At 45.5% G+C, this 283,383-nt stretch overlaps 5 protein-coding genes and 2 long non-coding RNA genes across 84 annotated transcripts in view; 6 read left to right on the plus strand and 1 right to left on the minus strand.

Annotated features, from left to right (window-relative positions):
- Positions 1-15,949: 15,949 nt before the first annotated feature.
- On the plus strand, positions 15,950-184,876 carry MGA (MAX dimerization protein MGA). 44 transcript variants are annotated; one of them, XM_065547792.2, is made up of 24 exons: positions 15,950-16,315; positions 91,454-92,584; positions 114,592-115,540; positions 118,040-118,118; positions 118,237-118,332; positions 126,860-126,991; positions 127,236-127,340; positions 130,095-130,762; positions 132,498-132,846; positions 141,441-141,667; positions 143,418-143,603; positions 149,554-149,626; positions 151,212-151,729; positions 154,972-155,269; positions 157,604-158,230; positions 163,990-164,280; positions 164,415-165,925; positions 169,586-169,716; positions 172,944-172,995; positions 175,503-175,709; positions 177,277-177,388; positions 177,666-177,899; positions 179,786-179,962; positions 180,936-184,876. In XM_065547792.2, exons 2-24 carry the CDS (start codon positions 91,521-91,523, stop codon positions 182,210-182,212), a joined length of 9,363 nt encoding a protein of 3,120 aa, XP_065403864.1. In that variant the 5' UTR covers positions 15,950-16,315; positions 91,454-91,520; the 3' UTR covers positions 182,213-184,876. The 44 variants fall into 44 exon arrangements, 34 of the variants coding, with proteins under 34 accessions (XP_065403864.1, XP_073851650.1, XP_073851652.1 ...); XM_073995549.1 differs by having other exon boundaries at positions 158,114-158,230; XM_073995551.1 differs by having other exon boundaries at positions 155,119-155,269; positions 158,114-158,230.
- LOC123574665 (small ribosomal subunit protein uS8-like) lies at positions 144,120-144,588 on the plus strand. Its single transcript, XM_073995585.1, has one exon. It carries the CDS (start codon positions 144,146-144,148, stop codon positions 144,497-144,499), a length of 354 nt encoding a protein of 117 aa, XP_073851686.1. The 5' UTR covers positions 144,120-144,145; the 3' UTR covers positions 144,500-144,588.
- Positions 184,877-189,128: 4,252 nt separating the features above from the next.
- Positions 189,129-242,057, plus strand: MAPKBP1 (mitogen-activated protein kinase binding protein 1). 10 transcript variants are annotated; one of them, XM_073995568.1, is made up of 32 exons: positions 189,129-189,255; positions 189,810-190,032; positions 214,552-214,643; positions 225,608-225,670; positions 225,902-225,959; positions 226,662-226,832; positions 227,221-227,358; positions 227,624-227,806; positions 228,037-228,054; positions 228,327-228,487; positions 229,243-229,432; positions 229,952-230,098; positions 230,317-230,492; positions 231,277-231,368; positions 231,627-231,752; positions 232,096-232,166; positions 232,322-232,443; positions 232,719-232,794; positions 232,902-233,013; positions 233,228-233,291; positions 233,540-233,674; positions 233,963-234,096; positions 234,302-234,357; positions 235,549-235,785; positions 236,314-236,480; positions 236,707-236,852; positions 236,967-237,164; positions 237,335-237,419; positions 237,679-237,962; positions 238,187-238,954; positions 239,221-239,306; positions 239,941-242,057. In XM_073995568.1, exons 2-32 carry the CDS (start codon positions 189,919-189,921, stop codon positions 240,166-240,168), a joined length of 4,698 nt encoding a protein of 1,565 aa, XP_073851669.1. In that variant the 5' UTR covers positions 189,129-189,255; positions 189,810-189,918; the 3' UTR covers positions 240,169-242,057. The 10 variants fall into 10 exon arrangements, with proteins under 10 accessions (XP_073851669.1, XP_005559320.3, XP_073851668.1 ...); XM_005559263.5 differs by having other exon boundaries at positions 238,187-238,801; XM_073995567.1 differs by having other exon boundaries at positions 236,314-236,479; positions 236,694-236,852.
- Positions 242,058-242,784: 727 nt separating this feature from the next.
- On the plus strand, positions 242,785-263,374 carry LOC102143026 (bifunctional peptidase and (3S)-lysyl hydroxylase JMJD7). Of its 25 annotated transcripts, none has more exons than XM_065547822.2 (26): positions 242,785-242,858; positions 249,648-249,801; positions 249,878-250,131; positions 250,496-250,573; positions 250,937-251,128; positions 251,356-251,432; positions 255,289-255,361; positions 255,651-255,787; positions 255,899-256,030; positions 256,174-256,214; positions 256,350-256,392; positions 256,636-256,690; positions 256,960-257,090; positions 257,360-257,443; positions 257,716-257,753; positions 258,874-259,009; positions 259,668-259,804; positions 260,039-260,261; positions 260,387-260,504; positions 260,820-260,957; positions 261,127-261,231; positions 261,396-261,575; positions 261,861-262,027; positions 262,405-262,455; positions 262,544-262,730; positions 262,854-263,374. In XM_065547822.2, the coding sequence occupies exons 1-26, from the start codon at positions 242,795-242,797 to the stop codon at positions 263,063-263,065; spliced, it is 3,207 nt and encodes a 1,068-aa protein (XP_065403894.1). In that variant the 5' UTR covers positions 242,785-242,794; the 3' UTR covers positions 263,066-263,374. The 25 variants fall into 25 exon arrangements, 19 of the variants coding, with proteins under 19 accessions (XP_065403894.1, XP_073851676.1, XP_073851675.1 ...); XM_073995575.1 differs by having other exon boundaries at positions 251,033-251,128; XM_073995574.1 differs by having other exon boundaries at positions 250,496-250,552.
- Positions 263,375-264,061: 687 nt separating this feature from the next.
- Positions 264,062-265,091, plus strand: LOC141407189 (uncharacterized). Its single transcript, XR_012414828.1, has 3 exons — positions 264,062-264,253; positions 264,377-264,493; positions 264,954-265,091. It is a non-coding gene; the product is annotated as an uncharacterized lncRNA (long non-coding RNA).
- The window catches only part of SPTBN5 (spectrin beta, non-erythrocytic 5), a 44,570-nt gene continuing 26,170 nt past the window's right edge, over positions 264,984-283,383 (minus strand). The window contains exons 35-66 of the mRNA XM_065547828.2: positions 282,880-283,047; positions 282,265-282,414; positions 281,959-282,150; positions 281,727-281,822; positions 279,815-279,930; positions 279,611-279,725; positions 278,754-278,867; positions 278,493-278,614; positions 278,088-278,250; positions 277,701-277,889; positions 277,385-277,462; positions 276,569-276,741; positions 274,097-274,187; positions 273,809-273,955; positions 272,812-272,949; positions 272,484-272,740; positions 272,099-272,285; positions 271,554-271,766; positions 270,714-270,910; positions 270,391-270,595; positions 269,951-270,145; positions 269,235-269,390; positions 268,755-268,960; positions 268,415-268,604; positions 267,976-268,152; positions 267,789-267,890; positions 267,344-267,478; positions 266,940-267,011; positions 266,456-266,542; positions 266,232-266,323; positions 266,025-266,110; positions 264,984-265,141 (exon numbers count right to left, since the gene is read on the minus strand). Coding sequence (XP_065403900.1) covers positions 264,984-265,141; positions 266,025-266,110; positions 266,232-266,323; positions 266,456-266,542; positions 266,940-267,011; positions 267,344-267,478; positions 267,789-267,890; positions 267,976-268,152; positions 268,415-268,604; positions 268,755-268,960; positions 269,235-269,390; positions 269,951-270,145; positions 270,391-270,595; positions 270,714-270,910; positions 271,554-271,766; positions 272,099-272,285; positions 272,484-272,740; positions 272,812-272,949; positions 273,809-273,955; positions 274,097-274,187; positions 276,569-276,741; positions 277,385-277,462; positions 277,701-277,889; positions 278,088-278,250; positions 278,493-278,614; positions 278,754-278,867; positions 279,611-279,725; positions 279,815-279,930; positions 281,727-281,822; positions 281,959-282,150; positions 282,265-282,414; positions 282,880-283,047 — 4,767 coding nt within the window. The remainder of the gene's footprint in view (positions 265,142-266,024; positions 266,111-266,231; positions 266,324-266,455; positions 266,543-266,939; positions 267,012-267,343; positions 267,479-267,788; positions 267,891-267,975; positions 268,153-268,414; positions 268,605-268,754; positions 268,961-269,234; positions 269,391-269,950; positions 270,146-270,390; positions 270,596-270,713; positions 270,911-271,553; positions 271,767-272,098; positions 272,286-272,483; positions 272,741-272,811; positions 272,950-273,808; positions 273,956-274,096; positions 274,188-276,568; positions 276,742-277,384; positions 277,463-277,700; positions 277,890-278,087; positions 278,251-278,492; positions 278,615-278,753; positions 278,868-279,610; positions 279,726-279,814; positions 279,931-281,726; positions 281,823-281,958; positions 282,151-282,264; positions 282,415-282,879; positions 283,048-283,383) is intronic.
- On the plus strand, positions 267,218-271,198 carry LOC135971784 (uncharacterized). 2 transcript variants are annotated; one of them, XR_012414827.1, is made up of 3 exons: positions 267,218-267,505; positions 268,469-268,610; positions 270,143-271,198. It is a non-coding gene; the product is annotated as an uncharacterized lncRNA (long non-coding RNA). The 2 variants fall into 2 exon arrangements; XR_010588034.2 differs by lacking the exon at positions 267,218-267,505 and having other exon boundaries at positions 267,771-268,606.

The following is a 283,383-nucleotide window of genomic DNA, read 5'->3' on the forward strand; positions in this document are numbered from 1 at the left end:
CTAGTCTTGAACTCCTGACCTCAGGTGATCTACCTGCCTAGGCCTCTCAAATTGCTAGGATTATAGCCGTGAGCCACCATGCCTGGCCTTGTCCTTTGTTGTTCTTTGTCCTCACTTCCTCAGCTTCCTCATATATCATGCTTACTCCCACTTGTTTTGGCCACACTAGGCAATTTTTTTTTTTTTTTTTTGAGATGGAGTCTTGCTTTTGTCGCCCAGGCTGGTGGGCAGTGGTGCGATCTTGGCTCACTGCAATCTCTGCCTACGGGGTTCAAGTAATTATCCTGCCTCAGCCTGCTTAGTAGCTGGGATTACAGGCGCCCGCCACTGGGCCGGCTAATTTTGTACTTTTAGTAGAGATGGGGTTTTGCCATGTTGGCCAGGCTGGTCTCGAACTCCTGACCTCAGGTGATCCACCCACCTCGGCCTCCCAAAGTGTTGGGATTACAGGCGTGAGCCACCACACCTGACCCACACTGGCCTTCTTTTAGTTTCCTGAAGGTGCTGTGGCATGTTTTTTTTTTTTCTCCCCCCGGTTATTGTTAACTTGCATTTATCTTTATCTTTAAAAATTGAAATATAATTCGCTTACCACACAATTTACCCTTTTAAAGTATGTAATTCTTTAGTATGTGTGCAACTGTTACCACTATCTCATTCCAGAGTATTTTCATTGCCTCAAAAAGAAACTCCATATCCATGAGCAGGCACTCCACTTCCTCTCTGCTCTCCCCACCACCCCCTGGCAATCACTAATCTATTTTCTGTCTCTATGCTGTAGGCTTTGGAACATGCTGTTCCTTCTGCCTAGAACTTTGCCATCTTGTCGCCTAGTCAACTCTTGCTCTTACCTTCAGCTCTCACTGCCAGCTCCCTCGACTGGGTCAGTTCTCTTTACTTTATGCTTCCATACAAATATGTACCACTTTGCAGCATTTATCACAAATTGTAATTTTATATTTATTTATGGAATTATTTGATTTATGTCTGTCACCCCAATAAGTGACATGATGGCAAAAACTATATATATATATTGGTAGGCATTCATAAATGAATAAAATTTGCCATCTCTGTCTGTTACACAGCTTCACTTGAATGTAGTGGTAGGCCACCCGACACAGCTAAGACAACATAAATGGTTTTTCTCTGAAAACCGATTCTCCTTCAGCCTCCCCGATTTGATGATGCTTCTTCATTCTCTAGGGCACACAGGCTTCATTTCTTGGAGACATTTGACTCTTTTTCTCTCTCCTGTCTCCCACATTCAGTGCTCTTCAAATTCTTCAGTCCTTTGGATGCTTGTACTCCAGCCTTTCGCGTAGTGTCCTTAGTGCTCAGTTAACATGCAGTGTAACTTTTGGAAGTATCTGCTCTAGAGAGGGAAATGGCTGCAGCCACGAGGCTAAGTGAGCCTTCAGGGACTGCTAGAGGAGTGAAAGAGAAACAGAAAGAGAAAAGGAAATGTCAGAGGATGCCAGTGGATGGAGACCTAGGACACAGCCATACAACAGAGGGCTGGAGAATACTTACCAGTAAAGTAACGAGAGAAGCAAAAGGAGACCCTGACAAATGTACTGTAATCCATTCACCATTTACCAAGTATCTGTTACTTGCCGGGTACTTAGATTATGGTGATATGAAGATGAATCAGAAGTTGTCTCTTTGCTGAAGGAAGTCAGGGTCTAGTGAAAGCAGAAGCATGTAAACAAATACAATACAATACAATACAATACAATATTTGGTAAGTATTATAATAAAAGTATTCACAAAATATTCTGCAAGCCAGAGGAGGTGGTGGCTAAGACTCTTTCAGGACAGGGGTGGGTAGAGGTGGGTGTCACAGGATGCCTGGGACTTTTTAGCAGCCTGAGGTCGGAAGGAGTGACATACCGAGAAGACAGAACAACCTCAAGAAGCCGGGGCCCATATGGAACTTCAAATCATTTTGTTTAATTTTAGTGTAAAGAAGGGAATATTGACCAGGCGTGGTGGATCACTCCTGTAATCCCAGCACTTTGGGAGGCCAAGATGGGTGGATCACGAGGTCAGGAGTTCAAGACCAGCCTGGCCAAGATGGTAAAATCCTGTGTCTACTAAAAATACAAAAATTAACTGTAATCCCAGCCACTCGGGAGGCTGAGGCAGAGAATTGCTTGAACCTGGAAGGCAGAGGTTGCAGTGAGCTGAGATTGCGCCACTGTACTCCAACCTGGGTGACAAAAAAAAGAAAAAAAGAAGGGAATATCTTGGGAATTCAGGCTGGGGTGACTTTGTGTTTGTGAAGGGTCTCCTAAGAAGCTATGGAGGTTACTCTTTATTCTCTAGCTAATGGAGAGTTACCAAATGTTTTTTTTTTTTTTTTGAGACGGAGTCTCACGCTGTTGCCCAGGCTGGAGTGCAGTGGCGCGATCTCGGCTCACTGCAAGCTCCGCCTCCCGGGTTCCCGCCATTCTCCTGCCTCAGCCTCCTGAGTAGCTGGGACTACAGGCGCCCGCCACCGCGCCCGGCTAATTTTTTGTATTTTTAGTAGAGACGGGGTTTCACTGTGGTCTCGATCTCCTGACCTTGTGATCCGCCCGCCTCGGCCTCCCAAAGTGCTGGGATTACAGGCTTGAGCCACCGCGCCCGGCCCCAAATGTTTTTTTTTTTGAGACAGAGTCTTGCACTGTCGCCCAGGCTGGAGTGCAAAGGCACGATCTTGGCTCACTGCAACCTCCGCCTCCCCCGTTCACATGATTATCCTGACTCAGGCTCCCGACTAACTGGGATTATAGGCACACACCACCACACCCGGCTAATTTTGTATTCTTAGTAGGGACAGGGTTTCACTATGTTGGCCAGATTGGTCTCTAACTCCTGATCTTGTGATCCGCCCTCTTTGGCCTCCCAACGTGTTGGGATTACAGGCATGAGCCACCGCGCCTGGTCTTTTTTTTTTTTTTTTTTTAAATCTACTTCATTAAGGCATAATTTATATACAATACAATATATAGATTTTAAGCATACAGTTCAGAGTTTTGAGAAATGCCTACATTTGTATAACCATTACCCTAATCAAGATAGATAATTTTTTTTTTTTTTGAGACAGGGTCTAACTGTGTTGCCCAGGCTGGGGTGCAGTGGTGTGATCTCAGCTCACTGTAGCCTCAACCTCCTGGATTCAAGTGATCCTCCCACCTTAGCCTCCCCAGTAGCTGGGACTAGAGGTGTGTGCCACCACCCTGGCTAATTTTATTTTTTGCAGAGATGAGGTCTCACTATGTCACCCAGCCTGGTCTCAGACCCCCAGGCTTATGTGATCCTCCAGCCTCAGCCTCCCAAAATGCTGGGATTATGGGCATGAGCCACTGTGCCTAGTTGATAAGAACATTTCTATCTCCTCTAAGTCCTCTTGTGCCCCTTTGCCATTGATCCTGCCTCTTCCCACAGGTAATACTGATGTGATTTCTTTCTTTTTTTTTTTTTTTTTTGAGACGGAGTCTCGCTCTGTCGCCCAGGCTGGAGTGCAGCGGCGTGATCTCGGCTCACTGCAAGCTCCGCCTCCCGGGTTCACGCCATTCTCCTGCCTCAGCCTCCCGAGTAGCTGGGACTACAGGCGCCCACAACCGCGCCTGGCTAATTTTTTGTATTTTTAGTAGAGACGGGGTTTCACTGTGGTCTCGATCTCCTGACCTTGTGATCCGCCCGCCTCGGCCTCCCAAAGTGCTGGGATTACAGGCGTGAGCCACCGCGCCCGGCCTACTGATGTGATTTCTATTCCCATATGTTTTAGTTATAGATTGTTATATCTGTAGATTGTTTTGTCACCCCAAAACCCAGTGGCTTAAAATAATAAAAATCATTGACTGGGCGCGATGGCTCACGCCTGTGATCCCAGCACTTTGGGAGGCCGAGGTGGGCAGATCACAAGGTCAGGAGTTCAAGACCAGCCTGGCCAAAATGGTGAAACCCTGTCTTTACTAAAAATACAAAAATTAGCTGGGCATGGTGGCGGATGCCTGTAATCCCAGCTACTCGGAGGCTGAGGGAGGGGCATTGTTTGAACCCAAGAAGTGGAGGTTGCAGTGAGCTGAGATTGTGGCATTGCACTCCAGCCTGGGCGGCACGAGACTCTGTCAAAAAAATAAAAATAAAAATCATTTATTTGCTCATGATTTTGCAATTTGGTTATGGTTTAGCGGAATCAATTTGTCTGCTTTGTGGGTCAGCTGGGGTAGCTTGACTGGGGCTGGAAAATTCACTTCACTCACATGGCTGGAGAGTTGGGATAGGCTCTTGGCTGGGAGCTCAGCTAGAGCTGTCTTCCATGTGGCTGTTTGGGCTTCCTTACAACATGGTGGGTAGGTACCAAGAAGGAGAAAGTTGAAGTTACCACTGCTTGTAAAGACTAGACCCAAAACTGGTACAGCATCACTTTAGCTGTATTCTACTGACAAAAGCAGGCACGAGCCTAGAAGAAATTCAAGGGGATGGAAAAATAAATTCCACTTTTCAATGGGGAGAGTGACAAAGATGGGCCATCTTTATTCCACCACATCATAGATTAATTTTGTCTGTTCTAGAATGTCCCACAGAATGGAATCATACTGTGTATTAATACATGTCTGGCTTTTTTTGCTCATTATGTGTTTTGAGATTCATCTATATTGTTTTTTCCTTTTTTTTTTTTTAAACTAGAGATGGCTGGGGGGGTCTCACTATGTTGCCCAGGTTGGTCTTGAACTCCTGGGCTCAAGTGATCCTTCTACCTCAGCCTCCCAAAGTGTTGGGATTACAGGCCTGAGCCACTGCACCCAGCCATTCATCTATATTGTTGATATATCAGCAGTTCATTTCTTTTTATTGTTGAACTCCAGAACTCCATTCTTTTTTTATTGTTGAATATAGTCCATTGATAATCAATTTGTTTACTCATTTATCTGTTGATGGACATTTGAGTTGCTTCTAGTTTTTGGTTATTATGAATAAAGCTGTTATAAAATTTTTAATACTATAGTTTTTTTGTGTGTGCTGGGCACAGTGGCCCAGGCCTGTAATCCCAGGACTTTGGGAGGCCGAGGTGGGAGTATTGTTTGAGCTCAGGAGTTCCAGACCAGCCTGAGCAACATGGCAATACCTTGTCTCTACTAAAAATAAAAGAAAATTTAGCTGGATGTGGTGGTGCACACCTGTAGTCCCAGCTACTTGGGAGGCTGAGGCTGGAGGAGTGCTTGGTCCTGGAGGTTGAGTGCGCAATGAACTGTGATCACACTACCACATTCTAGCCTGGGCAACAGAGCAAGACTGTCTCAAAGAAGGACATGAAGTTTTTTGTGGATATATGTTTTCATTTCTCTTTAGTAAATACCTAGCAGTTAAATTGCTAGGTGATAGACTAAGTATATGTTAAATTTATAAACAATTGTCAAGCTGTTTTCCAAAGGGTTGTACCCTTTTTTTTTTTTTTTTTGAGATGGAGTTTTGTTTTTCATTCAGGCTGGAATAAAGTGGTGCGATCTTGGCTCACTGCAACCTCTTTCCTCCAGGTGAAAGTGATTCCCCTGCCTCAGCCTCCCGAGTAGCTAGGATTATAGGCGCCTGCCACCACGCCCGGCTAATGTTTGTATTTTTTAGTAGAGATGGGGTTTCGCCATGTTGGCCGGCCTGGTCTCGAACTCCTGGCCTCAGGTGATCCACCTGCCTTGGGCTCCCAAAGTGCTAGGATTACAGGTGTGAGCCACTGCGCCCGACCGATTATACTATTTTTTAATAGAGATGGGGTTTCACTCTGTTGTCCAGGATGAAGTAAAGCAGTGCAATCCTACCTCACTGCAGCCTGAATCTCCTAGGCTCAGGAGATCCTTCAACTTCAGCCTCCTAAGTAGCTGAGACCACAGGTGCACACCACCACTCCTGGCTAATTTTTAAATTTTTTTGTAGAGACGGGGTCTCACAATTGCCTAGGCTGAATTGTAGCAGTTTATACTCCCAGCAGGAATGTGTGAGAGTTTTAGTTGCTACAAATCCTAGCCAACACTTGTTATTGTCAGTCTTTTTATTATTCATTTATTTATTTTTGAGATGGAGTCTTGCTCTTGTTGCCCAGGCTGGAGTGCAACGGCACAGCCTTGGCTCACTGCAACCTCCCCTTCCTGGGTTCAAGTGATTCTCCTGCCTCAACCTCTGTAGCTGGGATTATAGGCGCCCACCACCACAACTGGCTAACTTTTGTATTTTTAGTAGAGACGGGGTTTTACCATGTTGGCCAGGTTGGTCTCGACTTCCTGACCTCAGGTGATTTGTCCACCTCAGCCTCCCAAAGTGCTGGAATTACAGGCATGAGTCACCATATCCAACCTTGTCAGTCTTTTTAATTTTAGACATTGTAGACGGTGTGAACTGGTATCTCTTTGTGGTTTTAATTTGTATTTCCCTATTAACTGGTGGTGTTAAGCATGTTTCATATGTTCATTGGCCATTTGTAGATTTTCTTTGGTAAAATGTCAGTTCGTTTACTCATTTAAAAAATATTGGCCATTGAACACTTTCTGTTTTATGGAATGAATTATTACCTGATTTTAAAACTGCAATAAAGTCAATTGAATTCTTTAAAAAAATATATTGGCCAAGACTATACTTTCAGGAATAATTTTTTTAGTTTGTTACTAGAGAAGTTTCTCTGAATGCATACAGCAAAACATGTAATAAGAAAAAAAGTGGGCCGGGCATGGTGGCTCACGCCTGTAATTCCAGAACTTTGGGAGGCCGAGGCAGGCAGATCATGAGGTCAGGAGATTGAAACCATCCTGGCTAACATGGTGAAACCCCATCTCTACTAAAAATACAAAAAATTAGCCAGGTGTGGTGGCGGGCGCCTGTAGTCCCAGCTACTGGGAGGCTGAGGCGGAGAATCTCTTGAACACAGGAGGTGGAGGTTGCAGTGAACTGAGATTGCACCACTGCACTCCAGCCTGGGTGACAGAGTGAGACTCCATCTGGAAAAAAAAAGAAAAAGAAAAAGAAAACAAAGGCCTGTAGGCTGGGTGTGGTGGCTCATGCCTATAATCCCAGAACTTTGGGAGGCCGAGGCAGGTGGATCACAGTGAGTTCAGGAGTTTGAGACCAGCCTGACCAACAAGGTGAAACCTTGTCTCTACTAAAAATACAAAAATTAGCCGGGCATGGTGGCAGGAACCTGTAATCCTAGCTACTCAGGAGGCTGAGGCAGGAGAATCGCTTGAGCCTGGGAAGCAGAGGCTGCAGTGAGCTGAGATTGCGCCACTGCACTCCAGCCTGGGTGACAGAGCAAGAATCCATCTCAAATAAAGGAAAAAAAAGAAAAAGAAAAAAACATATTGGCCAGCCTGGGCAACATGGCCAAACCCCATCTCTGCAAAAAATACAAAAAATTAGCCAGGGGTGGTGCTGCATGCCTGCAGTCTCACTTACTAGGGAGGCTGAGGTGGGAGGATTACTTGATCCCAGGAGGTTGAGGCTGCAGTGAACTAAGGAGCTGTGATCTTGCAACTGCCCTCCAGCCTGGGTGACAGAGTGAGACCCTGTCTCCAAAAAAAAAAAAAAAAAATTGGATTTCTGCTTTATTATTATTATTACAGGGTTCTTTTTTTTTTTTTTTTGAGACAGAGTCTCATTGTTGCCCAGGCTGGAGTGCAGTGGTGGCACCATCTCAGATCATTGCAACTTCTGCCTCCTGGGTTTGAGTGATTCTCCTGCCTCAACCTCCCTTGTAACTGGGATTACAGGCTCCTGCCACCACACCTGGCTAGTTTTTTCTTGTATTTTTTTTTTTTTTCTTTTGAGAGGAAGTCTCGCTCTTGTCCCCCAGGCTGGAGTGCAATGGCTTGATCTTGGCACACTGCAGTCTCTGCCTCCCAGGTTCAAGTGATTCTCCTGCCTCAGCCTCCAGAGTAGCTGGGATTACAGATACCTGCCACCACGTCCGGCCAATTTTTGTATTTTTAGTAGAGATAGGGTTTCACCAGTTTGGCCAGACTGGTCTTGAACTCCTGACCTCAAGTGATCCACCTGTCTCAGCCTCCCAAAGTGCTGGGATTACAGGCATGAGCCACTGTGCCTGGCCATTTTCCTGTATTTTTAGTAGAGACGTGATTTCACCATGTTGGCCAGGCTGGTCTCGAACTCCTGACCTCAAGCGATCTCCCGCCTCAGCCTCCCAAATTGCTGGGATTACAGGCATGAGCCACCACACCCAACCTATTACAGGGTTCTTAATATATTGTGGATTTTTGTCCTTTGTTAGATATATGTATTGTGACTACATGTTAATGAATCAGAAGTCTCAATATTAAAATATTAATTATTCAAGAATTGATCTGTAGATCCAATGCCATTCCACTAAAAATCCTAGCAGGATTTTCATAGAAGTTGATGAGCCAATTCTAAAATTTATATGAAAATGCAAGGGCCAGGCACGGTGGCTCACGCCTGTAATCCCAGCAATTTGGGAGGTCAAGGCAGGAGGATTGCTTGAGCCTAGAAGTTTGAGACTAACCTGGGCAACATGGTGAGATTCCTGTCTCTATAAAAAAATTTTAAAAATTAGCCAAGTGTAGTGGTGTATAACCACAGCTACTTGGGAGGCTGAGGTGGAAGGATTGCTTCAGCCTGCAAGGTCCAGGCTGCAGTGAGCTGTGTTCATGCCACTGCACTGCAACCTGGAATAGCCAAAACAGTTTTGAAAAAGATAAGTTGAAGGACCTAACTACTGACCTCAAGACATATTATAGTTACAGAAATCAAGGCAGCATAGCTGCAGTCAATGGACAAATAATTAGATCAGTTGAACAGAATACAACCTAGAAATAGACCCAAATATATACAGACAACTGATTTTTGACAAAGGTGTTATGTTATGATGGACCAGCCTCTAATAATGGACCCTTATCTATCAGGTCACACTCAATAGAGATTGCATGTCATTGAATATCATGATTCCTACCTCCAGGTGTTCACACCCATATGCAATCTCTCTTGGGTGTGGGCTGATAGGTGTCAGAGGATGTCACTACTAGAGTTAGGTTTTTTTTTTTTCAGACGGAGTCTTGCTCTGTCACCCACGCTGGATCTCAGCTCACTGCAAGCTCCTCCTCTCAGGTTCACGCCATTCTCCTGCCTCAGCCTCCTGAGTAGCTGGGACTACAGGCACCCGCCACTTCGCCCGGATAGTTTTTTGTATTTTTTAGTAGAGACGGGGTTTCATCGTGTTAGCCAGGATGGTCTCGATCTACTGACCTCGTGATCCGCCCGTCTCGGCCTCCCAAAGTGCTGGGATTACAGGCTTAAGCCACCGCGCCCAGCCTAGAGTTAGGTTTAAAAGAGACTATGGCTTACATTTTGGGGTCATTGTTTCTCTCTTGGATTGTTTACTATCAGTAATGCTAACTGCCATGTTGTGAGGCAGGCCTGTGCAGAGGCCTATGGGGCAGGGGACCAAGGCTTGCCAAGAAGCACAAAGGAGCTTGGAAGCAGACTCCCCTCACATTGAGTCAAGCGTTCAGTTGAGACTACAACCCTGGCCAACAGCTTGACTGGAACCTCATGAGACACAGTGAGCCACTGGCACCCAGGTATGCTGTGCCCAGATTCCTTAACCACACACAAAAAAATGAGGTAATAAGTATTTGTTTTTTTTTTTTTTTTTTTTTTTTTTTGAGACGGAGTCTCACGCTGTTGCCCAGGCTGGAGTGCAGTGGCGCGATCTCGGCTCACTGCAAGCTCCGCCTCCCGGGTTCCCGCCATTCTCCTGCCTCAGCCTCCTGAGTAGCTGGGACTACAGGCGCCCGCCACCGCGCCCGGCTAATTTTTTGTATTTTTAGTAGAGACGGGGTTTCACCGTGGTCTCGATCTCCTGACCTTGTGATCCGCCCGCCTCGGCCTCCCAAAGTGCTGGGATTACAGGCTTGAGCCACCGCGCCCGTCCTGTATTTGTTGTTTTAAACTGCTAAGTTTTAGAGGTAATTTGTTATACAGTAATAGATAACTAATACAGATGTCAAGGTACTTCAAAGAGGGAAAATAATGTTAAACAAATAGTGTTGGATCAACTTGACATCCTTATGAAATAAATGAATCTCAACCCCTACCTCACACCATACACAGATTATTATTATTATTATCATTTTTTTTTGAGACAGAGTCTCACTCTGTCACCCAGGATGGAGTGCAGTGGTGCCATCTCAGCTCACTGCAATCTCCGCCTCCTGGGTTGACACCATTCTCCTGCCTCAGCCTCCCAAGTATCTGGGAAGCTGGGACTACAGGCATCCACCATCACGCCCGGCTAATTTTTTGTATTTTTAGTAGAGATTTCACCGTGTTAGCCAGGATGGTCTCGGTCTCCTGACCTCGTGATCGGCCTGCCTTGGCCTCCCAAAGTGCTAGGATTACAGGCATGAGCCCCCGTGGCCAGCCTTTACGGATATTAATTTGAGGTGGATATTAGACCTAAATGCAAAACAGAAAACAATAAAAATTATGCAAAAAACATAGAAGAAAATGTGTACAACTTTGGGATGAGCAAAGGTTTATTAGGTAAGGCACAATAAGTACTCACCACAAAATAAAAAGTTAATACATTGGAAATTATCAGTGTTTTATAAAGTTTATTTTTATTTTTAAAAGTAACAATTATTTTTATTATTTTTTTGAAGCAGGGTCTCACTCTGTCACCCAAGTTGGAGTACAGTGGTGTACTGATGGCCAACTGTAGCTTCAACTTCCCGGGCTCAAGCGATCCTCCCGCCTCAGCATCCCAAGTAGCTGGGACTGCAGGCATGCACCACCACACTTGGCTAATTTTTTTGTTCATTTCTTTTTTCAGAGATGAGGTCTTGAAATTTTGCCCAGGTTGGGCTTGACCTCCTGGCCTCAAACCATCCACCCACCTTGGCCTCCTAAAGTGCTAGGATTACAGGTGTGAGCCACCCCACCCAGCTGATTATGAATAAAACTTTTATAAACATTTGTGTGTAGGTTTTTGTGCAGACATATTTTCAGCTCATTTGGGTAAATACCTAGGAATGTTTTTGTTTTTGTGTGTTTTTTCTTTGTTTTTAGATACAGAGTCTCTCTTTGTTGCCTAGGTGGGAGTACAGTGTTGTCATCATAGCTCACTGTTAACCTCCAACATGTGGGCTCCTGTCTTGGCCTTCCAAAGCATTGGGCTTACAGGCATGAGCTACCACATCTGGTCTAATACCTAGGAACGTTATTGCTGGGTAGTATAGTAGGACTATACTTCATTTAGCTGTATAAGAAACTACCGAACTGTCTTCCATAGTGACTGTATGATTGTGTACTAGTAATGACTGAGTGTTCCTGTTCCTTTACATCCTCATCAGCATTTGATGTTGGCAGTGTTTTGGATTTTAGTCATTCTAACAGGAGTGCAGTGGTATCTCATTGATTATTTTCTAATTTGAAAGCTGTGGTAAAATATACATACATAAAACTTACGTTTTTTTTTGAGATGGAATTTCACTCTGTTGCCCAGGCTGGAGTGCAATGGCATGACCTTGGCTCACCGTAACCTCTACCTCCCGGGTTCAAGCAATTCTCCTGCCTCAGCCTCCCAAGTAGCTGGGATTGCAGGCATGAACCACCATGTCTGGCTAATTTTGTATTTTGAGCAGAGATGGGGTTTCTCCATGTTGGTCAGGCTGGTCTCCAACTCCTGACCTCAGGTGATCAGCCGGTCTCGGTCTCCCAAAGTGCTGGGATTACAGGCGTGAGCCACCGTGCCTGGCTTTTTTTTTTTTTTTTTTTTTTTAAAACAGAGTCTCACTCTTACCCAGGTTGGAGTACAGTGGCTTGATCCTGGTTCACTGCAACCTCCGTCTCTCCCAGGTTCAAGTGATTCTTGTGCCTCAGTCTCCTGTGTAGCTGGGATTACAAGCCACCATGCCTGGCTAATTTTTGTATTTTTAGTAGAGACAGGATTTAGCCACATTGGCCAGGCTGGTCTCGAATTCCTGACTTATGGTGATCCACCTGCCTTGGCCTCCCAAAGTGCTGGGATTACAGGTATGAGCCACCGTGCCCGGCCTAATGGTGTTTGACTTATTTCACATAGCTTAATGTCTCCCAGGTTTATCTATATTGTCGCAAATAGCAGTGGTTTCTTTTTTATGGCTGAATAATATCTCTTTGCATATACAATTTGATATTCTCAAATAAACTTGAACATTTTCATTGTCATTATAGTGGAATACTTCTATATTTGTAGGGTCTCACAGAGAAAAATGTTTAACTAGTGTAATGGTGGAGGAAATGGAAAGTAGGTATTAAATTTACAAGACATTTAGACTGCCGGGCGCAGTGGCTCATGCCTGTAATCCCAGCACTTTGGGGGGCCAAGGTGGGTGGATCACGAGGTCAGCAGTTCAATACTAACCTGGCCAGGATGGTGAAACCCCCGTCTCTACTAAAAATACAAAAAAATTAGCCGGGCATGGTGGTGGGCGCCTGCAATCCCAGATATTCAGGAGGCTGAGGCAGAGAATTGCTTGAACCCAAGAGGCAGAGGTTGCAGTGAGCTGAGATCACACCACTGCACTCCAGCCTGGGTGATAGAGTGAGACTCCGTCTTAAAAAAAAAAAGGACATTTTGGCTGAGTGCGGTGGCTCATGCCTGTAATCCCAGCACTTTGGGAGGCTGAGGCGGGTGGATTACTTGAGGTCAGGAGTTTGAGACCAGCCTGGCCAACATGGTGAAACCCCATCTCTACCAAAAATATAAAAAAATTGGCCCGGTGTTGTGGGGCATGCCTGTAATCCCAGCTACTTAGGAGGCTAAGGCAGGAGAATTGCTTGAACCTGGGAGGCAGAGATTGCAGTTGCAGTGAGCTGAGACTGTGCTACTGCACTTCAGCCTGGGCAACAGAGTGAAACTCCGTCTCAAAAAAGAAAAAAAAAAAGAAAGAAAAAAAAGACATTCAAATGTTGGAAGCAATAGAACTCTGGGATCAAGTGATTGTGGAAAATAGATGAAAAGGGTCAGTTGAGGATAAGATTCGTAGCCTGGCAAACTTACTGGAATGGTGGTGGTATTGCCCATTTAGAGGAATGCTATAGTACTTGTGTGTGGTGGTGAAGGGATGGATAATTAGTTTGGCTTTGGAAATGCTGAGTTTCGGATGTCTATGGGAAGTTCTGCCTAAGCGAATCTCTCCCTTTTTTAAGGGTAAATGATGAAGCTAGTAGAGGTTCTATGGAACCACTGGAAGGAGGCCGGGAAGACAGCATCTGAAATATTGTTATGTAAGTGAAGAGTGAGTTTTGAGGTGTCTTTACTTTGAGATATTTATATAAAAATTTTCAGTCTCCTTGAAGTTCATGCACAAGTGCCCTCTCTAATCCTCTATCAGCATTATTTTACTGCAATAATGTCTACAGCTCAGCATTTTAACATGTTAAGAAAAAAAAAACTGAAATGAAGGTGGGAGACAATGTAAATATATATACCAACAGATGGGGAGTAGTCACTAAGCAGTCCAAAAAAGATCTGTGGTATATGAATCTGTTAGTGTTCCTCTAGCACTGTCTAGGGGAGAAACAGAATAGCAGAGGAAAAAAGATTCAACAATGTGCTGTATTGCACAGAGTACAGGGTGCTAGTTCGAATGCAACCTTACCACTAACTAGTACTCACATTCATAGAGTCCATCCTATTTATCAGGGATTATGACAGGTATTCTAAATATTTTGATCTGAGAATCATTATGACAACCCAAATACAATCCAGGCAGGGCATGGTAGCTCATGCCTGTAATCTCAACTACTTGAGAAGCTGACGCAGGAGAATCCCTTGAACCTGGGAGTCGGAGGTTGCAGTGAGCCAAGACTGCACCACTGCACTCCAGCCTGGCCAACAAGAGCAAAACTCCATCTCAAAACAAACACACACACACACACACACACACGCACACGCACACAAAGACAAGCCAGGCACGGTGGCTCCCGTTTGTAATCCCAGCACTTTGGGAGGCTAAGGTGGGCGGATCACAAGGTCAGGAGTTCGAGACCAGCCTGGCCAACATGGTGAAACTCTGTCTCTACTAAAAATACAAAAATTAGCCAGGTGATGTGGCGTGCGCCTGTAATCCCAGCTACTCAGGAGGCTGGGGCAGGAGAATTGTTTGAACCCAGGAGGCGGAGGTTGCAGTTAGCCAAGATTACACCATTGCACTCCAGTCTGGGCAATAGAGTGAGACTCTGTCTAAAAAACAAACAAACAAACAAAAACAAAGACAATCCAAAAGTGGCCTCAATTTGCAGTTAAAGGAACTGAAAATCAAAAAGTTCAAAAATGGGTGGGCATGTGGCTCACGCCAGTAATCCCAGCATTTTGGGAAGCCTAGACAGGCAGATCACCTGAGGTCAGGAGTTCGAGACCATCCTGGCCAACATGGTGAAACCCCATCTCTACTAAAAATACAAAAATTGCCAGGCATGGTAGCAGGCGCCTATAATCCCAGCTACTCAGGAGGCTGAGACACTACAATTCCTTGAACCTGGGAGGCAGAGGTTGCAGTGAGCTGAGATTATGCCTTTGTATTCTAGCCTGGGTAACAGACTGAGACTCGGTCTCAAAAAAAAAAAAAGTTTAAAAACCTGTCATCACAATCAGAGTGCAGGAAGTATAAGAGCTGCAAGTTGACATGGATCTGTCTGACTTCAAACCTTGGGTTCTTTCCACTACAGCCAATATGTCCCAAATCCAGTTGTGCATAACAATTGCCTGGAGAACATGTTAAAATATGTTTTTCCAGATTCCCACTCAAGACTGACTCAGAAAATGGTAATACTAGTATGGCACTTTTCTCTGAGTTGTTATAAGGATTATACATAATGAATATTAGAATGTTTTATAAACTTCAAATATAACATCATATGCTTACAATTTAATGCTCTTTATTACACATGATCATCTAATACCCTTTCTTTTGATTTTCTAGTCAGGGAATAATTTTCTGATAATTAGGCTTATGAAGTACCTTGAAATTAGAAAAGGGTGCCACAAACTATATTTTGGCTTAATAACCACATTATAAATGGATACATTTAATTTTTAATCTATAAATAAGAACTCTTGAGCTTGACCATCGCTAGTCAAATTCTTCAAGCTTAATCATCTCTTTAAGAATTGATGAAATCGTTCTGAAATCGGCAAAGCTGAAGAATGGAGTTCAAAGCAGAAAAGGTGTGAATTGTTTTAAGTGGGGGTTTCATGGGAGTAAAATATTAGGTTTTGGCCTGAAGGGCAGTTTGTGAATATGTTACAAAGTTAATTGGTTCTGATGCCTGACCACTTTTTCTGAGTTAGGAGACGGTGTTTTTTTTTTTCTCGTTTCCAATATACCGTATCTCGTATGAGGTGGAACCAGTAACTGTGATACAGGCATGTCCCTGACTCCTTTAAAACGCCGCATGCTCTTATCACCCTGCTTTCCCCAACAGTAGCAGTGAGTTTAGCAAGAAAGGGCTCATCTTCTATCCCAAGGGAAATTCCAAGTGCCATTTCCACTCTCATGTGGGGCTCCTGGTAAGTTGCATTTAAATTAGCATTCTTTTTCATTGGCCAGGAAAGGCTGGCAGTTCATTTGTAGGCAAATACCCTTGCTGTTTTTTTTTTTTTTTTTTTTTGAATCTTTACAAAGTCACTCAGCAGGCACACACTTAACGCTTGCTCCGTGGAGAAAGGTTAAACGGTTTCCCCAAGACCACACAGATCAAACAAGTCGGGGAGGAGGGGCTCAAAGTGCCTGGTATACCTCGCCACACTCCCATAATTACCCAAACCGTCTCATTCCAAGCCCAAGGATCGGGCTTTCAAAGGGGACACGAAAGGAACGCCCGGGAGGTGAGCGCCAGGAGATCGGGAGAGGTGCCTTTCCCGGCATGCTCTGCAGCACACCGAGGGGCGCCAGGCGTATCCCGGCGTGCATCGGGGAGCGCCCAAGGGCGATGGTTCCCGGCTCCTGGAGAGGCGCGCGAAGTTAAGCCGGTAGGTGCGAGCTTCCTTAGCTTTGAACCTCTGGTTTCTCGTTTCCTCTTTATGAGTTTAATTCCATAATGGCAGAAAAGGATGGCCCTCTAACTACCCTCCCTCTCCGCGTGCGAACGACTCGGCGCCGCTTCGAGCTCGGTGCCAGGTGATTAGCGGGTAGGGGCGGGCCGGCGACCAGCACGTGACCCGAACTGGCAGCCAATGACTAGCCGGGTGGTCCAGCAGCGCGAGGATTCCGGGACCCGCGAGCGGAACGGCGCGTGGGTCGGTTGCTGTCGGCCCTGGCAGGTACGCGCAGGCGCTTTGCTTGCCACGCGCTACGCCCGTCCCCACGCGCCTGGTGGCGTGTTCTTGGCGCGAGGTGTTAACAGTCTGGGTGTTTTTGTGAGTTGGGGGGAAGGAGAAGGTGGCGGGGAGGGGGCTGAGGCGTCACGTGGACGCCACAGCCAATCTCAGGCCGAGGCGCACCCACAGCTTTCCCCGGCGCCCCGGGGTGCGACGTGTTCATTGAGGTTCGACCGGGCCCTGACGGCCTGAGCGCTCTTTCGAAGCGCGTGTGCGGCCCGTAAATTCTGGCCGCGGCTTTTCGCGGCGTCCTGCTCCGCGGCAAGCACAGACGACAAGTTCTCAGCAAAATGGCTGCTGGAAAGAGTCGCCAAGCAGGGGGAGCGCTGGGGCCGCGTGAAGGTCACATGACGAGGTTGGCAGCGCGTGCTGCTGGCGCGGGGCAGGGGGAGGGTGGGGGGGGCGTGGCGGGTCACGTGCCTTCGACTGCGCCGGCCTGTGGTTTTCCAGCGTCTTTGCTGCGGTCGGATTGCCTGTTTTTACTCCTCCCACCTCGAAGCGTGGCAAGCGTCGGTGAGAAGCTGTGTGGTGTACTGGGATGAGCCGAGATCTGGGAATTCGGAGGCCTGGGGTCCAGGCCTTTGGCTGGTTTCATCTTGCCACTCTCGGCTTCCATTTCTCATTCAGCTCAGTAGAGGAGATCACCTCTTAAGGCCCCTCATACGGCCTCTGACTTCCTCACTTCAATTTCAATGCAGAAAAAAAAAAATTTAACAAATTCTTAACAATTATAATGAGACAACCGCCCCCCCCCCCAAAAAAAAAACCCACAGCCTCTCCCCTCTCAATCTTTACAGTGATGTGGGAAACCTGGTAGAGGTAATTTGTTATAATATTCTGGGCATGTCTCTCCATCTTTATCATTCCCATTTATACTTTATAGGGGCCCACGACCTCATTTGAAAAATACTGTCTTTTAGACATCTAATCCCTATGTATTTTCTGGGAGGAAATCAAAAGGTAACTACTATTGTCATAACTGTGGAGATGGGGAAATAGTAGTATTTAAAGGGAAATGCTGATCACCCATAACGCTGACTAGAAGGGCCTAGAAGTCTTCGTTTCCACTTGATGGGCTAGCTTTGTAAAATTTTAGAGACCTGGTAGCCTGTGGCATTTTTCTTGGTCTCTGCTCCCAGTTCCAGCTCTTTATTTCACCAAAGAAGGGTCAAGGCGTTGGTGAAGAAAAGTATAAATTGTTTTCCACACCACTGCTTATGTTTTATGATACCTTTTGATTTATCTTAAAAAGAGCCTTTGAAGATTGTGCGAACACATCTGGAAAACATTTATTGAGCAATCATAATAGCTGTCACTTTTGAGTAATTATAATAGTTAACATCTTTCTGGCTTGGTGTTTTAAATACTTTGTACTGTATTTAATTTATTTAGTTCTCATAACAAACCTGCGAGGTAAGTACTGTTATTTCCATTTTACCACTGAGGAAAATAGCAACAGAGAGATATGGCTGGCAGTTTTACATGATTCCAACCAGATTTCCTTTTGAAAACTTGACAAAATGGTTTTAAAATTCATTTGAAAAAGTAAACCTAGAAAGTAAGAAACTTTTTGGAAGAGAAGAATGGGAAAAGGACTTGTACTAGAGAATATACAAATAAAGCTTTGATAATCAAAATGTAAGTAGCAACCCTGGAACACAAGAGTGGTGAAACAGAATAATCTAGAAATATATAAGATTATTTAGTGTTACAAAGGTGGTATTTCATATCAGTAGGGAAGGGGTTCCAAAATTTATGTTGGAACAATCAACTGTTTGGAGAAAGAATGGGATTTTTACCTTAAAATTTAAATAAAATTGCCGGGCGTGGTGGTTCACGCTTGTAATCCCAGCACTTTGGAAGGCTGAGGCGGGCGGATCACCTGAGGTCGGGAGTTCCAGACCAGCCTGACCAACATGGAGAAACCCCGTCTCGACTAAAAATACAAAATTAGCCAGGCATGGTGGCGCATGCCTGTAATCATAGCTACTTGGGATGCTTGAACCCGGGAGGTGGAGGTTGCAGTGACCAGAGATTGCGCCATTGCACTCCAGCCTGGGCAACAAGAGTGAAACTCTGTCTCCAAAAAAAAAAAAAAAAAAACTAGGTGAATTATATATATATATGTGTGTATGTGTGTGTGTGTGTATATATATATATATATTTTTTTTTTTTTTTGAGAGGGAGTTTTGGGCTTGTCCCCAGGCTGGAGTGCAGTGATGCTCACTGCAACCTCTGCCTCCTGGGTTCAAGCAATTCTGCCTCAGACTTCTGAGTAGCTGGGATTACAGGTGTCCGTCACTACACCTGGCTAATTTTTGTAATTTCAGTTGAGATGGGATTTCGCCATGTTGGCCATGCTGGTCTGGAATTCCTGACGTCAAGTGATCCTCCAGCCCCATAGAGATGGGGTCTCACTATGTTACTCCAGGCTGGTCTTGAATTCCTGGGTTTGAGCAATCCTCCCACCTGGGCCTCCCAAAGTGCTAGGATTATAGACATGAGCCACCGAGCCTAGCCAAATTAAATTTTTTTTTTTTTTTTGAGAGTCTCACTCTGTGGGCCCAGGCTGGAGTGCAATGGCATGGTCTCGGCTCACTGCAACCTCCGCTTCCTGGGTTCAAGCAGTTCTCCTGCCTCAACCTCCCAAGTAGCTGGGATTATAGGTGTAGGCCACAACACCCAGCTAATTTTTGTATTTTTTTAAAAATTTTATTTTTTGAGATGGAGTCTCGCTGTGTTGCTCAGGCTGGAGTACAGTGGCGTGATCTCGGCTCACTGCAACCTACGCCTCCCAGGTTCAAGTGATTCTTCTGCCTCAGCCTCCCAAGTAGCTGGGACTACCGGCAGACTATGCCTGCCACCATACCTAGTTAATTTTTGTATTTTTAGTAGAGACGGGGTTTCACTATATTGGCCAGGCTGGTCTCAAACACCTGACCTCATGATCCGCCTGCCTCGGCCTCCCAAAGTGCTGGGATTACAGGCGTGAGCCACCACACCCGCCCAATAATTTTTGTATTTTTAGTAGAGACGGGGTTTCACCATGTTGGCCCGCTGGTCTCGAACTCCTCACCTCAGGTTTTCCTCCCATCTCGGTCTCCTAAAGTGCTGGGATTACAGAAGTGAGCCATTGCTCCTGGCCCAAATTAAATATTAAAATATAAAATGTAAAATCAGAAAATTACTGCTTTAAAAAACTGGGAAAACAGTTTTCCAATCTTGAAATAGGATGAGGCCAGGCACGTGGCTCATGTCTATAATCCCAGCACTATGGGAGGCCCAGGTGAGAGGATTGCTCAAACCCAGGAATTCAAGACCAGCCTGGGTAACGTAGTGAGACCCCATCTCTACAAAAAAATTGCAAAATTAGCTTGGTGTGGTGGCACGTCCCTGTTGTCACAGCTACTCAGGAGGCTGAATTGGGAGGATCACTTGACCTCAGGAGGTCGAGGCTGCAGTGAGATGTGACGTGTCACTGCACTCCACACTGGGCAACAGAGTGAGACCCAGGCTCAACAAAAGAGAAAAGAGCTGTTCTACTAAGCATGACTGCCAAGGCGAATCCATAAAAACAAAGATTGATGCAGTTATTACAAAAAACATCTGTCTAGTTGGCAGAAACACGGTAAAGTTAAAAGACAAATTTATTTATTTAGTATTCATTTATATTTACTGAGTGTTTACTATGTGCCAGCCAATGTTTTTAGGTTTAGGAGATCCAGTAATCAGCAAAGCCTGGCAAATTGTGGGAAAAAAAAAAAAAAAATTGAACAAGACTAATGCAGGAGGATTCCTTGAAGCCAAGAGTTTGAGAACAGCCCAGGCAACATAGTGAGGCTCCATCTCTAAAAATAATAAATAAAAATAAGTTAGCAGGGAGTGGTGGTGCTATCTATGCTTTCAGTCCCAGCTATTCAGGAGGCTGAGGAGGGAAGATCCCATGAGCCCAGGAATTTGAGGCTGTGGTGAGATATAGTGCCACTGTACTCCAGCTTAGGTGACCCTGTTTCTAAAATTAAAAAAAAAAACATAATAATATGGGATTGGTTAAATAAATATGGTGCCTTTAGGCCTGATGCAGTGGCATGCACCTGTAATCCCAGCACTTTGGGAGGCCAAGGTGGGCAGATCACTTGAGACCGGGAGTTTGAGACCATCCTGGCCAACACGGCAGAACCCCTACCAAAAATACAAAAATTAGCTTGGTGTGGTGGCACATGCTGTAGTCCTAGCTACTCAGGAGGCTGAGGCAGGAGAATCACTTGAACCCAGAAGGTCAACGCTACAGTGAGCCATGATTGTGCCACTACATTCCAGCCTGGGCAACAGAGTGTCTGTCCCAAAAAATAAATAAATAAAAATAAAAATAAATAAATATGGTACCTTTATAGAGGGGAGTACTTTGTACCTGGTAAACATGATATAGATCTCTATTAATGACTTGGAAAACCTGTAATAAGTGAACAAAGCAGGTTACAAAATTATGTGATCACATTTTTGTAGAAATATACCTGTATATATCCCTTTATAGTACTTCTTCCTTATCCATGGTTTCAGTTTCAGTTATCTGCTGTCAACCGTGGTCTGAAAATGTTTTGAGAGACCACATTTATATAACTTATATTACAGTATATTGTTATATTTTATTAGTTATTAATCTCTCACTGTACCTAATTTATAAATTAAACTCTATTATAGGTAAGTATGTTAGTATAGGAAAAAACACTGTATAGGGTTCAATACTTTCCTAGGCTTTAGACATAAAGTGGGGGGTCTTGGAATGTATCCTGTGGGGATAAGAGGAGAATTACTGTACCTGGAAGTCTAAAAAGATGAATATCAAGCGTAAGCTAATGGTGACTTTTTTTGAGCAGTAGGATTTTGGATGAATTAGATTAGAAAAAACTATTTTCCTCTTTTTTTTTTTTTTTGACAAGTGGTCTTTCCACGTTGCACAGGCAGGTCTCAGACTACTGGACACAAGGGATCTTCTTGCCTTAGCCTCCCAAGTAGCTGCGACTGCACCTACACACTTGACTCTAAAAAAACTTTTTTTTGAGACGGAGTTTCACTCTTGTTGCCCAGGCTGGAGTGCAATGGCGCTATCTCAGCTCACTGCAACCTCCACCTCCCAGGTTCAAGTGATTCTCCTGCCTCAGCCTCCCGAGTAGCTAGAATTACAGGCATGCGCCACCATGCCCGGCTAATTTTTGTATTTTTAGTAGAGACAGGGTTTCTCCATGTTGGTCAGGCTTGTCTCGAACTCCTGACCTCAGGTGATCCACCTGCCTCGGCTTCCTAAAGTGCTGGGATTACAGGCGTGAGCTGCTGTGCCCAGCCTAAAAAAACTATTTTTTAAAAGTTTTAGATTTATAGAAAAATTACAGACTACAGAGAGAATTTTCATACACCTAGCTTCCCTTCCAGCTTTTCCCATTATTAAAATCTTATGTTAGTATGGTATATTTACTATAATTAAATTATTTTATTTTAGTTTTTGAGATGGAGTCTCTGTCACCCAGGCTGGAGTGCAGTGGCACTGTCTCTGCTTTCTGCAGCCTCTGCCTCCTGGGTTCAAGTGATCCTCCCACTTCAGCCTCCCCAGTAGCTGGAATTACAGGTGATACTCGTGTCCCAGTCACCCAAGTAGCTGGGATTACAGGCATGCGCCACCACGCCCAGCTAATTTTTTTGTAATTTTGGTAGAGATGGAGTTTCATCATGTTTCCCAGGTTGGTCTCCTGAGCTCAAGCAATCCACTCTCCTTGGCCTCCCAAATTGCTGGGATTACAGGTGTGAACCACCACACCCAGCCTATTATAATTAAGGAACCAATAATGATACGTTATTATTAACGAAAGTCCATAATTTGTTCAGATTTCCTTTTTATCTAATGTCCCTTTTCTGTTCCAGTATTCCATCCAAGATAACACAGTACTTTTTGTAGTCATATTTCCTTAGGATCCTCTTGGTTATGATAGTTTCTCATGCTTTCCTTGTTTTTGATGACCTTGACACTTGTGAAGAATACCAGTTAGGTTTTTTGTAGCATGTTACTCAATTGGGATTTGATATTTTTTTCCGTCATTAGACTGGGATTAGAGTACTTAGTATCAACATGATTGTCACTATTGATGTGACCTTGATCACTTGGCTGTCAGTTTGGTTGTTAAATGTTTGCTTTTCTATACCTAATATTAAAAAAATTTGTTACTTGCAATATAAAAGTAAATATTTGTTGATATTCTGCACATGTCTACCAGTAGCATTTATAATAAGTAATACATTGACAAGCCTAATAATACAGAAAAATGATAATGGATGTTATAATCAAGGAAAAATAATGATGAAGTTGCCTGAAGGGCTAATTGTAGAAAGGAATTAAGGGCATTAGTACCATATAGCTTATTTTAACAGTCTTTAAGCTGTTTTAGGACTCTGTTCTAAGAAGAACATTCTGGTAATCAAGAATTGGATCTAAATTCAAAGGTAGGAAAGGAATTATTCAATTATTCATAATAGGATGAAAATACAAGTAGGATAGTTTAGATCAATTAGGTAAAATCTTACAATTCAACAACAAATAATTAATGAGCCCTACTGCGTGCCAGGTGCTAAGGATTGAGCAGTGAACAGGACAAAGTCCATACCCTCATGGAAGTTATATTTTGGTAGACTATGAGCTAATAAAGAAAGATTATTTCAGGGCCAGGCATGGTGGCTCATGCCTGTAATCCCAGCACTTTGGGAGACCGAGGCAGTTGGATCACCTGAGGTCAGGAGTTTGAGACCAGCTTGGCCAACATGGTGAAACCCCATCTCTACTAAAAATGCAAAAAATTAGCTGGGTGTGGTGGTGTGCGCCTGTAGTCCTAGCTATTTGGGAGGCTGAGGCACGAGAATCACTTGAACCCAGGAGGCGGAAGTTGCAGTGAGCTGAGATCATGCCACTGCACACCAGCCTGGGTGACAGAGCAAGACTCTGTATCCAAGAAAAAAAAAAGTGCTATGAAGAAAACAGAGAGTGGTGGTGGTGGGTTTGGTGGTTCTTTTAGATGGGTTGCCAGGCAAGGCTTCTCTGAAGTAACATTTGAAAATAACACAACCTGAATGATAAAGAGTAAGACACACCAAAACGTGGAGAATTGGAAGTAGTGCAAAGACTTTGTGTCAAAAATCAGTTTGGGAATTTTCAAGGAATTGCAAGAAGGCTAGTGTGCCAGAGTTGGGAGAGTGCTGGGGTATGAAGTGGTGGTGGTGGTGGTGCATGGTGGTAGGAAACGAGATTGAGAATTGGCGGGGCTCAGATTGTGTGGAGCCTTGTAGACCATAAGGTTTTTGGATTTTATTCTAACTGATGGTATTCATTGGACAGTTTTGTGCAGAAAAATGATACCTAATTTATGTTTTGAAAACATTGCTTTGCTGCAGAGGCAATTAAGAAGCCGTTGGAGGCCAGGTGTGGTGGCTCACACCTGTAATCCCAGCACTTTGGGAGGCCAAGGCATGTGGATCTCGAGGTGAGGAGATTGAGACCATCCTGGCTAACATGGTGAAACCCTGTCTCTACTAAAAATACAAAAAAAAAAAAAAAAAAAAAAAAAAATTAGCCAGGCATGGTGGTGGGCACCTGTAGTCCCAGCTACTTGGGAGGCTGAGGCAGGAGAGTGACGTGAGCCCGGGAGGCTGAGCTTGCAGGGAGCTGAGATTGTGCCACTGCACTCCAGCCTGGGTGACTGAGCAAGACTCCATCTCAAAAAAAAAAAAAAAAAAAAAAAAAAAGAAGCCGTTGGAGTGGTGTGAGGTACAGTAGCTTGGACTAGTGAGGTAGATAGAGATAGAGGCAGTGAGAAGTGATTGAATTCAGGGCCTGTTTTCAAGGTAGAACCAACAGGATTTGCTGATAGATTAGCTGTGGGAGGTGAGTGAAAGAGAGTAATCAAAGATGATTACAAGGCTTTTAGCTGGAGCGACTGGTGCCATTTACAGAGATGGGAAACAGGAAGGAGCTAGTTTGAATGAAGTGTTAAGATGTTTGGAGCTTGAGATGCCTGCTAGATATCCAGGAATAGCCATTGAGTAGGCAGTTGACTATTAAATTCTAGAGCCTAGGGTCAAGATCAGGGTTGTGAATATACCTTTGGGATGTCATCGATATGTTGATGGTGTTTAAACACATAGAACTGCCAACCTCAGCAACATAGTGAGACCTTGTCTCTAGAAAGAAAAACAAAAATTAGCTGGGTGTGGTGTGGTGTGCTTGTGGCCCCAGCTACTTGGGAAGCTGATGTGGGAGGATTACTTCGGCCTGGGTGGTTGAGGCTACAGTGAGCCATGATCATGCCACTGCACTCTAGCCTGGGTGACAGATGGAGATCCTGTCTCAAAAAAAAAACAAAAACAAAAACAAACTGAAAACAAAAACATGTAACTGGTTAGGTCAGCTAGGGAGTAAAGAAGAGGGCCAATGCCTGAGCCCTGAGACTACTGACATCATGGAGGGGAATAGATTGTAATATATACTTAAATTTCTTTTGTGTTGGTATTGGGACCAAATTGAGCAGCATGTAAATAATATAACACTGAATAATGCCTTTGAGATGATTATAATGTTACTAGGCTCTTCCTGTTACTTGAATCCTCATGTTTTTGTCACTTTCCTGCCCGAAGATTTCTACTTTCTCTCCATTGTTTGAGGACATAACCCCCCAGACTTCTTAGCTTAGCAGAGCCTTCATTGTCTGACTACTCTATATCATCTCGCTCCTTTTTATCTTTTCTCCTCTTTATCACACCTACCGTGCCCCATGTGCTTGGCTCCTCTATAACCCCTTGTTGGCCTGGAATACTCTTTCTCCTCCTACTGCTCTGCCTCAAACTCAGTCTTCAATGTCCACCTTAAATTTGCTATGTAATTTTCCCCAATTTCAGTGGATAAAATTGACCCCTTCACTGAATGGTACATCCTCAGTGCTGTTGCTTATACTTCAATTTATAGCAAAATACAAAATCAGTTGGTATTTTGGGTTTTAAAAAAATTCATTTGTTTCCCCAGTGCTTGGCATGTGGTAGATACTTAATCATAATGCATCGAAAAAGTTTAAAAGTTTTACTTTGGCCAAAGAGTAAGTAATTAAAAACTAGATCTTACAATACACGATCATATGGATCATTAGCTGAGATTTTTAGGATCTTTTTATTATGTCAAGTTGTTGGTTTTAATGATATTCATTGTGGCATAATTTAGCCAGTACAAAGTTTAGTGAAATGTCAGTTAGGAATCTTAGTTCAGAGACATATTAGGAATGTTTTATTCTCTAGGGCTGAATAATGCTTATTCTTTGGAGGCAGACTATTATAATAGATTTTTCCTTCACTTGCCCACTTTTCCACCCACCTTCTCAGTAGTTGGGAATTCTATTTTAACAGTACACATGTACTTTGAGCTCTTTGCTGGAGACGGAACCTAATGTAATAAATCCAGTAGAATCAGCAGTACTCACCCCAGGAATGTCCTTTAAATTGTTGGACAGAAGGAGGCTTACTGGTGTGAATTGTAGGTGTGAAGATTTTTCAGCCTGTGAGTCCAAAGTAGGGTTGATTATTTTGTCATTCGATCATAAGCATGTATTGAGTACCTGCCATATATGGATATTGTATGAGGTGCAGTGTGGGGGACACACAAAAGAAATAAAATAAAAGGCATGGTTCTCTGCACATGAAGCCCTGACAATTTAGTTGAGGAACTGAAACATAGGAAGGAATTTAATCTTAACAAGCAATATATCAATAATTGCAAAGTACTGTAGTATAAATCAGGGACTGCATTTCTTAAGCCCATAATTATATTCTCCGGGTTATATACAGTCTTATATCAATTTTTAACATTTTAATTTGACTTGAAGTTCTGCATTTTCTCTTATCCTTTAACATTTCTGGTTTCAATAAGATATTGATTTAGCTCTTTGTTTGATACGATAAAAGCCATATATAAGAAGACTTCTCTGCCACAATGTTGCATCCAAGCATTTTATTCTTTCATGTCTGTAAAGAAAGTACATAGGTCCACACCTGTAATCCCAGCACTTTGGGAGGCCAAGGAAGGAGGATTGCTTGAGTCCAGGAGTTCGAGACCAACCTGGGCAACGTAGCGAGACCCTGTCTCTATGAAAATATAAAAATGAAAAATAAAAAATACGTAATTTGAAATGGTGGAATGTCATTTATCCTTTACAAATATGACAGAGGCACACTTTCATTTTTTTGCTATGTGTAGGTTCCTCCTCTGCGTACTTTGTGTTTCCACTTAAAGGGGTGGAGGGGGAGAAAGAGAACCTGGAGAACAAATTTTGTGTGTGTATCTGAATGTGAGTTTAAAAGTATGTATTTTCATTAAAGGCAACCAACTGAACAGAAAAGAAGTACGTATTTTCATATTTGAATTATAAAAGTGGTTTTTTTTTGAGAAGATAAATACATAAGCATAAATAATAATTTCTTTTTTTTTTTTTTTTGAGACGGAGTCTTGCTCAGTTGCTCAGGCTGGAGTGCAGTGGCACAGTCTCGGTTAACTGCAAACTCTGCCTCCCAGGTTCACGCCATTCTCCTGCCTCAGCCTCCCGAGTCGCTGGGACTACAGGTGCCTGCCACCACGCCCGGCTAATTTTTTTGTATTTTTAGTAGAGACTGGGTTTCACCATATTAGCCAGGCTGGTCTCGATCTCCTGACCTTGTGATCCGCCTGCCTCGGCCTCCCAAAGTGCTGGGATTACAGGCGTGAGCCACTGTGCCCAGCCAGAATAATTTCTGATAAGCCAACTATCACTGTTAGCGTGTTGATATGTTTCTAGGTTTCTTTTTTTTTAAGTGGCAAGTGTTGCTTTTTAACTCAGATACCTTTAGAAAAAAGATAATTGTCTTTACATAGGTTTATCTGATCAAGTTACTCTCAATAAAATTCTGTAGTGGCTTTGCATAGTAAATGGAATCAAGTTGAGACAAGTTCAGGTTCCTTACTTAGCTTGACACATAAAGCCCTCTACCTCATAGTTTATCTCATGCCATATGTCTCCCTCATACACAACTTGTTTTATCCATATTACATGTGTGTACTACTTTCAGTCCTCTAGATGAGGGGTTGGCAAACGTTTTCTGTAAAGGACTAGATAGTAAATATTTTAATTTATGGGCCTTAGCATTTCTTTTAAGTACTACGCAATTCTGTTGTGGTAGTAAACTGCAGGACCAGCCCAGAGAGTGTCTACTCTGTTGATAACAGAATGTCAGGTTACTTTGTAGATATAAAATAGCCAAGATTGCAAGTCATGTAGCCTGGGCATGCACAATAGGAAAAGCTTTGATCTCTAACAGCACCCAGAACCAACATCCCTCCTCCCCTCTCTCAGCAGAACCAAGAAGTCTGGGACATGACCAGAACTTGAATACTGGAACGTTTTCAGGAGCAACGGGTCCATTGGCCATAAAGATCCAGGGCTAAAATTCGCCTCAACATACCTTACTGAAATGGTTAAGTTTGAAGCCCCCCATCAGACCTTGGCAAGCCAACATTTCCAGACCTTTTCCCTTGCCCTCCAACCTCTTAAAACTTGTCCCAGACTCCAAATCAGGGAGACAGATTTGAGCTGGGCCTCCTGTTTCCGCACTAGTCTGCCTTGCAATAAAGCGTTTCTTTTCTCAAAAGCTGGTGCCTCCTACCTATAGGAGATCTCCTTCCTGTAGGAGATAGGAAAAAAAAAAAAAGGCTGGTGCTGTAGTATTGGCTTCAATGCATACCGGGCAGCGAGCCCATTTGCTAGATAACAGCACTAAAGCAGCCATAGACAATAATACACAAACAAATGAAATGGCTGTGTTTCAGGGAAACTTTATATATAGACACTGAAATTTGAATTTCATGTAATTTTTTTTTTTTTTTTTTTTTGAGATGGAGTCTCGCTCTGTTGCCCAGGCTGGAGTGCAGTGGTACAATCTTTGGCTCACTGCAACCTCCGCCTCCCAGGTTCAAGTGATTTTCCTAGCTCAGCCTCCCGAGTAGCTGGGACTACAGGCGTGCGCCACCATACTCGGCTAATTTTTTTTTGTATTTTTAGTAGACAGCAGGTTTCACTATGTTGGCCAGGCTGGTGTCAAACTCCTGACCGCAGGTGATCCATCCACTTCTGCCTCCCAAAGTGCTGGGATTACAGGTGTGAGCCACTACACCTGGCCTTTCATATAATTTTTACATGTCATAAAATTTTATGACCTGGATTTTTTTTCAACCATTAAAATATGTAAAAAATCATTCTTAGCTTGTGGGGCATATGAAGACAAATGGCAGAGCATGGCCTTTGGGGCTATAGTTTATGGATTCCTGCTCACTTCTGGGTGCCTCTGTCCTTGCTGAGTACACTCTTTTCCCTCTGCCGCACTTTGTTTTCCTAGTATGGCTAACTTACTCAAACCTCATCTCAATATTACAGTCTCAAGGTATTCAGAATTTGTTTTAGATTCTCTTTTTCTGGTGATGGAAGTGCTCTGTTCAGATCTCTCTCTTATTTGAGACAGGGTCTTGTTCTGTTGGCCATGCTGGAGTGCAGTGGTGTGTGCACAGCTCACTGCAAACTTGACTTCCCAGCCCAGGCCCAAGCCATCCTCCTGCTTCAGCCTCCCAAGTAGCTGGGATTTTGTGCCACCCACCACCCCTGGCTAATTTTTTTGTGTGTTTTGTTTTTTTGAGACGGAGTTTTGCTCTTGTTGCCCAGGCTGGAATGCAATGGCACAATCTCGGCTCACTGCAGCCTCTGCCTCCTGGGCTCAAGGGATTCTCCTGCCTCAACCTCCTGAGTAGCTGGGATTATAGGCAGGCGCCACCATGCCTGGCTAATTTTGTATTTTTAGTATAGATGGAGTTTCTCCATGTTGGTCAGGCTGGTCTCCCAACTCCCGACCTTAGGTAATCTGCCTGTCTCGGCCTCCCAAAGTGCTGGGATTACAGGAGTGAGTCACTGCACCTGGCCCCACCCCTGGCTAATTTTGAAAAATATATTTATGTTTTATTTTTATTTATTTGTTATACTTTTCTTTTTTTTTTTTTGAGACGGAGTCTTGCTCTGTAGCCCGGGCTGGAGTGCAGTGGCCGGATCTCAGCTCACTGCAAGCTCCGCCTCCCGGGTTTAGGCCATTCTCCTGCCTCAGCCTCCGGAGTAGCTGGGACTACAGGCGCCCGCCACCTCGCCTGGCTAGTTTTTTGTATTTTTAGTAGAGACGGGGTTTCACGGTGTTAGCCAGGATGATCTCGTTCTCCTGACCTCGTGATCCGCCCGTCTCGGCCTCCCAAAGTGCTGGGATTACAGGCTTGAGCCACCGCGCCCGGCCTATTTGTTATACTTTTAAATTTTTTTTTTTTTTTTTTTTTTTTTTTTTTGAGACGGAGTCTCGCTCTGTCGCCCAGGCTGGAGTGCAGTGGCCGGATCTCAGCTCACTGCAAGCTCCGCCTCCCGGGTTCACGCCGTTCTCCTGCCTCAGCCTCCCGAGTAGTTGGGACTACAGGCGCCCGCCACCGCGCCCGGCTAGTTTTTTTTTTTTTTTTTTGAGACGGAGTCTCGCTCTGTCGCCCAGGCTGGAGTGCAGTGGCCGGGTCTCAGCTCACTGCTAGCTCCGCCTCCCGGGTTCACGCCATTCTCCTGCCTCAGCCTCCGGAGTAGCTGGGACTACAGGCGCCCGCCACCTCGCCCGGCTAGTTTTTTGTATTTTTAGTAGAGACGGGGTTTCACCATGTTAGCCAGGATGGTCTCGATCTCCTGACCTTGTGATCCGCCCGTCTCGGCCTCCCAAAGTGCTGGGATTACAGGCTTGAGCCACCGCGCCCGGCCGTTTTTTGTATTTTTTAGTAGAGATGGGGTTTCACCGTGTTAGCCAGGATGGTCTCGATCTCCTGACCTCGTGATCTGCCCATCTCGGCCTCTCAAAGTGCTGGGATTACAGGGTTGAGCCACCGCGCCCGGCCTTAAATTTCTTATTTTTTTAAATAGAGGTGGCATCTCACTGTGTTACCCAGGTTGATCTCGAACTCCTGGGCTCAAATAATCCTCCCACGTTGGCCTCCCAAACTGCTGTGGTGGCCTGTAATCCCAGTACTTTGGGAGACCAAGGTGTGAGCCACCATGCCGGGACTGATTTTTAAAATTTTTGGTAGAGATGGGTTCCACTGTGAGCCGTGATTGCGCCACTGCACTCCAGCTGAGAGAGAGTGAAACCCTGTCTCAAAAACAAACACACAGAAAAAAGAAAAGAAAAAAAAAGAAAAAAACTACAAGCATGTGCCACACACACACACAGAAATTAAGAGGAATAAAAAGTTGTCAGTGGTAAGATTCTAGGTATCACAAATTATATTATTTGCTTATTTATTTTATAGGTTCTTTGTTAGAATGTAAACTCCTAGAGGTCGGGGATTTTGTCTGTCTTAGAACAGTGCCTGGCTTACGATAGTTTTGAGTAAATATTTGTTTATTGTTTCATGAATTGAATGTGGAAACATTTCTTTTTGTTGGCCTTAATGTTATAGTAATGCTTATTTACATTAAATTAAAACAAAAGTTAAAAAGAAAATTCCTGGTGGGCGTGGTGGCCCACGCCTGTAATCCCAGAACTTTGGGAGGCCAAGGCAGGTAGATCACCTGAGGTCAGGAGTTTGAGACCAGCTTGAACAACATGGTGAAACCTTGTCTCTACTAAAAATACAAAATTATCTGGGTGTGGTGGTGCATGGGTGCTCTATAGCAGCTGCTTGGGAGGCTGAGGCAGGAGAATCGCTTGAACCTCGGAGGCAGAGGTTGCAGTGAGCCGAGATTGCACCACTGTACTCCTGGGCAACAAGAGCTAAACTCTGTCTCAAAAAAAAAAGAAGAAGAAAAGAAAATTCCTAATTCTTTTTTTTTTTTTGAGACAGTTTTGCTTTGTCTCCCAAGCTGGAGTGCAGTGGCTCGATCTCAGCTCATTGCAACCTCTACCTCCTGGGTTCAAGCGATCCTTCTGCCTCAGCTTCCTGAGTAACGGGAACTACAAGCGTGTGCCACCACACCTGGCTAATTTTTGTATTTTTTGTAGAGATGGGATTTTGCCATGTTGGCTAGGCTAGTCTTGAACTCCTGGCCTTAAGTGATCCACCTGCCTTGGCCTCCCAAAGTGCTAGGATTACAGGCGTGAGCTACTGTGCCCAGCCCCAACCTTTTTTTAGTGCAGCATGGTTTTTGCATGTTCTCACCACCATTACTGGCCACCTCTGGTCCTCTGTAAGTATTATACCCAAAACAGGACACACTCTTCTAGATTTAAGCAATCCAGCCCAGCGTATAGAGAAATTACTTCCTCTCAGAATCTAGATACCACACATTCAATTTAGGGTTTCTTGTACATGTTGTCCCATTGTTGGGTCATATTGAACTTTGTAGGTATAAGAGATAGGAAAAACCAAACTGCTTTTTCCTGATCTCACATACTACTCAACAATTCTGACACCAGATGTGTGTTGGATTTTTCCTTACACACTAAGCAGTTCTCTAGTAGACACCAATTGGATATCCTATAATTCAATTGTAACAGTGTCTACCTGCAGATAGTGTCAGATAGGATCTGATAGGATCTGACACTATCTGCAGGTAGACACTGTTACAATTGAATTTGTAGGGCTCAACCATACAAAACTGTCTCCACTTCACATGCCAGTTGCATGTCCCAGGTTGTGACCTGTGTTAACCAACTGGCTACAGCCTTCTCCTTGGGTTTGGTTAATTTGCTGGCGTGGCTCACAGAACTCAGGGAAACACTTTATTTGTGTGTATCCATTTATTATAAAGAATATTATACAGGATACAGATGAGCAGCCAGATGGAAGAGATGCATAAGGCAAAGTCTGTAGGAAGGCGTGTGGAGTTTTCGTGTCCTCCCTGAGCACTCCACACTCCTGGCACCTCCCTGTGTTCAGCAGCCCACAAGTTGTCCAAACCCTGACCTTTTAGGGTTTTGTGGAGGCTTTATTATGTAAGCATGATTGATCAAATTATTGGCCGTTGGTGATCAGCTTAACCTTCAGCTCCTCTTCACTATCAGGAGGTGGGAGTGAGGTGGGAATCACAGTTTCAACTTTCCAATCACATGGTTGGTTCTCCTGGCAAGTAGCCCCCAGAAGCTATCTAGGAGTTCACCCTAAGTTGCTTTGTTAGAACAAGATATGCTCCCGTCACCCAGGAAATTCTAAGGGATTTAAAGGCTCTCTGTCAGATGCTCCTATCACTTAGGAAATTACAAAGATATTAAGAGTTTTATTTAAACTCAGGAACTGGAGGTAGAGACCAAATATCTATTTCTTATTATATTACAATATTACAGTAGGCATTTAAAACTTTAATTTTGCTAACACATTATAATAGTTTCCAACTCTTTCCCAGTAAATGTTTACCTGCTAATGTAACAGAACTGGCTAGCTTGACTTTTGTGTATTTTTGTTTTTCCCTGCCCTCCTTCATTGGAGGTACTAATAAGTAGCAAAATGTTCAAAAGATGGGTAGGCAGAGAAATAAAGTGACACCTCTGGAAAGTCTACACTTTTTTTTCTTTTTTTTTTTTTGAGACGGAGTCTCGTTCTGTCGCCCAGGCTGGAGTGCAGTGGCGCGATCTCTCCTTACTGCAAGCTCCACCTCCCAGGGCGCCTGCCACCGTGCCTGGCTAATTTTTTGTATTTTTAGTAGAGATGGAGTTTCGCTGTGTTAGCCAGGATGGTCTCTATCTCCTGACCTTGTGATCTGCCCGCCTCAGCCTCCCAAAGTGCTGGGATTACGGGTGTGAGCCACCGCACCAGGCCGAAAGTCTACACATTTTTAAAAATTTTTGTTTTTAATTTTATATTTTGCTAACTTCTTTTTTTAACTGTCCTTACTGCTTATGCAAAGTCTGCACATTTTATATTATAAAATATATATTTTAAATTTTATAGAGTATTATAAAATTTGTAATATTCTCCAAATAATTCAATGATGATTATACATTTTCTTTTTTTTTTTTTTTTTTGGAAATGGAATTTCACTCTTGTGCAGGCTGGAGTACAATGGTACGATCTTGGTTCACTGCAGCCTCTGCCTCCCGGGTCCAAGCGATTCTTCTGCCTCAGCCTCCTGAGTAGCTGGGATTTCCGGCATGTGCCACCATGCATGACTAATTTTGTATTTTTAGTAGAGTTGGGGTTTCTCCATTTTGGTCAGGCTGGTCTTAAACTCCTGACCTCAGGTGATCCACTTGCCTCAGCCTCCCAAAGTGCTGGGATTACAGGCATGAGCCACCGCCCCTGGTTGATGACTATACATTTTCTAGATGCTTTCTTCAGAATTCCTGAAATTGCAGGAGAGTAAGTGCTTATGTAAAAATCAGAAACTGATCTCGGCTGTCTGTTCAGAAAGTATTGAAAACCTATTTTTTCCAGGAAAATGTGTCATTATAATTTTACCCTAACTTTCCAAAACTGTAACTAAATTCTTATTCCCATCAGCCCTTCATTTCTCATGGATGTCACTATGATATCGTGTGGATGTCACTGAGATATAGCTCATGGATATCATAGACCAAGGGATGTCAACCTTTTTCTTTCTCCTCCTCAGTGTTTCAGGAAGGCAAACATTTTCTGTAAAGGACCAGATAGTAAATATTTAGGCTTTGTGGACCAGAGGGTCTCTGTCTCAACAATTCGACTATGCTTTTATATCACAAAAGTGATCACAGACAATATGTAAATCAGTGGACATGGCTGTCTTTCAATAAAACTATTTACAGAAGCAGACATCAGACCTAGAGTGGAAAGAAATCATTGTACCAAAAAGACACAGGCACATTGCAGCACTATTCACAATAACAAAGAAATGGAGTCAACCTAAGTACCCATCAGCAGTAGACTGGATAAAGAAAATGTGGTACATACACACCATGGAATACTATGCAGCCATAAAAAAGAATGAAATCATGTCATTTGCAGCAACATGGATGCAGCTGGAGGCCATTTTCCTAAGTGAATGAACACAGAAAACCAAATATCACATGTTCTTACTCATTTTTTTCTTTTTTTTCGAGATGGAGTTTTGCTCTTGTCACCCAGGCTGGAGTGCAATGGAGTGATCTTGGCTCACTGCAACCTCTGCCTCCCGGGTTCAAGTGATTCTCCTGCCTCAGCCTCCCGAGTAGCTGGGATTACAGGCGCCCGCCACCATGCCCAGCTAATTTTTGTATTTTTAGTAGAGACAGGGTTTCACCATGTTGGCCAGGCTGGTCTCGAACTCCTGACCTCAGGTGATCTGCCTGCCTGGACCTCCCAAAGTGCTGGGATTACAGGCATGAGCCACTGCACCTGGCCCACATGTTCTCACTTATAAGTGGGATCTAAACATTAGGTGCTCATGGACATAAAGATGGCAACAGTAGATACTGGGCACTACCAGAGGGTGTAGGGAAAGGGGGACAAGGGTTGAAAACTCTAATTATTGGGTATTATGCTTACTACCTAAGTGACAGGATCATCTGTACCCCAAACCTAAGTATCACACAGTATCCCCATGTAGCAAACCTGCACATGTACCCTGAAATGTAAAATAAAAATTCAAATTATTATTGTTATTATTATTATTATTTTGAGACAGAGTTTTGCTCTTGTTGCCCGGGCTGGAGTGCAGTGGCGCCATCTCAGCTCACCGCAACCTCTGCCTCCCAGGTTCAAGCAATTATTCTGCCTCGGCCTCCCGAGTAGCTGGGATTACAGGCTTGTGCCACCACCCTGGCTAATTTTGTGTTTTTAGTAGAGATGGGGTTTCTCCATGTTGGTCAGGCTGGTCTTGAACTCCCAACCTCAGATGATCAGCCCTTCTCGGGCTCCCAAAGTGCGGGGATTAGAGTCGTGAGCCACCATGCCTGGCCAAAAATTGAAATTATTAAAAAATACCTAGAGTGATGTCTGTTGTATCAGGCCTAGTAGTAATGACTGTCATCATAGACCCACTATCTTCACCATCCATGAAGATAGACTAGAATTCTACATGGAAAGCATTTTCCTTCAGAGTTTTTGAAGCCTTGGTTCTGTCTTCCAATGTTCCTTTTGAGAAATATTTTGCTATTCTGATTCCTTTTTTTTCCTTTTGTTTTAGAGATGGGGTCTTATTATATTTCCCAGGCTGGTCTCAAACTCCTGGTCTGAAGCAGTCTTCTCATCTCACCCTTCCAAAGTTCTGGGATTATAGGAGTGAGCCAAAGTGCTTGGCCCCATTCTGACTCTTTTTTTTTTTTTTTTTTGAGACGGAGTCTTGCTGTGTCACCCAGGCTGGAGTGAGTGCAGTGGCACGATCTCAGCTCACTGCAAGCTCCACCTCCCGGGTTCATGCCATCTTCCTGCCTCCGTCTCCCAAGTAGCTGGGACTACAGGTGCCCGCCACCATGCCCGGCTATTTTTTTGTATTTTTAGTAGAAACGGCGTTTCACCTTGTTAGCCAGGGTGATCTTGATCTCCTGACCTTGTGATCTGCCCGTCTCGGCCTCCCAAGTTCTGGGATTACAGGCGTGAACCACTGCGCCCGGCCTCTGACTCTTGATCCATTGTTTAAACCAGTCTTTTCTGTCTTTCTCTGTCTGGAGGCTTCTCTTGGTTCTTAGCACTTTCTCTGTGTGTCTTTCAGGTTACTTAAATTCTCATCACTTTTTCTAGTCAGTGCAGTGGAGATGGTAGTACCTACCTTAGGCTTGTTTTGAATATTAATGTGATAAAGAATATAAAGTGCTAAAAACAGTGCTTTGCATATAATTGTTGCTGTTATCATCAATATCTTACTGAGGCATCTCACTAAAATCCCTTTCTGTAGTTTTGACCGTCCATAACCACCTTTTGGTACTGTGGGGTTCCTATGGTGTGAAATTCTGATTGCAGAGACAAAGTCTGGGATAACTTGAAATGATACTAGAGATTTGTAGGGTTAAGGAATGGAAATGGGATCTTCCAGTAGCCCTGAGCCTAAAATAGAGGTTTGGAGTCACGTAAGAATTTGGTATAATCGGAATGTTTGTAACACAAGGAAATGATAAATGCTTGAGGTGATGGATACCCCATTTACCGTGATGTGATTATTATGCTCTGTATGCCTGTATCAAAATACCTCATGTACTGCATAAATACTATATACACCTACTATATACCCATAAAATTAAAAGTAAAAAAATAAAATTGAATAAAAATAGAGAATTTGGTTCCCAGTTGCATTCACTGAGTTGGAGGTTACAATAGAATACACGTGTACCTTCCTCCACCCAGGTGACCCCTTGCCAGGATTATGCATATGTTAGTGTCAATCACAGTGTTTTCCAAGCTGCTAACTGTATTTATATTTTTCAAGTGAAAGCTTTTTAGCACTGCAGGTTACTTTTCAGTTCTTTTAAAGTGTTATAACTTCCCTTTTATTTTAAATAGTGTGTTCTTGGAACCAGCATTTTATATTGCCACTAAAAATTTAAAATAATTAGATCAATATTGGTGTCATTTGAAATAGGATATTTGAAAAGAGCAGATTGTTTTCAGGTTATATTTTTACACAAAAGCATACTTAATTTCCTCTGATTCTCCTTAATTTTGTTTTTTGAGGACACTCTGCCTTCTGAGTAGCATATTAGTAAAGATGTGGGTAGGAACAGACCTTTTATGTCATCTTTAAGGGAAATAGGGAATCATAAAAGTCCTTATTTGTTTAATTTTTTTTCGTAATAAAATTAAAAAATTTTTAAAAAAAGTTTCTAACTCAGTAATTTTTTTGTTTTTATTGAGACAGGGTCTTGCTATGTGCCCAGGCTCAAGCTCAAGGCCCGCCTCAACCTCCCAAAGTGCTAGGATTATAGGCATGAGCCTCCACTCCTGGCCAGAATGTTTTTATTTTTGATGAGCCTAAGATTATATGAGATACACTTGCCTTGCCCCCTAACTTCAGCCTTAAGTTCAGCTGGCTATTTTACTGGTGTTTTGTCCAACAGGTGAGAAAAGGTGAGCTGCCTTGTTAAATTCTTCCCCCTGCTGGGAAAATAACCAGAAATGTATTAAGTTTATCATCTTTATCAAATGAATTGTTTATAGTATACTTTTCCTGCCAAGGAGACTTGGACTAATGTTTGAGCCAAATATGAAAGGAGGTAATCATACAAGTGCTGTTAAAAGGTGAGCAAGATCTGGTGACGGGCTTTGGAAGCAAGGATGACCATCCATTAAGCATAGTAGGCACAGTGCATATGTGGCCCACAGTACTTTTAGGGGGTCTATGATAATGTTTTAGTCTCTTGTAAAATCAGAAGAAAAAACTATTAGGTGAAACAAAATATTTTCATATATTGCTTTTTGTGTCAATACAGCCATAAAATATAATTTCAATTAAATTTTATTTATTTATTTATTTTGAGATAGGGTCTCACTCTGTTGCCCAGGCTGGAGTGCAGTGGCATGATCTCACTGCAGCCTCTGCCTCCCAGGTTCAAGGAATTCTCCCACCTCAGCCTCCTGAGTAGCTGGGATTACAGGGGTGTACCACCACGTCCAGCTAATTTTTGCATTTTTGGTAGAGATAGGGTTTCACCATGTTGGTCAGGCTTTATTTTTATTTTTAGAGAAAGGGTTTTGCTCTGTCACCCAAGCTGGGATAGAGTAGCCTGATTGTAAGCTCACCATAGCTTCGAACTCTTGGGCTCAGGTGATCCTCCTGCCTTGGCCTCTTGGTATTGGGATGACAGGCGTGAGCCACTGAACCTGGCCAAAATACAGTTAAAAAATATATATTTTTTTTGTGCAGGAAGGAGCGCAATAAAGCAAAAGTGCCCAAGGCCCACAAAAGCCGTAATATGGCTCTGTTTGGAATGATGGAAACCAGTCAAAATGACTTTTTTTCTATTTTGAGATGAGGGAGAAGTAGTAGCTATCAGTAAGGAAATTGGAGGACATATCACAAATTTTGCCTTAGATTAAATGAGTTGTGGGACATTTATGAAGAGAGGTGGATTATATAATGCATTTTTAAACTAGTAGTTATTCTTCAAGAGCCTAAGGCAGGTTTTCTGTGACTTACTTGTTCCCTGGTAGGGAACAGGTCCTGGGGATATAAGCCTTTCTTCCAAACTAGTATATTGTGAATGTGTTAGTGACAAGTAAGACGTCAGTTCTTTTTTTTTTTTTTGAGACTGAGTCTCACTCTGTTGCTCAGGCTGGAGTGCAGTGGTGCGATCTCGGCTCACTGCAAGCTCTGCCTTCTGGGGTTCACGCCATTCTCTTGCCTCAGCCTCCCGAGTAGCTGGGACTACAGGTGCCCACCACCATGCCCAGCTAATTTTTTGTATTTTTAGTAGAGACAGGGTTTCACCGTGTTAGCCAGAATGGTCTTTATCTCCTGACCTCGTGATCCACACGCCTCAGCCTCCCAAAGTGCTGGGATTACAGGTGTGAGCCACTGTGCCTGGGCAGACGTCAGTTCTTAAGTTGTAATTTAGGATTTTGCTTTTACTACTACCCATGATATCTTCCATCTTAGCCTTTTAAAAAATATACATATTTTATATTGTTTGCTTTAAATGTGTTCACAGAGGAGACACATGAAATTTCATAGTTTGATATATTTTTTGTTTGTTTGAGGTATTTACTGGCAAAGTTTAGAATATTGTTGAAAATTTCAGTCATCATGGCTCTAGAATTTAGTTTTCCCTCATTTCTCTGTTTTGCTGCTTGTACTAGAACCCAGAGAAGACAATTAGAGTCAAGGGTCACTGCCATTTTGGTTTGCTTCCCTGCAAGGTAGTTCTCTATGTTACTGAAAGGGGCTGAACACTCAGGTCAGTCACCAAAAATCAATATGGTAGCCACCTTTTTTTTTTTTTTTTTTTTTTTTTTTCTGAGAATGAGTCTCGCTCTGTCACCCAGGCTGGAGTGCTGTGATGCGATCTCAGCTCACTGCAGCCTCCGCCTCCCGGGTTCAAGCGATTCTCCTGCCTCAGCCTCCCGAGTAGCTGAGACTACAGGCGCATGCCACCATGCACAGCTAATTTTTGTATTTTTAGTAGAGACGGGGTTTCACTGTGTTAGCCAGGATGGTCTCGATCTCCTGACCTGTGATCCCCCCACCTCGGCCTCCTAAAGTGCTAGAATTACAGGCATGAGCCACCACACCTGGCCTGGTAGCCACCTTTTAAGGGAAACTTACCATATGCTGGGCATTGTGTTAAGGATCATTATTTAATCTCCTAAGTGGTCTCTTCCTCACCTTGTCCTCTTACGGGTTTTTTTTTTTTTTTTTTTTTTTTTTTTTGAGATAGAGTCTTGCTGTGTCACCCAGGCTGGAGTACAGTGGTACAATCTTGGCTCACTGCAAGCTCTGCCTCCTGGGCTCAAGTAATCCTCCCACCTCAGCCTCCCTAGTAGCTGGGACCAATGTAACTGTGATGTTACAGAAAAAGATAAAGCAGGGAAGAGAGATGGGGAGGAAATCAAAATCTGAATCAAGACATTCAAATCAAAATCTGAATTGAGATTGAGCCACCATACCTGGCTAATTTTTGTATTTTTAGTAGAGATGGGTTTTTGCCATGTTGCCCAGGCTGGTCTGGAACTCCTGAACTCAAGTGATCCACCCACCTTGGCTTCCCAAAGTGCTGGGATTACAGGTGTGAGCCACTGTGCCCAGCGTGTGATATATTCTTTTTTTTTTTTTTAATTTATTTATTATTATTATAATTTAAGTTGTAGGGTAGATATATTCTTAATATGGCAGCCAGAGAGAAGCTGTTAGATCAGAGATGCTGATGCTGCTTAGGTCCAGTCATATCATTCCTCTGCTCAAAACCTTACAGTGACTTCCTATTTCTGGCAAAATAAAAGCTAAAATCCTTACAGCAGCCTTTAAGGTTCTATGTGAGCTGGTCCCCTCTTACTTCTCTGACCTTATCTCTTAACATGCCCTTCCTTAATCTCTGCTCCAGCTTCTTCATCTCCTTGCTTTTCCTTGTTCATGCTGGGCATGTGCCTTTTCATTTCTAATTTCCCCTATGTGGAACACGGCATAGCTTGTTCCCTCAATTCAGATTTTGATTTGAATGCCCTGATTCCGATTTTGATTTCTTCCCCATCTCTTTTCCCTGCTTTATTTTTTTCTGTAGCATGACAGTATATAACATACCATGTTACATCATGTATTTATTTGTTTTCCTTGTTTGATGTTTCCCCTACTAAAATTCGAGTACCATGAGGACAGGGATTTTTGTCCTGTTTCCTGCTGTTTTTGTAGCACCTAGCAAGCACAAAGTAAGTGCTCAATAATGTTTGCTGAGTGAATGAATAAATTGCCACAACCCTATGCCATGGACACTGTTATTTCATTTTGCAAATGAAGAAACTAAAGCCCAGAGAGGTTAAATGATTTGCATAAGGTCACAGGACTCTTAATCTTCCTGCTGAATGGCTTTATCTCGTGTCATCTCATCTTGCCTCTGTGCTCAGTCATGGGACACTAAATATTTGTGTATGTTTGTGTGTGTGTGTATGTATGTGTGTGTGTATGTATGTGTGAATATCATATACACAGTTTATCTTCTGTGCCTTTGCTCATGTTTCCTCAGGAGACGTCCTTCTTTCCTTCCCTTACTGAGGTAGAACTTTATTTGCAGAAGAAATGGTGATTTAGAGGAGTTGCTGGGTACGAAGATTGGTGAGGTAGAGGGATGAGTATTGGGAGCTAAGGCCAAATTATGGTAAATGCTTATAATGTGTGTTCAGGGAGCTTTTGGTTAGAGTGAGGTTTTGTTCAGGAGTATGATAGACAATGAAGTTAAAGAGAGAGAGGGTATAGTCCCACTATTGGGACCTTGAGCTTCAGGCTAAGAAGCAGATATTTTTATCTTGTCCCTTGAAGGTTTTTGAGCAGGAGAGTGTTAATGAGTATTAGTGAAAAAATAGTACTTTGAAAAAGACTTGATTTTGCAGGGTGATGAGAATAGTTTGAAGTAAGAGGCTAATATTAGGAAGAACACTTAGGAGATTATTAGGATGACATAGTTTAGAGGTGAGGCAATCAGGGCTGAAGTTTATACTTAAGATTGGAAATTGGCTAGGTGTGGTGGCTCACATCTGTAATCCCAGCACTTTGGGAGTCCGAGGCAGGTGGATCACTTAAGGTCAGGAGTTCAAGACCAGCCTGGCCAGCATGGCAAAACCCCGTCTCTACTAAAAATACAAAAATTGGCCGGGTGTGGTGGCACACGCCTGTAGTCCCAGCTATTCGGGAGGCTGAGGCAGAAGAATTGCTTGAACCCAGGAGGTGGAGGTTGCAGTGAGCCAAGATTGCACCGCTGCACTCCAGCCTGGGCAACAGAGAAAGACTCTGTTTAAAAAATAATAAAAGTGGAAATTCAAGTGCAGAGATGAGATACTAGACCAACAAAAATCAAACACACACACACATACACACACAAAATAAGGCTGGGCGTGGTGGCTCATGCCAGTAATCCCAGCACTTTGGGAGGCCGAGGTGGCAGTTTGAGACCAGCCTGGGCAACATAGTGAGACCCCCCACTCCTTTAAAAAATTTTAAAAAATTAGCTGTGTACGATGGCATGTGCCTGTGGGCCCAGGTACTTGGGAGGCTGAGGTGAGTGGATTGCATGAGCCTGGGAGGTCAAGGCTGCAGGGAGTCATGATCGTGTCACTGCATTCCAACCTGGGTGACAAAGTGGGTGTCTCAGAAAAAAGAAGACTAAATCCCAACAACAAATACAGTCATATGTCACATAATGATATTTTGGTCAATGATGGACTGCATATACTACAGTGGTTCCATAAGATTATAATGGAGCTGAAAAATTTCTGTTGCATAGTGATAGGGTAGCTGTTTTAACGTGGCACAGCATTTACTCTTGTTTATGGTGATACTGGTGTAAACAAACCTGTGCTGCCAGTTGTATAAGAATATAGCAGGTACAATTATATATAGTATATAGTAGTTAAAATGTTTTTTAAAAATTCAGTACTAGATGATACTGCAATAACATATAGTACATAATATATAGTGGATACAAATGTATTACATAGTTCATAATAAACTAGGTTACTGGATTATGCATTTATTATACTATATTATTTTATTTTCTATTTTCTTGCAAATACCTCACCTACTACTTGAGTTTAATTTTTTTTTATAGACAGGGTTTCATTCTGTCACCCAGGCTGGAGTGCAGTGGGATGATCGAAGCTCACTGCAGCCTCCAGCTCCTGGGCTCAAGCAATTCTTCCATCTCAATTTCCTGACCATGTCAGACTAAATTTTTTTTTTTTGAGATGGAGTCTCGCTCTGTTTCCCAGGCTGGAGTGTAGTGGCACAATCTTGGCTTACTGCAAACTCCGCCTCCTGGGTTCACGCCATTCTCCTGCCTCAACCTCCCGAGTAGCTGGGACCACAGGCATCTGCCACCATGCCCAGGTAATTTTTTGTTATTTTTAGTAGAGACAGAGTTTCACCGTATTAGCCAGGATGATCTTGATCTCCTGACCTTGTAATCTGCCTGCCTCAGCCTCCCAAAGTGCTGGGATTACAGACGTGAGTCACCGCGCCCAGCCCAGCCCGATTTTTTTTTTAACTTGTAGAGAGCCATGTTGCCCAGGCTGGTCTTGAACTCCTGGCTTTAAGTGATCTTGCTGCCTCAGCCTCCCAAAATGCTGGGATTACAGGCATGAGCCACCACACTCTGCTATACTATACTGTTTATCATTATTTTAGTATATACTCCTTCTACTCATTGAAAAAAAAAAGTTAACTGTAAAACAGCCTTAGGCAGGTTCTCCAGGAGTTATTCCAGAAAAAGGCAATTGTTTATCATAGGAGATGACAGCTCCATGTGTGTTACTGCCCATGAAGACCTTCCAGTGGGAAAGATGGGGAGGTGAAAGACAGTAATATTGATGATCCTGACCCTGTGTAGACCTAGGCTAATGTATGTATGTCCTAGTTTTTTTTTTTTTTTTTTTTCAAACAAAGTTTATTTTTATTTTTATTTTTCTGAAATGGAGTTTCTCTCTGTTTTCCGGGCTGGAATGCAGCGGTGTGATCTCAGCTTGCTGCAACCTCTGCCTCCCAGGTTCAAGCCATTCTCATGCCTCAGCCTCCCGAGTAGCTGGGATATAGGCATGTGCCACCATGCCCAGCTAATTTTTGTATTTTTAGTAGAGAGAGGGTTTCACCATGTTGGCCAGGCTGGTCTCGAACTCTTGACCTCAATGATCCGCTGGCCTCAGCCTCCCAAAGTGCTGGGATTACAGGTGTGAACCATCACGCCCATCATTTTTTTTTCTTTTTATTAATAAATGAGACAGGGTCTTGCTCTGTCACCCAGTCTGGAGTGCAGTGGTACAATCAAAGCTCACTGTAGCCTCAACCTCCTAAGCTCAAGCAATTTTCCTGTCTCAGCCTCCTGAGTAGCTGGGACCACAGGCATGTACCACCACATCTGGCTAATTTTTGTTTTTTGTTTTTTTTTTGGAGATGGAGTCTCGCTCTGTTGCCCAGGCTGGAGTGCAGTGGCACGGTCTCGGCTCACTGCAACTCCCGCCTCCCAGGTTCAAGCGATTCTTCTGCCTCAGCCTCCTGAATAGCTGGGATTACAGGCACCTGCCACCATGCGTGGGTAATTTTTTGTATTTTTAGTAGAGACGGGGTTTCGCAGTGTTGGCCAGGCTGATCTTGAACTCCTGACCTCGTGATCCACCTGCCTCAGCCTTCCAAAGTGCTGGTATTACAGATGTGAGCCACTGTGCCTGACCCACATCTGGTTAATTAAAAAAAATTTTTTGAGGCTGGGCATGTTGGCTCATGCCTGTAATCCCAGCACTTTGAGAGGCCAGCGTAGCTAATGACTTGAGCCCAGGAGTTTGAGACCAGCCTGGGCAACATAGCGAGGCCCCACCTCTATTAAAAAAAAAAATACAAAAAACTTTAGCCAGGTGTGCTAGTCTCACTCTTGTAGTCTCAGCTACTTGGGAGGCTGAGGCAGGAGAATCACTGAACCTGGTAAAGTTGAGGCTGCAGTGAGCTGAGATTGGACCACTGTACTCCATCCTGGGTGACAGAGCTGGACCCTGTCTGAAATTTTTTTTTTTTTTTTTTTTTTGTAGAGATGGAGTCTTGCTATGTTGCATAGATTGGTCTTGAACTCTTGAGCTGAAGGGATCCTCCTGCTTCAGCCTCCCAAAGTTCTGGGATTTACAGGTGTGAGCCACCGTGCCTGGCTCAGACTAGATATTACCAAAATTTTAAATATTTGCTGGTCTGGAAAATGATACCTTGTTTTGATTTGTATTTCTCTGATTAGTGAAATTGGGTTTCTTTCCATATCCTTATTGGCTTTTTCTGTTTTTTTTGAGACGGAGTCTCACTCTGTCACCCAGGCTGGAGTGCAGTGGCATGATCTCGGCTCACTGCAAGCTCCGCCTCCCGGGTTCACGCCATTCTTCTGCCTCAGCCTCCCGAGTAGCTGGGACTACAGGCATCCGTCACCACACCTAGCTAATTTTTTGTATTTTTAGTAGAGACGGGGTTTCACCATGTTAGCAAGGATGATCTTGATCTCCTGACCTCGTGATCTACTCGCCTCAGCCTCCCAAAGTGTTGGGATTATAGGCATTAGCCACTGTGCCTGACCTTAACATATGTATTTTTTTTGTGAATTGCAGAGGCATATTTTTTGTCAGTTTGTCTACTCAATTTATAGGAGCTTTTTGTGTTCTGGGTATTAATCCAGATTTTTTTTTTCTTTTTTTCTTTTTGTAATAGAGACGAGGTCTCGCTATGTTGCTCTGTTGCCCAGGCTGGTCTTGAATTCCTGGGTCCAGGCAATTTGCTCATTTTGTCCACCCAAAGTGCTGGGATTTACAGATGTGAGACACCGTGCCTGGCCCAGATATTAATCTTTTGACTATCACGTATCTTTAATATTTTCTCCAAGTATGTCACTTACTTTTAACTTTTTTTTTTTTTTTTTTTTTTTTTGAGACGGAGTCTCGCTCTGCCGCCCAGGCTGGAGTGCAATGGCGGGATCTCAGCTCACTGCAAGCTCCGCCTCCCGGGTTCACGCCATTCTCCTGCCTCAGCCTCCCGAGTAGCTGGGACTACAGGCGCCCGCCACCGCGCCCGGCTAGTTTTTTGTATTTTTAAGTAGAGACGGGGTTTCACCGTGTTAGCCAGGATGGTCTCGATATCCTGACCTCGTGATCCGCCCGTCTCGGCCTCCCAAAGTGCTGGGATTACAGGCTTGAGCCACCGCGCCCGGCCTACTTTTAACTTTTTTAATGGCACATTCTACTATATAGAAGTTTTCAGTTTTGAGGCAATGGTAGCTGCTAGTCTTTTCCGGTATGATTTTGAGGTTTTGTTTCTTTATCCTGTGATTATATACAATTCTCTTATCTTACAGAACTAGTATAGTTTTTAGAAATAGAACTTAACTTTTTTTTTTGAGACGGAGTGATTTTTATTTTTATTTTCATTTTTTTTAGGGACGGGAGGGAGGAAGGGCCTTTTTCAGTGATTTGAAATGCCTCCCTTTTATAAGTTTCCCTTCAGTCAGTTTCTGGAGTCCCCTTTCTGTTCTGTTTATGTATCTATGCATCAATATCATATACCATTTCAAATTCATATAGCTTTATAATTTTTCTTGTTCGGTTTTTTTGAGATAGGGCCTTGCTCTGTCACCTAGGATGGAGTGCAGTGGTGTGGCATGATTACAGTTCACTGTAACCGCTGGGTTCAAGTGATCTGCCTCCCTTGGCCTCCTAATGTGCTAGGATTATAGGTGTGAGCCACTACACCTGGCCTAGGTTTTTAGTTTTTGATAGCAGGTAATAAAACTTTATTGAATATTCTCATTTTGATTTCTAGTTGTTAGACTATGAAGTTTCAGAAAACATTCTGTTGAAATTTTGATTAGAATTACATTGAATCTATAGAATAATTTGAGGACCATTTCACATCTTTACAACATTGAGTCTCCTTGTCCTGGACTATGATGTTTCTCTATGTTTTCTATTGTTATATCACCTTTGAGCTTTGTAATTTACTTCAGTTGGCTTTATATGTTTCTTTTTAGTTAGAAATAATCCCCTTAAACTGGGTGAAGTGGCACATGCCTATAATTCTAACTACTCAGGAGGCTTAGGTGGGAGGATTGCTTGAGCCCTGGAGTTTGAGGCTATAGTATGCCATGATCACACCCATGAATTGCCACAGCAGTCCCCAGCCTGGATGACATAATGAGAGCCCTATTTCCAAAATTAAAAACAAAAATCCTTCTTTGATTAGTTTTATTTTTGTAAAGCTTCAAGGGAAAAGAAATACCCAGAATTGCTTTGGTGACTGGTTATGATTTTTTTTCTTTTTTTAAATATTTATTTATTTGTTTATTTATTTAGAGACAGGGTCTCACTCTGTCACCCAGGCTGGAGTGCAATGGCATGATCTAGGCTCATTACAGCTTTGACCTCCTGGGCTCAAGATATCCTCCTGCCTCAGCCACCCAAGTAGCAGGGACTATAGGTGCACACCGCCATGACTGGCTAATTTTTTGTGTTGTGTGTAGCGACAGGGTTTCACCGTGTTGCCCAAGCTGGTCTTGAATTCCTGAGCTCAAGCAATCTACCTGCCTCGTCCTCCCAAACTGTTAGGATTACAGGTGTGAGCCACAGTGCCTGGCTTTTTTTTCTTTTAAAATAGAGACAGAGTCTCACTCTGTCAGCCAGGTTGGAGTGCAGTGGTGCAATCACAGCTCACTGTAACCTTGAACTCTAGGGCTCAAGTGGTCTTCCCACTGCAGTTTTCCGAGGAGCTGGAACTACATGCATGTGCCAACATGTTCAACTCATTTTTAGAATTTTTTATAGAGATGAGGTCTCGCTGTGTTGCCCACGGTGGTCTTGAACACCTGGCCTCAAAACATCTTCTCACCTAAGCCTCCCAAAGTACTGGTATTACAGGATTAAGCCACCATGCCCGACCTGCTTCATTAATAAAGTTATTAAGTTATTAGATTTGCCTGCTTCATAGGAACTTAAAACCCTCAATGGAGAAAAATATAGACAAGCATAGATGGCTTAATCAGGGACATTTTGGGTCTTTATTTAACAGAAACTGGCTTTCATTATATGCTTGATAACCTAAGACCTTTTACATGGTTAAAAGTATAGAAACTGTTGAATTTAGTAGATGTAGCAGGAAGAGTCATAGTGTATCTAAGGTGTCTTACGTAGGTTTCTGAATCTTAGCAGTTTTCAAAATTGTAATTTATTGATATCTACTTTGTGTAAAACTCTGGGCCGGGCGCGGTGGCTCAAGCCTGTAATCCCAGCACTTTGGGAGGCCGAGACGGGCGGATCACAAGGTCAGGAGATCGAGACCAGCCTGGCTAATACGGTGAAACCCCGTCTCTACTAAAAAATACAAAAAACTAGCCGGGTGAGGTGGCGGGCGCCTGTAGTCCCAGCTACTCGGGAGGCTGAGGCAGGAGAATGGCGTAGACCCGGGAGGCGGAGCTTGCAGTGAGCTGAGATGCGGCCACTGCACTCCAGCCTGGGCGGCAGAGCAAGACTCCGTCTCAAAAAAAAAAAAAAAAAAAAAAAAACTCTGTGCCAGTTGTTCTGAAGAATACTAAGACTAAATTCCTGCCGTCTAGGCATTTACCAGCTATAAGACTAGCAATATAACATTTAAGAAAAACTATAGCCGGGCGCGGTGGCTCAAGCCTGTAATCCCAGCACTTTGGGAGGCTGAGACGGGTGGATCACAAGGTCAGGAGATCGAGACCATCCTGGCTAACTCGGTGAAACCCTGTCTCTACTAAAAAATACAAAAAAACTAGTCGGGCGAGGTGGCGGGCGCCTGTAGTCCCAGCTACTCGGGAGGCTGAGGCAGGAGAATGGCGTAAACCCGGAAGGCGGAGCTTGCAGTGAGCTGAGATCCGGCCACTGCACTCCAGCCTGGGCGACAGAGCCAGACTCCATCTCAAAAAAAAAAAAAAAAAAAAAAAAGAAAAACTATAATTGCTGGGTGTGCTGGCTCATGTCTGTAATCGCAGCACTTTGGGAGGCCTAGGCAGACAGATCACCTGAGGTCAGGAGTTTGAGACCAGCTTGGCCAACGTGGTGAACCCCTGTCTCTATTAAAATTACAAAAACTGGCTGGGCGTGGTGGTGTGCGCTTGTCGTCCCAGCTACTCAGGAGGCTGAGGCAGGAGAATCATTTGAACCGGGAAGGTGGAGGTTGCAGTGAGCTGAGATCGCGCCACTGCACTCCAGCCTGGGTGACAAAGCGAGACTCGGTCTTAAAAACAACAACAAACAAAAAGTCCTGTACTTGAAGGCACTGTATGATATGTCCAGTGAGTGTTGGAGAAACTTCACTGAAGAAAAAACGAATTACCTGTAGTTGAATATTCTGGGTCAACTTGGTAGGTAAGCTGTGATTTGAGGCGGACCTTGAAAGACGAATGAGATTTTCGTTGTGCTAAGGTCTGCATATAGTACTTTATGTGAATTTTTATTTTTTTATTTTTTTATTTTATTTTATTTTTTTTTTGAGACGGAGTCTTGCTCTGTCACCCAGGCTGGAGTGCAGTGGCCGGATCTCAGCTCACTGCAAGCTCTGCCTCCCGGGTTCACGCCATTCTCCTGCCTCAGCCTCCCAAGTAGCTGGGACTACAGGCGCCCGCCACCTCGCCCGACTAGTTTTTTGTATTTTTTAGTAGAGACGGTGTTTCACCGTGTTAGCCAGGATGGTCTCGATCTCCTGACCTCGTGATCCACCCGTCTCGGCCTCCCAAAGTGCTGGGATTACAGGCTTGAGCCACCGCGCCCGGCCACTTTATGTGAATTTTTAAAATGTAATCTTTACAACAACTTTTATGAGACAAGTCTAGTTATGATTGCTATAGTAAAGATGAAGAAACAGGAGCTTAAAGTGTATATTTTTTGCTGGAGTATAGTGGCGCCATCTTGACTCATTGTAACCTCTGCCTCCCTGGTTCAAGTGATTCTCCTGCCTCAGCCTTCTGAGTAGCTGGGATTACAGGTGCCTGTCACCACGCCTAGCTAATTTTTGTATTCTTAGTAGAGACAGAGTTTCACCATGTTGGCCAGGTTGGTCTCGAACTCCTGACCTCAGGTGATCTGCCCACCTGGGCCTCCCAAAGTGCTGGCATTACAGGCATGAGCCACAGTGCCCGGCCATGAAAAACATTTTTAAAAAAAGTCTAGAAAGATTCATGTTCTGTTACATATTGGTTACCTATGGGGGAAGGTACTGAGATTTTGGAGGTGGAAGTCAAAAGGAGGCTTTGGAATTTCAGGTTGTCATTTAAAGGAGGTATATTTAAAAATGCATTTCAAGAAGAAAAATATAAACATTTTGGAACTAAGATAATGGGAAAGGAAGGCTAAGGTACTAAAAGTTTTAGAAAAGATATCTACTTGCAAAATAGTGCAAGGGAGTCAGTTGGATTGGCTCCTGAATTTAAAAATATGAGTATTTATAGGGAAAATGCATGAGATCACCAGTTAGTTTACATTAATCTGTCACGATGGAAAAACTCCACCTTTCTCACATTATTATATCCACAAAGGTCATACCATTTCTTTGGATACCACTGTTGGGCATAAAGTTAGGGACAAAGTTGTTTAGTTAGGGGGTCTAGGCTTATAGGAAATGCTCCAGGTTATATTTATTTTGGGAAAAGTATTTTCTTTCCCCCATGTCTGGGATGTGAGTTTTATTCATATTGGTGGCAAGGCAGAACATCAATTTTACTTTCCCAGTAGGTTGTTCAAGGTCACATAGCTAACAAGTGGTTCAGTAGGATTTGAACCCAGACAGCCTGGGTTCAGAGTTCTAGATCTCAGCTACTCTGTTATTGAAAATGGAGAGGCCGGGCGCGGTGGCTCAAGCCTGTAATCCCAGCACTTTGGGAGGCCGAGACGGGCGGATCATTAGGTCAGGAGATCGAGACCATCCTGGCGAACACGGTGAAACCCCGTCTCTACTTAAAAATACAAAAAACTAGCCGGGCGAGGCGACGGGCGCCTGTAGTCCCAGCTACTCGGGAGGCTGAGGCAGGAGAATGGCGTAAACCCGGGGGGCGGAGCTTGCAGTGAGCTGAGATCCGGCCACTGCACTCCAGCCCGGGCGACAGAGCCAGACTCCGTCTCAAAAAAAAAAAAAAAAAAAAAAAAAAAAGAAAATGGAGAGACAGGAATTCCAAAGGAAGAATCAAAGTTTACAGAAGGAGGGCAGTATAAAGTGTGTTCAGGGGTGCCATAGTAAAGTAGTATAGTAATTATGCCTGTAATTGGCGGGAGATAAAAGATGATGAGGCTTTTTCGGGCTATAATGTGGAATATCTTGAAAATTAGGATAATAGATGGGTCCAAGGATGGATGAAAAGGATTCATTCCTCTTACAAATATTGCATTGAAATAAAATTTCAGATATATGAAGGATCATTCTTTGAGTGTACTTACAGCATTGTGGCTTATCCATCCTTTACAAAGGTTATTTAGCTTGGCCAGACATGGTGGCTCATGCCTGTAATCCCAGCACTTTGGGAGGCCAAAGTGGGCAGATCATGTGAGCCCAGGAGTTCGAGACCAGCTTGGGCAATGTGGCAATTGTCACTACGTTAATTTAATAATAATTAAAAATAAAAGATATAATTTTTTATAATTAAAAAAAAATTTTAAAAAGGTTATTTAACTTTAGCTGTTCCTTATAATATACCAGATCCTTTTCTTTTTTTTTTTTTTTTTTTTTTTTGAGACAGAGTCTTGCTCTGTCACCCAGGCTGGGGTGCAGTGGCCGGATCTCAGCTCACTGCAAGCTCCGCCTCCCGGGTTTAGACCATTCTCCTGCCTCAGCCTCCCGAGTAGCTGGGACTACAGGCGCCCGCCACCTCGCCCGGCTAGTTTTTTGTATTTTTTAGTAGAGACGGGGTTTCACCGTGTTAGCCAGGATGGTCTTGATCTCCTGACCTCGTGATCCGCCCGTCTCGGCCTCCCAAAGTGCTGGGATTACAGGCTTGAGCCACCGCGCCCGGCCTACCAGATCCTTTTCAAAGGAAAGGATAAAGTTCTGTTCCAGCAATTCTCAAATTTAACTAGCATTCTTACCTTTGAGAATACTACCATTACTTTTTTTTGAGACAGGGTCTTGTTCTGTTGCCCAGGCTGGAGTTCAGTGGTACGATTTTGGCTCACTGCAGTGAGCTCAGTTGATCCTCCCACCTTAGCCTCCCACGTAGCTGCTACTGTAGGTGTGTGCCACAATGCCCAGCTAATTTTTTTGTAGAGACAGAGTTTCACCATGTTGTCTGGTCTGGTCTTGAACTCCTGGGCTCAAGCAGTCCACCCACCTTGGCCTCCCAAAGTGCTGGGATTACAGCCATTACTTTTGTATTATGGTAAAATATATATAACATAAAATTTACCATTTTAATAATTTTTCATTGTATGGTTCAGTAGCATTAAGTACATTCACATTGTTGTGCAACCATTACCACTATCCATCTCCAAAACTTTTTCATTTCCCCAAACTGAAATTATGCCTATTAAACACTAAACTTCCATTCCTTCTTCCTCCTAGTCCTTGGCAACCACCTTCTACTTTCTGTCTCTATGGATTTAACTATTCTAAGTACTTCATAAAAGTGGAATCGTACAATATTTGTCCCTTTGTGTCTGGCTTATTTTACTTAATGTCTTCAAGGTTCGTCCATGTTGTAACATCTGTTAGAATTTCCTTCCTTTTTTTACAAATTTTAAAAATTGTGGTAAAGTACATGCAACAAAATTTAACCATTTAAAAATGTACAGTTTAATGTTATTAAGTACATTTATACTGCTGCACAACTATCACCACCATACATCTCCAGAAACTCTATCTTGTAAAATTGAAACTCTATACCCATTAAACAATCAATCTCCATCTTTCTCCCAGCCCCTGGCAAGCACCATTCTACTTTCTATCTCTATGATTTTAACTACTGTAAATACCTCACATAAGTGGAATAATACAATAGTTGTCTTTTTGTTACTGGCTTATTTTACTTAGCATAATGCCTTCAAGGTTTATCCATGGTGTAGCATGTATCAAAATTTCCTTCCTTTTTTTTTTTTTTTTTTGAGACGGAGTCTCGCTGTGTCTCCCAGGCTGGAGTGCAGTGGCGTGATCTCGGCTCACTGCAAGCTCCGCCTCCCGGGTTCACGCCATTCTCCCGCCTCAGCCTCCCAAGTAGCTGAGACTACAGGCGCCTGCCACCACGCCCGGCTAGTTTTTTGTATTTTTAGTAGAGACGGGGTTTCACCATGTTAGCCAGGATAGTCTCGATCTCCTGACCTCGTGATCCACCCGCCTCGGCCTCCCAAAGTGCTGGGATTACAGGCTTGAGCCACTGCGCCCGGCCAATTTCCTTCCTTTTTAAGCCGAAAAATGCTCCATTGTATGTACATGCCACATTTTGCTTATCTATTCATTCATTTATGGACACTTGCATTTCTTTCTTTCTTTCTTTTTTTTTTTTGAGACGGGGTCTCGCTCTGTTGCTCAAGCTGGAGTGCAGTGGCATGATCTGGGCTCACTGCAACTTCCGCCTCCCGGGTTCAAGCAGTTCTCCTGCCTCACGGCCTCTCGAGTAGCTGGGATTACAGGAGCCTGCCACCACACCCAGCTAATTTTTATATTTTCAGTAGAGATGGAGTTTTGCCATTTTTGTCAGGCTAGTCTCAAACTCCTGACCTCAGGTGATCCGCCTGCCTCGGCCTCCCAAAGTGCTGGGATTACAGTCATGAGCCACCGTGCTCAGCCGGACACTTGCATTTCTTCTACCTTTTGGCTACTGTGAATAATGCTGCTATGACTGTGCATGTACAAATGTGAGTTTTCTTTGTTTTTATTTATTTATTTTGAGACAGAGTTTTACTCTTGTTGCCCAGGCTGGAGTGCAATGGCTTGATCTTGGCGCACTGCAGCCTCTGCCTCCCAGGTTCAATCGATTCTCCTGCCTCAGCCTCCTGAGTAGCTGGGATTACAGCCATGTGTCAGCACATCTGGCTAATTTTGTATTTTTAGTAGAGACGGGGTTTCACCATGTTGGTCAGGCTGGTCTTGAACTCCTAACCTCAGGTGATCTGCCCGCCTTGGCCTCCCAAAGTGCTGGGATTACAGGCATGAGCCACCGCGCCTGGCCGTTTTCTTCCTTTTTAAGACTGAATAATATTAGATTGTGTATGTGTGCAAATACACACACACACACACATCCCATGTTTTGTTCATCCATTCATTTGTCAGTGGACATTTGTTGTTTTCTGCTTTTGGTAAACATTTGTGTACAAGTTTTAATTTAAGCATGTTTGAATACACGTTTTCAGTTCTTTTAACCCTCTAGCTAGAAGTGAAATTGTTGGATCATATGGTAATTCCATGTTTGACATTGAGGAACCACCAAATTCTTTTCCACAATGGCTGTACCATTTTACATTCCACCAGTAATGCAGAAGGGTTTCAATTTCTTCACTTCCTTGCCAACACTTGTTCTTGGTGAGTGCGCGCCGCGCGCGCATGTGTGTGTGTGTATGAATAGCTATCTTAGTGGGTGTGAAGCAGCATTTCATTGTGGTTTTGATTCACATTTCTCTTAACAGCTAGTGATGTGGAGAATGTTTTTATGTGCTCATGTGCTTATTGCAATCAGTATATTTTCTTTGGAGACGTGTTTATTCAAGTCTTTTGTCCTGTTTTGAACTGTGTCATTTATACCACCATTTTTAAAATCTAGTAAGTCTCTCAGCTGTCTTCTGGGTTGAACCAAAGGCTCCTTATAACACTGAAGCATATTGTGATAGGAAGGACTTATTAGGAGGTTAATAATGAACTATTAAGTATTAATGTAGGAAACCTCTTAGTTGGGGGTGACTGACTCAGATTGTTCACCTAGATCTATTTTTCTATAACATGACATCAATAGTAAATTATCCAAATGTGGCATAATCTCCATTGGTTGCTGGAAGTCATCATTGTTTTTCTGTTCCATGGCTCTTCTACAGCTAGAAACTATTCCTTTTTTTTTTTTTTTTTTTTTTTTTTTGGTGAGATGGAGTCTTGCTCTGTCACCCAGGCTGGAGTGTGGTAGCATGATCTCAGCTCACTGCAACCTCCACTACCCAGGTCCAAGCGATTCTCCTGCCTCAGCCTCCTAAGTATCTGGGATTACAAGTGCCTGCCGCCATGCCCAGCTATTTTTTGTAGTTTTTGTAGAGAGGAGGTTTTGCCATCTTGGCCAGGCAGGTCTCGAACTCCTGTCCTCAACCAGTCCGCCCGCCTTGGCCTCCCCAAGTCCTGACATTACAGGCCTGAGCCACCGTGCCCGGCCAACTATTCCTGTTTTCATTTTTAGTTTTTGCTAGGGTGTGCTTAATAATGTCAATATTCCATTTAACTTTCTGTCTCCCTCTACTTTCTCTAATCCATTGCCACAGATGAACTTCAGTGTTGTTAGGGAAACCCCTCACATGCTTACTTTAATAATCCTGTGACCTCATGGTCATTCCTAATGGTAGTATTTTCTAGTTATGATACACCTAATACAAAGATGGCATTAACTTGATTACCTCTGTTAAAGAAAAAAAAATGGAGTAATAATTTTGCAATGGATAGCATATTGAAATTTTAATCTTTCTCTAAAAGATACCGTAAATATCTCTAGAACATGAAAACAAAAGCAATGAACATTGAAAGCACTAAATGAGTCAACGGGCAGTTTTTGAATCTAAGGATAGAGTCTTCTTAAGAGTTGCCCAGGTAGGTCTGTTAAATCTGAGTAATTAGGCACCTCCTGAGGAAGTATGCAGTGACATTTGCTATCACTCTTTGGAATTAACACGAGGGTTCAGTACAGTTTTCCTGCTGGCTCCCTGACAGTATTGGTTTAAGTGACAGCCAGAATTAAGTTAGCCTAGCTCACAAACTTCATAATGGAAATCTGAATCACAAGGAGGTGAGTACCTTAAAGGATTTTGTCTTTTTCACTTTTTTTTTTTTTTTTTTTTTTTTTTGAGATGCCTCAGCCTCCCAAAGTGCTGGTATTACAGGCGTGAGCCACCGCGCCCAGCAACTTTTTTTTTTTTTTTTTTTTTTTTGAGACAGAGTCTTGCTCTGTCACCTAGGCTGGGATGTGGTTGTATGATCTTGGTTCACTGCAACCTCTGCCTCCTGGGTTCAAGTGGTTCTCGTGCCTCAGCCTCCCTAGTAGCTGGGATTACAGGCATGTGCCATCACACCTGGCTAATTTTTGTATTTTTACAGGGTTTCACCACGTTGGCCAGGCTGGTCTTGAACTCCTGGCCTCAAGTGATTCGCCCACCTCAGCCTCCCAAAGTGTTGGGATTACAGGCGGGAGCCACTGTGCCCAGGGTTTGAGTCTAGCCGGGGCAACACAGCGAGACCCTGTCTTTACAAAAAATTGAAAAATGAACCAGGCTCTGTGGCACACATTTGTGTCCTAGCTGCTCCAGAAGCTGAGATGGGAAGATTGTTTGCACTCAGGAGGAGTTGGAGGCTGCAATGAGATAGAGTGCCACTGCACTCTATCCTGGGCAACAGAGTGAGATCCTTTCTCTATGAAAAAATAAATACAAAGAGAAAGGAGGGCAAGTGACCTGAAATTGTAACATAAGAGACTTAGATATAAAATTTTAGGATTTGGATTGGGGGGAATCAGAGGGATTATAGATGAAGGAGCAGGTATGGTCAGAGTAAGATTTTTGCAAGGTACTTGAGTATCAAGACGGGACAGTTTCAAATGATGACAAGATCCAGAGTTAAAGAAGTAAAGACCAGGTATATTAAATAGAATTGAACTAAAGATTGCTGGGTGCAGTGGCTCATGCCTGTAATCCCAGCACTTTGGGAGGCCGAGGTAGGCGGATCACCTGAGGTCAGGAGTTCAAGACCAGCCTGACCAATATGGTGAAACCCCATCTCTACTGAAAATACAAAAATTAGCCCGGCATGATGGCGTGTATCTGTAATCCCAGCTAGTTGGGACGCTGAGTCAGGAGAATTGGTTAAACCCAGGAGGCGGAGCTTGCAGTGAGCCAAGATCGCACCACTGCACTCCAGCCTGGGTGACAGAGTGAGACTCTGTCTCAAAAAAAAACCAACCAGGTTGGGTGCAGTGGCTCACGCCTGTAATCTCAGCACTTTGGGAGGCCGAGGCAGGCGGATCATGAGGTCAGGAGATCGAGACCAGCCTGGCTAACACAGTGAAACCCCGTCTCTACTAAAAATACAAAAAATTAGCTGGGCGTGGTGGCGGGCACCTGTAGTCCCTGCTACTCGGGAGGCTGAGTTAGGAGAATGGCGTGAACCCAGGAGGTGGAGCTTGCAGTGAGCGAAGATCGCTCCACTGTACTCCAGCCTGGGCAACAGGGCAAGACTGTCTCAAAAAAAAAAAAAAAAAAAAAAAAGAACAAAAAATACAGTAACCACTATTTGTATAGCATATTTGTATAGCATTTACACTGTATTAGGTATTATAAGTAATCTAGAGATTATTTAAAGTGTACGGGATGATGTGTATAGGTTATATGCAAATAGTGTGCTTTTTAAAAATTTAATTTAATTTAATTTAATTTTTGAGTCAGAGTCTTACTCTGTCACCCAGGTTGGAGGGCAGTGGTGCAATCTTGGCTCACTGCAACTTCTGCCTCCCAGGTTTAAGCAGTTCTAGAGCCTCGACTTCCCAAGTAGCTGGGATTACAGGTGCTCGCCACCACGCCTGGCTAATTTCTTTTTATTGAGATGGAGCCTTGCTCTGTTGCCCAGGCTGGAGTACATTGGCGGGATCTTGGCTCACTGCAACTTCCGCCTCCTGGGTTGAAGCGATTTCTGGCTTTTTTTTTTTTGTTTTTAGTAGAGACAGGATTTCACCATGTTAGCCAGAGTGGTCTTGAACTCCTGACCTCAAGTGACCTGTCCTCCTCAACCTCCCAAAAGGCTGGTATTACAGGCCTGAGTCACCACACCCAACCTAATTTTTGTATTTTTAGTAGAGATGGGATTTCACCATTTTGGCCAGGCTGGTATCAAACTCCTGACCTCAGGTAATCCACTTGCCTCAGCCTCCCAAAGTGTTGGGATTACAAGCTTGAGCCACCACACCTGGCCTGTGGTATTTTATATCAGGGATTTGAGCATCCATGGATTTTGGTATTTGCAAGGGTGTCCTGGAACCAGTCCCCATAAATAACAAGAGACAACTGTGTATCTCAAAGGTGAAGCCGTAAAGGAAGATGATCGTGATCTGGAAACTTTGATAGAAAGGCAAGAGAATGACAATCATTTCTGGCTCTGCGGGGAGCGGGGGGCGGTAAAGGTTGTAGTAAAGAGAGAAATGTGAGAAAATACTTGAGGGAGGACAGCCAGGTTTAAGTCAAGGTAAATAAGTGGAAGGACCATTGTTCAGAAAGACTGAGGAAGCCTGATACTTGGTATGATAAGAGTGAGTATTCTCTTGGGCATAATGGAAAGCTTTGGGCAGTGACAGTGTGGAAAGAACCAGGGTTGAGGACCTACAGATTAGTAAGATAGTTCATGGTTCGTATCATATTGCCTTTGTCTTTGGTGACCTGGGATTATAGAGATCAGAGGGAATGTTGGAAGTTATTGATTGACTTAATTGTCTGGACTTTGTAAGTTGTTTTGGTACTGAAACTGGTTTAAAGATCCAAATAGTATATTATGTGATCTCATAGAGGTGGTAAATGCTTTTTATAAAGTTAGTGTGAAAGTCAACAAAAACTATATTCTAGGTGAGGGGTTGAATAAACAGAGTTGAAATCACTTGTTAGGTAAAGGCTCCCAGAAGGAATGTGGTGAAAAACTGATTGTGTCCAAGGACTCCTGTGATGCTTATAGAGGGGCTATAAAGTTCCCCCAGGTTGAGGGGAATGTGGTGACAGGGATCATTTTATAATAGAGTGACTATCAGTTTAAAATTGAATGGCTTGTGGTATATGCTAGAAGGAAACAGAAATGAATACCTGTTAGGATATTGGGATATGGCTTACTTTTTTTTTTTTTTTTGAGACAGTGTCTCTCTCTGTCACCCAGGCTGGAGTGCAATGGCGTGATCTCGGCTCACTGCAACCTCCGCCTCCCAGCTTCAAGGGATTCTCCTGCTGAGTAGCTGGGATTACAGGCACCTGCCTTCACGTCTGGCTAATTTTTATATTTTTAGTAGAGACAGGGTTTAGTTTGCCAGGCTGATCTTGAACTTAGTTGGTCCACCCGCCTCGGCCTCCCAAAAGTGCTGGGATTACAGGCGTGAGCGATTACCATGCCCGGCCTTTTTTTTTTTTTTTTTTTTTGGGACACAGTCTTGCTCTGTTGCCCAGGCTGGAGTGCAGTGGTGAGATCTCAGCTCATTGCAACCTCCGCCTCCTGGGTTCAAGCAATTCTCTTGCCTCAGCCTCCTGAATAGCTGGAACTATAGGTGTGCACTGCCATGCCCAGCTAATTTTTGTATTTTCAGTAGAGACAGGGTCTCGTCATGTTGGTCAGGCTGGTCTCGAACTCCTGACTTCAGGTTATCTGCCTGTCTCGGCCTCCCAAAGTGCTGGGATTACGGGCTTGAGCCTGGCCAGATATGAGGTAATTTTTAATTTTAAAATATATTAGATTTTTTTTTTTTTTTTTGAGAAAATCTCACTCTGTTACCCAGGCTGGAGTGCAGTGTCATCATCATAACTCACTGCAGCCTCTAACTCCTGGGCTCAGGAGATCCTCCTGCCTCAGCCTCTTCAGTAGCTGGGACCACAGGCATGTACCACCACAGTCAGTTAATTTTTAAAATTTTTTTGTAGACAGGGGTCTTCTTATGTTTCCAGGGATCTTGCTTGTCTTGAACTCCTGGGCTCAAGCTATCCTCCAACCTTGGCCTCTCAAAGTGTTGGGCTAACAGGTAAAAGCTATTTTACCTGGCGTTTCTTTTCTTTTTCTTTCTTTCTTTCTTTTTTTTTTTTTTTTGAGACAGGGTCTCTCTTTGTTGCCCAAGCTGGAGTGCAGTGGTGTGATCTTGGCTCACTGCAACCTCTGCCTCCTGAGTTTGAGCGATTCTTCTACCTCAGCCTCCCTATTAGCTGAGGCTACAGGCATGTGCCACCATGCCTGCTAATTTTTTGTTGTTGTATTTTTGGTAGAGATGGGGTTTTGCCTTGTTGCCCAGGCTGGTCTTGAACTCTTGGGATCAAGTGATCTGCCTGCCTTGGCCTCCCAAAGTGCTAGGATTACAGGTGTGAGTCACTGTACCTGATGTTTTTTTGATGGGGGTCTCACTGTGTTGCCCAGGCTGGACTTGAACTCCTGGTCTCAAGTGATCCTCACATCTCAGCCCTTTCAGCATGAGAATTTGTCCTTCTCCTCCTGGTTGGGGATCATAATGTCTTTTTTTCCCCGCCTCTTGTTATACTATTCTTGTCCCATCCAACTTCTGACTTCACCCTTTTCTTTTGTATGTTTTTCCTTGTCTTATGGTTTCCTCTCTTGTGTGGCTCTACTATTTTATGGCCCCTTCTCTGGCAATGTTTTAGTTTCTCTTCTTGATTCCAGCTCCATGAGTCTTTTCCTCCCATTTTCCATTCAGTTGAGAGGGAATGAGAGAGTACATTTTTACATTTGAGGCAGAGAATCTGTTTGTTACTCCTATTTGACTAAACTCTCATAGCACTCTTTCCTCACAAGCTGATGGTTAATTCATAGAACCTTTAGGTCTGTTGGATCCCTCCTATCTAATTAGCTTGGCACAGGAGTCAGGAGCATGTAGGTTTTTTTTTTTTTTTTTGAGAGATGGAGTCTCGCTCTGTCGCCCAGGCTGGAGTGCAGTGGCGCAGTCTTAGCTCACTGCAAGCTCCGCCTCCTGGGTTCACACCATTCTCCTGCCTCAGCCTCCCGAGTAGTTGGGACTACAGGTGCCCGCTATCACGCCCGGCTAATTTCTTTTTTGTTTTGTATTGTTAGTAGAGACGGGGGTTTCACCGTGTTAGCCAGAATGGTCTTGATCTCCTGACCTTGTGATCGGCCTGCCTTGGCCTCCCAAAGTGCTGGGATTACAGGCATGAGCCACCGTACCTGGCCATTTTTTTTGTATTTTTAGTAGAGATGGGGTTTCACCGTGTTGGCCAGGCCGGTCTCAAACCTCTAACAACCTCAGGTGATCTGCCTGCCTCAGCCTCCCAAAGTACTGGGATTACAGGTGTGAGCCACCATGCCCAGCCTATTTTTTTTTTTTCCGAGACAGATTCTTGTGCTGTTGCCCAGGCTGCAGTGCAGTAGCATGATCAGGGCTCACTGTAGCCTCATCCTCCCAGGCTCAAGTGATCTCTTACCTCAGCCTTCCAGTTACAGGCATGTGCCACCACACTTGGCTAATTATGTTTTATTTTTTTTAGAGACAGGGTCTTGCTGTGTTGCCAGGCTTGGTCTTGAATTGAGCTCAAGCCATCTTTCTGCCTTGGCCTCTCAAAGTGCTGGGATTACAGGTGTGAGCCAGGGTGTCTGGCTCCCTTTTTTTTTTTTTTTTTTTAAAGACAGAGTCTCGCTCTGTGGCCCAGGCTGTAGTGCACTGGCGCGATCTTGGCTCACTGCAGCCTCCGCCTCATGGGTTCACGCGATTCTCCTGCCTCAGCCTCTTGAGTAGCTGGGACTACAGGTGCCCGCCACCACACCTGGCTAATTTTTTGTATTTTTAGTAGAAATGGGGTTTCACTGTGTTAGCCAGGGTGGTCTCGATCTCCTGACCTTGTAATCTCCCTGCCTTGGCCTCCCAAAGTGCTGGGATTACAGGGGTGAGCTACTGTGCCTGGCCCTAGCTCCCATTTTTAAAGTGATTTTGTTGTTGAGTTGTAGGAGTTCTTTTTATATTCTAAATATTAGTCTATTATCAGATATATAGTTTGCAAATATTTTGTCCTTTTCTGTACGTTGCCTTTTCACTATCTTAATAGTGAATAATATACGATAGGTTTTAATTTGATGAAGTCCAGTTTATCTTTTTTTATCGTGTGTTACTTGTGCTTTTTGTGTCATACTTTTTTTTTTTTTTTCCCCTGAGATGAAGTCTCGCTAAGTCGCCTCTGCCCGCCTCAGCCTCCCTAAGTGTTGGGATTATAGGCGTGAGCCACCATGCCCGGCCTTTTGTGTCATACTTAAGACCATTGCTAAATCCAAGGTTGTGACTCTTTCTCATTTTTTTTCCATAAAAGTTTTATCGTTTCAGCACTTACATTTAGATCTTTGATCTGGTTTGTTTTCATTTTTGCGTATGGTGTGAGGTAGATGGTTCCACATAATTCTTTTTTTTTTTTTTTGAGTCAGTGTTCTGCTGAACCAACATAATTCTTTTGTATGTGTATCCAGTTGTCCCAGTACCATTTTTTCATTCTCTATAAATTTAATAAAGTACTTCTTCATATTTTACATAAGACATTTCTTCATACTTTATATAAAACTGGCCTAACATTCCATTCAAAATATTACTATACAGGTCAGGTACAGTGAGTGGATGGATCATACATATTACATAATCCCAGAACTTTGGGAGGCTGAGGTGGGAGGATTGCTTGAGGTCAGTAGTTTGAGACCAGTCTGGGCAACAGAGCAAGATTCCATCTGTACAAAAAAAAAAAAAAAAAAAAAGGAGAAGGCTGGGTGTGGTGGCTCACATGTGTAGTCCCAGCACTTAGGGAGGCCGAGGTTGCAGGATCACTTGAGTCCAGGAGTTTGTGACCAGCCTGGTCAACATGGTGAAACCCTGTCTCTACTAAAAATACTAAAAATTAGCCAGGAGTGGTGGTCGCACACCTGTAATCCCAGCTACTTGGGAGGCTGAGACATGAAAATCACTTGAAACCCGGGAGGAGGAGGTTGCAATGAGCCGAGACTGCACCACTGCCCGCCAGACAGCCTGGGCAGACTCTGTCTCAAAAAAAAACAGGAAAAGAAAAAATATTACCATTCAAAGTGAATATGAAATGTGTATTATTACTTGCGGAATACTAAAGTTGAAGTATATACCATGGAGGTTGTCTTCAGTCCCCCTTATTTTATAAATGTGGAAAGAAAGACCTAGAAAAGTTAACTGATGTTCAGTGTTGTATAGCTAATCAGTTAGAGATAATACTTTAACCCAGGTGTTTGCAAACTTTTTCTGTAGAGGGCCACATAGTAAATATTTTAGGCATTGTGGGCCAAGAGGCAAAATAGGGTATTATGTAGGTACATATATAAAAGTAAAACCAAATTTCCACAAATTTTATGTTGATGAAAATTTAAAAATGTAATTATTTAGTACTTTTTCATTTTGGTAATACATGTCTACAGATAAGAAGAATGGAATTCTTTTTTTGGGGAGAATAACAATTTGTTTAATTGAGATTCAAAGTAAATGTTCCTCAGCCTTAAAATCAGTTGCAAATGTTCATCTGTTATTATTTATCTGTATGAGGTTTTATGTATTTAATCTTAGAAAATGTCACTTTTCACAGACAGGTCCTGCCAATTACTGATATCAGTTCACAAGCATGTGTTTCTAATTGAGCCTGTTAGTCTCTTGGAAGGCATTTTAAGAATTCTGTTAGGGCCGGGTGCGGTGGCTCACGCCTGTAATCCCAGCACTTTGGGAGGCCGAGGCGGGCAGATCACTTGGGCGGAGCTCTAGACCAGCCTGGCCTGTGTGGTGAAACCCTGTCTGTACTAAAAATACAAAAATGAGCTGGGTGTGGTGGCACGTGCCTGTAATCCCAGTTACTTGGGAGGCTGAGGAAGGAGAATCTCTTGAACCTGGGAGTTGGAGGTTGCAGTGAGCTGAGATTGTGCCACCGCACTCCAGCCTGGGCAACAGAGTGAGACTCTGTCTGGAAAAAAAAAAAAAAAAAGACTTTTGTTAGATTCTTTGAGTTTTAAAACATTACTTGAAGATTAATCACTTTAAATTTGAGGCTAGGTGGAAGCTCCTCAATTGTACAAGTAAATAGATTTTGAAATGGGGAAATTCCCTTTTCATTTGCACCAAGTTCTGAAAAATGCTGCTGGAACTGTAAAATGCTGAACTTGGAAGATACATTCACTACAACTTTGTATGGAAATGGACATTTCTCATACTGTTTTAATTCTTGACAACACAGGAGGTGTATGTACCTTGACAATACTTGTGGTTCAAACAATGTTAGTTTTTATTGAAATGACTTTGTTGCAGCATAAGTTCTGCATATAATCACTGTTTTGCTATTTTACTAGGTTGAATTCATTAAGACACATGATGAAGTCTGTCAGAAAAGCTAATTTCCAAAGCCATTCAGTGTTCAATTAATAGTGAGTGTGGGTAGTCTCATTCAGAAAAGTTTCAGCTCACGCTGAATTTTAAAAATTGCAGTAAAAATTTCCCTCTGCTAAGCTCAGTCACTGCTTCAGAAAATAAACTGAAAAAGTTTATTTTCTCTGGATGTACAATTCTTTGGCAGCTATAGTCAGACATGATTTAGTTAACTAACCATTGCTAAGTGACTTTCCTTGCTTGGCTAACAGAGGTGATATTCAGAAGCTTACTTTCGTTGTATCCTCATTTTTAGTTTTTATTTCTGTGAAGAAATTTAGCTGTGAGGAGATATTCCATTTTATTTTGTTTATTAATATTTATTAATTTTTTTTCTATTTTTCTTTTTTTTGGAGATGAAGTCTTGCTCTATTGCTGAGGCTGGAGTGCAATGGCATGATCTCGGCTCACTGCAATCTCTGCCTCCCAAGTTCAAGTGATTCTCATGCCTCAGCCTCCCCAGTAGCTGGGATAACAGGTGTGCACCACCATGCCTAATTTTTGTATTTTTAGTGGCGGGGGGATGGTCCGCCATGTTGGCCAGGTTGGTCTCGAACTCCTGGCCTCAAGTGATCCACCCACCTTGGCCTCCCAAAGTTCTGAGATTACAGGCGTGAGCCACTAGAGGGAGAACTGCTTGAACCTGGGAGGTGGAGGTTGCAGTGAGCTGAGATGGCGCCACTGTACTGCAGCCTGGGCAACAGAATGAGACTCCATTCCCGCCCCCCACTGCCAAAAATGCATTTTTGACTTAATGAGATTTTCAATTATGATGGGTTAATTGCGATATCACCTCCACTGTAAGTTGATGGGGACCTGTATTGGTGTCGTTCCAGGTTACTAGAAAATTATTTCTGTAACCTGTATGTGTACACTGGTTAGCAATGTAGTTTTAATGAGTCACAGTCAGAAAAGTTAGAGAAATATTTATAGAGCATATATGATGACAAGTAAAAAATGTCTGAAATCCATGCAGACTGCCTCTCTTCCATGTACAACTTACTTCTTCAGATTTGTTATTTCCATTGGATAAGCTTCAGGTTTTTTTTATATGTTGATGTTCTCCAGGGCTATTTTCTAGCTTGGCTCTCTTTTCTCATTCAGCTTCTATGGTTCTTTACCTTTTGTTGGGTCATACACCTCTTGGGAAAATTGATAAAATTTATGGACCCTTTGTCAAAAATTGCTTGTATGTACCTTACACAAACTTCTGCTTAAAATTTTAGGAGTTTCACAGGACATCTGCCTGCAAGCTCATTCGTAGATTCCAGATCAGAGCCGCACCTCCCTATGTGCTACCTGAATAATTGCACTCACATTTGTAGTTTGAAATACATTGATTTTCCAATCTATTTCTTCAGTATGACTCTCTGTGCTGAGCACTAGACCCTGATACTCATTTACTTCCTCTCCTTGCATATGTGACTGTTCTGTTGTACTACTCCACTTACGAAACTGTGTAGTTCCTGGAATACATTTTTCTGTTGTTAAATCCTTGACTCCTTGGTTATGAGGCCCTGCCACTTCCTTGTTCTTCAAGACATTCTCCCTCCTTAGCTTCTGTAATTCTACTTTCATCTATTTTTCTCTTATTTCTGTGACTACTCTTCTCTTTCTTTTTCCTAGATTCTTTTTTCACCACCTGTCCTCTAAATGTCTATTCTGACCATAACCCTCTGAAATATTTGACTCTACATTTTTGGGCTTTTTCAAACCCCTGGCTTTAGTTACTTCCCAAATCTTTGTATTTAGCTAAAGTTCACCGTTTTTATCTCCAATGTCTACTGGACATTTCCACTTAGATCAATGGTTCCTAAATATGTTGGGGGATTACATACTCCCTTAATAATCTGATTAAGGTATATCTCTCTTCCCAGAAAAGTGCACTGCATACTAAATTTTGCATATTGTTTTAGGGTGTTCCTGGACCTCTTTCAGCCCCTCCATGGAATCCCTGTGGTATTCTAATTAAACACATATTAAGATGTTCCTGAACTGCCTTTAATTCAGTTTGTCCAAAATTGACACTATCATGATAGCCTCTAACCCATTTTATTCTTATTCCTCTCCCTAATGCCTCTAAATATTATTTGCCTCTTAATTATTTACTAACAAATTCATTCTGCAAATACATGAATGCTTACTTCATATCTGGCACCTGACTTGAATATGCAGTGATGCACAAAATAGACATGGTTATTCAGTTCTCTCAAAGCTTACTCTATAGCATAGTGATTAAAAGTGTGAACTTTGGAGCCATAGTATCTGGGTTGAGTTTTGAATCCTTACTGCTTTGTGACCTTGAACAAATTACTTAACCTGTCTGTTTAACCTTTAACTTAACCTTTTAGTTTCATCATCAGCCTGCTTCACTGGTTATTAGGATTAAATGAGTTAATATATGGCAAATGCTCTGTATATGTTAGCTTTTATTCATGGAGGAGACATTGAATAATCATAAGTAAATAATTATACATTTTGATAAGTACTATGAAGGAATAGAACAGGGTACTTTGAGAGAGAATTTAAATTAGGGAGTAGGGATAGGATTGCTAAGGGAGTGATATTTAGACAAACTGGTAGGATGTATAGGTGTTTCCCAGGTGAAGGTTTGTGGGGACTGGAAGCAAAGCGTTTCAGGCAAATAGAAAAGGCAGTGTAAGAGTCCTTCTCTGAGAAAGTGTTTGGAGCATTTCAGAAATAGAAGGTCATTGTGCCTGGAGTATGATGTGTAATGGGGAGAATTATGTGAACGCAGAGATCTGTAGGCCATATCAAGGAGGTTAGATTTTATTCTAAATGAAATGGGAAGCTAATGGAACGTTAAAAATGGCAGAAATGGCAGGAACTGATTTATGTTTTGAAAGGGTCCCTTCATACTGTGTGGAGAATGGATTAGAGGAGAGCCATAATGAGGGCCTAGAGAGAGAAAAGAAAAGTCTGTTGTAGTAGTCTGAGTAAGAGCTGCTGGTGGTTTGGACTAGGGTGATGCATGGAGGTGGAATGAAGTGTGTGGGTTCAAAATGTTTTAAATTGAGTGCTTCTGTGTGCCAGGTACCATTGATAGAATCTGAGGGTACAATGTAGAGGTTAAAAAGGACATACAGGCTGTGTGCAGTGGCTCACGCCTGTAATCCTAGCACTTTGGGAATCCGAGGCGGGTGGATCATGAGGTCAGGAGTTCAAGACCAGCCTGGCCAAGATGGTGAAACCTTGTCTCTACTAAAAATACAAAAATTAGCTGGTCATGGTGGCAGGAACCTATAATCCCAGCTACTTGGGAGGCTGAGGCAGAGAATTGCTTGAACCTGGGTGGCAGAGGTTGCAAGTGAGCCGAGATCACGCCACTGCACTCCAGCCTGGGGGACAGAGTGAGACTCTGTCTCAAAAAGAAAGAAAGAAAGAAAGAAAAAAAACAAGCACATAAAGTCTATAGTTTGTAGGGATGGGATGAACAGGAGAGAGAAGACAATTATACAAATAAATATAAAAAATAGACCTGTATAAGTTCTAGGAAGAACAGATACGTGGTGTTTTGACAGCTTATCATGGTCAGGAAGGTCAGTGATGTAGAATCAACAGGCAGATTTGATGATTGACTTGATGTAGAAGGAAGGGAGAGGAGGATATGTAGATGGATATGGAGAAAAATCTTACTGGGTTCTAGTCTTGTCATCTTCCACACCATTTTGTTTGTTTATTGAGCTGGAGTCTCGCTGTATCGCCCAGGCTGGAGTGCAATAGTGCGATTTCAGCTCACTGCAACCTCTGCCTCCCAGGTTCAAGTGATTCTCCTGCCTCAGCCTCTTAAGTAGCTGGGATTACAAGCACCCGCCACCACACCTGGCTAATTTTTGTATTTTTAGTAGAGACAGGGTTTCGCCATGTTGGCCAGGCTGGTCTTGAACTCCTGACCTCAGGTGATCTGCCCACCTCGGCCTCCCAAAGTGCTGGGAGTACAGGCGTGAGCCACCACACCCAGCCTTCCACACCACGTTAACCAGTAACCAAAGGAATTCTTTACTTCCTATGAGAATTATTCTATGATCCCGCAGTATAATTTAGCTGCTTTTTGTTTGTGCTTCCATTACACCCCAGGCACAGAGCCAGTAGCTTTCTTTATTCTTTGCTGTCATCGAGTATTGGTTATCTGATAATAGTTGTCTGATAATGGATTGTAAGCTTTTGAGGGTAGGAATCATGTCTTTGTGTTCCAGGATATGTACATGGTAAGTGCTCAATAGATGTTTGACTTGAGGAATTAATGAATACTCTGTTCTTTTTTGTCATGTGCCTTGACATAAGCGGTTCCTTCTCCTTGGAATGCCTTTCCTTCCCTTGTCTGCTTTGTCAACTTCTAGACATTCTTTAACACTAAGCCTTACTTGATACCTCAGTTACAGTTCCTCCTATCACTGTGCTTCTATAGTTTTTCTTAATTTTAATTTTTTTTTTTTTTTTTTTGAGACAGAGTCTCACTCCATCGCCCAGACTGGAGTGCAGTGATGCAATCTTAGCTCACTGCAACATCTACCTCCCTGGTTCAAGTAACATCATGTGTCTCAGCCTCCCGAGTAAATGGAGTAAATGGAATTACAGGCGTGCGCCACCATGCCTGGCCAACTTTTGTATTTTTAGTAGAGATAGGGTTTCACCATGTTGGCCAGGCTAGTCTCAAACTCCTGACCTCAAGTGATCTGCTTCTCATAGCCTCCGAAAGTGCTGAGATTACAGGCATGAGCCACTGTGCCTGGCCCTATAGTTTTCCTTTTGTGTACCTCTTATAAATATTTGATAGTGCAGAGTAGGGATCTAAATGTTCAAAGGAGTGAAAATATATCATTAACATCATGGACTTGTAGATTGGATACATATTTTCCAAATGTCCAAGCCCATTTCCAAGTAACCTAGGTTATTTTCATCTGGTCTTAGTTCATTTTCTTCTGCTATAATAGGATACCACAGAGTGGGTAGTTTATAAACAATAGAAGTTTATTTGGCTCACAGTTCTGGAGGCTGGGAAGTCCAAGAGTATGACACTGGGATCTGATGAGGGTCATTGAATGGTGGAAGGCAGAAGGGAGCATGTGAGATAGAGGGGGACACCAGGGGCAGGACTCACTTTATAACAACCTACTCTTGAGATAACTAACCCACTCCTGTGATAGCAACATTAATCAATTCATGAGGGCCCGGACCTCATGACCCAGTCACTCCTTACTAGGCCCCACCTCCCAACTGTTGTGTTGGAAATTAAGTTTCCAATGCAGGAACTTTCTGGGTACAGATTCAGACCATAGTACTTAGGAGGTAAGTTTACTGATCTTACTTGGTTTTAATTTTGTCTCTTGTTTTGATCTTTAGTGTTTTACTCTTATAAAGGCAGCCCTATCTCCAAGTTCTGGATAATTTATTGTAATTCATTGTTTGTTTACTACATAGCCACTGATTGCAATGTCTTCCTCCACTTTCTCTCTCATTAATTTTATTTCTCCTTCAAGAGTCAGCTGAAAAGTCTCTTCTTCTTTGTAAAGTCCCCTTTCTTTTCTTTCTTCCGCTTCCTCCCCCTTCCCCCTTCCCTACCACTTCCCCCTTCCCTTCTCCTCTCCCCTCCCCCTCCCCTCCCCCTCCCTCCTCCCCTCCCCCCTCCCCTTCCTCCTCCCCCTTACCCCTACCCTCCCTCCTCCCCCTTCCCCCTACCCTCCCTCCTCCCCCTTCTCCCCCTTCCCCCTACCTTCCCTTCTCCCCCCTCCTCCCCCTTCCCCCTACCCTCCCTTCTCCCCCTCCCCTCCCCCCTCCTCCCCCCTCCTCCCCCCTCCTTCCCCCCTCCCCCTTTCCCCTCCCCTGCCCCTTCCCCCTTCCCTTCTCCTCTCTCCTCCCCTTCTCGTCTCCCCTCCCCTTCCCTTCTCCTCTCCCCTCCCCTTCTCCCCTCCCCTTCTCCTCTTCCCTTCTCCTCTCCCCTCCTGCTCTCCCCTCCCCTTCTCCTTTCCCTTCTCCTCTCCCCCTCCCCTGTTTTCCCCTCTTCCCTCCTGTCACCTCTTCTCTCCCCTCCCTCTCCTCTTCCTTCCCTCTCCTCTCCCCTCCCTCTCCTCTCCCCTCTCCCTCTCTCTCTTCCTTCCCTTTCCCTTCCCCACTTCCTCCTCCCCCTCCCCCCTCCTCTCCTCTTCTCCCCCACCCTTTTTTTTTTTTTTTTCCCAGATGGAGTCTCGCTCTGTCACCCAGGCTGGAGTGCAGTGGCGCCATGTTGGATCACTGCAAGCTCCGGGTTCATGCCATTCTCCTGCCTCAGCCTCCCGAGTAGCTGGGGCTACAGGCTCCCACCACCACGCCCGGCTAATGTTTTGGTTTTTTTTTTTTGGTATTTTTAGTAGAGACGGGGTTTCACGTGTTAGCCAGGATAGTCTCGATCTCCTGACCTTGTGATCCACCTGCCTCAGCCTCCCAAAGTGCTGGGATTACAGGCGTGAGCCTGTAATTTCTTTCCCCTCTTCTTCTTTTTTTTTTTTTGGAAAGAAAAAGAGGTTTAATTACACAGTTTCACATGGCTGGGGAGGCCTCAAAATTATGGCAGGAGGTGAAAGGCACTTCTTACATGGCAGCGACAAGAGAAAAATGAGGAAGATACAAAAGCAGAAGCCCCTGATAAACCCATCAGATCTCATAAGACTTACTCACTACCATGAGAACAGTATGGGGGAACTGCCCCCATGATTCAATTCTCTCCCACTGGCTTCCTCCCACTACATGTTGGAATTATGGCAGTACAACTCAAGATGAGATTTGGGTGGGGACAGAGTCAAACTATATCATTCCACCTCTGGCCCCTCAAAATCTGATGTCCTCACATTTCAAAACCAATCATGCCTTCCCAACAGTCCCCCAAAGTCTTAACTCATTTCAGCATTAACCAAAAAGTCCACAGTCCAAAGTTTCATCTGAGACAAGGCAAGTCCCTTCTGCCTATGAGCCTGTAAAATCAAAAGCAAGCTAGTTACTTCCTAGATACAATGGGGGTACAGGTTATTGGGAAAATACAGTCATTCCAAATGGGAGAAATTGGTCAAAGCAAAGGGGTTACAGGGCCCATGGAAGTCAGAAATCCAGCAGGGCAGTCAAATCTTAAAACTCCAAAATGATCTCTTTTGACTCCAAGTCTCACATCCAGGTCATGCTGATGCAAGAGGTGGGTTCCCATGGCCTTGGGCAGCTCTGCCCCTGTGGCTTTACAGGATACAGCCTCCTTCGTGGCTGCTTTCACCAGCTGGTGTTCAGTGTCTATGCCTTTTCCAGGCACATTGTGTGAGCTGTCAGTGGATCTACCATTCTGAGGTCTGGAGGATGGTGGCCCTCTTCTCACAGCTCCACTAGGCAGTGCCCCAGTAGGAACTCTGTGTGGGGGCTCCGACTCCACATTTCCCTTCTGCACTGCCCTAGCAGAGGCTCACCATGAGAGTCCCGTCCCTGCAGCAAACTTCTGCCTGGGCTTCCAGGCGTTTCCATAAATCTGAAATCCAGGCGGAGGGTCCCAAACTTCAATTCTTGACTTTTGTGCATCCACAGGCTCAACACCACATGGAAGCTGCCAAGGCTTGGAGCTTCCACCCTCTGAAGCCACGGCCCAAGCTCTACGTTGGCCCCTTTCAGCCACAACCAGAGTGGCTGGGATGAAGGGCACCAAATCCCTAGGCTGCATACAGCTCCCTCTTTCCCCTCTTCTTGCCTCTCCTCTCCTCTTTCTCCCCTCCCCTCTGCCCTCCGCTTCCCTCTCCTCTTTCGCCTCTCCCTTCTCCCCTCTTCCGTCTCCCTTCTCCCCTCTTCCGTCTCCCTTCTCCCCTCTCCTCTCCTTTCGCTCTGATGCCTAGGCTAGAGTTTAGTGGTGCAGTCATAGTTCACTGAAGCCTCAAACTCCTGGGCTCAAATGATCCTCCCACCTCAGTCTCTGAGTAGCTAGGACTACAGGCATGCACCACCACATTCAGCTAATTAAATGTTGTTTTTTTTTTTGAGAGACAGGGTCTTACTGTGTTGCCAGGCTGGTCTCTAGCTTCTGGCCTCAAGTGATTCTCCTGTGTTGGCCTCCCCAAGTGCTGAGACTTTATACCCTTTGTAGATTTTGTATGTTTCTATAGTGTTCTCAGAGGTTTTTCCACACTACCAACTACAGTTTTTCAATATGATTATTCTGTCTTTTCAATCAGAGCTTGAGCTTTTTGAGGGGACTTGTTTTTGTTTATTCATTTTCCCCAGTTTTAGGGCTTAGCACATAGTTGATGCATAATAAATATTCGTTTAACTCATTGTAGCCTTATTTACTTATGCTAATAAGGATAGATAACCCCAAGAATGTAAAGTGGAACTAATCATGAGATGAAAAATAGTGCCTGTATATAATCGCTACAATTTATAATCTATATACATACAATTTGCACTGCATTCAAGTTACTTGAATAATCTTTATGTTCTCTATTTACACACAGCTTTTTTCCTCTTTTTAAAACAGGTGTAGCTGGGTGCGGTGGCTCACGCCTGTAATCCCAGCACTTTGAGAGGCTGAGGCAGGTGGATCACCTGAGGTCAGGAGTTCGAGACCAGCCTGGCCAAGATGGTGAAACCCTGTCCCTACTAAATATATAAAAAAATTAGCAGGGTGAGGTGGCTGGCGCCTGTAATCCCAGCTACTCCCTGAGGCAGGAGAATTGCTTGAACCCGGGAGGCGGAGGTTGCAGTGAGCAGAGATCATGCCATTGCACTCCAGCCTGGGTGACAGAGCGAGATTCCATCTCAAAAAAAAAAAAAAAAACACACACAAAAAACAGGTGTTCCCCTGCCCTCCAGTGTTTAGATCACAGCTAACAATTTTAGTAAAGGTCAAGATTATAAAACATTTTGAATATTTATTTATTTTGAAGTAATATTTAAAATTCGACCTAGCAAGACCCTATCTCTACATTAAAAAAAAAAAAAGAAAATTAGCCAGTTGTGGTGGCATGGCCTGTAATCCCAGCTACTCAGGAGGCTGAGGAAGGAGCATCACTTGAGCCCAGGAGATTGAAGCTTCAGTGAGCCGTGATCATACCACTGCACTCCATCCAGCCTGAGAGACAGAGTGAGACCCCCGTCCCTTAAAAAAAAAAAAACAAAAAAAAAAAACCCATTTGGTTTACTTTTCAAATAAAACAAGTTTCCCCCACCTTTTTTCCTCATATATGTGATATGCCTGGAGCCTAGGTTTAAACTAAGTGTAACTTAACCTGCCTCTTCCTTTGCCACCATGTGTTCCACAGTTTTTCCTAGTTATGTGGTGATTGGGTGGGTCTGTTTGACCTTGGTTTCACTACACTGTTCTGTACCATTACCAAAGTTCCAGGATCTTGCCCCACCATAAAGGCTTTCCTGTTTTCAGTGTCTCTCCCACCCTGATTCCCAAAGTAGCTTCTTAATCTTGTGGCTGTCCTTTGGTCTCGACTGAGATGTCTCTTGGCTAATATCTTCTTCGGTATTGTTACTGATGAGGAGAAGCTGACTCTTGACTTCTTGGCAAAGTGACTTACACCCCATCACAGTCCTGTTGTATATATTTTCTTCTATGAATATCAAATCTTAGCTGTCTAGGGAGGCTGATGTATGGCTGATCAGGCATTTCTAAATACCTGTCTGCAAATAAGTTTTCAGTGGTATATCACAGAATAAGGACAATGTAGTGAATTTTTCATCTATCTAAGTGTATTAAAAATAAGACTATTATAATGAGATGTTCTTTCCAGTGGTTTTTAATCTTAAAATGATCTTTTTTTGGCTGGGCGCGGTGGCTCACGCCTGTAATCCCAGCACTTTGGGAGGCCGAGGCGGGTGGATCACAAGGTCAGGAGATCGAGACCATCCTGGCAAACACGGTGAAACCCCGTCTCTATTAAAAATACAAAAAATTAGCCGGGTGTGGTGGCGGGCACCTGTAGTCCCAGCTACCTAGGAGGCTGAGGCAGGAGAATGGCGTGAACCTGGGAGGCGGAGCTTGCAGTGAGCCAAGACCGCGCCACTGCACTCCAGCCTGGGCGACAGAGCTAGACTCCATCTCAAAAAAAAAAAAAGATTTTTTTTTTTTTTTTTTTTTTTAATAAATCATAGCAATAACAGAGGATGGATGTTTGGTAAGATACATTTTGTTCACCTTATGATGGTCCTCTAAATACTTTTTTGGGATATCTTTCTGGTCTCTGATGTCTAATAGCTGGGGAATTCCTCTGTTGACCACCATAGCTCTTTTCCCTGAGGCAGTATTGCCTTTCATGTAAAGTAAGGATGGCTTCTTTCGTATGCATTTGCAAACAATTTTCCAGTATATTCTTCTCTCATAGGCTTCTCCTTGATTTTTGCCTAATTCCAAAGTGATGAGATTACAGGCATGAGCCACTGTGCCATCTTTTAAATAAAGATGGAGTGCCACTGTGTTATCTAGGCTGGTCTCAAACTGTTGGACTCAAGCGATCCTTCCACCTCCTCCTCCCAAAATACTGGGATTACAGGCGTGAGCCACTGTGCCTGACTGACATTTTCCCTTTAGAATTTAGTAAAACAAATTCACTGTTACTAAAGTGTCCTTTATTTAATATATTTGCTATTTTTTCTTATAGATGAATATATAACAGATGGTGGTCTCTATTACAGCTTGTTGCTTCTATTACCAGATGGTATCATAACATTTTTTTCATTTTATTCTAAGGATCTCTTTGTTTTTGTTGATTTTCTAGGTAACACAGTTGTCCCTCAGTATCTGTGGGGGATTGGTTCCAAGATCCCCGCCCCCGCAGGATACCCAAATCCTCAGATGCTCAAGTCTCTTCTATAAAATGGCATAGTATTTGCATGTAACCCATGTATGTCCTCCCATATACTTTATTTTTTTTAATTTACTTTTTTTTTTTTTTTGAGACAGAGTCTTGCTCTTTCACCCAGGCTGGAGTGCAGTGGCAGGATGTCAGCTCACTGCAACCTCCGCCTCCTGAGTTCAAGCAATTCTTGTGCCTCAGCCTCCCGAGTAGCTGGGATTACATGCCTGGCTAATTTTTGTATTTTTAGTGGAAACTTGCTATGTTGGCAAGGCTGATCTCGAACTCCTGACCTTAAGTGATCTGCCCACCTCGGCCTCTGGAAGAGTTGGGATTACAGGCGTGAGCCACCGTGTCTGGCCTCTCCCGTATACTTTAAATAATCTTTAGATTACTTATAATACCTAGTATAATTTAAATGCTTTGTAAATAGTTATACTATTTTATTTTTATTATTGTATTGTCATTTTTAAATTTTTTCCACATATTTTTGATCCACGATTGGTTTAATCTGTGGATTTGGAACCCACAGATAGAGGGCAGACTGTATCCAGTCAATGGGCAGTCAGTAAGACTTTCCTAGAAAAATATTTGTATCTCCTCAAGTATCTGCCCTGTCAACATTTATCCATTCCTCTAAAGAGAAATGATTTGGGATAAGAGTCACTGGGTGCTAGTTTTTTTTTTTTTTTGAGACGGAGTCTCGCTATGTCGCCCAGGGTGGAGTGCAGTGGCCGGATCTCAGCTCACTGCAAGCTCTGCCTCCCGGGTTTTTACGCCATTCTCCTGCCTCAGCCTCCCGAGTAGCCGGGACTACAGGCGCCCACCACCTCGCCCGGCTAGTTTTTTGTATTTTTTAGTAGAGACGGGGTTTCACCGTGTTAGCCAGGATGGTCTCGAACTCCTGACCTCGTGATCCGCCTGTCTCGGCCTCCCAAAGTGCTGGGATTACAGGCTTGAGCCACCGCGCCCGGCCTTTTCTTTTTTTTAATATTTTAGTTCTAGGGTACATGTGCACAATGTGCAGGTTTGTTACATATGTATACATGTGCCATGTTGGTGTGCTGCACCCATTAACTGGTGATTTACATTAGGCGTATCTCCTAATGCTATCCCTCTCCGCCTGCCATCCCACAACAGGCCCCAGTGTGTGATGTTCCCCACCCTGTGTCCAAGCGTTCTCATTGTTCAATTCCCACCTGTGAGTGAGAACATGGGGTGTTTTGTTTCTGTCCTTGTTATAGTTTGCTGAGAATGATGATTTCCAGTTTCATCTATGTCCCTACAAAGGATGTGAACTCATCCTTTTTTATGGCTGCACAGTATTCCATTGTGTATATGTGCCACACTTTCTTAATCCAGTCTATCATTGATGGGCATTTAGGTTGGTTCCAAGTCTTTGCTATTGTGAATAGTGCTGCAATAAACATACGTGTGCATGCGTCTTTATAGCAGCATGATTTATAATCCTTTGGGTATATACCCAGTAATGGGATTGCTGGATCAAATGGTATTTCTAGTTCTAGATCCTTGAGGAATCGCCACACTGTCTTCCACAATGGTTGAACTAGTTTACAGTCACTGGGTGCTAGTTTTTTAAAATCACAACTCTACCCCTTTGGGAAATGTTGGCCAAAGCCAGGGATGTAACTGCTTAATATAACTTCAGTATGTATTATGACCCTGTTTTCCAAGCCCCATATTGTTGGACACCCCATATTGTTGGACACTGAATATTTGATATTTAGACTTGCCTAAAAAATGAGGATCTATGGTTTTCTATTTATTTATTCAACAAATATGTGTCCACCCTATTCCAGGCATTGTGATAAGCACTAGAATAGAGTGGAGCTAATGGTCTAATGGGGAAGACACATTAATACATGGTTTTAAAAATAACACAGTTGTGGTAAATGCTATAAAGAAATAACAGGGTACTATGAGAGCATGTAACTGGGAGACCTTACCTGATCATGGGAGTTAGGGCAAGTGTCTTGAAGAAAATACATTTAAACTTAAGTACGAAGGGTGAATAGCGTTATCTGGGGCCGTCTTCTTAGGCAAGGGTAAGGAACGTGGTTATGTGAGCTTGAGATGTGGGGCAGCAAGAAGGAATGGTGTTTTTCTCCCTCTCCCCTCTTTCCTCTCTCTCACTCTGTCACTCTTTCTCTCTGTCACTCTGTCACCCAGGCTGGAGTACAGTGGCGTAATCTTGACTCATCGCAACTTCTACCCCCTGGGTTTAAGCAGTCCTCCCACCTCACCCTCCTGAGTAGCTGGGACCATAGGTGTACACCACCAGGCACAGCTATTTTTTAAAATTTTTAATTTTTTTTTTTTTTGTATTTTTGGTAGAGACAGGGACTTGCCATGTTGCCCAGGCTGCTCTCGAAATCCTGAGCTCAAACAGTCCATCCTGCCTCAGCCTCCCAAAGTTCTGGGATTATAGGCATGAGCCACTGGGTGTTTCTTAATGAATGTTGATTATATTCTACAACATTTCTGTCCTTCTTTTCATCCTCCCTTCTCTTAGCATTTTCTAAAACATGGTTTTAATCATATTACTATGCTGATTAAGAAACTCTTTTCTTTAAGAGATGGGGTTGGGGGGTAGGTCTCACTTCGTTGCCCAGACTGGAGTGCAGTGGCACAATCACAGCTCACTGTAGCCTCGACCTCCTGGGGTCAAGCAGTTCTCTCACTTCAGCCTCCTGAGTAGCTGGGACTGCAGGCACCACCACACTTGGCTAATTTTTTAATATTTTGCAGAGATGGGTTCTTACTATGTTGTCCAGGCTGGTTTTGAACTCCTGGGTTCATGTGATCCACCTGCCTCTGCCTCCCAAAGTGCTGGGATTACAGGCATGAGCCACTGCGCCCAGCCCAGAAAGTCTTAAAAGTTCTTCTTTGGGTAGATTATTAGCTCCTTAAAGGCAGAAATCTTGCCATTTTTAATTCCTTAAATCCTTAATTTTTAATTCCTTAATTCCTTCATTACAGATATTGGAGGCAATCATACTTTGCCCCTCAGCATGATTTGATTTCAGTTGTAGTACTAAATGGTGGGCGAGGATAGGAGGATAGAGTTGTCTATGATTCTCTTTTTACCCTCTGCCTAAGACCTAAGTTTTCAGGTTGGCTAGTGAAGGGCTTTTTTTTTTTTTTTTTTTTGGAGATGGAGTCTTGCTCTGTTGTTCAGGCTGGAGTGCAGTGGCGTGATCTCGGCTCACTGCAACCTCCACCTCCCTGGTTCAAGCAATTCCCCTGCCTTAGCCTCCTGTGTGGCTGGGATTATGGGCGCATGCCACCATGCCTGGCTAATTTTTTTGTATTTTTAGTAGAGACAGAGTTTCACCATGTTGACCAGACTGGTCTCCAACTCCTGACCTTAGGCAATCTGCCTGCCTTGGCCTCCCAAAGTACTCCCAAAGTACAGGCGTGAGCCACCGCACCTGGCCGAAGGACTTTTTGTAAAAACAAAACAAGCATCTTTTGCAACTCGTTCTGTATGTAGCCCTTATTTTATGAATGTTCTTTATTATATTGATATTTAAACAAGGCCATAGTCCAGGAGTTTGTTCATGGTAGTGGTTTCATCTGAAGAGTGAGGTCTTTTTGTCAGTTGAGAGAGGATGTTTTATTTATTTATTTATTTATTTATTTATTTATTTATTTATTTATTTATTTTGAGACGGAGTCTCGCTCTGCCGCCCAGGCTGGAGTGCAGTGGCCGGATCTCAGCTCACTGCAAGCTCCGCCTCCCGGGTTCACGCCATTTTCCTGCCTCAGCCTCCCGAGTAGTTGGGACTACAGGCGCCCGCCACCGCGCCCGGCTAGTTTTTTGTATTTTTTAGTAGAGACGGGGTTTCACCATGTTAGCCAGGATGGTCTCGATCTCCTGACCTCGTGATCCGCCCGTCTCGGCCTCCCAAAGTGCTGGGATTACAGGCTTGAGCCACCGCGCCCGGCCGAGAGAGGATGTTTTAGAAATCAGAACTGAAAGGACTGGATCTGAATAGATTGGATTAGGAAGTTTGTCTTGGTGGATTCTGTTACTTAAGTTGTGCCAATCTTTGACGTTCCACTGTAGACATCTGAAAAGTGCATGAGGTGCCAGCTTTTCCCCTATCCTTAGCCTATAGTAGGCACTCAGATATTTGCTGAATAGGAAAAGTGTGCATGTAAATGGGATAGTTCCTATGGGTTTATAGAACAATCTAGGATCAAAACTGTGTACATTCTAGGCCAGATTGTTTAATTACATGCATTCTCTTTAGTTTTTCGTTTGCTTCCCCTTAATATTCAGAAAAATCTCCTTGAACGTGCAGCCTAGGAAAATCAAGGCAAAGACTTTTGTGTTAGGTTGGACCAGTAAGTTGAGTGATGATAACTGAAAAAGGTGGAACTTAGGAGCATCACTTTAGCAGTTAGCTTGACATTCTTAAACCTTGGGTTATATATGGATGCCTTTTAAAGGAGGAAATTTCTTACATTATCCAAAGTATACAACCAAGAATTTCAGTAGGAGAATACTGCATTAAAAGTTGAATGTAACCATTTAAATGGTTACTTGAAGCAAACAAAAAATAAAAAAGAAAAACAGGTGGTTACTTGGTACCTGCATGATGGTAAATCCAAACTGGATCTCTGAAATGCATGTGGTGGTATGATGATTTTTAGAATATCATATAAAAACAACACTTAAAAGTTCTCATAGGACCCTCAGATTCTTGACATCTCCTGACCTTCCTAGGTTAGGCAGACTCCACTTTGGAAAACTATGGATAGTTTTCCTCTCCCACCGAGATATTTAGTATTGAATCTTCAAAATTCAGGGTTTTAAATTTTTTTGTTGTTTTTTGTTTTAAGTATCTAGTATTTAGTAGTATGTTTGCCTGGTGTAGGGAAAGAGTACCAAAAGAGAATCTCCATTCCCCTTCTTCCCGAGTTGTCCTCACAGATCCCCTAGTTAGATAGATCATTTGGTTTAACCTGTCTCTTTGGGGATGCATGGTTGTTAACCAGTCATTCACACCTTAGGATCATATGTTTTAATGCTAAATCAACATAAATTTACTTCTTCCCCAGAAAATGGAAATTTTTTTGAGGAAACTTCAGATCCTTGAGAGGAAGACATTCTTTGTAAGGTGGGAGATTCTGACAGGGCAGCTTGTAGGAAAGAGGTTCTTGGGGTCAGGGAAGAGGAGGAAGGTGTTAAACCGTTACTTTTCAACTTTGCCTAGGATCTTGAATGCTTCTGCTGACGGTGCCTGATTTAGGGTTTCAGAATGCCTTCAGAAGTCTCTAAAGTAGTCTACACGTTTTCTAGTTCAGACTATTCCAGCAGTTTCTGTCCATGTTGTTGTGTATCTCCTCAGGAAGAGCAAAGTGTAGAGAAATAGGATCCTTCCTAAGTAAAAAGTAGGTCAGATCGGTAGTGTTGGATAAGCCTCCTCCTGTTGACTCCTTCCTCATAGTCTCCTCATTCTCCTTCATAGTGTTTTGTATTAAGTCACCTAGCATGTCACGTAGTGGGTTCTCAGTGCTTGCTAATTCTTATGAAAGAAAGCAGTTTTGGATCATTGACCACAAAATCTGCTCTCCTACTCCCTACTTCTTTTTTGCCTCTTAAGAAACTATGCTTCCTTTTTACTGGTGTGTCAGGAGCACAGAAGAAAGAACAGCTGGTAAGGAGCACAGGAGGAGAAAGATAACTAATTTTTGAAGATTGGGAGAAATACTGTCCACTGATTTACTTCAGCAACTGCCTGACACATAATAGATACTCAGTAATACTTTCTTTGCACCTCGTAGCTTAAATGTCTTGAAGAAACAAAAATTGAATGCACAGGATCAAGGCACTAAAGCTCAAATAACACACTCCTGCAAGTTTCTCGTTTCCCTGTTTTATCAAGATATCTTTCAGGCCGGGCGCGGTGGCTCAAGCCTGTAATCCCAGCACTTTGGGAGGCTGAGACGGGCGGATCACAAGGTCAGGAGATCGAGACCATCCTGGCTAACACGGCGAAACCCCGTCTCTACTAAAAACACAAAAAATTAGCCGGGCGAGGTGGCGGCGCCTGTGGTCCCAGCTACTCGGGAGGCTGAGGCAGGAGAATGGCGGGAACCCGGGAGGCGGAGCTTGCAGTGAGCTGAGATCCAGCCACTGCACTCCAGCCTGGGCGACAGAGCGAGACTCCGTCTCAAAAAAAAAAAAAAAAAAAAAAAGATATCTTTCATCTTTGTATCAGGCAATTTAGTGGCAACTCTTCGCTTTCCAACTGCTCAGAGTCTTTCGGTCTCCTCCCCATTTTCCTAGTCGTCTTCGGTTGTGGATGTTGTAAATTCGACCATCCGTCTCTCAAGGTCTTTGCTTCAAGGTTTCCCAATGCTTTGGCGCTGTCCAAGCCCCGGTACTCCGGGGAGGAAGACCTCGGATTCATTTGACGGGCTTGTGGAGGCTGGGGGTCTGTGGAGCCCCGTGTGGGTGGGGCTGGGCGCGGCCGGGGCGGGGCCGGCTAGGAGCCCTAGGGAAAGGGTGAAAGGCACAGTTGAGAAAGGCCCGCCGGGCATTGGTTTCACAGTTTCCACGAAGGCTTCGTGTGCAAGCCTGAGGAATCTAGGTGCCTCCCTCCTGCCTCGCCTTTCTTGATTCTAGAAGCTTCAGTAGGCTTTTCTGGGTTGCTGGGACCCGGAAAAGCAGCGGCTTCCACTCTGGGGGCGGGTCCCAAGGGTCTTGCTGCTGCTCTGGGGCCGTTTGGACTCCTGGTGTTGGGGGAGGGGCCGGGGAGGTGCTGCTCGCGTTTCCTTTTGCGCCTGCGCGGCGGGCTCCGAGCGGGTAGGAGCGCGTGCGCGGTGACGTGGACGTCCGGTGCGCGCGCGCAGGCTCTTCAGCTGGAGCGGACACACGGTGTGCGAACCGAACAGAATAACCCGCCCCCAGCGGGATATGAAGGACTCCGGGTGAGGCCGGCCACGCCCCGCACGGTAACTCTCGGGCCTGGGTGGAGGGCATCGCTTAGTACTGGCCCGATTGGAGTTTTTCGAGAGTTTGAAGCTCTTGTGTATTTGAACGGCGTGAGAAACGTTCTGCTGAGAGAGCTTCGCACGCCCTCGCCAGGCCGGGCCTTGCGCGGGGCCGCCTTTGGCGCGCGCCTGTGGTCTCTGAGCGAGGCTGCGCATGTCACCTCGCGCGCGTCCCCGGCCTCACTTCCGCGTCGCTCAGCTACCTAACTAGGAGCATCGACGCCAGAGACAGCGGCCACGAGGCGGGAGGGGTGAGAAGCGCCCATGGCTCGGCCCTGCCCTCGCGTGCGTGGGGTGCCGCTCCTCGTGGTACGGTCCGCGTGACGACTTACAGCCTGGCGCTGGGCTCTAGGTCGAGAGCCATGCTTACGCGCTTTGCAGTTTAGCTTCCAGGTCTCGTGGTTCTAGAACTCCAAGGGAAACGGTGTTGGCGTCGCTTTTCTGAGGAACTGGGCGCAGCGTTTTGACACCTGTGCAAACGTCTTTTCTAACAAGTAATTTCCGGCCAGATTGTTTGAGGCAGGACGGCAAGTTTAATAAAGAAGGGCGAGGAAGTGAGCTGTAGGAGTGGGGACTTGGTAAACAAAGGACCGGTGGTGTGTGAGTGCAGAAATGAGGGAGGGGAAAACAGGTGGGAAGAGCAGGTGTTATTTTCTTTTTTCCTCTGTGGGGCAGCCTTTACCTAGTTCTGTTGATGGGGTTTCCTGTTTCTGTTAAATGGTCAAGTAGGTCTCTGCCCTCAGTGCAAGGTATCTGGGATATTAACAGCACCCTCCCGCCCCCCCCCCAAAAGCTCCAGTAGCCAAAGTTGAGGAATCTGTGTGTCAGAAGAATATGGAGAAACTAGGTATCGTTTCAGACTGGGTCGAGAGTGCAAAGTGGTAGCGTCTTGCTGTATAGATTTTTGCTTTGCCTTTCGAACCCTGGGAATGCCTTCTTCCTCTGGCCGGGGTGGAGCAGGACCGGGTAAATGAGGTCTGAAAGGAGGGGTTACTGATGGCAGACCAACATGAGAAACCAAAGTGCACTCTTTTAGAGGAAAGATAACTTTCCCAAGGTTCGCCTCGCCGGAGCAAACACGTGGATCATGAGAAGTCTCGAGCCCACCCGCGCGCGTGTTGTTGTAGAGCTTGCCAGGCTTATGCGGCTGAGTCCCCGGTTAACTGCTTGCTCTGTTCGTTCTTTTTGGGCACGATGCCGCGGCTAGGCTGCAGGGAAAGTGCCTGGGGGCGGCGTGACGGCTGCTGGGAAGGGGGTTGGCCGCGGAGGGTCTGGTGGCTGCTTCTGTAGTCTCCAAGGTAACAAAATGCGGCTGGGTCCCGCAGAGAGATCCTCGGGTTCCGGACGGCGGCACGTGATCTGTCGGGACTCCTCTTCCCCGGAAGAGCTTTCCTTGCGGCATTTTTTCACGTGGTTCTTGGCCAGCTGTCCTTTGCAGTTGAAAAGCGGCGGTTTGTGGGTCATTAATAGTCGACGGCGTCTGCTCCTCTTGGGGAAGGCAATGAGAGCCTTTTACTTTCTTGCGTATCGGAACAGCGCTAGTGTTTCTTGCCGCCTACGGTTGTTTCTAGCGTTTGTATGGGTTAAGTGGCTTGAGTCCACTTAACAGAAACACAGGCTAAGGACTTGAGGAAATTCAGTGCCCTGGGTACCTTGGCATACTTCAAGTTTGACTACAGCCCGTTTCTGCCTTAAAAGTTCTTCAAATTCTGCTTATCCAACTGCTAGGGACCTGTCAGCTCGTTGGCCCTGAGTTGTAGTTAAGGGTCCATTCTTAGCAATAGAAAATACTCCTGGGGCCAGCAGTAACAGATGGTATCTGGGAAGAGAAGGGGGCAGTACTGTCTGAGGCAGGTGCAATTCTGTGCCTTAAAACCTAAAAGTGTTTCAGATAATATTTTGACATTTGCCCTATAAGGTTGTGACGATAAAATGCTCAGGATATTGTCTGTTCCGAAGTGAGTAGTTCTTAATAAATAGCAAGTGTCATTTATTAAATTAGTAAAAATAAGCAAATGATGGTTAACAGCGATTAAGAAAGTATTAATAGTTGGCTATTTTACTGTCTTTGTCACCATTTGCTGTCATTTTCTTATATTTATATCCGCATTCTGTTTTTAAAAAACTTAAAATTTCTTTACCCAGTGTTTATTAGTAAATGAAATGTGAGTGAACCTGTTCTCTTGAAATTTGAGTTTCACAAATATAATTTAACTTAATCATATTCTTGTGGTGAAGGATTATGTTAAGGAATATACTAACATCTTGGTGCCTGCCATACTACTGTATTTATTGTATGAAAGGGTTGTAGATGTTTGTAGCAATTTGGAAAACGTTGAGAATTTGAATATTTGTGTTTTTAAATCATGGTATTGACTTGGAATTTTGATTTTGTGTGACTAATTTTTGGGGTTGAGCACAGTACATAAATCATTGAATTAGGAAACTAGTAAAACTAGTGTATTTTGTGAGTTGTATGAGGGTCATTGCTTTAGTAGATAAACATTTCCCAAAGAGGTCACTGGTGAAAAGACATTAAAATAGGGAGTCTGAAATTGTAACAATTTATGGAACTTGTCAGATTACTTAGCTAAAAAATGTTTTCTATGATAGGTTTTGTGTGTGTATATATCTTCTGGTGTGAATTTTCCCCTCCACAACGTATTTTGTTAGCTTTTTATTATAGCTGTTTTATCTAGATAAAAAAAATTTGTTGTTGAAAAGCCGAATTGAACGTTTTTGAATGTTAAGGTGTATATATATGTACCAAAATTGTGGTTTTCATTAAAGCTTTTAGTTTACAAGAGTATTTTTAGGATGTTGCTAGAAGATTTATTTCTTCATGAGTAGTCTACCCCTTTCTTTTCTTTATTATTATTATTATTATTATTATTATTTTGAGACCGAGTCTCTATCTCGAAGGCTAGAGTGCAGTGGCGCTATTTCGGCTCATTGCAACATCTGCCTCCCGGGTTCAAGTGATTCTTGTGCCTCATCCTCCCAAGTGGCTGGGACTACAGGTGCACAACATGACGCCTGGCTAAGTTTTGTATTTTTTGTAGAGAGAGCATTTTGTCATGTTGGCCAAGCTGGTCTTGAACTCCTGACATCAAGTGATCCACCGGCCTCAGCCCCTCAAAGTGCTGGGATTACAAGCGTGAGCCACTGCGCCCGGCCTAGCCTACCCTTTTCTAAAGTACATTTAAGTTTTGCAGTTGGCTTAAGATTGTCTTAGACTTTCGAGTGGTCTTGGTATCTGAAACAGCTGAATATTCTTAATTGACTGCCTTTTGATTAGAAAATTAAAATGTTTTGCAATATTTATCTTAGAAAAGAAAAGAAAATTCATATGGTAGCTCCAAACCTAGGCATATGCTTATAGTGAAGTGGAATCTGTGCTTAGATTTGATGTAGAATAAGAATTTCATTCCATGTTCTTAAACCAGTAGCTGTTATGGCTCAAGATAGAGATGGTTTAAGTCTTTAATTCAATGCATTTTCATCAACTAACGGATTAATTTGATTAGTGGAGTTAAAAACCAGTCTTATACAAATCGTAAGTCAGAACGTTTTTTTTCTTGTCTTCAGGCACATTTTTACCTTTTTTTTTTTTTTTTTTTTTTTTTTGAGACGGAGTCTTGCTCTGTCGCCCAGGCTGGAGTGCAGTGGCCGGATCTCAGCTCACTGCAAGCTCTGCCTCTCGGGTTCACGCCATTCTCCTGCCTCAGTCTCCCGAGTAGCTGGGATTACAGGCGCCCGCCACCTCGCCCGGCTAGTTTTTTTGTATTTTGTAGTAGAGACGGGGTTTCACCGTGTTAGCCAGGATGGTTTCCATCTCCTGACCTCGTGATCCGCCCGTCTCGGCCTCCCAAAGTGCTGGGATTACAGGCTTGAGCCACTGCGCCCGGCCCATTTTTACATTTTTTTATTAGATGCCCGTGCACAAAGTTGAAATAGGTTAATGTGACTTCTCTGCACTAATTTTTTGCTTAGGCAGAAAGAAAAACTCAAAATGTGTGTATATAAAGTTAGTGTAAAATTTACTTCAAGTGCAGTCTAATATTCACTAAACTGGGTTTTTGTCAGTTGCATCTTAATAGATTAATCTTTAGAAGACAGTAATTTTTGGCTGGGCGCGGTGGCTCAAGCCTGTAATCCCAGCACTTTGGGAGGCCTAGATGGGCGGATCATGATGTCAGGAGATCGAGACCATCCTGGCTAACATGGTGAAACCCCGTCTCTACTAAAAAGTACAAAAAACTAGCTGGGCGAGGTGGCGGGCGCCTGTAGTCCCAGCTACTCGGGAGGCTGAGGCAGGAGAATGGCGTAAACCTGGGAGGCAGAGCTTGCAGTGAGCTGAGATCCGGCCACTGCACTCCAGCCTGGGCGACAGAGCGAGACTCCGTCTCAAAAATAAATAAATAAATAAAAATAAAAGATAGTAATTTTTAAAGAATTGGTTAAAACTTCTCTGTCTTGATTTTACCGGTAATGATCTGAAAATCAAAATTTCCCCATCTCTACTAAAAGTACAAAATATTAGCCTGGCGTGGTGGCGGGCGCCTGTAGTCCCAGCTACTCAGGAGGCTGAGGCAGGAGAATGGTGTGAACCCAGGAGGTGGAGCTTGCCGTGAGCCGAGATCGTACCACTGCACTCCAGCCTGGGTAACAGAGTGAGACTTCGTCTCAAAAAAAAAACAAAAAAACAACAACAACAACAAAAAAGAAAGGTAATGTTTAAGAAATTCGGCACCTTTTCATGTAATTTATAGGTTTGGGATAACAAAATTTTTTTTCATATACTTCTTTGCTGCCTTAGTCATGTTAAATACACCTAAGGATGTTGTGCTCACATGGAGCACATACACACAAAGGATGTTTTGCATACTTGACTCACAAAAATAGTTGGTGATTTGTAACAAAACTTTGAAGTTTATGAGTTAATAAATACAAGCTAGGAGTTTGCATTGAATTATACATTATTGTAAAGGGTTTTTTTTTTTTTTTTTTTTTTTGCCAGTTCTTTAAGCTTTAATATTTTACCTTATTTGTGACTTCTGAGTCTGTTTAGTTTTGTTTTGTCAATCTCTGATAGGTATTGCTTAAGTGTGTTAGGTTTAAAAAACCAATGAACTTCATAGGTAAAAGCTTGAGGCAACTTTTGAAAAGAATCACTGTAAATTTTATCTGTCTTTTAAAAATAAACTTCTCATCAGAGGAGAGATTTTTTGTTGTTGTTCCTCACCTTCCCTGATATTAGTACACTAAAGTGTTAGGAAGTGAATTTCTATTTTTATCTCTAGTCATAATAGGAAACAATAGTAAACCTTTTGAAGTCTTGATTTTAAAAATATCTATTATCTATAGTCTAACAGATATTTTAAGCGTTGGAGATGTATGACCAATCTTGTAAGAAGAGGTAAAATTCAGATTAGATGCTTTTACTGCTCATCATTAGCCCTGATGAAAGGTAAAATACTTTTTAATTATAATGAAGACTAATAATGGCTGAATTTGATTAAGATTACTGACCCACTTACTCAGGGGTGGGGAAGTGTCATCTTCCTTTTTGTATAAAAACTAGAAGCTGTAGCTTTTATTTAGTATATCAGTTCAGTTGATTTTAGCAGTCAGATTTCTTTTTTTTTTTTTTGGATACAGGGTCTCACTCTGTTATCTAGACTGAAGTGCAGTGGCCCCATCACAGCTCATTGCAGCCTCAGCCTCCCCACCCCCTGGCTCAAGTGATCCTCTCACCTCAGCCACTCAAGTAGCTGGGACTACAGGTACACACCATTGTAGAGATGGAGTCTCACTATGTTTTCCAGGTTGGTCTCAAACTCCTGGGCTCAAGTGATCCTCCTGCCTTAGCCTCCCAAAGTTGTGGGATTGTAGGCATGAGCCACCACGGCCGGCATCAGATTTCTTTATTATAACTTTTTATTGAGATACAGTTCACATAACATAATTCATCGTTTTAAAGTATACACCAAAAAGAAATCCCACACCCTTTAGTAGTTAGTCCCAGTTACCCCTTCGTTAGTCCCAGTTACCAAAGTAGATTAGAAACCACTAATCTACTTTGTGTTTCTCTAGATTTGCCTGTGTTGGACATCTCATATAAATGGAATCCTACAATATATATGACCTTTTTTTTTTATAACCTTTAATAATTTAATAATTATTTAATAATTTAATTTTAACTTTGTTTTTTTTTTTAAGAGATGGGGTCTCACTCTGTCTCCTAGGCTGGAGTGTAGTGGTATAGTTATGGCTCACTGCAACCTGAACTTTCAGGGCTGCTGAAGGTGTCCTCCTGTCTCAGCCTCCTAGCCACCATACCCGCTAATTTTTTTTCTTTTTTTTTTTTTTGGTAGAGACCGACTCTGGCTATTTTGACCAGGCAGGTCTTGGACTCTTGACCTCAAACGTTTCTCCCACCTCGGCCTCCTAAAGTGCTGGAATGACAGGCGTGAGCCACTGCACCTGCCCACCTGGCCTGTTTTTTAGTTTTTAAAGATTGTGTGTTCACAAGGCACAAAATTTAGAAAGTGTAAAAGGGTATCTTTTCCAAGTCATCAAGTTTTCCTTGGATATGACCAATACTACTGTTTTCTGTCTTTCCAGAGATAGTCTGTGTAAAGCAAATATGTACCTGTTCTTTTTCATTCTTTGGTTTATTTATTTTAAAGACCGAAATACTGTCTATTTCTTTGACTTTATTAAGGAAAAAAACTTTTACAAGGGTTGAAAAACTACCTATCAGGTACTATGTTCACTGCTTGGATGATGGGATCATTAGAAGCCCAAACCTTATATTATGCAGTACACTTATATAAACAAACCTGCACGTGTACTCCCTGTCTGAAGTTTAAGAAGTACAATAAAAAACTTTTAGGCCGGGCGCGGTGGCTCACGCCTGTAATCCCAGCACTTTGGGAGGCCAAGGCGGGTGGATCATGAGGTCAGGAGATTGAGACCATCCTGGCTAACATGGTGAAAACCCGTCTCTACTAAAAATACAAAAAAATTAGCCGGGCGTGGTGGCGGGTGCCTGTAGTCCCAGCTGCTGGGGAGGCTGAGGCAGGAGAATGGCGTGAACCCGAGAGGCGGAGCTTGTAGTGAGCTGAGATTGAGCCACTGTACTCCAGCCTGGGCAATAGAGCGAGACTCCATCTCAAAAACAAACAGACAAACAAAAAAACTTTTAAAAGACGTGTGGCATAATTTACAACTCTTCTGAACATTTTGCGCTTGATATATCTTGTAGATATTTTTTGCATGCATTCATTAAGCTTATACATTCTCTTTTATGACTGTTATCATTCTACTCTGTGGATGTGCCATCATTTGTTTTACCACTTTAAGGACTTCTCTCTTCCTGTCTAGTCTTTTGCTGTTATAAATGGGGATAATCTTGTATAGATATCATTTATCGTAGGTGTGTGTATTTAAAAGTCATATAGTGGGTTTTATCAGTGAATTAAAAAAACTTAAAGTCCTGGAAAAACTTCTTTGTTGTAGGATGATATATGGATTTGTACTTTCGATATTTTCAAGTTGCCCTTTCTCATAGAGATTCTGTTATTTTATACTCCCAGTAACTAGTTAGGGGAGAATGCTGGTTGACCTATACCCTTTCCAACACTACCAGGCTTTGATTTTTGCCAGTCTGATAAGTAAAAAAACAATCTCAAGGCCGGGCGCGGTGGCTCAAGCCTGTAATCCCAGCACTTTGGGAGGCCGAGACGGGCGGATCACGAGGTCGGGAAATCAAGACCATCCTGGCTAACACGGTGAAACCCCGTCTCTACTAAAAAAATTACAAAAAAAGTAGCCAGGCGAGGTGGCTGGCGCCTGTAGTCCCAGCTACTCGGGAGGCTGAGGCAGGAGAATGGCGTGAACCCGGGAGGCGGAGCTTGCAGTGAGCTGAGATCCGGCCACTGCACTCCAGCCTGGGCGACAGAGCAAGACTCCATCTCAAAAAAAAACAATCTCAAGATGATTTTAATTTCCTTTCCTCTTCACTATATACATATTCATAGCCATTTGCGTTTATTATCCTTTACTTATTTTTCTGTTAGGTATTTGGTCTTGTTGATTTGTAGGAAGCCTATAAAATTATTATTACTGTTAATGTATTTTTATTTTATTTTTTTGAGTCAGAGTCTTGCTCTGTCACCCAGGCTGAAGTGCAGTGGTGCCGTCTTGGCTCACTGTGACTCCACCTCCTGGGTTCAAGCGATTCTCTTGCCTTAGCCTCCTAAGTAGCTGGGATTATAGGCGCACACCACCATGTCCAGCTAATTTTTTTATGTTTAGTAGAGATGGGGTTTCACCATGTTGGCCAGGCTTGTCTTGAACTCCTGACCTCAAGTGATCTGACCTCCTTGGTCTCCCAGAGTGCTTGGATTACAGGCGTGAGCCACTGCTCCCGGCCACTATTATTTTTTAATAGAGACAGGCTTTCACTATGTTGGACAGGCTGGTCTGGGACTCCTGACTTCAAGCGATCCTCCTGCCTTGGCCTCCCAAAGTGCTGGGATTATAGGTGGCAGTCACCACGTCTAGTCTCCTTTTTATATTAGGGAAATGAGTTCTTTATAAGTTGCACATACCTTTTCCTAGTTAGTTGTTTGCTTTTTGATTTTGCTTAAATGATTTTGCCAGATTAAAAAATTTACAGAATATTACATTTTATTTTATTTTTATTTCTTTGAGACAGTCTTTCCCTGTCATCCACGCTGGAGTGCAGTGGCGTGATCTTGGCTCAGTGCACCTTCTGCCTCCTGGGTTCAAGTGATTCTCGTGCCTCAGCCTCCTGAGTAGCTGGGACTACAGGCATGCACCACCACACCCGGCTAATTTTTTAGTTTTTAATAGAGATGGGGTTTTGCCGTGTTGGCCAGGCTGGTCTCGAATTCCTGGCCTGAAATGATCCACCGGCCTTGGCCTCTCAAAGTGCTGGGATTGCAGGTGTGAGCCACTGCACCTGGCCTTATATAATATTAAATTTATCAACTTGTTTTTTTTTTTCCTGCTTTACTGGTTTTAGGTTTTGTGTCTCATAAAAAAACTTTTCTCAGGATTTAGGAATAAAAAAATTAAATATTAGGTTCATCTGGAATTTTTTTCAGTGTAAGGTCCATTGAGTTCCAGTGATTTGTCATGGCTTCTTTAAATGTGTGTAATAAGAAGTTAAGATAGCTTTTTACTTACTTATGGAACCATGTCTTCTGAACCATGTGAAGAACTAATTCTGTACAATTAGCTCTTTGGAATGAAAATGGAAATTTACTTATTTAATTTACTCATCACAGGGGAACTTGCTATATAAAGGAATCTTCTGGCAAATTAATTCATAAAGTGTTAGGATGCTTTAAAAATGCATAGCCTTCAAATTTAACTTTTTAATTTTGTATACTTTTATTTTTTTAAATAATGAATATATACTTTTGTTTCTTTGTGTGAGATTATAGTATTTATAGTGAATTGTTAGAGGATTAGGATATGAGCGACTTAATTAATTAGATTAAAATGAACTTTAAAAAATGATTAGATATTCCAGAATAAATATTCTTACTGTGATTGAAAGAAAAGCTTAGAAGCAAAGTCTTACAAGAATTTAGGAATATTTTGGGGATGACATCATTCTTGTATTTTTGTTCAAGAAATAAATACTCACTTGATTAAAGGGTGTTTTTTGTTTTTGGTTTTTTTGCTTGTTTCTTAGGATGGGAAGGCCATTGTGACTATGTGGTGATTACAGTTGTCTTACTACTGAGTTTCCTACTGAAATCATGGAGGAGAAACAGCAGATTATATTGGCTAATCAAGATGGTGGAACAGTGGCAGGAGCAGCACCTACCTTCTTTGTCATCTTAAAGCAGCCAGGAAATGGCAAAACTGATCAAGGAATTTTGGTTACTAATCAGGATGCCTGTGCTTTGGCTAGTAGTGTGTCATCACCAGTAAAATCTAAAGGGAAGATTTGCCTTCCAGCTGATTGTACTGTGGGTGGAATCACTGTTACCCTCGATAACAATAGTATGTGGAATGAGTTCTATCATCGAAGCACAGAAATGATTCTGACCAAGCAAGGAAGACGCATGTTTCCTTATTGTCGTTATTGGATAACAGGTTTAGATTCAAATTTGAAGTATATTCTTGTCATGGATATATCTCCTGTGGATAACCATCGTTATAAGTGGAATGGTCGTTGGTGGGAACCCAGTGGGAAGGCTGAACCTCATGTTTTGGGGAGGGTTTTTATTCATCCAGAATCTCCTTCCACAGGTCATTATTGGATGCATCAACCAGTATCTTTCTATAAACTCAAACTTACCAACAATACACTGGACCAAGAAGGGCATATCATCTTGCACTCTATGCATCGTTACCTGCCAAGGCTTCATTTGGTGCCTGCAGAAAAGGCTGTGGAGGTGATACAATTAAATGGCCCTGGTGTCCACACTTTTACCTTCCCACAGACTGAATTCTTTGCAGTCACAGCTTATCAGAACATTCAGATTACTCAGCTGAAAATAGATTACAATCCATTTGCCAAAGGCTTTCGGGATGATGGGCTGAATAGTAAGCCCCAAAGAGATGGAAAACAAAAGAACAGCTCTGACCAAGAAGGGAATAATATTTCCAGTTCTTCTGGTCATCGGGTCCGTCTTACAGAAGGTCAGGGGTCAGAGATACAACCAGGTGATTTGGATCCTTTGTCGAGGGGTCATGAAACATCAGGCAAGGGTTTGGAGAAGACTTCCCTTAATATAAAACGAGACTTTCTTGGTTTCATGGATACTGATTCAGCACTTAGTGAAGTTCCTCAATTGAAGCAAGAGATTTCTGAATGGTAAGTAGTAGTTTTTCTGTTCTTAGAAATAAAAGGAAGATTGAGATGGGCCAGGTGTTGGATTTAACATCTTGGTTCTGTGGAATGCTACACATGTTGATAAAGTAAGTCACTATAAAATGTACTACAACTGCTTTTACAGTCTGTGAAATGACAGATAATTTTTCTGTAATGAGAATCAGTTGGGTTCAGGATCTAGAATTGTAGGCAAATTGGATAACTTATCTGAATTATTCGTATGTATTTAGAATGTTCCTTGACATCCTTGGGGGATTGGTTCCAGGACCACCCGAGGATACCAACACCTTACTACATTTGAGACTCCGTCTCAAGAAAAAAAGAAAATCATACCAATTGTGACAACATAGATGTGCCTAGAGAATACTGTGCTAAGTGAAATAAGCAAAACAAAAAAGACAAATACTGCAAAATATTCATAAAGGTAGAAAGTAGAATGGTGGATGCCGGGGGTAGAGAAAGACTGAAAGATGTTGGTCAAAGGGTACAAGGCTTCAGTTATGCCAGGTAAATTTTAAAGAAACAGTAAACATGCTATTTTAACTAGTAATAATTTTCAGCTGCTTCTTTGGGCAATTTATGGATTAGGATATCCCTCAGGCAGTAAATTCACAAGTATTAGGTACAAATAATGACTGTAAATGCATTTTGTGCCTTGTGTAGATAAGTTTTGTTTCCATTATGATATGGGGTTTTCTTCCCTTCTTCAATTATAGTAGGCCCGCCACATCTTCTGGTTCTGCATCCACAGATAAAACTGGCCAACTAAGGTACTTGAGTATCCTCAGATTTTGGTATCTGGGGAGGGTCCTGGAACCAGTCCTCCTCAGATACAGAAAGTCGCCTGTAATCATGAGTTGTCTATACAATCAGTCTTCCATGGAGGCTGCAGCTGTGTGTTCAACCAACCACAAATCCAAAATATTTGAGATGGGCCGGGCGCGGTGGCTCAAGCCTGTAATCCCAGCACTTTGGGAGGCCGAGACGGGCGGATCACGAGGTCAGGAGATCGAGACCATCCTGGCTAACACAATGAAACCCCGTCTCCACTAAAAATACAAAAAAATTAGCCGGGCGTGGTGGCGGCGCCTGTAGTCCCAGCTACTCGGGAGGCTGAGGCAGGAGAATGGCGGGAACCTGGGAGGCGGAGCTTGCAGTGAGCCGAGATCGTGCCACTGCACTCCAGCCTGGGCGACAGAGCGAGACTCCGCCTCAAAAAAAAAAAAAAAAAAAAAATTTGAGATGGGATGGGGGGGGAGGATTTCACAAAGTTCCAAAAAGCAAAACTTGAATTTGACTATTGTGAATGATACTGTTGTTTCTTTTTGTTTGAACTTGCCTTATTTTTGTTTGTTTATTGTTTTTGAGATGGAATCTCGCTCTGTTGCTCAGGCTGGAGTGCAGTGGCGCCTTCTCGGCTCACTGTAACCTGGGGCTCCCAGGTTCAAGCGATTCTCCTGTCTCAACCTCCCGAGTAGCTGGGATTGCAGGTGTGTGCCACCATGCCTGGCTAAATTTTTTGAATTTTTTTTTTACTAGAGATGGAGTTTCACCATGTTGGCCAGGCTGGTCTCAAACTCCTGACCTCAGGTGATCCACCCGCCTTGGCCTCTCAAAGTGTTGGAATTACAGATGTGAGCCACTATGCCCGGCCTGAACTTGCCTTATTTTTATTTTTATTTATTTTTTTTTTGAGACGGAGTCTGGCTCTGTCGCTCAGGCTGGAGTGCAGTGGCATGATCTGGGCTCACTGCAAGCTCCGCCTCCCAGGTTCACGTCATTCTCCTGCCTTAACCTCCCGAGTAGCTGGGACTGCAGGCGCCTATCACCACGCCCGGCTAATTTTTTTGCATTTTTAGTAGAGATGGGGTTTCACCGTGTTAAGCCAGGATGGTCTTGATCTCCTGACCTCGTGATCTGCCCACCTTGGCCTCCCAGAGTGCTGGGATTACAGGTGTGAGCTACTGCGCCCAGCCATTATTTTGATTTTTAAACCCAAGTTCAGCAAAAGTAAAGAAATCCCTGCACACGAATTCCCTTTACTTTCCTTTTCTTGCTAAAATTGTAGGCCACTAACAGCTACTATTTTTTTAATTTGGAATCACCATGCTCATGAGTTCCCCTTGCCTTGTCTATGAGCTGGTTATTGCTTTGCTTTTTCTAAGGATTGTTGCAGCAGGAGTAAGTGCTACTCAAGCAATGCATACAGTTTTTTGTCAAAGGGGAAAGGTTCTTTCGGGTTATACTTTTTGCTGTGGTATTGTTTGTAATTGCAACTGGTGGATGCCGTCTTTAAACTTGATTCTTCAGCCACAGCTTAATCATCTTGATTAACATAATTAAAATGGATTTAAACAGTTGACCACAAATTATATTTTTACCCTTGTTATCCAGAAATAGTTGAGTGTACCGTTGGATGATGCAGAATTTATTAAAATTCCTTTGGAGGATAGGGCCTGGAGAAGTTCTTTAGGTTAAAGGGTCAGATGTATGTTGGTTTGTTTTTTGAGGCAGTGTATGGCTCTGTCACTTAGAATAGGGTGCAGTAGTGCAATCACGGCTCACTGTAGCCCTGACTTCCTGGACTTGGGTGATTCTCCTCCCTCAGCCTCCTGAGTAGCTGGAACTACAGGCATGCATCACTATGCCTGACTGATTTTTTTGTATTTTTAGTAGAGACAAGGTTTTGCCATGTTGCCCAGGCTGGCCTCAAACTTGTGAGCTGAAGTGATCTGCCAGCCTTGGCCTTTCACAGTGCTGGGATTACAGGCATGAGCTGCCATACCCGGCCAGGCTTATTTTTTTTGTTATAGAAAGCAGCTGTTGGGATTACATATGGTTGAGCTTTTGATTTTAATGAATCAGGAGAGTGGTTCAGATTTATTAACATGTAGTATCGCTGTCACTGAAGGGAGAAAAGCAACTCGAATCATGCTCCAAGAAATAACATTATCTTTATGTGTGAAAATGGTATTTAGCTCTGTGTAAACTTTTTCTCTAAATGCTTGATATGGGAGCAGAAATTATTTTTAGGCGAGAGTTGGGCAAATCTGGCCTATAGCTTATTTTAGTGTGTATACAAGAATATGTGACAGACCATAGATGCTTGTAAAGCCTAAAATATTTACTATCTGTTCCTTTACAGGAAATAATTGCCAACCTCTGATTTAAGGGTCTGAAAAATTATATACACATGCGTGTGCACGTGCACACACACACACACCCCCCACACTATTTTCCCATTTTCTATTCAGTTACTGATACATGATTGCTTTGTCATTCTGCTTTGTTTTAGCTAATGCTATTGGTAAATGCACTGATCTTTAGGCTTTATTTGCTACATTTGCTGTTGCTTGACCGTTTTCTCCTACTTGAAACTCTATTTTTTCTTCCTTGGCTTTTACCATACCATTCATGTGGTTCTCCTAACTCTTGATTTTTTCCCCTTCTTTCAGTTATTCTTACTGACTCCTTATAATATATTCAGATATTTATTAAATGAAGGTTATTTCCTAGTATTATGCTCCTGTAGTCCCCTTTCTTCCTTCCTTCCTTCCTTCTTTTCTTCCTTTCTTCCTTCCTTTTCTTTCTTTCTTTCCTTCCTTTCTCTCCCTCCCTCTCTCTGTCTCTGTCTCTCTCTCTCTCTCTTTCTTTCTTTTTTTTGGAAGGGGGACAGAGTCTTGCCCTGTTGCCCAAGCTGGAGTGCAGTGGTATGATCTTGACTCACTGCAACCTCCGCCTCCTGGGTTCAAGGGATTCTGGGTTCAAGTGCCTCAGCCTCTGGATTAGCTGGAATTGCAGGTGCATGCCACCATGCCTGGCTAATTTTTGTAGTTTTAGTAGAGACAGTTTCACCATGTTGACCAGGCTGGTCTCGAACTCCTGGCCTCAAGTGATCCTCCTACCTCAGCCTCCCAAAGTGCTGAGATTACAGGCATGAGCTACCATGCCCAGCTGTTGTAGTCTTTTTCTTTTTCTTTTCTTTTTTTTTTTTTTTTGAGATGGAGTTTTGCTCTTGTTTCCCAGGCTGGAGTGCAGTGGCACGATCTCAGTTCATTGCAACCTCTGCTTCCTGGCTTCAAGTGATTCTCCTGCCTCAGCCTCTGAAGTAGCTGGGATGACAGGCATGTGCCGCTACGCCTGGCTAATTTTTGTATTTTTAGTAGAGATGGGGGTTCACCATGTTGGCCAGGCTGGTCTTGAGCTCCTGACCTCAGGTGATCCACCCGCCTCCACCTCCCAAAGTGTTGGAATTATAGGCATGAGCCACCGTCCATGGCCATCTTGTAGTCTTATCTATGACTTTGACCTCTTCTCCCATCTAATATTGTTTATTATTTTGTTTTGAGATGGAGTCTTGCTCTGTTGCCCAGGCTGGAGTGCAGTGGTGCAGTCTCGACTCACTGCAACCTCTGCCTCCTGGGTTCAAGCAATTCTTTGCCTCAGTCTCCCGACTACCTGGGATTACAGGCATGTGCCACCACACCCGGCTAATTTTTGTATTTTTAGTAGAGGTGGGGTTTTGCCATGTTGGACAGGCTGACCTCAGGTGACCCACTCAACTCAGCCTCCCAAGTGCTGGATTACAGGGGTGAACCACTACATCCCACCAATTATTATTTTTTATTTTTAGTTTTTGAGACAGAGTCTGGCTGTCTTGCCTCAGCTGCAATGCAGTGGCGCGATCTCGGCTCACTTCAACTTCTGCCTCCCAGGTTCAAGCAATTTTCCTGCCTCAGCCTCTGGGGTAGCTGGGATTACAGGTGCCTGCCACCATGCCCAGTGGAGTCTCGCTCCGTCACCTGGGCTGAAATGTAGTGGCATGATCTGGGCTCACTGCAATCTCTGCCTCCTGGGTTCAAGTGATTCTCCTGCCTCAGCCTCCTGAGTAGTTGGAACTACAGGCGTGCGCCACCACGCCCAACTGTTTTTTTGTATTTTTAGTGGAGATGGGCTTTCACCATGTTGGACAGGATGGTCTCGATCTCTTGACCTCTTGATCTGCCTGCCTCAGCCTCCCAGAGTGCTGGGATTACAGGTGTGAGCCACGGTGCCCTGCCAATAGTGATTATTTTTAAAGCTACTGATATCTCTAGCTTATTTGTCTCTCTTCTTAGTTCCAGACCTCTAGATCAAAATGTTCATTATTATAGATAATTCCAACTGAATTTTTCTTTTTGCTTTTAAATCCGGCCCTTTTTTTTTGCGTTAGCTATCGTAGTCATTCAAATCAGAAAACTCTGCATTATTTTTGCCTGATTACGTAAACCTGTTAAGTTATTCTCCTATTGATGTGTATTTGGATTGTTTCTAGTTTTTGACTATTATGAATAAAACTAATATTAACTTTCTTATACGTGTCTTTGGTGGACATGCGCTAGTGTCTTTTTGTTATATGTCTAGGAGGAGAATTGCTGGGTCATACAGTAGGCATACTTTTAGTAGACACTGCCAGAATTTTCCAAAAGGATGATACCAATTTACACTTCCACCAAAAATGTATTATGAGAGTTCCTGTTACTTCTACATCTTTGCCAGCACATGTGGTATTGTCTGTTTGTTTTTAGCTATTCTGATTTCACTATCTCTAGAGGCTACTGCTGCTTTTTTTTTTTTTTCCTGTCTTTTTTTTTTGAGTCAAGATCTTGCTCTGTTTGTTTCTCAGGCTGGATTGCAGTGGCCGGTTCATGGCTTGCTGTAGCCTTGACCTCCTGGGCCCTAGCGATCCTCCTGCCTCGGCCTCCCTAGTAGCTGGGACTACAGGCGTGCACCACCAGGCCTCTTTTACATGACCTTCAAACATTTGGGGGAAAATTATACTCCTTTATGATTTTTGTTATCTTTTATTTGTAACTGAATACCTTTTAGTTTCAGGTACTTTTCTAAGTACCAAATGAAACAAATTCCTGCATTATGGATCTTAGGTTTTACATAATTCCAACCTAAGCACAGCTTTTCCATGTGTGACATAGTTTTCCGATGTTTTTCCGTTTGATTAGTTGATTGCACACTACCATGGGTGCACCTCAAGTTTCTGGCACATATATTTTTCTCCCAAGAAAGCTCATCAGAATGCAAGTGAGTGAGAATGACATTGTTATAGAGAGAATCACTCTGGTTTGATTTTTTTGAGACAAAGTCTTACACTGTTGTGCCAGCTGGAATGCAGTGGTACAATCTCAGCTCATTGCAACCTCCACCTCCTGGGTTCGAGTGATTCTCCTGCCTCAGCCTCCCGAGTAGCTGGATTTCAGGCACACGCCACCACGCCTGGGTAATTTTATATAGGGGTTTCACTATGTTGGCCAGGCTGGTCTCATGATCCGCCTGCCCTGGCCTCCACAAGTGCCGGGATTACAGGCGTGAGCCACTGCGCCTGGCCTGGTTTGGTATATTTAAAACAATAATTAATTCACAAATGTCAATACTAGACAAATATGAACAGTTTTACAAAAATGCTGTTCCCACAGTCTAGAATCCTGCTTTTTTCCCCAACATTATACATTCTATGACAGGCATTTTTAAGGGGCTGCATTAGTATCCATAAGATGTATTTAATCAGTTCTCTGTTGATGGCTCTTGAAATTGTTTGTTTTTTTAGCCACTACAAATAATGCTTCAGTAAAATTTCTTACACACAGTTTTTATACACTTTTGCAAATATAGCGATTAATTCTTCGGAATGGAATTGTCTAGATCAATATTTTAAATATTAATTAATTGTTAAATTATATTCTAAAAGGTTATAACCATTTATATCCCTACCCATAGTACATGAACCTGCTGATTTTTGTATCATCTTTGCTGCTGTTATTGTAGTCCAAAATACCATCCCTGCTGCATAACATCTGCCTGGTTTCCCAGCTGCTTTTCCCCCCACAATCCCATGCTCTGTTTGGTAGACAGAAGGATCTTTGAAAAATATGACTTACAGGGGATTATGTCCCCTCTTAAAATTCTTCAGTAGCTTTCCATTGCACTTGAAGGCCTCTTGCCCGATCTCTTTGGCCTTATCCCATTTATCTGTTGATGGACGCTTGGATAGCTTCTACCTTTTTGCTACTGTGAATAATGGAATTACGAATTCTTTTTTTTTTTTTTTTTTTGGGAGATTGAGTCTCATTCTGTCGCCCCCAGGCAGGATTGCAGAGGTGTGATCTTGGCTCACAGCAACCTCTTGCCTCCCGCATCCAGGTGATCCTCCTGTGTCCAAGTGATCCTCCCACCCCAGCCTCCAGAATAGCTGGGATTATAGGCATGTGCTGCCACACCCAGCTAATTTTTATATTTTTATTAGAGGCGGGGTTTCGCCATGTTGGCCAGGCTGGTTTTGAACTCCTGACCTTAGGCGATCCACCCACCTCAGCCTCTCAAGTGCTGGATTACATGGGTGAGCCACTGCACCTGGCCAGTGAATTCTTTTGGGTGTATACCCAGAAGTAGAATTGCTGGATCATATGGTAATTCTATTTTTTTTTTTTTTTTTTTGAGACGGAGTCTCGCTCTGTCACCCAGGCTAGAGTGCAGTGGCCGGATCTCCAACTAGTCTCCAACTCCCTACCTCAGGTGATCTGCCTGCCTCGGCCTCCCAAAGTATTGGGATTATAGGCGTGAGCGACTGGGCCCCTCTTCTACCTACATTCTTTAATAAAATCTTTTGGTTCATTCATACGCACACACACATTCATACATATGTGTGCATACACATATTCTTCTTTTGAAAGTAAATTTTTGTGTGTACCTCCTCTGCGTACTTCGGGAGCTCTTTATTCTCCTTTGCCAATCTGTTCTGGTTGTTCTCTAGCCCCCTACCAAGCTGCCATCTTGGGATTTTCCTTTGCTGTTGTCCTGCTAACTTTACATTTGCTATTTTCATATAGGTTCTTTTTATTTGTCTGTTTGTTTGTATGTATATATATTTATTTATTTGAGATGGAGTCTCGCTCTGTCGCCCAGGCTGGAGTGCAGTGGCGTGATCTCGGCTCACTGCAACCTCTGCTGCCTGGGTTCAAGGGATTCTACTGCCTCAGCCTCCCAAGTAGTTGCGACTATAGGCTCATGCCTCCATGCCGTGCTAATTTTTGTGTTTTTAGTAGAGACGGGGTTTCACCATTTTGGCCAGGCTGGTCTTGAGCTCCTGACCTCAAGTGAGCCTCCTGCCTCAGCCTCCCAAAGTGCTGGGATTACAAGTGTGAGCCACTGCACCTGGCCCTGTAGGTTCTTTTGTGTACCATATCTTAGGCTGTCTTTACTGGTTTGTGTTGTTTTTGTTGATTTGTGAAGTTCATTTTTCAGTAGTTTCTTTAGAAAGTATCTGTGGAACATAGAATTTTAAGATGTTTAAGTAAAATTACTTATGATGAAAATAGTTCCCAGCTTCACCTCTCTTCACCCCTCAGTTTCTTCTTATATGTTGGTAATAGGCTTTATTCTGCTTTTCACATTTTATAAAATTGTTTCTGTAACGAGTTCTTTGAAAATGTGTTGTTGCCTCCCAGTTTCCTGTTGAGAAGTTTGATGCCATGATTTGCTCTGGCTATTTGAATGTAACCTTTCCCCCTTCTGCTTTCAGAACCTTTTGTTGATTCCTCATATTATGAAATTTCACAGTTATAAATGTTGATACGGTAGTTCTCATCATTGTACTGTGCTTTATTTTTTTAAATTGAGACAGGGTTTTGCTTTGTCACCCAGGCTGGAGTGCTGCGACACAATCCATGGCTCACTGCAACCTCGGTCTCCTGATTTCCTCAAGTGATCCTCTCACCTCAGCCTCCTGAGTAGTTGGGACTGATTACAAGTGCGCACCACCACACCTGGCTAATTTTTTATTTTTATTTTTATTTTTTGTAGAAACAAGATCTCACTGTGTTTCCCAGTTTGGTCTCGGCCTCCTGGGCTCAAGCAATCCTCCTGCCTTGGCCTGCCAAGAGCTCTTTTATTTTCTTCTGTACTCTACATTTCTCTTAATTAAAGCACTAGGTTTTTTTGTTTTTGTTTTGGAGATAAGTGTCTCACTTTGTCACCCAGGCTGGAGTGCAGTGGCACCATCTTGGCTCACTGCAGCTTTGACCTCCTGGGGTCAAGTGATCATCTCACGTCAGACCCATAGGTAGGTAGTTGGGACTACAGACGTGAACACTTGACTAATTATTTTTTGTATTTTTTGTGGAGACGGGGTTTCGCCATGTTGCCCAGGCTGGTCTCGAACTCCTGAGCTCAAGCAGTCCGCCCTTCTTGCCCTCCCAAACTGCTGGGATTACAGGCATGACCCACCGTGCACAGCCTAAACACCAGTTTTATTTTTTTTTCCCCTTTCCTTTTTTTAAAAAAATTTATTTTTATTTTATTTTAAGTTCCTGGGTACATGTGCAGAATGTGCAGGTTAGTTACACAGGGCATGCTAAGCACCAGTTTTATGGAAGGTGCTATAATATTGGTGGTTCTTATGTGCACCCTTACTGCCTATATGTATGTTTAATCATAGCATCTGTTAAATTACATCATATTGTCTACTTGTCTGTCTCCCGCACTGGCTTGTAAATTTCTTGAATGTAGAGACAGTGCTTTATTTACTTTGTTAATCTCTGTGCCTAACAGAATGTCTGGCATTACTGGGCATTCAGCAAATGTTAAGTGAATGAGTTTATCAGGAGTATTTAAAACTTTCTTAATGTGTCTTAGAGTGGCTGGTATTGTCACACATTAATATGTAGTGTTATTTGTTGCATGGATTACATAATGCCAACAAAAAAATCCTTTTAATTGATGTTTGTAATTCATTGATTTTTGCCTAGGTATTCTTTTGCCTAATTTATTTGGATAGAAGAGACTTCTTAGAAGAATGAAACTTAACTGTTTGTAAAATTCTCTCCCCAAGGCAAGGTTTCGTGTATTATGTATAAAGTTTTTGTTGGAAAATAGAAGAAATCCTTTCTTAGAGTGTTTATAACTTAGCAAGTTCAATTTCTCAGGAAGATGTGAAAGCAGTTATTGCAGTAGCAGCCAAGATCTAGCCTCAGGGGGTTTCCCAGCTACTGCAAACAAACTGCGTGTTGTGTGCTAAATGAAAAGAAGATAAAAATTTTTTTTTCTACATTATGAGAGTTATGTCTTGAAACGCGAAGATACCGAGAGAACAGCAGCAAGTTATTTAAGCGTTAATCTTAAATTACTTGATATAGAATGTCATTTATATGTGATATACATAAGAACTGAGATAATTGGGAAACGGAAAAGAGTGGGCTTGATTCTGGAAATCGATTGACTTGTGGCTTTTCTGTAGTTTTTGCTTGCTTAACCTTTAAAAAACAGATAAAGGGAAACTGGATTTTGGTAATGGCTAATAACATACATTTATTAAAAATTATTGAGTTAACACTTAAAATGCGGGTGGGTTTTATATTATGTAACTTATACAGTAAAGTTGTAAAAAAATTGATAAAGAGCTGTTTTCATCAGTTAAGTGAAATACATGAAAGGGGGAAGTTTTGGTTTTCACATTTAAGTCTGTGATCTATCTTGAATTATTAATAATTTTTGTACATGCTGTGAAGGGTCAGCGTTCATATTTTTCCATGCAGATGGCTAGGTGCTCTAGCATCACTTATTGAAAATATTTTCTCCATTAAATTGCATTGTTGCTTAGGAAAATCAGGTGACTATATGTGTACAGGTAGGTTTATTTTATACTAAATTCTGTTCCAGTGTTTTATTTGTCCATGTTTTCTATTATTTTGGGCAATACCATGCTGTCTTACTGATAGTAGGTTTATAGTAAGTCTTAGAATCTGGTAATGTAAGCCTTTGAACTTCCCATTATTTTGGTAGAATTATTCTAGGTTCTTTGTATTTCCACATAAATTTTGAGTCAGCTTGTCGGTTTCTGTGAAAAAAACCACTGGAATTGCCTTGAATAATAGATCCATTTGAAAAGACTTGATATCTTGACATCATTGAATCTTCTGATAAACATGGTGTATATCTCTGTTTATTTACATCTTATTTAGTTTATCTCAACCATAATCCATTATTTTCAGTCTTTAATTAAACTTATTCCTAGGTGCTTTAAAAACTGATCCCTTTTTTTTTTTTTTGAGACGGAGTCTCGTGCTGTTGCCCAGGCTGGAGTGCAGTGGCGCGATCTCGGCTCACTGCAAGCTCCGCCTCCTGGGTTCATGCCATTCTCCTGCCTCAGCCTCCTGAGTAGCTGGGACTACAGGCGCCCGCCACCGCACCCGGCTAATTTTTTGTATTTTTAGTAGAGACGGGGTTTCACTGTGGTCTCGATCTCCTGACCTTGTGATCTGCCCACCTCGGCCTCCCAAAGTGCTGGGATTACAGGCTTGAGCCACCGCGCCCGGCCTAAAAACTGATCCTTGTAATTGGCATTTAAAATAATTTCCAATTTTCGCTGGGCACGGTGGCTCACGCCTGTATTCCTAGCACTTTGGGAGGCCGAGGAGGGTGGATCATGAGGTCAGGAGTTCGACACCATCCTGGCTAACACGGTGAAACCCCGTCTCGATTAAAGTTACAAAGAGAAATTAGCCGGGCGTTGTGGTGGGCGCCTGTAGTCCCAGCTACTCAGGAGGCTGAGGCAGGAGAATGGCATGAACCTGGGAGATGGAGCTTGCAGTGAACCGAGATTGTGCCACTGCATTCCAGCCTGGGTGACAGAGCAAGACTCTTGTCTTAAAAAAAAAAAAAAATTCAGTTTTGATAGTATATAGAAATTCAGCTGATTTTTACTACTTTATAGATTCCTTTAGAAATTTTCTACATATGCATTGTTACCTGTGAACAAAATTAGTTTTATATCTTCTTTCCAATCTTTATGACTGTTCTCTCTCTTGCTTTATTGTATTGCTTGGACTCCCAGTACTGTGTTGAAAATAAATTTTGAGGCAAGGTGCAGTGGCTTACGCTTTTAATTCCAGCGCTTTGGTAGGCCAAGGCAGGAGGATCACTTGAGCTCAGGAGCTTGAGAGCAGCCCTGGCCACATAGTGACACCCACCCAGCCCACCCCCATCTCTATAAACTTAAAAAATTAGCTGGGCATGGTGGCACACACCTCTAGGCCCAGCTGCTTGAGAGTCTGAGATGGGAGGATAGCTTGAGTTGAGCCTGGGAGGTTGAGGTTGCAGTGAGCCATGGTTGTACCACTGCATGGGCAACACAGTGAGATGCTGTCTTAAAATAAAAAAAAATTTGAGTGGTCATTCATGTCTCCTGATCTTAGAGAAACTCACTCTGTGTTTTTATTGCATATTGGGTATAGTTTTTGTGTAGTGCTCTTTATCACATTGAAATACTTTCCTACTATTACTCATTTTCCTGAGTATTGTTAAGAATGAGTATTGAATTTCATCAAATGATTTTTCTAAATCCATTGAAATATCATACGTTTTTCCCCTTTTATTTGGTTAATATGGTGAATTAACATTGATTTAGAGGGGAGGAATGATGATGTTATACCACTCTTACATTCTTGGGCTAAACATTACCTGGCCATGATGATATCATCCTTTTTAATGTTACTGGTTTCAATTTGCTAATATTTTATTGAGGATTTTTGTACCAAATTCATGTGGGATATTTGTTTATAGTTTTATTTCTGATGTGTTAGCAGTAGGGTCATGGTTACCTCATAAAACATGTTGCAAAGTGTTCTGTTCTCTGTATGTGCTGAGTTTGTGCAAGATTGTTTTTTTTTTTCATTATGTATTTGATAGAATTTATCAGTGAAGCCACAGAGTTTTCTTGTTGGCAGGTTTCAAATCATGACTTCAAGTTCTTTGTTTTCTTCTATTTCGTTGATTTTTCTCTCATCATTAATTCCTTTACTTGTTTTTGCTTTAATTTTCCTTAGATTAGGGTTTGGTGGACTAAGACCCATGGATCATATGTGCCTACCACTGGTTTTTACTTGGCTTGTAAGCTAAGAATGATTTTTACACTTTTCAGTAGTTGGGGGAAAAAAACAAAAGAACAGTTGTTTGTGATTGAAAATTACAGTTCAAATTTCAGTGTCCTATTTTTTGGAAGACAGTCATGCTCATTTGTTTATGTATTGTCTGTAGCGTTTTTTGTGCTAAGATGGCAGAGTTGAGTAGTTGGAGCAGAGACTGTATGGACTGCAAAGCCTAAAATTTTTACTGTTTAGCCCTTTACAGAAAAAATTTATCAACTCCTGTCTTAGATAATTTATTTAAGACTTTTTCATTTGTATATATTTTAAACTATACATTTGACTCTTGAGCACTACTTTAGGCACATTCTACACATTTGAAATTCCTTTCAAATGTTGAGTTGATGTTTGTTATTGATTTGTAGTTTGATTCCATTGTTGTCAAAGAATATATGGCTTACAATCTTTGGATATTTATCAAAGGTTTGCTTTATTGTCTAGCATGTGATCTGTTTCTAATTGATACTTAATGTATACTTGAAAAGGATGTGTGTATTGTACAGTTGTTGGATATAATGATCTATAAAGGCTTATCAAGTAAGTTTGATTGATAGTATTATTCAGTTCTTCTGCTTCCTGGTTTTTTTAATGTCAGTTACTGAGAAAGATGGGTTAAAATCTCCTACTATAGTTGTGGATTTGTCTGTTTCTCTTTTTGGTACTATAGATTTTTGCTTCAAATATTTTGAAGCTATATGATTTAGGTACATACACTTCTGGGTTGTTAATGTTTTCTTGGTGAATTGAGCTCATAAAGTTTTAATTATGTGCCTCTTTGTCTCTGATAAAACTCCTTATTTATTTTATTTTTATTTTGTTTTGAGATGGAGTCTCGCTCTGTTGCTGAGGCTGGAGTGCAATGGCGCGATCTCGGCTCACTGCAACATCGGCCTCCTGGGTTCAAGTGATTCTCCTGCCTCAGCTTCCCAAGTAGCTGGGATTACAGGCAGGCACTACCATGCCCAGCTAATTTTTTGTATTTTAGTAGAGATGGGGTTTCACCGTGTTGCCCAGGTCGAACTGACCTCAAGTGATCCACCCGCCTTGTCCTACCAGAGTACTGAGATTACAGACATGAGCTACTGCGCCTGGCCTGAAACTCCTTATTTTAAAGTCTACTTTGATGTTATTGAGCCATATTGGTTTCCTTCTGATAAATTTTTGCATAGTTTATCTTTTTCCCTCCTTGTATTTTAATTCTTCTTCCTTGAATTTATGTTGCAACTCTTTTAAATAGCTTATAGTTGGACTTGTTTCTTATCCCCTGTTACAATTGGACTGTTTTGTTCATTTACATTTAATGCCATTACTTATGTAGCTGAGTTTTAACCATGTCATCTTACTATTTCCTGCTTCTCTTATCTGTTTATCTTTCCCTGTTTTTGTGTGAATTGAGCTTTTCAAATTTCATTTATATAAACATTACCTCTTTGTAATTTTTTTAGTGGTTGCATTTGTCTACTCAGGCTGCAGTAACAAAATATCATAGATTGGCTGGCTTAAGCAACAGAAGTTTTTTTTTTTTTCCCACAGTTCTGGAGGCTAGAAAGTCCAAGATCAAAGTTCTGGCAGGGTTTGGTTTCTCATGTCTCATCTTGGCTTACATATATAGCTGCTTTCTTGCTATGTCCACATATAGGAGGAGCGGGGGGTGTCTCTTTTCCTCTTCGTATCAGCCCACCATCCTGTTGGATTAGGGTCCCATCCTTAAAACATCTTTTAACCCTAATTTTCTCGTAAAGCCCTGTTTGGGCTTCCACATACAAATTTGGTGGGGGACACAATTCAGTATATAGCAGTGGTTATATGAATTACAATGTGCATCCTTAATTTATTGAATATAATTTGAATACGAACTGCTAATGCAGTTACAGTTGATGTCCTTCTATGTGATATAAGCCTGTAAACCTTGTTACTTTATTTGCTTTAAACAGTCAGTGGTCGGTGTGTGTCCTCTCCCTCTCTCTGGCTCGCTCTCACCCTCTTGCCTTCCCTTGCCCTCCCTCCCTCTTCCTCTCCCTACCTCTTTCCCTCCCTTCTCCCTTCTCTTTCCTCCCTTCCTTTCTCCCTTTCTCCTTCTCTCCCTCTCTCTTTCTCCTCTCCCTCTTTCCCTCTCTCCTTAAAAATAAAAAGAAGTCAGTCAGTAGTCGTTTAAATAATATAAGAAAGAGTCTTTAATATCTACTTATTTATTTATTTATTTTCATTTGTTTCTGGATCTGTGTTTATTTTGGTTCATTTTTTTTCTTTTCTTTTTTTTTTTTTTTTTTTTTGAGATAGGATCTCACTCTGTCCCCTAGGCTGGAGTGCTGTGGTGCTATCTCAGCTCACTGCAACCTCTGCCTACCAGGTTCAGGTGATTCTCCTGCCTTAGCCTCCCGAGTAGCTGGGACTACAGGTGTGCACCACCACGCCTGACTAATTTTTGTATTTTTAGTAGAGACAGGGTTTTGCCATGTTGGCCAGGCTGGTCTTGAACTCCTGGCCTCAAGTGATCCATCCACCTCAGCCTCAGTCACCACACCTGGCCCATATTGTTTCATTTTCTAACAGTCTGAAGAACTTCCTTTAAGAGTTATTTTTTAAAAACTTTTAAAAAATTGAGATATAATTCACGTACAATAAAATCTACATAAAATTCACCGACCAACTGAAAGTGTCGAGTTCAATGGTTTTTAATATATTCACAGGATTGTGCAACCATTACTTCAGTGCTGCAGTCAGTTTTAGGACATTCTCAGCACCCCAGGAAGAAAACTCATTAAAGTAACTTCCCATTTTCCCTCAGCTACTCTCAAGCTTCACCCAATCCAACACAACCACCTGTCTGTCTCTGTAGATTTGCGTATTTTGGATATTTTATATAAATGGTATCATTTAATATGTGGTCTTTCGTGCCTAACTTGTTTTACTTAAACTTGATGTTTTTAAGATTCATCCATGTGTAGCATGTATCTGTACTTTGTTTCTTTTTATTGTCAAATAATATTTTATTGTGTGGACATTGCCACATTTTATTTATTCATCAGTTGGACAGTAAGGTTTTCAGTTTTTGGCTGTTATGAATAATGTTGCTGTGAACATTTGTGTACAAGTCTTTGCGTGAACACAGTTTTTTTGTGTTGAAAAGACCATTTTTTCCTCTGTTGAATTGTCTTGGCACCTTGGCAATTGAATCAGTTGACATAAATGTGGGCATTTGTTTCTGGACTTGCAATTCCGTTAGTTGATCTGTGTATCTAGTCTTATGTCAGTATCACACTGCTGACTGGGCACGGTGGATCATGCTTATAATCTCAGCACTTTGGGAGGCCAAGGCAGGAGGATAGCTTGAGCACAGGAGTTTGAGACCAGTCTGGCCAACATGGTGAAACCCCGTCTCTACTAAAGAGAACCTGTCTCTACAAAAAAATAAAAATAATAGCTGAGTGGTGCAGTGGTATGTGTCTGTAGTCCCAGCTACTCGAGAGGCTAAAGTAGGAGGATCACTTGTTTCCAGGAATTTGAGGTTGCAGTGACGTATGACAGCGCCATTGCACTCTAGCCTGGGCAGCAGAGTAGGACCTTGTCTCAAAACCCAACCAAACCAATAGACACACTGTCTTAATTACTGTAGCTTTGTAATAAGCTGAAACCTGGGAGTGTGAGTCCTCTGAGAACTTTGTTTCTAATTTTCAAGACTGCTTTGGTTTTTTTGGTGGATCCCTTGCATTTTCATGTGAATTTTAGGGTCAGTTTGTTTGTCGCTTTAAAAAAAAAAAAAGTCACAGATAGGATTTTGGTAGATATTGCATTGAATTTGTAGATCACTTTAGGGATTATTGCTGTTTTACCCATATGAAATATTTTTTTCCCATAAACGTGGGATATTTTTCTATTTATTTTGGTCTTTGTTTCAACAATGTTTTATAGTTTTCTTTTTTTCTTTTCTTTTTTTTTTTTGAGACGGAGTCTCGCGCTGTCACCCAGGCTGGAGTGCAGTGGCCGGATCTCAGCTCACTGCAAGCTCCGCCTCCCGGGTTCACGCCATTCTCCTGCCTCAGCCTCCTGAGTAGCTGGGACTACAGGCGCCCGCCACCTCGCCAGGCTAGTTTTTTGTATTTTTTAGTAGAGATGGGGTTTCACCGTGTTAACCAGGATGGTCTCGATCTCCCGACCTCGTGATCCGCCCGTCTCGGCCTCCCAAAGTGCTGGGATTACAGGCTTGAGCCACCGTGCCCGGCCTTATAGTTTTCTATGTATAAGTCTTGAACTTCTTTTATTAAATTTATTCCTATTTTCTTCTTGTTGATGCTATTGTAAAATGGAATTATTTTCTCATTTCACTTTTGATATTCATTGCTAGTTTGTAGAAAAACTATTTGTGTGTGTGTGTGCCTTGGATCCTGGAATCTTGGTAAACTGATTAGTTCTAATAGTTCTTTAGTGAATTCTTTAGTATTTTCCATATACAAGATCATGTTACCTGTGAGTAGAGGTAGTTTTGCTTTTTCCTCTTCAATCTGGATGCCTTTTATTTCTTTTTCTTGCCTAATCATCCTGATAGAATCTCTAGTACAAGTAAGTAGAAGTGGCAAGAACCGATATCTTTGTCTTATTTCTGAGCTGAGGGGTTATTTTTATGCAGTCTAAATGATCTCAGCTGTCCGAAAATGTCTTCAAGTTTAAAGGCTTCTTTTGATAGATATAGAACATTAGATTGGGAGTTTTTCTTTCAACACTTCGTGATGTGGGGTAAAGTATATTGTCTTCTGACTTTCCAGTGAGTCACTAGTCAGTCTGTTGTTCTTTTTGTTGTTCCTCCAGTGTAATGTCTGTTTTTCCCTCTGCTGCTTTCAGGATTTTTCGCTTCGTCTTTCATTTTCAGCAGCCTGACCTTGATGTGCCTAGATAATGACTTTTTTTTTTTTTCCTTCTGTTTGTCCCTCATTGTTGCTTACTGAGCTTGGATCTGTGGGATAAAATCTTTTGCTTTTGAAGATTTTTGTTCATTTTCTTTTCAAGTATTTCTTCACTTTGTTTCTCTTGTCTTTTTGGAAGGGCGGTTACTAGTATGTTAGATCATTTCATGTTGTCCCAGAGATCTCTGACACGGTTTCTTTTTGTTTGTTTCTCTGTCCTTCTAGTCAAGGTGATTTCAAGTGGCTTCCTATTTCTGTAAATTTCAGCTCACCTCACGTTTCAGCTGTGTCAAGGGAGGAGTGATTGGTCTTCTATCCCTGGCAGGACCTTAGGACCTAAGCATTGGTAGACTACATGTTCTCTTATTTCCAGGCCAGCCTTTCTGCAGCATGCTGTTTATTCTGCAGAAGTCCTCTGGAGTGGGTGGTAATTGGACAGCAGTGAGAACTAGTTTTCTATTTGGGATCCTCGAGATTCTGCCCATGCTCGGGCATTAAAAGTCGGTTTTTCCGTGGTTTTGCAGATCCTTTGCCTATAGTTGCTTTTTTCTCTCCTTACTCTATGTTCACGCAGTGCAAATGCTGCTTAGGGTTGAAAGCAGTAGCTATCTCCGGTCACCTAGGGAAGGCTAGTCCCTTTCTGTAATTCTCTTCATTTAGACTTATTTATGTCCAAATGTTTTCAGTATCTTGTAAGAAAAATAATTTACTTAGTGTCTTCTCATTGTTTCAGCAAAAGTGATGATCTTTTGTGATCTTCCACATTCTAACTGGAGGTGGAAATCTTCCATTGGAGGATTTTCTTTTTCTTTTCTTTTCTTTTTTTTTTTTTTTTAGTTTGAGACGGAGTCTCACTCTGTTGCCCAGGCTGAAGTGCAGTGGTGCAACCTCTGCCTCCCAAGTTCAAGCAATTTTCCTGCCTTAGCCTCCTGAGTAGTTGGGACTAGAGGTGTGCACCACAAAGCCTGCCCTTTTTTTTTTTTTTTTTTTTTGGAGACCAAGTCTCGCTCTGTTGCCCAGGCGGGAGTGCAGTGGTGTGATCTCAGCTCACTGCAACCTCTGCCTCCTAGATTCAAGCGATTTTCCTGCCTCAGCCTCCCGAGTAGCTGGGATTACAGGTGTGCGCCACTGCACCCGGCTAATTTTTTGTATTTTTAGTAGAGACGGGGTTTTACCATGTTGGTCAGGCTGGTCTTGAACACCTAACCTCAGTTAATCCGCCCGCATCAGCCTCCCAAAGTGCTAGGATTATAGGCGTGAGTCACTGCACCCAGCCTATTGTTTTAGTAGAGATGGGTTTCACCATGTTGCCCCCAGAGTGGTCTCAAACTCCTGAGCTCAGGCAATCTGCCTGCCTCTGCCTCCCAAAGGGTTAGAATTACAGACGTGAGCCACCACACCCGGCTTCTGTTGGAGGATTTTGAAGTAAGGTTAAAATCTTAAGTAGAAATTGTGCAAGGAACAAGTAACTACACATTCATGTAGTAATTGCTAGTGCCTATTTTAAGTTTTTTTTTTTTTTTTTTTTTTGAGAGGGAGTCTGGCTCTGTCGCCCAGGCTGGAGTGCAGTGGCCAGATCTCAGCTCACTGCAAGCTCCGCCTCCCGGGTTTACGCCATTCTCCTGCCTCAGCCTCCCGAGTAGCTGGGACTACAGGCGCCCGCCACCTCGCCCGGCTAGTTTTTTTTTTTTTTTGTATTTTTTAGTAGAGATGGGGTTTCACCGTGTTAGCCAGGATGGTCTTGATCTCCTGACCTCGTGATCCGCCCGTCTCGGCCTCCCAAAGTGCTGGGATTACAGGCTTGAGCCACCGCGCCCGGCCACCTATTTTAAGTTTTATAAAGTTTTACAAAGACAGTGACTTTAATTGGGTTAGCAAGTAGTGAAGAAAATAGTGCTTCATTCATTAATGATGGATTGGTGTTGAAAATGTATTTTATTGGACAGAGACACTAATGTAATATTTTCCGTGTGATTGGATCCTATGGAGTATAATGCAGGTTATTGTTTAAGATGAGGCTGAAATGGCTGAAGATAAATTATATTGGGCTTTGAAAAACATCCCAGATATTTATACTTTTTTCTTTAGTTTCAGAAGCCTTTGAAATGCTTTTGAACAGGCAAGTAATGTAAATATACTTTAATATTTTAGGGAGATAAATTAAGTAATAAAAGTAATGGATGTGAAAATATCTTGATTGGGGGTATTTAATTTTATTGCCTTTTCTTGTGATTTTGCCCCTCAAATCACTGCCTTGCTGGCTTTTTGATGTCTTCAAATAGATTTTAAGAAATATTCTGGGGGGAAAAAACTGTTTAGTGTAACTTTTCTAGTTCTAAGTGGAGGAGGGTCAGTCTGCTCTGAGCTATTTCACACTACTAATGGAAACCTACCTACCTAACTTTTAAAAAAGTGACTAGGCTGGGCGTGGTGGCTCACGCCTGTAATCCCAGCACTTTGGGAGGCCAAGGTGGACAGATCATGAGGTTATGAGTTTGAGACCAGCCTGGCCAACATGGTAAAACCCTATTGCTACTAAAAATACAAAAATTAGCCGGGCGTGGTGGTGCATGCCTATAATCCCAGCTACTCAGGAGGCCGAGGCAGGAGAATTGTTTGAACCTTGGAGGTGAAGGTTGCAGTGAGTTGAGATCATGCCACTGGACTCGAGTCTGGGTGACAGAGCAAGACTCCATCTCAGAGAAAAAAAAAGTGACTGATCAGAGGAAAATATTTTAGTTGCGTAAATGCTGTTTTCTTATTTTTAAAATTTTAAAATTTTTATTTATTTATTTTAGAGGAGGCGTCCTGCTCTTGCCCATGCTTTAGTTCAGGGTGTGATTGTAGCTCACTGCAGCCTTGAACTCCTGGGCACAAGCAGTTCTGGCACCTCAGTCTTCTGAATAGCTGCTACTACAGGTATGTGCCACCATGCCTGGCTATAAATGCTATTATCAGTCATAGACTTTGAACTATTTAAAAAAAAAATGCCCACAGTCCCTTGTTACATACATATTATTTGTTAGTGAATATATATATAGTGGGTGTGTATAGTTTTTCTCAAAGCAGTTTTCATCCTGCTTTCCTGTACTGCTAACATGTTGACTTGTATGGATATTTTGGTGGGGGGAAATGAGAGGTGCAGTTTTGGGATTTCTGAAGCTGAGAATTCTAATTCCAGTCGTATTACTTTATGTGGAATCTTTTTTTTTTTTTTTTTTTGAGGCAGGGTCTCGCTCTGTCGCCAAGCTGGAGTGCAGTGGCGTGATCTCAGCTCACTGCAACCTCTGCTTCCCGGGTTCAAGCGATTATTCTGCCTCAGCCTCCCAAGTAGCTGGGATTACTGGCATGTGCTGCCACGCCCAGCTGGTTTTTCTAGTTTTAGTAGAGACGGGGTTTTACCATGTTGGCCAGAATGGTCTCAATCTCTTAACCTTGTGATCCGCCTGCCTCGGCCTCCCAAAGTGTTGGGATTACAGGCGTGAGCCATTACACCTGTTATGTGGAATCTTAACCCAATTTTTTATTTCTACTATTTCTTTTATTTCTCAAGATACATTGATATAGTTCTTAGACTTTTAATGGCTGATTGGGAGGGAGGGGGAAACTAGATGTTTATATTGCTTTTTGATGAATTAATACACAATATATCTGGGTCATACGTATTTGCCTTCAACTGCTCTGTCTTTTATTTTGGAAGAATTAGTGGTGAAATCTTTATATTGAAAGTGAGTTTTTCAATTTTAAAGTTGAAAAATCATCTGGCAACATCAAGACTATACTAAAAACCAGTGAATTGTATATTCTAAAATAGCTGAAATATTATGTTTTATGTTATGTGAATTTAATCTCAAACATACAGGAAAATATCAGCTGGCAGTTTGATGGCCCTTTCCTGTTTGTTGCAATTCTTAGTTGTGATGGATGTGTGTTTGCTTTACAGGGTTGTTAATCATCATGTGGATTTTTAGAGTTTTTTAGTGTTTTTGAGGAATGACTCAGGAAATCTGATGTATTACTTGGATTCCTAACATCTTTTTTTTTTTTTTTTCCTCTTTGAGTCTTGTTTATGGATCATTTTGTACTTTTAAAATCCCTTTCTCCCCTCTCTCTCCAGTCTTATTGCCAGCAATTTTGAAGATGACTCCCATGTAGCCTCACCATTAGACCAGAATGGAAGCTTCAATGTTGTTATTAAAGAGGAACCTCTAGATGATTACGACTACGAACTTGGTGAGTGCCCAGAAGGGGTCACTGTGAAACAGGAAGAGACAGATGAAGAGACAGATGTATACTCAAACAGTGATGATGATCCTATACTAGAGAAACAGCTAAAGAGGCACAATAAAGTTGACAACCCAGAAGCTGACCATCTATCTTCTAAATGGCTTCCAAGCAGCCCATCAGGTGTTGCTAAAGCTAAAATGTTCAAATTAGACACTGGAAAGATGCCAGTAGTCTATCTGGAGCCCTGTGCTGTCACTAGAAGCACAGTGAAGATTTCTGAACTCCCTGATAACATGCTTTCCACATCTCGAAAGGATAAATCTTCTATGTTGGCAGAATTGGAATATTTGCCTACATACATTGAAAATTCCAATGAGACTGCCTTCTGCTTAGGCAAGGAATCAGAAAATGGTCTTAGAAAACATTCATCAGATCTCCGAGTGGTACAAAAATATCCCTTACTGAAAGACTCTCAGTGGAAATATCCTGATATATCTGATAGCATTAACACAGAAAGAATACTTGACAGTTCAAAGGGTTCAGTTGGAGACTTACTTTCAGGAAAAGAGGACTTGGGCAGAAAGAGAACAACTATGCTTAAGATTGCAACACCCCCAAAGGTAGTGAATGCTAATCAGAATGCCTCTCCAAATGTCCCTGGAAAAAGAGGAAGGCCACGAAAATTGAAACTCTGTAAGGCAGGACGACCACCTAAAAACACAGGAAAGTCTTTAATTTCTACAAAGAATACACCTGTAGGCCCTGGGAGTACTTTTCCAGATGTGAAGCCTGATCTGGAAGATGTGGATGGTGTTCTCTTTGTTTCCTTTGAATCAAAGGTAAGATTGTAATTTTCAGGATTCTTTTAAAGGCTAATTAGTTGCACTTGAATTGTATACTGGCTTGTAACTAACTCGATTTAGAATCTAGTTTTGTGACATCTATTTGTGAGGGTGTATGGGTGGGTGGAGTTGGGAGGGAAGTGTCTCCAAAATGTTTGGTTTAGTTAATAAGAATAACTTAAGATATTTCATTTGAATAGACTTAAAAAATTATGTCTTAGATTTCAGTTCATGATTTTTGCATAGCTGTGTTTAAAAAAAATCTTCGGGTCTTACTGGAATTATCATCATTATGGATTTTGGAAAGGCCTAAAAATACATGAAATATTTACTAACTCTTTGGCGACACTCCATTTCTTTTACCTCCTGGTTTTCTTTTCTTTTTTTTTTTTTGAGACAGAGTTCTCGCTCTGTTGCCCAGGCCTGGAGTTCAGTGGCGCGATCTCAGCTCACTGCAATCTCTGTCTCCCGGGTCAAGCCATTCTCGTGCCCCAGCCTCATGAGTAGCTGGGATTACAGGCGTGTGCCACCACACCCAGCTAGTTTTTGTAATTTTGGTAGAGACGGGGTTTTGCCATGTTGGCCAGCTGGTTTCGAACTTCTGACCTCCAACAATCTGCCTGCTTCAGTCTCCCCAAAGTGCTGGGATTACATGCATGAGCCACTGCTCCCGTCCCCAGTTTTCAATAGTAGTAGTAGAGTACCATTGGAGAACCAAATATTAACAGTCATCTTGGCCGGGCGCGGTGGCTCAAGCCTGTAATCCCAGCACTTTGGGAGGCCGAGACGGGCGGATCACGAGGTCAGGAGATCGAGACCATCCTCGTTAACACGGTGAAACCCCGTCTCTACTAAAAAATACAAAAAATTAGCCGGGCGCGGTGGTGGGCGCCTGTAGTCCCAGCTACTCGGGAGGCTGAGGCAGGAGAATGGCGTGAACCCGGGAGGCGGAGCTTGCAGTGAGCTGAGATCCGGCCACTGCACTCCAGCCCGGGCGACAGAGCGAGACTCTGTCTCAAAAAAAACAAAACAAAACAAAACAAAACAAAAAAACAAACAGTCATCTTAACTCTGCTGTCTTACACATTGACAGTCTCTCTATTCCACTCTGACTCTTCAACCAGATTATTTTTCTTTGAAATTTTTTTTTTTTTTTTTTTTTTTTGAGACGGAGTCTCGCTGTGTCTCCCAGGCTGGAGTGCAGTGGCGTGATCTCTGCTCACTGCAAGCTCCGCCTCCCGGGTTCACGCCATTCTCCCGCCTCAGCCTCCCAAGTAGCTGAGACTACAGGCGCCCGCCACCACGCCCGGCTAGTTTTTTGTATTTTTAGTAGAGACGGGGTTTCACCATGTTAGCCAGGATAGTCTCGATCTCCTGACCTCGTGATCCACCCGCCTCGGCCTCCCAAAGTGCTGGGATTACAGGCTTGAGCCACCGCGCCCGGCCTTCTTTGAAATTTTTATAGAAGCCTAGTCTTTCTTTTTTTCTTTTTTCTTTTCTTTTCTTTTTTTTTTTTTTTTTGAGATGGAGTCTCGGTCTGTTGCTCAGGCTGGAGTGCAGTAGTGCAATCTCTGCTCACTGCAAGCTCCCCCTCCTGTGTTCACACCATTCTCCTGCCTCATCCTCCCGAGTAGCTGGGACTGCAGGTGCTCACTACCACACCCGGCTAATTTTTTTTTGTATTTTTAGTAGAGACAGGGTTTCACTGTGTTAGCCAGGATGGTCTCGATCTCCTGCCTCATGATCCTTTTGCCTCGGCCTCCCAAAGTGTGCTGGGATTGCGGGCGTGAGCCACCGTGCCTGGCCTCTTTTTTTTTTTTTTTTGATACGGAGTCTTGCTCTGTCGCCAGGCTAGAGTGCAGTGGCACAATCTCAGCTCACTGCAGCCTCTCTCCCAGGTTCAAGCAGTTCCCCTGCCTCAGCCTCCTAAGTAGCTGGGACTACAAGTGTGCGTCACCACACCCAGCTAATTTTTTTATTTTAGTAGAGGCAGGGTTTCACCATGTGGACAGGATGGTCTCAGTCTCCTGACCTTGTGATCCACCCACCTCGGCCTCCCAAAGTGCTGGGATTGTAGGTGTGAGCCACCCTGCCAGTCTGTCTTTCTTAATTGACTACACAGATGTTAGATATTTAATCCCTTCTAGCTGTTCCTTTCCTCCCTTGTTAGCTGAGTAAGCTATCTGAATATAGGCAATGAGAAATGAACATACAAATTATATACTTTGAGGTCAGTGAGCTCAGTATGATATCACATTCACATTTTTTTACTTTCCCCTTTCCCCCTTGTGATTATTAAAGTAATATTAATGTAGAACACTTAGAAAATATCAAAAAGTGTGAAAAAATTGCTCCTGTTCTTCCAATTTTAGTGTAACTGTAGGCATGGACATATTTTCCTTCTGGTCTTTAATTTTTTTTAATCCAGTTTTACATTTAATTTTTCAGAAGCAATATGAACTACCTTTTTTTTTTTTTTTTTTTTTTGATGTATAGGAAGCTCTAGACATTCATGCAGTTGATGGGACAACAGAAGAATCTTCTAGTCTTCAGGCATCAACCACAAATGACTCAGGTATTATAAAATAGTATAAAATGAGTTGTATTTGTGGTTTGGGCTCCAGTAATGAAACATTCAACATTCGTTTGTAGTGTACAGTAGCTTATTTTATTACTATTTATTTTGGGAGTAGGTTACAGAGCAAGAATTTCCCAGTTGGAAAAGGAGTTGATAGAAGATTTGAAGTCTTTGCGACACAAGCAGGTGATACATCCTGGTCTTCAAGAAGGTAATAGACTGGCAACTTTTTTTTTGGTTTTCTTTTTTCTTTCTTCCCTGTTTCTCCTCTTTTTCCTCTCTCCTCTTCTTTTTGTTTTTTTCCTCTTTCTTTCTATCCTTGATTTCATTTCTTTCAGCACCTCTTTCAGTTTGCATATTTTTCTCTTCTCTGTCTCCATAATTCTTCCCTTTAGTTTAAAAACCATGTCTAGGTCTTTTTTATCCTATTATCTTATGTAAGAAAAAAATGTGTCATGGTGAAGCAAGTGATATTTTCTTTGTTCATTCTTACAACCTGGTATTCTCCTCCCGCATTTCTCATCTTAGTTTGGTTACTTTTGTTTATGTGGTTGTTTGTTTATTTGAGACGGAGTCTCACTCTGTTGCCCAGGCAGCTGGAGTGCAGTGGTGCTATCTTGGCTCACTTCAAGCTCTGCCTCCTGGGTTCACACCATTCTCCTGCCTCAGCCTCCCGAGTAGCTGGGACCATAGGTGCCTGCCACTGCGCCTGGCTAATTTTTTTGTATTTTTAGTAGAGACAGGATTTCACCATGTTAGCCAGGATGGTCTCCATCTCCTGACCTTGCGATCCACCCGCCTCAGTCTCCCAATTACATGCTTGTTTTTATAATTTTGGAGGAAGGGTCTTCCTTGTCCTTTAGTAATATATTTAGGTGTATAAATAGAAGAATACTTTTCTCTCTCATGTTTTGGCTGCAAACATCTATTTTATATATTCGATGTACCAGTGGGAAGTTAATTTAAAATTTTCATTATCTTTTTTTTTTTTAATTTTAAGTTCTGGGATACATGTGCAGAATGTGCAGGTTACATAGTTTTACATGTGCTATGGTGGTTTGCCGCACCTATCAACCTGTTATCTAGGTTTTAAGCCCCACATGCATTAGGTATTTGTCCTAATGCTCTCCCTCCCCTTGCCTCCCACCCCCCGACAGGCTCTGGTATGTGATATTCCCCTGCTTGCATCCATGTGTTCTCATTGTTCATCTCCCACTTATGGGTGAAAACATGCAGTGTTTAGTTTTCTGTTCCTATGTTAGTTTGCTGAGAATGATGGCGTCCAGCTTCATCCATGTCCCTGCAAAGGACATGAACTCATTCTTTTTTATGGCTGCAGTTTTCATTATTATCTTTATTTTATTGTAATGCGTTATCTTGGCCTTGATTATGTTGCTTAATCTTTAAAAAAACATATCTACTATGGTTATTAACATCATGATCACTACTGATTTTCCTGTTTTGGGATGTAATGAAAAATTTTAGGCCGTGCCCCAATTTTTAGTTTCTTACAAATATCTTTGATTTTAGATACACATCTTGAAGTAGTTTTTTGAGTTTTTGACTCTTAACAATTTTCAGAAGGGTGTCTAGACTATTTACACTAATTAGTAGTTTATTTACCTGAGAATCTAAACATTACAAGTTATCAAACAAAAGATTTATATGCTGGTCATTCAGTTTCTAAATCGAATGGTAATACTGAAGAATTTTTGCTTTAACGGAAGGCAGTTTGTATGACAGTGCGATCTTAAAGTGTGCAGATCCCAGTCTCAATCAATCAGTATGGGCTGATTGCTGTGGACTGTAATGGACAGTCACATCATAGCAATCTTGCAGATAACGTTTGCTGCTGTTTATTGTCAGCTTTAACGTCTACTATTTTATTTAAATAATATTCTTTTATTTCTCCCTATCTTTTTTCTCCCCTTCCTTCATTTCTTCCTATCTTTAACTTAACCTGTCTTCTCCCTTTCCCACTTCCTTTTTTTTTGTTATTTTCTTGATAATATAAAAATATTATGACATTTATATTGTGTTCTTTTAACTTAATCCCCACGTTTAAAAAACCTTAGTTCTAGAGTTAAATATATTCAGTGCTTGCAGCTGGTCCTTTTGCTCTGGTTTATTTGCCTAGTATTTGCTGGTTGGCAAAGCTTTGACTGTTTTTCTTTCTTCTATAGACAACTTAGTCAAATTTGTAATCTTTTCCTTAATGGAATGGGGTGTTCAAAGGCCAATGTTTACGGAAACTGACTAGGTACCATATATAGTGAAATTAGCCTGAATTTGGGGGGTAGAGTTGGACTCTGGTGGGGTAGAGTACAGGCACTTCTTCGAAAGGGACAACTGCATCAGTGGATTCTTGTCATATGGAAAAATGGGCCCAAAATTCTCAGGTCTTCCTATAGTTCAGTAGAAGCTGGAGTGGCTATGTGATGTCTCTGAAGTGGTGGCTGCTAATAGTTTTTTGGGCATCTAACTCAAAACTTCAAAAACACAGCCAAACGAAACATATCTGTGAGCTATTATTTTTCACCTTCTTTATAGATTCTGCATTTGGTGCAAGTTTGTATTTAATCCTAAGGTTGTTAAAATTCATTCAACTACATGCTGACATAGTTTTGTTTTTTGAAAAATAATTAAATCTGTAATCTCTCTGGTACTTAATTTTCAATGTGTGAGGTGGAGTCCTGTTTTGGATTTTTTTTATTCCTCTATTTTATTTTGGCATATTTTTCTCCCCAACCTTGACTTCCTTTAAAAAGCCATACTTGGGCCAGGCTCGGTGGCTCGGGCCTGTAATTCCAGCACTTTGAGAGGCTAAGGGGGGTGGATCACTTGAGGTCAGGAGTTCGAGACTAGCGTGGCCACCCTGTCTCTACGAAAAATACAAAAAATTAGCCGGGTGTGGTGGTGAGCGCCTGCAATCCCAGCTACTCAGGAGGTTGAGGCAGGAGAACAGCTTGAATCCAGGAGGTGGAGGTTGTAGTAAGCTGAGATCCTGCCACTGCACTCCAGCCTGGGTGACACAGGGAGACATTGTCTAAAAAAAAAAAAAAGCTAGACTTAAACAGTTTCTAAAGAATAAGTTAATTTGGCCAAATATTTGTAGTAACTGGGTGATGCCAATCCCAGGGCTCTGAAGATAAAGTATTCTAGGTTCATCTCTAAAATTTGATTCTTGAAATAATTTGTTAAATTTCAACTTAATGTCATATTTCTTTGCCCTGCTATTAACTATAATTTCATTATTTAGAAAATAGCACTTAAACTTCTTTTGAGCTGAAAACCCTTGAAAAACTAGAAAATCTTTTTGAGTTTGCTTTAAAATTGGGAAAGCAGTGTTGATTAAGCCTGGGAAAATGTTTTTATTGTTGTCGGTAGTTTTACTTAAAAATAAAATAAGGTTCTTAATTTTTCTTTCCATGGTACTATATTTTTGTTTGCTATACTAAATTTACTATATCTACGTTGGTCTGCTTTTGAAGTCTGTTAGTTTATCTGAAATTATCATCTATCTTTGCATTTTAAAAGTGTGTTCAAAGCATTTCTCCTTCATTGCTACCAAGTCAATTATTGTCAGTTTTTAAAACTTTATATTTTAGAAGAGTTTTAGATTTATAGAAAAATTAAGAAACACAGTGCAGAGAATTCCGGGTTTTTTTCTTTTTACTCATTCCTAATTCTCTCAGTATCCAGAATTTCTCCTATTAATATCTAACATTAGATTGGTACATTTGTTACAGTTAGTGAACCAGTACGGATATATTATTATTTAAAGTTCATACTTTATTGAGATTTCTTTAGTTTTTACCCAATGTCCTTTTTTTTTTTTGCATCTAAGATCCCATTCAGGATACCACAGTACTTTTAGTAGTGATGTCTCCTTAGGATCTTCCTGGTTATGACAGTTTCTCAGATTTTGTGTTTAATGACCTTGACAGTTTTGAAGAGTCAGGTATTTTTATAGATGTCCCTCAGTTGAGACTTATCCTGTCATATCAAGAGTACATACATTAAGCATGATTTATCACTATTGATGTTACCTTGATCACCTGGCTGAGATATTGTCAGTTTATTCACTGTGAAGTTACTCCCGACTCCCTGCCCTCCGTTTCTCTCCATACTGTAATCTTTGGAAGGAAGTCATTATGCTTAGCTCACACTTAATGTGCAAGAAGTTACATTGTACCTCCTTGAGTGTAGCCTATCTGTGTAAGTTATTTGGAGTTATTTTTCACCAGAGATTTATCTAGTCGTCTTTTTAAAAAATTCCCTTAGGTGAATCTCCAGCTCTACTAAAAATACAAAATTAGCTGGGTTTGGTGGCATGTGCCTGTAATCCCAGTTACTTGGGAGGCTGAGACAGGAGAATTGCTTGAAACTGGGAGACAGAGGTTGCAGTGAGTAGAGATTCTGCCACTGTACTCCAGCCTGGGCAACAGAGCGAGAGACTCTGTCTCGGAAAAAAAAAAAAAAAAAGAAATTCACTCATCAGTATGGACTCTTGTCAGTTTTAATGTTTTGTTTCGATGTTTGTTTTTTGTTTTTGAGACAGGGTCTCACTTTGTCACCCAACCTAGGCTGTAGTGCAGTGGCGTGAACATGGCTCACTGCAGCCTCGACCTCCTGAGCCCCAATGATCCCATGTCAGCCTTCCAAGTAGCCGGGACTACAAGCACATGCCACCACACCTGGCTAATTTTTTTTTGTATTTCTTTTTCTGTAGAGATGGGGTTTTGCCATGTTGCCCAGGCTGGTCTCGAACTTTTGAGCTCAGGAGATTTGCCCACCTTGGCCTCCTGAAGTGCTGGGATTATAGGCATGAGCCATATGTCTGGCCGATTTTAATGTTAATTTCATTTATGAGTAATAACAATATTTCAATAACTCCCTCTTCCTTTTTTAGTTATTTAATAAAAATGCTTTATTTTTCCTTAAAAAATTTTTTTTTTTTTTTTTTTTTTTTTAGAGATAGTGTCTCCCAGTTTTGCCCAGTCTTGTCTCAAACTCCTGGCTTCAGCCCATCCTCCCAAGTAGCTGGAATTACAAGTGTGAGCCATGGTGCCTGCAGTAAAAAAAAAAGAAATTCTGAATGTTGTATTAAATTAGTGTTTAGTGGCCAGGCGCGGTGGCTCACAACTGTAATCCCAGCACCTTGGGAGGTAGAGGTGGGCGGATCACAAGGTCAGGAGATCGAGACCATCTTGGCTAACACAGTGAAACCCTGTCTCTACGAAAAATAAAAAAAATTAGCCGAGCATGGTGGCATGTGCCTGTAGTCCCAGCTGCTGGGGAAACTGAGGCAGGAGACTGGCATGAACCCGGGAGGTGGAGTTTGCAGTGATCCGAGATCGCGCTACTGCACTCCAGCCTGGGCAACAGCGCGAGACTCCGTCTCAAAAAAAAAACAAAAATAAAAATAAATTAGTGATTAGATGGAGTTTTCCTTATAATATATGCTTTTCTATTCTATGTTTACTGCTTATATAGGTGTTTATACAACTATAAACATCTTGAGTGTACTTTTGTATTTCAGTGGGTTTAGGTAGCAGTAGGCATTTTTGGCCATATCTTAATCATAGGTGAATCTGCCTTTGCTTGAATCTGAAAGTTATCTCTTTTCAGCTTTATCTCTATGAGTCTTTTTTGTAATGACATTATAACAAATTTTTAAGAAGTAGCTTCTGATATGGTGAAATGAAGGAAAACTGTTTAGAAGTGTAGTTTAAACTGACATATGTAGACAGGATTTTAGGTTCTAAGTAGGCTCTGGTTGAATAAAAATATAAAAAGATAGTAGGGTTTTCACAGTATGCTTTCTATGAATTATTCAGCTATATTATTTTCTGCAAGCTAAAGTTTTTATGCCCATTTCATATGAAATCAACTGAGTCTAGGTCTCAGGTGTCTTACTTGGGGAAGGATTTTCTTACATGACCTCAGGTGATCCACCCACCTCAACCTCCCAAAGTGCTGGGATTACAGGTGTAAGCCACCATTCCCGGCCTCAGATTTCTTTTTGTTTACCTCTCTTAGGGACTTATTTACCCTATGCTAACTACTAAAAATCAATTGGGAAAACAACACTAAAGCTTCTTGAGGTCTTTTTGTTTGTTTGTTTCAACACAGGATTTTGCTTTTTTGCCTAGGTTGGAGTGCAGTGGCATGATCATGGCTCTTAGTACTCTCAACCTCCTGGGTTCAAGCAGTCCTCCCACCTCAGTCTTCTGAGTAGCTGGGATCACAGGCACGTGCCATTACACCCAGCTAATTTTTAAATTATTTTGTAGAAATGGGGTCTCACCCTGTTGCCCAGATTAGTCTTGAACTTCTGGGCTCAAGCAGTCCTTCTGCTTTGGCCTCCCAAAGTACAGGGATTACAGATGTGAGCGGACACACCAGGCCTGAAAAATGTGTTTTATCTTTCTGAGACCATCTGCTTTACAGAGAAAGTACAGTAGATTCTCAAAGCATATGACTGAGTGTGGTGGATTGGTGTTCATTTTACTGTTGAGAAAATGTAGTAAAGACAAGATTAAAAACCATTGTTTTGACTCATTATCCTGTATTTCCCATAGTTGATTTGGAACATGGGGAAAGAATGTTGTTTTATTTGATTGATGTTTTAATCATACTGTGTGATTAAATACAATAAATATGTAATAACAGGCAGGATGCGGTGGCTCACACCAGTAATCCCAAACTTTGGGAGGCTGAGGCGTGCAGATCATGAGGTCAGGAGTTCGAGACCAGCCTGACCAATGTGATGAAACCCCATCTCTACTAAAAATACAAAAATTAGCTGGGCCCGGTGGCGTACGCCTATAATCCCAGCTACTCAGGAGGCTGAGGCAGGAGAATCGCTTGAACCTGGGAGGCGGAGGTTGCAGTGAGCCAAGATGGCACCATTGCACTCCAGTCTGGGCAACAGAGCGAGACTCCGTCTCAAAAAGAAAAAAAAAAAAAAAGTAATACAATAAAGATATGTTAGAGAATTGGAATTGCAAACTAAAACAAAATAGCTGTCTTTTTTTTTTTTTTTTTTAAGAGATGTGGTCTTCTCACCTCAGCTTTCCAAGTAGTTGGGACTACAGGTGCACGCCACAGTGCCTGGCTTGCCATCTTTTGTTCAGATAGATTTTATGTATAGGGTACATGGGGTTCATAACCCACCTAATGTCTTTAACTGTTAGAGAAACAGCACTATGTGAGCTTTTTAATGGAAACTTATACCTGTGACTTTTAATGGCTTTACTGTGATACTTTTTTTTTTTTTTTTTTTTTTTTTTGAGACGGAGTCTCGCTGTGTCGCCCAGGCTGGAGTGCAGTGGCCGGATCTCAGCTCACTGCAAGCTCTGCCTCCCGGGTTTTTACGCCATTCTCCTGCCTCAGCCTCCCGAGTAGCCGGGACTACAGGCGCCCGCCACCTCGCCCCGCTAGTTTTTTGTATTTTTTAGTAGAGACGGGGTTTCACCGTGTTAGCCAGGATGGTCTCGAACTCCTGACCTCGTGATCCGCCCGTCTCAGCCTCCCAAAGTGCTGGGATTACAGGCTTGAGCCACCGCGCCTGGCCTTTACTGTGATACTTAACACTCAGCTTTTTTTTTTTTTTTAAAATAGAGTCTTACTCTGTCTCCCAGGCTGGAGTACAGTGGCATGATCTCGGTTCACTTGAACCTGGGAGGTTCAAGTGATTCTCTTGCCTCAGCCTCCTGAGTAGCTACAGGCACACACCACCACACCTGGCCAGTTTTTGTACTTTTAGTAGAGGTGGGGTTTCACCATGTTGGCCAGGCTGGTCTCAAACTCCTGACCTCAAGTGATCTGTCTGTCTTGGCCTCCCAAAGCGCTGGGATTACAAGTGTGAGCCACCAGGCCTGGCCGATAATTAACGCTTCACTTTGAACTTCTTTTGCCTTCAGTTTATTAAAATTTAAGTTGAATACCTTCCCAAAATATTGCCTTTTAACCTATAAATAAGGAAGTCATAATGTTTTTAGGCTTGATTAACCATAAATGTCATTAATAAGAACTAGACAACCAGTAGCCATAATCAGGCCAGCATCTTAGTCTATGGTAAGTTCATAATAGAGGCCTTAGACAATCTCTGGACCACAAAGAGTTAAAGCACAAACGATCTGAATTTTGCCATTTTTTAATTAGTTACCTTGCTTAATAGATTATCACAAACTTAGCAACTTAAAACCATGTATTTACTGTATCACAGTTTCTATGTGTCAGCAGTCTGGGCATAGCTTGGTTGGGTTCTCTGCTTAGGTTCTTACAAGGCTACAGTCAAAATATTGGCCAGGCCTGGTTTCTCAGAGACTTGGTTGGAGAGGGATCTGCTTCCAGTTTCCCTCAGCTCATTGGCAAAATTTATTTCATTGCAGCTCCAGCAAGATGGATAACTTGTGTTATCACATGCACATTATCATGCATGGCCCATCTCCCTTACCACATTTTATTGATTAGAAACAAATTAAGGCCCTGCCTACCACACTCAGCAGAGTGAGGGGGATTATACAAATGTGTGATACCAGATGACATGGATCATGGGGCCACCTTAAAGTGAATCTGCTACAGTTTGTTTCATTGTTTTTGTTCTTTACTATCTCTTTTCTCTCTCGACCTTACCCCCCACCATCTCTGAGGCACAAGTTAAAAAAAAGAAGGGAGATAATATGATTTGTGATTGATCTATGGAAATAAGATTTCCTTTTTTCTTGTAGTGGGCTTAAAATTGAATTCAGTGGATCCAACAATGAGCATTGATCTTAAATACTTGGGAGTACAGTTACCTTTGGCTCCAGCTACTAGTTTTCCTTTTTGGAACCTTTCGGGAACCAACCCTGCCTCTCCTGGTGAGTATGTAACATTGGTAAAGTCATACACTATTTTTCTTGAAGTTTACATTATTTGTAATGTAAGTAAAAAGCTACCTTTATTGGTGACATTTAACATTAGTCTAAGATAGGTCTTTTGTCTGTTGTTATAGTTTCGGTAAGTGATTTATACACTTACCAAATTAAAGTTTTATTAATTAATTAGGTCCATAATATTGGCCTGCTAGAATTTTGGTCATCTGTTTGACTTTTTCTTTTATAGATGCGGGATTTCCCTTTGTTTCTAGGACAGGGAAAACCAATGATTTCACTAAGATCAAGGGATGGAGGGGAAAATTTCATAGTGCTTCTGCATCTAGGAATGAAGGTAATTAGTTTTTAAAAATTTTGTAAATGTTCTGAAACATGTAGCCAAAAACCTTTTGTTAAAAGTAAGTCTTGGTTGTTTTTCTTCATTCCTTCTCGCCATGGTGTTTTTTTTTTTTTTAAAAGACTGAGTTTTACTCTTGTTGCCCAGGCTGGAGTGCAATGGTGCGATCTTGGCTCACTGCAACCTCCACCTCCCAGGTTCAAGAGATTCTCTTGCCTCAGCCTCCCAAGCAGCTGGGACTACAGGCATGTGCCACCACGCCTGGCCAATTTTTTGTATTTTGAGTAGATACAGGGCTTTACCATGTTGGCCGGGCTGGTCTGGAACTCCTGACCTCAGGTGATCCATCTGTTTCGGCCTCCCAAAGTGCTGGGATTACAGGCGTGAGCTGCTGCTCCCAGCCTTCCATGGTTTAAAATGAACTGAAAATACTTGTCTTGCTGTTTTCTGTCTGCTCCCCATTTTCCTGTAGTCACAGCCCTGAGGTTCAGTCAGGCTTAAATAATTGCTACAGCCTTTTAAACAGCATTTCTGGTATTTCTGTTTCTGCAGTTACAAAAAACATTCTCAAGCATTGGTTTAGAACTGTATACTTCACAGTTGTATAGTGATTTCCTATAGTCTTATACTTCAGACTAAACTTCTAATCCAAGCATTTTGACTGTATCCCTCTTGGTCCCCATTCTTAGTGCTTTTCCTTGTCCACTGCATTCGTTTGCAGTTTAACCAGATAAATATGCCAGTTTTTCAAAATACTTTTTCTTATCTTTGAATCTTTTCACTGTGTTTATAACAATGTAATTCATGTCTCTGTACTTAATTTTTTTGTTTCTTAAAAACTAAATTTTATGGTTGGGCATGGTGGCTCATGCCTGTAATCTCCCAGCACTTTGGGAGGCTGAAGCTATCGCATTGCTTGAGCTCAGGAATTTGAGACCAGCCTGGGCAACATGGTGAAAACCCCTCTCTACAAAAAATGCAGAAACAGCCAGATGTGGTGGCACATTCCTGTAGTCCCAACTACTCGCAGGGCTGAGGTGGGAGGATCACTTGAGCCCGGGGAGGTTGAGACTGCACTGAGCCGCGATCACACCACTGCACTCCAGCCTGGGTGATAGAACAAGACCCTGTCTCAAACAAACAAACAAAAACCCAACTAAATTTTATAGCCCTCTTTTTGTGGTCTTCCTTCTTCTCTAATGTTTTGTATCACACTACAGGCATTCCAGTCTCTCTCCCTCGCTTTTTAAGGATGGGGTCTTGATCCATCGCCCAGGTTGGAGTGCGGTGGTCCAGTCTCAGCTCACTGCAGCCTTGACCTCCTGGGCTCAGGTGATTCTCCCTGCTCAGCCTCCAGAATAGCTGTGACCACAGGTGTGTGCCCCCATGCCTGGCTAAGTTTTTGTAGAGCTGGGGTTTGCCATGTTGCTCAGCCTGGTCTTAAACTCCTGAGCTCAAGAAATCCACCCGCCTTGGCCTCACTAAGTGCCGGGATTATAGGCATGAGCCCCTGTGCCCAACCTCACTATTACAAATAATCTTTTGGCATTCTGTTGAGGCCTGCTTTGATTTTTTTTTCCCCCGTTTTTTTTTTTTTTTAAGAGATGGAGTTTCACTTTTGTGCCCAGGTTGGAGTGCAATAGTGTGATCTCGGTTCACCACAACCTCCGCCTCCCGAGTTCAAGTGATTCTCCTGCCTTAGCCTCCCGAGTATCTGGGATTACAGGCATGTGCCACCACGCTCAGCTAATTTTGTATTTTAGTAGATAACGGGTTTTCTCCATGTTGGTCAGGCTGGTCTCGAACTCCCGACCTCAGGTGGACAGCCTGCCTCGGCCTCCCAAAGTACTGGGATTGCAGGAGTAAGCCACGGCACACAGACTCCCTGTTATGTTTTTACTTATCTTTGGTCTCTTTAATCAGGTCAAAGATTGTCAAAGATTGATGATTCTTAGGTTAAATACATTGTTAGCACTTTGTAAAAAGTAGTGCCTCAATAAATAATATAATGTGGTAATTTTAGGGTAAGACATAATTGTAGAGAATGGATTTTAATTTTTTGTTTGTTTGAGACAGAGTCTTGCTCTGTTGCCCAGCCTGGAGTGCAGTGGTGCAATCTCGGCTCACTGCAAACTCCGCCTCCTGGGTTCACATCATTTTTCTGCCTCAGCCTCCTGAGTAGCTGTCACTACAGGCGCCAGCCACCATGCCTGGCTAATTTTTTTGTATTTTTAGTGAGACGGGGTTTCACCATGTTAGCCAGGATGGTCTCCATCTCCTGACCTCGTGATCCGCCTGCCTTGGCCTCCCAAAGTGCTGGGATTACAGGCGTGAGCCACCGTGCCCGGCAAGGATTTTAATGTTTTTAGTGCCCAAGACTAGAGAATAGATTTTAATGTCAGTAGTATCTGAGACTCATTCTCTTCACTTGGTTTTATTTATCTTTTCTTTCTGAGGAGGGATGGTTTATTTATTAATGTTTTTATTTTAAAAAATTTAAAAAAATTTTTTAGAGACAGGGTCCTCGCTATGTTGCTTAGGCTAGTCTTGAACTCTTGGCCTCTAGTGATCCTTTTGCTTCTTCCTGCCAAAGTGCTGGGATTATAGGTGTGAGTCACTGTGCCCGCTAAGGGATAGTTTAGAAGATTCAGTATTTTGTAGCTCAATATTCTTGGCCTTTTTAGTTTTTTTGTAGAGATTCATAAATCTGCCCTAGATTTCTTTAAGCATTTTGTGTTTTCTTATTTCTAGGTGGAAATTCAGAAAGTTCACTGAAAAATCGTTCTGCTTTCTGTAGTGATAAGCTAGATGAATACTTGGAAAATGAAGGCAAGCTGATGGAAACAAGCATGGGTTTCTCTTCTAATGCTCCCACATCTCCTGTGGTGTACCAGCTTCCCACTAAGAGTACCAGCTATGTACGAACACTTGATAGTGTACTAAAGAAGCAATCTACTATTTCCCCTTCTACCTCTTACTCTTTGAAACCTCATTCTGTACCCCCTGCCTCTCGAAAGGCAAAGTCTCAAAACAGACAGGCAACTTTCAGTGGCCGAACTAAATCATCTTACAAGTCCATTTTACCATACCCTGTTTCACCAAAGCAGAAATACTCTCATATGATTCTGGGAGATAAGGTTACCAAGAATTCTTCAGGCATCATCTCAGAAAATCAGGCGAATAACTTTGTTGTGCCAACTTTAGATGAAAATGTGTTTCCAAAGCAGATTAGTTTGCGGCAGGCACAGCAGCAGCAGCAGCAGCAGCAGCAGCAACAGGGAAGTCGTCCTCCAGGCTTGTCTAAATCTCAGGTGAAGCTAATGGACCTGGAAGACTGTGCACTTTGGGAAGGAAAACCGAGGACGTATATCACAGAAGAGCGAGCAGATGTATCCTTAACAACTCTACTTACAGCTCAAGTAAGTAGCTGCTGTTTTCTGGAAGTATATTAGTGCTTGGCTAGAAAGAGTGAGGTTAGTGAGGGGAAATGGGAACGGTAGTTTTTGGCAGGATGATCAGCTAGTTTTTAGCATTTAGAACTTTCATGGGAACTAAGGCTACGTCTTCCCTGTTTGTTCTTTACCAACTAGCCACTCAGGTGTAGATTCCTCCTGCCAGCAGAGGGAGACAGTACAGTTGTACTTTTGAATAACCTCTCTGCTGTCTAAAGGCTGACCATTCTGAAAATTTCTTAATTTCATTTTCCAACATATGGGCAAGTACATTTGCTGATCTTGTTAAAACAACTTTGAAGATCGTGCCTTTTTTTTTTTTTTTTTTTTTGAGATGGAGTCTTGCTCTACTGCCCAGGCTGGAGTGCAGTGGCAGGATCTCAGCTCACTGCAACCTCTGCCTCCTGGGTTCAGATAATTCTCCTGCCTCAGCCTCCCGAGTAGCTGGTACTATAGACACATGCCACTGCACCTGGCTAATTTTTGTGTTTTTAGTAGAGACGGGTTTTTGCCATGTTAGCTAGACTGGTCTGGAGCTCCTGACCTTAGGTGATCCACCTGTCCCGCCTCCCAAAGTGTTGGGATTACAGGCATGAGTCACCACGCCTGGCCTGAAAATTACGCTTTTAAAAGATACTAAATCCCAGGAAATTAAAAATTAAGAACCTATGGAGAAAAACCTTTATCTTTTGTGAAATTTTGTATTAACACTTTTTCACTTATTTATTTTTATTTTTATATTTTAAGAATTTTATGGCAAGGGATGCAGGAAGGAATTTTTGATCTATTGATGATATACCTATCTTAGCAGCCTCTGATGCATGTGTACCCAGGCTGGAGTTCAGTGGCATGATCACAGCTTATTGCGATCCTCCCACCTCAGCCTCCTGAGTAGCTGGGGCATATAGATGCGCACTACCATGCCTGGCTAATTTTTTTATTATATTAAAAATACAAATCAGGTTTTGCCACGTTATCCAGGCTGGTCTCAAACTCCTGGGCTCAAGCTATCCGCCCTTCCTCGGTCTCCCAAAGTGCTAGGATTACAAGTGTGAGCTACTGTGCCTGGCCTTTCCATTAATTTTTTTACTTTCCATTTTGTAATTCTGTGACTGAATTCTGGAACTAAAGATCATCAGATGTTGGAACTAAATGCAGATTGTTTTATTCGTTATTAATCCTTCATAAAGACTTCTATTTGTGTATTGTCCTATTCTTTTTTTATTAATTACCTTAGAATAGGGACCAGCAAACTTTTTCTGGTAAAGGGCCAAATAGTAAATATTTAAGGCTTTGCAGACCATACACTCTCTAGCAGTTACCGAACTCTGCTGTTATAGTTCTTCAGACGGTATGTGTATGAATTAGCCTGGCTGCGTTCCAGTGAAACTTTATGACACAGGCTGGATTTGGCCCATGGGTCTCACCCTTTGTTAATCTTTGCCTTAGAACATTATGTATAATTTATATTGAAAATAAATCCATCCTTGATCGTTTTGCTGATAATTGTCTGTACTAAACATTAGAATGGCAGATTGTTTAGAGCCCTGGTTATATTCATGTTCTGTCCTTTGAATCTGCATTAATCCTGTGCTGTTAGTACTTAAAGTCAGAGACTAATGTAGTCCAGTATATGACCATAAATTGTTGGGGGTGTGGGGGGATGGTTTAGTGGAATTACAATTTTCTACTTTGACTTTAGGCATCCCTCAAAACTAAACCTATCCACACAATTATAAGGAAACGAGCCCCTCCCTGCAACAATGACTTCTGTCGACTGGGTTGTGTATGTTCCAGTCTAGCTTTGGAGAAGCGCCAACCTGCTCACTGCCGCCGACCAGATTGCATGTTTGGTTGTACTTGTTTGAAAAGAAAAGTTGTACTTGTTAAAGGAGGATCCAAAACTAAGCATTTTCAGAGGAAGGCTGCTCATCCTCGAGATCCAGTATTTTATGATACTTTGGGAGAGGAGGCAAGGGAAGAAGAAGAAGGAATCAGGGAGGAGGAGGAACAGTTGAAAGAGAAAAAGAAGAGAAAGAAGCTAGAATACAGTGAGTATTCATTGAGAGTTAAAACTCTGCTGTATCAGTTTTTGGAAAAGTATGGTTATTTTAGAATAATACAATCTACCTTAATCCCGATCAATTATCCAATAAGAGTTTTGAGACTTCTTATTATCCTTACATGCTCTTTCTGACTGGCTGTCTAGATGCACACACACACACACCTTTTTTAGGTTGAATTGTTCTCTGAAAATTGCTTTTTTGTGCTAAATTGAAATCATACTGTTACTTGGTTTTCTAAAATGCCCTTTGACCTTTGAGTTTCTTCCATTTTCTGGATTGTGTGCATGTGCGCGCACACACAGACACACGTATGTTCCTTGGAAAGACTACAGATGATCCATATTATACATCATGTTTTCTAAAAGGAGAAGTTTGCAAAAAGACCCTCTGGTCATGGTTGAAGATTTGGGGACAAAGTAGGGGTGTGGTAAAGCTGAACATCATGTACTGTGTTGAAAATTGGGGATATTTTTGGTGGGAGAGGATAAAATATGATGTAGATGTAGACCCAAGTTATATATTATTTCATTATTGTTTTTTTTCGTTTCTGTTACATCTTTGTATTTTGTTCAAATGTATTGAAATGATTTTACCATATAATTGAAACAGGTTTCTTAGTTTATCAGGGGATTAATACTCCTTTTTTGGCAATTTATATTTATATTTCCTGTTGCTCTGTACTCATTTCAGAGATGATGATTAATATTTCAGTGTATGTTCCATCATAAGGTCATGTTCTGCTTTCCACGTCAACAATTGTAGATCTAATTTATAATGTTAGTTTTAATGGCTTCGTGTTGTTATAATCCCTTTGGTTGGATAGTTAGCCTTTTTGGGTTTTCTTTATTATAAACTGTATGGTGATGAACATCCATGTTCAGGATAGGCTATTAAAAGTGGAATTGTTGTGACAGTGCGTACATGTTAAACATTTGTAGATGTCATTAGAGTTGTACCAACTTTAGACGTATGCCAGTAGTCGGATACTGGCTGGTGCCAGTTTTCTGTTCTCTTTTTTTTTTTTTTTTTGAGACAGAGTCTAGCTCTGTTGCCCAGGCTGGAGTGCAGTGGCATGATCTCAGGTCACTGCATCCTCCGCCTCCTGGATTCAAGTGATTCTCCTGCGCCAGCCTCCTGAGTAGCTGCGATTATAGGTGCCCAGCTAATTTTTTTGTATTTTAGTAGAGATGGGGTTTCACCATGTTGCCTAGGCTGGTCTATGAACTCCTGAGCAGTCTTCCTGCCTCAGCTTCCCAAAGTGCTAGGATTATAGGCATGAGCCACTGTACCCAGTTAGTTTTCTATTCTAACACTGAATATTTTAAAACTTTTAAAACTGTCATATGGATAGGCAGAAATTGGTATTGTTTTAGATTTGTATTTCTTCTGTGATAGGTTTATTGACCATTTATCATAAACTTTTTTTCTATAAATTGCCTTTTTGAATTCTTTGCTAACTTTTTTTGGAGTATGTTTTTTTCCTTTAGTTTGCAGAAGCTTTATTTTTTCTAGGTTATAATTTTGTAATTTACATTTTCATTTTGTTCAAGTTTCCCTTCCCCACTGCCCACCACCGCCAGTGAAAAAACAGTGATAGTTAAACTTGGCAGTCTTTTTATGGTTCCTGTCTTTTTTTTTTTTTTTTTTTTGAGACAGAGTCTCTCTGGAGTGCAGTGGCGTGATCTCGGCTCACTGCAGCCTCCGCTCTCCCGGTTTCAAGCAATTCTTCTGCCTCAGCCTCCCAAGTGGCTGGGACTACAGGCGTGCACCACCACACCTTACTAATTTTTGTATTTTTTGTAGAGATGGGGTTTCACTATATTGGCCAGGCTGGTCTTGAACTCCTGACTTTATGATCCGCCCACATCGGCCTCCCAAAGTGCTTGGTTTCTGTCTTTGAAGTCTTGCGTAGAAAGTCTTTCTCTACCTGGAGATTATAAAAATATTTAATTATATTTCTTCTAGTACTTTTTTGGACTAAAAAAATAAGTTGTTAATATATCTGAATTTATTTTATGTGAGATTTGTAGTAGGGAATCACATTTCCCCCAAATGCCTAGCCAGTTGTACCATCACTTATTGAAAAATATACTTTTCCTACTGAATTAAAATGTCACCTGTAATAAAATAAATTAAAATATATTAATGCCTGGATTTCTTTCTGGCCTCTCCTGTTTTGTGACCAGTGCCAGGCTATTCTTATTTCTATTTTAGCATTTAAGTGAGATATAGTGTATTTATATACCTAAATGATCTTTGTGTAAATAAGAATTCAAAGGTTTAAAATGCAGCATAGTGTAGATTTATTAGTTTAGTTCTATCCATATCTCCTTACTGAGTTTACTCCCTTCTTATGCTTATGACAACGCATTTCCATTTCAAAGCAACAAAAATAAGATACAGAAGCCCACATAAGCAGGAATACTGCTTACCTGTTAGGCTTTACTGCTTTTTGATTATTGTCTTCATCCTTTGTCCTATCCTTGACTATAATTAAACACCGATAGCCAATTATCAAAGTATTTTTTGGTTTTCTTACTGTTACAGTTCATTATAAAAAGCAAAGCTTGCTATTCCCTATCTAGGAGCCATCAATTTTCTTGTGCTGTTAGGGAAGGATGAAAAAGGAGGGATGATATTTTTGTTAACAACTGATATGTAAAAGGAGTAGAAATAGGAAAGAGTTCTTACAGGTAAACATGTTGCCGATACCAAAAATGGACAAAGAAAAAAATAAAAAAGCTGGAAAAGTTGAAATCCTTTAGTATGTTTTTCAAAAAGATAGGTGGAAACTGAGGGGAAAAAAAGTAAGTTGTGAAATTGAGGTATAAGCATTTTATTTAGAATGATTGAGTGTAATGACTAAAAATAAACATAAATGGTTAAAAGTAGTCACTTGTGGTCACTGCAACACTGGTTATGATGGAAGACTTGTTATTTTTATATTCTTTAGCACAGTTTTAATTTTTTGTGTGTTTTTGTTATGTGGTTAATATATAAATAAAATCAGTATTCTCAATGCATAAAATCTTGACATTTAATACTTTTTTTGGTCATTGTAACAGACTTAAAATTTTTTTTGTAATGGTTCAATCCATTGCTGAAAAAAAAAAGGGTAACATTATTGGACCCTCTTATGCATGACACTCTGTGAGGGTTCTATCATTTAAACCTGCAACCTTATATGATAAGGAGGCTTCATTCTCCGTTTTACAAATGAGCTAATTGAGTGCTTAGTGACTTGTTCTCCAAGGTCGTCATAAAGATACTAAGTGAGTTGTAGGGTACTGCCAAGTTCTCATGCTTTTTCTGCCTTGTAAGATTATAATTTCTGAAATTTTAATTCTGCCTCCTTGTTGTAGACCCATTTGGCCTTTACTTTTATCACCTGCTTATCCTTTGGTTTGTCAAAAAATACTGCTGGCTGTGCAGAGGTACTGTGCCTAGCTATTGTGGGTAGTACCAAGGGAAAGAATAAAACCTGACATTTCTGTTTTCTTAGCCCACTTTATATACCTATAAATTAACTATATAAAGAAAAAAATCAATAAAATTGGTACTTGTAGCCAGACTGAGGAATAAAGAGAATATACTAATTACCAATATTAGGAATGAAAGGTGACTTCAGACATTGAAAGGATGATATGGCAATATTGTGAACAACTTTATGCCAGTAAATTGGACAACTCAAATGAAATGGAGAAACTCTTTAAAAGACACAAGGTATAAAACTCACTCAAGAAGAAATAGATGACTGTTTAGCCTTATACTTATTAAAGAATTGAACTTGTAGTGGAAAACACTGCAATAATAATTCTGGTCTGAGTTGCTTCACTGTTGAATTCTACAAAACATTAAAGACTAAATCCCATATAATACAGTCTTCCATAAAATGGTATCATCTTGTGAGACTAGCATTACCCTGATATTCAATCCATAAAAAGACTTTATAAGAAAACTGTAGACTGATAACCCTTATGAACATAGATGTAAAATTTCTAAATAAAAGTTTAGTTTAGCAACTCAGATCCAACAATATATTTAAAGGATACTGCATCATGGCTAAGTGGGGTGTATCCTAGAAGTGTAGGATTTGTTTAACATTCGAAAAATTAATCATTATACTTTGCCATTACAATGGATTTAAAAATAAAACTATATAATCATCTCAAGATCAATCTCACACTATATATACATATATATATAGTGTATATATGTAGTATAGATATATGTAGTGTTATCTAATTAGGTTCTTAAGAAATTTAAAACACCAGTTTGTGAGGATAAATTCCATTTGTCAGGGCAAACACAGATCACAGGTAGCCCTGGAGCTGAGGAATAGCTTTGATTTTTTGTACAATTTGTGAGTCCACAACTTTCTCATCAATCTTGCACTGCTCTGTAGTCTTGTAGTTCTCTTTTTCTGTGTCAGAGATCTCACCTTCCTGGTGTCTGGGCTTCTGTAGCTGCTTCTTGAAGTGAGCATCAATGAGATGTTTTGGGATTTTTACATTGCTGGTGCTAATTTTGGTTGAGGTGGCAATGACAAATTTCTGGTGTGTTCAAACTCCACCTGATTAAGAGATATTTTTGAAAGATTGACAAAATTCGTTTCTGGTAAAAATTCTCAGCACTCTAGGAATAGAAAGGAATTTTCTCAACTGGATAAAAGAATCTCTGAAAAATATTACAATTGACATATTAATGATAAAATACTTATTGTTCTCTCCCAAAGACTGGGAATGAAGAAGAATGCCCACTTTTACCACTTCTGTTTAACTTTATACACAGGAGGTCCTAGCTGGTGCAGTAAGGCATGATAAAGAGAGAGGTGTCCAGATTGGAAAGGAGGAAGTAAAAATTAGCTTTATTCGTGGATAGGAAAATCCTAGGGAATCTACAAAATAAGCTACTAGAACTGTAAGTCATTTTAATGAGGTTGCAGCATACATTATCAGTATGCACCATGTTTGTATGTATAAACAATGAACAATTGGAAATTGAGATAAATTGAGATTAAAAAAAACCATTTAAAATAGCATCCAAAGAGAAGAGACACTTAAGGATAACTTTGATAAAAGATGCCTAAAACCTATATACTAAAAACTATAAGACATTGCTGAGAGTGATTTTAAGAGGCCTAAATAAATGGAAAAATATATTGTTTGCATTTATCAGAAGACACTCTTGGTAAGATACTTTTCACAAATTGGCCTGTAGATCTGCTGATGCTATTCCAATCGAAATCTTAATAGGCTTCTGGGGGATAGAAATTGGCAAGTTTCTAAAATTTTTATGAAAAACAAAGGACTTAGAATAATTCAAACAACTTTGATAAAGAATGTACCTGGCCATGCATGGTGGCTCATGCCTGCAATCCCAGCACTTCGGGAGGCCGAGACTGGTGAATCATCTGAGCTCAGGAGTTCATGACCAGCCTGGGCAACATGGCGAAACCCGGTATCTACCAAGAATACAAAAAATTAGCCTGGTATGGTGGCATGCACCTGTAGTCCGAGCTGCTCCCGGCTGAGGTGGGAGGATCACTTGAGCCTGGGAGGCAGAGGTTGCAGTGAACTGAAATCATGCCACTGCACTGCAGTCTGGATGACAGAGTGAGACCCTGTCTCAAAAAAAAAAAAAAATTAATGTTCTAAATTCTGGTGACATTATATGTTGTAATTAGTAAATATGTCCATATGTATAAAATACATATTAGGGATTAGAGATAGAAATTTGATTTAGATATGAATATTTGTGTAATTTTACATATAACATTAAATGAGATAATTTATATTAATGAATTAATATATTTAAATTGATAACAGTTCAACATTTTTTATTTAAAAAAATAACTAGCTATCATTAAGTGAATCCTTTTTTTATAGGAAGGGGAGGGACTGATTGAGAAAGGGTTCTGGAATTGATAGCACTGTTCTATTTCTTGTATTGTGTTTATGTGGATGTATAGTTCTTAATATGTATTGAGCTGTATATTGTTTATGTACTTTTTAAATAAATGTTATATTTCATTATAAAGATACTCAAAATGCCTACAGAAATCAGAGGAAGAGGAGCATGGTGTGTTAGTGTGCTGTATTAGCATGGCAGTTCTTGTAGGTCTTCTAAGTGTAATGCTATTCATTTATGGTGCAACTACTATGGACACTGCTAAGAGTGAGGACATGGAATAAGGCAATTAAAACAAATCCATCTCTCTAAGAGGTTATTGTCAATTTGATAAAATGAGTGTGTGGTGAAAAGATACATATTTATTGTAATTTTAAGTCCCACAAGTAACTAAATTCCTGTAATGTTTTAAGTGTCATCAACAAAAGGCTTACTGAGAAGCCAGAAGACAGAGTGATAAAGCTAGGGGACTTGGGGAAGGTAATATATATTAAGAGGCATTTCAATAGAAATGAGGAGACCATTTCTTTGTTAAAACTGTTTTCCATTCTTGGCTCCTGTCAATGAATATGTGCTACTGAGGTTCTTCCCTTAATTCCGCCTTTTCCTGCTGAGTGTTGTTCTGTTTTTTTCCTGAGTTTCAGGGAAAGAGTAGGGGAATCTCTAGTGTCATTATAAGGGGGAATGAAGAGGTGCTGTATCTTGAATCCCAGGCTGTAAAAAGGAATCAGGTGAACAGTGGGCCAGTGAGTGTGAGGGATCAGTAACTTCTTCTTGCCTTTGTGAGGAGTCTGTTTTCATGGCTTCAATTCTACTAGTCTCTGCCAATGATAGTCCTGATTTTTAATTCCCATACTATTTTATTTATTTACATATATTTTTGAGAGAGAGGGTCTTGCTCTGTCACCCAGGCTGGAGTGCTGTGTCTTGATCATAGCTAACTGTACTGTATCATTGATCTGGCTCAAGCGATCCTTCCATCTTAGCCTCTGGAGTAGCTAGGACTACAGGTGCATGCCACCATGCCCAGCTAAAGCTTTTTATATTCTGTAGAGACAGGGTCTTGCTATGTTGCCCAGTCTGGTTTTGGACTCCTGACCTCAAGAGATCCTCCGACCTTGGCTTCTGTATTGGGATTATAGGTGTGAGCTACTGCACCTGGCTCCCTACCCTATTTTTAGTATGTTGTTGTCCTTCCAATTTAAGACATCTTGTAAACAGAACTGAACTCTACCCGTCTCAGCTAGCTCCTTTTATGAACTCCCCTGTTTATTAGAAGCTCCATTTCTCGTTTTTTCCCATTCTGGTGACAGATTAACCATTTCCTACATATCCACAGTTGAAATTTTAAAATTGTCTTTGCCTGTGAGAGATTAAGAGAAATATGAATAATCATTCTTGGCATCTTAAGAGGTTTTTTTTTTTTTTTTTTTTTTTTGAAGTACTGTACTGTGTATTTTGTAGCTATTATTTCAAAAGGAAAAGATGAAAAGGGACCTTTGCTTAGTATAATGCTTAGTTTATGAAGGCTTAGAAAATCCTTAAAAGATTATTGATAGAAGTCCAAGACGTCTTGCTTGCCCTAAAGGTGCTTTTGTTTTTGTCTTATAATTAATATGTGTATAAAATAATTAACTACACTGAATAAGAAAGTTTTTACTAAATGTGTGGTAGAACCTCTTAATACCACTTTCACTGGGAGGGCAAACCTCAAAAGACATACTTGTACATACTTACTATACATGCTACCTATTTCCTTTCCTTTTTTTTCTCTTAAGTACCTAACCATATTTCAACACATTTTCCTTATTTGTCACATTGCCTGTCTCATCTTACTTCCCCCAAAAGCTACCTGAGGGCAAGGATTTTTGTCAGTTTTATTCATTGTTGTATCTGCAAAGTCTGATACGTAGTAGAAATTCAAATATTTGAATGCATAAATGAATATTGGTGGCTCACAACTGTAATCTGGCACTTTGGGAGGCCAAGATGGGCAGATCACTTAAGGCCAGGAGTTTGAGACCAGCCTGGCCAACACGACAAAACCCCATCTCTACTAAAATATAAAAATTAGCCAGGTGTGGTGGTGTATGCCTGTAATCCCAGCTACTCAGGTGGCTGAGGCATGAGAATCTCCTGAACCTGGGAGGCAGAGGTTGCTGTGAGCCAAGATCGCACCACTGCACTCCACCCTGGGTGACAGAACAAGACTGTCTCAAAAAAAAAAAAAATTTTTTTTTTCAGTAAGATCTTCTCTGACTCTGCTAAATATAATAGCATCCCCCTTTTAATTCTTCATTCCTTAATTACCTTGCTCTGTTTTTCTACATGGCTTACCATTACTTGATACTATATATTTATGGGTTTGTCTTCTCCTACTTGATTTTAAACTCTGAGGGCAAGAACTTTGTTTTATTCATAGCTGTGTTCATTCTAGTGCCTAAAACAGTATCTGGTTGATGGCTGGTGTTCAACAAATATTTATAGATGAATAAATTAAAAGTATATGAATGCAACTAAATGCCCTTTTTTGAGGGGGGGGGTATCTACTTGATTGTTTTAATAAGTTACTGCCTTTTGTGAAGAAGCATATTTTGTTTTGTCAGTGCCTCAGTATTGATCGTTTGTTGCGAAAAGCACCTAAAATCTTACCCTTCTTTTTTGTTAAGCTATATGTGAAACAGAGCCTGAACAGCCTGTTCGACATTACCCATTATGGGTAAAAGTAGAAGGTGAAGTAGATCCAGAACCAGTTTATATCCCCACACCTTCTGTCATTGAGCCTATGAAACCATTGTTATTGCCTCAGCCAGAAGTTTTATCTCCTACTGTGAAGGGCAAACTGCTCACTGGCATTAAATCTGCACGGTCATACATTCCCAGACCCAATCCCGTGGTAAGTTTGGAATTTAATTTTTTATTATGAGTTACCAAAGTCACATGTAAAGATGATGTGTTTCAACTAAATTTTTGGTTGATATTTTGTGAATCATTTTGCTTTCAGTAATACGTTTATAAGACATCTTCCTTTCTGGTTTAATCAGTTTAGTGCTGGCATTTTAAAAATGTCTTAAAAGTAGAAATGAGTAGTAGTAATTTTAAAAAACAGCCATCTTCTCTTCAAGAAGATCATAGAAAGATGGGCTTTTTTACATGACTTGGAAAAAGTTTTAAAAGATACTGCTCCTGTATTGTAGAATATTAATAGTCAAGATAAGCAGTATATATTATTAGTAGAAAAACATGAGGAAAAAGCTTTTAAAAGCAAATTTAAAAATGCACAATAATATCAGTAAAGTTTAAGATTTAAAGTAACAGTTGATATAATATGACTGTGAAGACTGGTAGGTAAAAGTAGGAAGTTATTCATTGTGTTAATGGCTTAAGCAAGTCTTATTATCAAATCCATATATCCTACTAGTCCATTAGATTGAAGAAAAATCCTATACTACGATGCTACTGAATATGTTCTCTGTAGCAGAGCTATTATAACACTGTTTGTTTCTGGCCTGTGATGGAATAGGCAAGGGTAGGCTGGGCGCGGTGGCTCACACTTGTAATCCCAGCACTTTGGGAGGCTGAGGCGCGTAGATCACCTGAGGTCGGGAGTTTTGAGACCAGCCTGGCCAACATGGTGAAACCCCGTCTCTACTAAAAATACGAAAAATTAGCCCTGTGTGGTGGCTCATGCCTATAATCCCAGCTACTCGGGAGGCTGAGGCAGGAGAATCGCTTGAACCTGGGAGGTGGAGGTTGTGGTGAGCTGAGATTGCACCACTGCATTCCAGCCTGGATGACAGAGCAAGACTCCATCTCAAAAACAACAACAAAACCTGAAAAAGACAAGAGTTAGGGCCGCTGATCTCCACGCAGTCAAAATTCTGCATGTAACTTTCAGCTCCCCTAAAACTGAACAATAGTGTACTGTTGACTGGAAGCCTTACCAATAACGTAAACAGTCAACACATATTTGTATGTTATATATAGTATATACTATATTCTTACAATAAAGTGAGCTGTGGAAAAGAAAATGTTACTAAGAAAATAATAAGGGAAAGAAAGTGTTGTTATTGTTCATTAGTGGATCATCATAAAGGTCTTCATACTCACTGTCTTCACATGGAGTAGTCTGAGGAGGAAGAGGAAGGGTTGATTTTACTGTCTTGGTGACAGAGGTGTAAGAAAATCCATATGTGAGTGGACCCACATAGTTCAAACCTGTGTTGTTCAGGGGTCAACTGTATAGAAAAGAAGAGTAAATATTTAGAAATTTCTACAGCAAGTTGATTAGACTGAATCTAATATTTTAAAAACCTTGCATTTTATATGTTTTTAGTTTTTCTAGTAATTTATTGTATTTACTAAAGTGTCAGTCTATGATGGACTGGTAATTAGGAATGTATCCTTCATCATAGGTAATTTGAAATGCACTGTTGCTGGTATGATCTGAAATTTCCTGATAGAGAATTGGATCCTTTCTGACTATCCTAAGATTAGGGCTTATGAACTGTACTTGTGCTATTTGATTTTAAAGTTGGCATTAAAAAGTTTCAACTATTGTAATAGAAAAAAAACATTCGTTTTGTTTTGGGGTCTTGGGGAGTTTTTCCCATTGTATGGAATGTTTTGTTGTATGAAATTTACAGATTCGGGAAGAGGACAAAGATCCCGTCTACTTGTACTTTGAAAGTATGATGACTTGTGCTCGAGTTCGAGTATATGAGCGAAAAAAAGAGGACCAGAGACAACCGTCTTCTTCCTCCTCCCCATCTCCATCATTTCAGCAGCAGAGTTTATGTCATTCTAGCCCTGAGAACCATAGTAATGCAAAGGTGAGTTTATTGTTGCATAATTTCTTTTCAATTTCTAATTCCCTGATTTTGGTGTTAAGATTTGCATTACTATCAGAATAATTAATCTACTAATTATCCTACAGGGTAGAGAAGTTATATGTGACATGTTTATCAGTTTATTTCTCTGTGTACCTATTGTATGATATGTCCATTAGGGTTATTACAAGTATTATTCTTTCTTGGTTGGGCGCCGTGGGTCATGCCTCTAATCCCAGCACTTTGGGACGCTGAGGCAGGAGGATCAGTTGAGCCCAGGATTTCAAGACTAGCCTGACCAATATGGTGAAACGCTGTCTTTACTAAAAATACAAAAAAAAATTAGCTGGGCCTGGTGTCGCATGCCTGTAAACCCAGCTACTTGGGGCGCTGAGGAACGAGAATTGCTTGAACTTGGGAGGCGGAGGTTGGAGGTTGCAGTGAGCTGCTATCATGCCACTTTACTCCAGCTTGGGTGACAGAGTGAGACTCTGTTTAAAAATATATATATATTGCCCTTTCCGCCATCTTTCCGCGCCAATAAAATGGTGCGCATGAATGTCCTGGCTGATGCTTTCAAGAGCATCAACAATGCCGAAAAGAGAGGCAAACGCCAGGTGCTTATTAGGCCGTGCTCCAAAGTCATCGTCCGGTTTCTCACTGTGATGATGAAGCATGGTTACATTGGCGAATTTGAAATCATTGATGATCACAGAGCTGGGAAAATTGTTGTGAACCTTACAGGCAGGCTAAACAGGTGTGGAGTGATCAGCCCCAGATTTGATGTGCAACTCAAAGATCTAGAAAAATGGCAGAATAACCTGCTTCCATCCCGCCAGTTTGGTTTCGTTGTACTGACAACCTCAGCTGGCATCATGGACCATGAAGAAGCAAGATGAAAACACACAGGAGGGAAAATCCTGGGATTCTTTTTCTAGGAATGTAATACATACATTTACAAATAAAATGTCTCATGGGGAAAAAAAAATATATATATATATAAAAAAAATTCTTTTTCTTTTCTTTTTTGTTTTTGTTATAATAATCTTTTATTTATTTATTTATTTTGAGATGGAGTTAATTTTTTTTTTTTTTTTTTAAGACGGAGTCTCACTCTGTCGCCCAGGCTGGAGTGCAGTGGCGTGATCTCAGCTCACTGCAAGCTCCGCCTCCCGGGTTCATGCCATTCTCCTGCGTCAGCCTCCCGAGTAGCTGGGACTACAGGTGCCCGCCACCATACCTGGCTAATTTTTTTTATTTTTTAGTAGAGACGGGGTTTCACCATGTTAGCCAGGCTGGTCTCGATCTCCTGAACTCATGATCCGCCCGCCTTGGCCTCCCAAAGTGTGGGGATTACAGGCATGAGCCACCGTGCCTGGCCTGAGATGGAGTTTTGCTCTTGTTGCCCAGGCTGGTGTGCAATGGTACGGTCTCGGCTCAGTGCAACCTCTGCCTCCCAGGTACAAGCGATTCTCCTCCCTCAGCCTCCCGGGTAGCTGGAAATACAGGTGCCTGCCACCACATCCAGCTATTTTTTTGTATTTTTAGTAAAGACAGGGTTCCACTATGTTGTCCAGGCTGGTCTTGAACTCCTGACCTCAGATGATCCACCCGTCTCAGCCTCCCAAAGTGCTGGGATTACAGGCGTGAGCCACTGCACCCGGCCACATTTGCCCCCAGCACTTTGGGAGGCCGAGGTGGACTGATCGAGACTAGCCTGGCCAACATGGTGAAACCCCATCCCTAGAAAAAATGCAAAAAATTAGCTGGGCATGGTGGTGGACGCCTGTAATCCCAGCTATTTGGGAGGCTGAGGCAGTAGAATCACTTGAACACAGGAGACCGAGGTTGCACTGAGCTAAGGCCACATTGCGCTCCAGCCTGGGCAACAAGAGCAAAACTTCATCTCAAAAGAAAAAAAAGAAAAATGTAATTATGCACTGGTTATCAAGAAAGTTAACTCAATAATAGGGAATAGTTTTCAAATATGCAGCCTGTACCAACAAAATCCTGTATGATTTATGCAGTCGTTCAAGCAAACACAAGAAAATTGGTTCAATTTCTATGAATTATCAAGAGGAAAGGAAAACATGCCCTTCTATCTCAAATAAATCAATCAGGTTTGAATGACAGCTTTTTTGGATATAATAAAGACATACATGCACACAATAAAGACAAAATGTGTCTTCCCATTCAGAAACACTTCCTCTTTTAGTCCATTATATACTTTGCATAATCTTGTGTAGTAAGTCTTTGCTGCAAATGATAATATTCAAAGTAAATCCCTCCTCGTTTAGTGTCCTAAGAAGCCAATAGTTGCAGCAATTTGAGCATTAAATAATATTCCAATGCTGTTACCAGGCAAGTAAACGCTGAGGCTGTAAAAAGAAGAAACTATGTTATAAGTCATGTATTTGTGATTATTTTGCAGAGATAAAGAGAATAATGTTATCGTTAAGTGGAGAGCAAAATACAAAGGACATCCAGCCAATTTTCTCTCCTGCATTTTTCATTCCGTGGAAAATTAAGGATGAAAGACATTCTTAAGGGCAACATTAATGCCAGTTCTTCTTAAAAACTCCTGTATTTTAAAACAAAATAAGGATGACAGTAATTTAAAAATATAAATTATATGTAATTTAGAACCTATAAACAGTATTTAAAATTAACACATTATTAATGACCACTTTAATTATAAGTTCTAATTTCAGATCTCATGATAAATAAAAACTTTGTTACCTATATTAAAAAATTATGTAGTTAAGCTAGTAGAATAAACATCTATGTATGTATGCAGAGAAATTTTTAATTACCTTTTTAGTATATTTTAAAATAATTTCTCTCAATTATTTTAAACATTTTAATAAAAACTCTTTAAACTCAGTGAGGTAGAAGGAAAGACAGAAAAAGCATCATGTTTTTAAAGTAGTTAATATACTAGTTTTACTTTGTTACATCATTTTGGATAAAAATACTTCTGTTTTCCCAGCTTTCAGGAGGTAGATCTGGCTTTTAGGGACTTTTAGGGACTCCCTAGTCTCCAGTTTAAAATACCCATGAATTAATTTTTAAGAAGGACAAACTTTTATGAATAAAGACACAAGAAGTTAGTTTTTCAAAGTAAAGTTATTCATAGCAAATAATCCTAATTATACACTATGACATTTGATCCCAGTACTAACTGAAACTTGGTTAATAAGATCATTTTTTCAATTTTAAGAAATGGAATTAGGCATCTCTTTAACATGTGGGGAAGCAGGACATTTGAGAAGTAATAACACCAATGAGAGTTTTTTGTGTAACTGCAACTGGGCAATTAAACATTCTCCCATTTGATCCTGCTACTGTTCACCATGTGTCAGGTAGTGTGCCAGTGTGCTGTGCAGTTACATGTACTACCTTATTTAACCATATGAGGTTGGTGGTATTATCCCCATTGCACACATGAGGCAATAAAGGCCTAAGTTATATTGCTAGCAAGCAGTGGAGCCAGGATTTAAGACTAAGTATACTTGACACCAAAGGTGTCTTTTTTTTGTTGTTTTTTTTTTAAAGAAAAAGCCCCCAAAATCCATTTTGTTATCCTGTTTTTGAGGCAGAGTCTTGCTGTGTCCCCCAGGCTGGAGTGCTGTAGCCCAGCCTCAGCTCACTGCAAGCTCCGCCTCCCGGTTCACACCATTCTCCTGCCTCAGCCTCCTGAGTAGCTGGGACTACAGGCGCCCGCCCCCATGCCCGGCTAATTTTTTGTATTTTTAGTAGAGACAGGGTTTCACCGTGTTAGCCAGGATGGTCTCTATCTCCTGACCTCGTGATCCGCCCACCTTGGCCTCCCAAAGTGCTGGGATTACAGGCGTGAACCACTGTGCCTGGCCTGTTATCCTTATTATACCCTGTGGCACCTGAAAGACTCAGTTTGTCGTTTACTTGAGCCACATAATGCTATCTAGATGGTTATATCCTCTGCTAATGCAAGAGCTGATAAATTTTTAGATAACCAAGTGAATACTTACTCATTGTGAGGTGGGAGGTATTTTAGTCCTTCATTTAAATTTGCTGTTTATCCTCTGTGGCCTGTCTAGGGAGACATTCTACATATATGTAAAATGCTTAGGTCAGCATGTGCCTGGTACATTTTAAATACCCTGTAAACACTAGCTTTCATTATTATCTGCCCAGAACAAAATCTGCTATTAATACGTTAACTACATAGATTAAATGGAAACTGCCATTATCCTACAGCTCTTGCCTCCTTGGCAACAGTGTTCTGGGTCAAAGGATGGTGTCTGATCCAAGATGAACCATTCAGACTCCTTTCCTAGGATTTTAAAAATTGGAACTAAGGGCTGCTCTGTCTATGGAGTAACCATTTTTTTATTCCTCTCCTTTTTTTTTTTTTTTTTAAAGATGGAGTCTCGCTCAGCTGCCCAGGCTAGAGTGCAACCACTGTCTCTGGGGTTCAAGCGATTCTCCCGTCTCAGCCTCCCGAGTAGCTAGCATTACAGGCGGACGCCACCATGCCCGGCTAATTTTTATATTTTAGTAGAGACAGGATTTTACCATGTTGACCAAGCTGGTCTTGAACTCCTGACCTCGGGTGATCCGCCTACCTTGGCCTCCCAAAGTGCTAGGATTACAGGCGTGAGCCACCACGTCCAGCCTATTCCTCTACTTTCTTAATTTGCTTTCACTTAAAAAAATTGGAACTAAGGAAAGAGGGCAGTCTCTCCTGATTAGTGAAAGTGGAATGATAAAAGAGTCTAGGTGGCAATCTTTCCAACCCATGGAGGAAGCTGGTATGAGAAACTTGAGGCACACATTCACAGATAATTTAAAGAATAAGTTCTAATTCCAGTTACCCTTGTAGTTAGGCTATACCTCTCCCTTTCCATGGTTCAGCTGATAGCTAGGGCTCCACCTTCACTTGTACTGCCACCTCAACATCAGTGGTGACTACCCAGAAAACCACTAAAGGTATAAATCAGCAGTTTTCTTTTAAACAGCAATTTGTTAATAATGACAAAAACAAAAAAATTTAAATGTACATATCTTTTTGACCCTAAATTTTAAGTGTACATAGCATGAGGGCACAAAGATATGTGCGTGTATGTGTGTTTACTCAAACATACACATATATATGACTGTTCAGTGCACTATTGTCCTCACTAATGAAAAATTGGAGGCAGAATGCCTGTTAATAGAGGATTTGGTAAATTAAAAAGTAGTATTCTTTCTGATCCTGGAGTAATTTTTAAAAATTCTGGTTTTATTTGTTTATCTGTAATTATTAGGGTGTGCATCTTTCCACATTGGCAAATTTTCTTTCTTTCTCACTTTTTTTTTTTTTTTTGAGATAGGGCCTCACTGTGTCACCCAGGCTGAAGTGCAGTGGCGCAGTCTCGGCTCACTGCAACCTTCACCTCCCTGGCTCAAGCGATCCTTCTGTCTCAGCCTCCCAACTAACTGGGACTATAGGTGTGTGCCACCATTTGTGGCTAAGCTTTTGTATTTTTTGTATAGATGGGGTTTTGCCATGTTGGCCAGGCTGGTTTTGAACTCCTAGGCTCAAGTGATCTGCCCACCTTGGCCTCTCAGAATGCTGGGATTACAGGCATGAGCCACCGAGACTGGCCTCAATTGGTGAATTTTCTGAATAGCTGCAGTTTGTTTTGTTTAACAGCAAATAAATATGTTTCCCTCTTTACTATAAAGTACAATGTGAATTATTTTCTTGATGACTCAGTTACTATCAGGGACATTAGGGAACAAAGCTACGTGTTTTTGCCCAGGGTTTTATATGATAGTAGTGTAGCTGTGGATGTGGATTGAAGCTGTTGACATTTTAATCATTCTAATGATTTAAACTTCCATGAGAGATTTAATGCTTTTGTCCAAGTTTCTGTGGGTATTGAATATATGTTAAGTTAAAGTATTTCTGTGTTACTGTCTCCTTCAGGAACCTGACTGTGAACAGCAGCCCTTAAAACAACTCACCTGTGACTTGGAGGATGATTCTGATAAATTACAAGGTCAGAATGAACACTAGATCTTAACATTTGGTAGAAATTATTCAGATCTAGATTATATTAATAATGGGAGAAAACCCAAACCATCAATTCAGAATATGTCTGCTTACCCTGTTTGAAACTTATGCCAAAAACAAGGACAATAAGTAAAAGGTTTTTTTCCCATTATTTGGTCTGTTGACACGCCTGCTCTCAAAAATAAAGGAAAATTCGTTCATGTTGATATAGCATGTTGTTGCAAGAGACATTTAGGATGAGGTCAGTGAATTTTTTTTTTTAACTTCTTTCCAAACCTCAGCAATATTGGCATCATTAGCTATTGGTCCTCCATCACTGCCACCTCTGGGGAAATCTAGAAGGAGAAAGGAAGGGAATATTACTGTGATTTACTAGTCGAGGCTACTATCAGAATTACTTTGATGAGAGGTAGTGGTCAGGGAGTTAACAATTTGTTTTTGGTTATGCTTCCTGAGACTTCTGACACTTAAGCAGCAGGGCTTCCTAACTTCTTAAAAAATGTCATGGTACATACAAATAATTATAATGTTTCTATAGCACATTGAGGTAAGTGGAGGAGGCTGCTAGGGTGGAGGGAACCTGCCTGAAAGTGTGAGCACCCTTAGAGGATTGTGGGGGCCCTTAACATACCAGTACACTCACTGGAAAGCTGTACTAAGGAAATCCAGGAGTCTAGTGAAATACGTATCTAGTCAACATGTTGCCATGGATAGAATCTTTGGGGAGTTGAGTGGTCTGCATACAATGTAGAAATGGAGCAATCGTATCTAGAAGCACAGAATTAATTCAGAAGTATTTGCAGTAGAAATTAGAGGTAGAGTGCACTTAAAATCAGAATACTACAGCTGGGTGCAGTGGCTCACGCTGTCATCCCAGCACTTTGGGAGGCTGAGGCAGGCAGATCACGAGGTCAAGAGATCCAAGACCATCCTGGCCAACATGGTGAAACCCCCTATCTACTAAAAATACAAAAACTAGCTGGGCGTGGTGGCGCACTCCTGTAGTCCCAGCTACTTGGGAGACTGAGGCAGGAGAATCACTTGAACCTGGGAGGCAGAGGTTGCAGTGAGCCGAGATCACGCCACTGTACTCCAGCCTGATGACAGAGCTAGACTTCGTCTCCCAAAAAAAAAAAAAAAAAATCAGAATACTATTTTTCTGGCTGTTCTTTAGGATTGACTCTAATCTTTACATGTTTCAAAGCATCTTGTAAGTAGCTTCACTTTGCCTATATGGATAGCAAAATAGTAACCTATACCAGTGAAGCTTAACCTTGGTTATAGGTCATGGTTTCTTTGCAAGCTAACTCTACTGTAATAATTGTGGCATTTAGAGCAGTGTTAAGGGAGCTCCCTGTTAGAGCCCAGTCACCAGGATAATGAGGACTATTGTAGTCTTATTCTCTGGAACTTTTTCTTCCTGGAAAACTCCCAAATTGTGAAAGTTAATACATGTTAAATTACTACTGTGAAAGAACATGAGAATGTGGCAGTTTTTTCAGAGTTCCATACAAAATGCTGGGATGCAGAAATCTTTCAACTTTTTATTTATTATTATTATTTTTCATCAGAAAAGAGCTGGAAGTCTCCCTGCAATGAAGGGGAATCCTCTTCTACTTCTTATATGCATCAGAGGTCACCTGGTGGTCCCACCAAACTGATTGAGATCATCTCAGACTGCAACTGGGAGGAGGATCGGAACAAGATTTTGAGCATCTTATCCCAGCACATCAATAGCAACATGCCACAATCACTTAAGGTGGGCAGCTTCATCATTGAGTTGGCTTCTCAGCGAAAGAGCCGGGGTGAGAAGAACCCTCCTGTTTATTCTTCTCGTGTGAAAATCTCTATGCCATCATGTCAAGACCAAGATGATATGGCTGAGAAATCTGGATCAGAGACTCCTGATGGTCCATTGTCCCCTGGGAAAATGGAGGATATCTCTCCTGTGCAGACAGATGCCCTGGATTCAGTGAGGGAGAGATTACATGGAGGCAAAGGTCTGCCTTTTTATGCAGGGCTTTCTCCTGCAGGGAAGCTTGTGGCCTATAAACGTAAACCCAGTTCAAGTACATCTGGGCTTATCCAGGTGAGAATTATCTTTAATCTGGGTATAGCACCTTTTTATACCTAGGTAGCATCATGATTTTTCAGAGCCCTTTATGGTCCTGATATCCTTTATCTTTACATTTCCTGGGAACTGGGTGACAAAATTATTATCTCTTTTTGTAATAGGCCTAGTTTAGATGCATACCTAGAGTGAATTTTTGTCACATTTATGAACAGAAATGTAGAACCTTGTATTAGTTTATAATTTTCTTTCTAATCTTCCCAGAAAGTTACTCTTCATAAACTTTATTGCCTGCGGGCTCTAATGATACTTTGACAATAAAGCAAGGATAATCAGGGATTCAGTCTAGCTCTTGGAATTTATTATTAGTAGATAGGTTTCAAAACAAAACCATGGTTAGAATGGTTAGGTGTAAGTGGAAGATGAAATTGACTTAAAGATAGGCAATGTATGTTTAGAAACTTGGGGAAATTTTTCATTTTTAAAATTTTATTTATTATTTATTTAGCGCAATCTTGGCTCACAGCACCGCAACCTCTGCCTCCTGGGTTCAAGCGATTCTTTGTGCCTCAGCCTCCCAAGTAGCTGGGATTACAGGCATGTGACACCACACCTGGCTAATTTTGTGTGTGTGTGCGTGTTTTTTTTTTTTTTGTTTCTTGGTTTTTTTTTTAAGTAGAGACAGTTTCGCCATGTTGTGCAAGCTGATCTCGAACTGCTGAGCTCTGGTGATCCACCCACCTTGACCTCCCAAAGTGCTAGGATTACAGGTGTGAGCCACCATGCCCAGCTGAAAATTTTAATTTAGTAAGGTGTTATTTAAATACAAGAGTAAAAATTGAGCCATATTTACTTAATTATATATTTTCTTTATTTGATTCATAGGGGTTTTGTCAGTGTAATCGTTGTAGGACAAATATCTCTATCCTTGATATTTAGTAATTCACGCAGGTTATATTAGTAAAATTATACTGGCATATAGAAAATTTGAAATGAGATGTTCTGAATTAATGTCACAGTCAAGGTTTTTCTAGCTGAGCACGGTTGCTCACACGTGTAATCCCAGCACTTTGGGAGGCCGAGGTGGTGGATCACCTGAGGTCAGAAGTTTGAGACTAGCCTGGCTGACATGGCGAAACCCCATTTCTACTAAAAATAAAAAAGCTCAGCATGGTGGCGCGGGCCTGTAATCCCAGCTTCTCGGGAGGCTGAGGCAGGAGAATCATTTGAACCTGGGAGGTGGAGATTGCAGTGAGCTGAGATTGTGCCACTGTACTCCAGCCTGGGCAACGGAGGGAGACTGTCTCCAAAAAAAAAAAAAAAGAAAAAACAAAAAAAACATATTAAAGTAGCAAATGTGTGGAAGTGCCTGATATTATTGCGACTTGACTTTCATTAGATTGGCTGCTTTTAAGTCACTAAGGACTTCTCCATTAATAATATGATTGATCTAGGCTGGGCATGCTGGCTCACGCCTGTAATCCCAGCACTTTGGGAGGTGAGTGCAGGTGGATCGTGAGGTCAGGAGTTCAAGACCAGCCTGACCAACATGGTGAAACCCCATCTCTACTAAAAATAGAAAAATCAGCCAGGCATGGTGGTGCACGCCTGTAATCCCAGCTACTCAACAGGCTGAGGCAGGAGAATCGCTTGAACCTGGGTAGCGGAGGTTGCCGTGAACTGAGATTGTGCCTCTGCACTCCAGCTTGGGCAACAGAGCAAGACTCCATCTCAAAAAAGAAAAAATTGTAAGATTGATCTAAGATTGATCTACTTAATTTAAAAACTTTTTATTGCAGTTTACTATTGTGCATGCTATGTAAATACTTCTGTTGATATTTCTTACACTCTTGATGAGGAGAACAGTATTTTCTCTACCTTATTTATTGATTGACACTTTGAAAACAAAGGTTTGGCTGATATAATTTCTAGTGAGACCAGCCTCCCTAAAATACAAGCATGGAAATTTTTTGTTCTCTTCTACCCAGGACTCACAAAGCCACCATAGAATGTGTCTATATAGGCAGTCAGGCAACTGTAAGATAAACTTTGGGGAAGCTACAGAGTAGGCTTCAACACAGTCCCAAGGGAGCCGGGAGGGTATCTGACCTGTTTCCATATAGCCTAAAAAGTTACAGTAAAGTTTACTTTCAGGGGGAATGATCACATTCTTTGTACCAAACTCAAGGCAGAGATATTCTTGATCTCTGTGGGAATAATCATAATTTTACCAAAGTAGCAAAGAGTAATTTTGTTTTGTGTCTCTGAAGATGGAGTTGCTTGCTGTAGCTAGTCTCCTCACCAATTCCCTATTAGAGAGTAGATTCTACCTCACTCCATCTCCCCCGACCCCCAGCTTTTAAATGGTGAAAAGGTGATGTAGAAAAGGTTATCTTCTCTAGAGTTGCCTGGCAATATGACCTAGAGAACATGGGTAGAGACTTGGGAAGTTTTTGTTTTCTTTCTTTAAAAAAAAAAAAAAAAAGAAGAAGAAATCAACCCCCACAAAAAACAACTGTGCTGGTACCCGTGATGGGCAGTCCAATCAACTCAGGCAGCAGAGGGAATCTTTACTTCATTTGTTAGTTCACTTTCTTCTGACCGTTTAGTTAATTATATCTAGAATTAGAATGAGTTTCTACCAACATTCATTTTGAACCCATGTTTTATCCAACAGATGAAAATAGTATTTTCAAAACTAAGCTTTTTGAAAATTAACAACTGTGAGGTAATTGTGGCTTAGATTATTGCAACAATGATTTGTCTTATAACTTAAAGTAGGTTTCACTTATATTTTTCAAATATGAAGGATGCTTGAAAGGACCCTTGTGTGAGAGCTTCATTATGCCTCTCTGGTCTTATCAGAGAGATTCTGTGGGACACAGTTACTCATTTTTGCTGATGAGGTTAATAGCTTAACCAGAATGGCTTATTTATGAGGAAAACAATTGGATAATTCTAGTTGTTTAGATTTGATGATAACTTTCACATACCTAGGATGCAGAAATGATGAGTTTCTGATTCTCTGTTTTCAAACTACAACATGAAGGCGATGAGATTAGTTCAGAATATCAGATGACAGCATTTTTCTACCTCCTGATTACTCAGATTATTCTCAATGGAAAAAGTCTACTTCTTTTTCCCTTTTAAATCTGAAAAATAGACTTATAAAAACTTGTAAAAATGAAGCCCCTGTCAAGGGAGAGGAGTTAGCAAGAGAATTTTATCTTTACAGAATTTCTCTTTGCCACTTGTTTCAGGTTAATGGTAAGAGTTACCCGCAGGCTAAGTTGCTATTGGGACAGATGGGGGCATTGCATCCAGCCAATAGGCTAGCTGCTTATATCACAGGCAGGTTGCGACCCTCAGTCCTGGACCTCTCAACCCTCAGTACTGTCATCTCCAAGGTAGCATCCAATGCCAAGGTGGCTGCATCCAGGAAACCACGTACCCTGTTGCCTTCAACATCCAATTCCAAAATGGCATCCTCCTCTGGCACTGCAACAAATCGCCCTGGGAAGAATCTGAAGGCGTTTGTCCCAGCAAAACGGCCAATTGGTAAGTTAGGGTGTATGTATAGTTTGGAAAGACCTATGACTTTGTGGTGGGACAGCAGGTAACAGGTATGGAGGTTGTAAAAGTTAGAGAAATATGTAATTTGGCATTATTCTTATTCTTGATGTCTGTCTTGCCTGGACTTTTTTGATTGATTGGGGTTAACTTCTAATAACCTGCAATATTAGATGAATTGAATTGTTTTATAGTTTTCTTTGTTTTAAATTTTTATTTTATATTTTAATAATACTGACCTGAAGGCAAGTTTTACAGTTATTTTTAAGGTTTTTACTGGTTTTTATTAATGTAGAAAAGACAGGATTTTAATTTTGTTTCTAAAAAGGGAAGATATTTAAAAATACTTCACCATTTTACTAAATTATTTACTAAAATATTTTACTAAATTAAAAATAGTTAACTATTTTCCTATGAGTACTGGTGTTTTTGGCATCTTGCTGAACTCTTCCTGGTGCTGTGTAAATGCTTCTGTTGGTATTTCTTAAACTTACGAAACCAAGGAGCTAGCAAAAGCTAGTGGGGTAAGTAGTATAGGCTTAAAGTGGAAAGCTCCTATAAATACAATTTTGGAAATGTTGATTTATTCCATTCATCTCGGTTCTATGAATGAAAATCTCTCTTTTCCTTAACATTTAAATGCTGAAGTCTATAATAAATTACCTTATTGAAGCATTAGTGTTTTAGCATTGAGAGTATCTGTAGTTGGTTTATGGAATTTCTCTTTTTGTTGTTTCAAATCTATTAGGAATGTTAAGTAAGAGTGTCAGTTGAAATCTCTGGCTGAATGGCTAGAGTTGTGTGAAGATAGAAGATATTTATTGTTTGCCTTAAAAGAACCTATTTTGGCCGGGTGCGGTGGCTCACGCCTGTAATCCCAGCAATTTGGGAGGCCGAGGCGGGTGGATCACGAGGTCAAGAGATCGAGACCATCCTGGCCAACATGGTGAAACCCCATCTCTACTAAAAATACAAAAATTAGCCGGGAGTGGTGGCACACGCCTGTAGTCCCAGCTACTCAGGAGACTGGGGCAGGAGAATCACTTTAACCTGGGAGGCAGAGGTTATAGTGATCCAAAATTGTGCCACTGCACTCCAACCTGGCGACAGAGTGAGACTCCATCTCAAAAAAAAAAAAAAAAAAAAAGAACCTATTTTACCTTTTATTAAAGCAGCTTCAGGTGTGATTAAGGGGGAAAAAAAAAGCAATCCTATCCTGATCTCTTTTGAGAAACGTCTTTATATATTTTAGGAATATGTAATACATAAGCATCGCATAATAGCACAACTGTAAAGAGGTGAGAGTGCTCAGACAGGAGGAAATGGTAGAAATAAGTTTTTACATTAGAAATCGGGGGAAACAAACCCTCTCTTTCTCTTTTATCTGTTTTAGGTGATGAAGTTTTTGCTACGGTATTTTTTTTTTAGTATCCTGACAGGTTGAATATATTGCATAGTCAAAAGAATTTTAGTAGGAACACTCTATTTAATTTTTTAATTTTTCTTTCAAGACAGAGTCTTGCTCTGTCTCCCAGGCTAGAGTGCAGTGGCACTATCTCATTTCACTGTAACATCCACCTCCTGGGTTCAAACCATTCTCCTGCCTCAGCCTTCTGAGTAGCTGGGATTACAGGCATGCGCCACTATGCCCAGGTAATTTTTGTATTTTTAGTAGAGATGGGGTTTCACCATGTTGGCCAGGCTGGTCTCGAACTCCTGACCTCATGATCTGCCCGCCTCGGCCTCCCGAAGTGCTGGGATTACAAGTGTGAGTCACTGTGTCCAGCCTGGAACACTCCATTTTAATCCCTTTCTTGTTAGAACTGAGATTTGTTTTTGGTTAAGGCAAACGTTTGATTTCTGAGAACAGAAATTAGCTCAGATGCTGGGTGTGGTGGCTCACGCCTGTAATCCCAGCACTTTGGGAGGCCCGAGGCAGGCGGATCACCTGAGGTCGGGAGTTCAAGACCAGCCTGACCAGCATGGAGAAACGCTGTCTCTACTAAAAATACAAAAATTAGCCAGGTGTGGGGCGCATGCCTGTAATCCCAGCTACTCAAGAAGGCTGAGGCAGGAGAATTGCTTGAACCCGGAGACAGAGGTTGCAGTGAGCCGAGATCATGCCATTGCACTCCAGCCTGGGCAACCAGAAAGAAACTCCATCTTAAAAAAGAAAAAAAAGAAATTGGCACAAATAATACAGGTAGGTAGTACCTGTAAGAAATTGACCCAGTGGTGCACAATAAATGTCGGTAAGCACAGTCACTGAGAGGATAAAATATGAGAACTGAAGATTTTTGACCTGCAAATTTCTATTTGCAGCGGCTCGACCCTCTCCTGGTGGTGTGTTCACACAGTTTGTGATGAGTAAAGTTGGAGCCTTGCAGCAGAAGATACCTGGAGTTAGCACACCCCAAACCCTGGCAGGGACACAGAAGTTCAGTATCAGACCTTCTCCAGTAATGGTCGTCACACCTGTGGTTTCTTCTGAGCCAGTTCAGGTGTGCAGCCCTGTGACTGCTGCTGTCACTACTACCACCCCTCAAGTGTTTTTAGAAAATGTTACTGCTGTGACACCTATGACTGCTATTTCTGACGTGGAAACTAAAGAAACTACTTATTCTTCTGGTGCCACCACTACAGGGGTTGTTGAGGTCTCTGAAACTAATACCAGCACCCCTGTAACATCCACCCCGTCTACAGCCACTGTGAACCTTACCAAAACCACTGGGATAACTACCCCTGTGGCTTCGGTTGCTTTTCCTAAGTCTTTGATAGCATCTCCTCCAACCATAACTCTTCCTGTTGCTTCCACTGCCTCCACCTCCTTAGTCATGGTGACTACAGCTGCATCTTCCTCCATGGTGACCACACCAACTTCATCTCTGGGCTCTGTTCCTATTATACTCTCAGGAATTAATGGGAGTCCACCAGTGAGCCAGAGACCAGGTAAGGCTTAGATGTTACTAGCTGCTTTATTACTGTACACCTATTTATATAACTTTGTGGTTGTGACAGGATTATAACTATATCAGGATAACAATATAGGTGTTTCTATTGTAACATGATACACATATTCCTGAAAACCTCTGCATGCTGCAAAACTGAACACTTAAATTAATAGAGCTCATGGTTAATACGGGATTGGGATAAATCACTGAAAATATATGCAGTTTTGTAAGCAGAATATTAATGGAAAACAATAACTGATAACCTTGAGAGAGAACTTGAACAGTCTTAACTGATAGTTTAGTGGAACTGGAGATTGTGACTCAAAATACTCAAAAACATTAGAATGGAAGTGGAGTGGTGGCTGAAGGATACTAAAGTAATGCAGGTAAGACTGGAGCTCTGAGCCACTAAGATGGGCATGGGAGGAAACCTGACCTGTGTGCTGAGAGCTAGGGGTGCACATCTTTGAGGAGGGAGCCCCAAATGCAGATGTTCCTTTTGTGGGGTGCAGGGGTGCTGCTTTTTAATTAGAGACAGATGAGCAGACTTCATCTCCTTTTGTCTAGTAAAAATCACTAATGAATCAGGATCTATTTAATTCCTGGACATGAACTGATTGAAATAGAAACAAGGAGGCATATTTGTTTAGGGCTCTAATATTTTTATAAACTTCTTAGTTAAAGTATTTCTTTTATTGGCTTAGGTTGAATGAATTTGAAATAGGAATATCCTATGCTTTGTGTAGTTTTTATATCTAGATGCAACTAGCTAAAGTAAATGGTTCTTTTAATCCACTCATAGAGGAATTAATATGGAAAAGAGCAAGAAACTTTGCAGAATTTGAGGGGAAATAGTTACCCAACAGCAATTCTGTCTGGGTTATTGATGTTTTTCTCTTAAATATTTTTGCATTTAGTGATATGGTCTAAATTCCTCTCTGTCTTTTATGGAAGAAGAGATTGGGAGTTAGTTTGTAAGTTGAAGTTCTGTTGAAGGGAAAAATGAATCTCATATATATATATATATTTTTTTCATATATATATATATATATATATTTTTTTTTTTTTTTTTTTTTTTTTTTTGGAGATGGAGTCTTGCTCTGTCACCCAGGCTGGAGTGCAGTGGTGGGATCTCAGCTCACTGCAACCTCCGCCTCCCAGGTTCACACAATTCTCCTGCCTCAGCCTCCTGAGTAGCTGGGACTACAGGCGCCCACCACCACGCCTGGCTAATTTTTTGTATTTTCAGTAGAGACGGGGTTTCTCCATTTTGGTCAGACTGGTCTGGGTCTCTGTGATCTGCCCACCTCGGCCTCCCAAAGTGCTGGGATTACAGGTGTGAGCCACCGCATTCAGCTTGCGAATCACAATATTAAATGTGTCTGTCTTCTGCTTCGTCCCATAAATAAGCCCATAAAACATGATTAGTCTGATACATAGTTTTGGGAGTGAAGTCGTTAGTGAAACTACTTTGATTTCCTATTGAATCTCAAGGTGCATATCTGTTATATTTTAACAGATCATGTCTTCTAAACCATACGGATTCCAGCCTTTTTCAGTACTCTTAATTCTTTCATGAAACAGTAAAGTAGTTTATTCTTCTATAGTTTTGTTGTTTCTCAGACTTTATTTATTTAGGATATGCATTCACATATTTTGCTGAGTCCCGTCTGTACTGTCACCTGCCTAATATTTTTATTTAAATCAACTGCTTTTTTATATGTAAATGTGTGTGTGTGTGTGTGTGTGTGTGTGTGTTTATTTATTTATTTATTGAGAAGGAGTCTTGCTCTGTTGCCCAGGCTGGAGTGCAGTGACGCCATCTCAGCTCACTGCAACCTCCACCTCCCAGATTCAAGTGGTTCTCCTGCCTCAGCCTCCTGAGTAGCTGGGATTACAGGTACCTGCTACCATGCCCGGGGTATATTGTATTTTTAGTAGAGACAGGGTTTCACCATGTTGACCAGGCTTGTCTTGAACTCTTGATCTTGTGATCTGCCTGCCTTGGCCTCCCAAAGTGCCAAGATTATTACAGGCGTGAGTCACAGCGCCTGGCTGTAAATGTGTTTTTAAAAGAGATAGCATTAATTGGAAACCAGCATTACTTGGCATAATAGAGGTTAACCCTATAAAGAAATATACTGGAAACTATAATAATAAAAAAATCATTAAATTCCTGTTACCTACTATATATTCTGAGCACATGGCTTTGCTGTCTTTCTTTTAAAGAAGAAAACTAGAAAATACTAGAGTAACATTAAAGACATCATCAAAGACTGTACCTAAAAGTATCTTCTATAATACCATTTGAGGGAAAAAAAGTAGATATATTTTTAATAAAAATGTATTTTTATTAAAAAAAAATTATATATATATAGAGAGAGACAGACACACAGATGGGGGTCTTGCCCTGTCATCCAGGTTGGAGTGTAGTCATCCAGTTGGAGTCCTGTCATCCAGTTGGAGTGCATGATCATGGCTCCCTGCAGCCTCGACATCTCAGGCTCAAGTGATCCTCCCATGTCAGTCTCTCATAGCTGGAATCATAGGCATGTGTCACCACACCTGGTTAATTTTTTTTTATTTTCAGTAGAGGCGAGGTCTGGCTATGTTGTCCAGGCTAGTCTTGAACTCCTGGGCTCAAGCAGTCCTTGCATCTTGGCCCCACAAAGTGCTGAGATTACAGGCTTGAGCCGCTGCATCCTGCCAGGAAATACTGACATTTAACAAATTTTCTAATCTTTTAAAATAAATGGACCTGACTCAGGTAATTGCTACTTAAGGAAGTGCGTGTAGTTTTTTTCTCTATTTATAAAGAAGATCCCATGTTGGCACTTTGATATCTGTGGCTTTTAAATTTTGATTTTTCTCCTTTTTCTCTTTACCTTCCTTTCCCTTGCACACATTTAAGTAAACCATCACATATTTAGTGCATATGTTAAAGATTGTTTTCATTGTCTGAATTAGTTTTTGAATCACTCTCTAAAAGTTAATTTGAAGAAAAAAGTTGAAAATTAAGAATGCATTTACATATTTGTTTCTTAATTCATGTATGATAGATTAATATGGCCGGGCGCGGTGGCTGATGCCTGTAATCCCAGCACTTTGGGAGGCCAAGGTGGGTGGATCACCTGAGGTCAGGAGTTTAAGACCAGCCTGGCCAACATGGCGAAACCCAGTCTCTACTAAAAATACAAAAAAATACTAGCCGGACGTGATGGTTGCATGCCTGTAATCCCAGGTACTCTGGAGGCTGAGGCAGAAGAATCGCTTGAACCCAGGAGGCAGAGGTTTCAGTGAGCCGAGATCTTGCCATTGCACTCCAGCCTGGGCAACAAGAGTGAGACTCCATCTCAAAAAAAAAAAAAAAAAAAAAAAGATAGATGAGTATTTTTTGTTTAAATTGCACATGATTATTTTCATGAAGTTTGGTCTTTGTGTTTTATTTAATATTTAAGAGTAGTCCTGGATTTTCTATATAATTTTTTCATCTAAATGTTATGAGCATGACTTTCTGTTAGAAATATGATATTTTTTTGTGTGGGCAGAGTGCCTGTTTGATAGAAAATCACATGTTAAGCTAAAGTCTTTTGTTTCATTTGTTTTTTTTTTTTTTTCTCTTTAGTAGCAAACTTTTTAAGTTTTATTTATTGTTAAATAAACCCACCAATTTTTATTTGTTAATGTTAAATAAGCTCACCAATTTGAATAGTAATGTTAGACCAGTTTCATTTATGCTTACTATTACCATGATTCCTACCTCTTTATCTCTCTGATCTAAAAAAAAATCTAGATTACTCATACTGTTTTTTCCTGTGTCTTTAGTATTTTGAAATATCTCTTCCAATCAGTAAAGGGTATCTTTAAGTACTATTAATGGTTTGAAATCTCTATTAATTCATATCTTCTGCATTAAATTTCTGCTTTTTCTTTTTGTTTTAAAAGCATCTTTTGCCTCTTCTAAGCCAGGTTTATTTCCCTGCTGCTTTGATGTCTCTTAATTTCATTTCATTTTGGGGGTTTTATGTAATTTTTTCCTTCTGAAAAATAATTCCCACAAACCTTTAAGCTTTGCTTATTTGTTGGTGAATTTTAAAAACCAAAAAGCCCTTTATAAACCAAGGATTTTTAGTTCTTTATCTTCCACAGGTGGTATAAGCTTAGAAATTCAGTCATAACTCTCTAGTAAGTGTTATGAGCTTTAATTTTAAAGTTAAATTGTGCAGGATCTGGATTTTATTTAAAAAAATAAAGAAGAGGCCAGGCACATTGACTCATACCTGTAATCCCAACATTTTAAGAGGCCAAGGCAGGAGGATTGCTTGAGCCCCAGGAGTTCGAGACCAGCCTGGGCAACATAGCAAACCCCATCTCTAGAAAAAAAAAAAAAGTGTGCACCTGTGGTCCCAGCTACTTGGGAGGCTGAGCCTGGGAGTTCAAGGTGGCAATGAGCTGTGATTGCACCACTGCACTCTAGGCTGGGCGACAGAGTGCAATCCTGTCTCAAAAGAATAAAGTTGAAGCATAATTTTATCATAAATGATCTCTTTAACAAAGGAATCCAGATTTAGAGAGATACCCACGTTTTTCTTTAGGCAAAAGTATTATCTCTTTAAATGTGCCTCTTGACAATTGGTACTCTATTTTTTTTACCATTCTAAATGTAAAGCTCCATAATGTCTGCCTGTTCTCAGCCATAAATAATGTATTATGAAACTACAGAATTTTAGCAACTTTATAATCCAAATTAGAAGTTATTTGCAGCAAGGTCAGATTCTGTGTCTTAATGACTGGGCATGGTGGCTCATGGCTGCAATCCCAACACTTTGGAAGGCCGAGATGGCAGTATCGCTTGAGGCCAGGAGTTTGAGACTAGCTTGAGCAACAAAGCAAGACCCTGTCTCTGCAAAGAATAACATAATTATCCAGGCGTAGTGACACATCCCTGTAGTCCCAGCTACTTGGAAGGCTGAGGCAGGAGGATCTCTTGAGCCCAGGAGTTTGAGAGTGCAATGAGCTATGATTGAGCCACTGCACTGAAGGACTGAAGGGAACAAGTACAACCCTGTCTCTCTTAAAAAAAAATTAGGCCGGGCGCGGTGGCTCAAGCCTGTAATCCCAGCACTTTGGGAGGCCGAGACGGGCGAATCACGAGTTCAGGAGATCGAGACCATCCTGGCTAACACGGTGAAACCCCGTCTCTACTAAAATACAAAAAAAATTAGCCGGGCGAGGTGGCGGGCGCCTGTACTCCCAGCTACTCGGGAGGCTGAGGCAGGAGAATGGCGTGAACCCGGGAGGCGGGGCTTGCAGTGAGCTGAGATCCGGCCACTGCACTCCAGCCTGGGCAACAGAGCCAGACTCCGTCTCAAAAAAAAAAAAAAAAAAAATAGGCTGGGTGCGGTGGCTTATGCCTATAATCTCAGCACTTTGGGAGGCTGAGGAGGGCAGATCGCTTGAGGTCAGGGGTTTGAGACCAGCCTGGGAAACATAGTGGAACCCTGTCTCTACCCAAAAATACGGAAATAAGCCAGCTGTGCTGGTGCACACTTGTAGTTGCAGCTACTCAGGATGCTGAGGTGGGAGAATTGCTTGAACTAGGGAGGCGCGGAGGTTGTAGTCAGTTGAGATTGTGTCATTGCACTCCAGCCTGAGCAACAAAGCAAGACTGTGTCTTAAAAAAAAGTATGAGTACTTTTTTTCCTACATGTGTTAAAGGGGAATTTTGGTACTATGTTTCCATTTCCTGTTTTTCAGAAAATGCTGCTCAAATTCCAGTGGCTACTCCACAGGTCTCTCCTAACACAGTGAAACGTGCTGGACCTCGACTGTTGTTGATTCCAGTGCAGCAGGGTTCTCCTACTCTTAGACCTGTCTCAAACACACAGCTTCAGGGACATCGAATGGTCTTGCAGCCTGTTAGGAGTCCAAGTGGAATGAACCTATTCAGGCACCCTAATGGGCAGATTGTCCAGCTTCTACCTTTGCATCAGCTTCGAGGCTCTAATACCCAGCCCAACTTACAGCCTGTCATGTTTCGGAACCCAGGTATAAAGTTATTTTTCATGAACTTTTCTTTTGTTAAATCACTTGGCCATATGGTATGTTAATACACCAGGACATCGGAAGTCTTGATATGGGCAGTCATGATTTAAAAATTTCTCTCTCATTTTTTAAACCAGGGTCTGTGATGGGAATCCGGTTACCTGCTCCTTCCAAACCCTCTGAGACTCCGCCATCTTCCACTTCGTCTTCTGCTTTCTCTGTCGTGAATCCTGTAATCCAAGCTGTTGGGTCTTCTTCAGCAGTGAATGTTATCACTCAGGCACCGTCATTGCTTTCCTCTGGAGCTAGTTTTGTGTCTCAGGCTGGTACATTGACCCTGAGGATTTCTCCTCCTGAACCACAAAGCTTTGCAAGTAAAACAGGCTCTGAAACCAAAATAACCTATAGCTCAGGAGGACAGCCTGTTGGTACAGCCAGTCTTATTCCTCTCCAGTCTGGTAGTTTTGCCTTGTTACAGCTCCCAGGACAAAAGCCTGTTCCTAGCTCCATTCTTCAACATGTTGCTTCCCTTCAGATGAAGAGGGAATCTCAGAATCCAGACCAGAAAGATGAAACAAACTCAATAAAAAGAGAGCAAGAAACCAAGAAGGTTCTACAGTCAGAAGGAGAGGCTGTAGACTCTGAGGCTAACATAATAAAACAAAACTCAGGAGCTGCTACCTCAGAAGAAACTCTGAATGATTCCTTGGAAGATAGGGGTGATCATTTGGATGAAGAATCCCTTCCAGAAGAAGGTTCTGCAACTGTCAAACCATCTGAGCATTCCTGTATCACTGGGTCACATACAGATCAAGACTATAAAGATGTTAATGAAGAATATGGGGCCAGGAATCGTAACAGTTCCAAAGAAAAAGTGGCTGTTCTAGAAGTTAGGACCATTTCTGAAAAAGCCGGTAATAAGACCGTCCAAAATTTAAGTAAAGTACAGCATCAAAAACTTGGTGATGTGAAGGTGGAACAGCAGAAAGGATTAGACAATCCAGAAGAAAACTCAAGTGAATTTCCAGTCACCTTTAAGGAAGAAAGTAAATTTGAATTGTCAGGAAGCAAAGTTACGGAGCAGCAATCTAATCCACAGCCAGAGGCCAAAGAGAAGGAATGTGGAGACTCTCTGGAGAAAGACAGTATTAGAGAAAGATGGAGAAAACATCTGAAGGGCCCCTTAACCAGGAAGTGTGTTGGATCTTCACAGGAATGTAAGAAAGAGGTAGACGAGCAGTTAATTAAAGAAACAAAGACATGTCAGGAAAATTCAGATGTGTTTCAGCAAGAACAAGGCATCTCTGACTTACTTGGAAAAAGTGGAATTACTGAAGATGCCAGAGTTCTGAAAACTGAATGTGATTCTTGGAGTAGGATTTCTAATCCTTCAGCCTTCTCCATTGTTCCTAGGAGAGCTGCAAAAAGCAGCAGAGGGAATGGACATTTTCAGGGTCACTTACTGCTACCTGGTGAACAGATACAACCAAAGCAAGAGAAGAAGGGTGGGAGAAGCAGCGCTGACTTCACTGTTTTGGATTTGGAAGAAGATGACGACGATGAGAATGAGAAAACCGATGATTCCATTGATGAAATTGTGGATGTTGTTTCTGACTACCAGAGTGAAGAGGTTGATGATGTAGAAAAGGTGGTGAGCCCATTTTTGTTGTGACTGAAACCTAAAGGATTTAAATGATTTATTAGAGACAGAAGCTTTTTCAGAAGATCACTAAGACATAATACATTTAATTGGATGCCTAGGTTTAGATTATGACTTAAATGGCTTAGTAGTTTTTTAGGCTGTGTCAATCAAGCATCACTTATTGAGCTTTTATTCTTTGAGACTTGCCTGGTTTTATGGGAAGGCTGGTTTAAGCATTTGGGGGATAGGTGCTTGAGAGTCCCTACTCTTTTTAAGTTAGATTTTTAAAATCCCGAAACCACTACTCCTATTTGATCCCAGTCAATTTCTGTGACGTTTTCTATGTGAGATGGTTGTAGCTTCTCTGGTAGATGTTAATCAGAAACTGGGAATGGGTGACCTTACAACTGGAGGAGAACTTACTTGCATATAGAGAGATGTTTTTGTTTTTGGAGAAAAACTGGAAAATACCATCTTTGGTATTCTAATACCATTTTGCCTTGAGTTGCTTTTATTTGTAGTCTCTGGAATTTATATTCTAGACTTCGGTCATCGTCCTTTGTAATATGACCTTTATGGCCTAGTTTTATTATTTTCCCGAAGTGTTTTTATAGGATTCCTTTTTAGGGTTGTCGTATTTACTGAAATAAGTAACTGTCAGGTATTGATACAGTGCAGGAGTTGTACAAATGTTTTCTGTAAAAGGCCAGATAGTAAATAGTTTTAGACTTTGCAGAGAGCTAGAGGGCTCTCTGTTCCAACTACTTGACTACTGTTGTAGTATAAAAGCATCTGTATTCCATTAAAACGTTAGTAAAAAAGGCCAGGTGCGGTGGCTCACACCTGTAATCCCAGCACTTTGGGAGACCGAGGTGGATGGATCACCTGACATCGGGAGTTTGAGACTAGTCTGGCCAACATGACAAAACCCCATCTCTACTAAAAATACAAAAAATTAGCTGGGTGTGGTGGCAGGTGCCTGTAATCCCAATACTCAGGAGGCTGAGGCAGGGGAATTGCTTGAACCCAGGAGGCGGATGTTGCAGTGAGTCCAGATCACGACATTGCACTCCAGCCTGGGCGACAAGAACAAAACTCCGTCTCGGGGAAAAAAACCACAACTTATTAAAAAAAAAAAAAAAAAGTTAGTGGGCTGTGGTTTGCTGACGCCTGATGTAAGGTCTGATTTTAAAACATGGGGAGATCATAACCAGCTGCCTGTGGAGTGCCCTAAAATCTGAACTGTAGCCTTCTCTTCAGGAGCAGATGAAAGCCATCTGCACTGATTGTCATACAACTGCTTGTTTTAGAGTCGCACTTCCTTGAGATTCATTCTGCCTCTGTTATCTGGTCCTTTTCTGTTAATGCTTAAGCTTTATGCAAATAAAATAAAACAAAAAAAGATTACTGTTTTAAAAATTAAAATGTTGAAATATTTTATTTTAGAGACGGAGTCTTGCTCTGTCGCTCAGGCTTGAGTGCAGTGGCGCGAACTCGACTCACTGCAACCTCCGCCTCCAGGGCTCAAGCAGTTCTCCTGCCTCAGCCTCCCGAGTAGCTGAGATTACAGGAGCCCACCACTGCACTCGGCTAATTTTTGTCTTTTAAGTAGAGATGGGGTTTCACCATCTTGGCCAGGCTGGTCTTAATGTTGTTATGTTGGTTATTTCAGTACCTCCATTGTCTCATTTATAAAGGAGGATCTTGCTCTAAAATTGGATGATTCTATATTCATTTGAGTTATACTTTCTCTCTAGCCTAATCTTTTTCAAGAATGGATGTAAATTCATTGACTTTAGCAGTTATATTGCAGATTTTTTTGTGTTTTTTTACAGCCGAAGTAAACATGAGACCAAAAAACAGTTCAACTTTAAAACCAGTGAAAACTGTTATTACTACTAGGGGAACTGATATAATAGATCTTCTAAAGTAGGTTTTTTCCTTTTTTCTTTTTTTGACTGAGTCTTGCTGTGTCGCCCAGGCTGGAATGCAGTGGTGCCATCTCGGCTCACTGCATCGTCTGCCTCCCAGGTTCAAATGATTCTTCTGCCTCAGCCCCCTGAGTAGCTTAGGATTACAGGCGGGCACCAGCATGCCCAGCTAAGTTTCGTGTTTTTTTAGTAAAGACAGGGTTTCACCATATTGGCCAGGCTGGTCTCGAACTCCTGACCTCAGGTGATCCACCCACGTTGGCCTCCCAAAGTGCTGGGATTACAGGCGTGAGCCACTGTGCCCAGCCTGAAGTATCTTAATCATACAAAGAGGCATTGCCTGAATGTACTAATAGGGAATTTGACAAGCAAACGAGTTATACTTTTTTTTTTTAAAGGTCATATTAAGTGATCTCTAAAATCTAAACATTGTTTTTATTTACACATCTCACACCTATGTTACCTTTATGATTAGCATTGGAATACCGTGAGGGAAGTGGTGAATAGCTTCTTTAATTTAAATCTTCCTTGTGGAAGTTAATCCACAAATCTTCCTTGTGGATGTTATTTAGAAATCCTGCAGTTATACCAGGTGCTGTAGCGCTCTCCTGTAATCCCAGCACTTTGGGAGGCTGAGGCAGGCGGATCACCTGAGGTCAGGAGTTTGAGACCAGCCTGACCAACATGGTGAAACCCTGTTAGTAAACAATACAAAAATTAGCTAGGTGTGGTGGCACAGTCCTAAGAGTCCCAGCTGCTCGGGAGGCTGAAGCAGGAAAATCATTTGAGCCCGGGAGGCGGGCTCGTTTACTATGTTTCTGGCATAGTAAACAGTTTTGTTTTTTTTTTTTTTTTTGAGGGGGGCACAGAAATGTTGCAAGTAAACACTATTTTTAAAGGTGGCCTTAAAAAGATCTGCTTACCCCATATATCCATATAACTCTAGTGTTACATAAAATATTTAGCAAGTTTCTGTGACAGGTGCCCAGTAAACACTTTGATTGACTCCTTTTTTGGCATAATAAGGAAATACAGCAATCCTGGGCTTTTTTGAAACCTGAAATTCCTTACAGGCTCTGAATTTGTGGGGTTGAGAGAGTTGCAGGACTGGGCTGTAGCCTATTTCCATACCTGCCTGTATATGCTAATGTGTGTTGATTTGTGGGCATCTGATAGGATGTTGGTCATGAAGCCCCCTTAAAGTGGCACTTGAATTTTTCTCCTTTCTATATTTATCTCATCACATTTTATTTTACTGTTATTTAATCTTAAGATTTATGAAACCTTAATATATCTGTACCTGAATTTTGTCCACTGGAAATAACACTGAAGCATCAATGCAGTCCTTTGAGGACGCTGTTAAGTTTAATGATGTCTGTTTATTTATTTTTTATTTTATTTTTTTGAGACAGTCTCACTCTCGTCTCCTAGGCTGGTGTGCAGTGGTGCAGTCTTGGCTCACTGCAGCCTCGAACTCCTGGCCTCAAGCGGTCCTCCCACCTCACTCTCCCAAGTAGCTGTAATTATAGGCGAGCGCCACCATGTCTGGCTGATTTTTGTGTTTTTTGTAGAGACAGGGTTTTGCCATGTTGCCCAGGCTGGTCTTGCACTCCTAAGCTCAAAACGATCCACCTGCCTGGGCCTCCCAAAGTGCTGAATTATAGGTGTGAGTTGAAAAGTTTAGGTGTTCTTGCTAATCAGTACATTATTTACTTTTGTAATGATGTATTTTCAGAATAACTGCGTAGAATATATTGAGGATGACGAGGAGCACGTGGACATTGAGACTGTAGAAGAGCTCTCAGAGGAAATTAATGTTGCTCACCTGAAGACCACAGTGGCCCACACACAGTCATTCAAACAGCCGTAAGTCTTACTGCTCTTTGGATTGTTGTTTTTGTAGCGTTGTAACCAGAAATAAAATGAAATGTTCTGTTTAGGAGCTCTGGGTAACTGATCTGGTTCCTTCTTCCTCTAGCTTTTTTTCTGATTAGTATAGATGAGGAGAGGAACTAGAATTTGGATAATTTTCTTTGGTCATTGGTAGGAGGCAGTGTGTAAATGTGAATAACATGCTTTTGGAGCCCGATAGACTGGTGTTATAAAATACTAGTTTTGCTAGTTTGTAGGTATTTAACCTTGGGCAAATCTTTAATCTCTCTGAACCTCAGATTCTTTACCTATGAAATGAGGAAAATGCCCCCATTCGAAGTGTTAAATGAGGTAGTATGTACAACTAGCATAATAACGGATATAAATGGACTACTCAACAAAAGTTAGTTTCTTGTATCATTTAAGAATAGGCATTACATTCTAAATTTGGTTACTTTACTAGTTGAACAGATGAGATACAGGTAGGAAAATTTTTCTTCGTATTTCACTGGTGAGATGAAAATGTGGAAGGAATGATGACTTGCTCAGGAAAATTTATTTCATTTTCTGTTTTAGTAAGCCTTATATTGATTATGGATTGGGGTGTGAGAAAGAGTAGGGAAGGAAGGTATTTTGTGCCAGACATTGTACTTTTCCTGTCATCTCATTAACTACAATGATATGAAAGTAGCTATGAGCTGAGAAAGAATAATTCTTCGTTCCTACTGATACTGAGAAAGTTGAAGGAGTAGAAAGTAGGACTGATAGTTCTCTTCATTCCGGAGCTGTTTACAGGCTACTTCAGTTACCTACTGGCTAAACTTGAAAGAATTTAAAGCCCTTAAAAACTTAATTAGACTTAATGAGTTTAGCAGTATTGCTGGGATAATGAGTTCTGTATACTAAAACTGAATTTGTAAACAATGGCAACAAACAAAACCTCTAAAAAATATTTGCAATAGTAACAGGAAAACTGCTGTGTGAGAACGTTCTCTGACAAGCTGTGTAAGAGTTTTCTTAGAAAATTGTATTGAAAGACGAAGAGGAATTCAGCAAATGGGGAGAGATAACATGTTAATGGATTGGAATAGTAAAGGGCCAAGAATAACCAACACACAGCACAAAAACCGTAAGGGAACAGATTAAAGTAAAAAACTAAAGATTTAGGCTGGGCGTGGTGGCTCACGACTGTAATCCCAGCACTTTGGGAGGCCGAGGTGGGCAGATCACCTGAATTCAGGAGTTCAAGACCAGGCTGGCCAACATGATGAAACCCTGACTCTACTAAAAATACACAAATTAGCCGGACTTGTTGGCACACCCCTGTAGTCCCAGCTACTTGGGAGGCTAAGGCAGGAGGATCGCTTGAACCTGGGAGGTGGAGGTTGCAGTGAACTGAGACTGTGCCACTGTACTCCAGCCTGAGAGACAGTGAGACTACATCTCAAAAAAAAAAATAAAATTAAAGATTTAATTAGATTTGTTTAAATTACTTAAATTTAATTAAAAATAAAGGTTAAAAGAATTTAAAAATTCTGTCAGAACACCATGAAAACAGTGAAAAGGCAAACTCAGACTATGAAGAAAGTGTTTGCCATACATATTAACTAACAAAGGATTAATGTCGAGGGTATAAAAAAATTGTTACAAGTCACAAAAGATGACCCAGCAAAAAAGTAAATAATGGATATTAGAGACAGTTGACAGAAGAAGAAACCTAAAAGCCCAGTAAACACATGTACATTTGTTCAACTTCACAAGTAATTAGGGAAATGCAGATAAAACCACAGTGACTTTACCAATTCACACTCATGAGACAGCAAAAATGGAGATTTCTGATAGTACAGTTATCTAGGTTTGGAGCAATGGGAACTCTCATACAGCAAGTGGGAGTGTACATTGTATTACCAGTTTAACAGTTCCTGAACTTGAAGGTGTGCATATCTTTCTTTTGCCTGGCAATTCTGCTCCTATGCCCTAGAAAAATTCACACAAGGGGTCGTGTATGGGACTGTACATTGCAGCATTGTTTGCTATTATGAAGATTTAGAAACAACCTAAATAACTACAAACATTCTGGAAAAAAAAATTCGGGAAAATTCACATTGTGGAATACTATGTAACAGTTAAAACAATTGGAATTAGAACTCTGTGTATCAGCATATATCAGGTGTAATTTATTTGTACTTTTATTTTCAATTTTTTTTTTGTAGAGACGGAGTCTTGCTATGTTGCCCAGGCTAGTTTTGAACTCCTGGCCTCAAGCAGTCCTCCTGCCTTGGCCTCCTAAAGTTCTGGGATTACAGGCATGAGCTACTGTGCCTGGCCTTCAGGTCGAATATTGAATGAAACCAATGAGTTGCAGAAAGATACAGTATAGTATATAATATTTAAAGTAGTACTTTTTTTTTTGTTAAGATATATATATATTTCTAGTAAAACTTACAAAGATGTGCATGGTAAAACTCTGTCTTAGAATGTTTACCTTTGAGAAGGAGGGAAGGGAATGTGGTTGAGTGGACTGCACATAAAACCTGTATTTTTGAGATGTATTATTTCTCAAGCTAGATGGTTCATATGTGGGTGTTCATTATATACTTGGTCCTCCTTCACAGTTGGGAGGGACCAGGTGTATAATGGAAAAGCATGTATCCACAAATATAGAAAGCATGTATTTGTGGATTCACCCAACTGTGGATTGAAAATATCTGGAAGAAGAAAAATTGCATCTGTATTGAACATGTATAGACTTTATTGTCATGTCATTATTCCCTAAACAATACAGTATAACAACTATTTACTTAGTTTTTACATTGTACTAGGTGTTATAAGTAATGTAGGGGTGATTTAAAGTATATGGGAGGAGGTACCTATGTTATATGCAAATACTATACCATTTTATATCAGGGACTTGAGTATTCAAGGATACTGCCGGAAGTTTTGGAACGAGTCTTCCATGGATACTGGAGGATGACTTTAAATTTGTTTATATGGTTTTGTGTATTAAATATTTCATGATTGTACAAAGTAATTTGAAGTTTTAGTGACTATTTGTACACTTTTAGAGAAAATATATAATGTCAAGTAAATAATGTGGCTGTATATCACACCTTGGGAAAAAGAAACTGTTTGTAATTTGGAATGGTTTGGTTGTAGCTGTGAAATATGTCTTAAGATTATTAAATTTCGGTAAGACACTGAAAAATCCTGTCTTTATCCAGGTCGCGTACTCACATCTCTGCAGATGAAAAAGCAGCTGAAAGGAGTCGAAAGGTATTTAGGATATATTTAGTGATAATTACTCATTGAATAAAATTGTTAACATTTATTTTAGGGTTGAAACAACATTAGCTATATTAGCCATGATTTTTTCTCAGGGCTATTTTTGCCAGTGAGTTAATATAATCAGTTTTTTCTCCTTAATGAAATTATACTACTAAGGTCCTTTTTTTCCCCCTTTTAATTCTTCTCCTCAGAGGATAGACTAATTTAGAGTAGTTAAAAATGGATATGAAATTTATGAGAATATATGTGCTTATTTGAAAACTGTTCTTGTAATGGTTTGATGTAAAACAAGCTGCCATTCTTTCTTGCCTGGGCTCATGATTTTCAGTGATTTAAAAAACTATCCTCTGCAAAATGGCTAGCAGTTCAGGGATCCATGAAACAATAAACCTTTAATTTTCTTAATCTTTTTGGTATATATCATAGTAACATAATTAAGCAGGGTTTTCTGTTTTTCCTAACCAACAGTAGGCATGGAGGAGAGTTTGGTTTGTTTAAATTGTTTTCCACTTGTTTTTTTATCTTAATTTAAAAGATTAAAAAAAGTCAATGATGGCTTGGGTTGAAGTAGAGGATGGCATTTGGTTCCTTTAAAAAATCATAGTACAGTTTGGTTTTGATCTGATTGGGGACTCACGATACAACGTATTTGCATGGTTGTAATTATTTGCATATATCATTATATTTGGCTTTTAAAAATTTATTCTGAAGCATTTTTCAGATGTAACAGGAATTTTCATAATAGCTTATTTACGTAATCCATTGTTTTGTACCCAAATAATTATATGCAAATTCTTGCTTCACTTTGCTATATTTAATGTTTATATTGCCTTTCTTTCTGTCTTGTTGGCTCTTTTATTCTCCCATTCTATCTTAATGCATAATAGGTTTAACTTTAGAAAGGCAGTGGCTTTTCCATGAGAGTTTTTGGGTACTGTCAGAGTTATGATTAAGCAAACAGTGTCAGAAAAAGAGACAATTAGAAACGTCAGAGGGAAAAAACACAAAACCAAGAAACTGCACAGGACAGGAAATATTATTCACTTTATATGAGTAGTGTTTATAATGTCATAATAGTTAATGTTGATGTTTTTCAAAAAAGTTTATAACCTATAATTAAAATATAGAAGACTTAATTTCAGTCTTGAAAAATGTGAGAATACATATGACAAATTGGGAGGTGAGAGAGGGAAGAAGAAATAAAGGGAAGGATACAGGTGCTGATACCCTCATTTTACAAAGTAGAAAGGCAAGATAGATTGTTTATTCTTGACGAAATAAGAAATTAAGGTAGAATTCAAGTTGCTAAGGGATCAGTAGAACAACTAAAAGTAGTGATGTAACTATATTGGAATGATAAGGTGGTATAAGACATGAGAGTGATATGAGCTCAATCCTCTTCTGCATAGCAAGAAGGCAGTAGATAGCATTGAAAATAGAAAAAAAATAAGCTTATGTTACTATTTTTGGTTTAGGATATAGATTTAAGAACTAGAAGAAGCTGCTAAAAGAATTAAAAAGTGATTGTTTCTGAGGATCCAGGTACAAGTTCAGGGCATAGTTGCTTTTCATTATCAGCGTGTGTGTGTGTGTGTGTGTGTGTGTACAAGTTCAGGGCATAGTTGCTTTTCATTATAAGCGTGTGTGTGTGTGTGTGTGTGTATGTGTGTGTGTGTGTAGATGAAGTCTTACTGTGTTGCCTGTGTTAGTCTCAAACTCCTGGCCTTAAGTGATCCCCTACCTCGGCCTCCAAAAGTGCTGGAGATTACAGATTTCAGCCACTGTGCCTGGCCAGCCTCTTCATATATTTTAAGTCCTATAAACAAAGATTGTAATGGAATAAAAAAGATAGAGAAAGGAGGCCTTAAGCCTTTCTGAGGATCAAGAAGGACTTTCCTGAAAAAGTTTGAGTTTGAAGTGTTAAGTTTTAAATGTTATGGAGGTTTAGGTAAGAGGTGGGATAAGTAATCTAGGTACAGGTAAAAAGCCTGTGTAATGGCAGGGAGGTGTGGGATTGTGTAGCATGTCTTGGGAATTTCTAGCAGATAGGAATGGTTGGAGAGAAAGGGGATTTAGAAGAGTGGCAGTTGATTCTTTACCAGATTGAGGAGGATCTTACAGTATTTTTTGAAAAACAGTTAATGTAATTTGTATCATGAAAACAAGTTTTAGTAATATAATAAATTACATAAGTAAGCTCTTTCAGATCTTCTACGCCTGTAACATACACAATTTCTTCCTTGTTTGAAAATCACTGAAATTTGAACTAAAGCTGGTAAGATCACTTCAGCATGCATTAGAAATTATACTATTGGCATTGTAAGAGTTAGATTTGAAGGAAAGATAGACTGGTAGTAAGATGACCAATTGAGAGGCTGTTACAACAGTCCAGACAAAAGGTAATGGGTGCCTGAAATAGGGCAGTGTCATTTGGAACAGAATAAGAGGGCCAATTACACGTTCAAGATATTTAGGAGGCAATCTTGTTTGAACAGGCTCCACCAATTCCTCTAAAACTGAAGCCTGATTACTGGAGTGACAAACTACAGAAAGAAGCAGAAGCGTTTGCTTATTATCGCCGGACACACACTGCCAATGAGCGGCGGCGGCGTGGTGAAATGAGAGATCTCTTTGAGAAATTAAAGATCACATTGGGATTACTTCATTCTTCCAAGGTTTCTAAAAGTCTCATTCTTACTCGAGTAAGTGTTCTGTGTAAATGACAATAAGAGCTTGACTAAGAGATTCTTACTGGTGCTATGAGAAAGAGAATCCACTGACATATATAAGGAACATTGAAATAGAGCTACTTAAATGTAACAGTTGAATATGGACTACTGAATGCCCAATAAATCCCTTAGGGGGAAAATCATTATGCTAAGTCACAGGAGCTTTTCATTGAAAGTCAGGTTCTTTTTTTTATTTTTATTTTTTTTTTAATTTTTTGAGACGGAGTTTTGCTCTTGTTGCCTAGGCTGGAGTACAATGGCACGATCTTGGCTCACCGCAACCTTTGCCTCATGGGTTGAAGTGATTCTCCTACCTCAGCCTTCCAAGTAGCTGGGATTTCAGGCATGCACCACCACACCTGGCTAATTTTGTATTTTTAGTAGATCAGTAGTAAAGTTTGTATTTTTGTATTTTTATTAGAGACAGGGTTTCTCTATGTTGGTCAAGCTGGTCTCGAGCTCCCGACCTCCAGTAATCTGCCCACCTCTGCCTCCCAAAGTGCTGGGATTACAGGCATGAGCCACCACACCCAGCCGAAAGTCAGGTTCTTAAATGGGCACAGCTCTCCTTTCTTCAGATAGAGTCAGAAACTCTGGTTAGCCATGTTGACCATGAGACGTAAAGAATGTCTCTTTACGTTGGTGTTCTTGATAGCACTTAGTACAGGTTATCACAGTGTAAAGCATAGCATAAGTAGCATAAGTGATATTTTAATATGCTTAACAGTTGACAGTCATTTTAAAAGAAAATCTGAAATATTCAAGGGAGCAGAAGTTTTAACTTTGTGTGTAGAATATCTAAAGTATTTCATTTAAATTGTTCTTAAGTAGAAGCTGGAAGAGGACAAGATAAGCAGTCATATCCCTCTAGAGCAAAGTTATTTCAGCCAGATTTTGGGTAGACTAGAAGATGATCTTGAAGTTGATTATTAAAATCTAAGCAGAGCACAAGTGTTTTGTATCTCCTTGCAGTAGTGGAATACCTACTACCATTCAGTGATGCTCTTTGGAAATAATCATGGTCACGTTCCTTAAAAGTGTAAGCCAAGGCCGGGCGCGGTGGCTCAAGCCTGTAATCCCAGCACTTTGGGAGGCCGAGACGGGCGGATCACGAGGTCAGGAGATCGAGACCATCCTGGCTAACACAGTGAAACCCCGTCTCTACTAAAAATACAAAAACTTAGCTGGGCGAGGTGGCAGGCGCCTGTAGTCCCAGCTACTCGGGAGGCTGAGGCAGGAGAATGGCGTGAACCCGGGAGGCGGAGCTTGCAGTGAGCTGAGATCCGGCCACTGCACTCCAGCCTGGGTGACAGAGCGAGACTCCGTCTCAAAAAAAAAAAAAAAAGTGTAAGCCAGAAACCCTCTTACAGTTTAACAAAAAATAATTTCTGAAACATCAACAATTGTTAATGGAATTTAAAAATTCTCTTAAGATGTTAGATTAAGTTTTTTTTTTTTTCATTAGAGAATTGTGTAGACCTTACCTGTGTTTAAAGAAAGAGTGAATCAATTTTCAATAATACCACTATTTCTATTCTAGGCCTTCAGTGAAATTCAGGGACTAACAGATCAGGCAGACAAATTGATAGGACAGAAAAATCTCCTGACTCGAAAAAGGAATATTCTCATACGGAAAGTATCGTCTCTTTCAGGTGAGATAAGTAAATAATCTCTGGTAAAGAGCATAATTATAGCTTCAGCAAGGAGAAATCCTCAGTAGATCTTTCAGATACTTAATTGAAAGCTTGACTCCCACAGTTCACAGCACAGTTATCCTCTGACTGGGTGGGTTGTTTCTTGTGAATTGTAATCACCTTACTTTCCATAGTTTTTGGGAATATTGTTAAAGCGACTAGATTTCCATTGACTCTGTTTCTCATTATGTGGGGTAATGCAGAAAGTACTAATGTATTGTCTGTCAACCTATAGGTAAGACAGAAGAAGTGGTCCTGAAGAAGCTAGAGTATATTTATGCAAAACAGCAAGCGCTAGAGGCACAAAAAAGAAAAAAGAAGATGGGATCAGATGAGTTTGACATGTCTCCCAGAATTAGCAAACAGCAGGAAGGATCTTCTACATCATCTGTAGATCTTGGACAGATGTTTATAAATAACAGGAGGGGGAAACCTTTGATTCTTTCCAGAAAAAAAGACCAGGCTACAGGTAGGAGGGAGATTCTTTGCTTTCCTTAATGTAGATTTGTATCAGTTGACTTTACTGGACTGACCATCTTCTCTTGTCCACATTTTTAGTTTTGTTTTTTTTTGTTGTTGTTGTTTTGTTTTTTGTTTTTGAGACAGCTCTGTCACCTAGGCTGCAGTGCAGTGACGTGATCTCAGCTCACTGCAACCTCCACCTCCCGGGTTCAAGCGATTATCCTGCCTCAGCCTCCTGAGTAGCTAGAACTACAGTGTGCACCACCATGCCCAGCTAATTTTTTAAATTTTTAGTAGAGATGGGATTTTGCCCTGTTGGCCAGGCTAGTCTCGAACTCTTGACCTCAAGTGATCCACCCACCTCGGCCTCCCAAAGTGCTGGGATTACAGGCATGAGCCACCACACCGAGCCCACAGTTTTAGTTTTAATTAAATGAATTAAAGATGGGTTGTATAAAAAATAGAATATTAGCTACATTAGATTTTGGTTTCTGGTTGTAATACGCACTCATGCAAATCCTGAGAAGTTACCAGTCCTGGTAACATATTAGTCTATAGTCATGTATTTTTAATGAGTAGTTTTTTAAACTTAATCTTTTCAGACTTTATACTTCGTGATTTCCCTACAGTTCTGCTGATGGGTTTAATAAGTTGGGTCTAGCTGAGACCAATAAATGGGAAATTTTTTGTAAAATTTAATTTTGTCAAATCAGGCTATATTTTTCATCAGATCACTTACTAATACATTGCTATTAAGAAACAGTAGGCCAGGCACGGTGGCTTATGCCTTTAATCCCAGAACTTTGGGAGGCTGAGGTTGACAGATCACCTGAGGTCGGGAGTTTGAGACTAGCCTGACCAACATGGAGAAGCCTTGTCTCTACTAAAAATACAAAATTAGCCAGGTGTGGTGGTGCATGCCTGTAATCTCAGCTACTTAGGAGGCTGAGGCAGGAGAATCGCTTGAACCCTGAAGGTGGAGTGTGAGGTTGTGGTGAGCTGAGATCGTGCCATTGCATTCCAGCCTGGGCAACAAGCGCGAAATTCTGTCTCAAAAGAAAAATAAAAAAAAAAGCCAAAGCCAAAGTAAATTGGTCTTAAATTCTTATTACCATCTTGATTTTGGAAGTAAAGCTATATTGATTTTATGTGTTACTTATATTCTTAGAGAATGGTATATCTGGCTGGGCACGGTGGCTCATGCCTGTAATCCCACCACTCAGGGAGGCAGAGGCAGGAGAATTGCTTGCACTCAGGAGTTTGAGACCAGCCTTGGGCAACATGGTGAAACCCTGTCTCTACTAAAAATACCAAAATTAGCCGGATGTGGTAGTGCACACCTGTAGTCCCAGCTACTTGGGAGGCCGAGGCAGGAGAGTCACTTGAACCTGGGTGGTGGAGGCTGCAGTGAGCCGAGATCACACCACTGTACTCCAGCCTGTGCGACAGAGTGAGACTCCATCTCAAAAAAAAAAAAAAAAGATATATTCTTTTTTACTCTTTGGATGTTTGGATAGCCCAGTGTATGAGCCAGAAAAATCTGGTGTGGGTGTTTTGTTTTGTTTTGAGACAGGGCCCCACTCTGTAGCTCAGGCTGGAATGCAGTGTCTCGCTTGCAGCCTTGATCTCCTGGGCTCAAGCAATTCTCCCACCTTAGCCTTCCTAGTAGCTGGGACCACAGGTGCACACCACCACACCCGCTTAATTAAAAAAAAAATTTTCTTGTGGAGATGGAGATGGGGTCTCACCGTGTTGCCCAGGCTGGTCTTGAACTCCTGGGCTCAAGTGATCTGCCTGCCTCAGCCTCCCAAAGTGCTGGGATTAGAGGCATGAGCCACCACACCCAGCTGTGACTGCCTTTTATCTGTAACTAATTTCTGATCTTTCTTGCAGAAAATACCTCACCCTCGAACACTCCACACACCTCTGCCAATCTTGTGATGACTCCACAAGGGCAATTGCTCACCCTAAAAGGTCCCCTATTCTCAGGACCAGTGGTAACTGTTTCTCCTGATCTCTTAGAATCTGATCTTAAGCCTCAAGTTGCCAGTAGTGCTGTGGCTCTACCAGGTATGTCATAAGTGTTGTCCTCTATGGGAAGTGATAAAGTTATCTCTAGCATCTCACAGTGACCAAGGAAGGCTTTGGATGTGTTCTGTAATGAAAAAGAGCTATTCCGTTGGCATTTGCCTTGGTAAGAGGTGGCCCTATTTTTAGAACATACTTGGCTTGAGTTACGGTACTGTTTGGTGTGTTTTACACCTGGTATTGAGCACCATTTTGTGAACTCTAGTAATTTCTAAGAGGAAGAATAAAAAAGATGTCAGAGGGAAAGGAAGATGTTAAATAATCACGGTCTTAGGTCTTGGTGTTGATAAATATTTGTCAGTTTCTTGTGGTACTCAGAGATGATAACAGTCCTGCATTACGAGCCTCATTCACTTTGAGCACTACTCTGTTTTGGGGCAAAGGGTAAAGTTGAAAGAGAATTCTCACTTGGGTGATTAGGTGATAAAGGTAAAAGGGTCTCTTTAGTAATATTAGGTAAAAGGTAAGGGTCTATTAAGGTAAAAGTGTCTCTTTAGTAATATGAAGATCCTCATTACTTTATTGCTATTGCCAGCCAAAATTCCTTGTCTCTACCTCTTGCCAGACTCACTCTGGAGGACTCATCTTTTCCTGGTTCCCATGCTGCCTCTAGGGCTTCATTTTCTGTGCTAAGTAGCAGTTAATTGGGTGAACAGAATCAAGATGTATTTCTGCCTTAGGACAAGAATTAACTTGGGGGAGCATTTCTATAAAATAGTTAAATGGAACTTTAAAAAATGGTGGAAAGAGCCATTTGGTTGGATTTTAGTTGAGTTTTTTCTTATTGGGTTAGGTCAGTAATTTGAAGAACTGATACTTCTTTCATCTTGATAAAAGTAGAGTGCTGAATTTAGACTACAACTCCCTAAGATGGTCATATGGTATGACAGAGAGAGAGAGATGCTAACTCTGTAGATCTAAATGAATTTTTCTTTTTTTAATTTTTGTTTTTCAGAAAACGACGACTTATTTATGATGCCACGAATTGTTAATGTGACATCATTGGCCACAGAGGGAGGTTTGGTAGATATGGGTGGCAGCAAATATCCTCATGAAGTTCCTGATGGCAAGCCATCTGACCATCTGAAAGACACCGTCAGGAATGAAGATAATTCCTTAGAGGATAAGAGTAGAATCTCTTCCAGAGGAAACAGAGATGGCAGAGTGATGTTGGGTCCAACGCAGGTTTTTCTGGCAAACAAAGATTCTGTTTATCCACAAATAGTTGACGTTTCCAGTATGCAGAAAGCACAAGAGTTCTTACCTAAAAAGATTTCTGGTGATATGAGAGGGATTCAGTATAAATGGAAAGAGAGTGAATCAAGAGGGGAGAGAGTGAAGTCAAAGGAGTCTTCATTTCATAAATTAAAGATGAAAGATCTCAAGGACTCAAGCATAGAGATGGAACTGAGGAAAGTAACATCAGCTATAGAGGAAGCAGCTCTTGATTCCAGTGAACTGCTAACTAACATGGAAGATGAGGATGATACTGATGAGACACTGACTTCACTGCTCAATGAAATTGCCTTCCTTAATCAACAACTAAATGATGACTCTGTTAGCCTGGCTGAACTACCCAGCTCTATGGATACAGAGTTCCCAGGGGATGCTCGGCGGGCTTTTATCAGTAAGGTTACTTCTGGAAACAGAGCAGCTTTCCAGGTTGAGCACTTGGGAACTGGTTTGAAAGAGTTGCCTGATGTTCAAGGGGAGAGTGACTCTATCAGTCCCCTCCTCTTGCACTTGGAAGATGATGACTTTTCTGAGAATGAAAAACAACTTGCAGAACCAGCCTCTGAACCAGATGTCCTTAAGATTGTTATTGACTCTGAAATAAAGGATTCCCTCCTTTCCAACAAAAAAGCTATTGATGGAGGGAAGAATACTTCTGGCCTCCTTGCAGAGCCTGAAAGTGTGTCCTCACCCCCCACCCTACACATGAAGACTGGCCTGGAGAACAGCAACAGCACAGATACTTTGTGGAGGCCTATGCCAAAGTTGGCCCCTCTAGGTTTAAAAGTAGCTAATCCTTCCAGTGATGCAGATGGTCAGAGTCTCAAGGTGATGCCTTGTTTGGCACCTATAGCTGCCAAAGTTGGGTCAGTTGGACACAAAATGAACTTAACAGGGAATGACCCGGAAGGCCGGGAAAGCAAGGTGATGCCTACATTGGCACCTGTTGTGGCTAAATTGGGCAACTCGGGGGCCTCACCAAGTTCTGCAGGGAAATGAACTTACTTGTCCTTAAGCAGAAGCCAGGCTGTGAGGGGAAACTGATCTCACCTCCTTTCTCTGCAGGCATCTGTTTGTTTGTGTCTTGGAACTTGGATCCTTGACTTGGATGATGCAGTGGATAATGATGGGAGAAAGGGGGTAGGGTGCTGACCCTGGTATTAAGAAGTACTCTGAAATTCTGATCATGTTAAAATGTGTTACCTCACTTGTGGTGCTGGGTCCCCTCATCCTCTCTAAGAAGATGTGATCCATTACTGAACACGAGGTGCCCCTCTTACCCAAGGAATTTATAACAGGACTCTGGCTCCACAGTGGTTTCTAGTTCTTCCCCCACAAGCGAAAGAGCTGTTTGCAACTTTGGAGTTGCTGTGGACTGAACTGTAGCTTGTAGCTGTTGAATTAAGTCTGAAATCTAAGGAATGTGATGGACTTGTGCAAAGGGATCTAGAAGAGATACTTTTTAGTTGATGTTTCAAGAATAGGGAGAGAGAGGATGTGTACCATGGAATACCAAAGTGAAGGACTTTGTGTCATTCAGCAAAATTTTCTTTTTTCATATCCCAAGTAGCTCCCATTCCCTCACCTTTTCAATCAGAATTAACAAATTCAAGCCTTCGGTAAAGTAGGGATGCTTTTAACTTTTACTATTAAGTTAAATATTTTGAGATCTTAAAAAAATAGTAGTTCTCCCTTATTATTTTTGTGGGCATTGAAAAGCTCATTTTGCAGTACCAGGGATTTTTACTGGGAATATATATTTTGGAGGTAGGCATAGAGGGAGCCCTACCCCTTCCACAAATTTCATCACTCAAGAGACGGCTAAAATAAAATGCATTATCCCCCCAGACCAGAGACAGTGGCCAAAATAAAAAATCATGGGGCTGGAAATTTCCCAAATCAAACCAGCCTCCTGGTGCTTGAAGGTTTCATTCACTATTACCTGCACAGGATGTAAAGAAAAGTCACAGTAGGCACTCTTTACCAGGGAAATAAGGCAGTATTTGAATCACAAGATATATTTTTTATCTGCAACCATGGATTCAATGATGTGTAGAGCTTTTTCACTCATTAGCTGTCAGGATATGAAGGACTGACAGTCTGTAAAGATATTTATATTTTTGTATAGTTGTTTTCATAGATTTCTCAAAGGCTGAAGTTTTCAACCTAGAAGATGAGATTTGTATTGAGTATAGAAATGATGTTTCCTATCTAGTTTGTAAATAATCATGGTGCACTTGAGGGGTCTCTTGGAAACTCCTGGGGGCAAGAATCACTATTCTGAAACTGTATAGACTGGGATTTAGCTGCTGCATTTTGCCTTTCTTAAATAATTATATTTTGGAATGTAACCCCTGTTCTGTCTTCATTGACAGGATTTGCTTGTGTTGTTACAACACTAACACAAGAGCTTCCAGTGCCTGGGCCGTGCCTAGGTGATGCTATTTCTTCTATATCTCCTGTCTTGTTTATCCCAAATCCCACTCAGCGTATCTTCAGACCTAGGTTGTGAGACCAACTTTGGATTGGATCTAGCCAGTGAATTACTATTTCCATGGTTGGTTCCCTGTTAACTCTGGTAATCAACAGATTGAAAACGGTGGAAGAACTTCCTCTGCAAATTGCAGTGGGAGCAAATTCTTGTTGGTTTTGTGCTGCTTGCCTTTCTAGATCTGCTCATCAGCACTTAACCTTCCCTCCTCTAAAGGTTACTAAAGAAGCTTGAAGTAGGTAAAGAGTGCTCCTCAGCTTCTCATTATCCTTCCACTCTTTACCCAGCAGATTTCATTCAATGCCTTAGCCAAGGAATCCAGCACCTGTCTCCCCTGCTAATAATTGTCCTTAGAGATGCTAGTACTTTAATTCAGGTATAGCAGTTTCCCATTATTTTCTTGCTTGTCTTTTCCCTACATTTCCTCCTGATTTCCCAAGGCTCTTTTTGTGGCTTTTGAGGGTCAGCCAAGGAGCAGGCAAGTGAGTGAACAATCCTCAGGAAAAGAAGGACCATTTTAGCTTAACACTTCCTTTTTTTTTTTTTTTTTAAAGAAGAAAATAGGTAAATAGGTAATGATTCTTGATTGGAGATACTTGACTCTTGATGAGAGTTGTATGAAGATGGAAATGAGGGATGATTCCAGGCGTTTTAGGGGGAAGGCTGCAGATATCATTCTAACCCCCAAGATACTGTGTTCTCAAGACCTCTTAGAGCTAGGTGTTGTCAGGGATAATTTGAGGAGGGCTTAGTCTTCAGAACAATCCTGCAGTCTTGACAGAAATCTAAAATCTCCAAAAACTCCTACCCTTTAACCTTACCCTAGGGGGAACTGATCTATGAATATTACATGTGTGATTATGAAAGGTGAAGTTGAGTGAGAGGAGTTGAGGAACGTGGAAGACAGTGAGCTCTCACCCTAACACTATAAGAAGCATGATCTCAGTAGACCAATAATTCGCCTTTTTATACATCTGTAAATAAATGGAATGTTTTTAAGAATATAATTATGTCAGATTTAGCATTTTCTTTTATATATTAAATATATATATCTTTCCTTTTCTGCTTTCGAAAAGTGACTATTTTTTTAGAAATCTAAGAACAGAAGTTTGGTGATTGAAAGGTAGAATATATAAACCTGAAATAAATCAGTTAAAATAATTAAAGCAGAACTTGGTGTTGGGAGGTTTGTGCCAACTTGGAGTAGAGAAATCTAATTCCCTAAGACATATTCGAGAGAGCTGCCACTGAAGTGGTTTTATCATAGGAATCCTTTCCTTTTCTCAAAGTTTCTGATATGCCATTTGGGGGAGGTTTTTGGTATTCTAATGCTTGTAGCATGTTTTACATGGAGGCTTCAAAATTGTGTGCAACCTGATGGCAAGTATTTGTTTTAGAAGTCATTCTAAAATCATTCTAGTGTCAGTATGAGCAAGGCAGTTTACCTGTTAACCTTGGGGAGTAAAGGTACACAAACACAGTCTTAGTGGTAAAGGACAGTAGGTGTTCTTAAGGGAGGATATGTTAAAGGGTTTGACAGTTAACAAAAATGTTTAAAGGAATCCTTTAGACATCCAACTACTCTTAATCTATTAAGGTCACTAACAGATCAAGTCCAGTTATATAAGCTTCATACAAATTGTTCACTTTGTGTAATTTTATAGTAAATGCAGTAGTTTTTTCCTGGAATTATGAAATCCCTGATGCTAGGCTCTTCCATAACAAGTTTGAAAATGTTTTGAACACACAAGAAAGACAATCCGTGTTATTTTGGGTTTAGTGGTTTAGATAATTTTTTTTCTTTTTCTTTTCCTTTTTTTTTTTTTTTGAGACGGAGTCGCCCAGGCTAGAGTGCAGTGGTGCGATCTCGGCTGACTGCAAGCTCCGCCTCCTGGGTTGACGCCATTCTCCTGCCTCAGCCTCCTGACTAGCTGGGACTACAGGCGCCCGCCACCACGCCTGGCTAATTTTTTTGTATTTTTAGTAGAGACGGGGTTTAACCGTGTTAGCCAGGATGGTCTCAATCTCCTGATCTTGTGATCCGCCTGGCTCAGCCTCCCAAAGTGCTGGGATTACAGGCGTGAGCCTCCGTGCCCGGCCTACTAATGAAATTTTACATGGACACAAATATCTAGGTGCAGAGAAAATTAAGGCTAAGATACTCAGACTCACTGCCAGTTGGAGGAAAAAAATCAGTTAAAATGCATTTTTTTGGAATAGAGGGAAATAATTTGGTAAGTACAACTTTTTATTTGAGGCATAGCTAATATTACATGACTGAGCTGCTCTTACACATAAGTGTTGAGTAGAATAGTGATGGTAGTGCATTAAGAGGATGGGAAGACTATGGGATGAGTTGGAAATTTTGAGACAAATCTAAACTCTACTAATTTCTATTGTAAACTGCTGGTAGAAAAGATAATAGGAAAGCAGTCTTGGAAGTATGGTTTTGAGATCCATTCTGTTTCCAACTGCAATCATTGGTCTCAGCTGTTGCACAGTGCCTTGCATGTAAAGGTGCTCAATAAATATTTGAATTGATGAGCAAATGTTTAGCCTGTTTCCCAGGATCTTATAATTGTACCATATTTGCATGTTATGCCTAGGGTGAATTTTAAAATTTGATCTAATGAGTATAGTGCTAAACAGAACTATTTAACATCTATTCCCAGACATCTAGAATTTCAGAAGCTGGCAAACACTATGTATAGATGTTTAGGACATATAAAAGCAGAATAAAGTGTTAAATAGTGTATGGATGATGAAATACGAAGAGTTAACTGCATTTTGGAGGATTGGGATTGCAAGTAGAGTCTTGAGTCACTTAATGATGGGGATATGTTCTGAGAAATGCAGCTTGGGTGGTTTTGTTCTGCAAACATCATAGAGTAGACTGTACTTACACAAACCTAGATAGTGTCGCTTAACCACACACTTAGGCTATGTTGCTCCTAGGCTACAAATCTGTACAGCATGTTACTGCACTGAATATCATAGGCAGTTTTAACACATGGTAAGTGTGTGTCTACACACAGGAAAGGTACAGTAAAAATATGGTATTATAATTTAATGGGATCATGTGGTCATTGAAATGTATACAATGGCTGTAAATCTGAGTGGAGAAAAGTGAATAATGCTTCTGTTCACATTAGACCTGGGACTGTTATTTTCTGAGGAATTCATGAAGAATGGGAATAGCCTATAGCCTATTTCTATATTGGTATCTCAAAGGCAGCATAGTACCTAGACAATAAAAGTTGGACTGAATTGTGAAGAATTAAAAATGTGTGGGCCGGGCGTGGTGGCTCACACCTGTAATCCCAGCATTTTGGGAGGCCAAGGCGGGCAGATCGTGAGCCGGAGATCGAGACCTCCTGGCCAACATGGTGAAACCCTGTCTTTACTAAAAATACAAAAATTAGCTGGGCATGGTGGCGCGTGCCTGTAATCCCAGCTACTTGGGAGGCTGAGGCAGGAGAATGGCTTGAACCCGGGAGTCGGAGATTGCAGTGAGCTGAGATCACCACTGCACTCCAGCCTGGCGACAGAGTGAGGCTCTGTTTAAAAAAAAAAAAAAAAAAGTGTGGCTTTGGCCTAAGACAGAAAGTACCCAGGTTTCAGACTTAAGAAATCCTCATTACACTGCTTTCAGTTGTTTTTCATGAAAGAAATGACCAATGATACTTCGTAAACCATTTACCTGGCCATGAGTGATTAGGTGAGAAAACCGTTAGTGGACACCAGAATGATCTGGAGAGGATTAGGGATGGCTCTTTGGGCACATTTTTACTCTAGTTTAATGCGTGGAGATGGCAGCTGCTGTGGTCTGCAGCATGCAAGTAAAGACACCAGGTGGCACCATTTATTAGCTTTTACTCCCATGGAGAGGTTGCATCATGTAACTAGCAAGAGGTTGAGGGAACCAACTATCTCTTGCATATTGTAGCTAATGGTTCTTGCCTTCCTCCAGACTTGGGAAATAAATGTGAAAATCGTATTTTATGTTTCATAATATTTGCAGTTGCATGGTTGAAGGGAAGAAGGGCACATGTTATTGCCAGTTGGCCTTCCAGGAGATGACATCCATCATCTCCATGTCAACTTGTGGGCTTTACAAATCTCATTTTTAGTATGTGGCTACAGTATACACAAGCACATATGTGCTTTGCCACTTGGCTGTACAAGGCTCACCATTGTACACAAGCAATGAGTTTAGGGGTTCTTCCCTCTTGCTATCACATGTCTTCTCCACAGGGCTGCAAAAGATCTGGGTAGGGTGAGACAGACAGACCAGTGTAGTATTCCCTTGGGTCCCTTGTCTTTGGCTTAGGCTTTTTCATAAGGTATAATAATTTCTTAGAGGTTCTTCCCTCTTGCAGACACATGTCATCTCCACAGGGATTCAAAAGATCTGGATAGGGTGAGACGGACACACCAGTGTACTATTCCCTTGGGGCCCAAGTCTCTGGGTTAGGCTTTTTCATAATTTCTTATGGTAGTAAGTGGAGAATACAGAGGAAATACATATTTCATGTAACATTTCCGTGTATTCCCTCTGCCTCCAACGACATGAGTTAGAAAAACTACCCCTCGATCTAGTATCAGCAAGCTCGACAGTGACCTCAGCAAGGAACAGCCCTAGAGAAAAGGATTCACAAGTAAATGGAACGAGGAAAGATCTGGAGCAACGAAGTGCTGCTGGTCAGCTTTAGCTGAGGAAGCACAATGGGACGTCGGAGGCTAAAGAAACCATGAAACCTGCAGTATTATTAACATAGCACATTCACTTGTCTTCTCTTGCCCCTGCACGCCCAAAGCTCTGTTCGAGGCCACCCTTTCCCCTTTCATAATGACCAATCAGGTTGCCCAGTGCAAAAACACTATTAAATTCTTAGCTATTAAATTGCGTTATTCAGAATAATCCTTTCCACGTTGAGTCTACGTGCCGGACTGGCTGCGAGCAGAAACTACTTCAGGCGCTTTAAATCTCAACACTTGTGGTCGCTGGCAGCAGAGCTCTTAGGCTGTAGCTCAGTCTTGTAATTCTGAGCTACGAGTTTCAGCTACGGTCCCTCGGGCCTATCAAATGGCAACCTTAACACTCTGGAGGCGTGGTTATCGTCTTGGGGCTCTGGGAAGTGCAGTTACATGGGGGACCAGGCCTGATAATACCATAAAAGGCTTGGTTCTCTGAATTCTGAAGCCATGTTCTGTTGACCTTCCTCTAAAAGCGGTACCCGCAATTGTGCGGATTCCGTGGTTCTCTAGTCCCAAGCCGTCTGCTTCCTGGGCCCTTTCGTTGGCTCCGCCCCCGTAAATCTTGCTCGTCCACTCTGGAAGCGCTCTCCTGACTACAGGCCGCGCCCCTCGCATCGGCTCCGCCCACCTGGCGCGCAGCTTGGCCCAGGCGGTAGTTCGCGTTTTGAGCCGATCGTGCCACCATAGCTCCTGCTGCTGCCTCTACCACTGCCGCTACAGCGGCGGAGCTGAAATTGCCGAACGCGATGCCCGAGGGCGCTGTGAGCGGGGTGGCCCTCGCTCGCCGAGGCTGGTGAGGCTGGCCCGAACGGGGGCGCTGACGAGTAGCAGGGGCCTCAGAGGCGGGTGAAAGATAAAGGTCCAAAGCCGCTGTGGAGGGTGGAGAGCGAGCTCTGGAGGATAGGGAGTGGGGGAGGGAGGCTCCCGCGGCAGAACGAGTTGTGGGCTGCGGCGAGCCCCGCCGCGCCGAGTCCCCACCGGCGCTAGCGCAGGTGTCCAGGCCTGCGGAAATCCCTGGTGGTCTCGGCGGCCTCCTCCGTTGGACTCTACAGTTGCCATGGGAGCAGTTGGGCATTAACGGGAACCAGATCGTCCACGAGACCAACTAGGGCCCATCCCATCCATCTCGCCAGTTAAACGCCTCTGGCGGGCGTGGGCCTGGCATTTCTTAGTGGCTTAGGATTTCCCCCCTTTTTCGTGAGCCTTTCCTTCCGACGTTGCAAGAAACTGTGCAGGGCTAGAAGGTGGGGGTGAGGAAAATGGTGAGAGCAATACCCAGAGGTAAAAACTGCAGACTTCGCTAGGCAGAAGGTAAGACACTGTTATACTTGGCTTCTGCCATCTCAGGTCAGTGAGAGGGCATATTGGGAAGCCCTGTGGAGTGGGAAGACAGTGCCGCTGTTGAGACAAGACCCAGGACTGTGCCGGGGACTGTCCCAAGGGGTTTCTCGTCATAATGGCTGTGGAAGGGTCAACCATTACCAGCCGGATCAAGAATCTGTTGAGATCTCCATCCATCAAACTGCGCAGAAATAAGGCAGGAAACCGACGAGAGGACCTCAGCTCCAAGGTGAGTCCTGTTGGGAGCCACCTCTTTCCAAACCCACCCTCTCCTGCTCCATGTTCCTCGTTAACCTTCCTGTTTCTTGGTAAAGATAACTAGAAGCTCTTGTTTACTCTGAAGGATCACATGTGATCTGTGCAGGCAATTTAGGTTGAAGGAAAAAGCAGCAGGGGTGGGCATGCTGAGATTCATCCATGAGAAGAGGTGAATAGTAGGAAGGCCACCTGGGTTCAATTGAGGCCTCACTATACACTAAGCATGTGCTTGGGAAGCCAGTTGATATGCTATGACTCAGTTTCCCTTCTTGGGAAAGGACAGTAGGAACACATACCTTGTGAAGGGCTAAGGTGTGACTAATGTAGCTGCAGGTGTTAATGTAACAGCTGGGGTTATGTAAGACTGTAGTGGCAGAAAGAAATAGCTAAAACACCTAGTCAGAGTTACTGGCTTGGTAATTGCTCTTGCCTAGGGTCAAAACAAATTTTTTTTGGCCCTTCAAGAGGCTAACTGGAGCATCTTGGCTTCTTAGGAATGATAACATGCAAGAAGCCAGATATCTGTCAGCAAAAAGTTCTGGATGGCCCTTGAGCATTGCTTATCTCATTCACTATATGCCAAGGCTGCAGATGATCCTCAGAGGCAAAGTTCCTTTCCATCCCTTCACTTGTCTGGGTTTTGGTCCTTATGCTTTCTTCAACTAAATAAACCCCACAACTTTGGGAACCCAGAAGTAGACTACATTTGTTTAATCACTTGAGACCAGGGCTTTATTCCCACAGGATCAGATCAGATTTTGTGTCTTATTAGTAGCCTGTAAACACAATAGCCTTGTGAGGTACGAGGTTGTTACTGGGAGAGGCATTTGAGACCACAGCATTGTATTGCTTTGCCTGTATCTCTTCAGTGATGAGTAAATCCCATGAGGAATGATTTAGAATGCCACTGTACAACTGGCAGGGTTCTGGGAGGACTTAGTTCAGCCCTGTATTCATTAGCAGAACCTGGAGTAGGTTTGGTAAGAAGGTGAACAACTTTCCTGTATATTTCAGCAGAAGTTGTGTTGAATCACAGTTTGCTACAAGGTTTTGTGATGGGTGGACATTGTGACCCTTCCAAGGTCTCTTATTCATCATTGTTTCTATTCTCCTGAGGCAGGCAAATAAGCCTGAAATGTAGAAATTGTTTTAGATATGACTCTGTTCATTCTTAATACTGCAAGTGCTCTTATTCTTGGCTGGTAACTTGGCAGTGATCAGCACTGTTAGAACAATCTTCTCAAATCTTTGGCCTCTTTTTCTGGCCAGGAATGGTGTATGTAGTAGAAATGTATAATAAGAGTTTAGCCTTCATTGTTAATTCTTACTGTAATTTTGGTCTGGAATCCAGAAAGTATGTTGCCATTCTTTAAGACTTCCAATATCACCCATTATTAATGCATTTAACAAGTGTTTATTGAGTGCCTATTAAGTGTGCAATCAGTTATGGGTAAAACATTACCCTTGCCATCAAAGAGCTTATGGCTAGTCAGACATGTAAACAATTAAAACACAGTGTGGTTAAGTGCTGCTCTAGAAGTATGTGTACGTTGTTAATGGAAGCACAGGGGAGGCAACCTAACTCAGTTTAGAGGAATTAGGAAAGGCTTCACAGGCTGGTCATGGTGGCTCACCCCTGTAATCTCAGCACTTTGGGGGGCCAAGGCGGGTGGATCACTATGTCAGGAGTTCGAGACCAGCATGGTCAAGATGGTGAAACCTGGTCTCTACTAAAAATACAAAAATTAGCCAGGCGTGGTGGTGCACGCCTGTAATCCCAGCTACTTGGGAGGCTGAGGCAGGAGAATTGCTCGAACCCAGGAGGCCGAGGTTGCAGTGAGCTGAGATCCCGCCAGTACACTCTAGCCTGCATAACAGAGCAAAACTCTATCTCAAAAAAAAAAAAAAAGGAAAGGCTTCATAGAGGAAGGGATGCTTGAACTGTGAGTCCTAAGGCAGGTGGAGAAGAGCTCTCCAGGAAAACAGTGGAAAAGGGGCATCCCTGGCAAGACCATTTACCCATTCCCTGTTTAAAATAGGAATTCAGTGCTTCAGACTGCTTTAGATGGCTTTGTCTGTCCTGAAGCTGTGTATGAAATACTTAGCTGAAGTTGAATGACCCTTGAATGGTCTGGCAGCAAAATGACTGGTGCATATCTTTAGCACCCAAGAGGCGTAGCTGTCTTTGTGTGCCCAGGACCCTAGAGATGCCAGACTCCCCACACTCCTTAGTAAAAGGTCTCTACCTAAGATTATTCTAAAAGCCTGCCTTGTGATTACTCTAGTGTATTAAGCTCTGTGGACCAGGCGTATTAAGCTCTGTGAGTTGCTCTAATATGTGGTGGCTGTGGGTAATCAGGATAAAAGGAAATTTGTGATTCATGGATAGCTAATTCTCAAATAAAATTTGAAGACAAAAAGGCACACGCCCCTTTTGGGGGGCAAAGAAGGAAATGTCAGAAAGCCTTTATGCAGCTCTTACTTCAGATTGCCTCCTGCTTTGAATTATACTATTGTTTCTATCTAAAGTAGTCTTCTCCTTTACACCAAATTCTACACTTATTTTTAGGTCCAATTCTGTATTTATCAGAGCCACAGGGCTTTCTGTGACTAGCCCCCGACCTTGAAACCAATATCTTATTGTTGTTTTATGTATGTCTTCATTTCCTAAGGATCGGGGTCATGTTCATTATTTCCTTTACATCACATCGTTTAGGACAGTGTAAAATAGGCAGTAAGTACTTAAAAAAAAAAAAAGAATAATTTAAAGATGTCAAATATAGTGCGGGATAAACTTGGACATCTAGGTGAATAAAATAATCAGGACGAATTTATGACCTCTTTAGAAGAGAAATCAAAACTAGGATTAATGAAAAGGTGACAAAGATGTAGAGATGCAACCTAATTAGGTGTAAAGGACGTAAGAGAGAAGAAGTCCACGTATGTAGAAAGCAGTGCTCTCTAGTAAAGGGTTCTTAATTCAGGAGAAACCTAGTTAAAAAATATGGCTAAACGCTGGTGTGCGAGAGCCAGTGGAGGTGGAGATTTAAGTTACAGCAAAGAGAGTAGATGAGTGCTGAGATTTTCATTAAGCTTTTTCGAAGGGAGGGAGGTCTCTTCAGTCGAGTACATTGGAAAAGACTGATTTAAAGTTTTATATTAAATCAGCTTAGTCTTGGTGAAGTGTGACTTGAAGTTACCAGTAAAGCCCCAAGTTCAGAGCCTGTAGACATGTCAATTCCTGCCTCTCATCGCTAAGTTGGGGTGTGTTTTCCTTAAGAAGCAAATGTGTGTGATCTTGGTAGCTAACCCTCCTCCTCTTAGAAGTTTCTGAAAGATTTTTATGTGGAGGGAGCTGGGCTTGTTTTCAAGGACAAAGGACAGAAATGGACCGAAGCCCAGCAGGCAAGATTTAAGTTAGGGTTACAAAAGGATTGTCTGCGCTGGAGGGTTGCTAGATTTTTAAAAAGTAACCGAAGGAGATATTGAGATCTTCCTCCTTAAGAGCCATTAATCTGATCTAGGTTATATTATTCCTTCTGGAAACAATGGGTAAGATGACTTTCTTCTAGTTGTGTTTTTTTAATTGTAAATCTAATTCTTCTTTCTCTATTTTTGTCTCCAAGTTTTTTTCCTGTATAGTTGTGTAGTGGTACTTCGAGCTTGAGCCACCATGCCCAGCCAGTTATTTTTGTTTTTTGTAGAGACAGAGTCTCACTCTGTTGCCCAGGCTGGTCTCGAACTCCAGGCCTCAAGGGATCCTCCTGCTGCAGCCTCTCAAAGTGCTGGGATTACAGCCACGAACCACCATGCCCAGCTCCTGCCTTACTTTCTGAGTAGCTGGGACTAGTGGTGCTCGCCTCTGTGCCAGGCTCCAGGGAACACGCTCTGAGCTCTCCACATAGAATAGATGACTAAGAGTGGATGTCGCTGTGGCCAGCAGCTATGCCCCTCATCACCCTTTGTGAATGACCTTGGTCAAGCTCTTGTTGAATTTTCTCTCTCAGATCTCTTGAAATAAGGCTTGTGAAGTGTCTTGAGATCCTCACAACAGGTGGTATACAATGAAAAATGTCAGTGTTCTCCTAGTTTTGTTTCTTTGATCTCCATTTCATTCCTCCTTCCGGTGCCTGCAGCTGCCCTCAGCCTTCAAAGTGATTCTCATTGGAGAGAGAGGATGCATCTCTCCCTGGACCCAATACCTCTTCCTTTACTGTCTAAAAATAGCCCAGCCTCTTCAGGCGGGGAGTTGTCTTTCGAAACCTCTTCTCACCTACTTGGCCTCACTCATTTCAGAGTGGAACAGCACTGCTGCTTTCCAAGTTTTTCTCTCTTCCAGTTTGCAATTTAGGGCAGGTTCCCCTCTTGGATTTGAGTCAATGTCTTATTTCCTGCTGGTATTTTGAATGTCTTCCATTTGTCACCTGTGTATTTTCATTTCTTGACTAGTGAAAAAACAGGTAGAAATGAGGCTTTGGCCTGACCTCTGTGACCTCCGCACCAACCCCCTGATCTGAAGTTGGGCTTGATGCTGTTATCACTGACCCTTTGTTTGGAGAAAACAGTCCAGGGCTTGAAATTGGGGCTATGTTTATTCAAACTAAGCTTCTATGAGCACATGGTCTGCCCCACTCATCCTCAGAGTATCTGTTGGTTTTACTTCATGTTCAGACTGCAGTGTTGTTAAAGAAATAAAGCTACAGTGTTTTCAGAAGGATTTGTTATGTTATACTTTACATTCCCACTGTTCCAGGCTAAGCCTCTCCTCTGGGCTCCATTGTTTAGTGCAGGACAAAGCCAGGTTTTCTGGCAGCTTCCTTTTCATAGCAATGCTCAGTAGAGGTGTAGAATGAGACCTGCCCACCTTCTTGGGTGTTTATTACCCCATTTGTGGATTTTACTTTAACTTCTGTTACCTTTAAAAAAAAAAAAAAAAAAAGGTGGGTGAGGAAGGCAAGAAATAAAAGTGAGTATGACAGCCAGACTGGGTAGTGTGGATTTTTAGCGTTGATATTTTTGAATGTCTAGATTTTCCAAATCAATCCTTCCTTTCAACAGGTAGAGCAGCAGGTCCAGTGCTTCTTCATTGGTCACATTATTTTCCTCTGGTTTTGAAGGATACTTTACAGAAGAATGAGTTTACAGTATGGATAGCTCCTTCTAGATTTCTAGGGAGTAAATTCCCCCCTCTCATTTTATCATAATGTTTGCAATGCTTTCTTTTTTTTTTCCCCCCCTTTTTTTCTTTTTTTGAGACAGAGTCTCGCTCTGTCACCTAGGCTGAAGTGCAGTGGTGTGATCTCAGCTCACTGCAACCTCCACCTCCCAGGTTCAAGTGATTCTCTTGCTTCAGCCTCCCAAGTAGCTGGGATTACAGGCATGTGCCACCATGCCCGGCTACTTTTTGTATATTTGGTAGAGACAGGGTTTCAACACGCTGGCCAGGCTGGTCTCGAACTCCTGACCTCAAGTGATCTGCCCACCTCGGCCTCCAAAAGTGTGCAGTGCTTTTTTTGGTTGCTTCCGTATTCTGTAAAACAATCCTGTGTTTTTTGTTTTTTGTTTTGTTTTGTTTTTTCTTGCTGGGATTTTAAAGTTTATATGCCTTATCTCTCCCCCTCAAACTGAAATGAAGCTAAAGATATTTTCCTTTCCTTGCTATGCTGGGCATGGTGGTGCACACCTATAGCCCCAGCATCTTAGGAGGCTGAGGCAGGATAATCGCTTGAGCCCAGGAGTTTGAGGCTGCAGTGAGCTGTGATGGCACCACTGTATTCCAGCCTGGGCAACAGAGTGAGACCCTGTCTTAAAAACAAACAAAAAACTCTCTGCCCCTCTGTTTATAATTGATATTTTAATTTACTTGAAGATTTTAGAACAACCCTTTCTGAAACCATATGACTGATTTTTTTTCCCACTTTGCCAAATGTTCTTTTGGAGAAATCCTGAGAAGAGAGTTTCTTTGGTGGTTCAGGATTTGAGCATTGCTCCTTATTCATCACAGTTCTAATCAGCCTTTGAGACCCATCTTCCTTTAGTGGCTCTTCTGGTCCTTTCTTCATAAGTTTGGCTGATGCTGTTATAGGTGCTAGCACTTAAGAAAACAAGACTTAAAAAAATTATGAAATACAGGCCAGGCGTGGTGGCTCACGCCTGTAATCCCAGCACTTTGGGAGGCCGAGGCGGGCGGATCATGAGGTCAGGAGATCGAGACCATCCTGGCTAACACGGTGAAACCCCGTCTCTACTAAAAATAAAAAAATTTAGCAGGGCGTGGTGGTGGGTGCATGTAGTCCCAGCTGCTTGGGAGGCTGAGGCAGGAGAACAGTGTGAACCTGGGAGGTGGAGCTTGCAGTGAGCCGAGATCGCGCCACTGCACTCCAGCCTGGGAGACAGCGAGGCTCCGTCTTAAGAAAATATATATATATGAAATACAACAGACATTAAGAGAATGTACAGATATAACATTGTATTATAAATAATGATAAATGATTCCCCTGTGTAACCACAGCCTAAGTGAAAAAATAGAACAATGGTAAAGGTATTGGCAGTTTCTGAGGGATGTGATGCGAATGGTGTCATCAGGGTGGGTGAGGATGTACTAGGCCTGTGCTAAGCATTTTACATATACTATCTTATTCGAGTTTTACAGAACTCTACCATAGATAGTATTACCACCCCATTTTGTAGTTAAGAAAACAAATGATAAGAGAGGTCAGGTGAGTAGCTGGTAGTTACACAGCCAGTGAGTGGCTAAGCAAGAATTCAAATAGAGGCTTTCTGAACTCCAGGGCCCACACTTAATCTTTATTCTGCATTCCTCCCAAGGAGCCTTCATGTGCACAGCATGGCGCTGACTGAAGAAGTGTGCCTAGTATTGCCATAGCCAAGGGGCACATCCTGCACTCAGCTTAGAAAAAGGGGCAGTTCCCAAAGGGGGGAGGGGGACAGCTGTCTTTCCAACATTCCTTATAAAAGTCAATTTAATGCATTTCTCAGACTATTATTTTAGATCCATCACTCAGTAACCCTTGTCCATCTGTATCGTTACTCCTCTTCCCACCTCCAGCTCCATATTTCCTGAACTGTTGTTCCTGCTTGTTCTTGTTAGCAACTGTGCAACCTTGGTTCTGTGGGTATGTGAATGTCAAGTTGGCAGAGTGAAGCTGCGTGATTCCTGATGACCAGAAGCCACAAGCAGTTGCTGCTTCTCTCTTGGGGTTGGTTGGGGAGTGAAGGGCAGACCCACGGATGCCTTGGTTGTTTTTGTGTGTGGGTATCACGGGGCTTCAAACTTGTGCTCTTGGTTGGCTGATTGATTTTGTAGCTCATGCTCTTGACTAGCTTCAGTGCTCCTTCAGGTCTCTCCCTCTTTTCCTCTGAATTCCACCTCTTTGTTATCTCTGTTAGCATACAGCTGACCTTGTTTTTGAAGCTGTGGAGAGTAGCTCGTGGAAATACCTCTTCCAGTTGGGAAAAAACGGACTTAAAATGTCCCATGTCCAGGCTGACCTGGATGATGGCATTTGGTTGATGAGTTAATTTGAACATAAGCAGAAATGAGGTCACTTGCCCACCTGACTCCATGTGGCCATGCTGGCTCCAGGTTGCAAAGTTATTCGAGCAAGTGCCTTGTCTTGCCTAATCTCAAATGTCTATTCTTTTTATATCTTCTCTCAAATAGGCACTGTGATAACATTATAGGTGCAAAAGTATGAGGTCTAAAGGCCTCTGCTTCCCTGTACTCCTTCAGTTTGTCCTGAGCAGAGGGAGCCCCAAGCTACATGGATTGGATGGATAAGAGCCCATAGGCAGTTTGCAGTTGTGGGGCATAGCTGGGAGCATGCTCAGAAACTCTGATTCTTGCACCTCTATACTACTGCTTTGGAGAAAAGCAAGCAGCTGTTTGTCAGGACTAAACTTGTAACATGCAGGCCTGCCTCCGTTAGCATGACATTCATTGGTTGGCTTCTGTTTGAGAGGGCACAGTATCTTTGTATGCCATGATTGTTTTCATATGATATAATAACCTGCTGCTGAGTTTTCTCAACATGTCCTTTCTGCTTATGATGCTCTTTCTCCAGGCTGCTTTGGGTTCTCTTTTGAGGCCTCTACAACTGCTGTCACTGAGACACTGCCTCATAACAAACCTAGAATGGGCTAGTGAACAGAGCTTCTCAAGAGTTAACATGAGCTGGACGTAGTGGCTTGGGCCTGTAACTCCAGAGTAGGCTAAGGTGGGAGGATCACCTGAGGCCAGGGGTTCAAAACTGGTCTGGGCAACATAGCAAGATCCCATCTCTAGAAACTTTTTTAAAAAATTAGCTGGGCTGGGCGTGGTGGCTCACGCCTGTAATCCCAGCACTTTGGGAGGCTGAGGCCGGTGGATCACGAGGTCAGGAGATCTAGATCATCCTGGCCAACATAGTGAAACCCCATCTCTACTAAAAATACAAAAATTAGTCGGGCGTGGTGGCGCACACCTATAGTCCCAGCTACTCGGGAGGCTGAGGCAGGAGAATTGCTTGAATCCGCGAGGTGAAGGTTGCAGTGAGCCGAGATCGCGCCACTGCACTCCAGCCTGGCAATAGAGCAAGACTCCGTCTCAAAAAAAGAAAAAATAAAAGTAGCTGGGACTTTGGGAGACCAAGGTGGGGAGATCACTTGAGTCCCAGAGTTCGAGGCCAGCCTGGGCAACACAGTGAAACCATGTCTGTAAAAAAAAAAAAAAAATTAGCTGGGCATGGTGGTGCATGACTGTAGTCCCAGCTACTTAGGAGGCCCTAGGTGGGAGAATTGCTTGAGGCTAGGAGTTCTAGGTCACAAGGGGCTATAGACTCCCTCCCAGGGCCATTGTGAGATTTAAATGAGATTTAATGAATTTGAAAGCACATTGTAAGTTTTAAATAACTTTATAGCTATAAGGGGTTGCTAATACTATCAGTATCTGAGATATCTAGAATACCAAGGAATTTTCTTCTAATTTGTTAGCAACATTTTATTCCTTCAAGTTTCCATTTGTGAGAGGTCCTTTTTTGTAGGCTCAGCCTCTTCTGTTTCAACATTTTTAATCAGCCTTTCTGCATGGCTTTTTATTGTGAACTATCTTCAGTACCTTTTTCTTGCCAATATTCTAACGTGTATCAACAATACTGACCAAAAGGAAGGCTTAGCAGAAATTCTTTTTGATACTAACTACTGTGTAATTTATTTCAGGACTATGACTATGATTTTGGGGGGAAATTTTTAAAAAATGTCAAACCAGTGAACTCCAGGAGTAGAGGGGAGTCCTAATTTTTTTCTTTATCTGTTTAGAAACCACCGGGGTGATGAGCATGATTTTTAACAGGAAAAGCTTCTCTAGGTATAGAAATAACTTTTTTTCTTTTGGGTCTAATTTGTATTGACAAATAATTTGAGAAATGAATTAGCCTTTTGTCAGACTAAGAATTTACAGGCCAAGTGAAAATGTGTTAGTTTTGTAACTCATTATTTAAGTTTCTAATGTTGTGACCAGAGTGAAATAATCTATTAAAAATTCTTTTTTGCTTAAAAAAATAAAGATACATGAAGATGTGAAGATACAGGTGCAATCATACCCTTACACTACTGGTGAAAACATACATTAATCCAACTTTCTTAGAGGACAATTGGTAATATCTGTTAGAAAAATTTGCACATTCATACCTTTTGATTCAGCGGTTATAATTCTGGCATCTTATTCTGTGCAAACACACATACTGCACAAAGGTGTATGTAATTGAATTTTTTGGTGTTATTCATAAGAGTGAAATTTTGAAGTAATCCAGGTACCTATGAGTAGGGGATTGGTGTACATCAATAAGATGAAATTCCTTGTACCCACCAGAAAGAATGAGGTTAATCTGTATGTACTGATGTGAAAGAGTATACAAGATATCTTAAGTGGGGGAAAAAAGCAAATTGTATAATACTTTTTTATGTTAATGATTATTTATATTTTTGTTAAAACATATATGTGTTAGTATATGCATATTAAAGAGTGAGGCTATCAATACCAAACTTGTTAATATCGGTTATCTCAGGGAGGGATAGTAGATTATGATGGACTTTCACTGTCTACATTATATATTTCTGTAATGTTTAAATTTTTCACAAAGAGCCTGCATTATTTTTGTAAGTAGAAAAAAAAATAAAGATGGAAGTCTCTCCAATTTAAACATGTGTATTTCATATGTAAATCTAAGATGTTTAAAATTTAAAATCTGTATGCTCATTTTATTAAAGCAGTTATGCACAAGTGCTATTGAAAAATATGTCTGGTATAATAAGCTTTTTTTGTTTTTTAAAGAAGTAATAGGACATAATATTTTCTTGAAGATTAATGGTTAGCTTGTTGAATTTGAGACAATTCATTTCCTTTTCTTTTTGAGATTGAGTCTTGCTCTGTCACGCAGGCTGGAGTGCAATGGCGGTATCTCAGTTCACTGCAACCTCTGCCTCCTAGGTTCAAGCGATTCTCCTGCCTCAGCCTCCTGAGTAGCTGGGAGTACAGGCGTAATCCTGACCTCGAGTGATCTATCTGCCTAGGCCTCCCAAAGTAGATTTTTTTTTCCTGTTGGGATTACAGGTGTGAGCTACCGTACCCGACCAGTTTCTAATATCTTCAAAAATATTTCCTCATTTAGCTTTGATAAATAAAATATTTTTTGATACTTTTTGAAGTACCTGTGCTTTCTGAAAAGATTTGATACAACTAATATAGAAAAGCATAAAGAAGAAAAATTATCTATAATTCCAACACCTAGAGATAACACTGTTCTGATTATCGAGGGCATTTAAAGCTCTTTTTGAGCAACATGGTCGCTTTTATTTTATTTTTTTGGGGGGTGGGCAGGGACAGAGTCTCGCTCTGTCACCCAGGCTAGAGTGCAGTGGTGTGATCTCGGCTCACTGCAACCTTTGTCTCCCAGCTTCAAGCAATTCTCCTGCCTCAGCCTCCCAAGTAGCTGGAACTACAGGCACGTACCACCACGCCCAGCTAATTTTTATATTTTTAGTAGAGATGGGGCTTCACCATGTTTGCCAGGCTGGTCTTGAACTCCTGACCTCGTGATCCACCCACCTCAGCCTCCCAAAGTGCTGGGATTACAGGCATGAATCACCATGCCTGGCCGCGAACACATTCTTTAATTATAACTTAAGTCAGATTTGTGAAGAGCCATACTATGCATGTCTTTACTAAAGCCAGGGATAAGAGTGTTCTGTTTGTAATCATGTATGGCACATGGATTATGTTATTCAGGCCTTCCTCTGTCTTTCTGGAAAGGCATCAGAATCTTACTTCCTGCTGCAGCTTCTAGGGCCGGCATTGATACATAGCTGGGGAATTCCCTAGGAGGTAAAAGAACTTACTAAGTAAGATTAACCAAAGAGTAGTCATAAAGATTTTAAGTTTTTTATTTAATTTATTAATTAATTTTTTTTTCCCCCGAAATGGAGTCTTGCTCTGTCACCCAGGCTGGAGTGCAGTGGCACTATCTTGGCTGACTACAACCTCCGCCTCCCAGGTTCAAGCAATTCTTCTGCCTCAGCCTCCTAAGTAACTGGGATTACAGGCACATGCCACCATGCCTGGCTAATTTTTGTATTCTTATTAGGATGGGGTTTCACCATGTTGGCCAGGCTTGTCTTGAACTCTTGACCTCATGATCCACCCGCCTCGGCCTCCCAGAATGCTGGGATTACAGGTGTGAGCCACCATGCCCGGCCAAGATTTTAAGTTTTTAAACAATGTTTTTGAGTATTTAAAAAACTGATTCAACAAATATATATTAAACACTGTGCCCTGTGCTATAAGCATACAGTTGGATGAGATACAACCTCTGCCCTCCAGGAGTGTATAGACTGGTAGGAGAAATCCATAAAGAATAGAAGTTCTTTACAAGGTTCTAAGCAGTGCATGCCATGTCAATGATGCAAATTAAGTGCTGCTATAAGAGTACTGAGGAGGAAGGAATCATTTCTGGCCAGGCGATCACAGAAAGAATCAGAGGGGATGTGACATTTGAGCTGGTCCTTGAAGGAAAGGTAGGATTTCAGTATAGGGTAGTGGAAGGGAAGGTTAGAAGAAGCATATGAGCTGTAAACGAGGCTCCTTTCCAGAAAAATGAATAGTCCAGATTGACAAAGGCACATGATTCATATAGGTGAGTAGTAGGAAATAGAATTATGAGAAGGGCAGGGCTCACTGATGCTAGGCTGAAACATTTATGTTTTATTTAGTTGACAGGAAGGAGTGACTGAAAAAGTTTTTGGGCAGGGGAGAAACATGGATCAAAGCTATGCTGTGGAAAATTTACGCTGATGGGTTGGAGAAGGGGAGGAAAGAGTCTATAGTAAGGAAATTGATTAGAAACCCATTGCTATATCCAGGAATGTGTTGAAGGCCTACACTGGGGTGTTGGCACGAAGTGAGCATTTTGTAGAGAATAGGTTGAGGAAACCTTCCTTCCCTGGAGGGTTTCATGGCATAAGTTGTGTGACTGTAGGGGCACTGAGAGCCCTCCACACTCCCCTTTTTGTTCCGGGAGACACATTCGCTTTGTACACTTAGTCCAGAGAAGGAACAGTTAATATTCTCCCTGGTTACAAAATAGAAAAGCAAGAGTTTAAGAAAATTCAGGTATGTAGAGTTGGTATGTATGAGGAGGGATTAGATCCTTTTGATGACCAGATTTTTAGCTCATAAAGCTTTGCTTGTGGTTCTGGTTTTGCTGTAGTATTGTAGAGAGGACTGACTTTAGAGGAACAAAAAAATCTAACAACCCCCACCCCCACCCCAATTCTGCATGCTTACATTGAGATAACTCCTTTTCTTGCCTTTCTGATAACTGTGGAAGAGAAAAGAGAGGGCAGAAGGGCTGTACCAGGCACTGTAAAAGCTGTTAAATCTGCTCTCTGGACTTGGGCACGTGCTGATGACTGCACTATTAATATAACTAACTGGGCCTTTTAGCTGGAGTGTCTTCATTCCCTCTGCCTCTAGTCTGACGCCTTCCTTACCTCTTCCTCCATCTGCATACGAAATCAGCTTCTCCTGCTTCTGACCCTGCAATGCCAGTTGCCTTGGAAATGGGTGTCTGCTGTCTATATTTGGCTATAGCATAGGCTGGACATGGGCAAGCTCTGACCACATGGGATACTCTGGCATTAGGAAGACCCTCCCTCTTTCTCGCAACCATCTCAGTGAGGAGAGGTCAGAACCCATTTTTTAGACCCATTTTAGCTACTGATAAGTTCTGTTAAATTTTTTTGTTAATGTTAAAGATAGCATGAAAGGTCTCTATTGTCTGTCTATCTTGTGACCCTCTGCCTTCTGTCTTGGCTCTCAGACCTGTCCCTGATGCCTGCACAAAGGCATAGTGACTTCCCTTTGTGCTGTTTCAGAAACTGTAGCATTCTGGTGGTGCTAAAGAATTTGAACTCTCTCCTCAAAGCATCACGATTTCTGGAACCAGACAGCCCCAGGTCTAAATCCTGGTTCTTCCACTCACTACTTACCTCTTTCATCTGTAAAATGGAGATACTAGTCCTTCATGAAGTTGTCAAGAGTATTAAATGAGATGATCTATCTGAAGTGCTTAGAACAGTTATTGACACAAAGTATACATTCAGTAAATGGCAGCTGTAGATCATCTCTCTGCCCCAGACCTTTTGTACCTCTGGTGTGTTCTTGTAAAAAATACTTGGAACACTGGGACTAACCCAAGAGAGGCTAAAATTTGGAAATAAAAGGGCAAATGCCTTAATTTAGTAGTTCCCAATCTGATATCAATCATTAGAACCACCTGGAGAGCTTTAATATGCATATTCTTAAACCCTACTCCTTATCTTTTCATTCAGAGTCTTGCAGTTAGGGGAAGTGGATTGGGTAGGGATAGAGTAGGGACTGCTACATGAAAAAAGCCTTGGCCCGGCGCGGTGGCTCACTCCTGTAATCCCAGCACTTTGGGAGGCCGAGATGGGCGGATCACAAGGTCAGGAGATCGAGACCATCCTGGCTAACACGGTGAAACCCCGTCTCTAGCAAAAAAAAATACAAAAAACTAGCCGGGCGAGGTGGCGGGCGCCTGTAGTCCCAGCTAGTTCGGGAGGCTGAGGCAGGAGAATGGCGTAAACCTGGGAGGCGGAGCTTGCAATGAGCTGAGATCCGGCCACTGCACTCCAGCCTGGGTGACAGAGTGAGACTCCATCTCAAAAACAAAACAAAACAAAACAAAACAAAAAATCCTTAAGTTCTTTGGGTACTTTGTTGACTGGCCAGGTTTGGGAACTTTTGTTCTAGTCTCCTTGTCCACAGGGGCTGTGGCTAGAGGCTTTATCAGGTTACCCTTTCCAAGCAGTGGCAAATGCACCTTCCTTAGAAACTAAGGCTGTTTTAATCTTAGTCTGGAGAATTTACTCAGCTCCAACTAATTCTAAACTGTTAAGCAGGATACCCTTTTTTTGTTTGTTTGTCACATTGGAAGTTACTTGTTTCTGGGAGTCTTTGTGGTATAGATGGAACTCCAAATCAGCCAAACTGGGTAGAGACCAGGAGCAGAGACTAGATCCAAGGTCTGCTCTTTTCTTCGATTGGCCATTGTGCCCCTGCCTACCTCTGACCAGGTGGCACTTTGAACTTTGAAGGAACAGGAATGAGTTACCCTGAGCATGATACTTGCCCTTCCTCCCCACTCCCAGGTCCACGGTCACTGGGTCTCTGCCCTGCTGTCTAAGTCTCTGCACAAAGCCTCCTGGCCTTGGCTTCTTCTGTGGCTTTTGCATAAGTGGCAGTTCTCAGAATCTGGTAGAGAATCTGCTTTGTGAGATTAGAGTGTAGTGTGTGGGCAAGAGACAAATATAGTTCTTAACCTGCAGGAAGGGAGGGGAAGGCGAAGAGAGCTCTGCCTTGGACAGGTCTCTGACATGCTTGTTTATAGAAATAGCAAGTCCATGGTTTGGCTGGAATGACTTACAACTCAGGTATTTATAACTTGAATTGAGTGGGATTGAGAAGTGGGGGAAGGGAAAAGGGGGAAGAAAGTAGCTGGTGGCAACAAAACATAGCAACAAAAACAGATTGTTTTCCTCACAGTTGCTGGGGTTTCCTTGCCAGTTTGAGGTCAGCCAAATCCTAGGGGACCCTGGCCTTCTGTGACTCTGGCCCCTTAGTTCTCTATCTCAAGGGAGCAGCCACTCCGTGCCATTGCAGACTCCCTGTAGTGGTCCCTAACACTAAAAGGGAAAGCATTTCCTGCCAACTTCTGCTGCCCAGGCTGGAGTGCAATGGCCGGATCTCAGCTCACTGCAAGCTCCGCCTCCCGGGTTCACGCCATTCTCCTGCCTCAGCCTCCCGAGTAGTTGGGACTACAGGCGTCCGCCACCTCGCCCGGCTAATTTTTTGTATTTTTAGTAGAGACGGGGTTTCACCATGTTAGCCAGGATGGTCTCGATCTCCTGACCTCGTGATCCGCCCGTCTCGGCCTCCCAAAGTGCTGGGATTACAGGCTTGAGCCACCGCGCCCGGCCAGGAAGCCCTTCCTAACTGTGCCACTGTCTTGGCTCCACTTGGACTCGCTTCCTTTGGCTAGTGCCTGTCCTCTAGCTTGTGGACATATCTGATCAGATCCAGGGACTTGAGAGAGAGCAGAAAAGCTTCGAAGGCCCTGCCCAGTGTCTAGGATTGTGTGTTTATGGCTCTGAGACGACTTGAGACCCTATACTGTGACATCTCTGTTGAGGATGGCTCTGGACTCTGGAGAGTTCTGTCCTTACCTCCTTCATTTCTTTCAGCACTCACTATTTTTTTTTTTGTTTTGTTTTTGTTTTTTTGAGACGGAGTCTCGCTCTGTCGCCCAGGCTGGAGTGCAGTGGCGCGATCTCGGCTCACTGCAAGCTCCGCCTCCTGGGTTTACGCCATTCTCCTGCCTCAGCCTCCTGAGTAGCTGGGACTACAGGCGCCCACCACTGCGCCCGGCTAATTTTTTGTATTTTTAGTAGAGACGGGGTTTCACCGTGGTCTCAATCTCCTGACCTTGTGATCCGCCCGCCTCGGCCTCCCAAAGTGCTGGGATTACAGGCGTGAGCCACCGCGCCCGGCCAGCACTCACTATTAATCACGCCTCCCTTCTGGGAGCTCTCCACTTCACTGGCTTCCTGGTTCTCCTCCAGTCTTTCTCACTGCCTGTACCTCATCTTCTCCATGCTCTAAAAATAGGTGTTCCCTGAGGTTGGGAGTTCGAGACAAGCCTGACCAACATGAAAAAACCCCGTCTCTACTAAAAATACAAAATTAGCCGGGTGTGGTGGCGCATGCCTATAATCCCAGCTACTCAGGAGGCTGAGGCAGGACAATCACCTGAACCCGGGAGGCAGAGGTTGCTGTCAGCCGAGATCGTGCCATTGCAGTCTAGCCTGGGCAACAAGAGTAAAACGCCCTCTCAAAAAAAAAAAAAAAAAAAAAAAAAAAAAAAAAAGACTGCAATCTACAGGCTGGAAACTACTGTTCTATCTAGTATGAATGAGCAGTCCTGTCTCTTGTCTCTACGCCACCTGTTTTTTCCATCTACTTTAATGAGAGCCAGAAGAGCACTTAAACACGTGGCTTTATTCTTTCTTTCTCTCCTGGGAATAGACTAGTATGAAGTTACCCGTTTATCTTATTAAAGTGATGATTTTGCTGGCCCTCTTTCTCTTGGGAGGATACGGTAGTGCTCTGCCTAGTTCCTACTGGGAGTGGTGGGTATTCAAGCCTTCCCTCGCATTATACTTGTAGTAATTCTGCCTCCAGTAGCCTTGCTTCAGGGGAAAGATGACACCTCTGTCAGGTTGGTATACGCTTTCTTCCATCTCAACACTGTCCACCTGCCAAAGCAAAAGCTGGGTCACAGCTTGGGTATTCTCCCTGCTTCGAGGCTGCGTTCTGGGTGTGGAGGAGCTCACTGTAGAGAACCAGCTGAGTCCTCTCTTCTTCCTTCTGAGTTTCCACTTTGCATGAAGCAGTGTTCCTAGAGCTGTAGATTGACGGGTCAGGGTGCCAGCTGCCTGCAGCAGTTGTGTCCCAAGTCACTGCCCAGACACAGTTGCCTGGACTAGTGTGTCTCTTGGGCTGTATTTCATTGGCATTTGGGCCTTAAAGGTTTGGAGCTGAAGTTCCCATCAGAACTTTGGGCTGCATCCCAGACTTTATGGACCGTTATTTTCTCACAGGGCCTCTTTCCTACCTCACTTTCTTGAAGTGATCCTTGAGGCCAGAACTCTCTCACGTGTGGGCTTGCTTCCTCATGTGGAAAGATGCTGTAGTATTTAGAGGGGTAGGTCATTGGTTCTCAGAGTGTGGTCTGAGAAGCCTGGAGTCCCCAAAACTCCTTTAGCGGGTCCATGATGTCCTGTTTCCAACGACATATCCACATGAGGCTAGGTTTTCTTCACATACTTCCACCAGATAATGTCAGAACAGATTGAATGCACATGCAGATATGAGAACCCAACTCCCTTCAGTTAAGCCAGATATGAAAAAGATTTACAAAAATGTAAAACAGTGCCATTCTTCTCACTAATTATTTTTGTTTTGGAAAATAAAGTTATCTTTAATAAGAATGTTAATATGTGGCCCGGGCGCGGTGGCTCACGCCTGTAATCCCAGCACTTTGGGAGGCCGAGGTCAGGAGATCGAGACCATCCTGGCTAACATGGTGAAACCCCGTCTCTACTAAAAATACAAAAAATTAGCCGGGTGTGGTGGTGGCACCTGTAGTCCCAGCTACTCGGGAGGCTGAGGCAGGACAATGGCGTGAACCTGGGAGGTGGAGCTTGCGGTGAGCCGAGATCGCGCCTCTGCACTCCAGCCTGGGTAACAGAGTGAGACTCTGTCTCAAAAAAAAAAAAAAAAAAAAAAAAAAAAAAGAATGTTAATATATAATGGGTTTATTGTTATTTCTAAATGAATTAGTAAATATTTTTAATGTTTCCAATTGTGATTTCAAATATAGTAAATATTGATAGATATAACCTGCATAAACAGTAGCTCTCTGTTGTCCTTGATAAGCTCTAAGACTGTGAAGAGGTCCCAAGACCAAAAAGTTTGAGAATCTCTGGGCTAGGTCCTGCTTGATAACAAACCACCTCAGAAATCCCCCTGGCTTAAGCAACAGTTTATTTCTTGCTCATGCTACGTATTCAGTGAAGGTCAGCATGGGGACCTCAGGCCCATCTCATTGCCTGCTGCCATGCTTAGCAGTCAGAAAGGGGTATGCACAGTGGTTCTGTGACAGGTCAAAGAATTATACAAATACGTAGCTGCCTAAGGACAGACATGAGAAACTTAAATAAAAACGCAGATTTTTGGCCAGGCGCAGTGGCTCACTCCCGTAATCAGCACTTTGGGAGGCCAAGGTGGGTGGATTGCTTGAGGTCAGGAGTTTACGACCAGCCTGGGCAATATGGTGAAACCTCATCTCCCCACTAAAAATACAAAAATTAGACAAACACGGTGGCGGGCGCCTGTAATCCTAGCTACCGCAGAGGCTGAGGCAGGAGAATCGCTTGAACCCTGGAGGCGGAGATTGCAGTGAGCTGAGATCACCCCACTGCACTCCAGCCTGGGTGACAGAGCGAGACTTGTCTCAAAACAACTACAACAAACCAGATTTTTGAGTTCTTCATACCCTTTCCCTCCACATTGCCAGGTCAGTGAGTGTTAACGAAATGACTTGAGGCTAGAGAGAGAAGTGGCGATGTGAGTTATAGAAGGATGTTGCTTATAAGGTCCTAAGCCCCACAGCACGTGTTCCATTATATTTTTTCTCTCTTTTTAATATTTGTTATGCAATATTTAAGACATACAATAAAGACATGGAATAATAAGCAATTATGTGCCTACCATCAGCTTATGAAACAAAATGTTACCTGTACCTTTCTGCTTGTCCTCAGCTCGTCATAGCCTTTCTGTCACAGCCAGTTTTAGATACTTTGTGAAGAACAGTTTATTGGCCTGAAATACCCCAGTTTTCCTGGGCTTTCACTGTTTCTGAAGCCTCTGCAAGGCGTTCATTTATTCCTTAAATATGTGTCAAGTGCCCATTGTGTGCCAAAGGCTGTTTAAAGTACTGGAAATACATCCACGGGGTATAGCAACCTAGGTCCTGTCCTCAAAGAGTTCACATTCTGATGGGACAGACAGGCAGTAAGCACATGGACAGAAATATAATCAATGTTGGGTTGCTACCTGCCTCTGTGAGCTATGAAGAAAAATAAGGCTGGGTGGCCGGGCATGGTGGCTCATGCCTGTGATCCCAGCATTTCGGGAGGCCGAGGCGGGCGGATCACTTGAGGTCAGGAGTTTGAGACCAGCCTGGTCAATATGGTGAAACCCTGTCTCTACCAAAAATACAAAAACTAGCCGGACATGATGGCAGACACCTGTAATCCCAGCTGCCTGGCAGGCTGAGGCAGGATAATCGCTTTAACCTGGAAGGCAGAGGCTGCAGTGAGCTGAGATCACACCACTGCACTCCAGCCTGGGTGACAAGAGTGAAACCCTGTTTCAAAACAAAAAAAGAAAAAGAAAAAAGAAGGCTGGGGCCGGGCACAGTGGCTCACCCCTGTAATCCCAGCACTTTGGGAGGCCGAGGTGGGCGGATCACGAAGTCAGGAGATCAAGACCACGGTGAAACCCCGTCTCTACTAAAAATACGAAAAATTAGCCAGGCGCTGTGGCGGGTGCCTGTAGTCCCAGCGACTCGGGAGGCTGAGGCAGGAGAATGGCATGAACCCAGGGGGTGGAGCTTGCAGTGAGCCGAGATCTGGCCACTGCACTCCAGCCTGGGCGACAGAGCAAGGCTCCGTCTCAAAAAAAAAAAAAAGAAAAAAGAAGGCTGGGTAAGTTGGGTATAAGATTATGGCAGTAGGCGAGTGCAGTGCATCACACCTGTAATCCCAGCACTTTGGGAGGCCGACACCGGTGGATCACGAGGTCAGGAGTTGCAGACCATCCTGGTGAACACTGAAACCCCGTCTCTACTGAAAATACAAGAAAAATTAGCTGGGCGTGGTGGCGGGCACCTGTAGTTCCAGCTACTCAGGAGGCTGAGGCAGGAGAATGGCGTGAACCTGGGGGGCAGAGCTCACAGTGAGCAGAGATGGTGCCACTGCACTCCAGCCTGGGCGACAGAGCGAGGCTCTGTCTCAAAAAAAAAGAAGAAGAAAAAAAGATTATGGCAGTAAAGCTAGTCTAAAAGGCCCTCTCTGAGGAAGAGACCTTTGAGCAAAGACTTTAGGAAATTAGCTTTGTGCATAGCTGAGAGAAGAACTTTTTAGTCCAAGGAATGGCATATGCAAAGGACCTGAGGCTACAGTTGACTTAAGGTGCTTAAAGTTGGTCCGCTGGGGTGGAGTGAGTGAGTAAAGGGGAGGGTGTAGGAAATGAGGTCAGAGGTAGCCAGAGGCCCGATGATTTAGGGCTTTTAAGCCTGGGTAGAGTATTTGGATTTTAACTTAAGGGAGATGGGAAGCCATTTGGAGGGTTTTGGGCAAAATGATGACATGATCTCATTCATATTTTTAAAGAATCCCTGTGACCTACCGTGTGAAGAAAAGACTATAGGGGGTAAGGCCTGAAGCAGGGAGAGCATGTGGGTGTTACAGTCCAAGTGAGAGAGAATAGTGACTTGAAGTAAGTGGCATGCTGGTAAATAGTTACAGGCTCTCTGAGAGGGGAAAAAACTGTGATTTGGAAGATTTGTGAGCCTTTGCTGATTTCCATGGCGTAAGTCATCCTGCGGTGGTGATTTCAGGGCCACTCGTGTGCTAACACTGCATGTGGGAAAAGTTGTGCACAGTCAGCATTCATGAGTTAGTGCAAGCCAGCTCCAGCACACCACCGACTGAACTTGAATGCATTGAACCTGGGGTGTGTTTGCAGGGGATGTTCAAATTTGTCTCCATCTTCTAGGACAGGTGGAAGCTCTACCACCTTCTCGGAAAGGAGGCGAGGAAGAAGGTTATCAGAGGGAGAGTCAGTTTATGAAGTCCATCATGTTGAAGCCTTGCAAAATAATCCTAGATGTTGAAGGCCTTGCAGGAACTCTGGACTCTTAGATCCTTTGAAAGTGGAGCTCAACCCAAAACCTCCCTGCAAACAGGAAGCTGGTTTGAGTTAAGAACATAAAATAAAAACCAGCTGATGCCCCTGAATGTTTTCCCCTGCTCCTCCCCTTCCACAGAGCCAAAGGAAACTGCTTTTTTTCCCCTCTTGGATAGCTGCTTAGAAGGCCAGAAAAAGCCAAAAACATAAATCCTTTGAAAATAAGCCAAGTTTTGAGCTCAGGCAAACTCCTGCCTGTGGGGTTTTCCTAGTGCGGAAGTATGTTCCACTGCTCAGAGTCCTAGGAGGAAAATGACCAACAAACACAAAGGTGCCGGTGATCAGAGCCTGTCTCCCAGGCCAGGCGGAAAGAGATGGTCTGTAGCAGGGTTTCCCAAACTAGAGGTCATGAAATCAGTAAAGTGGGCCATGACCAGAATTATTTTTTAATGAAGTGGATATAATAGAAAATAGAGTATATTGCACTCTAGGATTAACAATAGGATATTGTTTTGTGAAACTTTCAGTTTTGTGCATATGCACACACATGTCTCTATATACTGGGTCATGATATAAAATGTGTTTCTTACTGTGGGTCATGGCCAGAAAACTTTGTTAAACACTGGTCTTTAGAGTGTTACTAGCCCACGTCTCCTTCTTGCTTTAGAGAATTAATTCTCTTTGGAATGGGATCATCTACCCACAAAACACCTACCCAAATTCCTGTTGGAAAGAAGATCAGCTGAGAACCAATGGACTTGGTGTAGTTCTTCGGGACCGACACTGAAGCGTAAGGGATGGAAGGGATCAATGCAAATTTGAATCTAAAGGATTTACCTTTAATCAGATTACCAGGAGAAAATAAGAGTTGAGCAGCCCTTTAGCTCCCTACATTTGATTTTGTGGCCTCTCCCAGCTGTGTGGGTAATGCCAGCTGTGTGGGTAATGCCAGCCTGGGGCCGTTCTCTTTCCTGTCTGCAGAAGGCAGTGGGTGTGGCAGGAATGTCCCTAAATATCCCCTCCTCTGGGAGAGTTGCAGGTTCAGTGCCAGGATGACATGGTGACTTAAACTGAGTATCCCCCAGACTTCCCCAGGATGATTTTGTTGCTCTCCAGTCAGTAATAGGTGACTAGGTCCCAGTGGTTCATTAAGCTGAGAAAAAGTAGAGCAGGCATAAGTTAGGGTAACATATCAAGAACGTATAGAGAAGGCCAAAGTTACTTTATTCCACACTAGGTTTAGTGCCTCAGATCGGCACAAGGGTAATTGGCAAGTTTGGTGCTTGCCAGGTGGCTCTGGGTTCCTTCTCTGTATCGAAACCATATCTACCAGTGAGCAGACACATGTTAGAATTCCTCATCTGCATCCCCAAGATACACAGATAATCCTTGGGGACCTTTCTGGGGAATAGGTATTAAATGTAACATCTCTGGAGACTTATTTTGGTCTTCGGCCACCACAGGGCATTTCCTTCCAACCTAATTCAAGCTAAAATAATCCTCAGAGATAAAAATTTAAACATAGTCTCTAGAAGTACTTTTTTTTTTTTTTTTGAGATGGAGTCTCGCTCTGTCACCCAGGCTGGAGTGTAATGGCGCGATCTCAGCTCACTGTAACCTCCACCTCACAGGTTCAAGCGATTCTCGTGACTAAGCCTCCTGAGTAGCTGGGATTACAGGGACCCACCACCATGCCCAGCTAATTTTTGTATTTTTAGTAAAGACGGGGTTTCACTATGTTGGCCAGGCTGGTCTCGAACTTCTGACCTTGAGTGATCTGCCCACCTTGGCCTCCCAAAGTGCTGGGATTACAGGCATGAGCCCTTGCCCCTGGCCCATCTAGGGGTACTTCTAATTCTGCAGTTGGAGCAATAAGAGAGAAGGAGAAACTCCAAAACTGTCTTTTTTTTTTTTTTTGAGACGAAGTCTTGCTCTGTCGCCCAGGCTGGAGTGCAGTGGCCGGATCTCAGCTCACTGCAAGCTCCGCCTCCCGGGTTTACGCCATTCTCCTGCCTCAGCCTCCCGAGTAGCTGGGACTACAGGCGCCCGCCACCTCGCCCGGCTAGTTTTTTGTATTTTTTAGTAGAGACGGGGTTTCACCGTGTTAGCCAGGATGGTCTCGATCTCCTGACCTCGTGATCCGCCCGTCTCGGCCTCCCAAAGTGCTGGGATTACAGGCTTGAGCCACCGCGCCCAGCCCCAAAACTGTCTTAATTGATTCTGAGCCTCCCCTCTCTAGAAACTGGCCTGGACTAGTAGTAGACCGCCCTGCCACAAGCATCTACCCTATGTGTTTCTGGTTTACATTGCCCTCTTAGGGCCTCCGAGACTCTCCTCACGGTCAGTGTTTTCACAGCAAAGTGCTGTCTAGCCTGTTCACATGTCCGTCCTGCATTCTGAAGCCCCACTCTCTGAGCCAGGGGAGATCAGGGACATTCCTGAGCAGGGCCAGTGCCGGGAGTGCACAGTCCTGGAGCAGGTAAAGACCTGGAGCAGCAAATGAAAGACCTGGAGCAGAGGATGACGTGAAGTGACAGCAAGAGGTTAGAGGGAAGTCTCAATCTCACTTGGCATCTTCTAGCAGAAAGAGCAGTGAGTTAATTTGAGGTTAGTTCAGTGTGGGTCCTGGGGCCTGCAGACAGTGTGGGGTAATAATACTAATGATGAGAGTGATGAGTGTCTCCCGTGGCCATGTCCTCTCCGAATCTCTGAGCATTTTATCTTTCATCTCTGTGGGAGTTGTGGCTTAATAATAATAATTAGAATACCCTGAGCATCGGTGCTTTGCAGAACACAGCATTAAGCCCTGTTTCTGCCTCCTTGGATTGTAGTCTGTACGAACTGGCAGACATTTGGGAGGTGGAGCCCTCTGATGGAGGGGAAGAACATGATAGAATGCAAAGGTCAGGGATATTCTGAGTCACCTAATTGATACCTAACATTCTTTTGGCTCTTGGTAGGTCAGAGTGGCCTTTCCTTCATGTCTGCCAAAGCACAAAGATCAGTGGCCTCACCCAAGTCTCACGGATCCAAGAGTCTAGTCTGGGGATCCCAGGCTCCAGCTTATACATGGTGCCTTCCTGGTTTTGGGGAATGCTTGTTCCTCTGTGGCCATGAGTTATACTTTAACGAGTTGGTTTTCTTTCCTGTGGTACCAGCAGACTGAGCCCTCCTGAAAATAGGTGTCGCACACTGGGTTTTTCCCATGTGATCAAGAAGCCCAGTGGCCAGAACGGGAAAAGCTGCAGAAGTCATAGTTCCATTCACCTGAAGACATGGGCATCTGGAAAGTAGCCAATGCCTCACGATGTCCCAAGTGCCTTCAGCACCTTCTTCCCAAACACACTCTGTCTATAACGTGTCACTTCTGTCTTGCTCTGACAGGTGACCTTGGAGAAGGTGCTGGGAATTACAGTGTCTGGAGGCAGAGGACTTGCCTGTGACCCCCGGTCAGGTTTAGTTGCCTACCCAGCAGGGTAAGTAAGTGCCTTGGAAGAGATCTTGACGCATGGGAATTTATAGCCATGCTAGAGCAGTTGGGGTGGGCAGGGGTTTTCTGGTATCTTCTGGAAGATACATACAGGTTAATGTTTCGTTGCCATTTTTGTAAAGGGACGCAGGACCAGGTAAAGGTTCTTTGGTGCTGTCATTGTTGCCATCCTGTCCTGCTTTTTGGTTATCTACTCCACCTCCCACACACAAATTTCACGCAGTTCCCAACACCATCTTCAGTAGCTACCTTCTAGTCATTTAAAGGACAACTTTGTTGAGATGTAATTCACATACCATATAACTCACTATTTAAAATATCCAATTCAGTAGTTTTTAGTATATTCACAGAGTTGTGCAGCCATCACCACAATCAAATTTAGGACATTTTCATGACCCTGTTCCTTTTTTTTTTTTTTTTTGAGACAGGTTTTGGCTGTCACCCAGGCTGGAGTACAGTGGCTCGATCTCAGCTCACTGCAGCCTCCACCCCCGACACTCAAGCAATCCTGCCACCTCAGCCTCCTTAGTAACTGGGACTACAGGCGTACTGCCCCATGCCTGGCTAATTTTTTGTAGAGATGGGGTTTCACCACATTGCCCAGGCTGGTCTCGAACTCCTGAGCTCAAGCCATGTTGAAGCCTCAGCCACTCAAAGTGCTGGGATTACGGGTGTGAGCCACCGTGCCTGGCCCCATTCCTATCAGTCACTCTTCATTCCCACCCCTACCTTACCAGACCTTCATCCCTGGGCAACCACTGTCTCCATTAATTTGCCTATTCTGGATATTTCATACAAACGGAATCAGGTAACACTGTATTTGGCCTTTTGTAACTGGCTTCTTTTTGTTGTCCAGCCTGGAGTGCAATGGTACAATCATGGCTGACTGCAGCCTCAGCCTCCTGAGTAGCTGGAGCTATGGTGTGTGCCACCATGCCCAGCTAAGTTTTCCATTTTTTTGTAGAGACGGGGTCTAACTGTGTTACCTAAGCTAGTTTCAAACTCCTGGGCTCAAGCAGTCCTCCTGCTTCAGCCTCCCAAAGTGCTGGGATTACAGGAGTGAGCCACCATACCTGGCCAGCATACTGTTTTCAGGGTTAATCTATGTCACAGCGTGTATCACTATCTTATTCCTTTTTGTGGCTGAATAATATTACATTGCATGGATGTACCACATTTTATCTGTTCTTCAGTTGATGGACATTTGAGTTGTTTCTACTTCTTAGCTATTAGGAATAATGCTGTTATGAATCTGTTCTAGTCACTTTGAGAGAGATCAGTGCCACAGAAGAGAAATAGGGGACTGGGGCTACTATTCTTTCTCTTGCTGCCTTTTCACTCCTCTGCTCCTACAAGTGGGAAACCTCCAACCATAGTTTCTTCAGGCTTCTAGAGAAAGCTTGGAATCCCTCCTACTTCTGGCTCCCTCTGTTCCATGCTGATAGGCACAGGAATATGAACATGAGTAGGGCTACTGCTGTACCTTTCTTATTCTACCATTAACTTGGTAATGCCTAGTTCATTCCCCAATGTAATTTTCATAGCAACTTTTATAGTTTTTATACTAGATACATGATTTGCTTAGTTTTATCACCTCATCAAAAAAGCTCCGTTATCAGGCTGGGACCGGTGGCTCAAGCCTATAATCCCAGTACCTTGGGAGGCCAAGGTGGGCAGATCACTTGAGGTCAGGAGTTCGAGACCAGGCTGGCCAACATGTTGAAACCCTGTCTCTACTAAAAACACAAAAAAATTAGCTGGGCGTGATGGCGGGTGCTGGTAGTCCCAGCTGCTCAGGAGGCTGAAGCATGAGAATCACTTGAACCCAGGAGGTGGAGGTTGTAGTGAGCCGAGATTGCGCCATTGCACTCCAGCCTGGGTGACAAAGAGAGACTCTGTCTTAAAAAAAAACAAGCCACCACCAAAAAAGGCCACCTTTATCAATCAAGTACAGTCACGTGTCACTTAATGATGGGGATATGTTCTGAGAAATGTGTCATTTTGCAATTTCGTTGTTGTGCGAACATAACAGAGTGTACTTACACAAACCTAGATGGTGTAGCCTACTACACACCTAGGCTACGTGGTATAGCCGGTTGCGTCTAGGCTAGAAACCTGCACAGCAGGTTACTGTACTGAATACTGTACATAATCCTAAGACAATGGTATTTGTGTATTTAAACATAGAAAAAAGTATGGTAAAAATATCATATAAAAATATATATATAAAAGTCACACCTGTATAAGGGCACTTACCATGAATGGAGCTTCCAGGACTGGAAGTTGTTCTGGGTGAGTCAGTGAGTGAGTGGTGAGTGAGTGTGAGTGCCCAGAACATTACTGTACACTTTACAAACACTGTACACTTGGCCATACTAAATTTATTTTAAAAACATATATTCAACAATAGATGAACCTAACCTACTATAACTTTCTTACATTTTATAAACTTTTTTTTTAACTTCTTGACTCTTGTAGTAACACTTAGCTTAAAACACAACACAGTACAGCTATACAAAAATATTTTTTTTAAATTTTTTTCTGAGATGGAGTCACCCTCTGTCACCCAGGCTGAAGTGCAGTGGCACGATCTTAGCTCACTGCAACCTCTGCCTCCTGGGTTCAAGTGATTCTCCTGCCTCAGCCTCCTGAGTAGCTGGGATTACAGGCTCCTGCCACCACACCTGGCTAATTTTTGTATTTTTAGTAGAGATGGGGTTTCACCATGTTGGTCAGGCTGGTCTTGAACTAATGACCTCAAGTGATCCGCCCGCCTTGGCCTCCCAAAGTGCTGGCATTACAGGCATGAGCTATCATGCCTGGCCCAAAAATATTTTCTTTTTATCTTCTATAAGCTTTAAATTTTGTTTTTAACTTTTTAAACTTTTCTGTTAAAAACAAAGACACAAACACACACATTAGCCTAGCGCATAGAACTACATAGGGTCGAGATCATCAAGATGTCACTAAGTGATAGGAATATTGTAGCTCCATTATAATCTTACGGGACCACTGTCATACGTGCCCTTCACTGTTGACCAAAATGTTATTATGTGATGTATGACTGTACTTATTCTATGCCAGGCACTTTTTAAGTACTGTATATTAATTATTTAATACTCTGAGCAACGCTTTGATGTTGGTACTATTATCACCCTCATATTTTAGAGGAGGAAATTGAGATTCAAAGAGGTCAAGCAGGCCCAGTGCGGTAGCTCACGCCTATAGTCCTAGCAGTTTGGGAGGGCAAAGTGGACGGGTCACCTGAGGTCAAGAGTTCAAGACCAGCCTGGCCAACATGGTGAAATCTTGTCTCTACCAAAATATAAAAATTAGCCTGGCACGATGGCAGGTGCTGGTAGTCCCAGCTACTTGGGAGGCTGAGATGGGAGAATCGCTTGAACCCAGGAGACAGTGGTTACAGTGAGCCGAGATCGTGCCACTGCACTCCAACCTGAGCAGTGAGCAAGACTCCATTTCCAAAAAAAAAAAAAGTTAAGCAGGCAGGGTGCAGTGGCTTTGGGAAGCCAAGGCAGGAGGATTGCTTTGAAACCAAGAATTTGAAACCAGCCTGGGCAACATAGTGAGAACCCTGTCTCTACCAAAAAGTAAAAATAAAAAAATTGGCTGGGTATGGTGGGTGCCTGAAGTCCTAGCAACTTGGGAGGCTGAGGCAGAGAGAGGATTGCTTGAGCCCAGGAGGTTAAGGCTGCAGTGAGTGAACTATGATCGTGCCACAGTACTCCAGCCTGGGTGACACAGTGAAACCCTGCCTCTTAAAAAAACCAAAAGGGTTAAGGAGTTTGCTCGAGGTAACATAGCTAGTATGTGTATTGGGGTTCTAACCCAAGTAGTATGACTGTAGAGCTCTGATTGTTAAAATGGCACAGGGTGGGGGAAGACCACACTTTTTTTTTTTTTTTTTTTTTTGAGACGGAGCTTCATTCTTGTTGCCCAGGCTGGAGTGCAATGGCACGATCTCGGTTCACCACAACCTCCACCTTCTGGGTTCAACCAATTCTCCTGCCTCAGCCTCCCGAGTAGCTGGGATTACAGGCATGCGCCACCACGCCCGGCTAATTTTGTATTTTTAGTAGAGACGGGGTTTCTCCATGTTGGTCAGGCTGGTCTTGAACTCCTGACCTCAGGTGATCTGCCCACCTCAGCCTCCCAAAGTGTTGGGATTACAGGCGTGAGCCACTGTGCCCGGCCACTTTCTGCTTATTTTTAACAAATTGCTTTTCCTCTAAGCTGCCTGCCTGCCCTTTGAATGAGAAGAGCCCCCTTTATGGGCAGCTCAGTCTGCGCCAGGGAGACTTCCGTCCCTGGGTTTGGGGTCATTCTCCCTCCCAGGTGGTCCTCTGGTGTTTAATGGCTGCAGGAGGGGTGCTGTGGAGCCACACGGGCTCTGCCTGGCAGAGGCTGGACTGGGCTCCATTTTCCCCTAGAGAAGCAAGTTGATGGAAAGACCTCTCTACTGGATAAGTTTGTGCAGCCTGCCTCAGGGGAATTCCACTTGTTCTTGCCTCTGCCTGGGAAAGCCAGGTTCCCTCTTGTTGGAGGTGGGGCTGGGGCTGGATGTAGCATAGGCAGAAAAGGCCTTGGGGTGCTGCTTAGTGCATGCTGAGCCCTGTGTCCCTGCCCTGGGGAGTGTGGAGTCCTGCCCGCTTTCTACCTCACACACCCCTGGACTCCAGGCCTGGTCTTTAAGGGCGTGTGTTTATGCATGTTTATGGGCAGGTCTCAGCCCAGTGCATGTGCCTGGGAGTCATGATCCTTCCAGGTGGTGTGCAGGCTTCCCTGATGGAACCTCTAGTAGGTTTCCTGAGTGTGTGTGCTTGGCTTTGGCCACCCCCGGGCAGTGCCCCTAATCTGTTCCCTGACCTTTTGATTTCTTAGAACTTCAAGTTCTCTGTGCAAATGGCTTCTTTCTGGGTGTTTGAGTTTTGCTGTGTTCCAGAGCTCCCTGATGTGCTGCTGTGATGTTGGGGGCCACCAGATTCTGTGTGAGCACAAGCAGGTTCTTCACCTCCCTCCTCGTCTCCCAGCTTTTCTTATCTCATCATCCTTACACTGCCCTCAGCCCCCACACTCTTGTTCCTCCTGTGCCTGTTGCTTTAGGAGCCAGCTCAGGTATCCTAGAAACAAGGAGAGAAACAAAACTCAGAAAATTCTTTGAGGCCCAGAGGCGAATATCAAACCAAAACAAAGTTTTCTGAAAGGAAATAGAACAGCACAGGAAAGGAGGGTGGGCAGTGTGTCAGGGAGAGGTGGGTAGGAGCTCCAGGCTGAGCATGGAGCCTGTCCTAGTGGCTCCTACATCCCTTGGCTGTTGTTTCCCCATGGGAAGCCCCCCTACCAGAGGATGTCAGACAGCCCCTTTGAGAGACTTAGTTGAGCTGAACACCATTAATTGAGTTGGGCCTTTTCCCCATCCGGCTTAGTGGAGATGGACGTTCGAGCCCAGCACAGCCCCTGGGCCCCTGTGCCCCTGTGCCTAGTCCTGAGAATGGGTTTCTCCTGGCTCCCATGCCAGAGTGGCCTGGGTGAGTGTCCTGCGCACAGCTGCTGCTCTCCTGCTGGGGTGGGAAGTGTCCTAGTGAGGTAACAGGGTGTATCCGGCAGCTAAGAAGAGATCTCTTGGTTGATTTAAGTGGGGAGGAAAAGAGGGAAGCCCTGCTCTCCTGAGGCGGCCCTCCATTTACTCAGCCCATGGTAGAATTGGTGCTGAGATCCTCAGCTTGGAAGCACTGCGCTGGGTGTGACGGAATCCTCCTCCCGAACTGTGTTCTCGTGGCTGAAGGAACACAGAGCTGCCTTCTCACTCTCTGTAGGGAATTCACCAGGGACAGTGGAGAGACCCGTGGACCTGAGAGGAGGAAAGGCTGGGACTCGGTGCCCAGGATCACGCAGTGTGTTAGCAGACAGGCCCGTGACCTTAGTGTTCTGCTCTTTCCACCTCAGCGCTGCCCTTGAGCATCAAGGAGTCCTAAATGCCTGAGGTACAGGCGAGACATGGGCCTCTCCCCAGGGCCCTGGTTCACACTCTGCTACGCAGGAGGTTCTTGGCAGCCAGGGCTTTGAGATCTTGCAGCTAGTGACTTGAAGATGTATTCACTCATTTACAAATAATTACTGCGGGCCTACCTTCTAGGCCCTGGGAACTTAACAGTAAGTAAAACAGACCAAAAATACCATCCTCACAGAACTGGCAGTCTGGTGTGTGAAGATGGATCCCCACCCCCAATGTAAGTTATAAGCATGATTACAAGTTGATGTGTGCTTTGGAAACAGTATAAGCAGTAGCAGTGACGGGGGTAGGGTTGTAATGATAAATAGGGCTGGAGGGCGACATTTGAGCGAGGCCAGAAGCCCCTTTGGTATGCTTCTGTGAGTCACTCTCAGATTTTACCTGGTCTGAAAGAAACAATTCAAAGGCCTAGGGTCCCTGGTTGATCTTGTGTGTCCTGCTCCCTGTCTATGCTGCCCCATGCATAGCTCATCCCGTCCGGGGGATGGAGAGTGGTAGGAGGTGGATCCTGTGGGAATCCTGGGCTCTGTGGCAGCAGCAGGCCTGGACCTGTGTAGGGAAGGGGGATGTTGAAGGCTTGGCCCTTCCTGGGCAGTAGGCCCAGCACCTGGCGCCAGTACTCCACAGCGTGACTCCCCCAGGCTGAGGCCTTACACCCTCCCCGTGAGAGTGAGCAGCCGCCCTGCACCCTTGGGTGCTGAGTTGCGGGACTCGGCTGGGTGGGCCAACCCAGCCCTTGGCATGTGGTGGATCCCAGCCAGCACTGCAGCAAGGGCTCACCCTGCTGGGCAGGGTCAGGGGATGTAGAGGGAAAGATTGATACAAACCGTGCCCCGCGCTCCTCTCCCCAGCTGACCTAGGAGCTTGCTCAGAATTCACCAAGAAGGCTGAGAGGGCTCCTTGGTGCTTCTGAGAACAGGTCGGGAGGGCGTCAACAAGCCAAGCACACAGGGAGCCCTGGCCATGCTGCTGTCACTTCAGCATCTGTGTTATCGTCCCTGCATGTGGAGCTGTGGCCGTGGTTGCATGCTCTCTTTCTTTCTCTTGTTGGATGGCTTCCAAATATCAATAATTAGAAACAAAAATAGTTGCTTAGGGGACGACCTCTGGTGTTTCCTTTTCTTGCTTAGCTCTTCCATGGCACACCTGAGAATTTCTTAGGCTATACTGGGAGCAGGGGGATGTTAGAGGAGGGAGAGATTGCCTCATTGCCATTGCCTCTAGCCAGTCATCCTTCTATCTACGTAGTGTTCCTACATACGCACACACACACACACCATTCACCCTTCTCCTTCCACCATGGAGCTGAACTAGAAGAAGGAGGAAACAGGATATTGTGTCCCAGGAAGACTGAGTTTGTATGCAGTGACTTGGAAAGTGTTTTAAGCAGTCTGATGCACTACCCTTTAAAGGCTTGAAATGCTGCTTTGGGATGAGAATTAAGGGAAAACTCACAAGCTTGCAAATAGAGCCCACTTTTTCTGGATTTGGGATACGGTTGGCTGGATTATGCATTGAGTCAATTCAGTTAGATCAACTCTCAGCTGAAGCCCTTTACCATTGTTCCTGTGTAACTCATCAGAAAGCTAGGGAACCTGTCCCCATTTAGACTGAGCCTTTGCTGGAGAGAGGAGCCTGCAGAGGGCCTCAGGTCAGCACAGACTGCAAGAAGGTTCAGAAAATGTTGGTTAACCACTGAGAACTTTCTGGGCTCTGAATTCATGATGGTGGCAGGCCTGGGGCTATTACTTTTCATATACTGCATAAAGTATTAAAACATAAATGTCTAAATCTGGCTGGGCACAGTGGCTCACGCCTGTAATCCCAACACTTTTGGAGGCCAAGATGGGTGGATCACCTGAGGTCAGGAGTTTGAGACCAGCCTGACCAATATGGTGAAATCACATCTCTACTAAAAATACAAAAAAATTAGCCAAGCTTGCTGATGGGTGCCTGTAATCCCAGCTACTCGGGAGGCTGAGACAGGAGAATTGTTTGAACCCGGGAGGTGGAGGTTGCAGTGAGCCAAGATCACATCACCGTACTCCAGCCTGAGCGACAAGAGCAAAACTCCATCTCAAAAAAAAAAGAAAAAAAATCTAAATATGTGGACTTTGAACTCTGTTATAATTTTCTTTCTTTCTTTCTTTCTTTTTTGAGACAGAGTCTCACTGTCCCCCAGGCTGGAGTGCAGTGGTGTGATCTCGGCTCACTGCAAGCTCCACCTCCCGGGTTCCCGCCATTCTCCTGCCTCAGCCTCCTGAGTAGTTGGGACTACAGGCGCCCGCCACCACGCCTAGCTAATTTTTTGTATTTTTAGTAGAGACAGGGTTTCACTGTGTTAGCCAGGATGGTCTCGATCTCCTGACCTTGTGATCCACCCGCCTTGGCCTCCCAAAGTGCTGGGATTACAGGCGTCAGCCACCGTGCCTGGCTCTGTTATAATTTTCATGTGCCTGCTCAAGAGCGATGGGGTGCAGAGTTTCCAAAGCCATCTTGCTTTTGTCATACCTTTTTTTTTTTTTTTTTTTTTGAGACAGAATCTAGTTCTTATCTCCCAGGCTGGAGTGCAATGGCATGATCTCGACTCACTGCAACCTTCACCTCCCAGGTTCAAGCAATTCTCCTACCTCAGCCTCCCAAGTAGCTGGGATTACAGGCATCTGCCACCACACCTGGCTTATTTTTGTATTTTTAGTAGAGATGGGGCTTCACCATGTTGGCCAGCCTGGTCTTGAACTCCTGACCTCAGGTGGTCTGCCTGTCTCAGCCTCCCAAAGTGCTGGGATTATAGCCATGAGCCACTGTGCCCGGCCTGTTATAATTTTTAAAACCCTCCTGACTGTGACATTCTACAAGGGGAAGCAGGAGACTAGAAGGTGGTATAAAAAGAGAAAGGAGTTCAAGACTAGCCTGGGCAACATGGCAAAACCCCATCTCTACAAAAAAATACAAAAATTAACTGGGTGTGGTGGCATGTGCCTGTAATCCCAGCTACTTGGGAGGCTGAGGTGGGAGGATTGCTTGTCCAGGAGGTCGAGGCTGCAGGGAGCTGTGATGGTGCCATGGTGCCACTGCACTCCAGCCTGGGTGACAGAGCAAGACCCTGCCTCCAAAAAGAAAAAAAAAGAAAGAAAGGAAGGAAGGGCTAAGCAGGGTGGCATGAGCCTGTAATCTCAACTACTTGGGAGGATGAGGCAGCAGGATTATTTGAGTCCAGGAGTTCAAGACCAGCTTGGGCAACATAGTGAGACCTGGTCTCAAAAAAACGGAAAAAGGAAACAGGAACAAGGAAAGAGTAGGAAATGGAGAAAGAAGGAGAAAAAAAAAAAAAAACAAAACAGGAAGAGTTGAGGGGTTAGAGGAGAAAAGCGACTCAGGAATTTCACAGCTGTTGGTCAGCCTGGCAGTTCTGGGCATATCTGGTCACATCGGAGGTCCCAGTGTCCCCAAATTTGCATATTGAAGTGGTTTATTGAGCCCAAGATGCTTAGCACTCACTAGCAACTTGCACCTACCTCCCTTCAAGCTTCCAGCCAGTAGTGGCATTCAGATACGGGGGCTGCAATGGGGTCCTACTAGGGAAAGTTAGGTCTGGGGGTAGTAGCTGTCTGCTCTTTCTCTCCTCCCTGCCTTTCCTATTCGCAGCCTCCAGGCTTGCTCTTGTTTGCTAGTTCCAGTGTTAACGAAGAGTTGAGGCAGAAGGGGCAACGGGCCAGGGCCTGCTGACAGCCAAGAAGCCTGAAGAGAAGCTGCCTGGCTGTTGGCCTTTGGCTTCTTGCCCCTGATTCCTACTACCCAGCTTCCGTCTCCAGAACTGCCTCTGGAAAGGCAGGACCTGATTCCATCCAGCAGCCTTGCTGCCTGGCGGGAGAGGTTGCCCCCCCCTTCTCTGTGAGGCAGGCAGAGTCCCTGATTGTCTGCTTCTGGCAGTCGGGGGGCTCTTCTCAGGTTTTTTGGGGCCAGGGATTCTCAGGGTGGGGCTTGGGACCTCCGTGGCACTGTAGGGCTTTCCCAGGCCTTCTCAGGCTATCTCTATCCCTCTACCCCATCTTACTGAGACTTTCTGCTATGTGGCCCCTGCCTGGCCTCCCACTTCCTTCCTCATTCAACACATACAGGGTGTGGGGGGCCAGCTCTTGCCAAGTACACACGTGGGTGCACATGTGAGAGACCTTACATCTTCAGGCACACATGCTTGATACACGTGTGACCCCAAGCCTGTGAACGGGCTGTGCACCTGAGGCCTGCTTTGTCCAAATCACATTTCTTCTCCCCTCCTACACCCCTTCCTGGGGTATATGGAAGGGCTGCGGGATGGCCTGTGTCCCTGCCAGCCCTTTGTGGGTATGGCCAGAGATAGAGCTGGTATTTAGGGGCCTGGTTCAGGGACAGGCTTCCAGGGAGTCCTTATGACTCTCATGGGGCTACAGAGATAGGCCCTCTTGGTGGGGAAAAGGAGCAAGAACAGGTTGCCAGGAGAAAGCAGTGGAGGCTGGGCGAGGTGGCTCATGCCTGTAATCCCAGCGCTTTGGGAGGTAGATCACTTGAGCTCAAGAGTTTGAGACCAGCCTGGGCAATGTGGCAAGATCCTGTGTCTACAAAAAAAAAACAAAGATTAGCTGGCATGGTGGCACATGCTTGTGGTTCCAGCTACTAGGGAGGCTAAGGTGGGAGGATTGCTTGAGCCTGGGAAGTTGAGGCTGCAGTGAGCCATGTTTGCACCACTGCACTCCCGCTGGGGTGACAGAGTGAGACCCTGTCTCAAAAAAAAAAAAAAAAAAAAAAAAAGCAGTGGAGCCCTTGTGCTGTCTCTACCCAGCTCCCTCTGCTGGGTGACTGGAAGTCCTGGGTGGCCTGGAGGGCTCCTGGGGGAGCTGTGGTTTGGTGCTGAGCCTGTTGTCTGCTCATCCCCTCAGGTGTGTGGTTGTGTTGTTCAATCCCCGGAAACACAAACAGCACCACATCCTCAACAGTTCCAGGTAAATGGGCCGGGTCCCCAGGATTCCTCTTCCTTCTGGGAGCTATGAGAAGGGCACTATCTGGAGTTTCTGTGGCTCTGGGGGCTGGGACCTGGTTGGAGCGTAAGGTCAGATGCGGAAGTGCCACATGTGCCATTGGTGTCTGCTGGTCTCACCTTTTGAGAGGCTGGGAGTGGGCTAGGCTTAGGCCAGGATGCCAGTGCCCCTCTGAGCCTGCCCCATCTCTTGCAGGAAAACCATCACTGCCCTTGCCTTCTCCCCTGATGGCAAGTACTTGGTCACTGGAGAGGTGAGTGAGGAAGAGGGCTGGCAGTACTGTAAAGAGGGCAGGTGTCCTGGCCTCAGCAGAGAGCTGCGGTCCTAGGCCTGCTCTCACTTTGGCTTCTGAAACAGACACCAAATCCTGGTTTTCGCTCTACCTTAAAACAGTGGTTCTCAAGCTTTAGTGTACATCAGAATCACTTGGAGGGCTTGTGAAAGCACACATCGCTAGGCTGGTCCTCAGAGTTTCTGCTTCTGTAGGTCTGGGATGGGGCTCCGAAATGTGCATTTGTAAGAAATTCCAAGATAGTACTGATGCTGCTGGTCAGGGAAGGGTGCTTTGGGAACCACTGCCTTAACTATTCCTTACCCCCGGGGGCCCCCTGCTGGGCTCAGGAGGAACGCCTTTGTCCCGGCAGCAAATAGACCTGAGTGGTAGTGGCTCTCAATGCTGGCTGCCCATCAGAACCATTCAGGGAGCCTTGAATAACTAGAAGTACAGACGGGCACCCAGAGATGCTGACTAAACTCCAGGGCCACTTTCTCCCTGATAATCACTGTTGCTCTCAGATCTTTACCATATTTCCTCTGTACCCTGCCCTGACTTTTGGCCGGGAGAATGATGGTATCCAGTGACTGAGGAGGCGAGGGCCCCACTCTGGAAAACAAACGGGGGCTGTATGCCTGTGGAGAACTCAAGAACTCACTTCCAGTTCTTGCCTCCTTGCAGAGTGGGCACATGCCCGCCGTGCGGGTTTGGGACGTGGCAGAGCGCAGCCAGGTGGCCGAGCTGCAGGAGCACAAGTATGGTGTGGCTTGTGTGGCTTTCTCTCCTAGCGCCAAGTACATCGTCTCTGTGGGCTACCAGCATGACATGATCGTCAACGTGTGGGCCTGGAAGGTGAGTGGCTGGGTGGGATGGCCTGGCAGCCTCACAGGGGTCAAGTGTCAGCTGAGGAGGCAAGAGACTGCTGGCCTGCATGGCTCCACTCCACCCCACTGAACCATTCTCATTCTGGAAAGTTATTTGAAGCAGAAAAGAGCAACCATGTGGCCAAGCATGTTGGTGGAAGGAGCTAACTTTATGCCTTCAAGGACTTCTGCAGGAAATGAATCTTTTCAGCTCCTCTAGAAAGGGATTATTTCCCCACCCCTCTTTTTCTGGCCAGTAAATTCTGGAAAGAAACGCTTTTTCAAGTACAAATTCGAATTCTCCTCCATTCTCTGAGTCACTGTCTTCTTAGCTCCAAGAGACAGGGCCTTGATTCTTCCTTTGGCATCCCCTCTAGAAAAACATTGTGGTGGCCTCCAACAAGGTGTCCAGTCGGGTGACAGCAGTGTCCTTCTCTGAGGATTGCAGCTACTTTGTCACTGCAGGCAACCGGCACATCAAATTCTGGTATCTCGATGACAGCAAGACCTCAAAGGTGAGGTGCTAAAGCTGCGAGTAGCCACCAAGTCCCCAGCCAGGGCCTGCCCAGCCCACCCCAGGAGACTCTGGCCGACTTGGGCCTCTCTCTGCATTCCCAGCAGTCATGCAGAAGTTTTGGATGAGCCAGATGCTGTCTGGGCTGAGGAGTAGGCCCAAAGAGCAAGGGGGTGCTGGAGGCATCCCCTGTCCTCTCCTAGGGCCTGGTTTCCAGGGGCAGGCTCTGGGGTGGATAGGGGGGTAACAGTGGTGTACCTCCACAGGTGAATGCCACTGTGCCCCTGCTGGGCCGCTCAGGGCTGCTGGGAGAGCTGCGGAACAACCTATTCACTGATGTGGCCTGTGGCAGAGGGAAGAAGGCGGACAGCACCTTCTGCATCACGTCCTCGGGGCTGCTGTGCGAGTTCAGTGATCGAAGGCTTTTGGACAAGTGGGTGGAGCTGAGGGTAAGTACCTCCGTCCCCAGGGGTAGGGTCTACCCATGTCTCAGCTTAGGGGAGAACTAGTGCCCAGGGCTTCAGACTAGGGGCTGGGCCCTCATGCATACGGGAGATCCCAGGAGAATGAAGCTTGGGGGAGCTAGAGCTTGGCCCAGTTCCAGCCCTTGGTGATCTGTGTAACTGCCTCCTCTCTGCTCTTTCTGTCTCTCTTTCCCCTGCTTTCCTCTTCTGCTCAGAACACAGACAGCTTCACAGTAAGTGGTGCCTGCACCCTCCTTTCTTTCTCATGCTGTTTCTTTCTCTTCACTGGGCTTTTCTTACTGGATCCTCTGGTGCCTAGAAGAATCCTCGATTCCTATCCCCTGGCTGGACAGGGCTGAGGGCTCAGAATAGAGCAGCTGGGCAGCTTTTCCCTTGCCCCTGCCTTGGCCGGTCCTTCCTCTTGGCAGGTGGCTGTTGATGGGCGGGGAGGAGAGAAGACTGAGTGGGCAGGTGGCCTTGCTGAGCTGAGCCACTCTGCCCACAGACCACAGTGGCCCACTGCATCTCTGTGAGCCAAGACTACATCTTCTGTGGCTGTGCTGATGGCACCGTGCGCCTTTTCAACCCCTCTAACCTGCACTTCCTTAGCACCTTGCCCCGACCCCATGCTCTGGGGACAGACATTGCCAGCATCACTGAGGCCAGGTGAGCTATGTGGGCCCCCCTTCCTCCATTCGTAGCCTTACCCCTGCCCAGTCTTTCTTGTCAGTGCCTCAGGGAGCAGGCGAAGAGTGTACTGATGCCCCAGAGATTACTGGGAACACCTCTTTAGACAGAAGAATTTGGGTTTATTGGTACTTGTTGCAACCAAGGAGACCCCACCCTGTGGAGAACTGTGGAGAGTCTCAGTAAGTGGGTGTTAGAAGGGGCATATGGGATTTGGGCTTGCGTTGGGTGATTTTAGGAGTAGTTCAAGGGATTGAAGTATTCTGGTTGGATGCTGTCAGGAACTAGGGGCAATTCTACAGTGGCACATCTTGTTAATTTATCTAAGAGGTGAAGGAAAGGTATGGGGCTAAAGCTGTATTTGGTCAAGAAGCCGCCAGCAGTCATGTAGATGGGAAAGGCGGTGTTCGGTCATTGTCGTGGTTTGTGTGGTGATCTTGTTTTTATCTGTGCACAGAGTAGTCTTGGTTTTGTTTTGCCCCATCACAGCCATAGAATTACCTGTCTAACGTTGGTGTTCTGTGAAACTGTTCATCCGAACACCATGGCCCAGCAGCTAGTGCCGGGTCAGGTTCCTGCTAATGGCTAGTAGGGGCTCCTTTCTTCTCTCAAGCAACTACTTCCAAACCTGCAGGTCCGGGAAGGGCTCCTCACGCACTGCTCCTTCCATTGTGGATTGGCTTCTCTTTTCAGTCCCTTCAGTCTCACTAGTGTGCCCTGTCCTCTCCCTACAGTCGCCTCTTCTCTGGAGTGGCCAATGCCAGGTATCCAGACACCATTGCCTTGACCTTTGATCCTACTAATCAGTGGCTGTCTTGTGTGTACAACGATCATAGCATTTATGTTTGGGATGTGAGGGACCCCAAGAAAGTGGGCAAGGTGTACTCGGCTCTGTATCATTCTTCCTGCGTCTGGAGTGTGGAGGTATGTGGGCTGGCTGGCTGGCTGGAGACTGGCCAGGTTGGCTGGGATACCATTTTGAGGACAGAAAGTAGGGATCCCCAAGTATAATCTTAGATTCCTGCTGCCTCCCTGTTTCTCCAGTGAATTCCCTGGGATAGATCCCGGGGACTGAATTTGAATGTTACAGGCTTCCCCAGTGTGCCCCATCTTTAGTTTTGCCTCGGTGATCTTGAACAAGTTATTGAATTTGACCAAGCCTCAGTTTCCTCAACTGTAAAATGGTGTACTTGCTTCACCTAATTGTTCTAAGAATACAATGAAATAATGTAAGTGGGAGGCATAGAAGAGTGCCTGATTTATAGTGGGTGCTTCCCCTTGGTCATAATGAAGAGTCTATACTAGCTATGTATGGCCTGTGACAGGCACTGGACTAAGTCCTGGCCACCATTCCCTCTTTCGTCCCATTCCCTTTCATCTCCTTGGGTAGGCAGAGGACTGCTCCCAAATGGAGGTCTGATTGTGTTCCCTCGGCCCCTTCAGGTCTACCCCGAGGTGAAGGACAGTAACCAGGCCTGCCTGCCCCCTAGTTCCTTCATTACCTGCTCCTCAGACAACACCATCCGCCTATGGAATACAGAGAGCTCCGGGGTGCATGGCTCCACCCTCCACCGAAACATCCTCAGCAGTGTGAGCCCTGAGGCTGTGGGGCCCTGCTTCACCCTCAGTGCCCCCCTCCTCACAGCTTTTGCACGTTGTTATTGGGAACGGGTCCCTAGGCCTTGGCTTTCCAGCCTTCATTTGGCTGTGCTCTGTGGTCCAAGGGTTTGTTTTGCCCAGCTGTCTTGCCCCTTACAGCTGTACTGGTCAGGCCTGCCTCATCTACCTCTTCTAACCTGTTCCACTAGGACCTCATTAAAATCATCTATGTGGATGGGAACACCCAGGCCCTGCTGGACACAGAGCTGCCTGGAGGAGACAAAGCAGATGCGTCCCTGATGGATCCCCGCGTGGGCATCCGCTCGGTGTGTGTCAGCCCCAATGGACAGCATCTAGCATCAGGGGACCGTATGGGCACACTTAGGTAATGCCAGGCCCTGGGTGGGTACTGACTGCCACTCGTGGTGCAGAGTCAGGTGTTTAGAACTTTACGGAGGGTTGGGCTCAAAAAGGTTGGGCAACAAGATACTTATTTACAAGGGAAAGGTAGTAACTTTACAATGAGTAAACCTAGCAGAAATCATCTTCCCCAAGTGGTCATACACTAACATCCTCATATCAACATCCTCATGTCAACATCATGATGCCCGTAATAGGATGTACTAGGAAGAATGTGACAATGTTTCAACATTGTTGTGGTATTCTTACCAAAAATGCATAAACTCAATGTAGGCGTGAGAAAACATCCAACAAACTCAAATTGAGGTACATACCACAGAGTAACTGATCATTACTCTTCAAAAGCATCAAGATCATGAAAAGTAAAGAAAGACTGGAGAACTGTTGCAGACCACAGAAATCTAAGGAGAAGTAACTAAATGCAATTTGGACTCTGGATAGGATCTGGAGTCAAGAAAAAGGACATAGCAGGAAAACTGGGGAAATTTGAATAAGTTTTCTAATTAATAGTATTATACCAACATAAATTTCCTAGTTTTGATAATTAGACTATTGTTATGTAAGATGTTAACATTAGGGAAAGCTGGGTAAGGGAAATATGGAAGCGCTCTGTTCTTTCAGCAACTTTTCTCTAAGCCTAAAAGTTCACAAAAAGGAAAAAGGTAGGAGGAGAAAATGTAGAAGTGGGCGTGAGTCCTTCTTCCTGCGACCTGGCCATCGCCTCTTCCCACCTCTCCTCATCTTTGCAGGGTGCACGAACTTCAGTCCCTGAGTGAAATGCTGAAGGTGGAGGCCCATGACTCTGAGATTCTGTGCCTGGAGTATTCTAAGCCAGACACAGGTCAGGAGAATGCCCGGAATGGCACAGGGCTCCTGCAGTCCTGCCGGTGCCACTTATATTTGTCCTGGCTCTTGGATGTGGGGTCGGTAATCTTTGGATCATTGTGTCTTTGCTGGTTTAGAGGAGGACAGTTCTGTCCTTGCTCTGTGGTTCACATGGCTTGGGGATATGGGGCTCAGTTCCCTTGGGGCTCTTTGCCAGGCCCAGATAAGGGCTGTTCAGGGCACTCATGGGCTGATGGAGTTCTTCCATCCCCAGGTCTGAAACTGCTAGCATCGGCGAGCCGCGACCGGCTGATCCACGTGCTGGATGCCGGGCGGGAATACAGCCTACAGCAGACACTGGACGAACACTCATCCTCCATCACTGCTGTCAAGTTTGCAGGTGCAGGCAGGGTGAATGAGACACATCCTGCCACACTCACCCCTGCTGCCACCTGCCTCCCATCTCCATGAGAAGGGTCTGCCAGTCGTTGGGGAGTGTTGGACAGCAGCTGGGAGGCCTGGAACTGGTTGGGAAGATAGGTGGACCAGAGACTCTCAGTGCAGGGACTTGAGCCAACCAGGTTGGACTGAGGAGAGGGAGAAAGGAAATTCCAGGTTTAATTTAGTTGGTTTTCCCTGGCATGTAGAGTAGCTTGATGGGGGATCTCATGGAGGGAAGGTGGGAGACAGGCTGCTCCCATGTGTGAGAACAGTGGGAACAGCTGGGCCTCCCTCCTTCATAGCCAGCGATGGGCAAGTCCGCATGATCAGCTGTGGAGCCGACAAGAGCATCTACTTCCGCACTGCGCAGAAGGTGAGGGCACTGGGCTTTCCTGAGAGGGGCGGGGCAGGGCAGGGTCTGCCATTCCCTGCCTAAGGTTACAAGAGGTGACGGGAGGCGCAAGTAGGGCTCTTGGGGCCTGGTGAGGCATTTGGGTGTGGGCCTGTCCACATGCTCCACCCCTGCAGTCTGGAGATGGAGTGCAGTTCACACGGACACACCACGTGGTGCGGAAGACGACGCTCTATGACATGGATGTGGAGCCCAGCTGGAAGTACACGGCCATCGGCTGCCAGGACCGAAATATTCGGTGGGCGTCCCCTCCTCCGACTCTCTGCCCACGTTCCTTCATCGCCCTAGGGGGTCAGCTCTGTGCAGCTAAGTTCCCACATCTGTCGTTCTGTACAGGACTTTGTACCCCCTTGAGCCTACAATACTTTGCCTCACCCAAGAGGTGGTAGCCCGTTTGCTGCTGCTGGTAGCTCCCAGAGAGTGTAGACTGGCAGCGAAAGCTGGCACTTCCATCCCCCAGGCGTGTTCCACCTTCACTGCCTCCTCACGTGAAAGAGACTGTGTTTCTTACAGGATATTTAACATCAGCAGCGGGAAGCAGAAGAAGCTGTTTAAAGGGTCACAGGGTGAGGATGGCACACTCATCAAGGTAAGGACCCAGGAGGGGGCACCGGATAGGGGATCGGGGACAGAGTGGTGCTGGATGGGAGGGACTGGTACATCCCGTGTCCTCCAGCTGCACACCCTGCTCCTCAGGTGCAGACAGACCCCTCAGGGATCTACATTGCCACCAGCTGTTCCGACAAGAATCTCTCCATTTTTGACTTCTCCTCAGGCGAGTGTGTGGCCACCATGTTTGGTCACTCAGGTGAGTATAGTCCTGAATACCTGAGTAGAAGCTGATACCTGCGTAAACCTGAGTGAGTTCTACCCCTGAAACTTCACTCTTCTGTTAGTTTCTTGGGACCCACAGAGCCACCTACCCCTACCCTGCAGCCAACCCCCGTGTCCACTGTTGGGACGGAGAGGACTTGGTTGGGAATTTAAGGTGGCTTATAGGCTGTATTCTTTGTTCTTCACAGAGATTGTCACTGGCATGAAATTTAGTAATGATTGCAAACATCTCATCTCTGTGTCTGGGGACAGGTGAGCAGAAGCCAGCTTCCCTGAGAGGCAGATTCTTACTCTGCCACAGCACCCTGCCCTCCCCTCTCTTCATTTTAGTGATGTCTCTGGGAAGTGGGGTTAACAGGAATATCTCTTGGCTGTGCCTGAGCTGAAGTGGAGGGTGGCTCTGGTCTCCTTGCCAACCATGGATAAGGGGAACGAATGGCACTGCCCCCTTCAGAGTTCTGCCCACCCCCGCTTCAGCCAACTGTGTGGCTTTACCCTAGCTGCATATTTGTGTGGCGCCTGAGCTCTGAGATGACCATCAGCATGAGGCAGCGTCTGGCCGAGCTGCGCCAGCGTCAGCGGGGCGGCAAGCAGCAAGGACCATCCTCTCCCCAAAGGGCTTCTGGTCCCAACCGGTGAGAACAGAATGTGGGCAAGTGATGGGTGGGTGTGCAGATGGTTTGCTGGGAGCTTACCGCACTTCCTCCATGCTCTGGGCCTGCCGTTCACAACTCTGTCTCCCAAGACCTTACCTCTCACACAAGGATCCATGATGTCAGCCTCTTCCCCCTGTTGAGTCTCCTCTCCCCGCACTGAATCTTGTCTTCCCCGCCGTTGAGTCTCCTCTTCCTTCTTCCCCCATTAAGCCTCCTCTCCCCCTGTTGAGTCTCCTATCCCCATGCCCTTCCTTGTCTCGGACTCAGGCACCAGGCCCCATCGATGCTGTCTCCTGGACCTGCTCTCTCATCAGACAGTGACAAGGAGGGAGAAGATGAGGGGACTGAAGAAGAACTTCCAGCACTGCCCGTCCTTGCCAAGAATACCAAGAAAGCACTGGGTCCGTGGCAGTTGGGTGTGGGGGCAGATAGTCCCTCGTTGGTATAATGGCTAGATATGGTTTTTCTGGGACTCTGGGGTGAGAGCGGTGTGAGCTGAGGAAACTGAGGCATCATTGTGGCCACACACGGTATGGGTTGATGGGGCCAGGGCTCCAGGGGTGGGTGGGCAGGAGACACCTGCCCTGACTGCCTGTTTCTGTCTAGCCTCGGTCCCCAGCCCTGCCTTGCCCCGAAGCCTGTCCCACTGGGAGATGAGTCGGGTGAGTCGCCATTGTTAAAATGTTCTTCCAAGGTTAGAGGAGGCAAAGGAAGGTGTGAGAACGGGGCTTTCTGGACCTGGTAGGGGTATTGGGGCATGGGGTCTGCCCACATGCTGCACTCCTGTATCCAAGGAAGGCCTTGTCAGGGAAGTTGAAGCAGCTGGGCCAGTCCTGGGTACGGGGGTGAAGAAAGCCCAGGTATTTCCTTCTTGTGGACCAGATGAGGTGGATGGAACACAGAGTTAGTCAGCCCTGGGGAGGTGTGGCACTTATTCAGCTGCCTGGTGCCTGGAAGTAAATATCATCAGAGAACAGCTCAAGGTGGAGAGGTCAAAGGGCCTCTAAGCCAGATAGAACTAAAGTGCAGGAAATCAAGGATCCAAAGAGCGGAGATCTGGAGAAACAGTAGTTCTAAAGACCCCGGTTAGGAGGTAAGCAGAGAACTTCCAGAATAGTTAGAGGGAAAAGGCCATGAGGGGACCCATAACTGAGTGACTGCTCTGGGGTGGCCAGAGGGGGATCAAGGTTCAGAGCAAGTCCCCAGGCACCAGTACCTTCCGTTGTCAGCAACAGTTTCACAGAGTGATGATGCTGTGATGTCTCTGGAGCATCCTGACCGTCCAGGGGTCTCAGGCCTGGGCTATAGGTTTGTCCTTGGTGGTGTGAAGGGACTTTGGGGCCCCCAGCCATTGGAGCGATTAGGGTAGAGAGGCAAAAGTGAGGTAGAGAGGCAAAAGGAGTGGTTGGGGTAGACAGGCAGAAGTGGCCTTTGCCCTGGGCTGGGTTTCTTGGAGGACTCTTGGTCGTAAGTGGTTGCTGGTGGGGCCGTCCTCAGAGCAGGAGACTTTGAGAGACCTCTGAGGCGTCCATGATACCAGGTGAAGGCTGAGACTAGAGGTTCATGTGCCCGAGGATGTGGAGTGCAGCTAAGAGCATGAACTCTGGAGCCAGACTAACCTGCAGGCCACTTCCTGCCTGTGGGATGCGGCCTGGTCACTTAAGCCCCCTGCGCTTCAGTCTCCTCATCTGTAAAACAAGGATTATACTAGTGCCTGTTTCAAAAGGTTGCTGTGAGGATGAAGTAAGCTAATATGTGTAGTGTGCCAGGCACATAGTAAGGGATATGTGGATATTTGTTGATCTTACTGTGTGGTGGTTGTTACTCCTCCCCCACACCCTGCCTCCCACCAGGCACAGGAGTCCGTGGGGTTCCTGGACCCAGCTCCTGCAGCCAACCCAGGACCCAGAAGAAGGGGGCGCTGGGCTCAGCCAGGTGTGGAGCTGAGCGTTCGATCCATGCTGGACCTACGGCAGCTGGAAACACTGGCTCCAAGCCCACGGGGCCCTAGCCAGGACTCGCTGGCCACCATCTCATCTGGTCCCAGGAAGCATGGGCAGCAGGCCCTTGAAACTTCACTCACTAGCCAGGTGAGCCCGCTTTCTCCCAGCTCTCCAGAGAGCTCCAAGGGGCCTTAGGCAGCCTTTGCCACCAGCTGGGACCTGAGCACTGGTCCAGCTATGCTTGCTCTGCCCCTGTGGCACATGGGTAACCTGAACTGCAAAGCCAGGATGAGGCTGGCTGGGCCGTATGGTTTGGTCATCAGGGTAGGCAGGGGAGGGGTTGGGGTAGAGAGGCAAAAGTGGCCTTTGTCCTGGGCTGGGTTTCTTGGAGGACTCTTGGTATTAAGTGGTAGCTGGAGGTTGGCGGCCCAGAGTGCTAATACAGTTCATCCAGAAGCTCACATCAGCAGCTGGAGCCCAGCCTGGCTTCTTGGTGTCTGTCCTTCAACTCCCCCTAGAATTAGTGCACAGCACATCTTTACTCACCTCCACCTCTTCTCCATGGGGAGGGTTGGCCCCCAGGATACTCAGGGCTTAACCACCAGCTACCACTGCCTCATCCGCCACCTCTTCTCACGCCAGCTGCTCTGGTAACGTCCCTTTGCCTGTTCCCAGAATGAAAAGTCCCCTCGGCCTCAGGCTTCCCAACCCTGTTCCTGTCCCCGTATTATCCGATTATTGTCACAAGAGGAAGGGGTCTTTGCCCAAGATCTGGAACCTGCACCCGTTGAAGATGGTATTGTCTACCCGGAGCCGAGTGACAGCCCCACCATGGATACCAGGTAAGGATCCTGCCCTGGCCAGACCTCGTGGGCTGTGCAGCACCCCCGTCTTCCCCTCCCTGTGAGTGTTCTTTAGTTGAGGGAGGGTTGGCCCCCAGGATACTCAGGGCTTTCCTTCTAGCTCACCACTGCCTCATCCCTCACCCTGATCACAGGCAAGAGTCCAGCAGGGCTGCTGCCCACCTCTGCTCACTGCCTTTTCTTCTCCCTGCTGGAATCCTGGCAGTGAGTTCCAGGTGCAGGCTCCAGCCCGGGGAACTCTGGGAAGAGTGTACCCAGGCAGCAGGAGCTCAGAAAAGCACAGCCCTGACAGTGCCTGCTCTGTGGACTACAGCAGCAGCTGCCTTTCCAGCCCCGAGCACCCCACTGAAGGTGAGGCTGCAGCCTGGAGGGAGGGGTCATGGTGGGTGGGGCCTGGAGGTGAGTGGGGAGGCTCTGGCAACAGATGGGTGCAGTGCAGTGCCTCTCTCCCCTCCCCACACCCAGACTCTGAGAGCACGGAGCCCCTCAGTGTGGATGGCATCTCTTCAGACCTTGAAGAGCCAGCTGAGGGTGATGAAGAAGAGGAGGAAGAGGAGGGAGGCATGGGCCCCTATGGGCTGCAGGAGGGCAGCCCCCGGACTCCAGACCAGGAGCAGTTTCTGAAACAGCACTTTGAGACTCTGGCCAATGGAGCTGCTCCAGGTGTGGTCAGAGGGCCAGCATTTAGTGCCTGCAATTTGCCCTTCTCCCCTCCTTGCTTACCTGAGAGGAGGGTCCCAGGGTATAGGCAGTGGCTGGGGGTCTCAGGGAGGCAAAATCTGTGTCAAGGGCTTGATTTCTGCCCCAATTCATGATTTCTCTGACCCTGGTAGGGGCCCCAGTGCAGGTGCCAGAGAGGTCAGAGTCTCGGAGCATCTCTTCACGATACCTGTTGCAAGTACAGACCCGCCCACTCAGGTACAGAGGCCCCTCCCCCCAGCAGCAGCTCCAGCTCTCCTGGCCTCCCAGGGCTGCTGCCCTCTCCTCCAGTGTTCTCTCTCCATGCCTGGGGTGTTTAGCACTCCCAGTTTTGGGCTAACTTGGCCTTTTCCCAGCCCTGTCTGGCTTTGTGCTTGTCCTTCTCTCCTAGTGCCCTGGTGCTATCAGTTTTTCGCCATTTTGGCAGGGAGGAGCGTGGAGCCTTCTCTGTTTCTTCTTTCACATTTCCTCCCTATAGGGAACCATCCCCATCCTCCTCAAGCCTGGCACTGATGTCGAGACCAGCCCAGGTGCCACAGGCATCTGGTGAGCAGCCGAGAGGCAATGGTGCCAGTCCCCCTGGAGCACCCCCGGAGGTAGAACCGTCCTCCGGCAACCCCAGCCCACAGCAGGCAGCCTCTGTGCTGTTGCCACGATGCCGTCTCAACTCTGACAGCAGCTGGGCTCCCAAGAGAGTGGCCACAGCCAGCCCCTTATCTGGACTCCAGAAGGCCCAGTCTGTGCACAGTCTGGTGCCACAGGGTGAGGAGCCTGCTGGGCTCAGGGCTGGGGTGTAGGGTGTGTGGAACACATGTACATGCTGGAGGAGGGAGGGCCTGGTGTGGCCCTGATGTGTTACTGTGCTGGCCACTGGGTGTCCCTTAATGGGCATGTGGAGGGGAACAGCAGCTCTTTGAGATTGGGCGTTGGCATCTGGGATGCCTTCCTCGCCACCTGACCTGCGTATACCTCTGTCTCCTTTGCAGAAAGAGATGAGGCTGGTCTACAGGCCCCTTCACCAGGCCCACTGCTCTCTCGGGAGATGGAAGCTCAGGATGGTCTGGGCTCCCTGCCCCTAGCTGATGGCCCTCCGTCTCGGCCTCACTCCTATCAGAACCCCACCACCAGTTCCATGGCCAAGATATCCCGCAGTATCTCTGTTGGGGAGAACCTGGGCCTGGTGGCTGAACCTCAAGCTCCTGCCCCTATCCGAGTCTCACCACTCAGCAAGCTGGCCCTGCCCAGCCGGGCTCACCTGGTCCTGGACATCCCCAAACCACTGCCTGACCGTCCTACCCTGGCTGCATTCTCTCCTGTCACCAAAGGCCGGACCCCTGGCGAGGCAGAAAAGCCTGGCTTCCCATTGGGCCTAGGAAAAGCTCACAGTACAACTGAGAGATGGGCCTGTTTGGGGGAGGGTACCACTGCCAAGCCTAGGACAGAGTGCCAGGCTCATCCTGGGCCCAGCAGCCCCTGTGCCCAGCAACTGCCAGTCAGCAGCCTCCTCCGAGGCCCTGAAAACTTGCCGCCCCCACCCCCTGAGAAGACTCCCAACCCCATGGAATGCACCAAGCCAGGGGCAGCCCTGAGCCAGGACTCAGGTGTGCACAGCTCCCCAGCTCTCATCTGCCCCATCCTTTCTCTCCCGTCTCTGTTGGCCGCTCTCTGGCTCCATCTCATTTCTGTGGGTTCAGCTTCTGGTGTTTCTCGGCCTCTCTGCTCCCGTCTCAGGTCCATAAGTCACACCCCTGATGGTGAGACCCTCCTGCTAACCTTCATGATTTCCTTCTGACCCACTTGCCCATTCAGTGGCTTCTGAACTTGGGGCTGGCCCTCTCCTCTGGACCTTGTTTGTGTGGTGTTGGGGAGGCCATTGGAAGAGAAGGCAAGAGGAAGGGACTGAGGGCAAGTTGGGGGTGCAATGCTGAGGGCTAGGTCTCTCCTGCTCTGAGTGTCTTGGGTGCGGAGGCCTGAAAGGGCTGCATGTTGGGTCTCACTGAGCCATATCCGTCTCTTTCAGAGCCAGCGGTGAGCCTGGAGCAGTGTGAGCAGCTGGTGGCAGAGCTCCGCGGTAGCGTGCGCCAGGCCGTGCGGCTCTACCACTCGGTGGGTGTTAGGTGCCCCCCGGCAGGAGGGTGAGCACATCAGTAGTGCTGGGTGTTTCAGATAGCCATGTCCAGAATGGCATACTAAGGCTGTTCTGCTGACAGGGTGGAACACTCAAGAGCATCTTGGGCAGCATAGGTGAGGGGAGTAGAGGCCAGGCTAGCCTCTTGAACCAGGCACCTGCGGTCGTTTCTGGTTAAGAGCTGGAGACTTCCCTCAGGAGGTGAGGCCTGGAGAGACCACATCTCCTAGTTGGCTCAGGACAATCCCAGTTTATGTTGTCCCAGTGTAATTATTAATGGCATCCTTTTTCATATCCACGATTTGGCCCCCTTAGACATAGGGGACAGTCCAAGAAGGCCCAAACTTTGAAAGAGAAAGCAGATTCTGCCAGAGTTGTCATAAGGAGTTGTTTGTAAGATGTAGACGGTTCTGCAATCCGATGGGATCCACTTTGGGGGTCACCCCCAGAATCTGCCGCATCCCATGTCCCCTGGCCATACATGCTGATCTTGGCAGGTAGGGTTCCCAGCTAGTCCCTTCTTCTGAGGCAGGCTGGACCGAAGTGGGGCCTCTCCCTTTTGTATGTCTGCTGACAGGCTCCCCCACCTCACTTCTGGGGGTCCTGTTTCAGGTGGCTGGCTGCAAGATGCCCTCAGCAGAGCACAGTCGGATCGCCCAGCTCCTCAGAGACACCTTCTCTTCAGTGCGACAGGAGCTGGAAGCCCTGGCTGGGGCAGTGCCGTCCAGCCCAGGCGGCAGCCCTGGGGCTGTGGGAGCCGAGCAGACACAGGCCCTGCTGGAGCAATACTCGGAACTGTTGCTTCGAGCTGTGGAACGGCGCATGGAACGCAAACTCTGAGTTCCGGAAGCCTGTCCCAAGTGAATGAATGCCTCAGCGATTCCAAACTGCAGCCCCTCTGCCACTCACCAAAACCCACGGGGCTGTTTGGATTGGAAAGCAGGGAGCAGTGTTCAGAGGCAAAGCAGCCTTCTCAGCCGCTCCTCATAGGGCGCCTGTATTTATTAATTTATTTCCCTGACTGTTGCCTCACTTCCTTGGAACTCCTGCCTCCACAGCCCCTCCAGTGGCAGGGACAGGTCTTGGGTCTTTGTCATCTTGGTGCTGTGAGAGGTAGGAGGGCAGCTTGCCCCATCTCGGAATCTGGGAAGGGCTGGCCCTCTCTTAGAAGCCATTTGAAATTTCTGCAGGGATCAGCTCCCTGGGGTGGAGCATACACAGGGTACTCTGGGGTCGAGGTGAGGTGATGTGGTGTTCAGGGCCCTTCAGCCAACTGTGGGCCTTCACTTCTACCTCCACTTCCCCTCTCACACCAGCTGCACTCCCCTGGCTGCCAGAGCAGGGTGGTTTTCCCTAATACCTGGCAGCTCAGAAAGGCAGAGCCGTCAGGCCCTCCAGGGTGTCCCCAGCCATCAGGAGACTTGAATTGGTATTAGGACCTGAGCCCCCACATTCCACTCCTATTCTCCCTCCAAGAGGGGCCCAGCATTGTCTTTCCCTGTGACCCCTTTCTCTCCTGGCCAGAACTTGAGCCAGCTGTGGGATGTTGCTGCGGGACAGTAAGCCCTCACCTGGGCAAACATGAAGCTCTGGCCTCCTTTCCTCAGCCCCTTGTTCTTCCCTGTTCTCCAGCCTTGGACCCCAGCCGGCTGCTGGAGCCCAGAGGCCACCTTCTCCCTGCATCCTGAATGATGCTCAGTCACAAGCCTGTGTTGGAACGTCCTTCGTTTACAGGGCGCTGGCCCACCTCCTGAGGACCTCGGCCACAGATGAGATCACACGCATGCATGTGCACACACGTACACACACACACACACACACACACACCCCGCTACCTGTACAGCATGCAGTTGGGTGTTGGTTGCTAGAGTATCCGGCTGGCTGCTGTGTGCCTGGTTTGCTCACATCCTGCCTCAGCTTCACCACCCTGGCTTATGTGGAACACATATCAGGGAGCAGAAAAGGGGCACAGCACACTAAGTGAACCCAGATTCTGGATTCTTGGTGTCCACAGTCTGGCTGATAAGAGATGGCCCATAGGACACCTGGTTTAGGTAGAAGGAACCTCCTCAAAGGCAGTGCTGGGCACCCACGGGTGTGCTGGATGCTGTGAGAGGAGGGAGGTGCCAGGGCCAAAGGAGACACTAGAAAAGTGGTAGATGGGACAGATAAGTGGCAGAGGTGAGGGGATAGGTTACAATGTAAAAGGGCAGTAATTAGGTGTGAGGGGAAGGAGATAGGGGAGCATAGGAGGTAGAGTGGGACCAAGTTGTGAGGCTGTTAAAGAGTTGAGGAAAGGTGTCTGTGGGCCTTGCTGCTCCCCTCTGCTCCAGGTAAGTCAGAGCAGCTTTACCACAGCTTCAGGCCACAAGAGCCCCTTCACCCGCGCTGCTGTGCGGTAGGCAGAAGCTTATAAAGAAATGGGTTCTGGACCAGGTGTGATGGCCCAGGCCTGTAATCCCAGCACTTTCGGAGGCCAAGGCCGGCAGATCACAAGGTCAGGTGATAGAGACAGCCTGGCCAACATGGTGAAACCCTGTCTCTACTAAAAATGCAGAACTTAGCTGGGCCTGGTGGCATGCGCCTGTAATCCCAGCTACTTGGGTGGCTGAGGCAGGAGAATCACTTGAATCCTGGAGGTGGAGGTTGCAGTGAGCCGAGATCGCGCCATTGCACTCCAGCCTGGGTGACAAAGAGAGACGCCATCTCAAAAAAAAAAAAAAAAGAAATGGGTTCCGAAGGGTGCCCAGCTCCGAGACATCAGCCTGAGTGCGCTTGAGCTGCTCCAAACCTGGCCATTCCCCATTCCTCTAGCACCGCCACCCGCATGGCCCCGGAACTCCCGCTGCGCGCCGACCTCCCACACCAGCCGTGCCCACCGCAGGTGGGACTCAGGTTCGCCCTCTGGGCCAGGTCCTTCACGAGGAGGGAGCTTCCCTCCGCCTGATGTTTGTGAGAACGTGGCCGCCCTTTTCCTGCCCTCTGCCCCATGTGGGTGAGGGGCGTCGTGGCCTGGCCGGCGCCCCGTCCCCTTCTGCATGTCTGAGGCCACCGGCAACCGCCGCCCAACTCCAGATTCGCCCCCGCCCAGTTTTGAAAGCCCCTTATTTATAACTTTTCTACTTTGTGCAGGTCGCGGCGCTTCCCGCCGCCTGTTCGGCTGCACGGGGCGGGGGGCTGTTTTTAACGTGCCCGTTTGTACTGATGTATGAACTTGTCAATAAACACAATTGTTTGTTAATCCTGGGATGCCGGCCAGTGGGTGGGGCAGGCGGAAGCAGGCGCCGCTGCTCGCTCCACCGCTTCGGTGGCGGAACCGGCTGTGCTACCAGGGCAGGACGGGGCGGGGTGCTGGGGGTGTGGCCTGCGGCGGGGGCCTCGGGAAGGGCGGGGCGAGGGTCTGGGGGGTGTGGCCTGCGGCGGGACGTCGGGTTGAGGCGGGGTCTCGGCCAGCTCAGACGCAGCCATGGCGGAGGCGGCTTTGGACGCCGTGAGGAGGGAGTTACGAGAATTCCCGGCCGCTGCAAGGGGTGAGTGGGCTCTGCCAGAGGCTGCGGCGATCTCCGAACATGGGAGGGGCCCTGGGATGCCGCTGACACCGGGGGCTCGGAACCTCGCGTGTGCGACTGGCCTAAGGCCCCGCTCGGGTTGCTCTTCTGTTACAACCCGCTTCCCTCCCCGAGTGTTCGCGCACTCCCGCGGCTTCCTGGGTGACTGTTCATGTCATTCCCGAGGCCCGGTGCCGTCTTGACCGTGGTCGTGACGAAGCCCTGTGTTTCCCACAGTCTTGAGGAATTTGCTGGTACCCTTGTTGAAAGCGCATCAAAGGCACACAGGTGGTGGCCGGATTTCTCCCCCACGTGCCCCACCTCCGGCCCCAACTCCCCTCTCCCACTTTGGGAGGACTGCAGGCTGACCAAATGGTCCCTGGCTCTTCCCCTGCTGAGTTTTTATTCCTTTTCTTTCTTCCTCTCTTCTCTCCTTTTTTCTATTTTTAAATGATTTCTTCCCACTGAACAGCAACACAGGCACATGTATATGTGATGGGTATGTAATATATAATGGTATGCAATGTAAATGAAGCAAGGTTCCCTCCCAGCCCCAGTTTGCATTCTTCCAGAAAGATTGTTTATATCCGTGCACACATGACTTTTTACACTTTTTTTGTACAAATAGTAGCCTGCTAAACATACTCTTCTGCACCGTGTATCTTGGAGATCATTTCACATTCCTCTACCTCAGTCTTTTTCACTTACTCATTTAGGTCATGTCCAATCTGTTGTTTTCAATAATGCTGCAACGAATGCTGCAATGCTTTGAGTATTGATTTAACGAATACTTATTCAGCATCTCTGTGTGCCAGGTTCTGTTCACTGTGTTTGAGATACATCACTGAACAAAACAAATCTCTCTCCTTTACATTCTGTGCCCTGTTACATTCTAAGTGAGAAGGTGGACAGTTAATCACAGGTGTACTGAATGAGTAAGTTGTAGAGTAGAAGTAGGTTAGAAGGCAAGTGCAGGCAAAGCCCTTGGTGGGAGTGTGCCCTATGTGTTCAGGAAACAGTGAAGAAGCCAGTCTGCAGGAGCAGGGTCTTTGTGCACATGTGTGAGTATTTTTATTGGTTAAATTCTTTATATATATATTTTTTGAGACAGGGTCTTACTCTGTCAGCCAAGCTGGAGTGCAGTGGCACAATCATAGCTCGCTGCACCTCGACCTCCCAGGTTCAAGAGATCCTCCTGCTTCAGCGCCTGGGAGTAGCTGAGGCTATAGGCATGCACCACCATGCCTGGCTAATTTTTTTGAATTTTAGTAGAGACCAGGTGGTCTCAAATTCCTAGGCTCAAGCAATCCTTCCACCTCGGAATTCCAAAGTTTCGGAACACCGTGGAACGCATAAGCTGCTGCTCCCAGCCTTGTTAGTTAAATTCTTAGTAGAGTTATGGGGTCAAAGGAATTGTTTGGATCCCTTTTGAAATTTTCTCACTTTGAAGCCCCAGGAGAGAAAAGCAGCCATTCTCTAAAAATGGTGAGCAAGTAAAACAAATCCCTAATTGCAGAAGTCCAAAGGGTGAAAAAATGGCAGTTTCCACGTAGTTCCAGAATCCCAGGCTGTGTTCAGTACTCACGCCTGTAATCTTAGCACTTCAGGAGGCCAAAGTGATGTAGCAGGATGAGCCGCAGACAAAACTCCTCAGACACCGGATTAAAGAAAGAGGTTTTTTATTCGGCCGGGAGCATCGGCAGACTCATGTCTTAAGAACCGAGCTCCTTGAAAAAGAAATACTTGGCCTTTTTAAAGGCTTACAACTTTAAGGGGTCCACGTGAAAGGGTCGTGATAAACTGAGCAAGCGTGGGAAACGTGACTGGGGCCGACATGCATCAGCTAACAGAACAGAAAGTTTTACAATGCTTTTTTCATACAGTGTCTGGAATTTACAGATAACACAAGTAGTTTAGGCCAGGGGTTGATGTTATTATTACTTTGTTTAACTCCTAGGGCCGGGTGGTGGTGCCAAGGTTGTCTGGCTATTTATCTTACTTTTGTTTCTTTCTCTCTTTTCTCCTGTCTTGTGAACTAGGCAAGGTGGGGGTAGGAAGGCAGCAGAATAGTAGTGGTCTCCTTCCTTAGTGAGAGGATCTCTTGAGGCCAGGAGTTCAAGACCAGCCTGGGCAACATAGTGAGACACCATCATGTGTGGTGGCATGTGCCTGTAGTCCCACCTGTTCAGGAGGCTGAGGCAAGAGGATTGCTTGAGTCTGGTAGTTCTGATGACAGTGGCGGCAGTCGAGTGGATGCTGTCATCATGCTGGCTGCAGTGGGGAGGCACGAGTCGGGCAGCAGAAGCGGCTCTGGGAGTGGCAGTGGTAGTAGTGAGTCCCCTGTTCCCTGCATCCCTGAGGCAGCCGACTGCACCACCCCCACCCTCACACAGCTGGGCAGGACCTGCTCTTAAGCCCAGACCCTCTGCTGCAGCCTCAACCTCGCTCCCCGCCATATCCCAGAAGCCCACGAGCACCCTGCCAAAGGTGCAGCCGGGACTTGTAGGGCCAGCCCCAGGACCATCAGGCTTATTTGTGTGGGGTGGTCGGGGCTGCCGTGCCATCTGCACCTTGCCCGCTGCCACTGTGGGGAAAATGCAAAGAGGAGGTGCAGCTGGGCCGCATGCTCCACAGAGCTGGCAGGAACTGGAGACAAGTGGGAGCCCCACCCCTTCCAAGTGGTGGAGTGGGAGCTCCCTAGGCACAATTGCAAGCACCCAAGCCAGGGCTGCAACTCAGGTACCCTGTGCTCTTGGGAGCCAGGAGCAGGCAGAAGCCCCACCCTCCTGGCTGCAGCTGCAGCTGTGGGGCCAGGCACCTCTGCACTCTCGGGGGCCCAGGAAGGCCCCTTTCTGCTGCCACAGGCTCGGAAGTGCCTGATCCTGCTGTCTGGCTTTCCCCACTGTCAGCGCCTGATCTGATCATGGAGCAAAGTTGAGGCTGAACCTGGGTGCTGCTGCGGCTTGGCTGGGTGTGTGAATGCTCTGGGCAGTGCTGACACACCAGCCCCCTGCCACCTTGGCCCCCTCCGGCCTTTGGGTGCCAACGAGCATGGGAGGGAAGCCAAGAGGGGCTGAGGGCAGCTCAGTGCTGGCCTGCAGGCACCCCTTGGCACAAACAGCCTGGGTGCCATGAATGGTGGCAAGAGGCAGATGGGTCCCGGGTGAAGCCTGACCTTCAAGCCAGGGAAGGCCTGAAGCCTGGGGGCTGGGCTGCGGGTCCCATGGATTGGAATGGGAAATTTTGATGCTTTTTCTGGCCCACCCATGGCTGCCCATGGACCAATAGGCATGTACTTCCTCCCCTCTGAGGGCCATAAAAAGCCCCTGACTCAGCCAGACCAGAAGAGACAATGGGACGACCAGCTGCAGGAAGGAGCTGCCCTCTCTGCTGAGAGCTGGAGAGACTCGGCAACCTGCCCACAGACAGGAGCCACTCTAGCCAGGGAAGCAAGCAGGCCAGCCAGCTCTTTCTTTTCCAGTACTCCTGGGCCCAGTGGGGTCTTCTCACTCAGTTACAATTTTTGATCTAAGAACGTTCACTTTCCAACTGATTGCAAAGTAAAGGTGACTGGCATGGTGTGGCCACGAGAGACGCAGCATAAGCTCAGAGGTGAACATCAGTGCCGGGACCATTTGGAGCAGGATGTAGTAACCACCAAATGGAGACCAAGGCCTTCTGGCTCGACCTAGAGCACGAATGTAGCAAAGCGAAGTCCTGCAGAAGAGCCATCCTCTCTGCTGAGAGCTGAACACTCATGGGGATACCCTGGCTGCGGAGAGGAGCTGCCCACTATGGGTCTCCTCTGAGCTGTTCCATGACTCAGTAAAGCTCCTCTTTGTCTTGTTAACCCTCTACTTGTCTGTATGTACTTCATTCTTCCTGGATGCAGGACAAGAACTGGGGACGTGCTGAATGGTGGGGCTAAAAGAGCTGTAACATGAAGAGGGCTGAACCATGCGTCTTGCTCGCCACATGGTGGAAGACAAGAAGGAAAGAAGAGCTGCAGCCCTTTGGGGAGCCCAGACCCAGGAGCTCCCCAAGCTGGGGTTCTGACATCCTCTTTAGGGCTCTGCAGTTCCTGGTATCTCCAAGCTTCCAAGCACCACCATGTTTCCTAGTGTCAGCTGTGGAAGCTACTTATGGTATACTTGGTCTAACTGCAGCCTTGCAGGAAACCAGCGCCCATGTTGGCACCTGGAGCTGCCTGCCCCACCGCAGCCCACATACCTGGCTGTGCACAGTGGCCAGACTCCACACTCATTGGCTCACACACACCTCGCCGCCCCACTCGCCCTTGGCAGGTGTGGGATACAGGTTGGTGGCATGAGCCGAGCACAGCCTGCAGGGATGAGTGGGCCCAATGGGCCTGAGCAAAACGGGCAAAGGCATCACTGGCCACAGAGGTTTCCAGCTGGCAAAGCAACACCCCAAAGGTCCGGTGACAGTTTGCGGCTGTGGTGAGCCATTATTGCATCACTGCACTTCAGCCTGGGCAACAGAGCAAGATGCTGTCTCAAAAGAATCTCAGCGAGTACAACAGGGAGATGTACTGAGCCTCAGACCACCGTCTCCCAAGGTGACTGCTTGGATGGGCTGGCATGACTGGGAAGGCCTTTGCCACTTTCCTATCTCCTGGATCCCATATCTAGTGGACGGGTGCCATCTTGCCTCTAGCCAGGGAAGCAAGCAGGCATGCCAGCTCTTTCCTTTCCAGTATTCCTGGGCCCACGGGGGTCTTCTCACTCAGTTACAATTTTTGATCTAAGAACATTCACTTTCCAACTGATCAGAAAGTAAAGGTGACTAACATGGTGTGGCTGTGAGAGATGCGGCGTAACCTCAGAGGTGAACATCAGTGCTGGGACCATTTGGAGCAGGATGTAGTAACCACCAAATGGACACCAAGGCCTTCTGGCTCGACCTAGAGCATAAATGTAGCAAAGCAAAGCCCTGTATACTTTATAAAAACCAGCAAAAAGACATTCCAGTCTGAGTGAGCAGCTGGGACAAAGTCAGGTACCACCTGAATAGAGGGTGTGTGGCAAGGGCAGGCACAAGACAGGAAATCAGACTGGAAGAGTAGGTTGTTCTTGGTCGTGCGTGCCAAGGCAGGCGGCATTCTCTAAGGAGCAGTGGTAAGCCATCGAGGCATTTGTTACTAGGGGTATGGCAAGATGAGATTGTATCTTCAGGAGATGACTGAGACTATGATGATGAATACTTTGAGAGGGAGTGGAATTAAGCCAGAGAAACCAGCTAGTTCACTGCCGCAACCATCCAGCCAGGATGCTGGAGACTTCTATTCAACATTAGGCAAATATTTGCTGATTACATGCTGTGTGTTAGGTACTGTTCTAGGTCCCAGGGGGTACATCAGCGAACAAGATGAGTGTCTCTGCCCTTGTGGAGTTTACATTCTAGCAAGGGTGACAGAATGATAAACAGTTTATGTACATGAAATATATATATACTTTTTTGAGATAAGGTCTTGCTCTGTCACCCAGGCTGGAGTGCCGTGGTATGATGATCGCTCATTGCAGCCTCTAACTCTTGGACTCAAGTGATCCTTCTGCTTCATTCAGCCTGTAGTGTAGCTAGGAGTATAGGTGCATGCCACCATGTCCAGATAATTTTTAGTTTTTTTGTAGAGATGGGGTCTCGCTACCTTGCCAAGGCTGGTCTTGAACTCCCAGCCTCAGCAATCTTCCTGCCTCTGCATCCCAAAGTGCTGAGATTACAGACATGAGCCACCATGTCCGGCCCTAAAATATATAGCATGTTAGATGGCGATGAATATGAAGGAGAAAAAATAGGGAAAGGGGTATAAAGATTTTTGACAGTGGGGAGGGGGACAGATTATAAATTTAGAAAGTATAGTCAGAGAAGGAAGCCTTATCAATGTGATATTTGAGTGAGGACCCAAAGGAGGTAGCTGGAATGTGGATGCCAGTGGAGGAGAGGAGACGGTGGGTTTGAGAGACACAGGAGACAGAATCAACAGGACTTAGAGCCAACCAGTAGGATGATGGGAGTGAAGGAGAAAGAAAGCTGAGTCAAAAAGAGATTTTGATTAGAGGTGACACAGGGCCACTGTAGACCCCTGCACAGGTGCATACCACACAGCCCGCGGAAGTGCACATGGTGGCCCTGGGTGTCTGGACATGGTGATGCTGTTCAGCAGGACCCAAACCACAGCCCAGCCCTTCCTTTTCCTCCATTGGTGTCATCTGTTAGTTTGTCTCCCTGGGTAAGAAGGTTGTAAATTTCCCAAGATAATTGTGTGATCCCTGATAGCCCCAGATTAGCCAAGCCAAGTGCTCAGTAAATATCACTGTTGAAGGGGGCTTCCCAGAGCCACACCCCACCCAGAATAGCCCGTGGCCATGGGGCCTCAGCCTTACTCATTCTGGAGTTCCCAACACCACTCCATGGTGCCTTTCTGGTAGATGCTGGGAGGCTGGCCCTCCAAGGTGGGAAGGCAGAGAGGGTTCACTGTGCAGACACAGCCCCACGGACGATTTGGATTATGGGTTGTGTAGCAGCCCCTGGCCCTGTGCACGGTCGGGGCCCATGCTGGTGTGTGTGCGTGATGCTTTCTGCTTTCATTTTCCCTCCTCATCCTTCTATTACTGGTTGTCCAGGGTCCTTTGGTCACCAATGAGCATTTCCCAGTGACAGCCTGGCCTTTCCAGGGAGGGCATCTCTTGGGCTGGGACTGGGTGCTGCTGACTTCAGCCCCTCCATCCCCCATCTTCCTCTTTCTCTCAGAGCTCAGCGTGCCTCTTGCTGTACCCTACCTGGACAAGCCCCCAACTCCGCTCCACTTCTACCGGGACTGGGTCTGCCCCAGCAGGCCGTGCATCATCCGCAACGCTCTGCAGCACTGGCCGGCCCTCCAAAAGTGGTCCCTCCCCTATTTCAGGTGGGAGCTGCCCTGGGGTTGGGTGTGAGCAGTGATTACTGGCATCTAGGCATGGGCTGAGCGTCCATTCCTCTAGAGCCACAGTGGGGTCCACGGAGGTGAGCGTGGCCGTGACCCCAGACGGTTACGCGGATGCCGTGAGAGGGGACCGCTTCGTGATGCCAGCTGAACGCCGCGTGCCCCTGAGCTTCGTGCTGGATGTGCTGGAGGGCCGGGCCCAGCACCCCGGGGTCCTCTACGTGCAGAAGCAGTGCTCCAACCTGCCCACCGAGCTGCCCCAGCTGCTGCCTGACCTGGAATCCCATGTGCCCTGGGCCTCAGAAGCCCTGGGTGAGTGGAGGTGGGGTGGTCCTGGCCCGGGGCAGGGAAGATACAGGAAGGAGGGGGTCAGCCTGCTTGCCCTTAGGTGATGACCTGACCTACAGGCTTGGTCCTGTCAGCATCTGGTGCAGCTCACTAAATACATTCCCAGGCCTTGACTTAATCATAGACAAACTACCGAAGATTGTTGTCCTTCCTTCTGCCCCAGGGGAGGGCGGGCCTCTTCCCCAAGCTTTCCCAACCTCTCCCTCTTCTCCCTGACCCCTTTCTTGGGATTCTTCTGTGCTCACCCAGGTTTTGGCTCCGGCATCACTGGATGGCAGCTATCCCCAGCCTGGCCTTCCTAACTTGCTCTCTGCCATCTGCCCTGCAGGAAAGATGCCCGATGCTGTGAACTTCTGGCTAGGGGAGGCGGCTGCGGTGACTTCTTGTAGGTGTCGGGAATACAAAGGTGGGGAAGGAGCAGGTGGGGGCAGAGGGAGGGAAGACCCTGGTTGGAGGTTGGACTGACTGTTCTCTAAGATTTCTTTTGGCTTCTAGGACTCGGGCACCACAGAGGGCTTCCCTTGACAGCTGAGGTGGGGGAAGGGACCCGTGGCATTGGGGGTGGGTGCATTGTTTCTTCTAGACCCAAAGAAAGCTCCCTAAAGGCCAGCTGGGTCAGGGGGTAGGTGTAGGAGAACTTCCCCTCTTGGTGGAGAGGAGTCCAGGGCCTGGCGAGCATTAAGACCCTGGTAGGTGGAGTTCCAGAATGCCCATCAGAGCCCCTGGCATCTCCAGCCCACTGACTCTGTGTGCTTCTCTTTTGTCATAGGCCGTCTTGGGGTGCAGGGCTCTCAGCATGATGGTTTGCCGCCTCTTGTGCCCCTGCCCTCCATACCCTGCCCCCGGGCCTTCTTTATGTTGGCAGTGCACAAGGACCCCTATGAGAACCTCTACTGCGTGGTCTCAGGAGAGAAGCATTTCCTGTTACATCCGCCCAGCGACCGGCCCTTCATCCCCTATGGTAGGGGATGTGGCCTGCAGGGGCTGGGGAACAGCTGGCCCAAGGGGGAGGGAGGCAGCAAGAGCCTGGGAGGCCAGTTCCCAGGCCTGAGGTGTGGCTGTGGCATCCCCACTGCACCAGGGCCCCTGATCCCCTTGCCCCTGCCCAGGGCTGGCTGGGGTGGAGGAGGGTCTGGCAAGTTCCAGGCCGTTTGCAGTTCCCCCACACCCTTCTCCCTTGGGCTCCAGAGCTGTACACGCCGGCAACCTACCAGCTAACCGAAGAGGGCACCTTTAAGGTGGTGGATGAAGAGGCCATGGAGAAGGTGTTTGTCCTGTTCTTGGGCTCTAGGGAGGGAGAAGGGCAGAAGCCTGGCCCTGAAGAGCAGGCACAAAAGATCTGGGGAGGTGGCACCTTGCTCTGAAAAATCCCTAAGTCTGAGGCCTTTCATTGCTGAGCTGAGCAGGGTCTGTGGTGTTGACCTTTGGAAGGGACACAGCCTGAAGTCCTGGGGGGTCTGGGGGGCTGCTCCCTGGCATCTGATGTGTTCCCAGGTGCCCTGGATCCCACTGGACCCCTTGGCGCCAGACCTAGCCCGCTACCCCAGTTACAGTCAGGCCCAGGCCCTTCGCTGTACAGTGCGGGCCGGTGAGATGCTCTATCTGCCGGCTCTGTGGTTCCACCACGTCCAGCAGTCCCAGGGCTGCATTGCAGGTAAGGAGTTGCCCAGGCTGCCCGGGGACAGGCCCCGCCAAGGTCCAGCAGGGCCTCTAGGGGGAGGCTTGGGAGGCTCCAGGTCAGAAGAGCGACCTTCATACTCAGATCCCCATTCTTCCCACAGTGAATTTCTGGTATGACATGGAATACGACCTCAAGTATAGTTACTTCCAGCTGCTCGACTCCCTCACCAAGGCTTCAGGCCTTGACTGATGGAGCTCTGGTGAACATGGCCAGGCACGCCTCGGGGGAAGGGGCCAGCCCCTTCCTGGCCGGGTCAATTCTCGAGAGCCTGGAGTGTGCATGCTGGCTGCTGGCCCAGGGTCCAGCATGGCTTGAGATCAACTTTGGAGGATCTTGGAATGTGGTCATGAGGACTCAAGGTGCCAGGCATGTCTGGGTGAGGGTTCTCAGGAAGTTACCACACAGGTGAGCGGAGCAGGGATCAGGTGCAGTGGCACCTCTCCCCAGTGCTGTGATGTTGGGAGAGTCACTGCATCTCGGGCATTGGTGTCCTGTCAGTAAACAGATAATAATGGCTCTACCTCGCAGGGCTATCATGGGCTTGGAGATGATGTCTATGAGGACCAGCGTGGAGCTGGCACACAGGACATGTTGAATAAAAGGTAGCTGTGAGTCGTATGTTCTTTTTTTTTTTTTTTTTTTGAGATGGAGTCTCGCTCTGTCGCCCAGGCTGGAGTGCAGTGGTGTGATCTCGGCTCACTTCAACCTCCGCCTCCGGGTTCACACCATTCTTCTGCCTCAACCTCCCGAGTAGCTGGGACTATAGGCGCCCGCCACCACGCCTGGCTAATGTTTTGTATTTTTAGTAGAGATGGTGTTTCACCGTGTTAGCCAGGATGGTCTCGATCTCCTGACCTCGTGAACCACCCTCCTCAGCCTCCCAAGGTGCTGGGATTATAGGCGTGAGCCACCTCGCCCGGCCTGTGAGTCGTATGTTCTGATCCTCCCTCTTGAAGTTGCCTTCTGTGCTCTAAGGAGGGCCTGAAGGTTCAGGTAAAAACTTCAGGGTGACCTTCACTGGGGGGTGAGGGCTGGATCCCAGCCTGGGCCCAAAGAGCCGTCAGCTGCCCAAGTTCTGCCGTCCATGAGAGCCACAGCAGCCCCTCCCTGGGACAAGCAAGCAGACCTCAGTCTTGGAACTCTCTCGCCTAGACCTCTTCGGCCCAGGACCTTGAGAGCTATTCCTAGCTTTGCTATGGTTACGGTCCTCCCCCAGTTCAGGGGCAGCAGGTGGGACCTGGTGCCCTGGGGATAACCCCTGTTTTTCCCATAATAGGCACAGGCAGGAAGGGACAGAAGCCCCTGCCTGTTCTGGGGCTGTCCCTCTGAGGAAGGAGTTGGTCTCCACACTCTGACCCCCTACAAACCATGCCCTAGAGACAGAAGAACCCCCTGCCCCTGAGTGCCAACCCACAGGCCTCATCCCTGGCCACTCAGCACCTGGCTTTGAAGGGCTGTTTTATGTGACAGCCACTCCCCTGCCTGTCGCGAGGGGGCCCGGGTGCTCATCTCAGATTGATGGAGCCCTGCAGTCAAGACTGGGCATTCCTGTCGAACAGGTGCCAGAGTTGTGAAAGGCCTGTGACGGGGCACTCCACTGTTCCCTTGGCTGCTGTTCTGGGACTCACCCCTGCTTTCCTTCTGCTCAGCCCCTGGCAGCAGGCTCTCTGGACTGGGATTGCAGAGCTGGGAGTTCAGGGCTGGGCGGGGCAGGCCCAGGTGGTAATGGCTGGCGAGTGCCACAGAGGTGTCAGGAGCGCTAGTACAGGCTTAGGGTGCCTCGTTTCCTGGACAGGTGGCTGGTCCAGGAGTGGGTGTGGAGCTTAGGTGGAGCAGAGGCAGCAGGTGGGAGGGACTTGGGACCAACTGGGACATTACATCCTTGGCTCTGGGTCAGAAAGCCCACAGTCCTTGATCCTGTGGCCACTGCTTCATCATTCCTGCTCCTAAGGACTCGGTCTCATGGCTCTGGTAAGGCCTGGCAGGGTGCTGGGTCCCCACGCTGACCCCTGCTCTCTACCTGGGGCCTGGTTAGTATGTTTCTTATGGGAGCGGTGGGGGCCTGGTTAGTATGTTTCTTATGGGAGCGGTGGGGGCCTGGTTAGTATGTTTCTTATGGGAGCGGTGGGGGCCTGGTTAGTATGTTTCTTATGGGAGCGGTGGGGGCCTGGTTAGTATGTTTCTTATGGGAGCGGTGGGGGCCTGGTTAGTATGTTTCTTATGGGAGCGGTGGGGGCCTGGTTAGTATGTTTCTTATGGGAGCGGTGGGGGCCTGGTTAGTATGTTTCTTATGGGAGCTGTGGTCTTCTCCAGGTGTGGGGAGGGGAGTTTATTGACCACAAGACCAGGGCAGTGGGCAGAAGCCAGGGGAGAAGGAGGCCTGGGGATGAGGGATCCAGCCTGAGTTTTTTCTGCCCTGGGAACGGGCTCCTGGCACAGCTCCCTGGCACCATGGATATGGGCCCTGGAGACTCACAGGTTCCCAGCTGCCGTCCTGAGGCCCTGGAAGGAAGTGGCTGCTCTGTGCTCCTCTGACTCAGTTGCCTGGAGTGTGGGGGTCCTGGGCTGACCCTGGTGGATGAGGCTCTCCAGCACTGCCCTGGACCTGGTTGCTCCCTGGACTTGACCTGTTAGGCCCCTTGTGGAGGCAGGCAGAAGGCCGAAAGGAAGCAGTTGGCACTGGCTTCCCTGGTCCCGGTGCGCCTGCCAGGCTGCATTCCCGGAACCGGGGAATGGGTTTGGAGGGAGCTACTGGGGGACCATCTTCAGCCTGACCTGGCAGACGCGACAGCCTGTGAGGGGTCTGAGCTAGGAGCCACCTCCCCTGCCCAGGAGAGAGCACATTTTCAGGATGCACTTCTGACCAGGGGTAGAGGGAGGGTGCGAGAGCAGCTCAGCCGGGGCCCAGGGCCCTGACTTGCCACTTCCCCTCCCTCGATAGCTTATGTCCCCTGCCACCCAAGACCAGCCTGAAAGCTGCTTAGCCGGGGTGTGGGCTGGGGATGTGGGGTGGAGAGCCTAAAGGATACTACCCGAAGGAGGTGGAAGCAGGTCTGTGTGAGGCATAAATCTGGAGCCAGCCTGCCCGGGCTCCAGTCCCAATTCTGGACCTCAGGCAAATGACTGCTTCTCTGTGCCTCAGTTTCCTCGTGGAGTGGGTCGTCATAAATAGTATCTGCGCATACGGTGGTTGTGCGACAAATGAGTTAATGTATGCAAAGCCCTTGGCCCAGAGCCGGCGCAGAGCGTTGTGTGAGTGCTGGCAGGCATCATGATGGAGATGTCATGTCTCCTCTTGTTGATTCAGGATTCTGATGGGATGGAGGACAGGCCTGGGGTTCAGGATTAAGCCTTAAGGCACTGCTCCAGCCTCCTTTGCAGCCCCTGTCACCCTTGGCTTCATCAGCCTGTAGCAGGTCTCCCCTCTCCCGCCTCTGCAGGCAGAGGTGTCCAGGACCTGCCTGCTCACAGTTCGTGTCCTGAAGGCCCATCGCCTACCCTCTAAGGACCTAGGTGAGTGCGCACCGCCCTGGCGCCTCTGCTGGGCTGAGGGAGGAGGCGGGTGCTGAGGAGGGTGCTGTGGCTGGATTTGGTGGAGGCGGGTGGGCTGGTGGGCAGGGCCTAGAGGAGGGGGCTGAGAGGAGCTTCTGAATGGAAGGTGGCAGCTGGGGCTCTGCCTCTGTCCCCCGCTTCCCCTCCCCTTAGTCTTACCCCACATGGGGCTCCAGGTGATGGAAGGAAGTGGGTCTGGGTGGCTGGGAAGGGCTCTTGGCCACCGCTGGGCACTTGTTCCTTCCCACAGTGACCCCCTCTGACTGCTACGTGACTCTCTGGCTGCCCACAGCCTGCAGCCACAGGCTCCAGACACGCACAGTCAAGAACAGCAGTAGCCCTGTCTGGAACCAGAGCTTTCACTTTAGGATCCACAGGCAGCTCAAGGTGGGCCAGGCATCAGCGCTAGCTCTACCCACATCCCCACCAGCCGCTGCCGCTGCCCGGCTCACCTTCCCGTCCCCTCCCTCCTGCAGCCCTGTCACTTTTTCCCTCCAGAATGTCGTGGAACTGAAAGTCTTTGACCAGGACCTGGTGACCGGAGATGACCCTGTGTTGTCAGTGCTGTTTGATGTGGGGACTCTGCGGGCTGGGGAGTTCCGGCACAAGAGCTTCTCACTGAGCCCTCAGGCAAGGCGGTGTTTCCATGGCAGCCCCAGCTGGTGTCTGGGTTGAAATGCCACATGCACATGCACACACATGTATGTCTCTCATACTCACTGACACATGCGCACTCCTGACCCTTTCTAACTCGCTTCTGGCTCTCTTCCCAGGGTGAGGGGTGCCTGGAAGTTGAATTTCGCCTGCAGAGTCTGTGAGTCAGGGGCCTGGGGCCGTTTGGGTGGGAGTGCCTCGTGGGAAGGACAGCACTAGTGCCTGGGGGATGCCCAGGTCTCTGTGGGGTGAGAACTTGGACTCCTACTAAGGGGGCCTTGGGATCTCTTTCCAGGGCTGACCGTGGCGAGCAGCTCGTCGGCAATGGCGTTCTGGTGGTGAGTGTGACCAGTGCTCTGGGAGGTGGTCTGGGGTCCCCGGGACTCCCTCGTGCCAGCAGCTTGAGGCACAGGCCCACCGCTGCCTCTGTCTGGGGACCCTGGGATTTCAGTTTGTTAAGGGAATACAATCTCAAGGGTCCAGGTAATGAAGTGCAGACCAGCAGGAGCCAGGGTGCTGGGAGGGTGGGGTCCCTGAATGGGGGTGGGGTTAGTGTCTGAGGGGCTCTCTTCATGACTCAGGCCCGGGAGCTCTCCTGCTTGCACGTTCAACTGGAGGAGACAGGAGACCAGAAGCGTGAGTCCCCAACTCACTGGGGCAGCCCCCGGCTCTCAGCCCGTCTTCCCTCTTTAAGCATTGGACAATTCTCTGTGGGGCTCCCTGGGGCTGGACCTTTCCCCTTAGGCCTTCTCAGGGGGACCGTGGTGGGGGCTCCATCTCGTACCCCCAGCCTGACCAGACTATTTCAGTGGGGAGAGGGAGGTGTTCTCCAGGCCTCCCAGCAAGATGGACTCTGTGGGCAGAGATAGCGCCCTCAACCTCTCTGCTCTGGCTCCTGTTTCCAGCCTCAGAGCGCAGAGTTCAGCTTGTGGTTCCTGGGTCCTGTGAGGGTCCGCAGGAGGCCCCTGTGGGCACTGGCACCTTCCGCTTCCACTGCCCAGCCTGCTGGGAGCAGGAGCTGAGTATTCACCTGCAGGTAGTGTGCCTCGCCCCCTGGAGGTGGGGCCCCCAGAACTTCCTCCCTCCCTCCACCCCTCCTCCCAGTACCCTGGCTCAGCACCTCCTCCCAGCCTGACCTCTGCCCCACCTGGCAGTGTGGGCATGCTGGCAGCATGTGTGGGCCCATGCTGGCCTCCCCTGCCCGTCCCTCCCATACCTCTATGGCTGCCAGTGGGAGTTTGGTGAGGTCCGTGTGAGAAGCGGAAGCATAAAGATTCTTAGGTCTCCGTCTTTTGTCCCCTACAGGATGCCCCCAAGGAGCAACTAAAGGTGCCACTGAGTGCCCTGCCCTCTGACCAAGTGGTGAGGCTTGTCTTCCCCACATCCCAGGTACTGGCCTCCCAGGGGAGGAAGCAAGGTGCCTGGACTGGGCTGGGCCCCAGGCCACAGAGGGACGGGCCTGCTTCCCGCTTCTCTCCGTGGGCCACACCCTGAGCAGGTGCCAAGGGCCAGGCTTTTTGGGGAGTATCCTCTGAGCATCCCTGCTTCAGGCCTGGCCCCTGTGGAGACAGTGTGGGGGTGGTACGCCCGGGGTCAGGTAAGAGGAGCAGAGCTGGGTAGAGGTGGCTGACCTTTGTGACGGGGGCCTTCATGGTTTTCAGGACCCCCTGATGAGAGTGGAGCTGAAAAAAGAAGCAGGGTGAGAGGCCCAGCTGGAGACTGGGCAAGGTCCTGGAAAAGTAACCGGGGCGCAGGGCTGGAGCAGGCCTGGAGGAGTGAGGGGGAGAAACAGCCACCCCTCATCCTCATGCTCTCTGAAGGCACTCAGGCTGGCGCTCAGCAGGGGGCACGAAGTACTGGGAGGAGCCTTAGCACCTATGGTCGGAGGGATGAGTGAGTGGCCAGCCCAGTGCCAGGCACCTGGGGAGCACTTGATAAATGTTTGGCTGGAAAACGCAGGGAGGTGAGGACGGAAAATGGTAACATGGTTTGGGGCGCAGAGAGGGCAGGAAAACCAAGGGAGAGAAGAGGGGAAATTGCGCCCTTTTGGGTGGAAGCTGTTATGGCCGGATCTTAAATGATCTTCGTAGAGTTGTCGCCCACTGCCTTGGGAGAGCGGCTTCTCACCTCTCGGAGACGGAATCATTGGCCCTTTTCTGTCCCTCCCCCTGTCTTTTTTTTTTTTTTTGGAGACAGTCTGTTGCCCAGGCAGGAGTGCAATGGCATGATATTGGCTCACTGCAACCTCTGCCTCTGGGGTTCAGGCGATTCTCCTGCCTCAGCCTCCCGAGTAGCTGGGATTACAGGTGCCCACCACCACACCTGGTTAATTTTTATATTTTTAGTGGAGACAGGGTTTCCCCATGTTGGCCAGGCTGGTCTTGAACTCCTGGCCTCAAGTTACATGCCTGCCTCAGCCTCCCAAAGTGCTGGGAGTACAGGCGTGAGCCACTGCACCCGGCATCCACCCTCTTTGTAGTCATTTTTGAACTCCATGGGTGAGGGACAGAGCACGAGACTTGGGTGGGGGGATCCATGGTGTAGGTCCTTCCTGGGGGCCTATCTGCACCCGGGACCCCAAGCAGCCTCTTATGGCCACGGAATTCTGTGTCCCGCCAGTCTGCTTTGCTGCATTCCCAAGCATGTCCACATGGACACACCCTCCCTAGGTGTCAAACTTCAGTCTCGTGACACAGGAGTGGCAGTGAGGGTTGGGGAGAGGAGGGAGGGCAGTGGGCAGTGCAGGTGAGGCAGACCCAGCTTTCGATTCTCTGGGGAGGGCTGAGAGCTGTCTCATGTTCTCTTCCCTCCCCTGCCAGACCGAGGGAGCTGGCCGTGCGACTGGGCTTCAGGCCCTGTGCAGAGGAACAGGCCTTCCTGAGCAGGAGGAAGCAGGTGGTGGCCACCGCCTTGCGGCAGGCCCTGCAGCTGGACAGAGACCTGCAGGAGGACGAGGTTTGGGGGCTGGGCTGGATGGGGTGTCCCCGGGCTTGCTTGTTCAGTGCTGAACACTGGAGCTGCTTGTCCCTGATCTAGACCAGAGTTCGCAGCTGCCTGTCCCCACCCTGCTTCCTCTCGCCTGGCGTTAGGAGGGACTTGGCCCAGGCAGTGTTGCTTGAGGTGCCTGGAGCCCACACGGGAGCTGCCTCGTAGGGCTGGCTTTCCTACTCTGTTTCCTGGTTCTCAGCCTAGCCTGTCTGAGGAGTGAGACAGATAGCTGGCATGAGGCCTGTTGGTCCTGGGTTGCCTCAGGAGGTTCTTATTAGCCTGGGCCATCTCCTGGGGGAGTGATGGCAATTTGGGAAAATTTTAAGGTGGGCCCTGGGTCTTCCAGAAAGTGAGCATCAGACTCGGGGTCTGAGGGTGAGGAGATGAGGCTCAGAACTTGCCTGGGCCATTTTTTCCTGGAGCCCTTAGGACTGGAGGAGCTGGGTGCTTACTAAGGCTGTTTCTGGCCCCCAGGGCTGACTGAGAACTGGTCCCAAGACCTGTGATCAGGCCTTAGCTGTGGGCTGGGTGGCCACTTGACCTGCTACCTCCTCTTCCCCTCTTCCCGTGGCTTGGCCTTCCCCATCCCTAGGGCCTCTGCAGGCCTGGCTGTCTTCTTTTCCAGATCCCAGTGGTAGCTATTATGGCCACTGGTGGTGGGATCCGGGCAATGACTTCCCTGTACGGGCAGCTGGCCGGCCTGAAGGAGCTGGGCCTCTTGGATTGCGTCTCCTACATTACCGGGGCCTCGGGCTCCACCTGGTGAGCTGGGGACAGGCTGATGCTGGACCCTGTGGGGCAGGGGGTGCTGGTGCCAGGGTTCTCCTAGGCCTCTGAGCAAACTAGAACGGCTGGGAGAACGAACGTGCCACGGAGAAATGTGCTCCAGGAGACCCTGGGGAGGTCCCTGCCAGGCTATTGTCCTAGAAAACCCGGGGCACGTGAGGTCTAGATGGGGTCCTTCAGTGACAGCCCTCTGACTTTGGCTTTTCCCAGGGCCTTGGCCAACCTCTATGAGGACCCAGAGTGGTCTCAGAAGGACCTGGCAGGGCCCACTGAGTTGCTAAAGACCCAGGTGACCAAGAGCAAGCTCGGTGTGTTGGCCCCCAGCCAGCTGCAGCGGTACCGGCAGGAGCTGGCCAAGCGTGCCCGCCTGGGCTACCCAAGCTGCTTCACCAGCCTGTGGGCCCTCATCAACGAGGCGCTGCTACATGACGAGGTGCGGGGGCTGCGGCCGGAGGCAGAGCCAGGGCTGGAGCTGGGGCAGGGTGCTGGACGGCAGGGTGGGAAAGGGCCTGGGCACCCAGGTGGCTGTGGGTTCAGGTTCCACTCGTCTTTCCCCAGCCCCATGACCACAAGCTCTCAGATCAGCGGGAGGCCCTGAGTCATGGCCAGAACCCTCTGCCCATCTACTGTGCCCTCAACACCAAGGAGCGGAGCCTGTCCACTTTTGAATTTGGGGGTGAGTGGCCCCGGAGCTGAGATGAGACCTGTGCCCTCGCGGTTGGTGGAGTAAGGGGAGACGGGGCCTGTGTGCAGACGGCAGATGTCACACCCACCTCTCCTGGGCCAGGTCCTGTGCTTTCTGGAGACTGACACCCTACCAGGGTCCCTTGGGCCTTTGGGAAGGAGGCAGGGGCCTTAGGTCCCATGCACAAAGCCCAGGCCACAAGGCCTGGGCCTCCTGGTCCTCGGCTGCCCTAAAGCAAAGCCCTGGGTGGGGGTGCAGGTGCCTAAGGGCTCTGCACCATGAGGCTGAGGGGTGGCCTTCTCACAGAGTGGTGCGAGTTCTCTCCCTACGAGGTCGGCTTCCCCAAGTATGGGGCCTTCATCCCCTCTGAGCTCTTTGGCTCTGAGTTCTTCATGGGGCAGCTGACGAAGAGGCTCCCTGAGTCCCGCATCTGCTTCTTAGAAGGTGAGGGGCGCTGGGTAGGCTGGGGAAGCTGGGCCGAGCAGGGAAAATGGGCCCTGAGAGAGAGGGTGGCCCTCGGTCAGAAGAGCTTCCTGGGTCAGGACTGGCCATGGGGAAGGGTAGGGTTGGGACAGGAGTCGGGGGCCCTCTTCCCTCACGGCTGCTCTTTCAGGTATCTGGAGCAACCTGTATGCAGCCAACCTCCAGGACAGCTTATACTGGGCCTCAGAGCCCAGCCAGTTCTGGGACCGCTGGGTCAGGAACCAGGCCAACCTGGGTAGGTGCTCCGGCCCCTTCATAAGGGTGCCAAGAGGCAGCCACCTGGGGCTGTACCGGGGGTGGGGGGGTCTCACCTCTTCCCCCTCCAGGGTCACCACCAAGGTGGGGATAAAGATGCAGGAGTCCCCATTCTCCCCCCACACCCCCACCTTGCCTGTGTAGACAAGGAGCAGGTCCCCCTTCTGAAGATAGAAGAACCACCCTCAACAGCCAGCAGGATAGCTGAGTTTTTCACCGATCTTCTGACACGGCGCCCACTGGCCCAGGCCACACACAATTTCCTGCGTGGCCTCCATTTCCACAAAGACTACTTTCAGCATCCTCACTTCTCCACCTGGAAAGGTACTTGCTTCTCTCAACAGTCCTCCTGTGGCCACCTGAGCCTTGAGTCCCCAGCTCCAGACACCCCTCCCGGTCCACTCTCGTTCTCTTGCTTTGAGCTCGATTCCCTGGACTGCTTGGAGCAGGGGTCTTTTTCTCCTTGTCTTGGGGACCCAGGGCCCACCTGCAGGGCTGCGGGGGTGTTAGTTCAGCAGGAGAGCAGGGGCCAGAGGCCAGAGTCTCCTTCCAGCAGGAATCTGGTACCCTTGGTATCCGTGACAATTGCTGCTCTCCCCAACCTTCCAGCTACCACTCTGGATGGGCTCCCCAACCAGCTGACACCCTCGGAGCCCCACCTGTGCCTGCTGGATGTTGGCTACCTCATCAACACCAGCTGCCTGCCCCTCCTGCAGCCCACTCGGGACGTGGACCTCATCCTGTCATTGGACTACAACCTCCACGGAGCCTTCCAGGTTGGGGAGGGTGGGCAGGCATGGGAGGTGGTGGGTGGCCCCTGCCCCATGAAGAGAAGGGCTTTGGAGTCCAGTGTCTGGTCCAGCTTCCTTTAGGAGCTGTGACAGTGACTGCATGTGACTGGGACACTGCAATCTGTTACTTTGCCACTAGAGGAGCTCATTCTCTTCCGGAAGTTGGGAAGCTGTCGAGGTTTTATCTTGTATCTGGGTCCTCTTACTGACCTGCGAGGTGTGGTCCTGGGCCTCCGGGCCCACCTGCCGAGTCTGCTCTGCCTCCCAGTGTCAGAACTGGAGTGCTGGGAGCAGCCCGGCTCCGTCTAGCCCCAGAGCAGCTGCCACCAAGGCCTGTCAGGTGTGGCGTTTTCTTCCCAAAGGCTGGCTTCGTAGGCCCCACTGGAGCCCCTGACTTGGCGTTTGAGCCCCAGGTCCGTGAATCTTGGTGCATCTCACACCGTCAGCCCCAGTGTTGAGGACACCAGGGCCCTGTCCCTCTGAAGCCCCTTCTGCCCGCAGCAGCTGCAGCTCCTGGGCCGCTTCTGCCAGGAGCAGGGGATCCCGTTCCCGCCCATCTCGCCCAGCCCGGAAGAGCAGCTCCAGCCTCGGGAGTGCCACACCTTCTCCGACCCCACCTGCCCCGGAGCTCCTGCGGTGCTGCACTTCCCTCTTGTCAACGACTCCTTCCGGGAGTACTCGGCCCCTGGTGAGCCACTGTTCACCTCCCCCTCCTGCTGCCCTAGTCCCCCACACTCCCTCCGTCCCCTGTGCATCCCCAAACCCACCTTCCCCACGTGTTCCCCCATGCCAGGCTCCACTCTCTCCACAGGGGTCCAGCGGACACCTGAGGCGGCGGCGGCTGGGGAGGTGAACCTGTCCTCAGTGGACTCTCCCTACCACTACACGAAGGTGACCTATAGCCAGGAGGATGTGGACAAGCTGCTGCGCCTGACACATTACAATGTCTGCAACAACCGGGAGCAGCTGCTGGAGGCCCTGCGCCAGGCAGTGCAGCGGAGGCGGCAGCGCAGGCCCCAGTGATGGCCGGGGCCCCTGCCTGGCCCTGCCACCCCGACTCTCATTCATTCCCTGGCTGCTGAGTTGCAGGTGGGAACTGTCACCACCCAGTGCTTCAGAGCCTCTGGGGCTCAGGTGACCCTGTCCCAGGGTCCATGCTGAGGGCTGGGAGCTCCCTGGGGCCTCAGCAGTTTGCAGGGAGGTAAGGAGGCCGAGCCCATTTGTGTATCACCCAAAACCCCATGGCCCATGTCTGTTTTCCCTTCTGCACTACCTTGAGTAGTTGGACAAGGTGAGATGGAACACTTGATACATTACAGACTCATACACATGTGAGGCGCTATCTGAGACCAGCTGTTCTTACTGCGGAGAAGGGCCATGTCATTCTAGGCTTTTGGTTGTACGTGGCAAGGGCTGGTACAGAGCTCGCTCGTCGGCGTGGGCTTCCTCCGAAGAGTAGATTCTCTGCACACGTCCACATCCACCTGTGCTCAGTCACCCCTCCGAGCAAGGAGGTGGCCACGTGGGCCTGGGGTAGCCCTGGCCTTGCCCACCTGCTCTGCTGGAACACGTCTCCTCTTCACCCAGACAGGAGTGCAGGGGGAGGCCAGGCAATGGCTGTTTCCTGCCACATGGTGGGAGCCATCTCATAACAAGGAACTGTCTATTCCAGAAGCTGGGCCTGGGGAACTGGGTTGAAGCAGCCATGGGAAGGAGCCCTTTTGCCTGTGGCTGGGTCTCATTCTGGTCCCCTAGACGCGTCCTCGCTTGTGCCCCTGAAGTTTGGTGTTGCCCTGGGGTTCACCTCAGGGATCAGACCTGCTGGGAAAACAGTGAATTTAGTAGGGTATGGCCACCCCAGAATCTTCTCCAAACACTGGCACGCTGCCCTTCCCTGGACCAGCCAGCCTCCTAGAGTAAGCGTGGGAGTGGATTCCAGAGCTGACAGGCGCTGCAGCAGCTGTGGGTAAGGGGGTGGGAATTGCCTCGACTCTCATAACCCAACTCTGCGTCTGTCAGCTGGTCTAGCGACCCCAGCCCTGGGCTAGAGACAGCAGAAGAAATGGCTGTCCTGGTAGCCTCAGGAGCCACCGTGTCCAGGACAAGGCCTGTCTCATCAGCAACACATCATCTAAATCATATACTGGGCCCTGCAGGACTGGGAGCAGATGGTTACACTGGAGACCACAGCCGTGGCTGCCACCGCTTGTGGTATGAGCCCTCCAGGCACACAGCTGTATATGCATGTGCATGTCTAGGCTCATCCTGGCATGGGGCCCATGCACGGAGGATGTGCCTGTCTCCAGTGCCGCCTCCATTTTCACCTAACCCCAGGTGTCCCCTCCCCCCGGAGAGCCTGAAGCCCTCTGGTTTGGAGGGGAAGGAGATGTGGGTGAGGGGCTTGAGCATCGAAATGATGCTGGGATCTACAAGGAGGGACCGAGGAGCCAGGTAAGAGCCACCTGCCCTATACATCACTTTGGCATCTCCTCCTCCCTCGCCTGCAGCCCCGGACATAGTGGCCCTCTCCATTGCCGGGGAGTGGGGAGTGGGGAAAGCAGGGGAGGACCAGCTAGAGAACGGGTTGGAACAAGGGTGGGGCAGGGTCTGGCCGTCCTGCCAACGTGCTGTGCCTTGGAGAGCAGAGAGGAGGGAGGAGAGTGAGGAGGTCCTGGGCCCCCAGGAAACAAACCCAGGCAGGCTCTCAGCACCGGGCAGAGGGAAACCTGGCTGCCCCTCCTCCAAGCAGCCAAGCAGGAGGGGCACAGGGAGCCCACACTGTGGAGGGCATGGAGTGAGCCCTGGGAGGGGAGCGCTGTTGAGTCTGTGGAAATCTGGGCCTTGTGGCCTGGATTCCTCTCAGCTGAGAGTGGGCATAGGCAGCTGAGTGTTCAGTAGTATTTCCCCACAGCCCAACAGAGACAGTCTGAGGCCCAGAATCTCAAGCTTCAGTGGGCAGCACCTGCCAGCCACTGAAGCCCAGGGCTCCCCGCCCAGGTGTGTCCCACCTGAGTAGACGTCCAGGCCGGGCATCCTTGGTCGCACACTCATTCGGAGAGCTGACAGGTTTGGCTTTGAGTTCCGGGCTCAGACTCTGGCCTGCAGAACAAGGGAATAACCACTGTTAGCCCGGCCCAGACCATCTGCAGGCGCCAGGTCTGGCTGCTCCTTCCTCCAGCTTCTGGAGGCTCAGCACAGCCTTGGGCAGCCTGGCCATGCCAGGCCCTTCCCACGTGGGGGTGCAGGGTGGGCTGAGCACTCGTGGGCAGGTTTTTCCCCCATGCGTCCTGCCTCTTAGAAAACTCCTTGCAGGTGAGTTAAAGGCTGAGCCTTTCTTAGGAGGTGGGGATTCTGGAATGCCGAACAACTCAAGACCCCTTTGGGCTTCTGGAAGGACAGACTCTTGAGAGGAGAGTCCAGGGGAACCAGAGACAGAGCTAGGATCCCAGACACATTTTCTGAACACACTGTGTCCACATGGAGCCTCGGCAGAGCACGCTGACCATGGAAGAAAGTGGTCCAAGGGGTTGTCTATATATTCCTCCAAGTAGAACCTGGCTTGCTTACTGTCAAGGTGGTGACATTCAAAGTTGTCTGAGGACTAGAAGGTTAAAGAAGCCCCCAGGTCAGACAGAACAGAGCCTGGAAAGTCCCTGGAGGAACAGTCCATGAGGATCTTGGCAGGAAGGGCTTGGGGCAGTCTCAGAATGGCCGACTCCAAAAGGGGCACAGCAGGACCAGGACACAGCTTGGGGGTCAAAACTGGCCCCATCTCTGCTGCTAATTAGCTGTGTGATCTTGGGCAAGTTGCTTAACCTCTCTGGGACCTAAATTCTTTGAGAAAAAACAGTAAGTCCAACTTACCTCTCGGGGGTTAGAGATGCTAACTGTGAAACCTGAGGATGCATAAAACGCTAGGGGCCCAGGAGCTTAGGGCCCAGGGAGTCGGCCGCCCTCCCCGCATCCTTCCCCTGAAGCCCACCTGCAGTGCTGCCCAGGGCTCGCCACCAGCTCTCAGCCTGCTCTTCGGACGGTGCTGCAAACAGGATCTCTTCCCCACTCGTCAGCCTGGCACCCACACAGACAGGTCAAACTCTCCACTGTCCCTTTGGGGTCCCCCACGCTTCCAGCCCCCACTGAGCCAGGTGGCTGCTGGGGGCCATGCCGGAGTCCATGTCTCTCCCCTCACCTTAAGGAGAATGTGTGTTTCTCGCCGTGGCAGCCCCGCAGCCTCTCACACCGGGCTCCTGTGAGGTCAAGGAGGGCCAGGCAAGCTACTTTCTGAGGAGAGATGAGAGGAAGGGGTCACTGCGGCCATCTCAGCTTTTCCCTGTGTGGTCCTTCCATCCTGGGGCCCCTCTGCCTTGTCTCCCAGCACCCTGATGTCTGCATCTCCCCCACCCCGCCTGGTACCTCCTCTGCCATCCTCTCATCCAGGAACAGGCTCAGGGAGTTGCCCTGCAAGGTCCCACGGCAGCTGTCCCAGGAGCTTGAGCTGGGCTGTGGAGGGGAGGCGGGAAGGCCACATGAGTCATGTGCAGAAGGGAAGTTGGAGCTAGGGCCTGCCCGTGCCTCGCCGTGTGTGTGGAGCCTCCCAGGAAAAGCAATGGATTGGACCAAAGTCCCTATGGGGAAAGGGAAGCCACAGAGGGGCTCTGACAGGGGAAACCAAGCAGAAGGGGAAGAGCAGGCCGGGAGGAGGAATCCCAGCACCTCCTGGGTGGGGGCGGACGCTGGGAAGGGCCCCAAGGAGAAAACTGCCTGGATAGCATGGTGGGGGGTGGCATCTGCCCAAGGTCACAGGGCAAGGGTGCCAAGCCCAGATGGCTCTTCCCAGCCCCTCAAGTTTTACTGCAAGTGGGGGCTTGCAGTAAAGCCTTCTTCTCCAGGCACTTACCTGCCTCCCGCCAGGCAGCAAGTGCTGCTTGAACTCCAAAGGCCCCTCCATGGTGGGGGCACCCTTGGAATCCTGAAAATGCAAGATGGGGCCCGGAAATGTCAGGACCAGCACTCTCAGGAAGGTGGGTGAGGCACCCACTGCCCCCGCTCTCTTTATTCCTCCCACCCAAGTACTAACCAGGCCCGACCCTGCTTAGCTTCCAAAATCAGATGAGATCGGGCATGTTCAGGGTGGCATGGCTGTAGAGAGCCCTCTTTATTCCTAATGACCTTCAGCTCCTGTGCCCAGGGCTCCCAGCACTGGCTCCAGGGTGTGGGCCCTCACCCCCACAGCCCCAGCCCCACTGCATACTCCAGGGAGACCACCGTTGGGGGTGCCTGCAGCCCCAGGGGGACACCTGCCTGGGGGCCCCTCGTCTCAGCCAGCTGCGCTCCTGGCCCCCGGTGTCCAGAGGGCCTCCACTGAAAGGACGTCAGCGAGCTGCCGGCTCTCCCAGGTTTCAGCTCCTGTGGCTGCAGCAGGAGCTCCTGTTCCATCTTGGGGAGTGTGGCAAGATGGGCAAGGTGAGCCAGGTCAGGGAGACCAGCCACGCCTCGGGCTCCCGTCTACCTCCCCTCCGCCATCCCTCCCGGTCAGAGGGGGCCTGCCTCCCCCTCACTAGCTTTCAGCTTTGGCTCTGGAGGCTCGCACCCAGTCCACCATGGTGCCTCTCCCACCACCGCAGCTGGCCAGGGAAAGGAGTGGGTGAGGCAGGGTGAGGGCTCAGTGCCCTGGAGACCCTGACTTGCAGGCTGAGAGGGACTGTTCCCCCACCAGCCCTCAGCCCCTAGCTGAGGCACTCTTCACCTCTGTCTTCTGCATTTGGGCAAACTTCTCTTCCTGGGCTGCCAGCAGCTTTTCTAAGTCCTGGTGTCTGTGTAGCAGCAACTCCACATCTGACACTGAGTGCTGGGAAGAAGCACGTTCGGGTGAGGCCCAGCTCGGGGGGCGCCCGGAGCCTGGTAGCCAGTGAAGGGGCAGGACCCCCACTCACCCCATAGTCGGGCTTCAGCAGGAGGCCTTCCCGGCAGGCCAGCCAGGCCTCAGCCTGCTCCAGCCTCTGCCGAAGCTTCTGCAGACCCCAGCTCTCGGCACAGCGTTGCCGGCGCAGGGCCCAGGCCTCCTCCAGCTCCTGCAGCCGCCCTTCCAGCTCCTGCAGACATCCTGTCACCTGGCGGGGAGGGGCTGCTAGGGGTGACAGCTTGGGTAGGGCTCCCACCCCAGGCAAGGCAGGGCAGGGCTGGAGAGCCAAGTGTTAATGGATGTGCAGAGGGAAGGCTGTGAGACCCGCACCTGCCCCTTCCCAGCCTCTCTCCCTGCCTGCGCCCAGCCTTCCTGGCCTGCTGGTTTCCATGCCTGTGAGGGGCCCTGAGGCCTTTGGCAATCAGGCTGCATCCCCAGCCCAACCCCAGGCCCACCCTCTGTGTTCACACCTCCGGGGACATGAAGTGGCTGTTGTCCACCAGCTGCTGTCCTTCCTGCCGCAGGTCCTGGGCTTGAAGGCGGCACTCCCTGATTTCCTGCCCCAGCTCTTCATGCTGCCCAAGGAGCTGCTCCGCCCCCACCACATCCTCAGCCAGCTCCTCGGAGGATGCCAGCTCCTGCCTCTCCCGTGCCCATGCTCTGTAGGTCAGGGAAGGGAGCTGTTGTCAGGGCTGGCTGGGGAGCAGGGGAGGGCATGGGCAGGGGAGGGAGGGTCCAGCTCCCTGAAGAGCCAGGATACCCCCACCCCGCAGGGCAGAGCTGAGCCAGCAGCCGAGGTAGGACACCTACAGCAGTTCTTGGCAGCGCCCGAGGAAGGCATGGCCCTGTGCAGCCTGTGCCAGCCACTGGCCTCGCTCCTGGGCCTTTGCCTGCAGAGTGGCCCAGGCCTCCTGCACCTTGGCCAGGCCCCCTGGAGCCGCAGGATGTAGCTGGCCCAGTCGGCAGGCCTCCGTCTGCACCCGTGCCACCTCCTTCTCCATAGCTGCCAGCTCTCTCTGCAACCAGAGCATGAGATCAGGCCTCAGTCCCCACACTGAGCCGACGCGTGCTCTCCATTCAGGAGCACCAGGCCTCTCTGAGGAGCCACCTCCACTCTGCTGCATAACCTGGGCCAAGTCCCAGGGCCCCTCAGGGAAGGATCTGGGTTTCTGGAGAGGAGGCTGAAGCAGGCTGGGGTGGGAGCACCTTGGGGGAGGACTGAGATAGGTCCCCCTCAGCCACCACCTTTGGGCAGGGACAGACAGGCAGGCTGCAGGGTGTGGGCCTCACCTCCAGGCGCCTGTGCTGTTGCTGCAGGGTCCGCACAGACGACAGGCTGTGGCCTCCGTCCTCTCCCTTCATCAGGGCCGTTTTCTCCTGCATCCTTCCCCAGAGCTCGGCTGCTGCCTGCTCAAAGCTGTGGATCTCATGGGCTGCAGCCAAGTTCTGGGAGAGGAGAAAGGACCTGCTCAGGGCTGTTCTCTGCTCCCAGGACTCCTTTCTCCCTGGAGACATGGCCTCCTGGGCCACCTCCTTTTGAGCAAGGAGGACCATGGGGCTTGATGTGTCCCCAGGTTCAGAAACCATCCTCCATGCTGCGACCCTCAGTGAACAGGACGATGTGGGTCTTGTGGCAGGCCAGCGGGTGGGGAGGGCGGGCAGAGGAGAGGGCCTCATGTGCATCTCAGGGAAAGGCAGACACGAGGTGTTGGGTCCATGTGAGAGAGCAGGCTGGTTCTCGGGGATCCAGCTGACCCTGGCAGTACCACCTGTAGTGCCTCGCATGCGGCTGGGAGACAGGTCAGCTCAGGAGGCAGCCCCAGCCCAGGACCTACAGAGATGGAATGTCCTGGGAGAAACCTGAGCGGGTGAGGGAGAAGGCGCATTCACTCTCGGCCAGCAGGGTGTGTGTCTTGTGGGAACCAAAGCCTGTGCTAGGGAGGGCTTAGAGGGATTTTTTGAAGACTCTGAGACCCCCTAGCTCGGCCCAGCCTGTGGTTACCCACCTCTGTGCGGGCTTTTATTGCTTGGTCCAGCCTCTCCCAAGCGGCCTCAATGCGGCTCCTCTGGGCTTGGATGTGGGGATAGCGCCTGGGTGCGCCCCGCTCCAGGGTGCCTGCCAGCTTCCTCAGGGCATGCACCTTGGCCTGGCCCAGGCTCTGAACTTCCTTTCTGAAAGCATCAAACTTCTCTTCCAGCACCTGCAAAGGTGTGAGGCCCGGCAGGGTCACTCGAGATGGTATCATGAGCTCTCAAAGTTCACGAAGAGCTCAGCAGACCGATGGCTCTGCAGTCCCTCAGCCCTGATTCTGGAACCATCGGGATCCTCCCTAGGACACCCTCTCCAAGCTCCTCTCTGCTGACTCCCCAGCAACCCTTTCATCCCAAGGCAGGCCTTCCTCGGCCTCTGCCCGCTGCCCACGAGGTTTGCTCAGGAGTGACTCACCTTGACGCCCTCCAGGTCCTGCCCATAGTCCTGGGACTCAGCGGTGGCCGCCTTGGTGGTCAGCCAGGCGTCGAGGAGCAGGGTCTCTCGATCCAGCTGGTGTAGCTGCAGCTGCTCCTGCAGGCCATGCCCCCTGGCCTCCACCCTCCGCAGCAGCTCTGCGTGGGCCTCCCGAACTGCCTGCAGCTGGGCTAGCACCCTGGGGCTGCAGGAAGACAGCGACAGCCTGGACTGCAGCCCTTCCTCTCCAGGCTGGAGCAGTCTCCTGCCACCTCTGTAGGGGCTTCTCTCTGCTCCTCCCAGATGCGTGGCTCCCCCCGCACCTGTCTGGGTTCTTCCTGCTCCCCAGGAGTGCTGCCGTCTGCTGCAGCCGCTCGAGGCGTGGGCTGAATGCTTCCAGGTCTCTCTGCGTGGCCTCCAGCCGCCGCAGAAGGGCCTGTGTGGCCTCAGCACTGTGGCCCATGTCCTCGCTGTCCAGGACGTGGCCGCGCTCGGCCAGCCAGGATCCCGCCTCCAGGAGCTGGGGTGACAGAGTGGAGATTTGTTTTCCCGAGGCACTCTCCAGGGCTCAGGATTTACAGCCACGATTCTCAGCCTGGCCGCACATGGGAATCACCTGGGAGCTGTCGTGCTCCCTCGGCCTGGCCCCACTCCTAAGCAGCCTCATCTGGTCCGAAACAGCCAGGGAGGCAGTGCTTTGTAAAGGGTCCAGGTGATTTTTTTCCATGCAAAATAGATGCTTTATTCTTGGTTCATAGGCATAGATTTTGTTTTTGTCACTTGATAAATAAAACCAAGTTTTAGCAAATATTCCTTGCAGTGTTTCTCCCTTTCATTTATTAGCCTATTTACTTCATTTACTTCAGTTTTTCTTCCTTTCCAATTGTATTCACCATTCTGAAGTAATTGAGGTATAATCATCCAGGGAAGGTTCCAAGTGATTCTCATGTAAAGCCCTGGTTGAGAACCACTGGTCTAGAGGGAAAAAACACAGCCAGCAGCTGTGTTCTGGGACACACGTGGAAGGAAGCCTTTGGGGGCAGGAGACCACTGAGTGGAGGAGATGAAAGGTGCCCAGGCCCGGAGCCCTGGAGTTACCTCCCGGCTGCACTCGCCCTGGGTTCCAGGCCCGCCCGCTGTGCCCTGCCCATCACTCCCCTCACCTCAGTCAGAAACTGCTGGGCCTCCTGAGCCTGCTGCAGCAGAAGCCGCCTCCGTGCCGCCTCCGCCCGCAGGTGGGCCATGGCCTTCTCCAGCTGCTGCACCCGGGCGGCCACCTCGTGGGCGGCAAAGTGCCCTGCCTGCACCAGCTTGTGCCCAGTGCCCAGCACCACCCGGGTCAGAGCCTCATGGCTGTTCATCTCACTCTCCAGGTTCTGTGGGGGAGAAGGCAGGAGGATGGGGAGGAGGCAGGAGGATGGGGAGGAGGCAGGAAGATGGGGAGGAGGCAGGAGGATGGGGAGGAGGCAGGAGGATGGGGAGGTTGCTGACCCTTGGGGGACTCCCACAGTTGTACTTGAAGCTTCATAGGACCCCACTAACTTGTCTCCAAGGAGTCCCCTGTCCCCATGACCCCCAAAGAATCCAGAGTACTCCAAAAGCCCCCACAGGCAGAGTTCCTGGCTGGGCCACAGAGTGCCATTTCCTTGGCTGAGGAGCCCCGCTCACATGCGAGGGCCGGCCCTCCCCTCCCCGGGTGGGCCCATACCTGGTGCTGCTCCTGCAGGTGCCGCACCGCACTCAGGCTCTGGCCATAGTCCTGGGCAGTGGCCAGAGGCAGCTTCTCCTGCACCCAGGCCATTTCCTCATCGGCGTCCCTGAAGAACTGCAAGAGGAGGCTCCGGGCTTCCAGGGCCATCCTGCGCTCCTGCAGGGGCTCCCTCAGGCTCTTGAACCTGCAGTGATGGAGGGTGGGACCCAGGGAGGCAGGGACCACGGGTGTCAGTATTAGGGATACCTGGTGACACAGATCACCCAGTTGTGGCCCTCCCCATGGGCAGTGGGAGAAAGTGAGAAGACATCAGCTAGAGGGCAGGGGTGGCGGTCCCTCTAGGAAGGCAGGGAAGAGAAGCTGAGGGCACAGGCGGATCTACCTCTGAAGCAGCCGCTGGGCCTGCTCTTCCACATCTTGGGCAAGGCAGTGGCCTTCCCTCACAAAGGCCTGGGCCTGGCCCAGCAGTGCCTCAGCCTGCCTGGCCTTCTTGTCCACTGCTGCCTCCAGCTCCCTCTGTGTGCCTAGGAGCTCGCCCACCCCAGGCAGGGCCTGGCCCCCAATGGGGGCTCTCAGCTCAACCTCGATGGGCTCCAGCCAGTTCTCCAGTTCCTCCATGCTCTGCCGCAGACGCAGGGCCTAGGGTAGAAAGCAAGGTTGGCAGGAGGGGAGAGGCCCGGCCAGCCACCCCACGGCCCACACAAGCTCACCTCGCAGGCATTCTGGAGCTTGGCCACCTTCTTCTGGAAGTTGTCTTGCAGCTCACCCCAGAGGGCTCCCAGCTCCTGCAGTTGCTCCTGGATGGCCTCCGAGGCTGGGTGGCCCCCCTGCAGCAGCCTCTGTCCCTCCTGCAGCCACAACATGAAACACCCCTTGTGGACTGAGGACTGCTGGTACCAGGGCACTTGTGTCGACTCTGACCACCAGCACCACAGCTGCAGAGTCCCTGCAGGCCAGCTGCATGATCTTGAGCAACTTTCTTTACCTAAGCCTCATTTTCCTCATCCGTATCATAGAGAAAATCATGGTTATTTTGTTTAAATAAGTCATGTAAAATACTTAGCAGGGTGACTTATATCAGAGGGAGCCAGCCTGGGTCAGGATCTGCCTTTGCAGGTGGAAAAGAGAATGTTTAAAGAAGTGCCATGCTGGGCACAGTGGCTCATTCCTGTAATCCCGGCACTCTGGGAGGCTGAGGCAGGTGGATCACCTGAGCTCAAGAGTTTGACACCAGCCTGAGCAACATGGCGAAACCCCTTCTCTACCAAAAATACAAAGAAGTAGCCGGATGTGGTGGCACGGGCCTGTGATCCCAGCTACTTGGGAGGCTGAGCTGGGAAGATCACTTAGCCTGAGAGGTGGAGGTTGCAGTGAGCCGAGATCTTGCCACTGCACTCCAGCCTGGGCGATAGAGCAAGACCTGTCTCCAAAAAACTGGCTATGTTTTGACTCCTTCACTCACAGGACTGCTGGCTATATCCTGTTCACATCAAAATGTTATCTTTAAAATTACTGAAAAGGTGTCATTTTTGGAGAGGGTGCCCCCACCCCGGGGAAGCAATTGCTTCTCACTACACTTCCGCCTACACAACCGCTTAGCCAGGTGCCTGCACACAGAAAGTACCAGATAACATTGGCCACCGTTACTGTGGTTCAGCACCAGCTCTGGAGCACCGTCCTGTGCTCTTCCTGCCCGCAGGGCCTCACCCGCTGCAGCTCCTGCTGTTGGTGCCTGCTCGCGTCCAGCTCCGCCTGGAAATTCTGCTGCTTCCGTAACTGCGCTGGCAGCGTGGCTGTGTCCAGCAAACCCTCCTCCAGGGCCACCACGTTCTTCTCCCTCAGCCACGCGGCCACCTGGGCACATGGGGAGGACAGGCCTGCTGTCCAGGGCTCTCGCCTTCCCCCGACCTCTGGGATGCCCCAGAGGAAGTGTGGCCTTTCCCCGGGTCGACTCCTTCCCCACCGTGACCACCTCCCTCTCCAAGCTAGGCGAACCTCCTGGGAGTCCTGCAGGAAGGCCTGCAGCTGCCGGAGCTCCTCCAGGCGATGGCGGCGGGTCCCGGCTTGCCTGAAGAGCGCCTCCTTCCTGCCAGGAGGAGAGGCTCGTGGGCCTGGGGGCACCCCCGGGGCTGGGTGGGGTGCCCGTTCAGCCTAGGCTTTCTCAGGTATGAATATATTCGGAGTCTGGAGTTTCTTTGGAATAAAGGTCCATTGCACTCCACCTCTGTATATGTGTGTTATGGGCCGGATTTTGTACCCCTGAGTTTTTTTTTGGGACAGAGTCTCGCTCTGTCACCCAGGCTGGAGTGCAGTGGCACAATCTTGGCTCACTGCAATCTCCACCTCCTGGGTTCAAGCAATTATCCTGCCTCAGCCTCCCAAGTAGCTGGGACTACAGGCTCATGCCTCCACGCCCAGCTAAATTTTGTATTTTTAGTAGAGGCGGGCTTTCCCCATGTTGGCCAGGTTGGTCTTGAACTCCTGACCTCAAATGATCCACCCACCTCATTCTCCTAAAGTGCTGGGATTACAGCTATTGCACCCGGCCTGTACCCCTGAGTTCTTATGCTGAGGGCCTAACCCCAGAACTGGTTTTGGAGACAGTGTCTTTAAAAGAGGCAATTAAGTGAAAACGAGGTCATATGGGTGGGTCCTAATCCACTGTGACCTTATGTGTCCTTATGAGAGGAGGAAACTGGGGCAGACACAAGCATGGGGGGAAGGCACAGGGCAAAGGCGCCTCTGCCAGAACAGGGAGACCTCCAGAGGAAACTGACTGCTGACACCTGGACCGTGGACCTGCAGCCTCCAGGACTGTGAGAAGAGTGTTTATTCCAGGGGTCCCAGCCTCTGGGCCGCAGACCAGCACCAGTCCGCAGCCTGTTAGGAACCAGCTGCACAGAAGTGAGCTGCGGAGCGTGAGTGCCTGAGCTCTGCCTCCCGTCGATCAACCGGCAACAGATTCTCACAGGAGCTGGAACCCTGTTTTGAACTGTGCACACGAGGGATCTAGGTTGCAGGCTCCTTATAAGAATCTAATGCCCAGAGATCTGAGGGGGAACAGTGTCATCCGGAAACCACCTCCCACCCCCTGGGAAAAACTGTCTTCCACAAAACCGGTCCCTGGTGCCAAAAAGGTTGGGGGATTGCTGGTTTATACCACCCCACCCAGTCTGTGGTATTTTGGTACAGCTGTCTGAATAGGCTAATATACTGTCTAAACCACTTTTTTGATCAGGCATTGCTATTAGCAAGAATTTTTAAAGCAGGACCTCCCTATATATAATATGTAATATCTAACATTTATATAATATTTAATAATTTGATTTATATATTACATACGTACTTCTGTACCAATATCAAGTACAATGCCACGTGCACAAAAATAGAAACTGAGATCTATAAAGTAAACAGAAGTTCTAACATCCCTCCCCCCCACCCCACCTCCTCAGGTCCACGCACTCCTGCCCACGCTGGTGTGAGTGTGTGGGGAGGAGCGGGTGCGGAGCGGCTGGACTGAACAGAAACGTGCTCCTGTAGGAGGGAAGAAGCCAGGGGCTAGAAGTCACGGTGGCACTGTGCTGGGGGCAGCTGGGCCTGCCAGGAACCACCTAAGGTGACTGGGGGAGTGGGTGGTGACAGAGGCCAGCAATGTTTGCATTCTGTTAATTCAAAGAATGCCACAGGTACCCAGGTGTGATCCACCTGCAAGAATGGAGAGGGGCTGGCCCCAACCACTGCCAGGACACCAGCACAAGGAGCCACGGCATTTGTGGGTGCTGGTCGGCTCTCTGGGAAGGACAAAAGCCCTCACCAGTCTGGGATCTGGCTTTTGACCCTATCTCCCTTGATCTAAAAATCTGAGGAGCCGCATGAAGCAGCCAAACCCGACGAGCTTTCACAGGGAAAAAAACCGCAGAGCTGGGGTCTCATGGGCCGTGCAGGTCACATGCATCTGTGTCTGAACTGGCATTAGATGAGCTAAGACTTCTGCTAGCCTGCCTGTGGGGCCAGCACCATGCTTTCATCCTCATCACAGCCCTTAGAGCCCGGGATGTGAGGCTCAGCTGCCGTGAGGAGGAACGTGCCCGAGTCCTGCCATTAGTGGGCAGCATAGGGACTCAGGACTGTGGCCCTGGAAGGCTGATGCTTGACCTCTGTACCCTGCCCTTCCGTTTCGTGAGATGGTTTCCTCTTGGTCTCCTAGCATAAGCCTCTCTTTAAACTCCCTTTGATCTCAACTGAATGAAGAAGGAAGTGGGATTTTCCACATGGTGTTTGATGTCCATAACAGGCAGACACATTGCAGGGCCAGGGGCGGTGGGGACCCCTGGCATCTGACCTCAGTCCTTGGAAAAGACTGGTGAGCCTGGGCCAAGCAGCGGAAGGGTAGGAAGGGAAGAACCGGGATGTCAGATGCCTGTGCCAGCCTGCCCACAGCATCCCTCACCCCAGAGCCACCAGTACCTCAGGAGCATGGCCTGGCACCTGCCCAGGGCACTCGGGGCCTCGGGGTGTCCACCCTGGTGCAGGCTGCGGGCCGAGGCCTCCAGAGCGCTGATCTTTCCTGCCTGCACCTCCAGGTCCCGCTCCAGCATCTTCTGCTTCCACAGAAGGGGCTCCGTGGGAGCCAAGGGGTCCTGGTGGGGGTGGGGAACCCAATACTGTCCACGGGGCTGCCCCCTCCCATCCCAGGCTACCTGCCTTCCCACCTAGAACATCCTACCAAATGCACATCCACAGAGCAGCTGCTCCACCCAAATACGTCCCTCGAGGCCGTTCCAGCTTTAGGACAGTGATTCCCAGCCAGGGGAGCATTGGGATAGGGATCAAGAGCCAGAATCTCTGAGGCAGGCAGAGTTTTTTCACATAAGGTGAGCGCTCCCTCCTCTGCACTCCCCCGAGGACTGTTAGTCTCCAGTTATCCTCTGAGGTCTCCTATGAGCTACACTTGTCTGCTACAGGGTTGGGGCAGTGGCGGGAAAAGCGAACCTCTAGGCATTTGGGAAGTGAGGAGGGCAGGGGTGAGGCAGTAAGAATGGGTCAGGGCCACAGGCACTCTCGAAGCTCCTGGGTGTTGGCGGTGGGGCCTGCCCACAGCTGTGTGGGAATTGCTCCAGATGACAGGTAAGTAACTGCCCAGTGACAGATGTGGTCCCAAGTGGGGAGATGCCCCAGAAGGGGAGGGTCGCTGGCCTGGGGAGCTCAGGCAGCACTGGCTGGTTTGACCCTGAACGCTGCTCTTGTAAGATCCCCTCCTGCCCATTCCGGCTGGACACCTACCCACAGACCCTCACTGGCTAGAGAGTCTTCCTTGCTGCTAAGCCAATGTTCTATCTTCTCCACAGAGCTCAGAAACAGCTGGGAACAAAGGAAAAGGCAAGAGGCAGTCGGCAGAGGGTCCAGCCACTGCAGGTGGAGTGACCCTTCTGGTGGCACAGGTTGGGGAACCAGGGTCCTGGAAGGCAAGAGCGCTGAGTGGTGGGGAAGTCCCTGGCCCAGCAGCCCCTCCAGCCTTAGCCTTGACCAGAGGCTGGGGGTCAGCGCAGGCCGTGTTGGGTGGGGCCAAGATGCAGGCTGGGGATGGGACTGTGCCTGCCTGTAGCTCCAGGGCCTGCTGCAGCTGTAGCTGGTGCTCCTGCCAGGTCCCTTCCAGGCTGCTCAGCTCCTGTTCTAGGCCAGCCAGGGCCTGGCGAATGTCGGGCGTGGAGGGGTGCCCCGCTGTGAGCAGTTGCTGCCCAGTGCTTCGGGCCAGGTTGCTGCTGTCTGTCCAGGAGTCCAGCTCAGCCTGGAACGGGACTGGGCTCAGATCACCGGGGACTGGAAGCAGCCCAGCAGGCAGGAGGAGAGGTGGGGAAGCAGCTGAGGAGTGGGAGGCTGGAGGAGACAGGCAGGGCGGGACACCCAGGAGGCCCAAGAACAAGGGGAGGAGAGGAAAGGGCGGAGGTGAGGGTCTGGGAAAGGCTTGGACCAGCTGCCTGCTCACCTTGCGCTCCTGGTGTTCTTCTAACATACGCCGGGCTTCCACAGGGCTGCGAGGAGTGGGGCTCATGTCCATCTGAGCCCGCAGCCTCTGGGCGCCGACCAGCAATTCATGCAGTGTTGCCTGGAGTTTCTGAGCTTGGTGCAAGGCATCCAGCGCCTCCCTCCTGCCCACAGCGCTCATCAGCTAGTTCCCAGGCCTTCAAACCCCTCTCCCCTGTGCCCACTGGTGTCTTCTGTCCCTTAATCCCCTCAACCACAGGAGGGCCCACGGGCTGGGAGTTACTGGGAGGACAGTAATTTGCAGGCTGGAGAAAGAATCCCAGGGGAACACAAGGGCTGAGGGGAGGTGTGGGGACTGAGATGCCGGAGGATGGGTCGGCAAGGGCAAGGCCTGCAGGGTTCATACCGCTTCTGGGCCCTGTTCTGGAGCTGCCACCAGCTCTCGGCCACCTCCTGCTGCCTGTGCCTGAGGCTGTGGGCTGCCTCAGGGCTTCTCTGGCACAGGCGGCCCACCTCACGCTCTAGGGACTGTGGGGGAAGCCGGGGTCAGACGTTGGGGCAGGGGAGCCCTGGGCCACCCTGGCATCCCATATCCCCTCCTCCCCGCTTCTGCCCAGGGTCCCCCTGAGGAGGTGCCCTGGGCCCAGCTCCACAGCCAGCTGCGCACCTCCACCTGGGCCTGGATGGGGTGCACTTCCCGCTCCAGCTCCTCGTGTTTCCGCAGCAGCCTCTGCACGCTCTCCAGATCCTTCCCGCAGTCCAGGGCCTGGATCAGGGCTTCCTGGGGGAGGGGCACGGCCAGTTACCTGCTGGGCCTTTGCTTCAGCTCCTCCTTCCTGGCAAAGGGCCCGGCCAGCGGCTTCTGTGTGCACAGCAAGCACCCAGCGTGATTTCCCGGCCCTGGCTTTGAGGGCCAGACGTCTCTTCCTTATGTGAGGGGGACGATTCAGAGGAGCAACTCTGGATTTGGAGTCTCCTCTGAGGGAAGAACCTCATGTGTGTGCTGCTTCCCTGTACACTGTCTCATTGGACTCTCATCCCTTGAGGAGTGAGAAAGAAAACAGAGCAAGGATGGACAGACAGGCCTCAGGAGACACCTGTTTCACACGAGGGCTTCCCAGACCGGGTTCTAACTCTGCCAGATTCAGCCTGGGGCTCTGTGGTTGTGAACAGTCCCAAGGCAAACACCCCGAGGGTCTGGGCTTCCTCGGGGACGGGAGGAAACTGAGAGGGTGTTTTCTGGCCTCTGGACCTGCAGTGTGTCTGGGACCAGGATCCGGGGGAGAAAGGAGACAGGGAGGCCCCCTGCTGAGCTTGCAATAGGTCCTTCTATGGTCCTGAGTTGATCCCAAAGGCCAGCCCATCAGATGTCCCTGGTGCAGCCCTGATAGGACCCACCTCCAAGTACCCAGCAGAACAGGAGAGGCCAGTGAGGGGGGAGACACACAGGAGACTCTAGGCAGTGCCCCCTCCCCTGACCGCATCTGCTCACAGACCCTGCCGGGACCCGCTTCCACCACGTACCTTCTCCTGAATCCTCTCGGTGACACTGTCCAGCTCTTGAGACAACATGTGTATTTCCAGGGCCCCTTCGAGCCGCTGCTGGTATTGGAGCAGGTTGCCATGGAAACTCGCCCACCTGGCCGAGGGGTGGTGGTGTAATGTGGAGCCCGAGGCGGCCCTCCATCCCTCTCCCGGCCCCTCGGTTCTCCCCAGCCTGGGACTGGCCTGCTGTTGAGCTGGCTTCGCCGCTGGCAGATGATCTTGACTTCCTCAGGGTCCCGGTTCTTGAGTTGCAGTGACAAGTCACTGATGCTCCTGATGCGGGCATCGCCCACTGTGTCCTGCAGGGGAGGTACGGGTGAGGGCACTGGCACCCCCCACGCAGAGCCCCTTCTTCCCACCTCAGCGGGCACTGGGAGCATGCCTGGGCCCCAGAGCATGAGGAACAGCATATTTGGGCAGTGGGAGGAACTGCTTCCTGCTTCCTCTACTGTGGCAGGTGACTGAGGTCACCCCGTCCAGGTGAAGTGAACAAGATCGGCTTGGAGCCTGCAGCCCCAGAGTCACCTCTAAGGCCAGAAAATGGGATCCCTGTGTTGGGTAGCATGTAGGAGGGAAGAGTGGGCACATGCTCACTTACAGAAGCTCTCGAGACGGAGTCCCCCTCTGTTGCCCAGTCTCCCTCTGTCACACTGTTGTTGTAGTAGCACAATCTCAGCTCACTGCGACCTCCACCTCCCCGGTTCAAGTGATTCTCCTGCCTCAGCCTCCCGAGGAGCTGGCACTACAGGTGCCTGCCACCAAGCCTGGCTAATTTTTGTATTTTTCATAGAGATGGGGTTTCACCATGTTGGCCAGGCTGGTCTCAAACTCCTGACCTCAAGTGATCTGTCCGCCTTGGCCTCCCAAACTGCTGGGATTACAGGCGTGAGCCACCGCGCCCGGCCACAGAAATTTTAAAATGAAAATTCAGCTTCTTGGATGAAGAGAAGCAAATGGAGGTTGTGGAATGGAACAGTGAGCTCTGGCTTCCTGGGGTTTGGGTGTCCCCGCCCCAGGACTTGCCTGAGCTGAGGCTGGTGCTGCTTGGACACTGGGCGGGGTTTAAAGGTGCACAGGGAGGGGTCCCCCGCAGGGTGCCATTGCAGGTCTCCTGGCTCTGGCATCCAGAGAGCTTGTTTACATTTCCAAAGCACTTTCCTATGAAGTGCCTCGTGCGAGGTAGTCAGGGAAGGACAGTCCCCTCCTTTTATAGACACCAGAGCAGAGCTCCAAGGCTAACGTGGCTCCTTTGTGGCAGAGCCAGGATTCAAGCCCAGCTCCTTTAAAGTCTAGCTCTCTTCCTCCTACAGCATCTGGCACAGCGTCTGTGAAATGCTGCCATTAGCCAGCGATGTCTTAGGTTTAAGCACGGCCACCTTTTAAAAAGTTATACATACATGTACCAGGGAGACAAGGTTAGCACATTTGGTCTTTAACATCCAATTGCAAATACATTTGCCAATTTTATTTCCCTGTACACCACATAAGAGAAATAGATGTTTGGTGTGTGTCTGTGTAAGGGGGCGGGTGTGGGACGAGGAGGAGACGCTGAGACGCTGAAACAGTCACACTGAAGGCGGGCGCTGATTATCCACTGCATCCAGGCATATGTCTCATGTTTTTAAGATTTTTTGAAATAATTATAGATGCACAGGAAATTGCACAAGTCCCGCAGAGAGGTCCATGTGCCCTTCCCCAGCTTCCCTTATAGCAGCATCCTATATAAGGGTAACATTAAAACCACAAAGCTGACATTGGTATACTACTACCAACTAGACCAGACTTCATTCAGATTTTATCAGTTTTTGCAAGTATGCATCTGTGTGTGGCAGAGGGGGATAGGTCTACGAAGTTTTATCACAGCTGGAGATTCACGTATCTGCAACCATGCACATGCTCTCTTACCTCTGAGGTGGGTGCTACCCCCATTCTAAAGAGGAAGGAGCGAAGGCAAGAGGAGGGAGCCTGCCCGAGGGCACGGGAGTAGCAGGCATGGAGCCCACACAATGCCCTACAGCCCACACTCTTTCCCTGCTCTCAACTGGATTTTCAGTGAGGGATGCATGGCCAACTCTACCCAGCAAGGCCCCCTTACCCCGGTCGAGGTTCCTCGGAACTCGCGAAGCCGCCGTCGGAGCTTCAGGCAGTGCTCCAGGTCCTGGCCCAGGTCACCAACATTCACCATCACCTCCTGTGAAGGCCGAGGGTGGGGAGGGAGCGCTCTGAGCACCAACCCAGGCTCCTGGCACCTGCTGCTGGGGCTCCCTCCTGTCAAGGGAGGGCTCCTCCCCCCATTTCTCAGCTCCCCCCGCTGGCTGGGGCTACACCTTCTCCTGGATCCAGGCCTCTGCGAGGTCCACTCTCTGCAGGAACTCCAGGAAGTCCCGCCTGTCCTCCAGCTCCTGGCCCCTGAGGGCCACTGCCTGCCTCAGGTCCTCCCAGTGCTTCCGCAGGCCCTGCAGCCGCTGGGAGACCTCTCCCGCTCGAGGGTGGCTCTGTACCAGGAGAGCCTCTCCCTTCTGGAGGGAGAGAGGGGACACAGGACATCTTGCCTGCTGCCCTTCCTCCTAAGACCGACATCACCCCTGGGCCACACTTTGGGGCAGGCATGGGGCTGAGGGCCTGGTTGTTACCTTGGCAACAGAGGTCATGACCTCCTCATGGGCCTGGACTTCAGCCTCAAAGGCTTGGTGTTTCAGCAGGGGCTTCAGCTTATCTCTCAGGTCCCCAGGAGGGATCGGCTTCTTCAGCTGCTGGGCCCATGCCTGGATCCAGTCCTCAGCCTGGTGGGTGTGGGACACGAACGCTGATGCTCTGCAGCCTTGGGCCCCAGATGCCACAGGCCTAGCCCTAGCCATTCCCAGGAGGCTGGCCTCAGGGGTAGAGTGGGCAGCACCTGGTCAATGAGCCCTGAAGGTTCTAGCTCCGGAAGACAGAAGACACAAGACGTGCTGCAGGAAGCAGCCGGGCAGGGCCTTGGGGGGGCTCTCGTTTTGGAGGTGTGGCCCCTACTCCTGGGACCCTGGGCTGCTCTGCTCCCTTCCCTGCCTCTCTTTGCCCTGGCCCTGCTAGAGCTCGGGACACTGGTGGGGTCTCCACACAGAGGGGCTTAGATCCCATGTTCTGAGCTCCAGCACAGCCATCCACTCCCTGAACCTGTTTCTGCCTCACAGTGTTGTGGTGTGAAGGCAGCTGAAAATGGTTGAGTGGTCCTAGTGGAAGGCCCTGGGCTGGGGGTGCCCTCTGACCTGGGTTGCAGCCTGGGTGAAGCTGGCCATCAGCAGGGAGGCGTGCAGGGCGTGTCCCCGGCTCTCCGCCAGCTCCTTCACTCTCGCCCGGCGCTGCAGCAGGGCAGGAAGCAGGTCCTGCACCTGGGCGTGCCGGAGCGTCTTCAGCCGCTCACGCAGGGCTGCCTCCTGTGGGGCAGGGGCACAGCTACTGCTCTCCCACCCTGGGCTGGGGCAGGGTCTGGCCCGCAGGGCTCACAGCCCTTTCCTCAGCCTCGCACGGCTAAGGGGTGTCTGATCCTCCCAGCCACAAGCCAGACCAGTCTGCTCCCCAAGGACCATGTGGTGTGCACAGAGCCGAATGCCCTCCGTGGGTCTCTGCAGTGTGGCCCATCTCACCCTGGGCCCTCTTCTTGAGCCACACATACAACTTGCTCAGTCAACCCCAACCAGGCCCCCAGCCTCGCAGGCTTATCAGTACTGACTCCGGGAACACACCAAGCTCCCTGTGACCCCCTTCAGGAC

The sequence above is a fragment of the Macaca fascicularis genome, chromosome 7 (assembly GCF_037993035.2).
Source record: "Macaca fascicularis isolate 582-1 chromosome 7, T2T-MFA8v1.1".
NCBI classification, from domain to species: Eukaryota; Metazoa; Chordata; class Mammalia; order Primates; family Cercopithecidae; genus Macaca; species Macaca fascicularis.

Coding starts and splice junctions, on each gene's coding strand:
- LOC123574665 (XM_073995585.1), top strand. CDS start 144,146: ATGGTGCGCATGAATGTCCTGGCTGATGCTTTCAAGAGCATCAACAAT.
- LOC102143026 (XM_065547815.2), top strand. CDS start 247,240: ATGGGCCTGAGCAAAACGGGCAAAGGCATCACTGGCCACAGAGGTTTC. Junction 259,805..260,038: donor GGGGCCTCGGGCTCCACCTG/GTGAGCTGGGGA, acceptor GGCTTTTCCCAG/GGCCTTGGCCAACCTCTATG. Junction 260,505..260,819: donor GTCCACTTTTGAATTTGGGG/GTGAGTGGCCCC, acceptor GCCTTCTCACAG/AGTGGTGCGAGTTCTCTCCC.
- MAPKBP1 (XM_073995567.1), top strand. CDS start 189,919: ATGGCTGTGGAAGGGTCAACCATTACCAGCCGGATCAAGAATCTGTTG. Junction 233,292..233,539: donor ATCTCTGTGTCTGGGGACAG/GTGAGCAGAAGC, acceptor GCTTTACCCTAG/CTGCATATTTGTGTGGCGCC. Junction 237,165..237,334: donor GGCCAATGGAGCTGCTCCAG/GTGTGGTCAGAG, acceptor TGACCCTGGTAG/GGGCCCCAGTGCAGGTGCCA.
- MGA (XM_065547792.2), top strand. CDS start 91,521: ATGGAGGAGAAACAGCAGATTATATTGGCTAATCAAGATGGTGGAACA. Junction 118,333..126,859: donor ACATCCTGGTCTTCAAGAAG/GTAATAGACTGG, acceptor TTTTTCTTGTAG/TGGGCTTAAAATTGAATTCA. Junction 169,717..172,943: donor ACACAGTCATTCAAACAGCC/GTAAGTCTTACT, acceptor GTCTTTATCCAG/GTCGCGTACTCACATCTCTG.